This window comes from Ursus arctos, unplaced genomic scaffold, assembly GCF_023065955.2.
Source record: "Ursus arctos isolate Adak ecotype North America unplaced genomic scaffold, UrsArc2.0 scaffold_24, whole genome shotgun sequence".
In the NCBI taxonomy this organism is placed as follows: domain Eukaryota; kingdom Metazoa; phylum Chordata; class Mammalia; order Carnivora; family Ursidae; genus Ursus; species Ursus arctos.
The window spans coordinates 39,847,754-40,132,317 of record NW_026622919.1 but is presented as its reverse complement, the minus strand read 5'-3'; the positions used below and the strand labels follow the sequence as shown (position 1 = coordinate 40,132,317).

Sequence of the window (284,564 nt, the reverse complement as noted above, 5' to 3'; positions counted from 1 at the left end):
TAAGGGTCCGGGTGGTCGGTAGCCAGCCTGGGAAGTTCCTTATGCTCTTGAATCTCCTTTGGGTCCAGGAACCCTTTGAGAATATGTTGAAAGCATATAACCTCTCTCCAGAAAAATGTGTACATGTTTTATCACAGAAAAAAATTCCAATATAGCTGCTTTACTTGAAGAATTGCAACTCACTCTTTAAAAAAGAATGGTATGGAACGCCTGAGTGACTCAGTCGGTTAAGTGTCTGCCTTCGGCTCAGGTCATGATCCCAGGGTCCTGGGATTGAGCCCCGCATTGGCTCCCTCCTCAGTGGGGAGCCTGCTTCTCCCTCTGCCTCTCCCTCTGGCACTCCCCCTGCTTGTGCTCTGTCTTTCTCTGACAAATAAATTTTTAAAAAATCTAAAAAGGAATGGTATCATTTTTCTGTTTGCTCCCAATCCTCTTTTCTGCAGGTTCGCTTCTGTCGACAAGCAACCTGAAGGATGTCTCAATCTGTCCCCATAATATCTGAGTCATTTGTATTTATTGAAATGTCTCATTTTGTACACTTCAAATATGTATGGTTGCATCTGTCAATCACACCTCAGGAAAGCTGGGGGAGAAGCCAGTCTTGTGTAAGTTACTAAATCTTAATATTCACGATGTAAGTTCTGTCCATTTAAAGCCTTCAATCTTGTATTCAGTTCCAAGCTTCCCTCCCCTTCCCAGGCTACCAGGAGGCTCCTTTCCTTCTGAGGGGTGCGTGTCTGCAGCGTGTCTGCAGCGCGTGAGGGATGTCGGCTCTCTCCACCCCTCTGTCCCCCTCGGTTACTCCTTCGCTGGTCTTTGGATTGGTTCAAGTCAGAGGAGGTGCCTGTTAAGGGCTCTGCTTGTAGGGACTCATTGTGCCCCCCAGCATCAATGTCAAGTGGCATACAGGGAGGGCAGGGAGTGTGGTGAGGACACCACAGAGAATTTAAAAGCAATCGTTAGACTGATAAAAGGCAGCTTGCATTTATCATCATTATGCACAGATAACACTAAACAACGTCAGTGATGAAGTGCTTTTTCCTGCCTGAGCAGACCACACGCCCTTGGTGGGCCACGAGGTCAAGGGACTTTGGCAGGCCTTGACAGTCGCTTGAGATCTGGGATCTTCAGGCGGACTTCCGGCCGGAAGCACCCGTTGCTCTAGAGCTGCTTGCCTCCTTGCGCCGCCAGCAGACCTGCAGCCTCCCAACTCATCTTACCTCCGCAGCCCGAGCTCTGCCTGCGGAGAGAAGCGGGAGGGAACCTGGGACTGGAGGGAGTGGTCCTTGCCCTTTCTTGACCATACCACTCCAGGAGCCTCAGGGCTGCCCGGTAGCTCTGCAGACATCCGAATAAACAATGAGGTGTCAGTCTCCCCATCATGCAGATACCCACAGATCTTTATTGACCCTTGTCCCTGTTGAAACTAGTCAAAAGTCCCACTCTTCCCCTCCACCCCCAGGGAGAGGAAGGATGGAATAACTTCTTTTCCCAAATACTCTCCACCCCCAGGAGACATTTCCAGACTCCCACAACCCTCTAGCTTTATACAGACCAGGGTGGTGGGAAGAAGGGGGTGCGGCACTGGTGCTTCCAAGGGTTATCTCTCGGCAGGCCTGGTGGGAAGGTGGCTTCCTTCCAAACTGGTGGCTCATGGCCCTTGCTATGTGGTATCCTAGTCCCCGTGGTTCTCAGTTTTGGGGAAACAGAAACAAACCTTCTTAGCATCTCGGGCCACCATGCAATAGCCATATAAAATTCCAGGTCCACTTAAGCTCAGGCCCAGGCCCCAGGTCAGGAACCTCTGTGACAGTGTCATCATCTATGAGGTTGGCTCTCACAGGGGGACAGTGCTGGCTGGGGTCGGTACAGCCAGTGTCTTAGTCACCAGGGCCCTTTCCTCACCTTCGTTTCACCTGCCAAGCCCGGGTGCAGTCTCCGTGCACCCCAGGGAAGGGGTGATCTCTTCCTGATTGGCACACAGGAGCTCGCTAGGTCAGTCACTGCCTGGGTGACTTTAACAACAACCACCCCCCGCTCCCCAGGTCCTCTCTGGCTCCCAAAGTTTCCCAGGCCCCCTACTTGCTTTGATCTGGACTGTCTTCTTGCCTTGCAGCTTCTGGGCTTCCCTTCCTTCAGCTCTGGCCTCTTTCTGCACTTGGGCCCAATTTTTTTTACTCTGGCTCCTTGGCAGGACCCCTTCCTTTAGCTGCTATCCCTTGTTCCAGTCCAACCCTCCATCTAAAGCGTGGTCAGCTCCCTGCTGAGACTTCCCTAGTCTGCTTTATGATAAGGGAACTTTGAAGGCCATGTGTATCATGAAGGGATCCCAGGCTCCCTGTAAAGTACTGCTCTTGAAGTTACTTAGTCAAGAAAGAACCCCTTAAGAAAAAGACTTTGCTGCCTCAGACCTTGGTAAAACCAGCCAGATAGATGAGCATGCAAATAAAAAGCTTAATTGAGTCCAACTGGCTTTTGGCAAAAGAGCAAAAGCAGTTCCTAGAGGAAAGATAGCCTTTTACCAAATGGTGCTAGAGCAATTAGACATCTTTACGAAAAATAAATAACTAAATAGACCTCCCTCTAAACTTTGCATCTTACACAAAACTTAACTCAGAATGAATCACAGACTTAAATGTAAAATGTAAAACTCTAAACCCTTTAGAAAAAAAAAATGGAGGAGAAAATCTTTGGGCTCTAGCACCAGGCAAAGAACTAGACACCAAGAGCATAATTTCTAAGAGAAAAAATGGAATCTCATCAAATTAAAAACTTGTTCTCTGTGATAGAAACTTTTACAATGATGAAAAGACAAGCTACATACTGGGAGAGAATATTTGCCAATGACGTGTCTGATAAAGGACTATCTAGAATATAGAAAGAACTCTCAAACTCATTTATTAAAAAAAAAAATCCAATTAGAAAATGGACAAAAGACATGAAGGGATGTGTCCCTGAAGGTTTACTGGACGAATGAACAGATGAAAAAGAATGTCCAACATCACTAACCATTCGGAAAATGCAAATGAAAGCCACAGTGCAATATCACTAAACACCTATCAGGATGGCTAGACTCAAAATTGTTTACAATTTCAAATGCTGGAAAGGATGCTGAGAAATTAGATCACCGACACGTTGATGTGGGGGTGTAAATGGGACAGCCATCCTGAAAAATAGTTTCCTAAAAAATGAACGACGCAGCTACCAAACAACCCAGCAATTGAACATTTGTGTATTTGTCCCAGGCAAATGAAGACTCCCATTCACCCATAAACCGATGCATCAATGTTCACGGCAGCTTTATGTGTAATAGCCCAAACTGGAAACAACCCAGGTGTCCTTCAACGAGTGAAGGGCCAAACAAACTGTGGTATATCCACACCGAGGAACTCCACTCAGCAATAAAATGGCATGAACTATGGATACACCCAACAACTGGTATATATCTCCAGAGAATAATTCTGAGTGAAAAAAGCCAATCCAAAAGGGTTAAATACAGTGTGATTCCATTCATACAGTCTCTCGACATGACAAAATTATAGAAATGGAGAATAGATGAATGATTTGCCAGGGGTTAAGGACAGGGGAATGGGGGTGGGAGGGAACATGAACATGGCTGATAAAAGGGTGACAGAGGATCGCCGTGGTGATTTAAATGTTCCATATGATGTTTTCTGTGTCAATGTCACCATCCTGGTTGTGCGATTGTACTAGAATTTTGTAAGATGTTACCATGGGGTGAAACTGGTAGAGGGTACATGGGATCTCTCTGGATTATTTCTTACAACTGCCCGTGAATCTGCAATGATCTCAAAATTAAAAGTTCAATTAAAAATTTAAATGATGTTATATGGTTTCCCGTACCTCCTAATTTTTCCTGCCCAATGAAATTTCCTTAAAAGTAGATATCCTCAAAGCAAAATATTTTATTAAATACAATATTCTTGGGAGCCATAAAGTCCTTTCTTATTTACTTCAGTGGTAATATCATCTATGGAGCAAAATCCATTTTCTTGTTGCTTTAGAAATACACAGATTTATACCATTTTAAAATAATGCTGGGTTTCTACTTCTAGACAAGATGAAGTAGACACAATTCTCCCTATTCCTCCGACTTTAAGTATACCTAAATATCCTGGACATGATGTATAAAACAAGACTCATAGAGGTAGAGAGAGGAAGGCAGACCTGCTAGGGATCTCGGGATTCTAGGATTTTCTTTTTGCCTCCTATATCCCAGACTGTGTCCTGGGTGCAGCAGCCTAGAAATACCATAAAAGCACAATGATAACCCTAAGAAAAGTCTGCTCTCTCCAGCCAAAGTACAAGGAAAGGGACAACCTAGCAAAACAGGAAACTTTCAGAGAATAACTCTCTACTCCAGGCAATACCACAGAAAGAACTGTGGCTCCACATCTACCTCCATCATCAAAGGCTGAATGGGGAGTCTAGAGCCCCACACTTGGTGTCTGTGGTGTGGATCCCTTCCCATTCCCCACTGAGGTAGTGTCAGAGGAAACCTCATGGAGAGTCAAGGCTTTCAGTATCACCCAGTGATAACAACATTTCCCCACCATGATGTCAGTGGAAACCACAGAGTGAGCAGTAAAAGGCACTCTTGTCTCTTCCTCCCAGAGTACCAGCAGAAGCTAAGTGAGAACGCTGGATTTTTACCCTCACCTAGAAGCAATGAGGCAGTATCCTCTTTTCCCTGCTTGATGCTGTCTCAGAGAAGGCCTGCTAAAACAGATTTAAATAAAATTTGGAATTTCATAATATAATATCCAAAATGTCTGGAATTCAACTGTAACTCACTTAGCACACCACGAACCAGGAATATCTCAACTTGAATGAGAAAACATGGTTAACAGAGAGGCACCTGGGTGGCTCAGTTGATTAGGTGTCTGACTCTTGATTTTGGCTCAGGTCATGATCTCAGGGTCATGAGACTGAGCCCCATATTGGGGCACCACACTCAGTGGGGAATCTGCTTGAGATTCTCTTTCTTTCCCTTTCCCTCTGCCCCTCCCCAGCTTGAGAGTGTGTGTGTGTGTGTGTGTGTGTGCCCACGTGCTCTCTCTCTCTCTCTAAAAAAAACAAAAAACAACAGTTAACAGATACCAATACAAGATGACACGGATATTAGAATTATCTGACAAGGACTTTGAGGCAGCCATCATGAAAGTGCTTGAACAAGCAATGACAAACATGCTTGAAACAAATGAAAAAATATAAAATCTCAGCAAAGTAACAGAAGATCAAAGAAGAACCAAACACATTTTAGAACAGAAAAATACAATAACCAAAATTTTATAACTCAGGTGATGGCTTTAACAGAAGAATAGAGGTTATGGAAGAAAGAATCAGTGAACTGGAAGTTGGAATGATAGAAATTCCCAAATCTGAACAACAGAGAGAAATAGAATGAAGGGAAAAAAAAAAACAACAGAGTCATAGGGACCTAGGAAACTATAACAAAAGACATTGGATTCCCAGGAGAGGAGAAAGAGAGTGAAGCTTAAAATGAATTTGAAGAAATGATGGACAAAAATGTCCTAAATGTGGCAAAAGACATAGATTCAAGAAGCTGAAAAAAATATCAAAGAAGATAATCCTAAAGAAATCTATGCCAAGATACATTATACTCAGACTTCTAAGAAGTTAAGCCAGAGGAAAAAATCTTGAAAATAGCAAGGGAGAAATGACACCTTACCTATAGGAAGAAAGCAGTTCGAATGATGGTCTATTTCTCAGCAGAAGCCACAGAGGCCAGAAGAAAATGGCATAAAATTTTTCAGGTGGCGAAGAAAAGAACTGTCAACCCAGATTCTATACCTGTGACGCAGGAAATATCCCTCAGGATTGAACGATAAATCAAGACATTTGCAGAGGAAGGAAAACCAAGAGAATGTGCCTTCAGAATCTGTTTACCCTAAAAACTGGCTAAAGGAAGTTCTAGAAAAAGAAGGGAAATGGTAAAACAAGGAATCTCAGAACATTAGGAAGGAAGAAAGAGCAAAAGAAGGAGTAAACTATGGTTAACTACAATAGTTTCCTTCTCCATGTGGGTTTTCCAAATTATGTTTGATGGTTGAATAAAAAATTACTACACTGTATGATGTGGTTCTCAACGTATGTAGAAGAAATATTTAAGACAATTATAAATGGGAGAGAGTAAGAGACACTGAGAACACAACAGCATGTCTGTGTTATTCTCGCCCAAAATGCATGACTTCAATCTAATCATGAGAAAACATCAGACAGACTAAAATTGAAGAACTGACCAGTACTCTTCCAAAGTATCAAGGTCATAAGAGACAGAAAAACTGTCTCGGATTGGAACAGTCTCAAAGAGATATCACAACCAAACCCACCATGGGATCCTAAATTTCTAAAATTCCTCCTCCTTTTAAAAAAAGCTGTTTAAAAAAAATTGTTAATAGTAGACTGCATAAAGTACACTAATTTTAAGTGTACAGCATGATGATTTTTTTTATATATAGACACAGCTATGTAGCCAACACCCAGATTAAGACAGAATATTTCTGTAAGGAATGACAAGACATATGCATAGATTCCTTTGTGCCCTTTCCCTGTCTGTTCCCTCCTCCAAAGGGAACCACTATTCTAACATCACCAGTGAGTTTTCCCTGTTCTTGAACCTCATATAAATGTAATCATATAGTATGTACTCTCTTGTGTCTGATTGCTTTCATTCAACATATCTGCTAGATTCATTTTTTTAAGATTTTTTTATTTGAGAGAGAGAGAGAACACAGCAGGGGGAGGGGCAGGAAGAGAGAGGGAGAAGCAGGCTCCCCACTGAGCTGGGAGCCCAACGTGGGACTCGATCCCAGGACCCTGGGATCATGACCTGAGCCGAAGGCAGACGCTTAACCAACTGAGCCATCGAGGCGCCCCTGAGAGGTTCATTTATGTTGTTTTGCAAACCTGCAGTTCGTTCTTTTTATGCTGTTTTGTATTTCATTGTACAAATTTATTTATTTATTTTCCTACTGATGGGCATTTGGCTTGTTTCCAGTGTTCGACTTTGAATAAAATCTCCTATAAACATTTTTGTATGTGTATTTTTTTCTCGCACAAACTCATTGCTTTGGGTAAATATATAGGAATTGCTAGGTCATATTTTTAGCCTTAACAATACTGACAGGCAGTTTCCCAAAATTGTACCAATTTATACTCCCACCAGCAACATATGAGAACCTGTTATTCCGTGTCCTTGCTCACACTTGGTATTCCCAGTCCTATTTTGTTTTAAAGGGTGTGACACTCCTTTATTTTCATGCCATTTATTTGTTGAAGAATCTGGGTCAATTCTCCCATAAACCTTCCCACAATCTGAATTTAGCTAATTGTTCTCTGTGGTTGCATTTAATATGTTTCCTTTATCCCCAGGGTTTCCCTTAAACTAATAATTATCTCTAGAGACTAGATTATATTAAAGTTTCAAGAATACTTCATAGGCGGTTCTTCCAATTTTTCTGTTGCACCAAATCAGAAAGAACATAATGTCTATGGCCTCACTTTAATTTTTGTTAAGAGAGATCATTGGATTCAGGTGATATCAGCATGTTTCCTCTGCTATCAAGTTTCTCATCAATCTTCCACTTGATGATTTTAATGGAGATTGACGACCATTGCTTAGATCCATTATTTCATGGGAATTACAAAATGATGATTTTCTAATTATAACATTTCTTTTGCATTTATTAACTCTGATTATCTGTCAGTTATTCGGTTGTCCTGTATACATTTCCTACCAGAAAAGCAAGATAACTGCTTGATAATCTTTATCAATTAGCAGAATAATGAGTTGTTGCTCATTATTGTTGTTGCTTCAACCTCCAACATAATGAATTTTTTTTAAGTATCACTATCCACTTAAGGATTTATTAAAAACATTGAAAGAGTTTCAATTCATTGCAGTAGTTCTTTTTGGTGTGCACATTGTCCCATCTTTGGCCAATGAGAATACCTTCAAGTTAGCTCTAAGTGTATGGACCGTTTTTGAGAGAGAGTGCGTGCGTGTGTGCACGAGCCGGGACAGGGAGAGAAGCAGAGAGAGGGGGAGAGAAGGAATCTCAAGCAGACTTCTTGCTGAGCACAGAGCCTGCTGCAGGGCTCAATCCCACAACCCTGAGATCATGACCTGAGCCGAAATCAACAGTCAGACACTTAACTGACTGAGCCACCCAGGCGCCCAGTGTATGGACATTTTTAAGGCATTTGATACATACTACCAAATTGCTCTCCAGGAAAGTTATATGGTTTTACATACCCACAAGTGGCGCGTGAAAATGTCGCTTTTCTGCTGTCACTTACAATGGGTTCTGTAATATATTTTAAATAAATATCTGCCAATATGATAGATTAAAAATAGTATCACATTAAAAATTTGTATTGTGAGGGGTGCCTGGATGGCTCAGTCAGTTAAGTGTCTGACTCCTGGTTTGGGCTCAGGTCATGGTCTCAGGGTCATGGGATCAAGCCCGGTGTGGGGCTCTGTGCTGGATGCGGAACCTGCTTAAGATTCTCTCTCTCCCTCTCCTTTTGCCCCTCATCCACTCATGCACACTGTCCCTCCTCTGAAAAAATTTTTTAAACTTTTTTTATTTAAATTCAATTTAATGAACATATACTGTATTATTAGTTTCAAAGGTAGAATTTAGTGATTCATCAGTTGCATAAACATTTTTTATTGAGATAAAATATACAGAACATAAAATTTACCATTTTAACCATTTTTAAGTATACAATTGAGTGGCATGAAAACATTTTACTGTTGTGTAACCATCACCACTAACCCTCTCTAGAACTTTTTCATCATCCCAAACTGAAGGTTTGTACCCACTAAATAATAATTCTTCATTCCTCTCTTCTCCTTGCTTTTGGTGGTCACTATTCTACTTTCTGTCTCTATGAATTTTTTAAATTTTTGTTTTTTGAAATTATGATAATATATGCATAACAGATTTTACCATTTTAACCATGACTAGTATACATTTCACTGGCATTAAGTATATACACATTGCTGTGCAATCGTCACCAACATACATCTTCAGAACTTTTCATTTTCCCAAACTGAAACTCTGTGCCCATTAAACAGCGACCCCCATTCCTCCTCCCTCTTGTCCCAGCAACCACTATTCTACTGTCTGTCTCTATGAATTTGACTACTCTACGTACCCCTTATAAGTGAAATCATGCAATATTTGTCCTTTTGCAACTGGCTTATTTCAATTAGTCTGATGTCTTCAAGTTTCATCCATGTTGTAAGCATGAGTCAGAATTTCCTTCCTTTTAAAGATTGGATAATAGTCCAGTATAAGTATATGTCACGTTTTATCTATTCATTTGTCCATATGTACTTGTGAATAAGTTCAACTCTGTTTTCAGTGCTTTTGGGTATGTACCCAGAAATAGAATTGCTGGATCATTTGGCAGGTAATGCTATGTTTAACTTTTGAGACACCGCCACACTCTTTTCCACAGTGGCTGCACTGTTCTACATTCTCACCAGCAATACACAAGGGTTCTCATTTCTCCACATCCTCACCAACACTTACTATTTTCTCTTTGTTTGTTTGTAATACCCATCATCCTAATGGGTGTGTAATGGTACTTCTTTGTGGTTTTGATTTGCGTTTCTAATGATTGGTAATATTAAACATCTTTTCATGTGCTTTTTGGCCACTGTATATCTTCTTGGGAGAAGTGTAAATTCAAGTACTTTGCCCTTTTGAAAAAGTGGGTTGTGTGGGGGAACCTGGGTGGCTCAGTTGGTTGAGCTTCCGACTCTTGGTTTCAGTTCAGGTCATGATCTCAGGGTCATGATCTCAGGGTCATGAGATCGAGCCCCACCTTGGGCCTCGTGTTGGGCTCTGCTCTCAGCGAGGCTGCTTGAGGATTTTCTCCCTCTCCCCCTGCTCTCTCTTTCTCTCTCTTCAAAATAAAATAAATATATAAACTCTTTAAAATTGGGTTGTGTGGGGGTGCCTGGGTGGCTCAGTCGGTTAAACATCTGCCTTCAGTTCAGGTCATGATCTTGGGGTCCTGGGATCGAGCCCCACAGCAAGCTTGCTGCTCAGTGGGGAGCCTGCTTCTCCCTCTCCCTCTGCTCCTCCTCCCACTTGTGCTCACACACCACCTCTCAAATAAACAAATAAAATCTTAAAAAATATAAAATAAAATAAAACAAAATAAAATTGTGGTGTGTGTGTGTTGTTGTTGAGTTATTGGAATGATATATATTCTGAATATTAATCTTTTTAAATTGTCCAGGAAAGATTAGGAGGTGCAGGTGCCTATATTATCTATCATCTATCTATCTATCTATCTATCTATCTATCTATCTATTTCTCTATCTATTCATCTATCTCCATAAAGATCGGATAAAAAATTTGCAAATATTTTCTCCCTTTCCATAGGTTGCCTTTCACTCTGGTTGATAGATTCCTTTGATGCACAAAATTTTTTAATTTCGATGAATTCCAATGTATCTCTTTGTTCTTTTGTTGCTTGTGCTTCTGTTGTCATTTCCAAAAAAATATTGTCAAAGACAATGTCACAGAGCTTTCCCCCTATCTTTTCTTCTAAGAATTTTATTGTTTTAGTTCTTTGGTCCATTTTTAGTCAATTTTTAAATATGGTGTAAAGTAAGAGCCCAACTTCAATTTTTGGCATGGGAATATTCAGCTTCACCAACACCGTGTGTTGAAGAGATTGTCCTTTCCCCATTGAATGGTCTTGGCATTCTCTTAGAAAATCATTTGACTGGGGCGCCTGGGTGGCACAGCGGTTAAGCGTCTGCCTTCGGCTCAGGGCGTGATCCCGGCGTTATGGGTTCGAGCCCCACATCAGGCTCCTCTGCTATGAGCCTGCTTCTTCCTCTCCCACTCCCCCTGCTTGTGTTCCCTCTCTCGCTGGCTGTCTCTATCCTGTCGAATAAATAAATAAAATCTTAAAAAAAAAAAAAAAAAAAAAAAAGAAAATCATTTGACTATTTATGCCTTCGTAGGATGTCTTCAACCTTTATACCTCTGGGTCCCTTTTCTACACAGGAGGCCTTTAAATATTGCACACAGCCATCATGGCCCCCATAAGGATCCTTAGATTCATCAACCATCTTTTGATACAACTCTTCCATTTCACCCACAGTGCCTAGGAGGTTGAACTGATGAACTCATAAATGAATAACTATGCATGGTATAAATCTTCCTCATGACCTTGGTCATTCTTCTTTGGACATGCCCCAGTGTCCCAATGTTCTTAAAAAAGGTGGTTTCCTGACCTGGACACAAGGCTCCATATGAGGATGAGCCATCAGCAGACCAAAAGTTGTCACCTCCTATTTACATGACACTCTGCTCTCTTCACATAGCTGAGAGTTGTGTTAGTTTTTTTGGCAGATGTGTCTGTCTCGCTGTTGACTCATCCTGGGCCTATGAGCAGCAAAAACACCCAAGGATATGTTAAAAGAGTATTTATTGCCATTTCCCCAACTTGATTATAAAAGAGAGCGAGATTTTGGGAAATGTAGAAAAGTAAGAAGAAAACAAATCAAACCATTAACATGTTTAGTGTCCAGTCTACCTTCTTGTCTATTTGTATGTTTTAACTTTTTTTTTTTTAAAGATTTTATTTATTTATTCGACAGGATAGAGACAGCCAGCGAGAGAGGGAACACAAGCAGGGGGAGTGGGAGAGGAAGAAGCAGGCTCATAGTGGAGGAGCCTGATGTGGGGCTCGATCCCATAACGCCGGGATCACGCCCTGAGCCGAAGGCAGACGCTTAACCGCTGTGCCACCCAGGCGCCCCATTGTATGTTTTAACTTTTTTAAAACAAAATTCAGATTGGGGCGCCTGGGTGGTTCAGTTGGTTAAGCAGCTGCCTTCGGCTCAGGTCATGATCCCAGCATCCTGGGATTGAGCTCCCCGTCGGGGAGCCCGCTTCTCCCTCTCCCTCCACTGTTCCCCTGCTTGTGCTCTCTCTCTCTCTGTTAAATAAATAAAGAAAATCTTTCAAAAAAGGAGGGGTGACTGGGTGGCTCAGCTGTTAAGTGTCTGCCTTCGGCTCAGGTCATGATCCCAGGTCCTGGGATCGAGCCCCACATTGGGCTCCCTGCCCCACGGGAAGCCTGCTTCTCCCTCTCCCACACCCCTTGCTTGTGTTCCCTCTCTTGCTGTCTCTCTCTGTCAAATAAATAAAATCTTCAAAAAATAAAAAATAAAAAAACACAAAATTCAGATGTGTGTGTGTGTATTTTTTTTTAAAATAGGCTCCATGCCCAGCATAGAGCCCAATGTGGGACTTAAACTCATGACTCTAAGATCAAGACCTGAGCTGAAATCGAGTCAGACACTAAACCAAGTGAGCCACCGAGGTGCCCCCAGATCATATATTTTATGACATTACATATTCTTCAAAACCTCATTTCATAATAAGACTATATAAGATCATAATGGCTATATAAAATTCCTTCATTTAGAGTGTATTGTACCTTAATATTCTATTTTATAATTTATTGAACCATTTTGCTATTGTTGGACATTTCAGTTGTTTTCACTATCTGTTATAAATAATAGCATTATGGACACTTTGGTATATAACTCTTTTTTAATCTCTCTGAATCAAAGTTGGACTTCACAATTTATCTATCACATTGTACTTTTTCCAACATTCAACTTGTTTTTGGTTGGCTTTACTTATTCTTTCATCCTTATCAAAGTCTCTATGAACTGCAATTTTCTTTCCTAACATATTAGACATTCTTCTCAGGTTTGGGTCAATATAAGCCGGTGTTATGTCTTTACTGGAGTCTTTACTAAAAATGTTGAAGAGGGCAAGGTCATACACAGAGCTGTGTAGTTTCCCATTACAGAGAGCTTTCTCTCTGTTGATGTTAACCACTTAGGGGGAGGAGAGGTTTTATTACTAATATATTCTTGACACTTTAGAAACTGACATAAAGAGAAGTTATATCACACAAACTGAGTCTGACTGGAGCCAAATTCCACTGTAGTCAGATGCCACATTTAGCTTTATAGTTAGTAAGTTTTGATATCTGGTAAAGTCAGTTTCCAACTTTCTTTTCTTCTTTGTCATGATTGTCTTGGCCAGAGGTCAGCAAACTATGAGTCACAGGGCAAATTTGGCACACTGCCTATTTTTGTAAATAAATCTTTATTGGAACATAGCCATACCCATTTGTCTATGTATTGTCTATGGTGGCTTTTGTGTTACAAACAGAAAAATAAGTAGTTGTGATAAAGATTGAATGGTCTATAAGTCTGAAATATTTACTATCTGGCCCTTTACAGAGTTTCCCAACCCCCAGTCTCAGCTATTCTAGGTTCTTTGTATATCTGTATTTTAAAAATCCTTCTGGGATTTTAATTGAGATTGCATTGCATTTTTAGGTCAATGCTATCTTGCAGTATTGAGTTTTCCAATGCATGAATATGGTATCTCTCTCCAGTTACTTATGTTTTCTTTAATTCCTTTCAGCAATGTTTTATGGTGTTAGTGTAGCTCTTGTACATCTTTTAATAGATTTATTCCTAAGTAGATGATGTTTTTTCATACTATTATAAATGCATTTTAAGACTTTTTATTTTAAAATCATTTCAGACCTAAAGAAATTTTGCAAAGTTAGTATAAAGAATTCTATGTACTCTTCTTCCAGATTCCCTAAATGGTAGCATTTTTATTACATTTGCTTTATTATTCCCCCTCCTCTCGCATATACACACACAGACATATGTATAGACACACACACACACACATTGTTGGTAAGTGGTATTTTAAAAATCTTATTTTTCAATGCAGCTAATATATAGAAATAAAATTGATGTTTTATATTGACCTTATAGCTAGCAACTTTGCTAAATTCACTTTTTAATTCCAGTAATAGATTTTTTGGCTTGTCTACATATGTAATCATGCAATCTGCAAAAAAATGACAGCTTTATAGCTTCCTTTCCAATCTTCTTTTGTTTCTTTTTCTTGACTTATTGCATTGGCTAGCACTTCTGGTAAAGTGTTAAATGTAAGTGGTGATAGTGGACATGTTTGTCTTGTTCTCAAAATCAGAAGAAAAGTATTCAATATTTTACCATTAAATTTGATATTAACAATAATGTTTCTTGTTGATATCATAATAAAGAGTGTCAACAAAACCCAAAATTCCACCAAATAAATTCACATAGCAATGAAAAGAATGAATTACTGCTACATTCAACAATACAGTGAATCTCATAGATATAACAATGAACTAAGAAAACCAGAAATAAAAGAATTCATTCATATCATTCCACTTACGTGAAGTTCAAGAACAGGCAAAACTAATCAGAATAGTGGTTTCTGAAGCAGGAGATTGACAAGAAAGGGGCATGAAGAAGCCTTGTGGGGAGCTGGAAGTATTATATCTTGATCTGAGTGATGGGTGCATAGGTTGGTATCAGTGACTCCACTGTCTAACCCTTATGAAATCTATTTATCTAAATTTTGGTGTATCAGTGTTAAATAGGCCAATAATCTCTTCCTGCCTTACAGAGTACTATTAGAATTCAAATAAGATACAAGAGCTATAACAGCTAACATCTGCTAGGTGTTTCTTCTGTACCATGCGTCAGTTAAACACTATATACATCAATTCATTTAATCTCACTATACCCTAGATGGTAGATTCTGTTGCTGTACATGTGAGAAATGATGCTTCGGAGGGTCTCAAAGTCTCTAAGTGGAAAAGCGAGGATTTGATCCCAGATAGCCTGGGCCTATAGCTGTAACCACTGCCCCATCCTGCCTCTGAGCTCTTCCTCTCTGACAGTGACCAGGAGGCCCTTTTTCAGCCCTTAGTGTGTTTGCCGAGCTTCTGCTCCTTCTGCTCTGCAGCTTTCCTGCTTCTGCCTTTGAGTCCTCTGAGCTGCTACACTGCGCTGGAGAAACTGCTGGAAATTCCATGTTGGCACAGCACGGTGTTTCCACACAGGGTGTGGGCACGCCCACAAGCCAACACGTTCTTACCATAGCCTGTGAGGGAAGCAGTGAAGGAGGCAGCCCCAGGGATGGTGAACAGACTTGGCTTGTTGCCTACGGGCATCATGGTGTAACCAACAGGAACCCTCTAGGGCCTTGCTTCCTTCTTGCTCCGGGATAGCTCTGAACTCTGAGCTGGCTTTTTGAGAACCAATGTCTGCCTAGTAAAACTCTGTTCCTTCCTCCATTCCTTCTCTCTGCCTTTCTTCCTTCTTTCCTTTCTTAATTTAAAAATTTTTAATGAATAAAATTTAAGCCAGGTTAAAAAAAAAAATCAAACTGTACCAAAGAGTCTACAATAAAAATGGTCTCCCTCTCAACTTGATTGTCTCCTAGGTGCCCCTCCCACGGGCAACAATTGTGCCAATTTCCTGTAGTTCTTCCTGAGCTATTTCACGCATAAAAGCGTATACAGATGTGTCACTCTCCCTTTGGCTTTTCCCAAGTCATGTGATACTATTACCTCTTGCTTTTTACACTTAAAAATCTACCTCGGAGGTTATTACATGTCAGTATATGAAGACCTGTTTCGTTCTCTGGAACAGCCACAGAGGACTTCCCATCAGTTCATTTCATGTCCTCTATTTAATGCTGACTCTTCTGGCCGTATCGTCTGGTCTTGCCCATGACAGTCAGGGAGGGGTTCACACAGGGGTCTACATACACACCTACGCAGACACCTACCTGAATGTGGGGAGAAGCAGCTTTACTCCTGGAACTTAGGAAGGAAACCAGAGAGTCTAACGGGAATGACTGACCCGAGCGCTGGAAGGAGGGCGATAAACATTTCCCTCCATGGTTATCAAACCTGGATGTGACCGAGTCTCTGGGGACAGCCTCTTTTCTCATCCTGGAAAGCAGGGCTCAACACCAACACACATCACAGCATATTACTAAGAAAGGGGCACTTTACAATACACTGTGGAGAGGAGGGGAAGAAGCTTTCCATTACACACCGCCACAGCCAAAAACACCACCACAGTTTTCACGAAGACCCCCAAGCCCCCCTTCCCATGCTCACCACATCTGCCCCTCCCTCATCCTCATGCAGTGCCTCACTGGCTGCATCCTCCTGTCAGGCTCTCCTTCCCTGTCTCGGCCGGAGCCATGTAGCCACCTTGCCTTCCCCTTCGCGTCCTCTCATCCGTCTCTTAGAGAGTGGTCCCTACCTCTTCTGCGTCAGATTCGCCCGCAGGGCTTGTTGACAATGCCATCCAGGACCCCAAAGAGCTGGAAACTGGGGGAGAAGGGGTCAGAAATCGGCATCACTAGCAAGCTCCTGGGCGATTCTCAGGTGTACTGAAGTTTGAGGTCAGGTGTGGAGTCTGCCTTTGGGACCGTCAGTTGGATCCTGGTATTTGGAGCCAGGTTCACGGGAGCAAGTTGTACTTAGCATGGTGGTCTGTGGGTAAAAATCCCTCTTCTTGGCATGCCCCATTCAGAAAGGGGCCATGGTGTGGTTGCTCCATGGCTAACTCCAATCTCTGGGTGAAGGAAGAAATACCCCCCACTGTGCTTTGCCTGATGCAGATCCTATTTGCAGACTGGTGTCTTTTCCCTTTCAAAAATTGAAGTAGGGGGGCATCTGGGTGGCTCAGTTGGTTGAGCCTCTGACTCTTGATTTTGGCTCAGGTCATGATCCTGGGGTCCCGGAATCGAGCCAGCAGGCAGTCTGCTTCTCTCTCTCCCCCAGCCCCTTCCCACTGCTTGTGCTCTCTCTCTCTCTCTCTCCCAAATAAATGAATAAAATCTTAAAAATTCTATCTCCTGCTCCTTCTACCCCTCCCCTGCCCCTGCTCACACGTCCACGCACTCTCTCTCTTTCTCTCTCTCTCAAAAATAAATAAATAAAAACTGAGGTAGAAGGTATATGCAGTAAAGAGCACAAAGTCTAGCTGAGCAGCTCGATAGGTTTTTGCATAATTACACACCTGCGGAACACCACCCCCATCAAGAGATAGAGCATGGGCTCCCTCGTGCCCCCTTCCTCTTACCTCCCTGCCCAGAAGTAGCCACTATTTTGACCTCCATCACCATAAATTAATTTTGCCTGTTTTTGAACTTGACCTAAAATTGAATCATACAGATGCACTCTGTTTTTGGCTTCTTTTGCTCAGCATTTTGTCTGTGAGATTCAGTCTTTTTCATTGCCGTGTGCAAGGAGTCAGTAAGCTGTTCTATAAAGGGCCAGATAAAGGATTTTCAGCGATGCAGACCATATATTCTCTGCTCTAACTACTCAGCTCTGCCATTGTAGCTCAAATGCAGCCATGGGGCATATACGTGCCCTAAATAGGGGGACCACGTGTGTTGACCCCAGCTGTATAAAACTTCGTTATGTGAATATATCACAATATACTTAGTTATCCATCCTCTTGTTATGGGCACTTGGGTGATCCACTTTTGGATACACTGATTCGTGCTGCCACGTGTTTTGGTGAACACAGGGACTCATTTTGCGGCTTGGAAGGAGTGGAATTGATAGGTCGTAAGATCGGCATACGTGGAGCTTTAGTACATACCGCCAAACAGGATTTCAATGGGCTTGTACCAATTTGCACTCACCAGTGAAGTTTCTTCCATCCTTTGTAACACTTGGTATTGCCAATTTTTTTAGTTACAGCCATTTGCACAGGTGCACTGTGGATTTTAACTTGCATTTCGTTGATGGTTCATAATGTTGAACACCTTCTCAAATGCTTCTTGGCCTCTTTGATATTTTCTTTTGTAAAGTAAAAGTTGTCTATTATTTCTAAAAATTGAATTGTTTGTCTTTTTCTTGTTGGTTTGTGGAAGTTCGTTATATATTTTGAAGACAAATCTTCTATTAAATAGAAGCATGGCAGATATCTTCTTTCAGTTTATGGCTTGCCCTCATACTTTCTTAACAATGTCTTTTGACGAACAGAAGGTTTTAATTTTTTTAGAAGCTTTTAATTTTAATGAGGTCCAATTTATCAACTTTTTCTTTTCTGGTTAGTGCTTTTTGTGTTATGTTTAAGCAATCTCTGCCTGCCCCGAGGTCATGAAGATATTCTCTTAGCTTTTCTTCTAGAAGTTTTGCTGTTTTACCTTTCCCAGCTAGGTCTGTGATCCATTGTGGATTAATTTTTGTATTTGATGTGAGGTAGGGGTCAAAGTTCATAATATTGCATAAGGAAATCCATTTTTTCCAGTACCAGTTACTGAAAAGACCATCCTTTCAATCCATGATAGGAGGCCTGCTTTTAAGGTTGGGCTTTGTCTTTAAAAGGGTTCTGGACACCTGTCATGTGTTCAGAGCTCAGGAGGGTTTCTAGACTATGCCCTGGAGGAAGAGGTGAAAGGGCAGGGGGTTTAGATGTTCTGGGCAACTCTAAGGTGAATAAGACATAAAGGCAAAAGAGGTTGCTTCTCTCCGTCTATGAAATTCCTTGTCTCCGTAGTGCTTAGAAGGATATCACACCAGGCCAAGATTTTCCAGCTGTTGCTGGAAAAATGAGATTTCCAAGAAACTACCCTTGGAAAAAAAGAACCCAGTTTTGCATGTTTAAATGTTTTCACTACTGTTCATATTCCCCAGGCCAAATGATTGCTTCCGGAAGAAAACAGGCTTCAAACTCTGAACGACTAAGTAAGTTAGTACTGGCAGCAACAGTAACCAGGGAAACTCCTGAATATTTTGAGACCCAAAGCTATTTATTTCTGTAAGTGAAACAGAAAGAGTGTCCCAGGCTCAGGTTCTGCAGACTGTGGACTAATATGTTCCAGACAGATGACTACTGTCCAGATCTTTCCTGACCACTCCCCAGGGCCTGCTCTCTGGCTACGTGAACCTGGGCAGCAGCAAGGGACAAGAAAGCCACTTTTATTTATTTATTTAATTTTTTAAAAGATTTTATTTATTTATTTGACAGAGAGAGCAAGAGAGAGCACAAGTCGGGACCGGCAGAGGGAAAGGGAGAAGCAGGCTCTCCACTGAGCAGGGAGCAGAATGCAGGACTCGATCCAGGACCCCCAGATCATGACCTGAGCTGAAGGCAGGCGCTTAACCAACTGAGCCACCCAGGCACCCCCCAAAAGCCACTTTTATATACATTGCTTTTTTGATACGCTGAGGATGGGGCAGAAGGGTGTTTGTATTTCTCACCTTCTCTGGAGTATGTGGGGTTTGGACTTGGCTGGTAGGCACGGCGCTGGAGAGTGGACAGATGCTAGAAGAGTATTTCATTCCCTGACCTATGGTTTATTTCTGAACACCAGGAACCTGCAGGGGCAGCTGTGCCTGGGGATAAAGCACCTTCAGAGCAGTGGGCTCCACTCACCCAGGACCATCCTTGAGGTCCACTCTCCTTGGAAAGTGATGACAATTGCAATTAACAAAGAATTTATTCTCTGCTGTATTAATCCATGCATTCACCCAACAAATTTATTGAGGCAGGCACTATGCTAGGCACTGGGTGTACATCAATGAACAAAACAGACAACAAGTCCTGCTCTCCTGGGGCCTTCTTTTCAGTGGGCAAAAACAATGAACAGACAATAAATAAATTAAGGATGTGAAGTTAAGGTCTAGGGCGGGACAAGGGGGACCAGGAGGATCAGGGAAAGGAAGGGCTGTAATTTTAAGTAAGGGTGATAGGGTTGACCTCAGTGAAGAGGTGACATATGAACAAAGTCTTCAAGGAGGAGAGGAGAGGAGTCATGGGGTTATCTGGAGGAAAAGTTGTCCATGCAAGGCTCTGGCTTGCCCCTAGGTTAGGCAAATTCTAAATCCAAAGCTTCCTCCCTCCCTACCTATTTTCCTCTATTCTTTCCTCCCTTCCTTCCTTCTTCCCTTCCCACCATACACCAGACACTCTCTCACCTCCTATAGTTCTCCTCTCACTGAGAAACAAAGGACAGATGTGTTCAGCTGCTGAGAGTCCTCCAGGCCTCTCAAAATAGGACTCGGACATCTTCAGAAATGCCCCCAACACCACAGGACAGATGGGAATTTAGTGATGGATCGTCTCTCTAATATTAGAACCTCATAGATGCCCCCAGAATGAAATTAAATTTTAATATGTTCACTCCAACTATTTTTATTTCATCCCAATGAATCCCTATCTCCTGAGGCCTTTAATGGGCATTTTAATTAAATCGTGAAGAGCCCTTTGTCTCCCAAGAAGGAAGGTTGAAACCTCCCCGTTCCTCCCTGTCCCTCCCCATCCCTCCATCTCCCTTTAGCTGCCTCCTTCCCTGACTGCTGAGGAACGTGTCCCGTTCCCAGCAGGGTGCTGGCATGGCAGGACCCTCTTCTGGACAAGGTCTCCACCCCAAACCCTGCTCCTAGATTCAGAGGAGTCTTCCCAGAAGAGACAGCAGCAGCCACTCACGGATGGAGCAGTTGCCAGATCCTGGGCCCCTGAGAAACCTTGTTGAAAACCACCTGCCCCCAAATCCTGTGTGTCTCTGGGTCTCTCCGCTCTGGCCTGCTGTAAGCAGCTGTGAACTTTTTCAACCACACACTTCAGCCTTCCGGCTTCCCTGCCATGCCTGGCTGGAGCTGTTTCCTGTGCTGGAAGTGCCCTTGCCTGGGGCTGGTCACACGTGTGTGCATGTTTTCACTCAGCGTGCATCCATTCCTCTCCACTTGCGTGTCCCATAGCCATTTCAACCTTCATGGGCCACCTTGGAGCCTCTGATCTAATCCTACCCCTAAATCAGCTCCTCCTCCTGTCTTCATTGCCTCACTAAGTGGCATCTGTGCCCCTCAGTCACAGCCTCCAGAAACCTAAGAGTCACCCTGCCACCTCCCTCATTCTCCATGCCCATCCATCCCCATGTCCTGTTGGTTCTGTTTCCAAAGGTTTCAGTCCCACCTCTGCCACCCACTCCCTGAGTGACCTTGAGTAAGCTGGTTAACCTCTCTATACCTTTTCCAATAGTAACGTGGAAATAATGCCATCACTATACCTCAGAGGATTGTTTAGAGGGGGTGGGAATTACTACATCTAAAGGACATGTCTAGGGGCGCCTGGGTGACACAGCGGTTGGGCGTCTGCCTTCGGCTCAGGGCATGATCTCGGCGTTATGGGATCGAGCCCCACATCAGGCTCCTCCGCTATGAGCCTGCTTCTTCCTCTCCCACTCCCCCTGCTTGTGTTCCCTCTCTCGCTGGCTGTCTCTATCTCTGTCGAATAAATAAATAAATAAAAATCTTAAAAAAAAAAAATAAAGGACATGTCTGGGGCAGAGTAAAAACAAAATATATGTTAGCCGACAGAAAATGTTGTTGGTTGTGTCCCCGTCCTTCAGCCAGGTGGTAGCTCATGATATTATTATGTTTTTATGTTACATGTTTTAATTTGAATGCATCAAATGTTACATAAAAATATAACAAAGGAAAAAGTTTATGTTTACCAAAAAAAGAATAAATGATATGGGAAAGAATAATGATATGGGAAAGAATAATGAATGATATGCGCAAGGTGTTCACTCACATATATTATTGTGAAGTAAACACAAAAAGCATGTTACAAAACAGTATGTTTGCCGTGATCTCATCTTTGTAAACAAATGATAATATAAATGTAAGCAATGTAATGTAAACAAAAAATACAAATGTAAACAAATGATAATACCAAATATTAATAGCGTAACTACCCTCTAAGCGGTAGGATTACCAAGGATTTTCATTGTCTTTTTGTTGCTCTACATTTTTCTACAGTAAATTCTACATAACTCTTACAGGAAAAGAAAAAGTTAACCAGAATCACAGCGAGCACTGCCATATCATTCGGTCGTGCCCTTACGACTACATGACGAGGGGTCCACACTCCTCAGCAGAGCACCCGAGAGCCTTGGGATCCGGTTCCTTGGAAGGTCCAGTCAGTCCTCCGCCACCCCCTGCGGTAGAGCTCCAGCTCCAGCCGGACTTTTCTGGCCTCTACGGCTTTACACATGTTCTGCCCCTTGCTTTGACCTCCCTTCCTCCCCCGTCGGCTCAGTGCGTATGTTCTTCAAAACCCAATCAATGATCTGTAAAAAACAGAACTGATAAAGCTAATCAAAATTGATTAAATTAAAATCTAACACTAAACAGTGTTAGTTAACACTCACGTTCAAATCTAACACTTTGTTTTGCAAGAAGCACTTTTTTAAAAATAATTTTTATTTTGTTATATTAGTCACCATACAGTACATCCCCAGTTTTTGATGCAATGTTCCATGATTCATTATTTGCATATAACACCCAGGGCACCATGCAATATGTGCCGTCCTTAATACCCATCACCGGCCTATCCCAGTCCCCCACCCCCCTCGCCTCTGAAGCCCTCAGTTTGTTTCCCAGAGTCCATAGTCTCTCGTGGTTCATTCCCCCTTCTGTTTACCCCCCCTTCATTCTTCCCTTCCTCCTCCTACCGATCTTCCTATTGCAAGAAGCATTTTTAAGAGGCTGAAAAGACTGGGAGAACACACTTGCAAATCACCTATCGGACAAAGGATACCCAGGGCGTATAAAGAATTCACAAACGCAACAGTAAGAAAACAAATGGCAAACTGAAAAAATGGGCCAAAGACTTGAACAGATACCTCACCCAAGATGTACAGATGGCAGATCGATGCCTGGAAAGATACTCAGCATCATGAGTCAATAGGGGATACGCAAAACCACGATGAGATTCCACGCAGCTGTTAGAATGGCGAAGCAAACGAAAACCTGACAATACCAAGCGCTGGCCAGTATGCGGAGTAACCACAGCGCTCGCCCTTTGTTGGCGGGAACGCGGTACAGTACACCCGTCCTGGAAAACAGGTTAGAGGATGCGGAGACACTTACCACGTGACCTAGCGATTTTACTCCTGGGCATTCAACCCAGAGAGATGAAACTTACCTTCACCCAAAAACCTGCACACAAATGTTTAAAGCAGCCCTTCTTATAATCGTCAGAAACTGGAACCCACTCAAATGACTTTCGGGGGGTGAACAGACTGTGGTTCATCCGCATGGATTCTTTAGCAACCAAACAGAACAGAGTATCCATACTTAACAACGTGGTGGTTCTCACAGGCATTACGCTGCGTAGAAGGAATCAGTCCCGAAATGTTACACAGGGCACGGTTCCACGTATATGACAGTTTAGAAAAAGCAAAGCTATAGGGACAGAGAACATACCGGGGGTTATGGTGGTGGTGGTGATGGGAACCTACACATGGGGCGCCTGGGGGGCTCAGTCAGTGAATCATGTTCGGCTCTGGTCATGATCTTGGGGTCCTGGGATCGAGCCCCGCATCGATGGCTCCCTGCTCCGGCGGGAAGCCTGCCTCTCCCTCTGCCCCTCCCCAGTCCTCATGCTCTCTCTCCTGCGCACTCTCTCTCTCTCCCGAGTGAATAAAAAAAAAAGGAAAAAAAATTTAAAAATTAAAAAAAAAAAAACCTCATAGACCTGTACCCCCAAAGAAAAGAAGGCAATGCAAATCTTAAAAGTAAAACAAAATCCAACCATTGTGGGGAATTACCTGCCCTGGGAATCCTGTCCCACCCTCCTGACACCTGTACTCATCACTCTGAGGGACCACAAACAGGAAGGGCGTTTTCACACAGCTTACTGTGCAGAAAATGGAACAGAAGCCGAGAAAACTGCTGATGCTTCCAACAGGTCAGGTGGCACATGCCATGTAATTTCTTTCTTTCTTTTTTTTTTTTTAAAGATTTTATTTATTTATGTGACAGAGAGACAGCCAGCGAGAGAGGGAACAGAGCAGGTGAGTGAGAGAGGAAGAAGCAGGCTCCCAGCAGAGGAGCCCGATGTGGGACTCGATCCCGGAACGCCGGGATCACGCCCTGAGCGAAAGGCAGACGCTTTAACGACTGCGCTACCCAGGCGCCCCATGCCATGTAATTTCAAGCACTGTGTGACCGTTCCAACTGTGGGGTGAGAAAGCCCGAGTCTCTGAATTCCCCATGGGACAGATGGGTGCATCAGAAACTGGCCGTTTGCTCCAGTCCCTGCGAGGCTGTGAAAGGTGGATTGCCTTTCCTTTTTTCTTTCTTTCTTTTTTTTAATAAGCAAATGCTCACTTTAATCCTAATTTTAAATTACTTATTTTCACATTAACATGGATATTTCTATAAACCAAGAAAAACTGATGAATATTATACGTTTTATTTATGTATTTATCTTTTCACATTTTTATTTAAATTCTAGGTAGTTAACATACAGTGCAATATTTTAAAAAAGATTTTATTTATTCATTTGAGAGAGAGAGAGAGAGTACGAGTTGGGGGGTGGATGGTGCAGACGGAGAAGAAGCAGACTCCCCGCTGAGCAAGGAGCCCAATGCGGGGCTCAATCCCAGGACCCTGGGATCATGACCTGAGCCAAAGGCAGATGCTTAACCGATGGAGCCACCCAGGCACCCCACACAGAGCAATATTGGTTTCAGGAGTACAGTTCAGTGATTCATCACTTACATACAACACCCAGTGCTCACGGGACAAGTGCCCTCCTCAATCCCCATCCTTCAACGGGAATTTCAGCCAAATTCTGCTCCCTCAGTGCCCGGGAAAATGCAGCATCAGGGTACTTTCCGCTGTGACACCTTATCGTGGTCTAGCTCCCTGACTTCCTCCATCGCAGGTGAAAGGGTTGCTCTCATTTTTACCGTGAACAGGAGACTCCCTCCATAAACAGCAGCAGGATCCTCGTGGAAGAAGGCGAGCGACTCCCACAGGTTCGGGGTATAGCAGTTTATTGTAGAATTCTCTGGGCAATAAGGAAGCTGGGCGGCTGGACCGCAGCCTGGCGTCACGCAGCCTTGGGGGAGTTCCACACCCCAAGCGCCTTCTGCCCTGGGGCCTGGGCTCTCTCTACACTGCCTGGCTGGGGTGATGCGCCCCCCACTGGCCCACCTCCGAGTGCTACTCACTGTGGCTTCGGCCCTTGGCCCCCCTGCCCTCTCCTCTCTCTGAGGGGTCTTCCGGACATCTACCCTGCTATCAACCGCGGCTCCTCGTCTCCAGCTCAAACCCTCTGAGGCAGAGGGCCCAGCAGGCTGCCTCCAGGGCCACTGGCTGCCCCTGGGAGAGCAGCCCACCCACATCCAGTCAACTGGGATGGATCACATGGTACCCAGCAGGGAGACCCAGGCCCAGAAAACCTCTCAGAAGTGGCCGTGCCAGGGCAGATGTCCTGACACTTCTAGAAGGAGTTTCTCCAGCTAGGAGTTAAGTTCTCATGACATAACAGTTAATACTAAATTGTAGACAACACAAGGGCCCGGAACAAAGTTGCAGCCACAAAGTTGCCCGTGTTTCTCCGCATTTTCTCCACCTCTCTCAATCCACCGTACCCTTCGGTTTCCCTTCTGGTAAAACAGAGAGTGTATAATCTCCCTCCAGCCAACACATAGACCTTTCCCTTCATGAGGAGGGGACTTGAGGTCATCTGGCAGCTTACATAGTAACCTCTGCGGGGCCTGCATGATTCTAGAGCTTCCCGGGGGTAGGGGGCAGGCAGAGCCACGGCTGCCACCCCCCAGTTATGTCAGCAATTTATTATATCATCTCTTTCTCTACTGACCTTTTTCTTTTTTTTTTTTTAAGATTTTATTTATTTGTTTGATAGACATAGAGACAGCGAGAGAGGGAGCACAAGCAGGGGGAGCGGGAGAGGGAGAAGCAGGCTCCCCGCTGAGCAGGGAATCCAACCTGGGGACACAGGGTTTAATACCAGGACCCTGGGCTCATGACCTGAGCCAAGGCAGATGCTTAACGACTGAGCCACCCAGGTGCCCCTCTCTCCTGACCTTTTAACTGCCCCAATCAACAAATTCCTTAGGTAATCCACAGAGAGCCGGCCTTACAGTGGCCACAACAGTAGACACAGGTCATTGCTCTCTTAGCGCCCCACTCCTGAGCCTGGGGCAAATGCTGCTACTTTTTCCTACTGAGCCTTAAAACCCTCCACGCTGTAAGGCTCTGAGTAGCGAGCCATTACTTGTCTATTAAGGTTGGGCCTGGAATCTGGAAAACTTCTGTGAGGTTTCTCAGGTGACCCCCCCCATCTCCCCACTCCCTCTGAGGCCCTACACAGGAGGCTCAGGGATCCAGAAAACAGGAGTGCTTGAGGTTACCAGTGGCTGGGAAGAAATCCCCTCCTGAGGCCAATGCTAATCCTCCCAGGAATGTCTGCGACTCCCACCCCCTCAGTGGCCAGCTGGCCCCTGCTGCAGTTTCCGGCCATAGATGAACTTCTCGGCTGGCCTTCTCCCTCCCCCGCTTCCACTGCCCCCTCTTCTCCAGCTCTTTTCCAGTAGTTAATGAATGAGGCAACATCGATGCACGTATTGGACAGACTGAGAAAACAGACTGGAAAAAGGAGACACCCCCACCCCCCTCCCCCGTGCGCTGCGCCCTGTGTGGGCAATGTATGTGCATTCCCACCAGCCGGCTCATTATTTCCAAGAGGAAACTGAGGCCTAGAGGGGTGCCAGAGTTTGGTCCAAGCAGAGCCTCTCCATGGGCCTCGGGGAGCCCAAGCCCCCTGCATGCTTGGAGCCACCAGGGACGGAGGCAGAGGGGGTGTCTGGAACTGCAGTGTAGGGCGGGAGGCAGGTGGCTGTGTCTCTCCACGGTGCAGACCCAGCGACTGGAGAGCAGTCTGTCCTGCCAGAAGCAGAGCTCATGGCTCAGAGACTGGCATTCGCTTCTGCATGTCCGTCCGTCTGTCCATCCATGCATCCATCCAAAGGCCATTGGCCACTGCACACCCACTTGGAAGCTACAGTAAAAAGACAGGCAACAACACACGTTGGTGAGGCTGTGGAGAAATCAGAACCCTCACACGCTGCCGGTGGGAACGTGAAATGGAGCAGCTGCTTTGCAAAACAGTCTGGCAGGTCTTCAAAAAGTTACACACACACACACACACAGCTAACATAAAGTTACGCTATGACCCAGCAATCCCACTCCTAAGTATACGCCCAAGAGGACTGAACATCTGTTGCCACAAAAACCTGTGTGCAAATGCTCGTAGCCGCGTATTCATACTACCCACACGGGGGAAGCAACCCAAGCAGCCATCCACTGATGAACGGAGGAAAGAATTGGCTCTGTCCATACTGTGGAATATACCCCTTCCAAGATGAACAAAGCTTGACAACGGCCTGCTGAGTGGAAGGAGCCGGCCACAGAAGACTGCACATTGCATGGTTCCGTTGAGATACGATGTCCGGAATAAGTGACCCCATCGAGACAAAAGGCAGATTAGAGGTTGTCTAGGGCTGGGGCCCGGGAAAATGGGCAGTGATTGCTAATGGCTTATGGGGTTTCTTTTTGGGGTGATGGGAATGTTCTGGAATGAGAGAGTGGTGGTGGTGGCGCAACCCTGTGAATATACTAAAAACCACTGAATTGTACAATTTTAAAAGGTGACTTTGATGGCATGTGAACTATGTCTTAATAAAAGATCTTACGGAGTACCCACTATATGCCAGGCACAGGGCTACTGCCCCAGAGATTGTGAGACATGGCCTTGGCTTTGGGGAGCTTGTGTCGAGTAAAGGAGACAGATGATTGAGCCACCGTTAAAATAGTGGGATCTGTGTTGGGCTAGATGGGAATCCTAGGGAGCTTGGGGATGGAGGGCCGGGGGAGCCTTCTAGAGATGACAGCACAAAGAAGTAAAACAGATTCTGAAGGGGATTAGAGTTAGCTGGGGGAAAGGAGGGCGGGGGCGGGGGGAGCCGTCTGGAAGGATAGTCCAGGGAGAGAGAACAGCTCATGTGCGGCTTGCTGGGGAGCTCCTGAAGAGGCCGGAAGGGCCCTGAGGTACAGATATCGGAAGAAGGGCCAGTTTCCCTCCCACCGACCGACCGACCGACCGTCAGGCAGGTGTCTCCCATGTAAGCTCAGCAACCAGCCAGGCAGGAGGAAACAAAGCATTCCATCCGGGGGGGTGGGGGGCCGAGGCGTGGGGGGCTATCCATCTCCTCTGACAGCTCTCCTCCAGGTCCCGATGTGTATGCACGGCAAACACGCTGCCCACTCCCCCTGTACCGCTCCCCTGCCCACATGGGAAGTACGGAGAAGAATGAAGAAGAAAATAGCTATTGCTCATATTTCCACCACTGTTAACATTCTAGCATTTTTTCTCACAGTTTTTTCCCTGCTGTCTTTATTTGATGCGGTGGGGATCACTGTGCACCATCACCTGAAGTTTTTCTGTTGATACCATAAGCATTATTCCTCGTCATGAAAAATTCTGCCTATGCTTCATGTCTTTGATGATGTGGTCCACCCTAAAGCTGGACCAGCATGTCTTTCTGCAGCAATACCCATCTTACATGCAGCGATGCTCTGAACATCTTTGTGCGCCAGAGTCCAGAGTGGGAGGTGCTGGTTATTGTCCTGCTTTCTGGTGGGCACTCTGGTCAGGAAGAGAACTCTCCCAAGAGCACCAGAGATAAGACACCCATGAAGTGGAAGAGACTCCGAGAGCCCAGCTGTCAGCTCTGTAAAGGCTCCAGGGAATCACCGTTGACAAAACCGAGGCCCGGAGGGCTCACATGGCCCAACCAAAAATGGACAGCTTTTCAGGGTCAGCATCCGACATCCTCAGCGGCTGAAGCTGGGGAGAAAGTGACCAGCCACTTCTCTTCCTCCTCCATTTGGCCTAGCCCTCCCCCCACCTGCGGGGCTCCACCTATGCTCCCCCCGCACCTCTCTTCCGGTGCACCCTGTGAATTCTCGCTGCCAGCATCTGCATCTCCGGGCCTAAGGGCTTTTCCAGAACCAAGGAAGGCCACTCTGCCCACAGCAGGCCTTGGGGAGTTAAATCCTCCCTGGGAGCAGCCTCAACCAGCGATGCTCTGGAATTGCTGGGCAAACAGCCAGGTGCCTTTCCCCTGGGTGGGACCCTTCTGGGCTGGGCTCTACATTTCATCCTATGTTTCCCTGGGGGGTTAAACTCCAGTTGCCCATTGGGGTAACTGGCTTAGTAGTGCATGCTTGATGGCCGCCTGCCCTTCCCCATTTACCTCTGATGTCCCTTGCTCGTTCCAAATATACTACTTGCAACCAAATCCTTGCCTCTCAAAGTACCATACCTCCGGGGCTGCCTGGATGTTGCTGTATGTATTAATCCTCAACCCAGAAGGAAGCATGGAAGGGCAGAGAAGAAAGAATGTTCTGGGGAGGGTCAGCAAGGAATCTGACCCTTAAAGAAAATTCCTGGCTGGACCGCCCGCGCAAGCTGGTGAGATCCTGACCCACTGTGCCGGCCCGGCCAGCCAGCATGAGTCACATTCCAGGGACTCAGCGAGCGAAGTAGTCCATCGTGTCCGGGCCACCTTAGGTCTGTCCACGCCAGGTGACCACCTGGGCATTTCCAACAAAAATCCCTCCACTTCTGTCATCTCCAAGTCATCCGAGGTGGTACCAGCCACCGAGCCCCTGACAGTGGCTGGAATTTGTGTGACTCACGCCCTCCAGTGGTCAGTTGACAAATGGCGTGGGGCTCGGGGGCGGAGGGCCTGTTTGAGACTTGATGCCTTAGGGTATCAAGGTGAAGGGAGGGAAGTCTTGCTAGGACACGTGACTTGCCACGAGTCGCACACGCATGCACGCACACCACACACACACACACACACACACACACGCACGCACGCACGCACGCACAAGTGCTGAGCAGTCCAACTTGCCTGCCTTCTGGTATATTTTCCTTGTGGTTTTGCTCCACTTTCATCAGTCTTGTCACACCTGCATTCAACCTACACTATTTTTTGCTTAAATATTTTTTGCTTAAAACGACTTCTTTTTTAACTTAAAAAATATATTTCTAAAATAAATTTTTATCATATTGCACAAGTGGAAAACCAGTAAATGGTTGCAGAAAGAAATCACATCAATATTAACTGTTAAAATAAAAAAGCATTATTCCAGGTACCACCCCAGACACCCTGTGGATTGCCTGAGGTGCACCAACTACACTTTGGGAGACCTGTCATTTGACCCTAGTTTACCCAGATGTGGACCTTGCCTTCAGCATCATCAGTAAGGACAGCTACTGAGCACCTACTGTGTACGGAGTGCTGTAAGACTCAAGGGAGCCACGTCACCATCTGACAGGGGGGTGGTACCAGCGACCCTGGGGAGGAGGAGGAGAGGAGGAGATGGGCCCAGAGGAGCACAAGGGAGGTCGGGGGCTTCTGGACTAGAGCCAGGACGAATTGCTGTGAGACTCGGGAATGAGACATTCTTGGCCTCAGCTTCGCCATCTGCTAGGAAGGGAACGGCAAGGGTCTCCTGGGTGCCTGGCACTTTGAAGACAGGATCTCATTTTAGCCTTGGGATAACCGTCCAAGGAAGCTCTCGCTGCAGCCAAAGAACCTGAAGCTGGGGGCTTGGCCAAGTTCACCTGGCTGAGCCGGGAGCAGCACAGAGTCCAGTCTGGCCTCACAGCCACATGTGCACAGCACGGGGACAGGAAGCCCGACTGTCACAGGGCCCTGTGCAGAAATGCTATCACCTGGCCGTCAGCCGCCCGGCCCCACTAAAGCTCGGGGGGCTGCTTCCAAATGGTCCGGGGCACCGGGACAGCAGGTGACACACCTCCCTGAAAGCACTCCGCCTCACCATGACAACCATGTGCTGACACCCTGCTACTTGCTTTATTCCTACTGGCGTCCCGGTGAGCTGGAGCTTCCTGGACAGCGGTGGCAATGCCCTCCGTCCAGAGAGGTACAGCATCTCCACTGGGAGAACCAGCATCATCGCTTTCACCTAGAAGCAGTGGAGCTTGAGGCTTCTCCTCTGGCCTGGGGCACCCTCCTCTGTCCCCTCCCCCCATATCAGTCCTTCTGTCCTTCAAGCGCCCTCCTGCCTGAAGGACGGCAGCCCCACCGAGCCCCCGCTGCCCCTGGAGGCCCTGTTCCCTGAGCCTCTGAGCAGCACAGCCCAAAGCTCTGTACAGTCCTGGGGTCAGCACAGCGCCCCCCAGGGGACGGCTCCCTGGCTTCAGCGCAGGGAGGACGCAGGACTGCATTTCTGGCTGTCCAGTTTGGGGGGGGGGCAATAGAAGAGGGAGAGAGAGAATCTTAAGCAAGATCCACGTCCAGTGTGGAGTCTGGTTACCCAGTTTTGCCCCATGGTCCCTGAGACAGTGGGCCGCCTCTTTGTGCCTCAATGCCCCACCTGTAAAATGGGAACAAGGACACTTTCATTGCCGGGTTGTCACGAGGTTGGGTAAAACACTGTGCACGTAGTACACAAATCCTCCATGCAATCAATGTTGGGCCACCTACTGTATACCACAGAAATTCAGACATAAGCATGGCACAGCCCTCCTGTCCTGTGGGGCTTAGAGCACAGAGAAGGGTGGCCCTCCTTCACTTATTTTATGCATATTCTGGGAGTAAGAAGGACCAGAGCCGTGTCTTTGGGATCACGGCTTTGCCTCCCATCTTGCTGAGTCCTACCTCACAGGCACCCCGTAAGCACACGGCATAGGAGGAACTGCCTTTGGAGTCTGATAATTCCGGGTTCAAATCCCAGCTCTGCCCTGCTCCCTGGGTAACTCGGACAAGTCACTTTCCCTCGTTAAGCTGCAGATTCCTCCTCCGTAAATTAGAGATAACGGTAGCTCCCTCAAAGTTCTGTTGAGAGGATTCCCTGGGGTTTGTGAAACAGGGGCCTGTGGCAGGGACCCCTCTGACCCTTCCTGGGGCCCCTGCACCTGCCTTACATTGCACAGAGCTGGCAGCAGACACTGGAATGCGGGGAGAGCACTCAAGCCCAGGTAATCCTCGGCTCTCACTTTGGCCTCAGTCTCCCACTCCCTTCCTGCTCCTTGCTCGCCTTGCCCCCGGGGGGGCTCACAGGCAGCCACATGGGCAGGTAGAGGGGGGCACCCAAGGTGGAAAGTCATCTGGACTCAGCAAGACCTTGGTCTCAGACCGAGGCCCAGCCTCAGCTCTGCCTTTTAAGAGCTGAGTGACATTGGGCTGGTGGCTCAACCTTTCTGTGCTTCCGTTTCCTTCCTTGTCAAATTGGCGAAGTAATAGTACCTTCTTCGCGGACGGCTGCCGGAGCTGTAGACTGAGAGGATGAGTGGGAAGCTCGGGGCCTGGCTGTAGTTACAGAGTCCGTGGTCGCCGTAATGCTTATCATGGGGAACTCTTATTACAGAGCGGGGGGTGAAGGGAGGAGAGACGCCAAGAAAGGCAGTAGGGTGTGGTGCTGGAGCCTCGCTCCCCTGGAGCTGTGTCTGTCCTGGTTCTGCCCTTTGCAGGGGCTGACAGTTGGAGGAGGTGCAGAGGGGGACCCCGGCCTGCAAGCTGGCACTCCAGGGTTTTAGCCTCACCACTGCCTAACTGTGTGATCACTCAACTTCGCTGGGCCTCAGTTTCCCCATCTCTAAAATGGGACTAGTCATAACAGCCATCTCCCAGGCTGTGTGTGGATTAAATGGTTGATGCATGCAGGTGCCTTGCTTAGGAAGTGTGCTCTCTGCACGTTATTTTTGTAGAAAGCGCTTCAAAGAGGCTGCCTCCCAAGGCCCCGCCGGAGCTGAACCATCTCCACAACCTGGCACGGGACCAGATTGACTTCAGCTGATGGAAGCTCAGTCCCAGGCTGACGAGGCTGAGAACTTCCAGTGCTGGCGGCTGGCTGCCTGGTGCCAAAGACGTGCAGGAAAGGAGGGGGGGCAGGTGTTTCTCCAGAGGCCTCAGTACCTCCACGCCCACCCTCCTCAGCCCCACCCGGCCCTGCCTCCCCTTCTGTGCTCTTTGATTTCTCCTCTGCAGCATTCACCTGCATCATCCATCATCAGAACGGGCCCAGGAATGTGGCCTGTTGGGTGACTGGGGCCAAGGGCAGGCCCAGAAAGCCACCAGATATGCAGAGAGGGAAATCCATGACACCTCCAGGATGGGGCCGGCCCTGGACCCCGCGTGCACACGGGAGCTCTGGGGTGGGCATCAGAGTCCACCGTGTGTTCCAGCTCGGAGGCTCCCCACTGTGTGACCCTGGGGAATCTCTTAACCTCTCTGTGCGTCACCAACCTTACTGCTATTTTGACTCGCTTCCTCGCTGTTTGACTCAGAGAGTACTGGGATAGTGGTGATTGTGAATATACAAAGCATTTTGAATATACTACAAACCACTGACATGTAAGCTTGAAAATAGTGGAAATGGTGACTTTTTTTTTTACCCCAGGGTGAGTTTTATCCCAATTAAAAAAAAAATGAATGCAATGTTGCAGAGAGAGAACGAGAATTGGGAATTTGTATGGGGGTGGGGGCTGACCCCCCGAGGAAGGGCACTCTGGAGGAGGGGTCAGGTCCCCTGCTTGCTCTTTGTCACAAGGCAAATTGTTACTCTCTGATCCACAGATTCTTGCTTGGCTGCCTTTTTGCTCCATAGCTCAGAGCATTTTCTTGGTTCTCATCCCCTCACTTTAATCTTGGCCAATCATGGGTGGCATGAGAAGTCAGGCCTTGGGAGGGAGAGGTGGCTTTTCTGAGGTCACACAGCAGCTCAGTCGTGGGGCTGTCACTAGAACCCAGAACCTGTCAGATCCATCAGAGCCACTTCCTCAAAGCCTGGTGCTTGGGTTGGACAGTGACTGCTGACCCGAGCCCTGCCACGGGCCAAGAACATCGTGGGGTTGGCACCTGCTGGGTGAGGGCAGGCACTGAGGTGACGTGGCTGCCTCAATGCTCAGGCTGGTAACGAGAGCAGAACGCAAAGGAACAGGGGAACAAAGAGCTCCCGCTCTCTGCCTGCACCAGGCCCTCCGGAGGCCCTTTGCTCCGTACCACTCAGTGCTCAGCTAATGCTTCCCAAGGGCCCACTCTACGCCAATCAGTAGGTGTTTGGGATATTGGCTGGTGAGGACGGCCTGGTCCTACCCCCAAGGACTCATAATTTAGTGGGGAGACTGTCAAAGGATCTGGGTTCCATCCTGACTCTGCCACAGATGCCCCTGAGACTCCAGGTGCCTCGGTTTCCCTGCCTGTCCAAAGGGGAGGAATCACAGGCGGCAGGAGACACACAGGCAGCCGCACAGTTCTAAGCACCCCGCACTTCAGGGGGTCACGTAAAGGGGGGTCCTTGCACAGGCCAGCTGACAACAAGATGATGAGGACATGGAGACACTCCCAGGAGCTGCATCTGGGAGGGGTCCTCTTCATCGGGGCTGAGAGCATCTGACATGGAGCTGGGCACCCCACCTCAAGTGAAGGGCAAAGCATGCATGTCCTGGGGCTTCCCAGCCCACGCACGCACAGCCCAGCTGTCACGTGTTGGGCAGAGCACAGAACCGAAGAACTGCACTTCCTGCAGCAAAACCAACCAGCTGCTCTGATGCCAACTCGATGGGATTCTAGAGGATTCTATGAATGGCAAATAATAGTACCCATCTCATGAGATTGCTGAAGGGGTTAAAGGAATTAATACATATATTTGCTGCAAGAATAGCCAGAATAGGGGGGAGCAGTCAGGGGGAATAGGGGTTAGAGTGAGGCAAACTCCTAATCATCCCTGAAAACCCTGTCCTGGTGTCCTTTCCCCTGCGAACCTTCCCTGAACAATGTAGATTTCAGCTACTTCACCCATGCCATCCCTCTATCACTGCAAGCATCACACTGTACCAGAATTATCCATCATTCTTTTCTCCTAGATTTGCACTCTTTGAGCCCAAGGACTCAGGGTCTTCCCTCAGGCAGATTGGTTTCCCAGAACTGAACTGCCTAAAGCCTGAAAGAAGGGTGGCTTTGATATGCTGAAACTCATTGCAGTCTACTCCTATTTTCCATTCATTCATTCATTCATTCATTCGACAAAAATCTTTGAGCTTCTCTTCATGTCTTTTTTTGTGAGTCGGTTTATCTTACACAAACTCAATCCATTATGATGCTGCATTTAATTTGGGGTGGGCAGGAAGGAGATGGGCGGATGGCAACCGTTGGATGGACGGTGATATGTCAGGATGGTGAGATCGTGGTGAACGATTCGTACCATGCAGGAATACTGTATTTGAAGTACTATAATAAATGGACTCATAAAAAACGATAATTTTCCATAGAACAAGTTACAAAAGAATTTCCGTTATAAAGCAGGAATATTTCCTCTGTAGAAAATAATCCTACCTGCCGTCCTACCGTAGCTTACTTAGAGCTGAAGGGTGAGACATCAGCGGCACCAACATCTGGGTGGTCTCCCTGTGCCAGCGGCTCTCCTTCCCCTCCCCAAACCGCAAGCTGAGTATCTCAGTGACCCGTTTGGAACACTGGCATCATCCAGCATCACCGGACTTCTGTAACCTGGGCATTTTCCAGTATGTTCCATGCTGTCAGTACTCGCCAGCTTCCTGGACTCCTGCCACAAACTGGAAAACTAAGAGGCTGGACAGGAATTAACCAGAGAGCTCCCTGCTGAGGGAAAAAAGGACCCAGATGCTGAAAGCCAGGGGAATGTGGCTTAGCTAAATAAAACCCAGCTCCACGATGATTCCTTTATCAGACAGCCCCCCACCCCCACCCCTGGCTGACGAGCTGCCACCATGGACCTGGGACCAGGAAGCAGTGGGTTTGCTGAGGATGCCCCGCACGGAGTGATGTAATAGCAGCGCCAGGTCACCCACAGGCCAGGAGCCCCACTCATAAATTGGCTAACTGTCCACCCAGCCAGGGACACTCCCTTTGGAAACAACAAAAAGAGACCTTTATGCAAAACGGCTCCCTGGATGACCCGGGGTGGGTATAAATACATCTTAGCTGCCAGTGTGCTCATAACTTTGCAGTCAGTTGAGCCCGAAACTCTCTGGCCCCAGAGAACTCAGCGTCGCTGGTCTGCGACCTCTCAGTGAGAGGACCGGGCAGTCAGAGGTGGTTCCGAAGGCGTCCGGGTGCAAGTCCCCCCTGGGTGCTTGTCCGTCTTCCGCAGAGGCAGTGCCGCTGGCTGCGAGGTGAGTTGTCTTCATTTCTGGGGAAGCTACTGTTTCGAGAGGGTTTTGCTTCTTCCTGTTTGGGAAGGCCCTGAAAACTGTGGGAGTTTTCGTCCTACAGAGATAAACTGGCGGAAAGTCTAAGAAATGCCCACAAGAGGTTCAGCCATTTGAAAAGGGCATCTTGCTTAGATGTTTTTCCTGCAAAATTTGCTACATTTCAAGGAAAACCTTTTTGGTAAATTCAGATTAGAGAGCGCAGACGAATTCACTAAGAATCTCTACCCAGATTACCCTCTCCAGTCCTTATAATGGGCACCTCTCCCTTGGCAAACGAATTCTGTTAAGATGAATATTATTACGTCCATTTTACAGATGAAGAATAAATATGTTGATCCAGGTCATGGAACTAGTAGACCCAGGACTTGAACCCATCTGGGGGCCTCTAAGATTCTTCCATGGGCCACATCACACACTGCCTTGCAGGGGAGGGGGCTTTGCCATTGAGAAGGCATGCTGGGGGCAAGCCCAGACCAGACCTGGGCCTCCACTTTGGTGTCCCTTTCCCCCTTTTTTAAAGAATGTGGTCTCGAATGTTGAGGGTTGACTGCATTTTTTCACAAACAATCTCACAAACAAATATCGCTCTCCCCACCCCCGCTCCCCACCCCCATAATAAAGAGGGAGCAAACAGTAGGTTGACAGCAGTTGTAAAATCTTAAAGGAGGACAGCTACAACTTGAGTGTGCTCTCCAATGACAGGTGTAACATGACAGCTGCTAATTAGACTCCTGGGAATGACCTTGCAGGACCAGGCAAAGACATCCACATTTCAACACAAGTGGGATCCTCCCCACCTTGCCCCGGGTTAGGGGGACCCGCAGGTCCCATTAAGGAGGCTCAAAGCGTACGTGATTTGTCCTTGTTGAGCTATGGGGTTCAGTGTCTTTCCTTTAGATTGTTATGTGGCTCTGTAGAATTAAAACCTATGTCCGCGGACCCCCAAACCCAACCTCAAAATAGGAACAGGGGTTGCAAGCAGGGATGAAGCGGGTGTTTAAGACTGTTTATGTCAGCTTTTGTACTGATTCTGTAATAAACTAACCATATCGAGGAGGCTCGCAAACTTTTCCTAACCTTCTGACACCCTCTCCTTCCCCTTCGTCAGCCCCAGAGAGAAGAACCTCTGAGTTTAAATCCAGATAAGTGACCAGCTTTGCAAAGCCATAGCGATGGCCTGTCCCTGGCAACTCCTGTTCAAGGCCAAATCCTACCGGTTCGACTTGACCGAGGAAACAGACATCAACAACAATGTGGGGAAAGCCAGCCAGGCCCCCTCCAGGTAAGCTCTGGCCTGCCGCCACCTGCCGCTTGTCTCCCCTGGGCTCCCATTCCCTGCTCTGTGTCGCCAACTCAGAATTCCTCTCCCTGGCTCTGGCTTCTCACTGGAAATCTGTTCTCGCCGGTGGCTTCTTGGACGTCCCTGTTGGAATTTAGCACAGCCACTGTTTAGTGGACACCTCGTTACGCCTGATACCATGTGAAGAAAGAAGGGACGTGGCGGAGTCCTGCCCCTCCAGGATTCTGGAGTCTCTGGGGGAAGAAGATAGGAAGGGATATGGAATATCTGACTTGAGAATGGGAGGCAATGGACCTCAGTGGTTAGAACCAGGGCGGCCTCCTGGCTGACATTCATTCTGATTCACTGGTGTGTGTGCCTCGGGAATGGTGTGAGATTTTGAACATCAGCCTGGTGCAGAGTACCAGGGTGTTAGGCAAATGGTATCCAAGGCTTGTGCTGGGCTGCACGAGCTGGCCCTGCGATGTCTCTCACCAGCTGCGTGACCTAGGGCAAGTGAACCTCTCTAATGCTCAGACGTGGTATGAGGACACCTGGGGGACCCACCTCATAGCACGTTGAGGAGGAGCTAGAATGTGCATAGCAAGCACTTAGCAGAGTGCCTATACATAGCATAACTCAATTACTCTTAGGGTCTCTTGTCGTTGCCCGGGCGCCCTGAGTTACTGAGTAACTCCGTGCCGAGGTTATACAGGGTACTTCACCTGCATTGCGTCTCACCTGAGCCCCGCAGCGGCTCTGTGAAGTGTGAGTTATTGTCTCATTTTACAGATGAGGAAATAGAAACTCTTAGAGGGCAGTGACTTCCCCAGGTCACATGACTCGTTATTGATTTCCCATCCACGCCCCCACCTCACCCCAGAGAAGCTTTCCGTGGACTCTGGTGGGCAGCACGGCCACCTTGAGCGCACCTGCCGGAGGCCACAGAAAAGCAGCAAGGTTAAGAGCATGGACTTGGAGATAAGCAGGTGGCTTTGCCACTTATTAGCCTTGTGACCTTTGGCAAGTCCCCTAGCCGCTGAACATCGATTTCCTCATTTGCAAGAAGGGGGTAGGAATGGCTATTTCCTGGGGTCATGGTAAGAATTAAATGAGTTTTCACATGTAAACAACTTCGCCCCGTGCCTGGCAGAGAGGAAATGCTCGATAAAGGGCATCGGTGGCAGCTGTCACTGCCCTTGCTGAGGGAAGCTAGCCCAGGGCTGAGCCGTGTTAAACAGGGTCCCCTCTAAGGGCTTCCCAGAAGTCAGGTGGGCTCGGTGGACTTGAAGAGAGGGTAGAGCGTGGGGTGGGGGGGTGAAGACAAGTAGCTGGAACTGAAGGAGGGCGTGTTGGAAACCAGGCAGCCTGAGCTGTGGTGACCAAGAGACTGAGAGGTGAGAGCGCAGGGCTGGAGAACCTCTAGGTGTCCTCCTGGCGCTTCACACTCAAATGCCGCAGCTGACAGCAGCTTCCTCACTCCTCCTAGGATCTCAGGAGGTCACCAAATCATGCGTCCTTTCTGTTCTTCACCTCCCGGCTGCAGCCCCTCTCACTGCCTCTGACCTCTCTTACTCCAACTTGACCTCTGGCAAGCCATGCTCCTACTCTAGAGTCTGCAGTGGCTCCCCATGGCCTGTCACCACACTGAGGCTTGACTGTGGTGTTCTGTATGATTGCCCCTCCCAGACAGGGGTGGGGGCATCCCGCCTGCCCAGTTCCCCAGTGCCCGTACACGGCACATTCCTCCCTCCGCTCACCCAGACCCACTCGACCCACCCCACCCCCCATCTTGAGATCATCCTGAATCCCCCTCCTCTCCTAGCCCCCGCAGTGTGGCCTATAGCTTTGAGGCCTGAATCCCATACTTCTGATAATACTGACAGTTATTCCTGACTTGCGGTTTGGACCATTCAGGAAACCTGAGACTGTGGGTCGACTTGGAGCAAACTAGCCGACTCATCTTCTTAAGCTGGGTGAGCTGGTGGGAGGGCTCTCACAGGTATTAGAGGCGATGGAGAGAAACTATCCCACATTAATTCATTTATCCCTCCTAACAGTTCGTGAGAAAGGAGTTTTTGTCATCCTCTTACCGTAGCCATGAGGACACTGGAGCCTAGAAGATTTAAGTAATTTTTAAGATCTCACAGTTGGCAAATGACAGAGCCAGGAGCCAACCCAACAGTCTGGCTCATAATCACCACACCGAGCTGCCACTTCGTGGTCCTGGGCATGTCCAAGTCCATGAACGATTATTCGCCAAGGGCTACTCACCTGGCACGGGCTGGGGGTTTTGGAGATGGCCGTGAGACCTTTCTGTTTAGCAATTAAACAAACAATAAGTTGAGTCATTTACTAACTGCCTACACAGCAGCTAAAAATACCAAGGCTTATAAAGTTCTTATTATGGTGTCAGTGTTGAGGCAGGAACTGTTATTACCCTTACTTTACAAGGTTGAGTGACTTACTTACTCAAGGTCGGCATCTGGGAAGTGGTAGAGCTGAGGTTTGCACCAAGTCCAAAATCATAACCTCTAGGCTCAGCGGGCTCTCCCTGAGGGCCTACTATGGGCTGAGAAAGGGACCAAGAAAAGAGACAGAGCTCCTGCTGTCAGGGAGGAAGTGGATGGGGGAAACAGTGCCTTCCTCTGCTTCTGGCAGGAGTCTAGGCAGAATGGGATGTTAAAAGAGCTTTCTATATTGACGCAAAGGTGGGGCAGGCAGAGAGACAGACATGAAGTTAGAGGACGGCACGGGTGCACCAGAATCTCTTCTGTAGAGACGGCAGGGGGCCTGGCCCTGGCGGAAGTGTGGGGAGGAGTGGGGTGGGAGAAGGCTTTGGGGAGGAGGAAGGCCCAGCTGGACCGCTATCATACAGGGAGGGGAGGGGTGGGGTGGGGTGGAGAGGATGTTCCTGGAAGAGGAAGTAGCATTACAAAGGGGATTTTATCCTGAAGGCAATGGAGCCAATTAATATATTCTGATTTTAAAAAGGAATTTTAGAATCTGTTCAGATGTAATAAGACTAAGAACCTATTATATGTGACTCATGATTCTCTATTTTATGTAAACAAATGATTAGGAAGTGAGCATGGGCTGTGTGTGTGTGTGTGTGTGTGTGTGTGTGTGTGTTAGAGACAAAGGCAGCTGTAGGAACATCCAGGTGAAGATGTAAGGCGTTCTGAACAAAGTTGAGCTGAGGTTTGCTAGCTGGGCTGCAATTGGCTCAGAATAAACAGATACTCTCTTTCATTCCACTTTACCTTGGGTTTGGGATTAAATAGACTGGAGTACATACAGGAGGCCCCCCGTACTCTGAGGTTGAAGTCACCCGGCTTTCAGTGTTCGGAGCAACTCACAGAAGTAGTAAAGTCAGGAGGCACTGTGCTTTCAGGCAGCAAGGACCAGGACCCAGGAGCACACCATGCCTCCCACTGAAAGTCACCCCCAACCCTGCGCTTCCTTTGGCTTCCTTCCTGGAATCACACAGAATACCAGAAGAGAATTAGTACATCTTGGAGGCAGCCCTGTGAGATAAGAGAGCTTGAGCTGTGGCCTGGGGGGCTGCTCTGTGGTCTCGGGCAAGAGCCTTAACTTCTCTGCCCCCCCCCCCCCCCCCCCCCCGCTGCCTTCTCAATCAAGAGGAAACAATACAGAACTGCCTTCTGGACTGGACTTAGTAAGGGATGGAGGTCATAACAGGAAAGTTTGCTTTCTACACTCAAAGCGCCATATGGTGGGAATCATCATGATAAACTGCTGTTATTTCACGAGGAATAAATAAGGCCGAGGCCGGCCGCGCAGCCCGTGATCTTGGTCCGTAGAGAGTCCAGGGGCGCCCCAAAGGCCGACCTTCCTGCGGACGCCGAGGGGTGTAGAGGGCCTGGGGACACGGCCCGGAAAGCGGAGGGGCGGGGCGACCGTCCGGCCCCGGGCCGGGCGCAGGGTGAAGCCCGGGGTGGCGGCTCCCCGGCTCGCTCCGCCCCGAGGCGGGGGCTGCGGGGTCCCGCGGCGATAAAGGGGCCCGGGCGGCGCGGGCTGGGGCGCCCTGGGAGCTGCGCCCGCGCCGGGGCCATGCGCGAGGGGCTGGGGGCTGCGTGCGAGGCCGCCCGGCCCCGGCTCTGCCGGCTCCTCCGCAGGATCCTGCGGCCGCAGCCCGCGTGCGGCCCCCGCCGAGCCAGGTACTCCCGCCGGGCCGGGTCCGCCCTGGGAGGGAGGCGGGCGGCTCCGCGCCGGCACCGGGCTCGAACCCGGGCGCGCGGCTCTGACCCGCTGCGATCCTCGGTTTTCCGTCAAACTGTGAGGGTTGGAACGTTCTCGCCGTAGGATTCCGATGAGGATTTACTTAAATCAAGTGTTTTCCTCGTTTAGAACGCATCAGAGGTTGCAGTTCGGTAGCCACAGACGACCCACAGAAGCCCCGCGTGCTCCCAGGAGAGGCGTCTAGGCGGGCAGGAGTATGAACTGTGGATGTTTTAGCATTTGGGAACTTTCCGGATGTTTCAGCCCTGGGGCTGCTGCACGCTTAGGACAGACAGAATTAAGAGAGCAAAGAGGTTTTTGTTTTACTAATTAGACCCATTTCCCAGAGCGCCCCCCTCCCCGTGTATGCAGTGGCGGTGGTCAGGAGTGGAAAATGCAAGGGCCGTCAGGACCCCCGTTACCCCAGACAAGCCGCATGCTGCATCTCCGACCTCAGCCGTCCTCAGTCACTCTGAGGCTTGTGGGCAGTTACTGGGTCTAGGCACCGCACTGCAGCACTCTTTCCGATGGCAGGTTCTTAAGGGTCCGCTGCTCCCGTGGAGGACCAAACGGGGCTGAGCAGAGCTGTGGGTTGAGCCAGATGCAGGAGCATCTGGAGAGACCGCGCTGTAACTGGGCGACAAGCATCCGGATCGTTAGTATGCTCACCCGGCTTCCAGCTACCCGGTCTCCCAGCAGCTAGCCCAAAGAAATTAGTCACCTGGGGAGAACCGGGACTGTGCCTAGCTTTGTTTCTTCGTTTTCCAAATTAAAAACAAAACAAAACAAAAAAAACGATTCCTAATGATGAAGGAATGCATAGTCGTAGTAAAAGTTGGAAAATGCAGAAACCTATAAAGGAAAAATCAGATCACCCATGCTGTCATTATTTACTGCTAGTCACTGTTAATATTTACTGGCATCTCCCCCAGGTACACGCGCGCACACACACACACAGCATCAGACCATGTACGCAGTTTGAGGCATTATAATAGTGGAGAAACTGGATAGAACCTAACTGTGCAGCCACAGGCAATGGGATCAGGCGGACTGTGGACCCTCTGTGGAGTGGATTTTCAGGTAGCTTTTTAATATTTGGGAGTAGTAGTTACGTGAAGTGTGCGAAGACAGCATTTCTCCATCTAAACGTTGGTGGACCAGTACGCTTCTCAAATTCTCCAGTCCTGTGGCCACAAGGAAGCAAAAGGAAGCAAGAACAAGAAGGATGGAGGTGGGGGTGGGGGTGATGGCAAAAGATCCAGACGAGCTGTGGGGCATTGCCTCACTGAGGACCCCAGCCTCAAGGCATCTTCCGATTTAAGGAGCCCGGGACGATCGCTCAGCCATGGCTTACCTGTTCTGACTGTACAGACGACCCTATTTGGGCTTTTATCTGGTGGGGCCCCCAGTCTGGACCAGCATGGTGATGGCAGCGGGTCACATGGAAGGCCTTTTACACGGCTTTTGAATCACTCCATTCGGGTAGAAGTTGCTTTCTGATACGTACATTCTCTTAAAGAGACACTATCTCTTTAACGTTATAAATCATATACTGCTACTATCTGATGTATGTAGTTAATTATATAACGTTCATGTAAATATAGTCATTACTTTTTCCAATAACTAAAGTAATACATGCTCATTCTTCACATTCCAACACATTACAAATATGTATAAAGTAGAAAATGAGAGGGCGCCTGGGTGGCTCCGTCGGTTAAGCGTCTGCCTGTGGCTCAGGTCATGATCCCAGGGTCCAGGGATTGAGCCCCACATTGGGCTCCCTGCTCGGCGGGCAGCCTGCTTCTCCCTCTGCCTGCCACTCTCCCTGCTTGTGCTTGCATTCTCTAACAAGAAAAAAAAAAAGTGGAAAATAAGAGACCTTTATACTACTTTCTGACTTCCTTTCCCCTTGGACGTGTGCACACACGCACGCCCACCGCAGAAAATAGCCAGAAGAACACGGAATGCAACAAGATTTGATACTGGCGGGCCCCTGTCGTGTGATTCATGAGGAGGAGGCATGTGTGGGGTGTGACTGTTGGGGGGTGCTCACATGTAAAGGACCTAGAGAGGTCACACGCCTTCTCTTCTCTGTAGCATTTGCCAGGAGAACAAATCTGGATCTCCAAACCAGAGGCAGTGGTTTCTAAGCGATTTCAGACTACTAGGGCTTTTTCGTCTTCCGAGGACAGGCAATTTTTTGTCATTTTAAGGGGTGCCTGAGTGGCGCAGGTGGTTAAACGTCTGCCTTCGGCTCAGGTCATGATCTCAGGGTCCTGGGATCGAGCCCTGCTCCCCCTGCTTGTGCTCGCTCTCTCTCTGTCAAATAAATAAATAAAATCTTTTAAAAATAAAATAAAATAAATAGAAGCAACATATTTTTTAAAAGAGTCCTTGACTTCCAGATATCCTTACTGAGATATATCTGAATGACATGATGTTTCAGATTTGCTTTGAAATGATAGCAAATGTTAAGAGAGTGGAGTTCAAACAAGATTGGCAATTGGGTGGGGTTGAATGGGGGGGGGAAGGGCCCATGGAGATTTATTACAGCATTCTTTCTACTGGTGTATGCTTAACATTTACTGTAAATAATAGCAATTTATTTTTTAAATAATTTAGAATAAATAAATAAACCAAGGTAAATCAGGGGCTTTACATAAAAAAGCCCAAGTCCCTCCAAACAAGTGGGTAGTGGGCACTGCTGCTGGCCTGGGAAGGCGGGGTTGAAGGAGCCATTCTCTGGGCACTCAGTCTCATCCCACATTTGTACTTGGCTTTGGAGGGGGTACCTTCCCAGAGTTTCTGTGGGTCACCATTTGGGCAGTTAGCTTTGGCTTAGCTCCCCGCTTTGTAGGGGGGAAGGCAAGAGAAGGGGAGGAGGAGGGTGATGATGGTGGGGAGATTGGGTCTGCCCGGCTGGCTCCCGCACTACATGCACACATCCTCCTTGACTGGCAGCTGTGAGATTCACTCCCACTCAGTTCCCCCATCCATCAAATGAGGGCTTGTTGGGGGGGTGGGGGGAGAGGGGCTCCAAGATCCCTCTCTGCCCTCAGATATTCTATCTCATGCTGGCTGTTTCCTTTTACAGTCTAGTGACACAGGATGACCCCAAGTGTCACAGCCTCGGCAAGCACCGGAATGAGTCCCCCCAGTCGCTCACAGGGACAGTAAAGGTCAGTGAGTCACTGGTGTGGGAAGCCCCTTCCTCCCTCACCCAGGCAGATGCAGGCTGAGCAGCCTGGTGGAGGCTGGGGTCTGGGCAGTGAGTGGGGACCCCCAGGGGCACACGTAGGGATGAGGAAGGGCCTTGGGAGAGTGGGATGATCCATGGTGAGCAGGAGTAGTGGACCCATGGTGCTATGGCCCCTGGATGGCTTGCCGGTGAGGGCCGACAGGCACAGATGAAAGGCGGCCATTCATGGAACCAAGGGTGGGACACCACAACCTAATCCCAGACTCAGCAGCTGAGCCCCAGTCCCAGCCCCCAGCCTCTAGCCCACCGGTTCCGTCTTTCCTAAGAGCTTTGGACCTCAGCGTTCCAGAGAGGTGGGCAGAGAAATGGGTGGGAGGTGGGAGAGAAGATGGTTTCCATATTCTTAAATAACTCCAGGGAAGGCAGTGGTATAGTCTTCCTTGTCCTCATTTCTGTCTCTGCAGTACTGGCTGTGACAGTAGTCTCCCTTGCATCTAACCTCAGTCCCTCCTGTTGCAATTCCACTGAGGGAGCATTTGGCAGGGTCTTGAGTGAGGAGAGAAGCCTGGCCCGTGGCCCAGGCACCTGGAGCTCTTAGCAGGCACTGGTCCAGGTGGCCAGGCTGCCGGGAAAGGAGGAGGGATACAGACCCACATCCTGACCTGGCTCTCCGCCCATGGCCCCCCACCCCACGCCAAAGTAGGGCCCAGGGGAGACATGTGGAGCTCTAGGTGGAGGCATTCGTAAATCCTTGGTGTTTTCCCCCTCTTAGACGTCTCCAGAATCCCTGATCAAGCTGGATTCACCCCCATCGGCCTGCCCGCGGCATGTGAGGATCAAAAACTGGGGCAGTGGAATGACCTTCCAAGACACACTTCACCATAAGGCCAAAGGGGTGAGAAGTCTGGGCCTCAGGGCGAACCACCTTTGTCCCAAGCTGGAGAAGCCATTCGGGCCTTTAGTACAGCACATGGATATCCCCCGGGCAAAGCAATTATCTGCTGGGCACTGTGTGCTGGGAACAGAGGCCTGTGGTCCACACAAATGACAGAAGGACACAGACGATGCCAAGCCCCCTGGCAGTTCCCTGATGGATGCTGGACGGTCTAGGAGATGGGATAAAGGATTACAGGAAGAAATTCCGTCTCTTTTAGAGAGACAGCATAGTAAGAGGGAGAATTATTTTTTCTTTTTTTTCTTTTTTTTTCTTTAAGATTTTATATATTTATTTGACAGAGAGAGAGAGCACGCGTGAGCGCACAAGCAGGGGGAGCAGCAGAGGGAGAGGGAGAAACAGATGCCCCATTGACACGGAGCCCCACGCAGGGCTCGATCCCAGGACCCTGGGATCATGACCTGAGCTGAAGGCAGATGCTTAACTGACTGAGCCACCCAGGCACCCCCAGAGAGAATTTTCTTTATTTTTTTTTAAAGATTTTATTTATTTATTCGACAGAGATAGAGACAGCCAGCGAGAGAGGGAACACAAGCAGGGGGAGTGGGAGAGGAAGAAGCAGGCTCATAGCGGAAGAGCCTGATGTGGGGCTCGATCCCATAACGCCGGGATCACGCCCTGAGCTGAAGGCAGACGCTCAACCACTGTGCCACCCGGGCGCCCCCAGAGAGAATTTTCTAACAGAACTGCCCAAAGCTGGGCTGAGCTACATCAGGAGATAGTGAGCTCCCTGTCACTAGAAGGATTCAAGTGCTATTTGGTAGGGAGATTAGAGAGGAGCTCAGACAGCCAGTAGGTAGTTGGAGTAAGTGTCCTTCAAGGCTCCTTCTCCTAAGTGTCTTATTCTAACTAGAGAATGCATTCTGATTGTGAAGTAGAAAGGAACTGAAAATTTCAAGACCATGAAAGCAGGATTTCCCATACCTTCCAGAAATTACCACAGTTAACATTTGGGTGTACTTCCTTCCAGCATTTTTTCTGTGCCATTCTCTGACTTTAGGATTTATATTCTCTCCTTTCGGTTCATTTTGGCTGAATACCGAAAGTGTGTTCCCAGGAGCCACATCAGCCTCTTTAAATGAGAAGGTAGTTGAGATATTCCCAGGGATCGAGCTGTTGACTTGGCCCTGGGTCTGAGTTGGTCCAGAGAGTAGAGACCGAGCCCAAGGTTCTGGGAATAACCCCAGCTCACACCCACTTGGGTCAGCCAGTAGAGGAAAGGAGATGTGGGTGGTGAGAAAGCTTGGTGGACCCCAAGGAAGAGGTGCCATAAGGGTGGAGAGGGGCAGCAGGAAGCTGGAGCAGTGGGAGTGGAAGGAGGTGGCCAGGAGAGCTGGCCCGGAAGAAGAACCCCTGTCAACACCTTCCTGAGGGGCCAAGCAGCTCCCTCACTCCCTGCCTCTCTCTTCCCAGGATATCGCTTGCAAGTCCAAGTCTTGTCTGGGAGCCATCATGAACCCCAAAAGTTTGACCAGAGGACCCAGGGACAAGCCTACCCCCCCAGACGAGCTTCTGCCTCAAGCTATTGAATTTGTCAACCAATATTATGGTTCCTTCAAAGAGTAAGTCTCACTTGGGCTGGATCGCTGTGGCCCCCTTTCCCCAAGCTCTCCTGTGTGCCGTCTTTTCCCTCTGACCCCAGGCCCTTTCCCTTCCCAGATTCACAGTGGAGTCAGGGCTCAAGCACAGTTTTCCAAGGGGAAAGACCCCAGAGTAGGTTCTCATAATCGTAAGCAAAAGAGGCATAGTAGTAGTGGTTAGAAGTGTGGGTCAGGAGTGTAGCTGTTGGACTTTGAATCCTGGCGACGCCAGTAACCAGCCCTGTGTCCCTGGGGCATCTGCTCACCCGCTCTGCCGGTCAGCTTCCTCATCTGTAAAAATGGGCTGAGAATAGAACCCAGCTTAGAGCAGGGTCTTGGCACCAAGTAACCTTGACAATGAGCTGATATGCACCCTTTTATTATGACATGATTGAGAGAGAAAGGACTTTCAGGACCACCCGGTCAAACCCTCCTCCACCAGGTGTGAAGAGGGAAGCCCAGTCCCAGCTAGAATCCATGCCGCCTGACTGGGAGGGGGCAGGTCGTGCTCTTTGCACTGAACTCTGTGAGGTCCTGTATTCCTGGGTTTCATAAAATATATGATTATTAATGTAAGCCCATTTATAACTTTAAAATAAAAATACACAAAGGGATTGTAAGACAGAATGGCTGAGGGAATGGATTTGCTGTTTTACGGGCTGGGAGGGGAGTGTGGCCTTTATGGTGTCGGCCATGCAGCTCTTCGCTGCACGAAGTAAATCACAGAAGTGCCCCTGGCACCCCCATGGCGGAAAGAGCGGCTCCTGGTGATAATACGTCCCCTCTACTATGACCCTGTGATGTCCGAGTGGGAAAGGGCTTTGAGTCTATGCAAAGGGCCCTTATCTGCCAGGGCCTCCGATTTCAGCCCTGGCTGTGGGTAGAGTCACCTGGGGACTTTGCAAAATGCTGATGCCGGGGTACCCTGGGCCAAGGACATCAGGATCTCAAGAAGTGTGGAGGGGGCAGAGCTCTGTGGTCTCTAAACGCTCCTCCGGTGACTCTCACATAAAGCTGGGTTGAGTAACCTGTTGGGGGTTGGCTGCCGTGTGTGCCGTGTACCCACGACCCCTGTAGAGTGCTTTGTGGCTAGGAGGTTCAGGGTCCTTGGGCTGTCAGCTCTGCTGATGACTAATGAGCCTTAGGGTCTAGGAATTCTCCTGATGGGCCTCACTGGGCCACTGTATCAACACTACATTCAGTGGGTGCTGAGTGTGTGCTCAGCACAACTCTATGACAGGAGAATCATTACGATCCTCCCCATTTTACAAACTGTAGGAACTTGCCACTTTATAGGAACTGAAGCCCACGGATGAAATAATTTGCTTCAAGTCAGACATTTGGGAGCCCCACAGCTGGGATTTGAACCCAAGCAGTTTGGCACTAGAGCTCCTGCTTTTAACCTGTGTTCTAGCATCCAGCTCTTTGACCTCGAAGGTTCCAAGTTCATGCTGGACCTGGAAGGTCCTGCTGGCGTTTGGAAGGCGTTGGGAGGGTGTTAGCCCCGGGAAGCAACCAGTGGCTGTTCAGACCCACTTGTTTCTCACAGAGGGAAGGTCCTTTCTCGGTCCCAAGTCTATACCTTGAACCCGTCAAGAGGTCCTGGAGGATGTGAGTGACAAACGGCAGTCCATCCCCACGGTCACACTAGCAGCCAGAGCTGCAGACAGCTGGCGGGTTCGGTCTTTAGCGAACGAAGGATTGTACAGTAGGAAACTGTAACTTGCTGAATGTTCTGTTCAGATCCGTTCACCGATGCCAAAAGCTACACTCTCTTTTTCAGCACTGATAGGCATCAAAGCACCTGTAATGCCTTCGAAATGAGACTGTATGAAAACAGTGGTAAAATACAAAACTCTAAAGGAATTGGGGGAAAATGTAAAAAATAATCCTCCCCACATAGTCTCCTATTAACACCAGGGAGTGAGCTCAGGGTATCCGTGTTCTGGTGACTGCTACGGTCTCCGGGCTCAGACGCAGCGCGGGCAGTCCTGCTGGAAGCTCTGTGTGGGGCGGGAGGGCTCCCAGTGTGGCAGTCTCAACCTCACCCAGCAGGTCCGTATGCCCAGGGTGTCCTTGCAGATAGAGCCCCACATGTTTTGTCTCTGAGCTTTTTTCTTTAATCAAGAAAGAGTTGTCAAGACACTCTTCATCCACAGAAAGGCCATTCTGTTCTGAGTTGTCCACTCTCCTTAATCAGGACTTCATTCCTGAAATAGTTTTGTTTGTTGCCATTTCAATTTGTCTTTGGTGTTGATTGGAAATTTCAAGGTTGCTCTATGCGTGTGTGTGTGTGTGTGTGTGTGTGTGTGTGTTTCAAAGCCTTTCTGACTGAACCCCTCCCTGGAGGATATTTTTGCAGCCTGGGAGGGGTGAGGGGGAACAGTTTAGAAATCTCCCCTGAGGGGCGCCTGTGTGGCACAGCGGTTGAGCGTCTGCCTTCGGCTCAGGGCGTGATCCCGGCGTTATGGGATCGAACCCCACATCAGGCTCTTCCACTATGAGCCTGCTTCTTCCTCTCCCACTCCCCCTGCTTGTGTTCCCTCTCTCGCTGGCTGTCTCTATCTCTGTCGAATAAATAAATAAAATCTTAAAAAAAAAAAAAAAAAGAAATCTCCCCTGGGAGTCCTGGCTGAGCAGGGCAGAGGTTGAGAAACAGCACCCTCCAGGGGGCCCTGCGAGGTCAAGTCACCCTGTGGAGGGCTCCTTCCTGAGTAGGCCCTGGGGCCCTGCAGGCTGGGCCCTGAGCACCCATCCCAGCTCAGAGAAGCGTGGGCAGGCCCTCAACATCTCTGCACTTGCCATCCCCCCTAGGGTGGAGGGTGGAAGGTGAAGAGTTGGGGCTTGGCATCAGGCCACCTGAAGCTGAGTCCTGCCTGCTCTTTGTCATACTTACGCTCCTGGGCTGGTACGTACCCTGCCAGAGCCTTCATATCCCAGACTAGAAAACGGACATAAAAAAGCCTCCCTCACAGACTCAGTGAGACCCTGACTGTGAGTGGCTTCGCCCAGTACCTGGCTCAGAAAGAGTACTCAGTACACAGGAGCTGGCATGGGAGGGACTGCTCATTTCAGGACCATGGGATGTTGGCCAGGAGGCAGGACGTGGTTGTGGCTTGACTTGGGGTACGTCTCGGTCTTGCGAGTGTCTGAGGATTGCACTCCGTGCTGATTCTTGCCAAGCTGAGATGAAATGATTGGAGAAAAAGCACCTGGAAACAAGGGTGCCCCCAGGATCAGGACCAGCAACGTCACTGGCAGGAGCTAGCGGAGAGATGAAAATGTGGGCTCCCTGTTCAAACATGCTGAAGAATTTCAAGACAGGAACAGCAGAGCATTAAGCCAAGAAGCCTGGGGCCCTTCTGAGCTCGGGCCAGGGTCCCACACCTGGGAAGCTGGCCCCTCTCTGTGAAGGACATCTTGCCCTCCTGGTAGCCTAGCTCAGTTCCTGCTTCTGTGCATTGAATGAATCCCCATCTAAGGCCATCTCGTTGTTGATCTTCCTGCTGTCTTCCTGTCCCCCAGGGCAAAAATAGAGGAACATCTGGCCAGGGTGGAAGCGGTAACAAAGGAGATAGAAACAACAGGAACCTATCAGCTGACGGGGGATGAGCTCATCTTCGCCACCAAGCAGGCCTGGCGCAACGCTCCCCGCTGCATCGGGAGGATCCAGTGGTCCAACCTGCAGGTGGCCTTCCTCAGTCCCGAGCAGGGGAGGAAATGGGGAGGCGGGAAGGCTCTGAGCAGACGGCTCTGAGCAGCCGGGGCGGGACTCCCCGGTTCTCTCTGCATGTTCGTGAACGTGAGATGGGGGCTCATAGGGCTCTCCCCGGATGTCTAGACTCTGATTTCAGCACAAGATTTCTAGCGGGTCTGTTCTCTCACACTAAACACAGAAATAAAACCGAATGACCAGTTGAGACCCTGGTGCCGCAAGAGAGGACTGTTTGAATTCTTGGCGCCTAGGAGACACTGTCTTTATCCTCGCCTCCTAGGCGGCTTTACCTCGGGGTAAATGCTGTATAATATGGAAATTGCGTGGACAGGGAAATTGATGAGAAATGCCAGTGAAACCAACACAGGCTGAAAGAAAATGTGACGGGAGCCCCGTGTAAAATGTGCTGATGTTGTGGAGGCACCAGGCGAGGGCTCTGCGAGTTCCCATTCACATGCTCGGAGGTCAGGTTTTCTTGGGATTTAGGTTTTCATAAGGTCTTCCGAGAGGGGTTGCCTGGGCTCCCCCAGGAGAGCAGGAGAAAGGCTGGACAGGGCAGCCCTGAGACAGGAGGTGTAGACGCAGAGAAGAGAAGAGAACGCTCTCCTCTGCTTGGTGTTTGGGTGGTGGGGAGCATTTGGGCCACGTCCTCAGTTCCTCATAACTCAGCTTCTGATCAACCCTGGGACCTCTGTCCTCACAGTCTTTGATGGTCTGGGCTGGGTGGGCTGTGTGCAGGTCTTCGACGCCCGGAGCTGTTCCACTGCCAAGGAAATGTTCGAGCACATCTGCAGACACCTGCGGTATGCCACCAACAACGGCAACATCAGGTGAGTGCACCTTTCCCTGGGGCTGCAGCTGGGGCCCACCCTGCCCCCGAGTCTGAGCCAAAGAATGCAGATGGGTTTAGGGGAAGCTTCTCCAGGAGAAGCCGGGGAGAAAGAGAAAGGAGAAAGACACAGGCGTCTTCGGCAAGTCTCCATGAGCTTAGCCCCTCTTCCTAGCCCATGTCTTCGGTTTCCTTCTGACTTGGAACCATTTGGAGGGGATGGGAGATCTTAAAGAAGCAATGTCTTCATTGCTTAAGGTCAGGCTCCCCACCTTTTAGAAGGGAGGAGAGGTTGGTTTTGCAGCTCAAGGCTCCAGTGTGTCATTCTTCTTAGAACCGGGAGAGTCACTGCTCATCACTGCTCACCCGCCCCCACAACCTTACCTTCTCCTACCCACCACCAAAGAGGTCAAGGCTGATAGGACTGAACAGCCCATTCAGTCGTTCATTCATTCTTCTGTTCAGCAAACAGTCAGCGCCCATATAATGGGGACCCAACCCATGACTAGGCATGGCAGTGGGGTGGGGGCAATGCAGAGGTGACTAAGACCTAGGACCCTGCTCCAGCCCACTGTGAACCTATGCCTGGCACTAGACAAGCATCCGCTAACTGGGCTGCACGAGAGAAAGGTGCAGTGAGGGAAAAGGCTGGGAAAGCTAACCCTACCGGAGGGATAGAGACTATCCTGGAGGGGGGTGGCCCCTGAATTTGTCTTGAAGGAAAGGGAGGCACCGGAAGGAGATGAAAGAGAAAGAGGGTATGTCAGGGAGGGGGGCAGGTTACACTGAGGCCAGTGAGAGCCTGGCGTGTTGTGTGGTGTTGCTGTAGGGGTTCGGTTCAGCTAGCTCAGATGCAGAGGGTGAGGGAACGGGAAGACAGGAGGCGGAGGGGGACTGGGGGAGGCTGGCTGGGAGCCCCCACCGAAGCCGAGGAGTACATGGCACTGTCCTTGTCTTGGAGAAGGTCGGCCATCACCGTGTTCCCCCAGCGGAGCGATGGGAAGCATGACTTCCGGGTCTGGAACGCTCAGCTCATTCGGTATGCCGGCTACCAGATGCCTGATGGCACCATCCTGGGGGACCCCGCCAGCGTGGAGTTTACCCAGGTACGGGATCCAGCTGTGCTGGCTGGCAGAGTGGAGCCAGAGGGGTCAGGGGCCTGGGTCCGGAGACTCATTTGGGCCCGTCTTGCCCCCAGCTGTGCATCGACCTGGGCTGGAAGCCCAAGTACAGTCGCTTCGACGTGGTGCCCCTGGTGCTGCAGGCGGATGGCCAAGATCCGGAGTTCTTCGAAATCCCACCTGACCTTGTGCTCGAGGTGCCCATGGAACATCCCAAGTAAGCAGGCGGGGGGTGCGGGGGTGTGTGTTAACATGCACGCTACATCCCCGCCTTGGGGAGAGCTCAGTCCTCAGGCCCCTCTTGCCCCCAAAGCCCAGCCAGCAGCAGGCAGTGTCCAGAAGGGCTGGCTCTCAAGGCTTGCCTTGGTGACGCTTGTGCGGCAACCCCAGACTTGGGTCTCGGGCCTCAGACTTAGGAGGATATGTTGATGATGAGGGGGAAGCAGAGGCTTAGACAGATGGGGCCCTAGGAACTTGGAAAGCAGTGACCTTGGGAGAAAAGCCCTCAAAAGCCTCTAACGTTCTCACACTGAGCAGTCCAGTCCCCTTGTCTTCCTGCCAACTCTCTCAGCAACCCCTCTTCTGACTGTGGTGCAAGTATAGGGCCATAGGGACTTCTGGAGCTCCTCTGGTTCAGCTCCTGCTCTGGGCAGCAATCATCATCACAAAAATATTTCCATATATTGAGACTCACTGAGTAGCAGGCATTGAGCTGGACTCTTCTTTTTATCCCTTGCATACACTGAACTCAATCCTACCTCAGGGCCTTTGCACTTGCTGTTCCTTCTGCCTGACATGCTTTTTCCTCAGAAACTTAAAGGATTCATTTCTTCTTGACAGCAAGGTATTTCCTGAACGTCGTCCCCTTGGAGAAACCTATCCTGAACACTCAATCTAGAGCAGACACTCTCCCTCTGTCTACCACATCATCTTTTTGTTATTTTTCTATTCATCTGTTTACTTGCTTATAGTCTAAAGTCTAGACTCTAGTCAGTAAGCTCCTTGAGAATAGGGATCTTGCCTTTCTTGTTCAGCTATTTACCCCTCACACCTAGAAGGGTACCTGGCACATAGTAGGTGCTCAATTATAAATATTTCTGGAATAAATGAATTTATAAATGAGCAATACCATTATCTTTATAGTAAACCCATGAGTTTGGTACTAGTATCTCTATTTTACTGGTGGGGTTACTGAGGCTCAGAGAGGCTAACTCACATCCCAAGGCCACAGAGCTGGTAAGCGGTAAGGCAGAACTTGAACCTGGGCTTTCTGACACTGAAGTCCTTAACCCCTATGCTATGTTCTCTGCATTTAGCATGGTGCCTGTCACATACGTGTTGCTTACCATACATTTGCATGAACGAGTGGGTAAAGGAATGCATAATTAATGAATGATGCCTACTGTGCCCCATTCACCTCTCCAGCTTGGACAAATTTCGAGAACAGCATTTGGGAAGGAGTTTTCTTGGTTGGCTCTTTTTCTGAAGCCTTTTTTGTCGGGGCTGGGGGGGTGAGGATGGGCAAAAGCACAGGCCCCAGTAACTACTGGCTCTTCCTCCCTGCCAGGTACGAGTGGTTCAGTGAGCTCCAGCTGAAGTGGTATGCCCTGCCTGCAGTGGCCAACATGCTGCTTGAGGTGGGCGGCCTCGAGTTCCCGGGGTGCCCCTTCAACGGCTGGTACATGGGCACGGAGATCGGGGTCCGGGACTTCTGTGACGTTCAGCGTTACAACATTCTGGAGGTAATGGGGCCCGTCTGGCGGGGCTGGCTGCAGAGTGGGTCTGTCATGGGCGGGGTGGGGGGCAGTCCTGAGGACCAACTCACCCCATCACTCTGCCTCTGCAGGAAGTGGGCAGAAGGATGGGCCTGGAAACGCACAAGCTGGCCTCACTCTGGAAGGACCGGGCTGTCGTTGAGATCAATGTCGCTGTGCTCCACAGTTTCCAGGTACGTCGTGTTTTGTGGGTCTGGAGACTTTCTGGTCAGAAGGTTATGTGGTCCAACCATTCATCTCATGCTTGGTTCTCCCCTGACAGTGTTGTCCATTTTTTCATGCATCACACCAGTATTGAGCACCTAGTTTGTACTCAGCGCTGGGGATGTAGACAGATAAGCCCTCCTCCTCACTCTGGGTCTTCTAGTGTAAACTTGAATGCTTCTAGCAACAGGCAACTCCTTACCTTTCAAGACGTGTCCATCCCCGAGCTTGAGCACTGAATCCTATTCCCCCTCCATTTTTCAAAGACTTTACTCCTGAAAATCCCACCCCCCCTTCTTCTGTCTCATCAGTGTCTTCCTCTCTGCTGGGTCATTTTCAGCAGTGACCGATAGGCTGTCATGTTTCCCATCTCCAAAAAAGAAACGGTCAGCTAACCCAGTAAGTCCCCAGCTACTGCCGTGTTTTCCTGCTTCCCTTTGCAGCTAACCCGATGCAAGATCTCCTACATCTCCTAGTCCTCCAGCCACTCCAGTCAGACTTCTGTCCTCTAACACTCTTCCGGTCACTCTGGAATTCTTGCTGTTTTCCAAACTCACCAAGATAGTTGCCACCTCAGGGCCTTTGCACTTGCTTTTCTCCTCTGCCTAGAACACCCTTCCCACAAATCATCCCATGACCCCCTACTTCCCTTCATCCAGGTCTCTGTTGTCTCCTCCTTAGAGTCGCTCTTCCTGACCACACCATGGAAGATGGCACCCTTACCCACCCCCATCCCATCGCTCTCTCTTCTTCAACTCTGTCTTTATTTTTCTTCATTACTCGTGCTGGCTCCTGACATTACGTAGTATATCTACTTCCTGTCTTTCTGTTAGGGCCGGGCCTGTCCCTTTTGTTCACTACTCTGTCTCTAGAGGGTGGAAGAATGGCTATCGGAGGTACTGGAAAAAATATGTACTGAATGAATGAATGAGAGCCCATGTCCACACGAGCAGGGGCTGCTCTCGCTTCCCTCCTCTGGGCGAATGTATCCACCCTGAGGGCCCACACCCGGGTTAGTGCTTGGGTGGGACTGAGCCTTCCGGTCTGTCCACTGCTCTTACTCATATGAATGCTCCCCTTCCTTTTGGGAAGGGGGCAGAGGATGCGTGAAGATAGTACTTTAGAGGCTAAGACTGTCTCCCCAAAGCTAGCAGGTGCCTTGGAAGCCCGACCACTAGGAAGACAGTCCTTTATTCATTCAGCAAAATAGAGTGAACATTTTGCGTGTGCCGGGCACTAGGCTTGGCCAAGGATATGAGTGGTGAACAAAATAGACAAAACCCCTTTCCTCGCGGAGTGGAGCAGGGAGTTGACATTAAACATCCAGTAAATATTTACAATCACACAGTTTCCCAGGGCTGGTCACCCCATAGACAGGTCAAGCTTTGCTTGATGTTCTTGGAGGGTGGGGGGAGGGGGGCACTGAGGGGGTACAGGAAGAGCCCCCAGGGGCTGGCCCAGCTCAGAAGGACCCCGTGCCCGTGGACCACACATCCTGACTCCTAGGGGCTCTGTGCACCAGCCCTGTCACTGCAGGGTGCAGAAATGTCCCGGAAAATCTGCTGGTCTTCGGCTGTGTTCTGATCGTGGCTGACCACACCCCGCGCTGCTAGAGAGTCTCCGGCACTTCCTCATCCCCCTCCTTCACGATAAATGTCCTCATCTGTAAAAACGGGAATAAATAGGAGGACCTCCCTCACTAGGTTATTGTAAGAATTCAGTGAAAATGTATGCAGAACACTTGGCCGTGCTGGCCGACCCCTAGCGAACCTTCAGTGGGCCTTAGTTTTATTGGTCTTATTATTCATTATTACCATCATCAGCCTCTGAGCTTACAGCCGGTGTAGCACGGGGTGGGGGGGGGGGGGCGCTGGTACACGGGTAAGACTTCAGAGACCCGTTGAGCCCTCCATCAGCGGGTTCCTTTCATGCCTCTGGCTGTGACTTGGGCAGCGTCCTCCTCCAGCAATGCCCATGCCCTGCCTAACTCATGCCCATCTCTTAGGACTTGCTTCTGCTTATGGGGTGCCTGGGTAGCTCAATTGGTTAAGTGTCTGCCTTCGGCTCAGGTCATGATTCCAGGGTCCTGGGATTGAGTCCCACATTGGGATCCCTGCTCAGTGGAGAGCCTGCTTCTCCCTCTCCCTCTGCATGCTGCTCTCCCTGCTTGTGCCCTTTCTCTCTCTCTGTCAAATAAATAAATAAAATCTTAACAAAAAAAGACTTGCCTCCACTTAGAAGCAGCTTCTGGAATCCCCTCCTTCTCCTCCAGGCCTGTGTATGAGCTCAGCCCTGTCTGTCCCCCAGTAGCCCCTGCGCTCTCCTCTGTTATATCTCGCAGCAGACCACGTGGATGGCCAGCTTCCTCCGCCTCCCCCCTTAGGATATAATCTAATGCAGAAAAGGGGCCCCATGTTCCCCTCTGTCATGCCCGTGCCTGCTGCGCTGCCTGGCAGGTAGAAGCAAGGATGGCGGCTCACACTTGTTGTGCCCGTTCTTGCTTTACTTACGTTAAGTTACTGCAGCCTTTCAGCAGCCTCATGCTGTAGAAACTCTTCTTACCCCCATCTTCCAGATGAGGATGCCGAGGCTCAGTGAGGCTCAGCAGCTAATAGCTCAAGGTCGCATGGCCAATAAGAGGCCACGGTGTGAATCATGACAGGAAACAAATGTCTCTGGACTGGATGAGTCGCCCCAGGCAGTGAGGGGTGTGGCTGCCTCTGTTGGATCATTCCGGGAAGGCTCAGACCCCTTGGCTTCTAATTTTCGGATGTGCGACATTGTGGTGACTTGTCTTCCGTACGCTACGGTTCCCCCCCAACACTCAGTCCTCTCCAGAGATGTCCGGTTCCTTCTTGGCCAAGAGAGCCACATTCTCGGAGAAGTGACTCCTGGAACTCTCTACTAACAAGTGGCAAGAAGGCTCTGGGGTTGGATTTATCAGCATCCAGAGGGAGCCATTCGTTGGGAGCTGGGGGAGACTTGTAGGTGTGGCCTGGGAAGCTGACACTGCCCCTAGAGGGCCGAGGGGGTCCCGCCAGGTGCCCCGTGGGCTTACCATGGCTATGATGATTTCTGGGGCTCCTTTGGAGGCTCCGAAAGTGCCTTCTACTTGGGTATTTACTTCTAGCAGCAAGGAGGTGGCCAGGGCAATGGCTGTCCCATTTTAGTGATTGCCCGGCCTTTCCGCAGTCCATCTTGGGAGCCCCGCAGCCGACAGACCACACTCCTGACTCCCCCATCCCTCGCCTCAACCCCCCTCTTTGCCTCCTTCTAATTCAGAAGCGGAATGTGAGCATCATGGACCACCACTCAGCTGCAGAGTCGTTCATGAAGTACATGCAGAACGAGTACCGTTCCCGAGGGGGCTGCCCGGCCGACTGGATTTGGCTGGTCCCCCCGATTTCTGGGAGCATCACTCCTGTGTTCCACCAGGAGATGCTAAACTATGTCCTGTCCCCTTTCTACTACTACCAGGTAAGGGAGGGCTTTCCTCTCCTCTCTGTCTTGGGACTCGGGTGGAAAGAGGGTGTGCGTGCTCACTCGTGCGGGACCCACAGGGAGGGTCGGGGACACACAGACCCCTGCTTTTCAGGCTGCGCTCACGGACGCTGAGCAGCGTCTGTCCGTTCCCACAGAGAGTGAGACTTCAGGAAAGACCTTCTATTCTACCATCAGGGGCCCATTGCTCTGCTGGGGCTTCCGCTTCTGAGGCTGACCACCATTTCCCCCACCTGTAAATGGTCAGAGCCCGCGATGGTGAAGAGCTTGGCACCCGGTCAGACACGCCTGCAGGCGCCTCTGCCGCCTCCTAGCTGTGGGATCTTGGGTGGGCCTTTCAACCGCGGGAGCCCCGCTGCCCTCATCTCTAAAGGCGACGGGTATTAGCTCTGCAGTAGGAGGTCGTGTGGATCCCACGCACTGGCGCCCAACCCCGACTCACTCTATCACCGTCACCTGTTGAAACCAGTTCGTTTTGTCTGAAAAAAGACTTTGGTTTGATTTGGGGAAGAGCTTTCTTACTTTCAGATGCTAATAGCAGATCAGGGTGACTGATTGCTGGGGACGTTAGTACCGTTGTGGTCACACCTCCTTTTCCTCTCAAAGGAGGTGCCCAGTTTGGCCTCGGCATCATGTGACCTGCCTAGTGATTAGACGCTAAAGACAAAGTGAAGTGGGGCTCTTCCTTCTGGGGGGACACTAATGGAGAATAAGCCAGTGGACCCTCCCCCGGCGTGTGTAGGCTGTAAGCTGGCCACTGGAGCTGCAGCTCGGAGGGAGACAGAGCCCCAGTCCTCTCCAGTGCGGCATTCGGGGACCCCCGCCTCACAAAGGGCACGAAGGGTCCTCTCTCTCCCTCGCATCCCCACACCGGAGCCGAGCCAGGGCGCACCTGCCCTCACGTGTGCCTTCTTTTCTGAAGGTGGAAGCCTGGAAAACCCACACCTGGCAGGATGAGAAGCGGAGACCCCGGAGAAGAAAGATTCCATTCAAAGTCTTGGTGAAGTAAGTGCGAGCGGCGGGTCCTGAGGCCTGAACTGCAGCCTTTCCTTCCAAGCGGCTGCTCTTCTCGGCCTCGACGGGCAGGGAACAAAGAGACAGGATGATCTCTATGGAGGTTGGCTCGCAGGGGTCTAGACGCCAAGGGGCATACCTGCCACCATTAGCCCAACCTTCTCTGTCCTCCATCTCCCCCCGGGGCTGAGCAGTGGGTTGAGCGGGTGAAGGGAAGAGAAAGGCCATGGGTCAGGGTCAATAGCTGGCAAGAAACGTGTGTTCCTTTCCCTCATGCTGCCACACTTTAAACACCGTCCACCTCCCGTTCTCTCGGGCCCCCGTGTTCCTCTGGAAGGCTGAGTCAGCACAGTATCTGTCTGTCTGTCTGTCCACACAGAGCTGTGCTCTTCTCCGCCATGCTGATGCGCAAGACCATGGCTTCCCGAGTCAGAGCCACAATCCTCTTTGCGACGGAGACAGGAAAGTCAGAAACGCTGGCCCGGGACCTGGGGGCCTTGTTCAGCTGCGCCTTCAACCCCAAGGTAGCCAGCTCAGCTGGACACGGGCCTTTTTCCTCTGCCTGGATACAGACAAGTTGGCGAAAGTTAAAATGATTGCCCTGCTCCTGAATGTCCCAGAGCCTTGGATGTGCTGACTGACTGTAAATCTGTGACAGAAGGACGGATGTGTGTCCAGGGATTCCCAAAGTTACATAGTACCTAAGTTTTCCATGGTGTTCCAGGGAACACAGTTTGAGAAACACTCTACTAAGCCACGTCCCAATATCCATGTGCTCCCATAGGTGAATTTTATTCCCATTTACTCAACACCTTCTGTACCGGGCACAGTGCTAAATGTGAAGGGGGCAAAGGATGAATAGGAAATAAAACAAAACCCCAGAGGGTGACTCATGCCTTCCGTCAGTGCTGGAGTTTATCCTTCGCTGAGACCTCCCTGGAAACGTCACATGGGTGTGGGTCGAACAGGGAGGCGGTGACACATGTCACCTGAGATGAGCTTCAGGCGAAGCGGTTGGGTTCCTGAGGCGTTAAAAGGATCATCATTTTTGTAACCCACTTATCTCATTTTTGTGGAAAATATGTCCACACACTCGGAATTCAAAACAGCGGCGGGGGCATTCCGATTTGGGACCTGCCATGTTTTGGAGGCGAGCCCCCCCCGCCTTGGGCTTGTGGAAGTGTTGGCGATGAGGCTGGCGTGGGGCAGGAGGGTGGGGAGGGAAGTGTTCATGTGGGTTTACTGGACGGGGATCCGTGGGGCACCTGCCTCTGGGCCCCGCCTGTGCTGGGTGTGGGCGGGGCCGGGGGAACCCGGTGATGAGGGGGCTCCTGGCCGGGGTGGGGAAGGGAAGCACAGGGTGTCTGGGGACGGCGTGGGGGGCTGATGTCCACCCTTGGGGCCCTGCAGGTTCTCTGCATGGACGAGTATAGGCTGCGCCATCTGGAGGACGAGCAGCTGCTCCTGGTGGTGACCAGCACGTTTGGGAATGGAGACTCCCCTGGCAACGGAGAGGTGGGTGGCTCGGGTCCCAGTGTTCTTTGGCGGGGAGGGTGCCAGGGCCCGAGGGGGCCAAGGAAAGGATCCGGGCGATCCAGCATGTCCTACGGAGGACATTTGGAAGTGTGCTCAGACCACTCTGGGTGCCCCAGCGCCAGCGTTTGCCTGCCGTCTCTGTAATGATCGCCATGTGTATGTGACCGCCTTCCTATCACAGACTTTATATTTTTAAGTAAATTGACCCACCTTTTTAAACTAAAAAATTCACATGTAAAGGAAATTTTAAATCACTCCCACAAATGGAAAGCCGACAAAAAATAAATCCCATGAAAGCCAAACAAAGTTCTTGACTTTTCGCTAGATACTATTGCCTGACCATGGCTTGCTTTTTTTTTTTTAAATGAGTAACAGGCAAGTATTAGAGGTCTTCAGGCTCCAGTAGTTCCAAGCTGAGACTCTCCCTAGTTTTCGTAAAGACAAGCATAATAATAGAAACAGGAATAACTTTTAAAAAATTACAGAAAAGAGAATACTTTCCTACCATGTGATTTAACACTATTTCTGCGGGGTCACATTCCACCTAAAATTCTCTTGAGTTCCTTGGAAATTAGAGTTACCTTAGAGAGCACGGGGCCAGTCGTCATTGTTACCAGGTTCAAACAGGAAGAGAGGCTCATGCCCCAGTAGATAGAAGACCCTCTGGAGATGCCAGGCCCCCTCTCTACCAGAGCTGGGCTACACCAAGGGTCAGGCCCACATGACTTCCTAAGGCTCAACTTGTCCCTGAGCCCCGGCCAACGGGCCCCACACATAAACCAACTTTCGTTTGTGGACCTTGAGCCTTCTCCTGCCAGATGTGGCCAGTTTTGAAGTGGGCCCACCAGAAAAAAAGTAAAAGCAGTGCTTTTATGAATCTTGTCCTGAGAACTCTGTGGTTCTCTCTCTTTCTAGAAACTGAAAAAATCTCTCTTCTTGCTGAAAGAGCTTACCAACAAGTTCAGGTAAGGCTTTTTCCCACTCCCACTTGTCCGAGCCCTGCCTTATGGACCTACACGTTCTGGGACCCCGGTTCCAGGGAGGGTATTTGTTGTGTATAAGGGGGTCTTTTCCAAGATGTCCAGGCACAGAGAGAGCCTGTCCTCGGAGTGTGTTGAGGGTCAAGCCAGGAAAACCAAGTCCCTCACACAGGTCTGCAGGCCAAGCATGGGATTGGTCCCGGGAGTTGGTGATGAGGCTCGGGAGCTGGAGAGGACCCGAAGATGGCATGTACTGACCGGTCCTGTGTCCAGCAGGAGTGGAAGTGTTGGAGGCTGGCTTTCGGGCCGGTCGTGCTCCATGATGCTTACATGGGTGGGCTCACTCCAGTCTTCGTGTGTGTGTCCTCCTCGGGCAGGTATGCCGTGTTCGGCCTCGGCTCCAGCATGTACCCTCAGTTCTGTGCCTTTGCTCATGACATCGACCAGAAGCTGTCCCATCTGGGGGCCTCTCAGCTTGCCCCAACAGGGGAAGGGGACGAGCTCAGTGGGCAGGAGGAAGCCTTCCGCAGCTGGGCCGTGCAAACCTTTAAGGTCAGTTCTTAGCGGGAGCTGCCTCCACAGCGGGGACAGGGAGGCCACAGCCCATTCCTGCCCAGGACATCTATGCTGGGCATTCTGGGTGGCATGACCCCTGCCTAGTCCTACAGGCTCGGTCCTAGGTGTGGCCTGAAGGCTCAGGTCACTGCTGCACTCCCTCAGCCCCCAGAACTCCACTTGTGTCCCTGGGTGGGGGAAGAGGGCTGAGATACCTCCCATCCTCCGGGAGCTTCGGTTTAAGATCTTCCCCCTCTAACTGTCCAGGTCACCTCTTGATGACTTAGCGTTGTTTCAGTCTTCCAGCCACAGAGAGCCTGGGGACAGGGACTATGCAGTGAAGTCCTTTGGACCTGTGTCGGAATCTCAGCAGAGCTTTGCTGCCTGTGGCCCGATGCCCCTGATTTAAAGAACTCCTCACTGGGGCTCCTGGGTGGCTCAGTCCGTTAAGCGTCGGACTCTTGGTTTCAGCTCAGGTCATAATCTCAAGGTCATGGGATCAAGCCCGGCATTGGGCTCCATTCTCAGCAGGGAGTCTGCTTGGGATTCTCTCTCTCCCTCCCTCTGCCCCTCCCTGCACTCTCTCTCTCTCTCAAATTTAAAAAATCTTAAAGAACAAAAAACCTCCTCAAGTAAGCAGAGCATTTCACGCAGCAGCGGTACTTAGAGCCCCAGCTTGAGTCGGGGCAGACCTGGCTCCCAGGCCCGCACTGCCTCCACGTGACTCCACACCAGGAGCACGGGAGTGATCCAATCTCAGGGGTGGGCGTGCAGGTAAAACGAGATCCTGTCCGTATGAGCATCCGTGCGAATAGCCGTGGCACCTGTGTGCCGAGCCCGGCCTCCTCTCTGAGTCCTCACAGCGGCCCAGTCCGAACATGCTTAGTCATTATAGGAAGCGCTTAACCGATTTGTAAGGACGTACAAAGCGGTGGCCCCGTCGTTGGTGATGATGTTGCTGAGGATGACAGTGACTGTGGTTGACACCGGTCTGCCCCATCTTCTTCCAGGCGGCCTGTGAGACGTTCGAGGTGCGAGGCAAACACCGCATTCAGATCCCCAGGCTCTACACCTGCAACGTGACATGGGACCCACAGCACTACAGGCTCGTGCAGGACTCGCAGCCTCTGGACCTCGAGAGAGGTACCTGCCGCGCCGTGCCGCACGGGGTCCGTGGCCCTTCCTGCCAGGGTGGAGGTCTCTGCGGTTGAGGAGACCACTAGGACCCTCTGAACAGAGGCAGCTGACGGAGGGCTGCCAGGCCTCTCTCTCTCGTTCGATCCGAGAGCCTGCTGGGTGCTAGGCTGGAGAGCGTGCTTCATCTCTGAGGGAGGCTGTCTCAGGAGGAAGCCCTGGGTGGGTGGTAGAGAGAGAGGGGAGCCAGCACAGGGCCTCCTGTGTGCCAGGCACTGTGCTGGGCTCCTCGCCCGCCTGCTCTGAGTGAGCCCAAACACTCACCTTGCAAGAAGGGCACAAGGACCGGGGTGCCTGGCTGGCTCAGTTGATGGGGGCATCCGACTCTTGATCTCTGGGTTCTGAGTTCGAGCCCCATGTTGGGTGCGGAGATTACTTAAAAACAACAAAAAAAAGAAGGGCACAAAGAAACTAAAGTTCAGGGAGGGGAAGCAGGTTGCTGGCATGTGGCCAGGCTGGGATTTGAGTCCCCGCTGTCCGGCTCTGACAGCAGCCAAGTGCTGTAAACATCTCGTGGAGCCGATCCCAGGCTGCCGGACGTGAACTTGTGACGGTGCCTTCTGGATGCTGGGCCTCCATGATTCCTCTCTCCTTGTACCATAAGTACAGTAGTTGTGGAGCTTTCTGCATGTTTAGGACACCCCCAACTTCAACTATGCTCTCCTGCAGATGCCCGGCTCTGGGGATGGCCTAGAAATGCCCCTATGTGGGCTCCTAATGCATCCCCCCCACACCTAGCAGCAGCACAAACACCCCTGCCAGACCAAGTGCCTTTATTTGTGATTCAGAAACATGGCAGGCAAACAGCAAAAGAACCCCCCCCCCGCTGCCATCACGGTGGGACACCCCAGGGGTGGTGTCCAGGCATAACGGACTCAGACTCGGGGAGGCTGCCCCCCACCAATGCTTAAGAGCGTCTCCGCCACTTCATCATCTCTGTCCCCCACAGCCCTCAGCAGTATGCACGCCAAGAAGGTGTTCACCCTGAGGCTGAAATCACAGCGGAATCTACAGAGTCCCCAGTCCAGGTAGGGGAGGCCGCGGGGCTGCATGGGGGATGTCCACAAGTTTAATTTAATGAAGGCCAGACCGGAGCAAGTCAGTCTTTGAAAGGAGAGAAGTATGCACTGGCATTAATCGCAATGCCATCAGTAGGACTGGCTTGGCTGGTGACCCCTGTAACCTTGGTGCCTTTAGCACTGGTCTCTATTAACCACAGGCTGGTTTTCCAGCTTGAGAACTAGGCACCTGCTTTACTACCGGTCCTTTGTCACTAAACCCTTTCACCAAAGGTGGAGGGCAAGAGAAACTCAAACCATTTGGCTCTTAAGAACTTTCAGGAAAATTCTTGGCAGGGAAGGACATTTCCTCTTTGGGAGAAACGAGTGTCATGGATTCCTTGTAGGTTTTGTTCATCTGTGCTGTCCTCCCCCATTCATTAGGAATACTGGGCTTTGTTCTAGTAAGAGCCATATCTGCGCTGGGGATAAGGAAGAGTTTGTCCTAAATGCCAGCAGATATCCCAGGGGGGTGCTTTCTTTAGGTGGAAGGTGTGGTCAAGCCCAGGTGGGCTCGGGAGTGCTGCCCAGGAAGGGGGCTGCCCACCCTCTCCCCACAGAGAAACCCCAGGCCTGGTGGGTCCCAGGCCCTCTTGACCACCCCAGCTCCAGGGGATACCAGCAACCTGATCTGACCCATGCTCCCAGAACTGAGCAGGAAAATGAAAGAGGGCACATTTCCTGGGGAAGCCGGCCCGCCCATCAGGGAGCTCTGGAGGAAATCCTGGTGGCGTCACCAGAGACTTCTTTTTCCCTTCCCCAGCCGCACCACCCTCCTGGTGGAGCTCTCCTGTGAGGACAGCCGCGGGCTGAGCTACTTGCCTGGAGAGCACCTCGGGGTTTGCCCCAGCAACCAGCTGGCCCTGGTGCAAGGCATCTTGGAAAGAGTGGTAGACGGCCCCTCACCCCACCAGCCTGTGCACCTGGAGATCCTCAGTGAGAACGGTGAGACCTCTGCACGGTGGCCCCAGCATCCCACCCCCTCCCCCTGACACCCCCCAACTCCCCAGATGGTCTGGTCCCACGTCTGCACTGTGAGCACCTAACCCCGTCCTTCCTGCTGAGTGGGTAGGCCACCCAAGCCCGTGCTACTGCAGCTTTGGAACAGAAGGGATACTTCTTTGGGGCTCTTGCCCAACCCCAGAGGCTGGGGAGTCTCATTCCCGTCACTCTTTTGCTGACCCAGCCACTTTTTTGTTAATCGATGGATTGATTTATTTTTGCATCAAAAATTTAACTGGTTGATCGCATCTATATACTAGGCAGGCCCTGGGCTACAGAAATGAGTGAGACTCTGTGTCCACACTCAGAAAGCTCACTACCTAGTACAGGAAGCAGATAGGCAGGAATATTCTTCATCACCATCATCATCATCATCATCATCACAGTAGCAGGTGGTATTTGTTGGGTAATTACTAGACGCCAGCATTTTATATGCCTTGTCTCTTCAGGCTTCACAGTAAACGTGTGTGCAGTTTGCCTGACGACATAATGGAGAAATGTGGGAACAGTGTAAAAATGCTGGTCTTTGAAGGTTCGAGTCCCTGAGCCATCACTTACTAGCTGCGTGGTCTTGGGCCTATGAGTCAACGTCTCGAGGCTTTATTTCTTTATCTCTAAAATGGAGATGAGAGAGCCTTTCTCGTGAGGTCGTAGTAAAGACCAAATGAGTAATGCACGTGCAGCCTTCACCACAATTCCTGGCACCAAATAAACACAGTCCATTTCCTACAGGCTCATGAACGTTTGTCCAGAAGTTCAGACAAGGGATTACATATGCCCTGAGAGTCTCCTTGGATCCCAAATTGCAAATCCCTCTTGCAAGTTCACAGCATTCTAATGTCCTACTGTTCACCCACTGAGGGTCTCATTAATCCCAACCTGACTTGGCCCGTAGACAGGGGCAGGCTGTAGGTGACCCAGACAGTGAGACCCCTCCTGGCCGTCCTCACCTGGGAGAAGACGCTGTCCTAGGGAGGGCCTGGAGCACCCCGTCCTGTGTACGGTGAGGCCCAGTCTGTGTGGGGAGCACAGCATGGGGGCGACAGGTACTAGGAGAGAGACGCTAACGAAATCAACAACCACGAGCCTCCCAGCCCATAGGAATAGCTCTCTGGCCTTGGTGATAATCTTGCTTCCAAAGAATGTGTACCCCTAAAGAGAGCGGCTGCAAAAGGAGAGTGGGGATCGGAGAAGAAAAGTGTGGCATGGTCTCCCACTGTCCAGGAGAAATGCGGACACTCCTGAAACCCAGGTGTGAGGAGACAGAGGTGTCCTTATGACTGTAGGAAGACTGATGTGGTTCATCAGGCCTTGGGTCTGGATGAAATAACTTAATACTAATATTTTTACCTAATATTGAGCATGCGCGTACCAGACACTCTACTGTTACATATACGCTATTCCGTTCAATGCTCGTACAAACCCAATGAGACAGATTGTGTTATCACATCCATTTTACAGAAGTAGAACCCAAGGCTCAGAGGCTTCAGTCACCTAGCTAATAAGTGAACAGCCGGAGTTCAAACCCATGTCTACTGGCTCTAGGGTCCACACTGTGACTGCCCTCCATACTGCCTCTTGGGACTCCTTGAGACTTGACACTTTGGGGTGATTTGCTGCTCACCTGATACCTCTTGGTATAGCCCGAGGGGACTGCAGTCATGGGCTTTTCTCTAAATGAGTAACTAGTCCCTGGAGTGTACATCAGTCTTTGGTGAATTTAGTCACTGTGAGTCTATAGTTCACCTATGGGGGTTTTGCTAAAGTTCAGGTCTGAACCAGAGAGGGACTGAACTCTGGTGCATAGTTGATTTTTCAGGATCATGTCAACTTGGGTGCCCTTTGGAGGGCTATTGGTCAGCCTTCCCTGGCAGCCCTACCTCTGGGCACCACTTTCTTGCACGTGCATTGGGCACATGAACACTTTCGCGGTTCCCGGAGCCAGAAATTCAGTGTCTCTCCCCTGCAGCTGTAGGGTGGACGGTGTCTTCCCCAGAGGCCTCATCACCCTTTAGGAAACCTAAATGGGGCTCTTTTACCATTCTGACTCCTTCTTTCCCTGTTCAGGAAGCTACTGGGTCAGAGATAAGCGGCTGCCCCCGTGCTCACTCAGCCAGGCCCTCACCCACTTCCTGGACATCACCACCCCCCCAACCCCGCTGCTGCTCCGAAAGCTGGCACAGCTGGCCACGGAAGAGGCCGAGAGGCAGAGGCTAGAGACCCTGTGCCAGGTGAAGTTTGGGCTGGTGGGTGAGGGAAGGGCAGGGTCCCAGAGTCAGGGGGAACCAGAACCCAGAGCTGGTCTTTAACCTCCAAGGGGGAATCCGACCCAGCTTCCCAAAGTGAGACTTGTCAAAAGCTGGTGTGAAGTCAGTATCCTCCCCCATCCCATCTCTAGGACACAGTTGTGTCGAGTGAACTGAACTTTTCTGAGCATCTGCAGGATGCTATCAAAGTGCACTTTGTTAGAAATTTGCTAGAAAAGGAGAGCCACTGTGTCTTGTCTTTGTATATTCCCCAAACCTGGCATAAGCGTGGACCTTAGGAAGTGTTGGAGGATGGATGGTGAGGATGAATGGAGATGTGGACGTGAGAGGATGCATTACTCACTGGCAACTTTCTAGGCCCATGTCTTTGCAAAAGGCACTGGATGGCATTATTACCATCATCTTTCTCGCTAATTGTCTTGAGTCCAGCCATTATCCTGTGGCTGCAGTTACTAACTCAGCACACATTTTCTCATTTCATTCTCACGACGTTCCCATGAGGGAGATGATGCTATCCTCATGTCACAAAGGTTAAATGATTGGGACAAGACCCCACAGCTAGTAAGGGCACCCAGTCACTGTTCGAACCCAGGTCTGTATGATTCCAAAGCCCTGTCCAAAATTAGATTGTAATAAAGATTTGACTCCTGCCCGCCAGTGGCAGACGGTGAAGTTCTAAGCACATGAATTAGATAAATGCTGCTCACTGGCCTGAGTGCTTCCAGGACAGGCACTATTTTCTCTCCAGCACCCTGGACAGCGCCTGGCACTTGGACGTGTTGGTTGAGGGAACCAAGGAGTGAATGAATAAACGAATGAATGCTGGACTGTGACAGCCTCCTGTCTCCGTGTGGGGCCTGTGCCCTGAGTCACTCACACTGTCCTTGGCTTTCAGCCCTCAGAATACAACAAGTGGAAGTTCACCAACAACCCCACATTCCTGGAGGTGCTGGAGGAGTTCCCGTCCCTGCGGGTGTCTGCTGGCTTCCTGCTCTCCCAGCTCCCTATTCTGAAACCCCGGTACTACTCCATCAGCTCCTCCAGGGATCGCACACCCACGGAGGTGCACCTCACCGTGGCCGTGCTCACGTACCGCACCCGAGGTAAGGCTGGGCAGAGGCTTTGCAGCAGGTCCAGCTCTGCTACTTACCAGGTGGCGGTTCGACATCTCTGAGCTGGGGTCTGCTCATCAGTTAAAACCCGCCACCCAGGGTGTTAATAGCAGTAGCAGGTGTGTGGCGGAGATTACTATGAACCAGGCACTGAGCGAACCCTCTGTGTATGTATTAGCAGTAACCACATGAGATGGGTACTGTTTGCATCTTACAGGTGAGGAAACTGAGACAGAAAGACGTTAAGCCCCAGAGTTGCACTGTGAGCAAGCTGAGAACCGGGATTCAAACCCACGCAGTCTGACTGCTGGGTCCATCCAGCGTCACTCTGTGGTCCTACTACTGCTGGGACAATGTAATGAGATCACATGGAGAAAGCACCCAATACGTAGTGGGAGCCCAGTGATTCTTAGTATTCCTAATAATCTACGCTGGGTACAGGGTGATTATGCTTTGATTGCTCACTCGCTCACTCAGCGATGGTTTATTTCACCTCTCTCTGTGCTTGCCACGATGGTGGGCATGGCGACACAGCACATGGAGCTTCTGCCCTCATAGAGCTTCCCGTCTAGAGGGGCAGTGAAGAGAGACTCATTGAAATAGATAATTGTCATGATGTGGGTGCTATAAAGCATAGGGTGCTCTGAGGGCAGAGGATAGGGGACGGGCTAACATAGACTGGCAGGTACAAAACCTTGTCCACTTGGACTTGGCTCCTGCACCGAATGAACCATGTGCCCTTGCCCTGCCCTCTGTAACTGAGCGTTGCCTGTAACGCGGCAAAGCTGGGTGAAGAGCACAGTCACGCAGTTTCTAAACACTGGGCAGAGACTGCCAGCTCTGCTGGAGAACATCTGCCCAGGTCAAGTCCCGGTGCCCAGACAGGGAGAGGGGAGGGGGTATATCTTGTGAGAGCCAGATCCCATTCAGAGGGAAAACAGGACTTCTTGGGTTGGTTGGGATGGCTTTAAATGCTGGGCCTTTGGGAAGAGGATGTAACCCAGAGAAAGTGGGGGTTTCCACAGGCCCAAGGAGGGGCCGCTAGGGAGGCAGAGGGGTCAGAGCAGACCAGAATGCTCAGGAGGCTGCCCATCACTCAGAGTTCCTCCCAGCAAGGGCTTTACCTCACAAAGACACGGTGGGGCCGCGACTGTGGCCACCCTGCAGGGCCACTTTGGGCTGCTGCCATCAGAGCTATGTGGTGGGCTGGGAAACTCTTGGAAGGAGTATTGGAGTAGGAGTCAGGGAAGCTGAGCTGTGATCTGATTTTACTGCGATCTGAGTGACCTTGTACATGTTCCTTCTCTGAGACTCTTTCTGGAGTGGCAGAAGGAGAGGCTGGCACACTCTTGACCTGCCTTTCAGCTTTCCCCACCTCTGGCTGCATGGAAGGTGGACCGCAGAAGTGGGAGAAGAACTGCCCCCTCCCTAAAGCCCACAGAGTGCCTGAGCGGACACTCCCAGGAGGCTCATTGGTTGAGGGGGATCCTCTGGGACAATTCACCCCCGGGGATGGGGGGTGGGGATCAATGTTGGTCAAGTCTGTGTTGTCCTTACAGATGGCCAAGGTCCCTTGCACCACGGTGTCTGTAGCACGTGGCTCAGTAGCCTGAAGCCCCAAGACCCAGTACCCTGCTTCGTGAGAAGGTAAGCACCCCCTCCACTCTGTGCATTGTGGTACCACTGGCCCCTGGAGCTCTGGTTTGAAAGGGAGGGATCTGAGGGCGCCTGGGTGTTTCAGTCGTTAAGCGTTAAGCGTCTGCCTTCGGCTCAGGGCGTGATCCCAAGGTCCTGGGATCGAGCCCCACATCAGGCTCCCTGCTCTGCTGGGAGCCTGCTTCTTCCTCTCCTTCTCTCCCTGCTTGTGTTCCCTCTCTCGCTGGCTGTCTCTCTGTCAAATAAATAAAATAAAATCTTTAAAAAGGGGGGGATCTGGGCCCTTGAAGAAGGCGTTGGGGGTCACACTGGGCCTCTCCATTCTATCCCCTGGCAATAGAGTATGGCCAGGTCTCCAGTAGGGACAGAGAGGACAGCAGTGGGGTCCCCAGAGTACAATGAGGTTCAGCCTTTTTTCAAAAGGAGCCCAGGATGAGGTGAGGGTGTGCCTGGACAGGGAAAATGAAGCAAACTCCAGGACTTGGGAAATCAAATTTGAGCTTGTTGTCTTCTCCACCCCCACCACACTACTGCCCCCCCGCCCTGCTGCACCCCTAGCTCCCCAGCCCCTGTCCAGCGTGCCTCCATCCCAGAGTGTCTGAGAACCGAGCTTCTCCATCTGTCCCCTTCAGTGCCAGCAACTTCCAGCTCCCTGAGGACCCCTCCCATCCTTGCATCCTCATCGGACCTGGCACAGGCATCGCCCCCTTCCGCGGTTTCTGGCAGCAGCGGCTCCATGACACCAAGTACAAAGGTACAGTTAGGAGGTTCCCGACATGTGGGGAGGGGGCACCAGGTGGCCTGGCATCTCCCTGGGACCTCACTGGGGTTATACCACCGCCCACTCTCCCATTTGCCTCCTATTTGCCTCCCATTTGCCTCCCATTTGCCTGTGTGGACAAGTGATGAATGCCCTGGGCCTCAGGTTCCTCATCTGTAAAGTGGGGCAGGACACTTGTGGGCGTGAAATGAGAATTCAAGTCAGCTGTCGGGCTGGAGAAGCCTTGAGCCATGGCCCGCCCTCTGGTGGCCAGCCTGGTAACTGCAGCCCACGCCGTCTCCCAGGGCTCCAGGCCGGCCGCATGACCCTGGTGTTCGGGTGCCGCCGCCCAGATGAGGACCACCTGTATCGGGAGGAGATGCTGGAGATGGCCCAGAATGGGGTACTGCATGAGGTGCACACAGCCTACTCTCGCCTGCCTTGCCAGCCCAAGGTAAACGCGGCAGCGGCCCATGCGGTGGGCAGAGCATTACAAGCACAGACTGGTGCGGGCTGGCTCCCCAACAAGCCCCTTGCTTTCTGAGCCTTCATCTGCGCTCTGAAACGGAGACAGTTCCACACCCGTCAGAGCAATGCATTCACTGTGCCAGGAGAAGAGACGGGCCCTGAGACATCGAGGACTAAAGAGGGTCACGTGGTGGGTTAGTGCCAGTGCCCCGCTGGCTGAAAGCCCTCCCCTGGGATAAGCACCTGCCCAGGACGATGTGGTCCAGGCTGGCTTTATGCTTAAACACCGTGCCCCGCTGATGGTCCCTGCTGCCCTCGGGGGCGCTTAGCCCCATGAACGTGGGGAGTTGGGACAGACGTTCGCCTCAGCCCTTGTGAGTTTGTTCTGTCTGGGCTCCTCCCAGACCCAGTGTTTTGTGTACAGTGCTGGGGTCGCTGGGCATCTTGTGGGGAACAGGAGCAGAGGCTCCTAGACTTCTGTGTAACTGGGGAACCCAGCGCTCTGTGCTCTGCTCTGAATTATACGGGGAGTTCCACCAATGGTCTGCACGGAGAGGCTCCAGTTCTGGCGTGTACGCAGGTGGGCCTCAGAGCGCTGGGCAGGGGAAGTGGCTTGATTGATGCCTCTTTGAAGCATGGTGAATTGGAAGTGAATGCAGGGGCCTCACTGAATGGTCAGCTTCTTGAGGGCGGGGCAGCGGCCAACATTCGTCTCTCGGGCCCCAGCCCGGGCCCGTGCTGGGCAGGATGCCAGTGCACGTCCTCACCCTGAGCCCGATCCCGGGGCAAGGTTCCGGCTGGGAGGGTCCTCACCCTGCAGCCCATCGTGCCCCTCACTGCCTCCTCCTGGCCAGCAGGCCTGACTGCAGGGTTCCCCCTCGCCCCCCTTTCCTCTCCTCTCCACCACCACCCCCCCCCCCCGCCCCGCCGGCAGCAGGGGCCTGGACCCACGATCTCCTCTGGTTTCAGGTCTATGTTCAAGACATCCTGCGGCAGCGGCTGGCCAGCGAGGTGCTCCGCGTGCTGCACGAGGAGCACGGCCACCTTTATGTCTGTGGGGATGTGCGTATGGCCCGGGATGTGGCCCATACCCTGAAGCTCCTGGTGGCTGCCAAGCTGAGGCTGAGTGAGGAGCAGGTGGAGGACTACTTTTTCCAGCTTAAGGTACGGCAGCTGGTGTGTGGGTTGGGGAGCAGCTCAAGGACACGGGCGGGGGAGCCAGGCCTAGGAGTCAGGCTCAGGGTAGTCCTGAAACTCAAAGGAATCCTAGAGGTGGCTGGAGGTCCGAGCTAGACGGGCGTAGAAGGCCGGCCCGTCCCTCCTGGTCTGTTGGTCAGTGAGACAAGGGCAGCACGTTGGTGATGACAAGACTCCTCAGAGCCTCTAACACGCTACCGTGCATCGTGACTCCTCAAGACTGGGAGAAAGTATGCGGCATTTTCCAGACGTATTTATCTCAGAGCCCCCGTTTCCTGGAGCATCTTGGGGGCCGGGTACGAGGCAGGCTTGGGGAGCTGTCCGGGTGGTTCAGAGCGGCACAGGTGCTGATGGGAGTTAGTCTAGTGGGACTCGAGGATACTCTAAGCGTGACCGTTGTGAAGGTAGATGGCTCATGAGTGTACGTGGGATAAGGAAGCTGGGGGAGCCCCAGGGGCTCGTCCTGGCCTGGACCTGATGAATGAGAGGTGGCTGGACCGGCAAAGTGACACCCTGGTTCTGCTTTCCCTTAAAGAGCCAGAAGCGCTATCATGAAGATATCTTTGGTGCTGTGTTTCCCTACGAGGTGAAAAAAGATGGGGCAGCGAAGCAGCCCAGCGATCCCAAAGTTACAACAGCCTACGGGAGAAGTTAAAGCTGCTGCCTCAGAACTTACTGATGGAGCCAACTCTCGATTATCTGACGTCACAGGGCCTGGGGAGACGGAAGGAAATTATATCCTGGAGCCTCACATCTCCTTCCCCACCGAACCCGATACTTGACCTGCTGTTGAGTAGCAGCCTGGACTGAGTGGAACCTGTTGTCTCCTTTGAACCCACCCTTCCCGGATAATAGAGAGTTGGGCCTTCCCAGGTCCCTTGAAGACTAAAGCGGCAGTGCCAGGCCCAGCTGGTGGGTGAGGATGGAACCTTCTTCTGACTGCACCACTTTGAGTGACCAGAAGGAGGCGCTGTCGTGCTACCCTGTGTTTAGCCGCCTTGTGTACAGTTATTTATAACTTTGTATTTAAAAAAGGAACAAACCCCAGTCTTTTCTCAAGGGCCACTTGGGCCTTCCCCGTATGACTCCTTGATGGAGATATTTATATGAAATGTATTTTATTTTAACCACATTGTATGTGTGTGGGCGTGTTTTGTAGGGAAAGCAACTCGGTTCTGCAGAGTTGGGCACTGGTGGGTGGTGCGACCTGGACCCAAACGCCCCACAGAGGGACACACTAGCTTGGCCACGCCGCTTCTCTGAAATGGTCACCAGGTGTGGGGAGCATTCTGGAGTCTTGTGCACACCTGCAGACCTGTAATGTGGGGTGAGGAAGCCAGACTTGCCTGTGGGGCCTGGGCTGTGCCTCACACGGGGCTTACCTCACAGGGGGTTCACCTCACAGGGGAGCACCTCACAGGGGGCTCACCTCACAGGGGGTTCACCTCACAGGGGGACACCTCACAGGGGGCGCACCTCACACGGGGGTTCACCTCACAGGGGGTTCACCTCACAGGGGGACACCTCACAGGGGGCGCACCTCACATGGGAGCATCTCGCACGGGGCTCACCTCGCACGGGGCTCACCTCGCATAGGGCTCACCTCACAGGGGGCGCACCTCACAGGGGGCACACCTTACAGGGAGCACCTCACACGGGGCTCACCTCACGGGTTCACCTCACAGGGGGGCACCTCACATGGGGCTCACCTCACACGGGGCTCACCTCACAGGGGAGGTCACCTCACATGGGGCTCACCTCACACGGGACTCACCTCACACGGTGCTCACCTCACACGCTCATACTGCCTATGATGCCGGCTCCCCAGGGAAGGCCTTGCCCAACAACCCCCTCGTAGAAAGTCGCCATGTTTGGCTCTGGGGCTGCCTGCTTCATGAGAGTTGGCCCAATAATAATTTGGCACCTGGGTGACAAAGCATGTGAGGTGGGACCGTGTGGCAAAGACTTGGCAATGGGTGAAGGACACATGGCTTCCATGGGGAAGACTTCTTAAGGGGCTGCGCCGTGTTTCCTTCTCTTAGAATAAGGAAGGAGCTCAGCCAGGGGCTAAGTGGGCTCTGGGAAATCAGGCTCCCAGCTTGGGTTTGGCCTCTGTTTCCTTGGCTCCCTGGCCTCCTTCTCCCCTACGCAGATGGGGGAGGGGGGAGAAAGAGGCATGCCGGCCGCCAGCGCCCCCACAATGCATCTGAACAACGTGGTCAAGATCAGGGTCACCTAGACCAGTGCCTCTCCCCTCCGAGATAGACACAAACTGCTGGGATCTTGTTACAAGGCAGACTGATTCCGAGGCCCACAGCAGGGCCCGGGATTCTGCCTTCCTGACGGGCTCCCAGGCGCTGCTGGTCCGAGGACGATGCTTGGAGCCCCAGCCTGCTTCCCGAGGCACTGATCCTTGGTGGAGGCAGCAGGACGGGTTGGCATCACGTGGACACAGAACCGGCCGCCCTGCACTGGCCCAGTGGCTGGTAGAAACCCACATGCTGAGTCACTGTCCCCACCACACCCTAACCCCTAACGCCAGGACCCGCAGTGGAACACACACAGGTGTCAGCTCCTCCCGACACCACACCCGCCACCTCCTCCCATGCGGACACACGGGTCTGATAAGCCAGCCCTGCCATTTGGCCTTCTGGCCTAGCCTTTGGCCCGTCCCAGAAGTGTGAGGCTACTTGCTGGGTTCACCTGTTACCAAGCTTTGTGCATCACAGATGCCTGCCCAGGAGACCCGAGCCCAACCTGCTTTCTCCCACCCATGTGGGGTTGGTGGGGAACCCCAGGGCAGGTGTGGATATCAGGACCCACCCCATCAAAGCAAGCCCATGTTCTCTGCCCCCCTGCCTTCACCCAGAACCTCCCCAATTCCAGAGACTCCAAAATGTTCCAAACACATTCAATAACCACAATGACCCCGTACATATGTGCCAATAAGCATGTGTCTTTCTCTGAAAGACCCTAGGAAAGAGCAGAGCCCCTGTTGAGAAAGGTCCTGTTAGTTGGTACAGACCAGTGGCGTACAAGCTAACTTTCCTGGAGCGGGGCGGGGGGGACCTGGGTGTAAGGAAAGCTTGAAGGGGAAGGGGGAAGGGCCCGGGAGACGGCCTCCCACGTGGAATGAACAGGGGGTGGCTTGGGGCTGGGATGGATTTGACTGGCGGGGTGGGGATGTGGCTAAGAGGCAGACAGGGTGTAGGCCTGGTCTGGGAGCTCGGGAAGGCCCAAGACCCTCCCCTTCTGCCAAGGGGACAGAACATAGGGCTTAGCCTGGCGGGACCACCCCCCTCTCCTCAGATGGTAGGATGTGGGCAGCCGTGGCCCCGGGTGCCGGCCCAGCCAGCAGCAGAGCCAGACAAACACGCCCTCTCTCCAGAAAAGTCCCAGCTCCACGGCAGGCTGGGAAAGCCTGGGGCAGGGACAGGGAGACGGACAGGGAAGAGGGAGGTGAGGAGCGGAGGCAGTCGGCAACACGGCCCGCCCTCACCCCCAGGGCCAGGGAGCCGAGCTATGTCTGCACGTGGCTCAGCTGCACGTCGCCCCCCACTTCCAGGCTGTTGATGGCAGGCAGATTCTTCAGACGGTGGGAGTATTCCAGCAGGTGCTGACCATCCACGGCCACCTTGAGGCCGTAGCCTTCACACGTGATCCACACCTGGACAGAGACCACAGCACTCGCACTCCCCTCCGGAAGTCCCCCAACCTAACTGCGGGCTCATGTCTCCCTCCGCCCGCCTGCCTTCCTCAAACACGATCTAAGCAAGCCTCACGCCAGCCTCTCCCCAGCCAGCAAGCCTCCCCTGCCTTCCCCCCACCCACCTTGAGCCCTCCTCGTCAGGCGCCCCCCACCCGATCCTTACTCTCCCACCGAGCCTGAGCCTCTAGGGGCAGGAACACTGGCCTGGGCCATCCTTGTCCCCAGTGGCCGGCACAGAGCAGCGCTCCGCACCTGCGTTCCTGCCTTGCAGCCTCCTGACTTGTCCTTCCCGCCCCACACGCTCTCCGGGAGGCAGAGGGCCCACGTCCGTCAAAACATCATCACGACACCGGACACTTGGCGGCACGCTTACTGTGCCCCAGGCCCCGTCCTCAGCCTGTCACAGACATTCTTTCATTTCATCCTTACACCTCGATGTGATGGAGATTCTTATTAGCCCCATTTTTTAGATGAGAAAACTGAGGCACAGAGCAGTTAAGTCACTTGCTCAAAGTCACACAGCTCTCTATGAAGTCTATTCCTCCCTGGCTTGAAACACACCAACACACTGCACTGAAACCCAGAATCCTTTCCAAGGCTCTCGAGGCCCTCCATCAGTCATCCTGTCAATGTGGGTGAGGATGTCCAGGCAGGGGTGGGGCCGGGCATCGCTTTTTCTTTCTGAAGTTCCTCAGGTGATTTGCACGTGGAGTCGGGTTGGGAACACCTGCTCTGTGGGATGGGACCTCCAGCCATACCACCCACACTCTGTCCGACTCAGAAGCCGTGGCCTCCCGGTCCCTAGTCGGGCCCTGGGTGTGACTCCCTGCTTTTGCAGTGATAGCTGCCCTCTCCGCTGCCCCCCAGGAATGTCCCCCTGGGGTCTTGGCGAGGCAGGCGGCTTCTGTCCGTGAGGTCTGAGGTGACATTATGGCCACCTCTGAGAGCTGTCCCCATCTAAGGCAGCATGGCCCCTGCCCCAGAGCTCACTCGAGCCCATGATTCTGTTTTGCTTTCTGCACAGACCCGTTGTTATTTCCAGGGATCTGTCCATGATTGTTGAATGAATGCGTGACTGAATAAATGAATGACAGCTCATGCTTGGGGCCCGCCTGGCACTTACGGGCAGTTTGACCTCAGGCCAGGGACCTGCGCTGGTGTTTGTCCCCTCATGTGCGAACAGCAGGTGCCACCACCCACCTTCCGTGGGACAGCATGAGGACAAGAACACAGCAATCTGGGGGCACTTTCTCTTCTGAGACCAGCCCCCACCCCAGAGGCATCAGCTCCTTTATGGTTTGAGGGGCCCCCACCCGCCCCGCTCTCTTTGCCCCTTGAGCCCCTCTGAGGTCCAGGCCGCGGCCCCTTACCGAGAAGCTCCGGCCTCGGGCAAAAGGCATTTTTTGGGGCAGGCTTCGCTCCTCACACCCCCAAGAGCTGTTGATCTGCGTGTTGCGGACAACGACGTTCTCATCGAAACGGGGGTTCAGGTGGAAGGCGATGTCACTCCCGGAGCGCAAGTTGATGTGGAACCTGGGGGGTGGGCAGCTCACGTGAACCTCCTCTGTCCCCTGAGCCCGGAGTCCCAGCCTGCCCAGAGCCAGGAGGACGACCAGAAGGACCTTGGGGTGTCTCTCCTTCTTGAGAGCCGTGGCTTACCTCTGGGCAGTGGGCAGGACAGTGCCTGACACGAAGATGCTCTTGGAGGGGTACAGCCCACCCGGGATGGAGGTGAAGAAAGGCATCGGCTGTCGTGGGGAGAGGGGCAGGTCAGCTGTGGAGGGCAGCTCTGTGCCAATTTCCATGAATTTGGACTATCAACTGGGTTTGACAGCTATGCCTGTGAGTAATATATTTTCAAGAAAAAGGCATATCCGGGTGGCTCAGTGTGTTGAACGTCTGCCTTTGGCTCAGGTCATGATCTCAGGGTCCTGGGATTGAGCCCCATGTCAGGCTCTCCGCTCAGCAGGGAGCCTGCTGCTCCCTCTCCCTCTGCCTGCCGCTCTGCCTGCCTGTGCGCGCTCTCTCTCTCTCTATCAAGTAAATAAATAAAATCTTTAAACAGAAAGAAAAAAGAAAGAAAGAGCTCCATGATATCATTATGTGGCTTAGTAAACTACAAAGGAAGACTTTCCAGCATTCCTCAAAGTAACGGGCTTCCACTGTCGTGAAAAGCACTTGGGCTGCACAAAAAAATACTGGGCTGGGAGGGGAAGGTCCTCTAACAGGCTCATGGTGAAAGGACATTTCAAAGGTGACAGCTCCCTTCAACAGCCTTTTGATTCACTTGGGTATTTCCAGAACTTCAGCTTACTATAGGACTGCCCTGATGTTGTAAGCCACTCACCACCCCCCACTCTGCCCCACACAGACAAGGCCCCCGCCCCTCCCAGAGAAACCACTTACATAGACTGAGGTGGGGTACGCCATAGGTGGGACAATAGGATTCTGTTGAAAGACACCAGGAAGTTCAGTTTGGGAGTGCACACCCACACGAGCCCCTCCGCGTCCTCGAGGGGATACCCCACTGCGAGGCCCTTGGCTTCTCCCCTTCGCCTTCCTTCCCAAGTCAGCCTCGCTCGAACTTCTTGCCATGCTCCCTGACCTCATCATGGGCACCTGCCTGCCCCTCGGCCCTTCCACAGGCAGCCCCACTAACTCCAGACCTCCCGTCTGAGTCACAGGGGAAACGTGCTACCAGCAGTGACATCCCAAGGCTTGTCCTCAGGACCCAGATGCTAGGACCACCGCGCTCCCCTTTCAGTGACAGAAGGACCCGTTTTCTTGCTGGTCCCTAAGGGGACTTGCTTCTTAGGCCGCTGGGTACATCCACACTGATCCAGACTCCCTGTCGGCCCAAGGGGAATTTTACTCACGTCTCTTGAGCAGGGGCCACCCCATACCCCCGTCCTCCTTGCTCCATGGCTTCCTTCCTGCCTCTGGGACTACTGAGTTCAGCACCCGGTGAAAGGGGATGTGGTGGGGCTGCGACCCGACTTACAGGGAACGGCTGTCCAGGGCTGCTCTGCACCGTGTGGATGACAGTTTGAGTCTGGAAGAAAGAAACTCAGATTTGAACTGGCTCCCACCAGCGCACAGACCACCACCTGCCACCAGAGGACACCGCTTACCACACACCCTGTGAGGCAGCCATCTTGAGAGCGTGTACCCAGCCCAACCGTGCCCCACCCCACCAGCGCCCCCAAAACTGGCGGGTAGAGGTGTTTCTTCCCTCAAGGGGATGAGGTAGGGGCAAAGGTTTCTTCTACTTGGAGAAGAAATAGGCTGCCCTAGTGGCCCGTGGCCCATCTTTCTTCTCGGGGACTTGGTCTAGCACAGCTTCACTTCCCAGGAGGAAGGAGTGAGTGTGGGGGGCTCGGGCTCCTGTGGCTGCTCACAGAAGGGCAGGGGGCTTGAGCAGGGAGTGGCAATTCAAGCTGTTTTCCAACCCATGAGGGCTAGCCAACCCCCCCAGCCCCACTTCCTCCCACCACCAGGCAGATGGCCAGGGTTGGCCTCGGCCGTGCCCCGCCACGGGAGAGACTCTGTGCCCAGCCCTGCCTCCTCCTTCTAACCCACAGGAAGAAGCAAAAGGAAGACGATCCCAGGAGAACTCAAGAGACTTACAATGGGAGCCGAGTTGACTGGCCAAATGCCTGCAGACTGAAGGGGATGAGATCAGACAGTAGTTAACATGAGTGTTACGTGCAGGGGAGACACTGGCAGAAACTGTCATAAGAAAGGCCTCCCCAGACTCATGCTCCCCTCCTTCCTGCTCCCAAGCAAGGCTTCCAGAGCCTGTGGTGCCCAGATCCTCGGCCCCACCCCCATCCCAGGTACACCATCCTTGAGGGCAGGGACATCCTCAATGGCTCCTCGGAGGGAAAGGCCATACAGCTTCCCTTAGCTCCCAGAGGCAAAACCATGACTTCCCGTGCCGTATCTCTTTCGTAAGCTGAAGCATTTAGTGAAGGCCTACTGTGTGCCAGGCTCTGGCTTCAGGACATTTATAAGGGATGCATCCTCAGCTCCTGTTTCCCTAGTGAGGCAACGAGGCTCAGAAAGGCTAATCAGCTTGCCCAGGCCCCTCCAGGTAGCAAGGGATAAAATCCAAAAGCTACCCACTTCTGGCTGATTCTATCTACCATACCCTGTATTCCCCAGGCCAGAGCCAAAGTCGGGCTGCAAAGACTCCCCATAGCTTTCCCAGTCCTGAAGTCAGCATGGCGGGAGGCACAGGCCCCGTCGGGACCTCGAGAGGCCACAGAAAGGCTGGGTGGTAAAGAGGCACCCTTTCCTTTAGCCCCCACTGCTCCAGTGGCCAAAGGAAGGGCCAGGCCCTGCTTCCCTTTCTGTCCTAGACCCTGTCCCCATGCAGTGGCTTATTCTTGCCCTCGCCAGTCTCTCATTCTGCTGGCTGTGCAGGCCACACTCCACGTTCCTTGAGTCCCTGCTGCTTGCTCAGCACCATGCAAAGTGCTGGGAATACTCACATGAACAAGCCACAATCCCAGCCCACGAGGGGCTTGTGGGTGTAGGGAAGGAGGGGGGTGGAGTGACAGGGACAGACATGTAAGTACAATTACAACAGGACACAGTGACTGGGATAGCATGGATATGGATGAAGTCCACGGGGACACGGGGGCATCCCATGATGCTCCAAGCAGTGAAGACGGTCCTGAAGAGTGACATTTAAGCAGGGCACCGAGGGGCTGGTAAAGGTTGGCTGCGGGGAGTGTTAGCACCGAGCCTGCAGGTGCAAAAGCATGGCAGCCCGAGAAAGCCTCAAGTGAGCAGTGGAGGCCACCTGAGCGTCCTGGGTGAGGGGGTGTGGCCAGGAGGTGGGCTGGGGCAAGACTGGGCGGGGGGGGGGGCAGTGGAGCGGGGTTCTGCACGTCCTGCTGGGGAATCGGGGCTTTATTTAGAAGGACTTGGAACCTTTGGGATGTTTAAGCAGGTAGAGGACGTGATCAGATTTGGGTAGAGGAGGGTCACGGCCACAGTGGGCAGGGTGAGCAGGGAACTAGACCATGGTCATTGTAGTCAAGGGTGAAATGGCCTGGCCCAAGGAAGACTGTGGCTTCGGGAGGGAGAGGTGTGGGAGCACTGCAGGGAGACTAAGGAGGGGAAAGAAGAAACAAGGCTGACTCCCAGGTCCCCAGCTCGGGCCAGGTGGTGTGGTGGAGACAGGGAAGCTTCGGGTGGGTGTGATGGGGCCTGCCTGCTGGAACCAGCCTCTTGGACCCTCTGTCCTTCCTGCTGAGATGCTCGGCCTCCAAGGCCTCCACATTGAACTCACTTTTGGCTTTCGCCCCCTGGGCTTGGGTGTGAAACAGGGAGTCTGGGAGAACTGCACCGTGGAGAAGGCAGGCTGGGTAAAGTTTACTCGGGTGTTCTGTTAAAACAAAAAGCACCAGGGCATGAAGAGAAGCATTAATGGAGCCAAGGAAGCATGGAAAGGCGGGGGCCTGAGCCAGAGGGAGGAAGCCAGGCAGGGAGGAGAGTGCTGGGTGTTCAGGATCACGTGGGGGGACAGAGGGGGGAACTAGGCTCCAGTGAGGCCGGTGAGCTCTCTCCCCACCCACCCCTCCACTCCCCTCCATCTCTCTCTCTCCTTACCCACCCTCTCTTCCTCCCTGCCAGCTCTGTCCCCCAGGCCTATAGGGGAGAGAGTTGGGTCGGCAGGCAATACGAGAGATTAGGACAAAAAAGAGAGGAGCTTGTAACTGTTGTGGGCCTACTCTATGCTTTTCTGATCTCCGGGAGCACAAAGACTGGAAGTGATAATAGCAGTTCCAACCCAGCTTCCTGCGGCCCTGTGGGAACGTGGGCCCAGCTTACCCCTATCCTCCTAGTTTTCAAAGACTAGAAATCCAGATTTCCATGGGATACTGCCTGGCCTTTTTTTTTTTTAATTGTGGTAAAATACACATAAGATTTATTATCTCAACCAATTTTCAGCGGACGGCTCAGAGGCATGAAGTACATTCACACTTGTGCAGCCAGCACCGCCACCTATCTCCAGAATGCAGAACTTCTTCTCCTGACCTTTTAGATGCCGGCAACACATTCGAAGATGTTAAAACACAGAGGGAGCCTAGTGTGGGCCTGTGCAGTCTGCGTCGTGACCTCTGACACGTATTACCTCCTTGAATTCACACAACAACTCATGGGGCAGCAGTGACGGTGCTCCTTTCACAGATGGGGAAACTGAGGCCGGGGCGGCAAAGTTGCTTGTCTAAGATCCCACAGCTGATGACAATGAGCAGAGCTGAGCTAGATTCAGTCTGATTCCCAAGTTCTTTCTGGAGCCACATGGCCTCCTAAGCATGGCGGAAGTAGACAGTGACAGAGAGGAGGGGCCCGGGAGTCCGGGAGATTGAGGCAAGCGTTCTAGACAAAGACAGGAGCACAGAAGGACAGGACAGGGGAGCTCGAGGGGTGTCCCCAGAGTCACCTGGGTAGGAGATTGGCTGCTACCATCAAGCCCACCCAGCAGGGCCCAGGTGTGGCTAGACAGGGCCCTGCACTCAGTCCCCCAAGACAGGTGCCAGGTGGACAGTCTGACCTGGAAGCCAATGTAGGACAGCTGCACAGCCCCGGTGACAGAGAGGGTGTCCACACGGTGGAAGGGCACGCGGTGTGAGTACTGCACAAAATGGTTCCCGTTCACCGCCACCTGCCAAGACGAGGATACATTCCAGGAGAGGGCTTTTTCCCCAAGAAAAGGTGGGGGACCTGAGCCCCTGCTTCCGGGAATCAAGCCCTGTGTCTAGTTTTCACATCTGGCCCCTGGGGTCAGGGGCACCAGCCTTCAGAGCTGCGCCATGTAAGAGCGTGGCCTATGATCCATAGTGCACCCGAGCCCAGTCTCTGCTTGCTTTTTGGTTCTTGTGGTTGCTTGTTTATTGCAGTCAGTTGATCTTTCTAATCTTAGCTCCTCTGAGGTGTTCTTTAAATATGCATTAACGTGTTCGTGGGGGGCACAGGAGAGGCGACCCTGGGTCGTACATTGAGGGGCTGGCACATCCACGCTGACACCGAGGAGGACAGACACGGGGATACTCACACCCCGTCTCCCAAGCCCAGAGACGCTACTCTGCTTACTAACGCAATTTGCAACACCATGCAAAACTAAGCCATTAGAACCTGAATGGCTACAGCACAGGAATGGAATTAACTAGAACTTTAAAGACCCGCAGGGCCAAAAAGCACCATGGTGATGTATGTAGTTCTTATTTCCCGAGTAGAAGCAGCACCAGGTGTGCCTGGAGATGCAGGGGAAGGTGTGTGAGGAGACTGTAGCCGCCGCAGGGCGCCTACAAGGGAGAGGTCCTGCCGTCTGTCTAATGGCATTGTACACGTGATTATTTAAAGGCTAGTGTGCTTTACAGGGGCCCCTGGGTGGCTCAGTTGGTTGAATGTCTGACTCTTGATTTCAGCTCAGGTCATGGTCTCAGGGTCGAGGGATTGAGCCCTGAGTCAGGCTCCGTGCTCAGCGTGGAGTTGGCTTGGGATTCTCTCTCTCCCCCTCTCCCTCTGCCCCTCCTCCTACTTGCACTCTCTCAACACATACATACATACATACATACATACATACATACCTGCAATCTTTAAAAAAAATACAGGTTCGTATGATTTATAAAGGCTACTCACCACCACACCTGATGGGGCTGGGAGGTCGGCAGCGGGAAGGGGTGTGCGGGGCGCAGCTGCTCACCTTGAAATCCCAGCTGTCCACCAGGAAGCAGAGCTCAAATGGATTTCCCATCTGGAAGGGCATATGCATCTTCCTTTCCTCCGGGCCCCAGGATCCGTTCTGCTTCGTGTTACAGACCACGTAGCCACCCTCCTCAAACCGAGGGTTGAAGTGGAAGGCAATGTCATTGTCACCGTAGCCACTGTGAAAGTTCACAGCAAACCTAGGCGGAGGGAAACCAGATGGCGTTCTGTAGCCTGGTTTACTGCGGGCGGAGGTGAGAGGGAACCTCACACCCTTGACTGGTGTCTGTGAACTTGTGTACGACGTGCACGGCAGGTCTGGGCCATCCTCAGCTTGCGGCTATCCTTTCCGTTCTCCTAATGGGTTCTTCATGTGTTTTTGTGTAGTGATTGCATTCTGCCCTTACAGTGTGGTTTTCTAAAAACATGTAGAAACCAGGTAAAGAAAAACGTTGATGCTAGCAACAGGAAGCATGGGCTTGAAAATGGATTCAAATTTGTATCAGAGAGGGAAGTCCAGCAATGTGCCTGGAAGCAAGAGCCTTTCCTGCTGAGTGGATACTTGGAGGTCAGTCCCCATTGGCTCAATTGGGAAAGAAGAAAATAAATTTAAAGAACATCTGAAATGTTCCTGGGTGGCTCAGTCAGTTAAGCGTCTGCCTTCGGCTCAGGTCATGATGCCTCGGTCCTAGGATCGAGCCCCACATTGGGCTCCTTGCCCAGCGGGGAGCCTGCTTCTCCCTCTCCTTCTGCCCCCCCCCCACTTGTGCTTGTACTCTCTCTCTCTCTGTCAAATAAATAAAATAAAACTTTAAAAAAAAAAAAAGATCTGAAATTGATGGAATATACCTACAGAGCTAGGTACTAACAGAGAAGCATCGAATAAATGGTAGCTCCCAGGGCATGACAGCTTTCAGTATGTACGTCCGTCTCTCCCTGGAGGTTGGCGTGTGTCCCACGTGTGACATGCGGAGTGGTGGCCCTGAAGTCAGCAGGCCTGGACCCGGACCCCAGCTCTACACTGCTTGTCAGGTCCTTCCCTTGGGGATGCTCAGTGAGGGGGTGCTCGGGAAGCCCCCACCCGAGTAAATGTCCATTCCTGTCTCTGTCCTCGGAGGAAGCCTCTCACCATCAAAACCACCTTTGGGCATGGCTATGGCTCTAAGGTGAGGAATTAAAACAAAGAACTTTCCAAAGTGCCTGGCTCACAAAAGGTGCACAATAAATGTCTGTTCTGCCCTTTCCCAGACATAGCTCCTTCAGTCCTAAAGCCAAGTTCCAGTCTGAGGTTCTCCTCCGAGGCACCTCTGTCTACCCCAGCCTTCCCTGAACTCAGCGTGAGCCTGACCGCCTGCTTCTCGGGGTCGCCTGGGTCTCCCCAGGTAATGCACAGCGCTCTCCTGTCATCCACAGCCCCCACAGGGCCAGGCCCTGCACCAAGTCCAAAGGCGCCCCTGAGAGACATTCTGTTCAATTCCTGCACAGGCCGCTCGATTTCTTGCTGGAGGAGCATGAGTTCTGGATGTCGTCCTCAATGCGAGGTGGTTCCGAGAACCCTCAGCCAGCAAGGCCCATAGGGACCTGCCATGGCCCTGAGCCCAGCCAGCCCTCCCTCCGGGAAAGGAGGCTCCCACGGACTCTGGAAACAGCAATTCTAAGTCTATATTCCTCTTAAAATGGAGACTATTTTTCTGAAATGTCTCTGGGTGCATTTTTCACTTTGTGGTCCTCCAGCTTCATTCCTTGAGTCCTTAGAAAATCCTGCCCCGGGGAAGGATGAGCGCAGAAGCTTTGCAGAAAGAGATGGGGACAGGATGGGCGTAGAAAGCCCTCCTGGTGCTGGAGGAGGGGCAGGCAGAGGGAGAGGGAGAAAGGAGGAAAGTTCAGAGGGGAGGTCCCAGAGTCCCCTGCTGGCAGGGTTTAAGGGGATCCCGATGCCTCGTTCCCTCAGAGTCTCCTGGGGGCACTCGGGGTTCTCGGAGAAGTCACGGTCAGCGTGGCCATGTCCACCTGGCAAGGAAAGCCGTGATGGAGAAGCGCCGTGCTGAGGTAGGGCTGGGCCTGGGAGAAGCATGAAGGGATCCAAGAGGTCCCAGGTCCCTGCAAGGTGATGACAGAGAGGACCTCTGCGGGCAAGAGACATCTGGGATTGAGGCAGAAAGGCTTCTGAGAGAGGACCACGTGTCCAGAGGGGCTTTCGTGGGCGCTGTGGACTTCAGCAGGCAGCCCCCATGGACACAGACCCTGTGCAAACTGGGCAAGACCCCCACTGCCCTGGGCCACCTGCCTGCCACAGAGGTCAGCCAGGGCTGCGCGAGCTTCCGAAGGGCCTCCAGCCTCTGGAAGTCCCCCTTGGGAAGGGGTGGGTGGGTAAAGCAGGAAAAGGGTGTTTGTATTTTGAATGGACTTAGCATTTCCCAGAAAATATCTCGAAACTGAAAGAGACCAAAATGCATTTGACAAGTTTAAAATATTTCTAGACCAGCCAAATGAGGGCCCTGGGCAGTTATGAGAAATGAAGAAAGTGATACTTTTGCAGCTCTGGGTTATAGTGTAGAAAGCTCGATCCCAGAACATGATTGTCTGCCTCTGGGCTGGTCCGCTCCCCTCCTTAGCCAGTGAGCTCCTGCTCTCCCTATGTCTGTGGGGAGTCGATGTTCGTGGTCCCCGGACGCTCTGGCAGATGGCAGTGGGGTCATGTAGATCACCTGGGATCCTCTGGGCCGGGTGCAGGTGGCTCGGAGGGTGTTGGGGTTGCTGACGGGTGCCCTGGTTTGCTAAGGGCTGAGTCTAGAGAGAAGAAACCGTTCCAGGTACCTGGTTCCACTGCAGTAAAGAACGGTCCCCTTGATAGTGATTTTCAGTCCATCCTGGAGACCCCCCTGGATTTTCCCGGAGAAGGGGATGCCCTGCGGGGAGAAAATGCTGGTCAGTCAGTGGGCCTGCCTCCTCCTGCCTGTTCCCTCAGCATTTGCCATAGCGGTGGCCTGGGTGTGTGGGCCCTGTGCTAGGGCGTCTCAGCCTCACGGATCTCCCAGGCCTGTGAGGAAGCAGAAGCAGACGTTCTGCCATCGTGCCGGGGAGACCTGGGGGGCTCTGAGAGGATGGGCTGGGGCCCTGGCCACCCTTGAGCGTCTGACAGGAAGGGACAGCTTCTAAGAGGAGGAAGTAGCATGTACACGGCCATTCGGAACCCAAGGAAGCCCACCCTTGCTCAGGGTGGTGATGGGCACCGGGACAGCGCCCATGATGCCGGGACCTCATTCAGACGGACTGCGACAGGGGCTTCTGGGAGAGGGGACGTCTGTTGCTCCTCGGCTCAGGTCTGCGCTCTGTCACTAAATACCTCGGTGACCTTGAGCAAATCACGTCTCTGCCTCTCTGAGTTCATGTTGTCTCGGTCCATCCCAGTGGTTTTGGAGAAGTAGAGTCAGCCTGGCACAGCTTACGGCCCAGCGTGGCATACTTCTCTGAAAACACACTCCCCTCATTTATCTGTTGAGGCCTAAAAGGCTCATAAGAGCCTTTCATCCTGTCACAAGACATATGTTTCGAAGGCGAATACTCTTGGCAAGAACGCCGCCCTCCCGAAGCCTATTCACGCTGAGGTGTAAAGATCTACAATCAGACTGTGGTTACATGGGGTCCTACGTGCCCAGCAGGAAGGCTGGGGTGGTGGCGGAAAGTGTTCGGATCATGGGGATGGGGCAGTACAGGTTAATCTCAAGCACTGATTTCCCCGGAAAGGTTTGGAGATTTCAGTATGTCTTAAATGGTGGGTGTCCCCAAATTCTGAAAAACAAGATTGTTTTAAACTGAATATAATCTGGAGAGCCTGGGTGGCTCGGTCGGTTAAGCATCTGCTTTTGGCTCAGGTCATGATCTCAAGGTCCTGGGATGGAGCCCCGAGCCCCGTGTCATGTTGGGCTCCCCGCTCAGTGGGGAGTCTGCTTCTCCCTCTTCCTCTGCCTCTGCCTTCTGCCCTGCCCATGCTCTCTCTCTCTCTCAAATAAATAAATAAATAAAATCTTTAAAAAAACGATAAATGGAGTATAATCCTACAGACAAGTTTATTCACTGCAACATTGGAATAGCAAAGGATTGGAAAGAGTCTAAAAGTTGACGAAGAGGAAAATGGTGAAATAAATCATGGTATTTCCATACAGTGGATTCCACATAGGCTCCACAAAAAAAAAAGAAGAGGAAGAAGGGGATTCTTTGAGAATGATATGGAAATGACACCATTTGTATAACAAAATGGGTGGGGGAGGCCATACCCACGCATTTACGTATTATGGATGAAGTATATGTGGACGGATTCGAGGACACTGACAACCCCGGTTGGCTCCAAGGAGGTATGATGGGCTGAAGAATTAGCACCCCCTCTCCACCCGCCCCCAGAAGCCCACATTCTGATACCCGGACTTTGTGGCTACTGTATGCCACCTTACAAGGCAAAAGGGACTTTACGGACATGATTAAGTTAAGGATCTTGAGATGGGGAGGTTATCCTGGATCATCTGAGTGGGCCTCGGGGTCTTCAAAGAGGGAGGCAGGAGAGCAGAGTCAGTAGTAGGACTTGGGCCGACAGAGGCAAGAAGCTGCTGGGTTTAAAGATGGAGGACGGGACTTCCGGTCGAGGGAGGCTGGTGGCCTCTGGAAGTGGGAAAAGGCAAGGAAAGAGTCTCCCCTGAAGCCTTATTGACACTTTTAGATTTCTGACCTCTGGAACTGTAAGAAAACAAATTTGTGTGGTTTTAAGCCTGGCGGGCCAAGGCGGCTGTGGAATTTGGACCTGTGTGTGTGTGTGTGTGAGAGAGAGAGAGAGAGAGAGAGAGAGAAAGAGAGAACCTTTGGATTTATGGTCCCACAGACGTGGGTTCACATCCCAGCTCCTTGTGCTAACAGTTCTCCTACTGGGCAAGTCACTTGACCTGTCTGCACCCCAGATCCCTTCTCGGAACACTGGGACAACAGCACCGGCCGGGCGGTGTTCTTGAGAGGGTTCGATGAGATGCCACACAGAAAGCCCTTGGTTTCCAGGTCTTTGACAAGGGCAACTATTAGCGTCAGGAGGAATTCATTCCTCTGCTAGGTCAGAACTTGCTCTCGGCTCCTGCCTGTGCCTGGAGGCTGAGGACGGTTTCCTGCTCTTCCTGTCCGGAAGAGCCGGGCTCCACAGGTGGGAGGGTGGACAGTGTCGCCAGGGGGCCCAGCCGGCAGAGGGCACTCACCAGCAGGAGGCAGCAGGAGACTTTAGCTAAAGGGTGCTGCTGCCCCAGGGGTTCTCAGGCCCTGCTGGTGGCTAACCTGCCCTGTTACCTCATTACCCAGCACTAGCACCACTTCTACAGAGGAAACTGAGGCACACAAAAATCTGGTAGTTTGCCCAAAGCCACTTAGCCGGTCAGCAACAGCGTGGGGTTTGAACCCCAGCGCCCATGCTGTCCACACAGGCTGCTTCTCAGGACACAGCACAGAAGTCCTTGCTCCGGGCTCACCAAGCGCTTCCCCAGACCAAACATCGAGTCTTGTTCTGACTGTGGTTCCAGATTCTGTCCTGGACCTCTGATAACGCTGACCAGCTGAGGCGGGTGCCACGTGGGCAAGGAATGGGGGCCAGACTCCCAAGGAGCCTGGCCGCGTGACCTTCCCACTGTGCTGGATGTCAGTGGGCCGCCTGAGAGAGGGCACCCACGTGGGGGGGCAGGTGTTCTGGTGCTTGGGGAGGCTGCACCCATCCTATCCTCTCTTGTCTGGACTCCAAGTCCCTGTTTTTACTCACTGTTGCCCATAGCAGGATTTCCCTTCTGGGTTGAACATTCTGAATGCAAGGATTGGAAAGTAAAACCTAGTTAGAATAATGAAATGTCGGGGCCTGGAAGGATCTCTGGGATCCCCCATCTGATGAGGAATGAGCCTAAGGTGACACGTTTTGACCCTGACAGCCCCATGGAGGAAAGGCCAACAACAGGGCCTGGTCCAGCTTCCTCCAGTGACAACCCACCCACTCAGCGGGCAGTGGGGAGGAAACAGGCCAAGCCAGGGCCCCTGCTGAGTGCGGAGCTAGCAGCTTCCCTGCCCACCGTATGGCCCCAACCGCCCCACCCCGTCCACTGTCAGCCCTTCGGCCCAGGCCCCTTGGCAAGCTCTTTGCCAAGGCCCAGAGGGGCTCCCACTACAGGGCAGGGCCCAGGACACAAGCCTCCTGGGCCTGGGGCTGCTGCTTGCCTGCCTTCTGTAATCATCGCTCTCTCTGTGGACACCTCCCTCTCCTGGGGGTAAGGCAAGTCACCTCCCTTATCTGCCACTTACCATCTGGGCACATCGGGCAAGTGACCTCAACTTCTCTGAGTCTCAGTTTTCCATGTATGAAGTGGGGATAATAAGGCTTACAGGGTTTAGACGAGGCCATCTGCAGACAGAACTTACACATATGTGGCCAAAGGTACAAAAGGCAGCCCTCTGAGCCCCACGCTGCAGGGACAGCCCACTTCCTTCTCACTCCTGAGACGTGCCAGGCACTGTTCAAACGCTCCAGATACTCTGCCTCCTTACTTAACCCTGGGAGGTAAGCTCAAGGATGATCCCCATTTTCCAGATGTGGAAATTGAGGCCCAGAGAGGTAAAAGTAACTTGCCTGAGGCCACCCAGCGAGTAAATGGCTGGACCCAGGGAGGCCGTCTCCAAAGTAAGTACCCTTAACGGCCATGCTGGGCTGTGCCATGCCAGCGCCCCCAGAAACCCTGTTTACCTCCCCGTTCATACAAACAAGCCAACACTCTTCTAGTTATTACTTATGCCTGCCTCCCCTACCCCCCCGCCACCCTACACCCCCACTTTCCACACCTAGGACAGGCTCCCAGGGGAGCTCAGTGAACAGCAGTCAAAGCCACAAATGCTGGTGATGATCGACCCACCAGCCCTGAGAAGAGTTGTGTCAGGATTCCGCTACTTGGCTTTCTGTCCCTCTTCCTGTGTCTTCTTTGAGACAATTGCCCTCTTCCTCTGCTGCCACCCAATAGTCATCCCCCCAGAGACCCACAGCTGCCTCCTGCGGCAGAGGCCAGCACCACCCCTGCCCGCTGCCCCGGAACTCACTGGACTCAGGTAGGGAGGCTGGGAGCCGCTGAAGGCCATCTCTCCACCGCTTCAGTGACCACCACCGCTCCTCACCACAGCCGGGCAGTCCTCGGTACTGGGAGGAGCTAACCAGGAAATAGAAACCAAAGCAAACTGGCAGTTGCTTGATGGGGATGGGGATGGGGATGGGGAGGAGCCAGAAGCAAGAGGAAGTAGGTCTAGAGAAAGAGAGAAAGAAAGATGTGGAAGGAAGGCTGGGGGTATGACCCCGGGAGAGGGAAGTAGACACTCCCAGCCCAGTGACCTTTTCCCCTCGTCTCTCTTTCTGGGCTCCACCCCTGAGACAGAATCGTGTTTAGTTCATATAGACTCAAAGAGCCTGACCCCACTGACTCAACATCAAGTTTCTAGATGACACCGTCCATAAGTGTGTGGCCGTGTCCCCTGAGTGTGCTTGCTCATGGGGCCCAGAAAGCAGAGGGGCTGTGTCATGGGCATGCTTGCGCACAGGGCGGTGGCAGGAAGGCCTGCTTGTACCCGTTCACAAACAGAGAAACTGAGGCTCAGCGTCTAAAGGACATGTCCAGGGTCACCCCGGTCACCAGTGGCAACCTAAGCTATAGGACACTTAGGTTCTCAAAAAAAGCATTTCTCCCTTTCAAAATTCTATTCCTCATACGCAGACACAATCATGTGGAAAGAAGTGTTTTCCGACTAGAAAATACGGTAATGGGAATTGTTCTCCTAGGGGATAGTGGTGCCCTGGGAGCTTCGGATCCCCTCTCTATGGATGTATCTCTTTCTTCTCTTCTCCCCTCTCCCTTTTCCCGCTGGGCTTTAGAACGAGGAGAGGGCAAGTCCCGGACATGATAGGACATGTCAAGTGACATGAGGTTGGGGGAACATATGAAATAAAGTGCATCTAAGTGGCTTCAGCACCTAGTTAAGGGAAATGACAAGATGGGCTGTGTCAGGGGACAAGTGACAAGCAACTTACCTAAAGCGAAGCGGGTCCCTGCAACGTACTCGGGAGAGAAACTACGGCCAAGATAGAGGAGAAGTGAAGGGTCGTCCAGGCACCGAGTGGGGAGAAGTTGCCCCCGAGCCAGACACGGGGGCTCTGCCCCTGTCTTCCGCCTCGCGCCTTGCCTAGATGCACCAGACATTGCAAAGACTGACGTCTTGGAGAGGCCACCGTAGGCTGAGACCACGTGTCCCCTCTGCCCACCCTCCATCCCCACTATATTCCTAGAGCAATCAGAATTCGACTGGATTTAAGGGGCAGACAGTAGCTGGGGCAGAAAGGAGGGAAAAGAAAGAAAGGGAAGGTGTTTGGAGTCCTCGTGGGGACACCAGGGACACCGGGACACCGGGACAATTTCACTAGGGATTGGATATGGAACAACTGGAACTCTCGTCCACCGCAGATCGGAATATAAAATAAGACAATTTTGGACAACTTCTTTTTTTTTTTTTTTTAAAGATTTTATTTATTTATTTATTTGACAGAGAGAGCGAGCCAGCGAGAGAACACAAGCAGGGGGAGTGGGAGAGGAAGAAGCAGGCCTCCAGCAGAGGAGCCCGATGTGGGGCTCGATCCCAGGACCCCGGGATCACGCCCTGAGCCGAAGGCAGACGCTTAACGACTGAGCCACCCAGGCGCCCCAACTTTGGACAACTTCTTGATGGATGAGCATAAAGTCAGATATCTGCCTCTCCTCTGTCCTGGTTCGTCTACTTCGAGATACTTACCAGAAAGAAGTGAAAACACATGACAGCTTTACTCCTCCCTGCCCCAAACTGGAAACAACACAAATATGCACCAACAGGAGAAAGAAAAAACACATTGTGGACGAGCCCTCGGCAACAAAAGGGCGCCACGGATCCAGGAAAACACCTCAGTGAAGCTCGCGGCCGAGTGGAAGAAACCAGGCTCGCTGGGACCGTTCCATCTGCACCAAGTTCAGTGACAGGTCAGAAAAGCAATGGCCCGGGGACAGCACTGACTGGGAGGGACACGGAGGAGACTTCCGGACGCTGGAAATGTTCTGGAACTTGGTATGGATGGTGGCCACACAACTGTTTACAGACGTAAAAACTCAGCCCCCCAAACTAGGATCTGTGCATTTCACTCCATAGAAAACACTATCTTGATAAAGTCCTGTTAATAAAACCCAAACTCCCCCCGAGCCTGGGGAGACGCAGGGACAGCTAGAGGTCCAGCAGACAAGCACTTTGGTATCAACATGCACCTTGGAGGTGAGTCACAGCTGGGAAACAAAGGTCGTAGGGCCCCCTGCTCCCACACTACTAGGTAGGGGGAGGCAGCGACAATCGAACCCAAAGGCCGATGCATTTTCAGACTAATTAGGACAGAAGGGAGACATTTCAAGACAGCTTGACATCACCTTGCGGTCACCACCATCCATTCCCAGGGCCTGGGTCTGGTCTTAGGGGGACAAGAGACAGCCCTCCAGAAAGTTCCTTCAGCAATTTTTTATTCCAAGTCCCAGACGCTTGTCTGGAGCTCTCTGATCTCTGCAGAGTAGACCAAAGGATCTGTTCACACCCATGAGGATGGCCACCATCGAATAGCAAGAAATGACAAGTGTCGAGGAGGACGAGGAGGAAGGAGCCTGGCACTCTGTGGGCGGGCATGGAAAATGGTGAGGCCTCTAAGGAAACTACCATGTGTGGCGGGGCAGCCAGTTCATAGACCGCCTTCTTGAGTAAATGCATCACCAGCTTCCAGCCCCCAGGTGGCCCCCATCCATGAAGTGCCCCTTTTATTTTATTTTTTAAAGATTTTAAACAATGTATTCATTTGACACACAGAGAGAGAGCACAAGCAGGGGGAACGGCAGAGGGAGAAGCAGACTCCCCACTGAGCAGGGAGCCCGATGCAGGGCTCTGTCCCAGGACCCTGGGATCATGACCTGAGCCGAAGGCAGACGTGTAACTGACTGAGCCACCCAGGCTCCCCTGAAATGCCCCTTTTAGAAAGTCTTGGGGAGCCTGGATAACTGGCCCATGAGGGAGCCTGCTTTTCCCTTCCTGCACCTTAATTCCCTCCTAGCCACCCCCAAGGACCCCCATAAAGGCAGAACTCCAGGTCTGTGTGCGCTCTCTCTCTCTCTCTCTCTCTCCCTACAGCCTCCCTGGGTGGCTCCCATGTGCTGGGCACCCTCCCGGACTTATGAGCAAGAAACCTCGTATTTTCAAACTTCCCCAATGGCTGTTGCTGAGCTGTGTCTCAAAGTCCTAAGAACCACCAGTGCCCCACAAGGGCTGGTGCCGTCGCAGCATTGGCTCCGATGGGGGAAATATCAGAGGCGGGGGGTGGGGCTCATCCCAAGTGGTATGGGGTCAATGAGCGCCCAGGCCTTTCTAGCCCTCAACATCACTTATCGGCTGAGACCAATGCAACACCACAGTTTGGTGGTTCCTTAAAAAACCAAACACAGACCACCCCCCAGGATGCAGCGTTCCCATTTCACGTGTTGCCGTCAAGGATTGAAAGCAGGGACTCGAAGAGATATTTAAACACCCATATTTATAGCAGCACTATATATATATATATATATATATATATATATGGCCAAGCGAAGGGAGCTACCCAAGTGTCCATCGATGGATAATGGGATTAAAAATATGTGTGTATGAGTGTCTATATATACATATTACTGTGACTATTACACCGTCTCAAAAAGGAGGGAAGTGCTGACTTCCGCTACAACACGGACGAAGCTTGAGGACATTATGCTGAACGAGAGAAGCCAGTCACAAAGAGACAAACACTGCGTTTCCACTTGGGGAGGTACCTAGAGCAGTCGAAGGGATGGAAAAAAAAGCAGAATTGTGGTTGCTAGGGGGTGGGGCCGGGGGAATGGGGCTTTGTTTCACGGGTACGGAGTTCCAGGTTGCAGGACGAAGGATGTTCTGCGGGCGGATGGTAGCATGACAACGCGCAGTGCTGAACACCATTGAACTGTACGCTTCGAAATGGCGAAGATAGTTAAGTTCTACGTTGTGTGTATTTTACCATAATGAAGATTTTTTGAGAATGTGGCTCTGATGGTCTCTACTGTCAGGACAAGAATCAGTCACTGCCAGGTCCCTGTTCCATTTGGTGACACAGGGCGGAATCCAAAGCATTTCCTGCCGGGCCCCTAAGGGCAGGCGGGCCTGCTGGGAGTTCCCGGAGAGCCCAGAGGAGTGGACACCGGAAGGATGCGGTAGGGGAGGAGTGAGGAGGGAGAGGGGAGCGGGGCCAGGGCCCAGGGAGCCATGCAGCGCCTGCGGAGAGGTCCCCGGGAACCCAGTCTCCCCACTACTTTAGAAGTTGTTGATTTTTAAATTGAGGTAGAAACTACAAACAGGAAAATGCACAAATCCTTCGTGTACAGGGTGAAACTTGCTGCCGATGTAAACATTTATGTAACCACCACCGACATTAAGAACTAGCACGTCTCCCACCCCCAGAGGCGCGTCAGGACTCGTCGCAGCCAGTACCCCCGAGAGGAAGTATGATTCGGACTTCTCTCACTAGACACTAGTTGGCATATTTTTGAGCTGGCTCTTTTCACTTCCTGGGGTGTGTGTGAGATTTGTCTCTGTGGCCTGCTGTTCCTTTGTAAGGCTCTTCCATCATTTATCCATTTGTTCTGCTGCTGGAGATTTGTGTTGTTTTCAGCTTTCCTGCTACAACTCAAGCCGCTGTGAACTACAGTCGTGGACGCGTCTCTTGGTGCAGACGCAGGGCGTCCGTGGGTCTCCCTGGGACCTGGGGTGTACAGGTTTCGCTTTGACGGCCTAGGAGGCTTTCAGCAGGGAACGAACACAATCAGATGTCTAGTTTTGGAGAATCATACTAACTTCCGTGTGAAGACGAGAGAAGCTTCGGCAACGGTGGGGGTCAGGGACTCACAGTCTTGGGCTAAGGAAAGTGTCTTGCACAAAACAGAAACTTAACAAAACATTAGCCTGCACTCTGCCTCTTCCTCTTTTCTTGTACAATCAGACAAAGTTGGGGTGACCTTGTACTTTATGAAGTAATGATAAGATTGTCTCAAACCACATTCCCCTGGGGGTGCCTGGGTGGATCAGTTGGTTAAGCATCTTCTTTCGCCTCAGGTCATGATCCCAGGGTCCTGGGATCAAGTCCTGCATTAGGCTCCCTGCTCAATGGGGAGTCTGCTTCTCCCTCTCCCTCTGCCTGCTGCTCCCCAGGCTTGTGTTCTCTCTCCCTCTGTCAAATAAGTAAACAAAATCTTTAAAACACATACACACACATTAGAAACCTTGAAAAAGTCCAAGGACCTCTGCCCGATTTTGGTGTGTGATGAAAAGATCAGATTCTCATGGGTGTTGGCTCCCAACTCCGTTTACACACATTTACGTAAATTAAGGGAGTTTCTTCCTCTTACCCTTCCTTCCCCGCCTCCCTGCCTGCCAGAGAATGGGCTCTTAACCACATCATTGTATGCCTCTCTGTTAGGTTGGTGAGAAAAATCCCGTGCCTTGCAATCAGAGGCAGGACTCGCTCCTGAATGTGTTGTAAATTCTACCACCGAAGAAATAAAACAGAGGATAAGCTAAGAAAAGGTAAAATGTCAAAAAGATTATGTGGCATTTAAAGAATGCCATTTAATCCAAAAGGAATCAGAAAAAGAGGGAAAAGCGCAGCCACCGCAAATAGAAAACAAGTAACGTTGTCAGCTTAAACCCAACCGAATCCACCATGCCGTGAAATGGATCAGGCCGAAGCACTCCAAACCCAAGGCAGAGGTTGTAATGCTGGATAAAAGCGCAAGACCTGGAGTGATGTTTTTAAAAATTCCAGTATAATTAACGTACAGTGTTGCATTAGTCGAGGGGTACCATGGAGTGATTCGACAATTCTACACGTGGTTCAGCACCCATCGCGCTAAACTCACTCTCAGTCCCCTTCACGGAGCGGGGTATTTTTATGGGGACCTCTTAGTGAAGCCGGGACTATGTTTCCTGAATTCTCTGTCTCTCTCCCCCTCTCTTTTTTTGCATAATTCTGGATTTGAAGGGGCCACCAAAGGGGTGTTGTAGGCAGTTTGCAAAGAGGAACTGAAGTTGTGTCCATACTCTTCCCGCACGTGGAAGGCTGCCACGCATGCGTAATGTTGCTCTCCTGCTCTCTGTCCTGTTGGTGTGGGGAGGCGGCTGGGCCACTGCATCTCCTTCGGCTGCTCCTAATTCTGTTCCAGGAGCACGTTAAGGTGTGTCACCAAAGGCTCATGCTTCTTTCGCAGGACGTGCTCACCATCAAAGATAGAGGCTTGGAGGCAGAGGGAGAAAATGTGTTCTGTGCTCTCGGTCTCACGGGTTCCAGTTTGTCCTTGCTCCACAACCACCCTTTGCGTCCCTGTCCTCTTCCTGCCCTGCCTGCCCTGCTGCCTTCAGACCGTAACAGCCAGCAGAGAAGACTGCTTGACAAGCTCCTGCAATTACAGATTCCTAGTAACCACGTCCTACTCCGATTCCTGTAAACCCCATTGGAAACTGTTCTGGTCGTTTCTCCCAAGGTTACGCATACCTTCCTTATGACCTAGAAATTCCACTCTGCGGTGTTTACTCAGAGTAAATACAATCGCAGGTCCACACCAAGGCTGTGTAAGACTTTCATAGCAGCTTTTATGTATTATAGACCCAGTAGTCACCAAGAGACAAATAGATGAACACGTCGCAGTAAAGAGACTACAGCAGAATACACTAACAAAATGAAACAAACTACTGATACACACAAGATAGGTCAGTCTCAAAGATACGACACTGAGGAAAAGAAGACAGACACAAAATGCACACAGCGAATGCTTCCCTTTCCGTGAAGTTCTGCAGCAGACATGAGTAACGTCTGACGAAAGAGATCCAACAGTGGTTGCCCCTGGGAACGGGTGGGAGGGATCTTTCTGGGGCGATAGAGATGCTGTCTCAGTAAGATCGTGGGCCATTGGGTGTAGGTACTTGTCAAAGCTCACTGAACCATACACTTACGTTCTGTCCTTTTCACCTGTGTGCAAAGGAAACCTCCGTTTCTAAAACCCAGCTTGAGAGAGGCCCAAGGAACTCAACTCCATGTGTATTTCAAAATTACAAAAAAAATTTTTTTTTAAGCAAAAACAGACCCTGCTCTATGTCAGTAGGAAAGACATCCTATACAGTGTTCCCCACCTTTCTGCCAGGGGATATGTACCTCCCGGGACCCCCAGGGGATGCCTGAAACCTGGATACTGCACCTGCCGTATACATACTACGCTTTTACCTGTACATACGTACGTACGATAAAGCCTCATGTATATAGTAGGCACAGTGGAAGATTACAATAATAAAAAAACAGAACAATTACAATACCGTAATAAAAGTCATGTGACTGGTTTCTCTCTCTCTCGCAAAATACCATACCGCACCCCCCCTTCCTCTTCCTGTGCCGTGAAATGGTAAAATGCTTGCATGCAGGGGTGAAGCGAGGGGAGGGACGCAGCATTAGGCTTCTATGGACCTCCAGACAGTACGTTGGAAGGAGGGTCATCGGCTTCCAGACCAGAATTGTCCCCCAGTAACCGACACTGTGGATAAGGGGGCGCGACTGCATCCCCTGAGAAGAGACCGCGCAGTGTGACGTCCCCGCCAATGATCAGCTGGCCTGGTTGGCACCTCCCGTGGGCCTGGCTGCCTCTCCACCTTCCTGGGCATTTCAAGGGGAAGCATGGACGTGGTGTGTGGAGAACAGCCTCCCTCAGCTGTCTTCCCATGGCTGCAGGGAAGTCCCTCCTCCGGCGGCCCCCACCTTTCCTCTTAGTCTCTTCTCGGTGAAGGCTTGATGGCTCGAATGGGCTCTCCTGTCAGGGTTACACACAGGGCAAATGAACGGCCACCAGACTTCCTTGGAGTGACTCTGGGACACCCAGTCGTGAGCTCCACTGCACCCCAGGTCTGACCTTCCTCCCCAGAGGCTGCTGACTTACTCCTTCTCAGAGCAGGAATCAAAACTGAACAGTGATTTAGAAGGAATGGGGGAGGAGGGGGAAGGCGTATCTTGAAAGGGGAAGAGGACGAGGACCCCTTCATGAGGCAGGGCAGCGACGGTGGCAGGACAGGGTTACAAGCTTCCCCTGGCTTGGCCCCCTTCCCACCTTTACCCCCCGCCCCCACCCCCAGCCCAACGCTTACTGGCAGAGCCCAGGTCTTGACCTGATAAGAAGGAATCGAAACTATTCAGAACTCAGGAAACTCCTGTTGCTGGAATCCACCGCTTTCCAGGAAAAGGAGGCTAGAGGTAGACCACAACAGTAACTCTTCTGGGAGCCCTGAAGCAAATACCCCCAGCACTGGGGGAGGGTGGAAACATTTAGCAGCGCGATACTCCAACTTCGGTGAGCCTGGAATCTCTCCCAGGGCCTGGGATTGGGTAGTTTGGAGATGAGTCTGGATATCTGCCTTTCCAACAGGCACCTCAAGCAGATCCGGGTTTTGTGGGACCCAAATTACAAATCCGGGGGGCATGTTAAAGAAAAAGAATACCTACTTAACTAAAACAGATGACCAAATAAACACAGCGTAGGGCCCCGCCCACAGCCTGCACAAGCAGGCGCCCAGCGGTCGGAGCCTCTTAGGCTGCTGGTGAGTCCGCCTCTGAGCCCAGAGGATTCCGATGTCAGGGGAAGGTGGAACTCCATTGAAGAAGCACAAACTTGCTAGCACTTCCGTTACAAGCATTTACTGAGCACCTGCTGCATGCCCAGCCCTGCGCTTGGCTCTGGGGACCGCAGACCGAAAGGGCATCGTCCTTTCCCTCCGGTGGCTCATCAGTCATTAGGGTTGGTGGGGATGCAAGTTATGAAACGCACTAACGGGCTATAAAGGAAGTGTATTCAGCTTTCAGTGGGGGCCCAGCTGCTGAGTGAGACCGGGCAGGTTTCTTGAACTCTGTAAGCCTCAGTTTCCTCGTCTGTTAGATGGAGTTCATCATGGGTCTTATTTCATTAGGTTGTCGTGAGGGCTAAGGGAGCCAATGCTTGGAAGGCACTGAAGTCAGTGCCTGGCACAGAGCAGGAGTGCCCGAAATTATATCTGTTTGTTTACAATTCTTGCCTGTGGGTGGTGAGGCCACATGGCCCCTCGGCTGAGTCTTGAAGGAGTGGCGATATCCCTTTCACAGAAGGCAGGGATAAGGAGTGGCAGAGCCTGCCGCAACCTTGGAGTCAAGTACGTTCAAGGTCACTCGGTGGGGAACCATGTGAGCAGCCATATAGCACCAGGTGTACAAAAGATTAGTGTCCTGTAACTTAATTAGCCAGACGCACCGCTGTCTCTGCCTTTAGTCCTTGTGTGACTAGCCTGGGACTAGTCTTACTTCCCAATTTCCTTTTAATGAACTTATATGCATTTATTTTAAAAGCAAACTTCAGGGGTGCCTGGGTGGTTCAGTTGGTTAAGTGTCTGCCTTCGGCTTAGGTCATGATCCTGGGGGTCTTGGGATCGAGTCCCGCATCAGGCTCCCTGCTCAGCGGGGAGCCTGCTTCTTCCTCTGCCCCTCGCCGCCCCCCCCCCCATGCTCTCTCTCTCCTAAATAAATAAAACCTTTTAAAAAAATTCATTTAAAAAATAAATAAAAGCAAACTTCATGGTCATTACCATAAATGAAAGCCACCACCACTTACATGAATAAAAACTCCTGGTAGGCAAAATGGGTGAAGGCGATCATGCAAATTTTGGGGTGATACAAACATTCAAACCACTGCAGTTAACAAATGCCCCAAACATGATAAATTCCAGAAAAACATTATTTTGTATTAATTTCCTGGCACTATAATACTTTCCTACTTTTTTGGCTGCACACTCTTTGCTTCTTGTGTGATGATTTGACATATTTTCCATAAAGGAAGTAGAAAGGTCATTCTGTCTTTCCAATGGCCTGCCTCTTGCACTCCACTGAGTGTGCGCTCTGGGGACCAGGCAACGTAGGACATGTTCCCTTGGGATGCACTTCTGGCCCCGCATCTTTGTATCTGGACCCAGGTGAGTTGGCACAATGGGCGGGAGGAGGGTTCTAGAAGCCATTGCTAAACTGGGATGGCTGGGAATAACTGAATTATTCACGGAAGTGGCTACAAACAACATAAATACATCCCACTAAACCTAGAAGAAACGTATGCCCACCTCAACAACTCTTAGCCCGATCCACAAAATGTATATGGCCTCTCCAATACTACCTGACTCAAGAGGCCATATGACAGAGTGGAAGTCAGAGGGGAAGAAGACAGTAGTGTTAATCAGTTCATTCAAGGGGCTCCTGGGTGGCTCAGTTGGTTGGGTGTCTGCCTTCGGCTCAGGTCATGATCTCGGGGATCCTGGGATCAAGCCCCCCATTGGGCTCCCTGCTCAGTGGGGAGCCTGTTTCTCCCTCTGCCCCCCCACTTGCTTGTATTCTCTCTCTCAAATAAATAAATACAATCTTTAAAAAAAAAACCCAGTTCATTCAATACATCTTACCTCTTGCAAATGTTACAAACACCTGTGGCCACGAAAACCCATTGCCTATGCAGTGAAGAGCCCTGAAGTTCAAGCTTCTCAGTGGCCCCACCTCTAGGTTCTGTTGCTAAACGAGCCGGGGAGACAGATGATGGTCGGGCTGGCAGCCCGTGGTGTTTGCCACAGGAAGATGAAACCTGGTTTGGCTATTGCTCCTGGCCCCAGCCCGGGCCCTGCCCCTTCCCGGTTCCCAATGCCTCCTTCCTTCCCTACGCTGCTTTCAGGAGCTAAGTCCCTCTTCATGTACCGGGAACACTCCCCAGGAAAGGAAGCAGTGTTAATGGACACCAGAGTGCTGTCTGCCCGGCAGGGGGCTAAGGATTTGACATCTGTCACCTCTGGTCCCTCTCCTGGCAGGTCTGGCTGTGCTGAATCATTGACGAATCTACAAATCAGAGAAGTGTCCTGTGCCACACATGTAATGAGCAGCCAAACCAGGATAAAAATCAGGTCAGCCCGGCTCATAGGTCCGGGTGCTCCCCCAGCTGCCCCCAACAGCCCCTCCCTCCATTTTGGTGTTGGTGGAAGAGGTGGCCTGAGCAACCAGGCCCCAGCCACTGACCTGCTGAGTCGATGCCCCCAGGGCTGCTTCATCTCGTCTGTGTGCAGTCACGGGGCCACCCTCACCAATCCCCTCCCAGTCTATGCAGCTTTGGGGAGCAACAGAGAGGACCTGGCTTTTCCTTCCCAGAATTAATCCACATAGGAGACCTTGTTCCCTCTGAGAGCTTACATTCTAAGGGCTAGAGCACAAAGGATCTTTAAAGATATACTTCTTCTGATGGCCTGTGACAATAATGGCACCCAAAGAGTTACGCTTCCCTGTCTAGGCTGCTCACAATGGAACTTTGATCTTGCGCAAGAGATGGAGTCAAGGGGTGCCTGGGTGGCTCAGTCGTTAAGTGTCTGCCTTCAGCTCGGGTCATAACCCCAGGGTCCTGGGAGCGAGCCCCGTGCAACAGGCTCCCTGTTCTGCAGGGAGCCTGCCTCTCCCTCTCCCTCTGCCCCTCTCCCTCACTCATGCTCTCTCTCAAAATAAATAAAATCTTAAAAAAAAAAAAAAAGCCATGGCATCTTCTTTCCCAGTCCCAAATTGGGTTTGGCTCATGACTTGCTGTGGCCAACAGAATGCGTAAGTGATATTATGCCATTTCTGGGGTTGGGCCTTAAGGTACCATACAGTTAAATGGTTAATATAATAATTATGTGTATTTTATGACATTTAAGAGGTGGGGGTTGGGGGGAGAAGGCTCTTAGGCTCCAGCGAAAGTTCTGAGTCTACAACGGGCCCAGTTTGTGTTAAAAGGAAGATCGGCGCTGGCAGGAGGTGATGCTACTAGAGACTACTTCTTTTTTTTTTTTTTTGAAGATTTTATTTATTTATTCGACAGAGATAGAGACAGCCAGCGAGAGAGGGGACACAAGCAGGGGGAGTGGGAGAGGAAGAAGCAGGCTCATAGCGGAGGAGCCTGATGTGGGACTCGATCCCAGAACGCCGGGATCACGCCCTGAGCCGAAGGCAGACGCCCAACCGCTGTTCCACCCAGGCGCCCCCACTAGAGACTACTTCTAGATGCTACGAGACTTTCTTCTTGAGGTCCCCACACGGATCGAAAGATAACTTGGAAAGAGAATCACTTTCTCACTGTGACTTTCACAAATGAATCTACATCTTTTGTGTCTCGGTTCTGCCTAAAGACATCTTAAGGACCTACCAGTAAGCAGGGACCTCTCACTGGGCAGCTCCCAGCTGGGAGGACAGTGGCGATGTGTTCTGGGACAGACAGGGGAACAGAGGGTCAGGCCCTCCTAGGGCAGCCCTGCTGAGGCGAGCGGGATCTGCAGGACGGTTGGGGACTGTCCAGTCCCCAAGGTGAAGAAGTGTTAATGCGGGGGTGGGGGGTGGGGGCGGACCCCTGAGCTCTGGTATGTAAGTCGCCCCCACACATCTACCCGACTCGGGCACTGACAGAGGACACCCACTTGCCCCGAAGTCCAATGACATGTCAGGCTCCCACCATCGACCCCGTGCCTTGGGGAGGGGGGCCGTAGTTTATGGTGAGTCAGGGCACGACCCCAGAGCACGCAGTGCGTAGCAGCGGGGAGGAGGGTGAGCACACAGCCTCGCCCCTGGTGCTGGGCATCGGGGTCCGCTGGTCCTCTGCCCAGCTGCCTCCTGCCCGCACCCAGAGCTGGGCCAGAACGTGCGACTACCCATCTGCAGACTGGTTTCGTTGGTCCTACACACAGAATAAAAAAAAATGCAAGCCGACTTTTGGGAATTGGGAGATTTCACATAAAAAGCCAGACTTCCAGCTCCTCTTAAAGACAAACACAGGAGAAGAATGACAAACAAAAAGGAAGGTCTGGCAACACCAGGCTCTCGTTCCCAGGAGGCAACAAGTCAGCAGAGCTGCCGAGCAGCTGTTGCAGAGAGCACGCTCTCCAATTCCCCATAGCCCCCACCGCCCTCCCCGGAACAAACGTTAGGACAAGCGTGAATTCCCTGTCAGCCACATCCTCCGTCAGGCTCAGGCCTGTTGCTCTCACGCCTGCCTCTGAATCGGCTGCCTGCAGCGAGCTCCTTTCTCCTGCAAACCGGCTGGTACTTGGCCCCTAGAGCATGTTTTAGGGGCTTTCATCAACCACTGCTTCCAACTGGCCCCTTGGGCTTCCGGCACAGGAAGGGGCCGTTTCAGGGTCACACACACTTTCTGAGGTTCTCGCTTCTGAAGACACAAAGCTCCTGTGGACAGTTTGAGATATGCACTCCTAAAGACTGGATTTATTTGCATTCTTTTCCGCCTAGCAGTTAAGGGATGAGAGTTCATTCTTCCAATTACAAAGCTCTCCTGCAAGGATACAACTTAAAACTGAATTCCCAAGGACCCAGCGGCATTACCATCTCCCACTATTTTGGCAGCTGGTGGTACCCTGTCTCTCTCCTCCATACACCAGCTCCCAGCGCCTGCCAGCACTGCCCCTAACCCCCACTATACCCCAGGGAAGTCCTCTCTCTCCTGTGCCCAAACCTGGAACCATCTACTCCCGCAGAGGCCTGCTCGAATCCAATAGCATACAAAAATCCAATTTCAGAGTACAGAGGTAATTAGGGAATGTTAAATATTAAACAATGTGCCAAAGAGCCCCTGTGTGCAAATGCTCCCTCCCTCTTTCTGAGCCAACCAGGGATCTTTTTTTTTTTTAATTTTTTTTAAGATTTTATTTACTTATTCGACAGAGATAGAGACAGCCAGCGAGAGAGGGAACACAAGCAGGGGGAGTGGGAGAGGAAGAAGCAGGCTCATAGCGGAGGAGCCTGATGTGGGGCTCGATCCCATAACGCCAGGATCACGCCCTGAGCTGAAGGCAGACGCTTAACCGCTGTGCCACCCAGGCGCCCCCCCAACCAGGGATCTTAAAGGGACCCCCACCAGAGCCTCACTGTCCTGGCTAGACTTTAACCTAACTGCTCTCCGGCCCTCCAGATGTCCATTGCTTTTATTTAGCACCTTCTCGAAAGATAAAAATGGCCTACCAGAAAGAAAAAGAAACCCAGCAGCCAGATGTCTTATCAAAAATCACGAGGGAAAACATGCTGGATATGATAGTGATAAAAAAGCACCCCCCCCCCCCAGTCTCCATAACTGGGGACTCTCAGCTTTACCACTGGGTCCTCAAGAATGAGGCCACATTTTAAATTTTCCTCGTCCCTGCCCTTATTCATTTCTACAGCAAGGCGTGCGGCTGGGCAATGTCCCTCTCCCATGCAGAGCTCACCTGGATGCCCCTGAGCATGACCCTCCCTGCTCCACTCTATCAGTAGCAGGGCAGACATTTGGGGAGTTAACCTGGATACTCACCTCTTCCCCACATCCAGTCAAACTCAGGTCATTATCCTCTTGCCTCTGGTTCAGCCCCACTCCTGTCCCTATGTATCTAAGGCATAAATCTACATATGGCCCTCCCCTGCTCAAGAATCTTCTGTGGCTCCCCAGGGCTGCTGTGTTAAAAGTCTGAACTCCTTGGCTTGGCACCTGCAAGATCCTCTCCGGCCCCAATCTACTCCCCAAGTTCCATTGTACAACAGTTTGAATACTCATGATTTCCTAAGCATACCACGTGTTCCCAGACCTCTGAGCCATTGCATATGCTGTTCCTACAGGGTAGAATGCCCTGCTCTTGTTTATTTGCACCAGGCATATTACACACCGTAAAAGCTGCAAGGCCACTTCCTCCACGAAGCCTGCCAGGCAGACTGAGGGACCCTTTCCTTGGGCCGCTTGGCACTCACAGCTGAGGGCAAGGGCACTACCACCTTTCTATCCGTGTTCTAGCACTTAGCGCCTTCAGAGCACGGGTGCTCAGTGAACGACTGGTCAGTTCCTCGACTTCTGCTGAGTCGAAGTTATGGAGTCAAAGTCGTGGCCACCTTCCAGCTATGTCATCTTGGGTATCTTAACCTCATGCCCCAGTTTCCTTAGCTGAAACATCACAACTCCTGCCTCATGGCGTGGTTGTGAGGATTACATTGAGGTGGGGGGTGATGGATACAAAACACCTCCCTGGCTCAGAGGAGGGCCTTGCAAATGCCGGCTCCCCTTCTCCTCCATCTGTCCTGCCTACTCCAACCTTCAAGGCACCTCTCTACATGACTGGAAAGCAGAGGCCCCTAGAAATAGATTCACATAAATGAGCACTCCACTGCCCACAGCCTCCACGAGGCAGAGAGACACTGGCAGGGTCTGGGTCTGCTCACGAGCTGTTGCTGTTGGAGGCTGGGTGACCGTCCTCTGATGCCGTTCTGTCTCCTCCGTCTGCCTTCCAGGTCCATGGATACCTTCTTTCTTTGGAAGGAGCTCCTAAAGGGGGTCCAGCCCCCCTGTCCCCCCACCCCCATTCCTGTTCCCTCATGCCATCCACCCGAGTGGCTCCTCACACTCATCTGGAACCGACCCAAGTAGACACGAGCCCCAGACACCTTGGTACAATTTTATTCACAAACTCCGGACACCCAGGCTTGGCCTGGCACAAAGGATGTGTTCTTGCCAGTGGCAAAAAACGGATACAGCACATTCATTAATACTAACCATTTTAATTTAAATTAATAGCATTTCTGGAAGACAAATGCAGTTGATAGAAAATATAAAAACTTTTACTGTACAAATTTTACATCACATTCAAAAAAGCAAGTGTGTGCCTGTGGCCACGGAAGACGCTGCTTTACACACACTACTGAAATCCGGGCTGACATTGCAGCATCACACGAGCTCCCCAAATGGCTTCACATTTATGTCTCCACCCGGCCCCCTAATCAGCACAACAACAGCAGTGCAGGCTTACAGGGTACACAGCTGCCTCCTGTGATCACAAGAATGCCACAAGAGGACAGAGGGATTCCAGCACCCTGCACTGATCTGGTGACATGGAGAGGTCAACGTCGTTACACTGCCCATGACCAACAGGGAGCTTGCTAGGATTGAAGACCTCGAGTTGGATGGAGACCCAGGGGCTGCGGCTCTGGGGGTTAAAGGCAGCAGGGACACAGGCCCTAGGGTTTTGGAGGGGCTGCTGGGGGCGTGCCGCGAAGGACCAAAGCTTGGGCTCCACTCTCAGGCCCCAGTGGGGACCTCTGCAGCCTCCAGAGCTCTCACCAAGGAGGCCGTCCCAGCTTCTCCATCCCCTTCACAGTTGGCCGTGAGCCCTGAATTCACAGTATCTGGCCGTCCTTCATGTGTTTCCACGGCAGACGGAGAGAGCACACAGAAGGGCAAGCATGTCTTCCCAACCTCAATTCACAGTCACTTTGAGAAAGAGAAGGGGACCAAGTTTCTCTTAACTGACAGGCAGCGCAGAGGCTAGGCCAAGGGCTGGGCAGCTGTCCAGGGTCCTGAAGATGAAGGGGCTGTCCTCCAAGCTTTCAACTCCCTTTCAGTGTTCCTGGCAGTGTCACTTCCTTAAGGGCAGGGACTGTGACAGCTCCCATCGCGGGGTCCCCTGCACTTGCTCAAGACACTGTCGGTGTTCGATGAAAGCTTCTTGAACTGACCCGTGGGTGTAACACTCATTGGGGAGGCCAAGGGATGAGGGGGTGAAGCAAGCAGTCCCACAGAAGAGGAAAGACCCACCCAGAGCTGAATCCAGCTGGCTTACAGCTCTGGTCTTCCCCACATACCCTGACTGGGAAGGGTTAAGGAGCTCAGGTCTGGGGCGTTAATGTGCAGCGGGAGCCCGGATACCTCGCACTGCTGCACAGCTGTGCTCTCCAAGCGTGGGTTAGCCGAGGGGTGCCCGACCTGGAGTCAGGAAGGCAGCCCTACCACTTCTAGGCAGCGGCCTGCTTCGTATGACATTTTAGCCGGACTCCAGGGAAGGCTCTGAAGATTGGGAGCTTTGCTAGGTGTGTCTAAATGAAAGGGATGGGAGGGCCACATGCCCCCCCCATCTTGGCTCAGAGCATGGACACAGGTTCTTTCTGGGTCTGAATCAAACCACATCTCCACCCTCATCACCCTTGGTCAGTTCTGGTTTGAGGCCTAACATGGCGAACACCCACTGAAGGCTTCTTTGTCATTTGGGCTGTTCTGTTTAGGTGACAGCTTCTAATGAAGATAGTCAGGATGCACTCACGTCACAGACTCTCCCCAGTCAAGCCCCTCCTCCTGGTGCAAAGGTACACACACAGGCGGTCCTGACTCGGTTCATGGGGAGGCTGAGAAGTGGCGGACTGGGTGGGTCTAGATGAACGGTGTGGGAGGCACGGGCCTCCCCTCTAAGAGCTCAGAACAAGGACAGTGGAAGAGTCAGGAGTGGCTATGGGCTTCCAGTAGGACTGGGACTGGGGGAGAAGCAGTGAGAAATTCCAGAACATGGGCATGACTGATGGGGCTTCTGAAGAGCCAGGTCACCCTGTGGCTGGGAGGGTGGGCTTGGGAACCTGCTGCCTGCCACTTCTCCCTTCCCCTACCCTCTTCGTTCTCACCGAGCAAGCTTTCATGGTACAGGCAGCTGCTGGGCTAGGCCTTAGCTCTGGGATCAAATGTCAGCCAGGACTGGGATGTGTCTAAAAAGCTGAAGCCCTTTGCCATCTCCTTGGTGCCTTCCTGGAAGCTGTGTGGAAGAAACCTCTCTACAGGTGCTGGAAACCCTGGCCACCAACCCCTGGATCAATTCAGACATTATTTGGATTTAATCTGTCTCGACTTTTCCAGCAGGTACAGGCTGGATTATTGGGGTCCAAAGGGAACCCAAGCCCTCTGGGAACTCCTGACCCTCATAATCCAGCTTGGTTCCTAGCCAGGGTTTCCTCTGCCAGAGGAAAAAGGGACAGTGTCCCTTTGTTAGGATAGGGGGAGAACCCCACAAAGAGACATTCCCCACGGATAGGGTTTAGGGCCAAAGCAGAGTCCAGGTCAAACCTTGTGGTCCCCATCCTACCCCAAGAACCGCCACAGTCACGATGCTTTTCTTCCTTTTCCTCACCACCGCCAGGGTCCTCCAGAGGGGAAGGCCACTTCTGCCATCCTGGCCAGTGCTGCCAGCCTGGCCTCTGCAGGACACTTTTTATTATTACCTATCGTAAAGCATCGAGTTCACGCCCCAGAAACACACATGTAAACATTCGCTGCCTGTTGGGGCAGGGCTGGTTGTTGGTGGTATCACTTTAAGAAATGGCAGGTGCGGCTCTATCTCCGGCTGGGTGTTTTTGTGGACGAATGGTCTGAGTCGAGGACTGTACTCCTGGTTTGCAGCACTTGGGAGGGTGGACTGATGTTCTGAAGAGTGTTCTCGTGTTTTGTCATGTGGTTGTTTGGATGCTTTAGAAACACATTTAAGAAAAAAGAAATCGGCAGAGAAACTGCACGGCTGGCTACATCTTTGGATTACTTGACTCCAGGACACCCAAGCCAAACCTTTCAAACCGGGGTACAACTTTGCTGCTGTTAATGCTGCAAAGAGGAACAAAAACATGGGTTACAGCCACGCTGGTCTTAATGGGAAGCAGGACAATGTTAGCGAAGGAGGGGCCGGTTTCAGAAGCTCCCCAGAGGACCCGCCCCAGCAAGAAGCAAGAAGGGCTGCAAGCCAACAGCCCTGGCAAAGCTGCTCCTGGTCGGACTTGGCTGGGGTGCTAAGACTGGGCCGCACACCCTCCTGGGGGGCAGGGGCTGGTTAGTCTCAGAGTCCCCGGCACCTGGCATGCCGTCACTGCCGCAGGCTCGACGGAGCTACTTTCTCACTTGCGGCCCAGGAGAGCTCTGCTCCGAGTGCGACTGGGAGAAAAGAGAAACCGGACCCCAAGTACCGAGAGTGGCCTCACACAATCCTTTTGTAAATGGTCGCCAAACATTGCAGGGGGACATCTTGCCTCTGGGGGGCAAGAAGAAATGCAGACTCTCAGAACCTGCCTCCAGAGACTTGGACTCGGTTTGGGGGAACCCCAGGATTCTGCATTTGGGAAGCAGCACAGTGACTGTGTGGGACCGCTCAGCCACACTCTTGATGAACGCTGACTTGGGGGCTGGTACTTTGCGTCTGTAAAGGGAGTAACATTGTGGGGATGGGCAGCAGAAGCTTTGCTCTCATCAGTGACATTGTTCGTTTTAGGACCACTTTTCTGAGGGCGCCGCTGTGGACAAAGCCCTTCCCAGCTAGTGTCTTTCACAGCAATGGGACTTTTGGCATCCAGCACCCCCAGCATCCCCAGAGCGGGCTGGCCTCGGGCAGCTCTGAAATCATCCCACTCCTTGTTGGACAAGACCTTGCAGGTTAACAGCCAAGCAAAAGCCCTCCCCTGCACCGTGGACCCAGCCAGCGGGAGGCCCATGTGCTCGGGGGGGTGTCGGTCTCACGGAGGTGTTAGTGGGGAGACAGGACCGCCCAAACACACCGGCGCCGCCCCGCAGAGGAAGAGTTAGAGAATGAAGTCCCATCAGGGGAGGTGGCTCTCCTGGGTGGGGTGGGGGGTCTGTTAGGGGGTCCTCATAGACAGTCGTTATTCAGGCACACACGGGCCGTGGAGCGGGGAGGGGGCCAGTTTTAAAAAAGCGAAAGAAGTAGTCTCGGGAGAGATGCCTGGAGCAGCAGAGATCGCATCCCCTGGGTTAGTGCCCGCACATCAGTTTGCGTTTGAGCGGAAGTCACGGTGCCGAGTGTCGATTAGGAGGAAGAAAGCCCCCGGTGCATGCAAGGCAGCCAGGCCTACAACCTACGGGGAGAAAGAGAAGAGAGGAGAACAGAGTCAGAACCCGAGCGTGTGGAGGGGCAGGGGGAGCGGCAGAGGCCTGGCCAGGGCAGAAGGTGGGGGGCCCACTTTCCCTGCAGAGAGGGGAAAAAGGTGTCCCCGCTCCATTCCAGGCTTGGCAGCACAGCGAGCTCAGAAGGGACCCGGCACAAAGCACCTGTCCCAAGCTCCCCTGGGACAGTCACAGAACGTTTAGACAGAGGTTGGCCAATGAACCCATGGCCCCTCAGTCCTTGACTATCAAAACAGACTTCCTGAAAGTTCACTCTTTCTGCTTACTGCGTTCCCTTCTTTAAGCTCTGGTCAAAGGGCACCCTGGACTTGGACCAAGGCTCTGAGTTCTCTCCCACCCAGGGACAAGCCATCATCCGCCACAGTGAGTGGACAGAGGTCCTGCCATGCGCTATGGGCCTCCTCTCAGCCCGGCGAGAGACACACAAGCCTGTAGGACCCTTGCTGGTGGCCATTTCGCCTACAAGAGTATCACTTTGGCTTAGGGGAACAAAACATAAAAACGGAGAAGCCGGATGCAGTGCGAGAACAGGAAGCAGGGTGCGAACAGGCAGAGAATGAGGGGAATAACGGAAGACACACTATTCCTCCAGAGCCGGACAGGAGTTCTTAAAGTCCAGGTGACCGTCACGCCCTTTCCCGTAGTAGCGGCTCCGCCAGCGACTGGGGGTGCCCCGCGACCGTTTGGCCGAGGGTGGGAAGAGCGTAGTCCCGCAGGTGATGGAGTCGTGCACCGGAAGCAGACAGGTGGAGAAGGAGCCACGGGGATCAGGATGACAGGGAGTGGGGAGATGACAGCACCGGCCAGCACATCCGCCACCCCCCGAAAATAAAAAAGCAACAAGACAGATGGAAAAGAAAGGAGAAAATGAGAATTAGAGGCAGAATGTGTTGAGGCAGAAATCATGAACAGGAAGGAAGCTCTGTCTGAGAGGCTCGTTCAGGTGGGCTGGCATTTTTCCCCCTCAGCAGCTAACAAAGATGGCTTCGGGCAGGGAACAACACCCATGTGTGGCTCTGTCTCCCACCTGTGAAATGAGAAGGGGGCTCTACAGTCTTTAGGGAATCTGGAATCATTTCCTGAATGCCAGACCCGCCTAGTACAGCCTTCTCTTCTGTGGACAACAAAACCAGGGCCCAGGATTTTAAATAAGTTGCCCCGAGTCCAGGGGAACCCCAGTCTCCTGGTCTCTGCCAGGACAGCCCCTGCCAGAACCCCAGTTCCAACGACCCCTCTTCTGGAGACCCTGTCTCAAGCTCCCTGGGTGGGCAGAGGGGGCCCTGTGCGTGCTCCCACAAAGCTGTTCTTTGTCACGGCACTTCGAGTGCTAGCATCATTCCCTCATCCATTCACCAATTACACCGCAAGCTCCTGGCTGGCCAGGCCTGGCCTTGGCCTTCTGTCTCCCCAGGTGTGCTGCAGGTACTCAGCAGTGGCTGGGGAGAACCCACACCTCCAACGGCAACGTTCTGTTGCACCCTATTTGCACTAGACTCTGACCCATCTTAAGAGGGAAATATGGACACTGAGGTGGCGTTTGAAGAGACAGTATTCCCAACCCCAAACTGTCATTCCTCTAGGCCGTCCCTGCATACGACCTCAATCAGCGGTTTACCACATTTCTTCAATGAGTTCCGCCACCTGCATCCTCTAATCAAGTGACCCGTGCTGGGCCTCCCCTCGCCTGTAGCTTGAAACCCAGTTTGGTTTGTTTTTAAGATGGGCCAGCCAACTACAGATATAGCCAAATCAGGCCACAAAAACACTGATCATTTTAAAGGTTAAAAAGAAAAAAATCAAAAACCAAAAAAACCAAGAACATAGGATAGAGATCATATGACCTACAAGCCTAAAATATTTACCAACTGGCCCTTTCTAGACTAGGACGGATGCTGCTGCCACCACACACCTGGGCAGCAGGTAGGAGATCCAGGTGCAGCTTCTCCAGGGCTCAGTGATGGTCGGCAGGTGTCGCAGGAGCCACCCTGGGGGTGTGGACAGGCTCCTGCCCCGCAACTATGAACAGCAGCTCCACTTTCTCTGGTTTATATATGGGGACTCTCGGGGAGATTGCACTTTTAGAAAGCGCCCGTTGCCTTAAAAAAGTTTAAGACCATTCCTATCATTCAGGGGTCTCTTCACATATGGACTGTCCCATCCACTCCCACACAATCTACAAACTAAGAATGGTTTTTGCCTTTCTAAATGGGTTGGGGGGGGGAGTCAAAAGAAGGTTTCACAATGTGTGAAAGTTGCACGAGAGGTGCCTGGGTCGCTCAGTTGGTTAAGCATCTGTCTTCGGCTCAGATCATGACCTGAGATCGAAGTCCTGGGATCGAGCCCTGCATTGGGCTCCCTGCTCACTGGGGAGCCTGCTTCCTCTCCCACTCCCCCTGCTTGTGCTCTCCCTCTCTCTCTCAAATAAAGAACATAAAAATTAAAAAAAAAAAAAAGTTGCATGGAAGTCCAGCTGGAGCACCCATAAAGAAAGCTTTGTTCAAGCCCAGCCACCCCCCTGGTTTACATGTTGTCCCTCGCTGCTCCTGCATCAAATGGCAGAGCTGAGTCCCTGCAACAGAGACCGTGCCCGGTACTATCACAGCTTCGTGCTGCTGCTGGGCATGCTACGAATCCCAAGGACAGGAGCTGTGACTCCAACCTCCCTCCGCGCCTGCAAAGCCTAATGCGTTCCCCACGCTAGAAGCCCACCCCCTGATCTGGCCCCAACCCCACTTTTTAAAGTTGTGGACACTGAGGCCTAGAACAAAGGACTTCCTCAGATTTCCACGAAAGGTTCGAGGCAGGGCAGAGGTCTGCTTTTGAGTGTTCGGGGAGAGAGAGTCAGAGGGACAAGGCAAAAGGGGAATGAGACAGAACGTATGGGAGGAGTGAAGGCCGCCCAGTACCAAGGGACACAGAGGATCGTGTGAGTCAACAGAAGAGAGATGGACTTCCATCATCAGAGCAGCACAGAACCTCGGGCCACGTGGTCCCCATCCCAGGAGGCTGATTTGGGGACCAGCAAGCCATCTCGAGTCTGCACTTAAGTCATAGCAGCTGTGCTGATGTTGGTATGCTCTAATACCCACACTGCTCTGGCTTCTCACTGGCCCTGTCTGGCCCCTTCCGAGGCAGACTCCTCTCGTCCGGGCCTAGCCCAGGCCCAGCGTCAGCACTGCTCTGATAACAGGGATATGTAGGTTTTCACAGAAGAGTACTGGAGACGCTCGTGTCTCAGAAGGAGTCGCTGAAATAAACAAGAGCCTAGTATCACTTGGGCGAGGGGACGTGTCTAGTCCCCGCCGGCTAACCTGCTCTGTGTACTCCCCAGACGTCTTATGCAGACAGAGCGGATGGGGCCCTTTAAGACACCAGGTGAGGCTGTAAAGGCCCGGCTGGTGAGTTTTGTCCACCGAGGGGTACTTACTCAGCAGACTTCCAGAAGTGGCCAGGGTGGGAGAGCCGCCGGTTCAGCTTGGGCAGTTTCTCCAGCATGTCCATCAGCAGCGTGAAGCTGGGCCTCTCCTGCAGGTCGAAAGCCCAGCAGGCAGACAGGATCTCCTGCAAACAGAGTGGCAGGAGTGGGGGTGAGAGTGGTCTGGGAGGGAGGAGGGCACAGCTCGGGTACTCTGCACAGGGTCCCTTTGATGCTCTCGAGCCCCCCTCCTCCATCTGGTGGTCCCCCAACAGCCTGTCCATATTAAGAAGATAGGTCATGCCTGGAGTAGGGCTAAGAAATAACTGAATCTCAGAAGAGCTCTCATGCTTCCAGTGGAAAACAAAGTGCATGAGCTTGTCTCCCCTCTTTCCTTCGTAGACCGCCCTTCAGTAACAGGAACAAAGCTGAACAAACAGGTAACAGGAAAGAGATCAGAAGTGGGGTTGTAGGGGTGCCCCGGTGGCTGAATCGGTGAAGCTTCTGCCTTCGGCTCAGGTCATGATCTGAGGGTCCTGGGATCGAGCCCCGCCTCGGGCTCCCTGCTCAGTAGGGAGTCTGTTTCTCCCTCTCCCTCTCTCTCAAATAAATAAATAAAATCTTAAAAAAAAATGGGGTTGTAGATTTTTCGAATGGAAAGCAGAAGAAATGCAAGATGCTCAGAATATATGTGGGGTGGGGCTGCAACAGAGCAGGGAGCCTCACTGTTACAAGAATGGAGGCTGGGAGTGACCAGAAGGATGAAAAAGAGAGCAGCACATGAGAGTCAGCAGAACACCTGTCCCGACTGCCCCGATTTACTTAGGAAAAAAAAAAGCTTAAAGCTGCTCTCACTTTGACAGTTTGCTGCCCAGCCTACTCTCTGGACCTGCAAATAAAGTGCTCACCCACTTAGGCTCGGCAACTCAGGTTCTTGTTAAGTACAGCTAGACCTCGTGGGGTTGCCCCCCAGGTCAGGAAAACAAGAGAGACCAAAGATAAACTGACCAGAACACCAACTCTGGAGAAAAGTGTGTGTGTGTGTGTGTGTGTGTGTGTGTGTGTGTGTGTGTGTGTGTAGAAGCTAGTCTATCCATAAAACTAGATCAGGGTGCAATAAAAAACACACCAACAAATAAGGAAGAGCTTAAAATTAATAACTTCTGAAACAAAATATTAGTTAGGAATACTGGCAAATAAAATCCAGGAAATTCCCCAGATTGTGCACTCAATTTTAGGCAGGGAAGAGAAAACATTAAACAAGGTAAAAGACAAAGAAACTCACTAAGGACCAAATTCTGTCCAATGGGAGTTTCCATGAGAGAAAACAAAGGAACTATAGGGCAGGAAATTATATAATAAAGACATAATAAAAGAAAACTTCCCAGAAACTTTTGAGGGAAACTGGAATCTTCATCTGAAAAGGCCCAGTGAAGGGACCTCACTGAAAAAGAACATTAAACCAAGAAAAATAAACTTATTCCAAGGCATATTTTAATGAAATTTCAATGTAACAAGGATAAAGAGAAGATCCTAGATGTCCCCAAAGAGAATAAAACAGGGCATCTACAAAAGATTGAGAATTAAGATTAACATCAGATTTTTCAGCAATGCACCAGACACTTAGTAAACAGCAGAGCAAAAATTTTATGTTCTTGGGGAAGATTATTGTGAACCTCTCGATGTGAAAACAAAATCTGGACTTGTTTAGGCATGTAAAGATTCAAAGATTATCTCCTATGCATCCCCTGGGAGGCAGTTCCTTAAGGGTTCACTCTCATTTTGTTGGAATGCAAATAAAGAAAAGGGAAGACATGAGATACATGACATTCTAGAAATGAACCAGGGATGAATGAAAAGAAATGGAAGGATGACAGCACTACAGCAGGGCTAAAATTCCATTACCTAAATTATAAGAAATCAGTGGGCCCTGATAAGAATGGAACAAATTCCATTCCACAAGCAGTATGTAGGAGCTGCAAGCCCTCAGGAATATGGTAAACGTATTGTGACCATTCTCAGCAAGAAAAAAAGAAAGACAATTAGAAACTACAGGAAAAACCTAAAACTGCACAAGAAAACCATGGTCCATGTGTGAAGCCAACAAAATCGTGGTGAGTTTTGAGTAACCGACAGAATGGAAGAAAAGAGATGGACCCACAAATAAGAAAATGTAGTGAACTACTTAATCAGCAGCTAATGGCAACTGCACTCTATGATAATAGCGTACACGTATTTATTGTCTTTTCACCTTTAGCCTCAATCTATAGACATAGCCTGGATGATTTAATCACGTCAACACAAATCAATCTTAATAAAAGATAAAGGGAAAGCTGATGGAAGTTGAGCAGAGGAGAAGGGGCAGAGGGACAGGGAGTGAAAAGCTGATGGAACAAGAATTTGGTTTTTTGGAGAGTGACCTATGGTAGGGCACTGCTGGTTTTCAGTAAGAAGCGTTCTGGCCTTTTGAGGTCATTCTGTGCATACTTCTTTTTTTTTTTTTTTTTTAAAGATTTTATTTATTTATTTGACAGGATAGAGACAGCCAGCGAGAAAGGGAACACAAGCAGGGGGAGTGGGAGAGGAAGAAGCAGGCTCCCAGCAGAGGAGCCTGATGTGGGGCTCGATCCCACAACGCCGGGATCACGCCCTGAGCTGAAGGCAGGCACCTAACCGCTGTGCCACCCAGGCGCCCCATGTGCATACTTCTGACTGTGGCTGCTGTGGCACAGAAACTTGGTGGTAAACTTACAGCAGTGTGGCTTGAGGGGCAGAGAATGGTGCCCCCTCCCCCCCCGAGAGGGTACTCCCTGCTTTGACTATGATTCAAAGCACTTTTTATTGCCATTGACCCATGCCCCCCTCTACCCTCCAATGGCAATGTGTTAAAAAAAAAAAAAAAAAAAAGACCAGACAGGAAAGTCAACTTTCATGAGTCACGAGCTGATTGCTGGAACCTTTTCTCTGTCTCCACTTCCCTGCTCCCTGGCTCTAATCTATTCTTAAGAGGCTTCAAAGGGCCCATGACCCCACACTGTAAGAAATCCAGAACAGAACATGAAAGATAAAAGAAGTTAATTATGATCTTAGACCCAACCCAGGCCAATTAAATCTTCCTCTCTGGTGGAGGCCCTGGTCCTGGTTTTTTGAAAAGCTCCCAGAAGATTCTGACTTGTAGCCAGCATTGAACTCTGACTCCCTTGCCTCTGATGGGCTCCATACTCTGCTCCAGGCCTTCCCCCTCTTGAAGACTGCACCTACCACTCTGGGTACTAAGACTCTAAGAGTGCACAGATAGAACTGAGACTGCTGCCAGGAAAGCAACTCACTGTTTCTTCCTTTGGATAAAACAAACGTATAGGCACACTCTGGTTTATACAAAGGTGTCCTCCATGACTTTATTGTAACGGGTAAAAATTGGAAATAACCTAAACATCCAACAGAGAAGTAGTTACATTATGGTGTAAGCCGGAGGACACAAGGGCAGACAGGCTTAAAAATAAGGATTTGTCAATGATTTGAGATAATAAGCATAACAAAAGACCATGTGGAGAAAGGTCATGATTAAAAAGAATCCATGTTATGATTCTGATTTTGTTAAAGATATATATTTGAAAAAATTAAGGGGCACCTGGGTGGCTCAGCCAGTTAAGTGTCCGGCTCTTGATTTTGGCTCAGGTCATGATCTTGGGGTCGTGGGATCGAGCCCCACGTCAGGCTCTGCACTGAGCGTGGAGTCTGCTTGGGATTCTCTCCTTCCCTCTGAATCCCCCCCACCCCATGCCTCACTCACACTCTCTCTCTTCTCTCAAATAAATTAGTAAACTTAAAAAAAAAAAAAAAAGAATGGAAGGTAGTAGCTGGTTTAGTTGCTATCTGAACAACTCAATGGCCAGGAGCCCGAACCTCTCTTACCACTAGCTCCCTAAGGGGCCTGGGGCTGTGCCATGGGAAAGATGAAGGCCAAGAGCATCGCGGAGGCACTCATCACCCAATTGCCTTGCTCAACACCCCAGATGAGGTGCTATCAATGGGCCAAATAAGAGCCTGGTGTTGGTGCTGGAGATTAGCATTTTGGTGTCACTCTTGGAGGTGCATACCTGTACAGACAGTCTGCACTGCAACCAGATGGCGGGTCCTACCGAGGAATAAAGCACCCCAGACACAATGTCATAAAGGAGCATTCCAAAGATGCCCTAACCGCTTGCCACCAGTCAAAGGAGGAAAATACGAAGATCTGGTCAGGTCCCAAAGGAAGATCAGCTGCTTTTCTCACGGTGCCTGCCCCCGTTTGCAGACAGTGACTCCACCAGCACCGTCCCTGGCTTCAGCAAGAAGCTCACAGCCCCGTTAGAGCTCAGGGGACCAGCACTCGGTGGTCCCTCCGGGCACTCCCAGTGTTAGGCCACCCAGAAACCTCCTGGAGCTTATTCACATCCGGGCTGGCCCCCATTCGTCCCACCCGTCTGACTCACTAGCATGGGGACGGTTGACTGCACTGAAAACACTGAGCCCTGGCTTCCTTACACCACTGTGCCAGGGCCACGGGACTTAGAAACTGCAACGCAGAGAAACCATTGGCAGTATTCAGAAACAGGAGGTCCGCACCTGTATTACGATCTGGCATTTTGACAAACGTGCTGTGGAAACTCTGATTTGCTCTAGAGCAGTTAAGAACGCTTTGGAGAGAGATTCATTCGACGCTACAATAAAAACAAGGATTCTGTGTGGGAAGGATTTTATCATCTTCTTTCATGTAAGTAACAAACAGGGCTCTACTATCTTTTTCAAGTCATAACTCAATTAAAACCATGACCTTTATTTCTTTCCAGTCTTTTTTTTTTTTTTAAGACAATGGTTTTTCTAAAGAAAAATAGTTGGGTAATAAAGGACACGGGCGTTTTAGCTGGCAACAAAGAGGCCCGCCTGGCATACTTCTGCCTCCAGGCCCCATTTCTCAGGTGAGTGAATGAAGGAGGGCACACCTGTCGTGTGCCCAGCTCCCCGCCCTCTAGCCCTTCTTCCCTCTCTGAGAACAGGTGGCTACTCACAGTGACTTCCTTCCCCAGGCTGACGGAGGCCAGGACACGCTTCATACCCTCTCCGCTTCCAATCTGCCAGATCAAGGCCTCCGCAGCTTGGTTCTTCAAGGGCCAGTCTCTTGCTTGCAGTTCATACCAAACAGTCCTGTGGGGACGGCCCATGCGGCGTGAGCTCCTGAACTGCCTGGCCCACGTCACACACCCAGGGTGCCAAGAACCCAGCCAGAGCATCCAGGATCCTCCTCCAGCTTTCCCCACCCACCAGGCTTCCAGAATTACTGTGACAGCATCCTGGTGGCTCCTCCCAGGTACAAGAGGACCCGTGGCCCAAAGCTCCTGCGGTGGGAAGTCTGAGGCCGCACAGGCTCCGAAAAGAGTTCCCGTCGAACCTCAGTGGGGCTAATGCCTACGTCCAAGGTTGTTTGAGGAGTGACAGATGCCAAGCCCAGTGCCTGGCACACAGCAATGCTTAGGAAGGAATAGTCCCAGGTCAGGAGACGAAGACACTGCCCCCGAGGGAAGGCACCCCATGATTACAGGGTGAGGCCCTCACTCAGCCTCTCCAAGCTCCCTCGCCTTTCTTGACTCATCTTGACCTTCTCCCTAAGCCCCCACCGTCTGGTGCAGGGGCCATGAGCCACGTGGGCTACTGAGCAACGGACATGTGGAGAGCGGGCCTGAGGGGTGCTGGAGGTGTGACAGACTCGCCGGCTGCTGGAAACTTTGTGGAGTAAAATAACTCCAGAATTTTTTATTTTGGTGACATGTTGCAACGATCATGTTCTGTATCTATTGAGTTAGACACATTATTCAAACAGATTTCATCTGTTTTTCTTTTTTTTAGTGTGGCTGGGAACAAACTTTACATTCTGTATCTGGCTCACGTTACATTTCTATTTTTCTTTTGGACAGCTTCGTGGGGCACTAGAGGCGGGCTGGCAGGACCCCCTGGTTTTCCCAGAGGGACAGTGCTGAGCTCTGGTCAGCGTCCTCACGGGGCACTGGGTGAGACCGACACCCAGAAATCACCTTAGTCCTCGTGAAGCAACCTTTTAGGAGGTACCGTACTTTTCTGCTTTCTACAGTGCGGGAAAGGGGTGGTCGAGGATATGGTCCCTTAGCCAACAAGCGGCAGAGCCAGGACTCAGAGCACAACACGCACCCCCCCCCCGCCCCCTCTGCCAGCAATGCCCCTCCTTTTGGCCACACTTGGCCTCCGAGCCCCAGGATGGGGGACGTCAGGGGCCTCCTCACCCAAATGCATAGACATCAGCAGCTTTGGAGAACGGCAGCTGGTCCTCATCCTTCCCGGGGGTCATCTCGCGGACGATCTCCGGGGCCAGGTAGCACAGCCAGTCGTGGGACAGCTTTAGCTGGTTCTCACGCCTGGAGACCAAGAAGCCAGGGCAAGGGCATGGGGCCTTTCAGCTAGCAGCCAGCAGCCAAGGGGCTGCCTAGCACACCTATGCCCCCGGGCCAGCACGCCACCCATGCACGGCCCAGAAAATAGCTCGCTGATCTGCACTTGCAGAGGCACCGGGGAAGAGTGATAACCAGCTTCTTCCAGGAAAGCGGGCCAGTAACTGGTATTAGCAGGGAGTGGATTCTCCACCCCAGGAAATCAGTCTGCCTGTGTATCTTACAGCCCAGCCTGGGGCTCGGTCTCCAGCCGGACTGCCACTCTCCCTCTCGGAGGTCCCCCAGATTCTCCCCACCCCCACCCTTCAAGATTTGGGGAAATAAAACCTGATGCTCTTCTTCCTCATCGCCTCTTCCTTACTGCGGTCGTGAACCCTGGGGACCCAGCCTCTTACGGGGGTCAGCCTGAGAACAAAGTGCTAAATAGGAGGGACCCGAACATCACCCAAACCTGACTCCGGACTGGAACCACAGGAAAGGACCTCAGTGAACCTGGCCTTTCCTGCAGGGAGGGCTGCCCCACAGCAACGGACAACAAGAGCTGTAGCTCGAAGCCCAGCTGCCACTGCCCAGCTCCTTCCTGTTCTGCGCAGACACCCAAAGCCAACTTACCGGCCCTCTCGGACCACGCCTGAGATCCCAAACAGCCCGAAGTCTGTGATGACCACTTTGCCATTGTCATAGAAGACGTTCTTGGATTTGAGATCTTTGTGCACTATGCCCTTGGCATGTAGATAGCCCATGCCCTGGAAAACAGTGAGCCTCATGTCAGCGGGGCGGGAAGATAAGGGATAATCATTCAGCTTCCGCCTGGGCTGGGCCACGAGCTGGACGCCCTATCCAAGTCCCCTCAAGTAATCTTCCAAATCCTACGCAGGATGGTCTCCATTGCACGCATGAGGAAACCGAGCCTCAGAGAGGGGAAGTCACTTGCCCCAGGCCACACAGCAGTTAAGCAGCACTGAGGTTTGGTTCCAGGCTAGTCCATGTCACCATGCTGTCCCACAGGCACCGTATACCTGGCTCAAGTGTGAAGTGTGGAGAGGGTGATGGGTGCAGAGCTGGGGGGGGGGCAGGAAGTGTATAAAGAGCGATGTTAAGTCATACAGAAATCGAGTATCTATAGCGTCTCTATCAGGCTTTGTACAACTGGCCTCTACCCTCAGGCTAGGCAAGGGCTCAGGCTGGGAACAGAGAGGAATTCCCATAGAGAGTCCCTGAATTCAGGTGGTCCCAGTATCTGTGCTGGGGTAGAGGGAGGCCTGGACTACTACTGGTGTCCAGAATCCACGTTCTATCTCGGCTCGGGCTCTAGTTCACCGTGTGGCCTTGGACACTGGACTTCTGAGCCTGTTTCCTCATCTACCAAGGGAAAGGGTGGGGCTGGGGATTTCTAACCACTGCTCGATTTGGAAGTGCACACTGGCCAGGTGTATGGGATACAGGTGACCTGACACAGGCACGATCTCATCCAAGGTCAAGCTGTCTTCTGACATGAAACCCAAGACTCCCATGTTCCCTGATGCCCTTGGGAATGGGGGCGAGAGGCCACGGCTGAAGCGGCCATCCCCACCAGCTCAGAAAGAGGCCCGTGGAAAGCCACCTCCCAGGCTCCCACACTGAGGACACTTCACACACTATGAAGAGTCCTTCGGCGGCTTTCACGCTATCTGGCGGTGAGAAGTAAAATGGTAAACAAGAAACCACGTTCAGAAATAGAAAAGCTCTGAGGCCAGAGCTCGGTCCGAGGGGGTTGGGAGAGCATCGGAGAAGAATGTACACAAGGCAAGAGATGGGGAGGGTATGGGGTCTGCTGTCCCCCTGCCGTGGAAGCAGAGAGCTCAAGGAAAGGGTGACTTGCTCCTTTCCAAAACTCCATCCTGAATGCAAGAAGGTCATTCCTAGAATATCTGCCCATTTCCCAAATCAAACCAAGGCACAAACCTTCCTCAGCGGCCCACCCCCCGTGGGCTGAACGGGGACCAGCTATATGACTGAGGACACGTCCCTGTCCCCCTCTGAGCCTTGTTGATAAGAGACCTGCCTCAAAAAGCCAGCTTCAAGAGACAAGATGTCAAATGCCCAGGTCTGGAGCACAGACTGCCCGCCCTTCCCACAATTTCACAGTGTTTCCAGAGTAGCCCCAAATCACAAACCTAGCCAAAGTTCAGGACCCTGTTATTATATTTCGAACCTCAAAACACCACAGATGAGTACAAAAGGAAGTGGCTTAGAAGGTTCCAGCGGAAGGGGGCAGAAGGTTCCAGCGGGGGAAGGACAGCTATTCGGCAGGAGAAAAAACAAACAAGAGAGCAGAGAGGCAGTTTCCGGCTCTGTAGTTCTAAAATCTCTGCGTAACTTTTCTTGTCTGCCCCTAGAATCTTCCAGATAGCTCGTCCATCCGACCTCAGCCAGTCAGGAACCAGACACAGATTCCCCAGTGTTCTGACCATAAGAAGCGAAAACAGTTTTAGGGGAGGAGGGCAGAGCAGGAGAGATAGAGGGGAGTAGGGTCCAGCGAGTTTTGGGGACACTATGAAGCAGGTGTGACACCCAGCAGCTCTCTCCAATTCCTCTGAAATGAGACTTACCACAGATGAAGGCATACCTGTGCTATTTTATTTTCGAGGCTTTAAAAGTTTAACTCATTAATTCAGCCACATGGTAAGTGTTACGTGGAAATCTTGGTTTGCTCATAAATTCACTGTGATTTTTGTGTTTTCCTTGCTAAAGACACACACACACACACACACACACACACACACACACACTCACACATGATGCGTGGAAGGAGGGAGAGAGAAAAAGGAAAGGTAGAGGTGGAGGCAGGAGAGAAGTCGGGGAACAGGGAGTTGGGGGAGCTGGTCAGAGCAAGCTTTTTAAACAAAAACAAGAAAAGAGGAACCCCTACCCAGCAGCAGTTTGGCTTTTATCCAAGCCTGCTTGGTGCTAAAGAAAGCAACTCATAAAGAAGTTTTCCTTTATTTGTGTTTCCTTACTTAAAAGAAAAAAAAAAAAAAAGATGGAAGAAAGAAAAAAGGCTGCCCGAGGGCCAGTCCTCCTGAAACTCGGATTTGGACACTGGAAGGCAGAAAGCTCGAGGGCTTTCACCCTGCCCTTTAGTCCTAGCAGACTCTCCCTGCGCACCAGGCCCCGGGCCCAACTGGCTCTCAGCGAATTACCCCATTCCACTCTTGTGCCAATCTGATGGGGGAGGCTACGCTGGAATCCCCATCTTATGGGGGAGGAAGCCAAGGCTCAGAGAGACTGAATGACCTGCACAAAGTCACACAGCTGGTGTGATCAGGACTCGAACTCAGGCCACGTGTCTTTAAAGCTTCCTGCGTTCCTCCCCGACCAATTCATCCGTCATCACAGACTGAACGTCTAGCTCCTGGCTCTACGTGGGTGAGACACGGACAGAGGGAAGGCGATGGGGTCCCACCCTTGAGGTGCCTCAGCTCAGAGAAGGGACGGACCAGGGGGATGGCCAGGAACCCTGGAACCAGCTGGATAACCCTTTACCTTGATGATCTCCTGAGCGATCTGTCTGGTTTTGTTGATGTCCAGAGACGTCTTGGGGTCCCTCACGAACGAGTGTAACGTCCGCCCCTTGCAGAAGCTGTCGAGAGTGGTGGGGTCAGACTGAGGGGTGGGGCCGGTACAGCCGAACCCCAGCCCTTGGGAAGCCTGAAAGGAGCCATGGAGAGAGTAGTGCCCCAGGCCTCTGGAGGACTCTCTCTGTCCCCTGGACTGTGGGCGCCAGAATCCTCGTTCCTCACCAGGCCCGACACCCATTCCTTCTTGGGCCTGGCTTGAGTGTGCAAAATCACACACACACACACACACACACACACACACACACACCAGTCTTTGCGGCTCCAGACCTATCCACCCCAGAACAGGAAACCCAGTTCACCAAGGCTCCTGGCCACCCAGAGCAGCCCAGCCTTGGAGGATTCGAGGCAGAAGCATGCCCCTCAAACTCAGGGAAGAATCTGGTCTTTTAGCACTCTAACCAGGCAACATTTGGGGCTCTCCGTAATGATTCTTATGATCATTTTTCTGTCCTCTGATCACAGAAACTTCATTATAGTAACGGCATTGTAGGAGGGGGTGGCATCAGGGTGTCAGTGTGATTACTGGACAACGGGTTCAAGTTTCCTGGGCCCCCCCGGCAAGGACTCCTAAAACCCAGGGTGAGCAAGGAGCCAGAGAGAATGTATGGCTCATCCCCCTATTCCCGGCAGAAGTTCACGAAGGCAGCTCATGAAGGGGCTAGTTTTAGGAAACCTCTCGAAGGAGACGGAATCCTTGAAGCCTCAAAGACTTTGAGAACTGGTTGAGGGGTCTGGGATATTGGCTGACGGTTCCTCATCCTAAAACCCTGGGGCGTGCTGAGCTGGTGTAAGCCAACACATCACGTCGTCGTCGTGCTTTGGGCTACCATTTTGTCCCCTTGGTGTGGTGACCTGGGCGGTAGCACACTGCTCAGGAATTTGGGTGGTTCTGCTTTATTTCTCTGATAAACAGGCAAAAGAGAAATTAATTTTTACTTAGTAAATACAGTTTGCTTGAGGGCAGAAGAAAGGTTCTTGCAAAGCACAGGTCTGGCTATAGGGAATGTCATCAGTATACTAAGGAGGGGGCTCTTGGCGGATAGGATTCAAGTGATTTCTAGTTTCTTCTTGAAACCTCCATGTATATTCCAAAATATCTTCACTAACCTCTTATTACTGTTACTGATTGTAAAAGTAAACACCCAACAACAACTTTTTGAATGCCACGGGCCGAAACGTTTCAGCCTCACACCCCAGTGCTGGGGGATGGACAGTCACACACGGAGGTCGCGGTAGAAACGGACAGTGGACGGCAGAGCGTCACATGCGTATCCTCTCGCCCAGCACGTGCCCTCCCAGAAGGTCACCGATGTGGGGAAACAAACATGCTCATTATGGCAAAGTGCCGAGCTAAACAGGACCGGCTAAATAAACGGGGAGACCAGTGATCAGCCAGAGAGAGAACCCAGAGCCCAGGCCACTTTCAGTGATTCATGCTGGTAGCCTGAAATCAGCTGTGGGGGGCATATCTACACCCAGGAATTGAGAGATACCACAAACTAGGTCTTCCCTCGCCACCCACCACCCAGAACTGGTGGTTCCACATTTACGAGCACACCGCTGGGGTCGACGCTGTGCCAGGAATGCTGGGTGAGCGCTGAAGACTGCGGCTGGCCTCAGACCTGCGCTCACCCTGGGGAAAGCGGGTGCGAACCAGGAGGACCTGTGCTATTCTTACAAAGGAAGAGTTTTAAAAACCTGAGGATACAAACTTCTTTATTTTAACAGAAGGTGTGATAAGGATCTGTTCGCAGTATCCATGTTGGGGGAGAAGCACCCAGGTGGGGTGGGAGGGGACTGGTTTTCACTCTGTACCCTTCTGGAAACTTTGATTCTATCCTTAGGAATCATTTTGTTTATTTGTTCATGCCAATGGAGTTATCTGATGGGGCAGTGATCTGTACCTCTCCACGTCCTCCAGGGCATCCCCACAAACACTGGGGCCCTCGGGGAAAGGTGGGGGCAGGTAGGGGCTCGGTCACCTGGTGATGATGGCGAGGTGGGGCGGGTTCATGCAGGCCCCCATGAAGAGCACCACATTCTCGTGCCGCGTCTGCCGGTAGTTCATCACCTCCTTCTTGAACAGCTTCAGATGGTCCTGGTTGTGGCCGTCCATCTCCAGCAGGCGGATGGCCACCTCGCCGTGCCAGCGGCCACGGTGCACCCGGCCCCAGCGGCCCTGCCCGATGGGCTCGCCCAGCTCCACCTGCTCAAAGGGGATGTCCCACTCCTGCAGGTACACGCTGGTCTGGCTGGCCTTGCGAGAGATGGGGCCCCGCCAGGGCCGGCGGGAGCTGGGCAAGTCGTCCACCTCATCCTCGTCATCCTCTGCCTCTGACTTGCCGGCCTCTGGCTCCTCGGCCTAAAGGAGGGGGAAGGCATGGAGACGGGTGGCGGATCTGGCTCAGCCGACTCGCCCGCCCCAGAGCCCCAAGAGAGAGGCATGGGGTCAGGACACCCGGGTTCTCGTTGTAGCTCTGCACTGGCTTGCTGTGGACAGTGGGTGGGTCACTTAGCACCTCGGGGCCTCAATGTCCTCACCCACGAAATAGGGCTCGTGGCCCAGGTGGGCCCTGATGCCCTTCTTCCCGAGAATGCTCCAAGATCTACTCACTAGGAAGGGGCATTAACCTCCCCTGGCATAGACGAATTTAACCCCATTTATCCTTTCTGGGCATTCCTTTGTTTACCCCGAGTTTCTGATTGTCCTTACGGCAGGAGTCAGTCAGCTAACATTCTAAGCCACACCACATGGCCGGGGAGCCACGCTCCGCTGACACTTAGGTTCAAGGATTAAGACAGTGGTTCTTGGGCCTGGCTACGATCTGAATCACCTGGGGGGCTCTGACATCATACAGATGCCTGGCCCCACCCCAGACGGACAGAACTAGAGTCTCCCACGCTGGGCCCCGGGCTAGGGGTGGGAACCATGAGAGTCGAGAGCTTACTTTAGCTTCAGAGATTAAAAAACAAAAAGAAGCCTGCTTCGTTGTGTTCCTCATCATTCCTCCCCGCTGTGCACCTGCCGCAGTGGGCTCCTGAGATGGGGCCCCCGTGTGTGCTGGGACGAGGAAGAGAGGAGAGAGAAGGCAGGGTCTCCGGGCTGCGTGTCTTCCTCACTCACCTCCACTTCGTGATCCTCCAACACGTCTGCTTTGGGCTGGCTGTCGAGCCTAAGAGTCAAACAGTTTGTCAGGGAGGCCCTGAGGGCGGGCCACAGGCTCTCAGCCAGGCAGGAGACTCCCGTGCCCGAGGTCTGAGACAGGGCTGCGGGGCCCGCATCCTTACTGTGACCCACCTGCCTGTGGGAAATGCCGTCTGGCTGCCGCAGAGACAGACAGGAGGCCGAAGACCAAACCCCATTTCCCTTCTTTGGCCTCGGCCTTCTTCAGACTAAGCTGAGGGTGGTGGGGGTTGAGGGGTGGGCAGGAACCACCAAGACCCTTTCAAATCTGATGCCTGGTGCACGGGGTTCTGAGCACACACACGTGGGACTCGAACTTCTACTTGAGAACCGGCTCTGTCTCCTCCTAGCTGTGTGACTTCATGTAATTTCTTAACCTCTCTGTGGGGCCTTTCTCCTCTGTTAAGTTAAGGATGACACCTACTTCGATACCTACCTCACCAGGCTGAGGACTGTGTGAGGGAACGGGAGTCAAGGGCTCAGCGGAGCCGGACATGGAGCAGGGGCTCCGTAAACGTGAGCTATTTTTTGTAGGTGTCTCTGACTCTGAGTGGCCTTTGCCCACCTCTCCCGGGTCACAAGACTGCCCCCGGTTCACACATATCCCTCCCCATGCAGACCGCACCCACAGGGGGCCAGTAAAACCCTCTGGCTGAGTGCACTGGTCCAGGGAGGACATTAGCCCAAGGAGGATCCCGCCCGGCTGGCCCAGGTACACGGCAGCGTCCAGAGCGGGAGGTCAGAGACTCAAAAGCGGGGTGGGAGGTGCTAAGGGTGGGAGGTGGTCAAGTGGTCTAGCTTTAGTAAGTCCCCATGGAAAAGAAAGAGAACACAGCATAGCGAGGCCTACCGGGTGCTATCCGCAGCGTCAGGGGATGGGACTGCCTGTGGAAATGCTGAAATGTCTGGAAGAAACAAAGAGCAAACACGGAGGCTGAGACCCCCCTTCCCCACCCCCTCCCCCAAAGGATGCAGTGCTTGCGAAGCCAGCTCCCCCAGCGGAGAGGGTCCTCCCCGAGCAGCCAGCCCCCACAAGGCTGTGTCTGTGTTCACCAGGCCACTGCCACTCCTCAAACGGGACATGGATGCAAACTTCACGGCACTTGGCTTTGCCCACACCGCTCGGTGCTGGGAAGGGACTCCAGGTGAGCGAGGACACTGAGATTCTGCAGTGAACCCCATTCCCCTGCGGCCAAACTGTTCCCTAGGAGCAAATGGTAAAAGCAAACTGGGTATGACTGACTGGACGTGGGAGTTCTGCTCAGAGGCCGCAGCTGATTGCAACGGCCCTTGAGAGCAGAGAGCAGTGAGACTCCCGGGCTCAGGCCGGCAGAGGCCCCGGCAGGGCTCGCAGGGGGCTCAGCAGCGACACCTGGTGCCTGGCTCGGCGGCTGGCATTTCTGGTGGGAGGCAGAGGCCCCACCCCCTTGGCTTCTGGCGGAGCAGCCCTCAGGGGAGAGGAAGGAAGGCACAGTCCACACCTCCCCGGGCCGAAGACTGGGCAGGTGGGGCTGACCACGATTGCGGGGCTTTCCCAGTTTGGGCACTGAAAGTCCCACATCCAGGGAACACTGAACAGATGGTCACCCCAGTGTGGAACTAAACCCCTCCACGGCTGCTTCTGCTGCCTGCGTCCTTCTGGTTCCTCTGGTCGCCCTGCGGCTGGCAACCCCAGGCCTGGGTGGGCCCCTCCCTTCCTCCTCTTTAGTCAATACAAGAAGAGAGACCCTAGGTGGCAGAGGCTCAAGCTATCAGCAGCCACCCCTGCCATCTAGGACAAAGACCCACCCAACTCAGCCACCAACACCCCCCTCACCCCTACCCCCCCTCCCCCGGCACCAGCTCTCTCCAAGGCTTTATCCAAGGCTAGCCTGGAAGATCATCTGAGTCTCAACATCTCTGGGACCTCACAAGACTTGGAAAATCTGATAGAGGCCGTGGGCCTTTTTATCTGGGAAATGAACACATGCACCATTCCTGGGGGATCCTGGCCCCCAGAAGCCTCTGCCAAGGCCTCCCCCAGATACCACTGCACTGTGTCCGCAGACTACCAAGGCCATCCTGACCTTTACTACCTATCCAACACAGCTCAACTATTTCCACAGAAGATAAACACGCGCATAGCAGGGGGCAGTGGGAGGAAACAGCACCCCAAGTGGGAGGGAATCATGTCTCTGAGGCCTCGCGTGCTTGTCCTTAAAGATTAAGAGCGTATTTCGCATTCTGTTCCAAAATGTGTCTGTGTTTGTTTTAATAGATCTACATTCCCTCTCCTTCCCCCTGACATATCTTCAGAGCAGGATGGACCCTTCTGGAAGGAGAGCCACGCTTCCCAGTGCTTTTGAGGACTCCCCATATGCTGTCCTAGAGCTGGTAACCAGAGAGGCTCTTGGAGGGGAACCACAACAAAAATGGGTGTGAAACCAGAGGCAGCTCAGAGAGCCTTCTCCAGGCCTGTCCCAGGCCCCTGACCCCTGCCAACCTGCCCACACCTAGCCAAAGCCATACAGAGAGTCCTCTAAGAACTTACAAACGCTCCGAGTTGCTCCCCTAACAGAGCTGGGTTGGGGAAAAGAAAAGCCTGAACTAACCAAAATACCATGACTTCAAGACAAGTCTGTTTAACCCAGGGAAAAACAATTAGCTACAGTCTTTGTCTAAACACACCGAGACTTTGTATGGCTAAATTAAGAATTATGGTTGCCGATTACTTATGCGAATGCCTGTCATCCTCAGCTGGAGAAATAAGCACTAACCACATAACTCCTTGGGGGCAGGAATGTAGCCAACTGCAAAGGTTGTGCACGCAGTGGCTGTGCAAAAACAATTTTTGTGGAAGGGAATCAATGAAAGTTGGTCTCCTTGAAAACTTTCTAAAATAAGGCTGCATTTTATCTTACCGCCAGCAGATGGCGTCAGGCAGCAACGCTCAGGAAGGCGAAGCCCATTAAAGCGAAGCCTGCAGACTTCTCGCAACTGGCTTCCCCTTCTAAGACAGCTTCTGCAAGCAGCTTCCTTGTCATGACGTAGGGGAAGTTATCCTAACAGATGCTCATAAGGCACTGGCAGAAAGGTCTCCCTTCATTCTGCAAACTGGATTTCTGCCACCTCCCGGCTGTGTCACCCTGGATATATTGCCTGTAGTCTCTGCACAAGAGGCTGAACAGGATGGATGCCAAGGTCCCTCCCAGCAGGTCACTGCCCCTGTGAAGGGCCCCCCTTAAGGCAACCCACCCTGCTCCCTTTCCCAGCTGTGATACACAGTCAGCTCTCAATACAGGTGTATGTGAGACTCAGGCCCCTCAGAGGTGCCGTGGGAGAGGGTGCCCAGGGGGGCTGGACAGAGGGCTCACGGGAAGGGGCAGTTAGCGGAACCATGCAGAGAACTCACCTGGAAAGATAAACTGCTGTCTATGATGAATGAAGTAGGCAGCTTTAAACAGAAGAGGAGGTGAGTCACACACACAGAACAGCAAATGCAGGGGCGTGGCGAGGGGGGCTGGTTACAGGGTAGGGCAGAGCAGGGTGATCCATGCAGGAAGGAGAAAGGGAGTTGGAAGGGAGTTGGAAGGGAGCCGGTGCTGGCAGGAGCCCCTGGGAGGGAAGGGGCTGGCCCCGGAGGACTTGTAAGAGGCCTGGCCCGTTCCGTTCACCTCCCAGGCTCGCTTCTCTGTGACGTGTGCATAAGCCCAGAAGGGCGAGACACAAGGGTGAGGAAACAGTGCTTGTGAAAGCCGGCTGGGCCGTGTGCAGAGGAGCGGCTGCCCCCTTCAGCCCCACATTCACCCCCAGAGGTGCTGGGGCCTCAGCAACCCGACCTCACCATCCGAAACAGAACACAAACCCACCTCTCTTAAGGGGGACTGGAGGGGATGCGCTGGGGGTCTGGACTCCAACACAGCTGTCATATGGTAAAACCAGGGGTACAGATAGCCTTTCCCCAGGTTTATTCTTCAAGATAAACGTAACTGCTACCCCACAGTACAGAGTGGGTGCACAGGAGGCATTGTTCCTTCCCCAGGTTAACCATGGGGCCGGGCCCCAGGCACGGCCATGACCAGCGAGATCATAGACCCTGGACAGAAGGAGGGCTCTGTGCACAGGACGAGGGCCCACAGACATCAGGGAAAGCTGAGCGGCTCTGGCTGACATCACAAAATAGACTTTTTCTGTGGCTGTTGTTTTTCAAACAGGGCCTTCCTTTTAGAAAAACCCAAACTAGAAATTTAGCAAAAGACCCAGTTTCAGAGCATAATGACAGAGCAGAATGAGAGGTGGTCACTCCGATGGGCTAGGGCTCCATTGCGGGGAGGGGATGGGTGTGCTCGGGATGGTGCAGGAGGTCTCCAGCCAGGTGCACGTTAAGGCAAAGGGACAGGCAAAAGAGAAAGGATTCCTACAAAATCTCAGTCTCCCAGCACCCCTAAAAGAAATCCCTGGAACCCCAGTAAAATGGGTCCAGAGAGGCTGCCTGGCCTCCTGCTGGCTGCACGTGGCCCCAGCTGAGGGTCCCCTGGCACAGGATAAGCTGTGCCTCTGTCCTCCCAGGCCTGGAGCCCCAAGGGCCAGTGACAGGTGGGGCCTGACCTGACCGGGCCCAGAGCAAACTGGAGTGTCCCAGTGGCTGCTCCTTCGTCCTGGCCACCAACCGAAATACCCAGGGGGCTGAGACCAGCTGCAAGGAGCTTCCAGGGAGGCCACGGCCTGGGCTCATCCTGAAACAGGTGAGTGGGCCTTGCTCTGTACGTTGGAAAGGTGGGACACCCCAGGCCTGGCTGAGAGACGGGGGACCTTGGCCCTACAGAGCAGGTACTCCCCCCGAGACTCAGTGTTCTCATCTGCACAGTGGGAATAACCTAATCCCAACCTCACGGGGTCTCTTGTTTTATGGGAACAAAGAGGGAACAAAAGCTCCCCCCGAAGCAGCTTATTCAGATCACTTGAGCAGGTAAGCAATTGAGCCCCAGGGTCCCTCTCCCAGGCCTTGCCCCAGCTCCCCGTGCTCCTGCCATGCCTTCTGTTTGCTCAGAAGCCCTTAGTGAACGTGCCCATGAGAAGCCACCCCATGCACAGGAGGCGAGTACGGGGACTGTGTCAGGAATCCGGGCTTTATGCCAGACGGACTTGGCTTTGATCCTGGCCCCGTCCCTTACGTGTTATATAGCTGAGGGCAAGACACTTCCTCTGAACCTCAGTGACCCCATCTGTAAAATGGCTGTGATAAAAGCATCTACCCCGGAGCTCTCATCAGGTATAAATACGGTAATGTACTTGAGCTTGGCACAGCGCCTGACTCCCGTCTGACCTTGAGCCTGCTGGGGCGTGCTGAGAAGGGGCATCTGACCCCATCCGGAAGGCACACAAAGCCCCGAGGTGTGGTACCTGGGAAGTTGAACCTGCTGTCCCGCTGGCCAGGAGAGGGGTTGGGGGGCGTGGTGGCACTGGACGGATTGGATGATGTTGGGAAGGGTGCCGGCGAGGAGGGCGTGGAGGACGTGGTGGAGGACGGGTTGCTGCTGGAGTCCAGGTGGTTCATGGCTGGAGGATGCTCCTGTGGGACCAGAGACACCAGAAGTGGGCAGGGACTGTCAGGGTCCTGCCCAGCCGGCCCCTCCCGTATCCCATGCTGAGACCCCACCCCCACCCCCACACCCCGCCGAAAATGACGAGGTCTGCCCGGCACCCTGACATTTCACTGGTCTAATATTCAAGGGCAGGTTGGCACAGAGAGACCCTCACCTCAGCGCCCACCCCCCAAGGGACTGCTGCTCATCTTTCTTCAGCTCACATACTTTCTTCCCAGAAGCCCCTGTGAACAGTGGGGACCACGCTCCTGTTCTCAACCTTCTACAGCTAGCACTTCCCCTCAGGGCACTTGAACTACAGTTTGTCAAGTGCAGCGATCTTGGCCGGTTCCCCAAAGAATGTCCTCCCCCCACCCCCTCCGTGTGTCCTGTGAGGGCAGGGTGGGCGCCCGGTCATCATATACCCAGCGCCTGGCACACAGCAGGGTTTTTAATGAGTTCAGCGTCCGACAAGGGTTTAGTGTGTGGTACACAGTGGTGCCTATAAATGCTCCCTCTGCTCTTTTGCAGACCTACTGGGCTAGGACTGCCTGGGGGGTTGGGCCCTAGAGAGGTCAAAGGGCCAGATGAGAGAGGGCTGCAGGGGGACTCTGTGTTAGGTGGGACTCCGGCCCTGACCAGTTTCCCAGACCCAAACTCCAATCCCTCAGGGGAGAGGGCTGGAATTCCTTGGTCAAGAAAGCTGGGGCCAGGGGCGCCTGGCTGGCTTGGTCGGTAGAGCATGCCACTCCTGATCTCGGGGTTGTGAGTTCAAGCCCCACACTGGGTGTAGGGATTACTTACAAATAAAATCTTTAAACCAAAAAGTTGGGGCCAAATTAGGTGAAACGCTGAGTTCTTCAGGTTTCTCTTCTGCAGGCCCTAAATGCTCTGGGGTGTCCAGGGGACCCCGGAACCCACAAAGCTACACAGTGGGCCTCACCGTCCAGGGACAGCCATCACCACCTGGTACCACAGGCCGGTGGGGGAGGGAGCTGGGTCCCCTGGGCCCTTCCTCTCCCCGCTCACCCCGCAGTGACCCCGCATCCCATCCCTGTTCTTAGGGCCGAGCCAGCCCAGGCAGGGGGAGTAGCTACCGGGCAGGTTGAATCCCGGCCCCTATACTCAGTACCCGTGTGACTTGGTTCAAATCAGCCACCTTTCTGAGCCGCAGTGGTTCTGGACAAAACGGGGGTATGGGCTGCCGCTTCATGGGCTCAGTGTTCCATACCAACACGTCCTCACTGCCTCGTGTGTGCCGGACTCCAATGCGGGCACCAGGGACCAGGCAGGAGCAAGAAGACGAGGCCCCGCCGTCCAGAGCAGCCACGCGCTGGGGAGACAGGCCCTCGGGAGGCAGACAGGGGCCCGCACCATGCAGCCAGGCCATGAAAAGCACCAGGAAGTGCGTGGCGCAGCCAGGGACCCTGGTCTTCAGCCCACATCCCAGCAAGGCCTCCCAGGAGTGAGTGTGTGAACGCTGAGAAGAGTGTCTCAGGCAGAGGGAACAGTGGGCACCAAGGCCCCGAGGTAGGAGTGGGCACAGCTGCTACGAACAAGGGCAGCTGGAGAAGACACTGGAGAGACAGGCTGGCCCCTGGGATGAATGGGCCAAAGGCATGGCCCTCGGCACAGCGCGTGGCGAGAACTCAGTGACCACTACTTGTGTTATGAGAATGACCATAAATCGGGGTGAGGGAAGGACGACAGTTGGTCAGTGCCCTCGGTGAGGTAAGAGAAGGCACCACCCAGAACTATGTTGGGTCAGGGCCGAGCAGGTGTGTGCAGGAGGGCTTCCTGGAGGAGGAGGAGCCCCGAGTGGGTTCAGAAGAACCGACAAGGGCTGGGCGAAGGGGTGTGGGGGGATATGGCGTAAATGGGGGTGCATCCGGTGTTGCCAGACGAGAACAATGCTGGCAGGGTGGGAGTGGCAGATGGGGTGCCTAGTGCCCCCGCCGAGGAAGTGTGTCTGTATCTGTGACAGGCTGAGTAACAGCGCTGCTCCTGACAAGTGAGCTCACGAACGGCCCCTCGTTACCCCTACAACACCTTGTCAACGAAGCATGAGTATCCCCACTTCACGCACCAGGGAGCTGAGGCTCAGAGAGGTAAAGGAACTCACCCAAGGTCACAGGGGCAAGAAAGGGGACTAGTCAGGACTGGAGCTCAGCTGTGGTCCTACAACCCTCTTCTCCACCTGTCTGTCCCTGGTGGGAATGCCACTGTCGGGGGAAATGCAATGACAGGTGGAGGGAGGCTGAGAGAGGACACGGGCGGGCCCATAAGCACCAGCAGCTCTGAGGCACCGGCCTCCCCTGTCGGGCAGTAAGATGTGGAGCCCCCCCCAAGCTACACCTTCTGGGTCCCTGGTGTCCGTGGGCCAGGCCACCTGCTTCTCTTCTCCCTGCCCCAACCTCTACCCAGCCTGGCCCAAGCCAGTGTCCTCATCTAAAAAGGAGATGATAGCAGTATGTGATTTTTAGAACTATTGTGAGGATCAAAAGAAAGATCAATGGAGAAAGTTCCCGACTCATATTAAGGGCTCAGGAAATGTTCGGTTAAACTGGGGAAGGTCATGGGCACATTAACTAGGATTTGGCCATAAACGTGAAGTCTACGAAATGGCTAAAGACAGGATCCCTGAAGGCCACCCTCTGACCTTGGATCATGGATTGTACGCCCCAGTTCCCTGCTGGACCTCCACATTACAGAAGGAGCCCCAGCGCGGGATGGGGCGGGGGGGCTTTTCCCGGGAAAAGCACAGGACCGGCGGGCCACCGCCCGCATACCTTCTTTGTCAGGGCTTTGGGGAGGGTTCCGAAATGGGGCTCAGCTGCTCTGTCCACCGGGTTGTTGATGTCCGAGGGGACAGACTCCGTCCTCCGAAGCCTAGGTTCTGTTTAAGAAGGAAAAGAGGGAACCGTGAGCAGGGAAGCAGATCAAGCTACGGCAAAGTCCACCCCAAGCCCAGAAGGCAGACGAGAGCACTCACGTGGAAGGAAAGATATTCTACACGCAGGGGCTTCCTTTGTACACTTGTTATGACACTTCAATCTGGTAAAGAAGGCGGCAGGGTCAGTGCGCGGAGGGCCACTCGGGGCTCCCAGGGCAACACTCACTCGTGACTGCCTCAATCTCCACGCCATTTCTCAACAAACATTAGCCCAGAAGTCTGGAATATTCCACGCTGATCGTCCTAGCAGTGTCTGTTGAGACGTTCCCAAGGTTGTCTGCCTAACCTCACAGCAAAGCAGTTTTAATTGTCATTTTATCTTTTGTGGGTCACATGTCTTTCTCTTCTCTAAAGAAAAGGACACCCTCCACGCACAGTCAGAAAACTGGAGACAAAAATCTGAACTTATGAGAAAGATGAATCAGAAGGAGAGCGTCTACATGACCATAACATTCCAGGGATGCGAGCGGTGGCCCCTCCCGCTGCATTTCAATATGGGCCACATGGTCTGAGGGTCAGCACGGGCCCAAATGGAAAGACCTGGCCTTCAGTTTGGTCCTGCCTGCTGCACCCTGTCTTGGGGTTCTAGACAATCAAATGGGTTGACATTGGGGCCCTACCAACCTCACACCACGATCATTGGAGAGTGTGGGGCTCAGAGGTCATTCTGTGCTCTCTGTATGAAAGGCATTGCTTGAAAGGGAGCGGGAAGTCCCCAATTTAAAGGCAGGAGCCACAGAAGACCTAGACTGGTGGAAAACTCTGGCGTCTCCTTGGTGGCCAGGGGAGTCACCAGGAAAACACAACTTATCCAACAGACATGCACGAGACCTGTGGCCTCTGGTCTCGCGGGAGCCTAAGCGCCTTTCCTACACAAACTAGCTCAGAATCTGGACACCATCCTGATAGATAAAGGACCTGGAACCATCTGCCCAGTTGTGAAAATGAAGCCCAGAAAGAGCAAGTGTCTTGCCCCAGGTCACAAAGCAATGGAGGGGCAGTGATCTGGGAGCAGTGACTCCAGGTCCGTCCTCTATAAGCAACAGAGGACACTCTACCCCCCCCCCCCCCCGCCCACGCTGTTCCCTTCCTCGTCCTTCTGTCCTACAAGAAAGCACCATGGTAAGAAACAAGAAAGCTGGGTTTGTATAGAAGCAACATTCTCCCTGAACTCTCCTCTTCTGTGAACGCCATGAGCCACTGTTTTCACCTCCACCTGACCCTTCTCCCCATCTTGTGTGCTATCACGTTAAGGTTAAACTTTAGAACTCCGTATAGTTTCCAGAACAGTCCTCCCACTCCTCTCGGACTCTGTACAAGGTTTAAGGCCTGGAATGCTCTTTCTTCCTTGGTCTCCCTGGCAGACTTCTACTCATCCTTCAAAGCCCACCCCCAATTTCCCCTTCTTCTGGGAATGCCTGGCTCGATGCTTCCTTCATCTCCCTAGGGAGGGCTGATCATATCATGGTGTGCTGAATGGGATTATAAATAGCAGGTTTAAGAATTCTCAAAGGGAGGGGCACCTGGGTGGCTCAGTAGGTTAAGCGACTGCCTTCAGCTCAGGTCATGATCCTGGAGTCCCAGGATCGAGTCCCACACTGGGCTCCCTGCTCAGCAGGGAGTCTGCTTCTCCTTCTAACCCTCCCCTCTCTCATGCTCTCTCATTCTCTCTCTTTCCCAAATAAATAAAAAAAAAACTAAAAAGAAAAAAAAAAAAGAACTCTCAAAGGGGCTCCCGTGAACTCTGACTTAACCTAAGGCTGAGCATCAAGTAGTAGGACCCCTACTGAACCCAATGTATGGAGTTCACTCATTTCTCCCACCCCTTCCACCCTCCGCACATCACCTGCAATGTTTGCATTTCACTCCAAACATCATGCTCTTCTGACACACGTGGCAGACCTGGGACAACCAGGACTTGGTGGAGAACCTGCAGCAGGGGGACATAGGAAAATGCTCCCGTGGCTGGGAGACCAGAGCCCGGACAGGGGAGGGCGCCCAGGAAACCAGAAGACGGAGGTCCATCCCGGAGCCACCGGTGCCCTCTCCCACGGCAGGGATGCTCAGGGCCACTGCTTGTTCCCAGGGCATTCAGAGTTCCCAGCCACAATGTCATCCTTGCCAAAATCCCAAAGTCAGCGTGGTCACGGAGGCCAGCTCTCTGGCAGCGGCCATCGAAATTACAAGTGTGCATACCGAGCGATTCCCATTGTAGGAAATGATCCAGGGGACACTCCCGCGGGTGTCAAATGAGGTACAGACAAGGTTATTCCCCGCCACGTGTCTGCAGCAGTAAAAGACTGTGAACAGCCTATGCTGTTGAGGTGTGCAGGCGACTGACTGGAAAGTACAGTCCAACCACACCATCGGACACCGTGAGGCCAGAGAATTAAATAAGAAAACCTTTCTGCGCAAATATGGAACGATCTCCAAGTTACGTTATCAGGGAAAAAGTACATGACTCCACTTATATGATATTCAAATGCAGGAAGAAGTAACCAATGAGGACAGAAGTGAACAGTAACCCCTGGGTGGTAGTGCTATGACCCTGGAGGGGTAGAAGATCAATTTCTGGGGTGCTGGATGCTCTGGAGCTCCACCTGTGGGGTACACATGGGTGTATCCATACATAAAAATGCACTTGTGCTCTCAGTTCTACGTAAATGGTGCCTCCGTCTTTACAAGAAAAGAAGTATAGAACAGCATGTTTAATACACATACGTACTTGCTTGTATAAAAATATCTCAAGAAACTGCCAAGATCTGCCCACAGGGGGACCCAGAGGGCTGGGGGCAGCAGCAGGAGGGGACCGCATAGATACCCTCTCTGTACACCTCTTGAATTTCGAATGTCTTTCAACCCAAACTAAATCAAAATTTTAAAAATTTAAAAACACAAAAGACAGACTGGAAGGAAGGACAAGGGGTTGAGTGGGTGGTACGGCAGAGTCCACAGGGTGGGGAGGCTGAAGGGCAGAAAGAACTCACATTTTTGGAGGAACAGATTTTTGAAAGCAGAGTCCATCACAGTAACAACAGAACAAATAGCAACAGTATTTGGGGAACGGTTTGTAATGTATCCTGAACATGAGCTCACGCGTTGCTTACAACGCCCCGGGGAGTGAGGCAGGTCGGAGATTCTAAGTACACAGACGAGGGAATCAGAGAGGTTAGGTGACTTTCCCAGGGTCACACAGCTGGGATGCTGTGCAATGGGGTCTGCACCCCAGGTGCCTAAACTCAGAGCTGCATGGCTTCTCTGAGAGACAACTAGGGCCAAGCACAGGGCAAGAGCATGGGCTCTGGGGTAAGACTGCACCAGTGTGACTCCTACAGGCTACTGGCTGTGGGATGCCTTGGAGCTCCCTCGCAGGGGCCCGGGGAGATCATATGTGCGAGTGTGTAGTGCACACGAGCGCTACTGTCTCCACCCAGCCAACATGGGTGTTTTCAGGGACCAAGACAAAGGCACCCATGTCCCCAACATGCCTATTAAGGAGCCCTAATCCTGCCTCTCTGGGATCCACATACTCTCTCTGGGCTTTATTCTCCTCTCACGCTAACAGCGGGGATAAGGGGAGCAGCTCAGAGGTGTCTGAGACGACCTCCCCTCTGCAATCTTGAAAATAGGGCAACACGGCAGTCAGGTCTGGGCCTGAGAAAGTCCAAGTGCTAGGAAGGGGTGTGGCGTGGGGGGTAAAAGTTGTCCCAGGCCAGGGAGGGACCATGATTAGACTGAAACACTTCAGACCATCCTGAGAGAGAAAGAGAGGCCTGGAATCTGGGTTTAATATACCAGGCGGGTGTGACAGTGAGCCCAGAACCTGGGTGGGGCAAGGCAGGGTGACCTGGCAACGTCGCACCAAGAGGGGTGCCGCTGCCCTGCATGGGGGGCAGCCTCTGGAACTCACTGCCACAAGGGGAAGGGAGCAGCGGTCTGGGAAGCACCCGGGGCAAGCTGACACAGCCCCACAGCCTCTGTGAAACCAGGGGCGCCCGAGACAAAACAAACAGCAGCCGGCCGATCCCGGTGTCCCTCACATACCAGATCTCGGGCTGGAGTCTGTGCTTACACACCAGGCACACCCCAGGGCCGGACAAGTGAGGCTCAGCTGTGCGGCACCCCCTTTTATCCTCATCACGGGACTGGGGGGAGTCTGGTTCGCAGAGGGGAAAACGGAGGCTCGGAGGGATTCCTGCCCACAGGCGTGCAGCCCACGGAGGAGGAAAGGGTGGGGCTCCCGTCCTGTGCTGAGCAGCCCCCTCACAGCCTAAGAAGACCCCACTGGGTGTGCCACGGACGGAGGAGGGAGGCCCTGTCCCCATCGTGGTGCCGCAGCCTCTCTTCCACGAGACTCCAGTGTACAGGGATCAGCCCTGACAAGGCTCCAGAGGGGCCTGGGCGACGGCCAGAGGACTCAGCCGCTATCTTTCGGGCAGCATGACCTCAGGCAAATTACTCAAGCCCTCAGAGCCACAGCCGGGTCTCCACCTCTGGGCAAGAATTCTGGGCCAGGGGCGCCTGGGTGGCTCAGTCCTTAAGCGTCTGCCTTCGGCTCAGGGCGTGATCCCAGGGTCCTGGGATGGAGACCCACATCGGGCTCCTCCGCTGGGAGCCTGCTTCTTCCTCTCCTTCTCCCCCTGCTCGTGTTCCCTCTCTCACTGGCTGTCTCTCTGTCAAATAAATAAAATCTTTAAAAAAAAAAAAAAAAAAAAAAAAAACGCCGGGCCAGACTCCCAGGCTCACTGCAGCAGCACTCACGCTCCAGGCGGAAACGAAAGGCCGCCCCAAGTTGCAAAGCTCTTGACAAGCGTGCCCTGTGGTGTTCCCCACAGCCTTTGGTGGGGACGGCCAGGGCACAGGCGTGCCAAGGCGCCGCTCTGCGGGGTGTCCAGCGCGACGAGATGCCACGCAGACCTGCTGTCTGTGGCACACACCAGCCTCACGGTACTGAGGCCGAGCCTTCGGGCTGGTCCACGTCACAGGCCCACATCAGCCCATGCCAACATGCACCGGCCACCAGAGTCCCCAGACGTTGTTGGAAATCCAGACTGCCAAGCTGAGAACTTCAGGGATGGGCCAGGGGAGTCTGGGGTTTCAAAGCTTCGTGGGCTCTGATGTGCGGCCACTTGTAGGCCCCCCATGATCTCATGCTGGATCTGCAGGAAGCTCTCAGCTCCTCCTCCCTGAGACTGGGACCGTGTTTCTCCTGAGACCTGTGTTTTCCCTCGGTGCAGGGGTGGGGTCGGGGAGGGTCCAGCCAGCCCATACAGCCACTGGTGATGGGCAGGGGTTCCAGACGGGCACAGGGCTGTGTTCACCGAGGTGATGGACAGACCAGTAGCAAAGAGCCCTGAGAAACAAGGATCAGGACAGACCCCTCCCCACACGATGAAAGCAACCCCTCAGTGGGGGCCCCAGTCCATGCAGGCCCCAGCCCAGCTCTGGGCCCCCTCCCCGTCCCAGCCTGGCTCACCTACCTGTGAGTCACTGACAGCCCGATATCCCTTCGTACCATCTGTGGGGATCCGTGTGGGAGGTCTGCAGGGAGAGAGGCCAGGTTGGGAAGGCTGAGAGGCCCGTGTCCGTGGCCTTCTAGATCAGAGATCACAGGCTGGGTGGGTGAGAGGACTTACTGAACAGTAGATAAAGGTGTCCCTGAACATTCAAAACAGGGACAGGCCACGGAGACCAATGGGCCAGCACAGTTACCCTCATGCCTGGCCCTGCTTCTCCCGGGAACGTGACTGCCTGGTCTCCCCCCATGGTTCGGAAACCATCCCTGTGTGGCTCCCAGCTACAGAAGGAGGCAGCCTTGAGAGGCAGAAGGCAAAGCAACGGTGAGGACAGCTGTCTCCACCGATGTCCACCTCTCGCACTCCCGCACGGATGTATCCATACGTCACCGGCTTGCAAGGGCTTAATGTGGGTCACTCGTTTGGTGGGCAGGAGGTCTCTGGCCCTTGGCGGTGGAGGGTTTGAGGCTGGTTAGCACGTCCTGTACCTTGATAGCTGCAAGCACCTTGAGAATTTTGCTCTGAGAGCCTCCAGTGCCAGATGCTGGCAGGCAGCGCAAGGACAAGGTGAAGCTTTACCACACCCTGACGTGGGCCAGCCCCCGGGGCTTCCTGAGGAGTCTCACTCGGGCCCCGAGTTTTGAGATGAGCATTCCGTCTGCCTTCCTAGAGGGGACCCTAGGCTCTCCCTGCCCTAATCCTGGGTTCCCCGTTAGAATAGCATCCCCAGTGTTCAGGCCTTACAGGTCAGGCAGTGGGGCAGCTGGAGGTGAGCCTTCATCTATGGGCAGCCCACGTGTCCCACTGCCTCCTGCCCCTCCTCTGCCTGGGGACCCCACTCCTCCCCCTCCTCCCCGGCCTGCTTCTGCCCCTACTCAGCACAGCCTACCTCCTCCTGGAGGAGGGGTTCTCACTACGTCCTGATGGGCTTCAGGGGTTCTGGGAATCCTATGAACTGGTAAGCTTTGTGGTCTTTTCTTTGGAAGGAGGGTCTAAACTTTTATCTAGTTATCAAAAGGAACCATAACCCAGGAAAGTCAGGAACGTGGTGCTTGAGGGATCTGCAGCTGTCTCCTGTCCTCAAAGCCAGCAACACCCCCTACCCCCCGCCGCACATGCTGGCCTGGCACACACCTGGTGCTCATTAAGTGCTGGTTCACTTAATGCCAAGTCCCACATACCTGAGCACAGAGAGAAGGGCGAGCTGGGGTGCTGACTCCTCCTCCCGTACCAAGGGGAGTTTGATCAGAACCAGAAGGGCCCTCTGCTGCCCCGTGATGATTCAAAAACCAATCACACTGCCCCAGCTCTCTCTGGCACATCTGCCCTGGGGCTGACTTGTCCCAACTCCCTCCTGGGACCCACGTCACTGTGAGCAGCCAAGGCCAGCAAAGCACATGGGTCTAAAAGGGGTTAGGCTGCCAGCCTAAGAGAAACGGACTATGGAAAATGAGATTTCAACCATATATGCCACCTGTGGTTGACCTGTAACGTCTGCTGCGGGTGTGGGATAGGAGGGAGGGGAGACGGCATGTGGGCCAGGCTGCAAGTGCCCCGATCTAGATGAAACACTTGCCCTGAAGACCTCAGCCTGCCTCCCCGCATGCTAGGCAAGCGGCCTCACTGCTGCGGTCCCTGCGTTACTACAGCAACCGGGAGGCTGACAGGACGGACTGTCCTAGGGCCGGACTGTCCTAGGGCTGCGGGTGCTGCATTCTCCCCCAAGGCTCTGACAACGGCCTGAAGTTTGCACCATGCCCTGGGGAAGGGGCAGTGCAGCCTCCCTCCTTGCTCACCCTATACCTCCCTGGGGGTCTTGCAGCCAGCTTTATTTTGGCAGAACTCCAGCCTATTATCCTGCTCCCCACCCCGCGCTCCCCCCCACACTCCGCCTGGTCACTAAGACCCTAGTGACGGCTTTGTCACTCCTCTTAGCCAGCTCAGGATAGGACAAAAATAAACGGCTATTTCGCTCAGGCCCAAACCAGACGTCTCTGCATTTCCACTGAGACAATTCAAAGCAGACCCAGAGGCATGGTTGTTTCCCTCTGCTCTGACTTAGGAGAGAGAAGCCCTACAGCGCAGCCAAGTGCAAGACCCTGCTTCCAAGCTGGAGGTGGACAGATAGAAAAGGGATCAGGAGCCTCCGGGGCTTCCTCCGCCCCTCCCAAAGGGGCCTTCCCATTCACACCCTCCAATCTCTTGGGGCCTCATGCAGAGTCAAGCCACGTTCCTGCCTCCGGGTTGCCTCTCTCCTGAAAAGAGGGGTCCCAAGACATCAGCTCATATCCACCTACACCAGACCGACGGCACGTGCCTCTGGGTGACCCCAGCAGCCCAGCACGCAAGGCTCCCTGCCAGAGGTCACCTGTGGGGATGGCCAGGGACAGACAGGGCCTGAGTGGGGACTGTCCACGGCCCGTAACGCTCTCCAGGTCTCAGCTTTGCAGAGAGCAGCTCCTGGCCGGGCTGAGGTCACCCGTCCTAGAGCTCTGTCCTGAGGCGGTCCCCAGCACCTCTGCTTCTGTGTGGCGGAAAGGCCGAGCAGGCTGAGGGAGGGTCAAGGAAATCCACCCCTGATGGGGACAGCAACACAAACATGACTCCCGGGGAGCAGAGGGGATGAAAATGAATCATTCTTACCAAACCTGCAGGAGACAAAAAGAGAGAGAAAGTGGGATGATGTCACCATGCTGGCTCAGTGTGTTCTCCAGAACCTTCCCCCCTTGGGAGGGAGAGGGCAACATGCTCAGGTAAGGGCTTTGGGCCCCTGGCGCATGGGGCAGGCTGGCTGCATGACTGTGGGGATGGTTCCTCGATGGAAAGGGCTAGAAGTTACTGCCCGTGGGTACCGGAGCCACCCCTGTGCCGCGTGCTTTCCTACGTTAGCGTGTCTAAGCCTCGCCAGCCATGCAGCCCGCTGGGGTTCACTCCACTTCACAACTGAGCAAACAGCCTCACAGTCTCCCAAGGTCACACACCCACCAGTGGGGACACCCCGCCCAGAGCCCCGCGGGGAGGGATGCTCAGGCTCCGGGCCGGAGAAGGGGAAGTGGCTGGAGCAGAAGGACGAGGAGAACAGCTGTGAGAACAGCCAGGTGGTCCTCAAGGAGGGGCAGACGCGGACGTGCCCTGAGCAAGCCTCCCCAAGGGGTGCCGCTACCCCAGGGACAAAGAGAACTGGGGGAGACCCAAGCCACCTAGTCTGTCCTGTGGGCTGAGAGCAGCAAGGTGACCCGAGTGTCCATGTCACTACTAGTTCTGGTGGCTCTGTGTAGACGCAACTCAGAATCCCAGGGTGAGGCCCAGCTCCCCAGCTGTGGGATCCGAGGAAGTGCTGTCATCTGCCTGAGGCTCTGTTCTCCACCCAGAGCCCAGAATGAGACCAGAGCCCTTCTGACGCTCTTCTCAGGGGAAGATGAGAAACAGACGCACTGGGTTTATGCACTGAGATGGCCTCTAATGACCCACGTCCGTGTGTCCCCATGGTAGTTATACTGAGCTCTCTGGGACAGGAGGATCCCCAAGGGGAAGAAGGCTGCAGTCCCTTCTGGGGGGTAGAGGGGAGGACCAGGTCCCAGCAGGACAGGCTGATGACGAGTGGCAGGGGAGGTCATGGCATGGCTCTCTCTCCTTGGCTGACACACTCAAAACCATCAGAGATGTCCAGGGCCCATCCCATAAGGGACCCAAGACAGCCTGCACTGGGACAGCGGGAGCAAGCCTACCCAAGACTGGAAAAGGAGAGCCCATGTCAGGAGAAAAGCCAAGTTCCCCAACCCTAGGAGGCACCCAAAGAAAACTCGCTCCTTCCCCTCTGCCCTGCCCACAAGAGTACACTGACGAGGGCGATTCTTACAATGGCAGAACTGACAACGACCTAACGGTCTGTCAGGAGGGGAAGAAAGAATTAAACTATACGATGCAATGATCCAAAGAAGTTAAAAAGATGGGTAGTTTGAATAATTATAGGTATATGCAAAACTGATAATCTGGTTGGCTCTGCAAGGGGAATGGGGTGACTGAGGAAAAATGGTGGGGGAACCGCACACCACCGGCCCCTACAAACAACAGGAGCTACGAGGCTTCTGCATCTTGGCCCATGTCACTATTAGTACCTACTTAAGTACGTAGGTTAAGAACATTTTTTACGTAGAAGAGTAAGATATTTTAAGATGTATGGACATGAAGTTCTCAGATATCAAGCTAAGTGGAGAAAAAGAGGTTAGGGGCGTCTGGGTGGCTCAGATGGTTGAGCGTCTGACTCTTGGTTTCAGCTCAGGTCATGATCTCAGGGTCATGAGATCAAGCCCACGTCAGGCTCTGAGCTCAGTGGGAGTCTGCTGGAGATTCTCTCCCTCTCCCTCTGGCCCTCCCCCAGCTCGTGTTTCTGTGTTCTCTCTCTAACAAATGAATAAATCTTCAGAGGAAAAAAAATAGGCTCTAGAACAGAATACATGGTATTTGGTAATCATTAGAGGTTTTAGCCAGGTATGCCAGTTCTCCCCATCTGGGCACATGGGAGAATTACATTTCTTGGCTCCTTTGTTTGGGTGGGGCCATGAATGGTGAGTGGAACTTGCAGGAATTAACTAGTATGTAACTAATTAATGTAATGCAATTAACTAGTGTGTAATATCTAAAATTCTTTTTTCCTCTGCCCTAGTGGAATGTTCCAGACAATGTTCCAGAAAGTGGCTGTTCTATCAGCCTGGGACCTGGAATGAGGCCGACCCACAGTAGACAAGTAGCCAAGGGTAAGAAATAAATCTTTGGTGCTTTAAGACCCAGAAAGCTAAGGGTTATTCGTTACTGCAGCATAACCCAGTCTATCCTGACTAATGCACGGTACCATTCCGCGTGCGCGCGCATGTCCAGAAAGAACCTAGCAGGAAGGATTCAGCCCAAACTGCTAATGAAGCCTGGAAAGTGGACTGAGAGATGGAGGCACTTTTCACTTTGCACCCTTCTAGGTCGATTGATTTTATCTGTACTTATAAAATAAAGCCCGTATTTCCTTTATGATGAGAAAACCGTAGACAGAACTTTCAGGGGATGGCACACTGAGCACCAGCCTGGTGGGAACACTCACCTCATGGGGGAGACCTCGTCAATGCGGTTCCCCAGCTGAGATTCATGGGACTTGCTCCGGGTGAGCGTGGGGAAGCTGGGCAGCAGCTGAAAGACCTTGCGGCTGGGTGGGGGCGGCGTCCGCGGCGGCTTCAGCTTGGTGTGCCTTCGCAGCTGGGGTGTGGTCGGGGGGGTGATGAAGCTGTGCAGGGCCCTGGGGGTCAGCCGGCCGCTCGTGTGCAGGAGGATACAGGTGTCCGAGATGCCCTCGCAGGGGCCGGGGATTGGGGAGTCCGAGGTGGGCAGGGCAGACACGGACACGGAGCGTGGGCCCTGGGTGCTGCCACCCATTCTGCCTAGCGGGGTGCTCCCCGGGGGCCAGGGCAGGCTGGCCGGCGAGAGGTTGTCCGCGGAAGGCCCTGAGCCGCTTTCCCGCCGGGCATCCAATGAACTCCAGCCCGAGTCCTCTTTGTGCTCCCCTCCTGTGGGCCAAGAAGTGGAGTCACAGGTGGTCGGAGCTAGAGGGACTTACAGTTGAGGTGGCCAGGGCCCCGAGACGGTAACACCTTGCCCAGGGCTGCGAGGCAGGCCTCGACTCCCAGCCTTTATAGAGGCCTCTCATGCACACACATCACCACCCGTGTCACCTGTGACTGTGAGGCCACCGGCTCAGATATTACTGTCCCCATTTTCTAGAGGGGAAATGAGGCCCAGAGAGAATGGGCTCGTCCAGAGTTCTTGCTGGCAGGTCTGCAGGGAGCAAGCTGGGAAACCCAACCCCAAAACGGTGACCTCAGAGAGGGAAGTGGTAACTGATCTTTACGCGTCAGGAAGGGGAAGCTGGGGTGCTCGAAGAGGATAAGTCCATGTCAAGAAAATTCAAACACCAGGAAAGGGACGTATCAACCTTCAGTAGTCACCTGCCCTGGGAATTTGCTAGCAAAGAGATACGGTTAGAAGAGGATCAAGAGCCAATTCCTTCTGAGGGGAGCTCGTGACTTTTGGCTGCCCACACAGTGGACCCCCCAGACCTTGAGGCTCTGGGCAGTTCCAACTCAACAGCCCAGTCTGTCCATTCATTCAAGCACATGCTGGATGCCAGGCGTCAGGCCACGACAAAAGACATCCACTGTGCTCGAACAGTCCGAAGAGGGGGACAGCAGGGTGCTGAGACAGAGACGTCTGCCCTAACTAGCCTGGAGGTCGGGGGCTTCCCAGAGGAGGTGGTGCCTGGGCTGAGTGAGCTGGAGAAGAAGGTGAAGCAGGGGCACCAGGCAGAGCGAACAGCACATGCAATGGCAGGGAGTACGTGGCACCTTCTGGTAACCACGAAGAGTTCCTCGTGCCTGGAGAGGTCAGGACGAGCCAGAGAGATACAAGAGGCGAGCTCAGGAGGGGTCTCCGAGGCCTCGCTAAGGACTTTAGGTCAGAGTTTATAAGGGATGGGGAGACACTGCAGGGTGGGGGCAGGGAGAAAGGGGCCCGTCTACAGAGATCCCATTGTGAAGAAGGAAAAGACGCCCCCCTCCACATTTTACCAGTGAGGGGAAAGTACAGGGAGGCAGACGTTGACTTAAGAGAAAACGAACTTCCACACTGGAGTTATTCTACTGTGTGCTTTGTCCCTGTCTCGCTCCGTCTTCCCAGCACAACAGGGAGGATGGGAACGCTGCCGCCAGGCTGCTAAGCAGGAGGTGGGACGGGAGGGGGGCCCTCGGTCCTGACCGCGGCAGTAGGCCTCCTCCCACAGACTCCTACAAATACGGCCCAGCCTGGCGAGCGAAGTGCTCTCTGTCATGAGAGACGCTCCAGCCCAGCCTGGACAGCCACTTATCAGGGATGGTAGAGAGAAAGTGGCCTTCCCAACGCTCAGGGCTCCTCGTGCATGCATGCCCTCCCTCCTCAAGCACCCTTCCCCTACTTCACTGCCTCGGGACTTTCTCTTCAGGAATCAACTCCACGGACTGAGTGACTCAGTCTGTGTGTTCCTAGCGTTTGCTCTTGTAGAAACTGCAGCCACAACTGGAACTTAGAGACTGGCCTCCCGGAGGCTCTGGCCGTCTCTCACTGAGGGGATGGAAGAGCAAGTTCCGTGACCCATGCACAGGTCTGCCACCTGAGGAAACGAGTCCCAAACGCTTCACATGCCCATTGAATCACCGCTGCTTTGAGCCCGCCCAGGGATGGCAGATGGGTCTCGACGCGCACGCCAACCCCAGGTAACCGGCAGTGGCTCTCGAGAATGAGTCTGGAGTTGCTCAGCAGGGAGAGCTGGGGAGTGATGAGAGACGTGTGCTATGGATGAGGGACACGAAGCATCAGCAGAAATGATTTCCCTTGTTCACCGGCCATTGGCACAGTGAACCATCCTTAACTCACTTTTCTTAAGACCAGGGGCCACAAGGCAAATGTGTTCAACATTTTCCACGACCCCACAAGGCTAATACTGAAAGCAGCACTAGTATACACCAGGCTCTGGTCTAAGCACTTGACCGTCATTCATTTCATCCTCACAACAATATGATGAGAGAATACTGTTATGACCTCCACTGTACAGATGAGGAAACTGAGGCACAGTGGGGTTAAGTCACAGACCATGGTCCCGCGGACTCTAAGAGTGCTGGGCCCAGGCAGACGTATTCCATGGTCCCTCTTTACCGCAACTAGACTACTCTTACCAAGCTCTGTTAGTTGCAAAATAGACTCTGACCGCGTGACCTGAGAGGCAGGGCGATCGCGGAACCCACCCGGTCCCCAGCAGGTGCCCCAGAAGTATGGTCATCGCTGGGCAGACCCGTGTGGGCGAGGCGTGGCCAGGACCCTCTTGGGGAGGTTGGGGTCCACAGCTGAGACCAGATGAGAAGGATGTGGAGAAGACCCTCCTCTGGGGCGTGCCAGGTGTGGGACCCCAGACAACTCCCCCAGTGCCTCCGACGCTCTAGCTGTAAGAGGCGCTCCCCACCACCACTTACAAAGGTGCTGCCACACACACGTCAAGTGCCTGGCTTCATAAATTAGCACTTAAGGAGTTGGGGATCTCCCTAGCTCGGCACCCATGATAAGCGGTCACCTACCCAGCACAAATAGGTCACCACCCCTCGACTCCTGGCCCCTCCACAATTCTTTACAATTCAGGCATAAGGAGGGAGGGCCGAGAGTCACCCGCCCCAGTCCCGGCTTGGGTGGCAAGTACTTCTAAATTTCCACAACGTGGAAACAAGCTAGCCGCCCGCAAAGACTGCGGCTGGAATCCCAGCTCTGCCACCCACTGCTGTGTGTCCTCAGCGAAGCCCTGTCTCCTCTCTGGGCTCAGTCTCCTCTGTAACATGTGGGGATGAGAATGCAAACTATGTCTCTCTCATGTTTATTCTTCGGCACCTGCTGGGAGGCCTGGCCTGTCGAAGTCTTCAGAACTGAGTGAAGCTCTCTCCACACCGGGCTCTGTGTTCAGAGGACTTGGGACAAAGGGGTCCAGGAAGAAATCAAGCCCAATCCTCTCCGGGGCGGGGAGGGGAGTGATCAAGGAGAATACAAACCCCAGTAGCTTCCTTAAGCCTCAGGCAGCCAGAAATAAGACAGGTGGCTCAGAGCATTAAAAATGGGACTAACTCCATTCATTAGGCTCACTGTAAAGCCTTCTCAGTGTGGTAGTGGGAACGTTAAATCACGGCATTTAAAGCCATTTCCAAGGCAAGATTTAAAAAGCCTGTCAATAATTCCCGAGGAACTCCTCATAATGCCAGGATGACACACTTTGCCTGGGGCGGCCGCGTACACGCTCACAGCTGAAACACCATACCATTTCTCTCATCATGCTTCTGCCTTCCAAGCACACAGCCCAGCAGCCAATGGAGACAGGAGCAGGTAGGGAGCAGGCTGGGGGTGAGCCGAGGTGGGGAGGGGGCTGGAATGCAGGGAGCCGAGGGAGGGTTCGGAGCCCAATAGGTGTGCTCAAAAGAGGGGAAATCACACAGGGCCCACCCAGTGGACCGGTCTGGGGTCTCTGACGATGGCAAAAGCTTCCCCGGGTTCATCCTAGCCAGAACAGTTGGGGTGCAAACCCTCCATCTTAGGTCAGGCCACTGTCTGGCCTTTCCACGCCACCCCAGAAACTCTGGGCCACATTTGCCCCACCCCTGTCAGTGGCCCCAGAGAACAAGGACAGGCCTGGAGAGGGAAGGCTGGTGTCCCAGCCCAAGTGGAGAGACAGGGAGCCAACGGGGCTGGCCTCAGCACTGGGGAGGCCGGTCCTACCTCCCAGACCTGTCACTTTCCGCAGGCAGGCAAGGGCATACTGCAGGCGGCCACACTCCTCGGCATTAGCCCCATAGCGCCGAAGCGTCTCCTTCACCTTGACCTCGTTCATGTCCAGCAGGGCATCCAGCGTGAGCTCGCTGAGGATCTCCTGAGGAAGAACAGAAGGGACAGGCGGAGAGCCGGTGAGCAATCAGGCCGGCCCTGGCGCCCTCCTCATCCTCTCCATGGCCAGGGCTGGGCTTCCCCGCTGAGTGGCAGGGGCCAGGTGCTGGCAGGCCGGCCTCCGGACCAGAAGCCACCACTTGTCAGAGGACACAGGCAGCCGGCTCTCGCCCCCACCCCCAGCGCTCCCAGAGACAGCAGCTGAGGTTGAGACGCCAAAGCTTCAGGGCTGGGGTGGGGGAAGGACAGAAAAAACAGCAAAGTTACGATGAGGGCACTCTGCCCGCTTGTTTCTTTTTATGCCTCTGCACAGAAAAATGATGAATCATGACAACTTTTCAGAATGACAAGAACTTCAGATAAAGACGGCCCTTTGCAATTTTGCTCTATCTGAATTAGACAAGACAGATTCCAAATAAAACTGGCTTAACAGGAGAAGGATTAAAAAGAATTAACCCTCACCAAGCGCCGTCTAGGCACCTTATTTCTCAGTCAAAACCTTTTAAGGGTTCAAGGTAGCAGAGAGGAAGGGAGAGACTGGGGTGTGACAAGGACTCCATGTGGACTCTGAGGACGGAGGGGCCAGATGAGAAGGGACGCAGGGCACTTCTAGGAGAGAGAGTGCCCCTGGCTGACCAGCAAAGAAAAGGGAGCCTCAGACCAACAGCCAGAAGGAACTGGCTTCTGCCAACAACCCCAAGGCACCTAGACGCGGCTTCTCACCAGAGCCTCCAGGTAAGAGGCCGGCCTTGCTAACACCTTAAGGTCTTAGGCCTGGTGAGATCCTACACGGGGAAGCCAGCTGAGTGGCCTGAGCCCTTCATCCTGCTCTCCTCCTACAGATCCGTGAGCTGAGAAACGGGGGATGTTTTAAGCCGCTATGTTTGTGGTTATTTGTTAAACGGCAACAGAAAACTCATACAGAGGGGCGCCTGGGTGGCGCAGTCGTTAAGCGTCTGTCTTCGGCTCAGGGCGTGATCTCGGTGTTGTGGGATCAAGCCCCACATCAGTCTCCTCCGCTATGAGCCTGCTTCTTCCTCTCCCACTCCCCCTGCTTGTGTTCCCTCTCTCGCTGGCTGTCTCTATCTCTGTCAAATAAATAAATAAAATCTAAAAAAAAAAAAATTGGATTATCTTTCTAAAAAAAAAAAAAGAAAACTCATACAGAGAATGAATATTTGAATCAAGGCCTGACTTCAAAGCTTGTGCTCTTTCTTCTCATCAAGGAGGAAGGAAACCCCTCCGGCTCGGACTGCTCTGAGCCTTATGTGATACCAAGTCTGGAGCAGACCCACAGAAAGATGACACATGTCTCTGGCCTCAAGTGATTTGCAGGTAATTGACATAAAAAAACAAGTCACTGCAAAGTACTATCATATGGCCTAGCACAGAGAAAGCTCCAAGAGCCACCTGATGGGGTCGGGAAGGGAGCGTGGGATTGGGGATCAGGGTTTTTCTTCCTATTCTTCTTTGGCCCCTTTCTATATTTTCCAGATTTTCCATGTCAGGAAAGGCCAGGCATCCCACATCAAACAATTCACATAGAGCTTGCAGTTCTTCAGAATCTAAGCGGATTTTCACTGATGTCAGCAAGCTGTGTAATTTTCTTTTAGAAGAGTTATTGTCAGTTCACGCTGCTGTAAATCGTAGACGCAGGTGTTGACCTGAACCTGATGGAGATACCCGCAGTGAGTGCTAAGAGCAACGGTCTGGGCGTTTTTGCGATGCTGGTGGTGGGGGCCACGGCTGAGGCCTGGGGTCTGGCCATATCCCACCCCCACCCCTGCACCTTTGTGTCCTTGTCCGTATATTCTTCAATCTCCAGGGCTGTGGACAAGAATCGCATAGCTGTTTAGAGTGATTCACACTGAAATTTGGAAAAACAGACGCGAAAGAAGCACCAAGCAGCTCATCATCGGCGGGACAAACCCTTGGTCGTCAGAAATCCTTCCAGATGATAAAACAAGAGCGTCACAGGAAACCGCTGATAACGGCACGGACAGGAGGCTAGTCAGATAAAGGTCCCCAGGCAGCAGCTTTTGTTCAATCCCTGTGTCTTCCTTCACTGGCCTCTGAGACGCTCTTCATCAAAATGCAGTTTTGACATCTGTTCCCCTCCCTCTACTATGAAAACCAATTTGGCAATATTGTCAAGAACGAATGGCAGTGGCGTGGAGCTTTACGCAACGGCACAAGACGACCCACCACCCTTCCCTGGAGTGTCCTCAGAGCTCACCAAGCCTGCGGTTCCCCCAGCCTGTGATGACTCAGCAGTTCTCCAGAACAGAGATGCAGAAACAAGCCTAGTAAACCCAATCCCCAATCTAATTATCATGCAAATAGGGATTTTCTTCCTTTCGGTCTTTCTATTCCTCTCCTCCCCACCCACACCGAGTTTGCGGTTCTCAAACACAGTAAGTACTTTATTATGACGAGCCATCTGCCAGGACAATGCGCCCAGTGCTTTTGTATACGCTCTTGGCTCAGCACCACCCAGCAAGGACACACAGGCAGCGAGGTGCACCTGCCAGAGACCTCAGGCAGGGCAACTTAAGAAACAGCCAGACCCACGTGCGTGGGACCCCAAGCTCCTTCGACTACCCCCCTACCCCCATCATTCCTCAACCTGGCAAAGCCTTGGGGCACAACAGTTACCCCGAGGGGAAATAATTTTTTTCAAAGCAAAGGAATTCATTTCCACCTACTTTTTGGGGAAAAAACTATTACTATGAAATGGAACTTCTTTGTTCTTTATCAAAGTGAAGTAATCCCTTAGGAGAGAGAAAGAATATGTTCAAATCCATTCCTTTAAAAAAAAAAAAAAGGAAGAAAGAAGGTATTCCCTTAAAGTTTCAAATTAGCTGGAAAGTGTCTCCCACTGCCATGAGGCTTCGTGGATCAGCCCACCACACAGGAACGAGGCAACAAAGGCCACCTTCCTCCTCCTCCTCTGCCCTCTCTTTATGCTCCGATTCAAACCAGGGGCCGGCAAGACAAAACTGGGGGGCGGGCGGGGGGACTGGGGCAGAAGAGCCAATCCAGGGGCCCATTTAAAATCGGAGCTGCTCCTGCCTCTCCCAGGATGAGCCTAGCTTCCAGGGGCGTGAACTGTGCGTGTCCACCCGTGACATGAGAATGCTAGCACACGGTCATGGTCATCGTGTCCGAGGGCTCTTCTGTTCCAAACCCCTCCCCCTCCTACAGGGTGAGATCACCGAACTGGGGAGAGGGACCACCCCACTCGACCTAAAAGCTGCAGCCAAGAAAGCTAGCCGCCAGTCAGCAAGTTACCTGGCAGAGTAAGAGTCTCCCATACACAAGCCTCAGGGCCAGGCCGTGGGAAGAAAGGAGACCAGGGGGGATGTGGCCCTCTTGATCCATCTTTTATTCGAGACAGAAGTAGTAAAGACACTTCTTCTCTTCACTGGACAACAAGGAAGCCAACAGCAGCAAGGACAACGCTATAATCAGAAACCCACCCTCTGCCTTTGCTCAGTGTTGGGGTCTGAGGGGAGGCAATGGGAGGGTTGCTAAATCTTACTATAAAGAAATCTGGGGGCGCCTGGGTGGCTCAGTCAATTAGGCCTCTGGCTCTTGATTTCAGCTCAGGTCTTGATCTCAAGGGTTGTGAGATCAAGCCTTGAGTCAGGCTCTGTGCTGGGCTGGGCGTGGAGCCTGCTTAAGAGTCTGTCCCTCCCTTTGCCCCTCCCCCAGTTGTTTCCCCCTCTCTAAATAAGAAAAAAAAAGGGAAAAAAAACTGGATCTTTATTTTAAAATAGCTGATTTGGGGGCACCTGGGTGACTCAGTCAGTTGAGCATCTCACTTTAGCTCAGGTCATGATCTTGGGGTCCTGGGATCGAGCCCCACATCAGGCTCCCTGCTTAGCGGGGAGTCTCCCTCCCCTCTGCCCCTGTTCATGTTCAAACTCCCTCTCAAATAAATAAATTAAGTAGCTGATTTTCAAATGATAATAACTACTGCAAAACTGTGCAGACCAACAACCACATCTGTGAGGTACACGGAGCCCCAGCAAGGAGACCCTATGAAGATGTGACACGCAAGTTCTGTCTGATCAGCAACTTCTAAAGCTTTATCTCCGTGGGCAAGTGGGGAGGGAAGGCAGCCCAGCGACAGATGCCCTAGACAACACAGCACGGGTGGACAGGCCTTCTCAGTGAGGTGTCCACGCTGGCCCTGGGACCCCACCATGAAAACAAAGTGCCCTGGCCTTTCAACCCCTACAAGTGATTTGAGACCTGAAGTTAACTCAGTCAAGGTGGGAAAGTGCATGAGGTGAGCAAGCACGCTGGAACCAGGGGAATCAGTATACAAAGAAAAGGCATGCCCCCAGCTCTCCGCTGGACCTCCAGCTAGACGGTGGTCAGGCTGGGTGAGTGGCCGGGCAGGCCCTGGGAGTGGCCCTGATGTCTCTTCAAGCCGTGGCCCTACACAACTCGGCACCCCCAAACCTCACACGCGGATGTGATCTGCCCACCCACCACGACAGGCACAGCCAAGTCTGAGTTAGGAGTTCTTTTAGACCCCTTGCAACGTCTCTGGATCATCTCTAAATGGAACGCACATTAGGGAATGAGTTTCACCAACAGCTGCAGGTGACCTCACGCACCCACCAACCAGCGGGCAGGCGAGGCTGCTTTGAAGCCCCCTCCAGTCTGAGAGGCCCCATGGTCCCAGGAAGGCCTCCCACCTCCCTGGAGGCACGCGGAAGATGGCAAGTTGTCTCAAAGACAAGGACCTGGACCCTGGGGCTCTCGGAGGGGATGAAGACTGACAGTCCACACCGCTTCGAGGAGGATTCCTGCCCACCCCATCCCAGCTCCTGTCTAAAAAGAAATCATGGGGGCGCCTGGGTGGCTCAGTCGTTAAGCGTCTGCCTTCGGCTCAGGGCGTGATCATGGAGTCCTGGGATCAAGGCCCACATCAGGCTCCTCTGCTGGGAGCCTGCTTCTTCTTCCTCTCCCACTACCCCTGCCTGTGTTCCCTCTCTCACTGGCTCTCTCTCTCTGTCAAATAAATAAATAAAATAAAAATAAAAATAAATCATGAACTAGAAACCAAGAAGGGAAGACAGCGCTGCCTGGGCAGTGCAGGGGACCCCAAGCTCTGGCTCCGGCAAGGCTCCAGTTCACACCTGAGCACAGAAGTGGGGCAGCGAGAACCTGGGACAGAGCAAGAGCTCCGGAGGACACTGGCTCCCGGCCTCGGCCTGTTCCTTCAAGTCCCGGTTTATGTCCTCTGGTAGGTGACGGGGAAGTTATTCTTCCCGATGACCATTAGACAGCAGGGTTGGGGGAGGGCTGAGGTCACTCCCAGTCTACGGTAATTCACCTGCTGGTTCTGTTCTCTAGAGCAGGAGGCGGGGCCGGGCCGGGCCAAACACAGCTATCCCCTCCCCTCAGCAACTGGCAGCAGGTCACGGCAGGGGCCAAGATGAGTATCAGATGGCATGCTGGGACTTACGGGCAGCCATGGGGCTGCCTGGGGTCTATACTTAGAAACCTGTGCCGGCGGACACGGACAGTCATCCGCACTCGCCATGGTCAGTCAGAAGTCTAGAAATGCCAGGGGCTCTAACGCCTGTTTGTGGGCCACGTTCAAGTACCTGGGGCAGCTCCAGGCAGAATTCCGGTGAAGGCCTGGGTTAAAGGAAGGCCAAGAAGCAAACCCACACGTTGTGTTTCTAGTTAGCCTTCTGGTCCGAGAGCGCAGGATGGGTCAGTGCTGCTGGCTCTCTGGGTCCGTTTGCAGAACCCAGATTTCTGGTGTGTGGGTGCAGGGGCACCCCCCGCCCAAGCCCCACCCTGGCTGCGGATTAGCGAAAGGCCCAGGACCCTTCACTACAGAGGCTTCCCTGGGACTGGTCACACCAGAGAGGCCAGAGGTGGAACCCCAGAGCCCTGTGGATGGTGATGCAGACCCCTGCACACCCCTCCGAGGCCAGGGGGGCAGCTGGGGAAAGAGAGGGGGAAGAGCAAGGGAGTTTCTCTGGCAGCCCAGGTGGGGAGCCTACGTGCTTCCAGTTGGCAAGGCAACACTTGCCAGATGTTCCTCTCTGCCCTCTGCCCATGGCTGGGGCTGAGGGAGAGGGACAGCAAGACTTGGGTGACAACAGCTGGAAATTCTGTGAGGCACGGGGCGGGAGGGGGGGGCCAGAGGCAGTGAGGGCCTGGATCGGGCAGCCTTCTGGGGTTTCCGTGGAGATCAACAGACAGCTTTGTCCACAGGGTACTGGCTTGGTCTACAGACCGGTCCTGGGCCCAGTCTCCTCCTACCTCAGCGCCGGGAAATGAGAAATCGCCCCTCTCCCAGGAGAAGCCAGCCACTTTCTGGAAGGCTTCTCTCCACCACCTCCCAGCCAGACAACATAGTGAAGGAAAGGCCAGACCTGCTCGCTGGGACCCCATCACCTTGGGCCAGTCTGATTTCATCATTTGCAAAATGAGTGGGTTTGGCTGAATTAGAGTAGTGGCTCTCAACCCTGGTTGCACCCTGGGATTACCTGGGGGCGGGGTGGGGGGGCTTTTTAAAAAGGGTCCTGACGCTCACATTTCACCTCAAACCAATCAAATCAGAATTTCTCAGGGTGGGGACCATGAGAGAAGACAGGCTGCAGGGCCTTAAGTCGGGCTAAAGAAGCACAGGACAGGGAGTGTCTGAGAATGCCCAGTTCAGAAGGCAGGTCTGGCTGGGGTAGGGCAGGGCTGCGCCCTGGGGTTGACCCCTGCCTGTCTTCTCATAAGGCTCACACTCCTCCAACTCAACCCCAGCCTAGCCCAAGCTCCCAGATGTCCCAGGAGAGGTCTGTGCCTGCCTCCCTCCCTCCCACAAGACAGGTGGGGGCTTACAGAGTGGGGAGCCAGGCTGGAATCTTCAGGGAGTGGCTATCTCTGGCCTATGCATTGGTATGTCTGGGCTTAAAAGCCGCAGAAAGATGGGGCAGTGGTGGGGTAAGGTGTGGAGGTGGACGGATGCAGGTCAAAGGAGAGGAGCTGAGGAGGAGGTCAAGAAAGGCCAAGTGATGAGCCACTTATTATGCCTCTCCTAGGGGCCAGGTGTCTGCTAGATGAACGACAGAGATCAGTGCTTCCGGTCCCCATAACATCCTGAGATGGGTGGTAAGGTTCAGAGAGGGTAGGTAACTTGCCCAAGACCACACAGCCCGACTGGGAAGGCTGAGGCACGGCCACCTCTTCCTATTCCCAGCCAGCTGGCCCAGCCTGCGCTGCTGCCCACTGATATGCTCTATCGAGTGAGCTCCTCAGCCCAGGGTAGAGTTTACTTGGGGCCACATCCGGTTTCCCTGGCTCCACATCCCGCCCCACCCCCGCCTGCCGAGCTAGGTCGAGCTCTGGCTGTGGGGTTAAAAGCTCCCGCAGGTGGCCTCCCAGGGTCTTCTCCCCCACGTTCCTTTTCAAGGCCCTTCGTTCTCCTCGTGCCCTCTGGAGGACACCAGTGCTTCCTAACTCTGCCTGGCACCAGATCTCCAGCTTCTGGTGGCATGTGCTGTCGCCCCAGGCGCTGGACCCCCCCCCCTTCCTGGACAGCCTGTCTTGTGTCTCCTGTGAGCCCCGAGGTACCCAGAACAGGGATTGGCAAGCTGAACAGAGAGGGAATTATCTTCAGCTTTGCAGGCCATATGGTCTCCGTCAGAGACCCTGTCGTTAGAGCGCCAAACAGCCAGGCAGTATGTCAACAAATGGGTGAGGCCGCATTCCAATAAAACTTTAAGTACGGACACTGCAACTTGAATGTCTATCATCTCACATGTCATTCAACAGTCTTCTCTTTTTTTCTTGCAGTTAAAAACGTAAAAACCATTCTTCGTTTACAAAGCTATACAAAAAAACAGTGGTGGGCTGGACTTGGCCCCGGGGCACCGTTTGGCAACCCCTGATCCTGGGGGGTCATCCAGCCCCTCAGCAAACACACAACTCTGTTGGGCTCCATCTCCTTGGGGCCCTGCGCCTCACTGCTCCTTCCTTCCCACCTGCCTCTGTGCTGGCAGGTCTTGTCCCCGCCCGGCCCCTCAGCACAGCACACAACGTGCAGAAGGAGACCCAGAGGAGAGGCTTCCAGGGAGGCCCACACCTGCCATCTGGGCCACCTGCATTTTGTCACCTTCCTCTGTGTCATCGACACACATTCCCAAAATGGCTCCTCCAGGCTGCAGTTTGAAAACAGCCAGACGCGTCCAGCGTTAGACACACACACACCCAGCTTCAGGGCTGCATGCTTACCCCTCGGTACGCGCAACTTCCAAAATGGAGACACGAGACACACAGGCTTCTCCAGGAGCAGTTCTCTACACCCAGGATGCTTGCTGATATGGGGGGAAAAAGCCCTATTGCCCACTAGACTCCAGAGTAAGCCTCAAGTCAGAAATGGAATACTCTAAAACAAACAAACAAAAACGAGAACATTCAAAGATAAGACTGGGGTCAGAGTGGGACAGGGGGAGGGTTTGCCAGCAGCCAGAGAGCGACACGAACCTTGGGTGACGCTTGACTTCTGGGGAACTGGCAAACAGGAAAGTCCCTTCCTGCACAAGTAGGGCGGGGGGGGGGGCACAGCTTCCCCAGAGCAGCAGGCCCTCCCTGGCATCCCTGGTTGACACAGCAGGTGAGAGCAGGACAAGCAGGGGGCAGTGGGGATGCGAGCCAGGCCAGCAGCTGCATGGCGAGAGGCTGCTGAGTGAGGGTGGGTGTCTGAGGGACCCTCCCCACAGGGACACCTCAGAGGGGAGAAGGGGTGCTGTAACTGCCTGGGGACAACAGCCCTAAAACGGGACTGTACCTGGCAAACTGGGATGCCTGCTAATTCCACGCAGAGGGTGCAGGGAGTGGAGTCTGGTTTGAAAGGGATCTCCACATAGGAAACCCCAGCTCTCCTGAGGGCAAAGGCACGGACAGGGGCTCTTGGGTGTGGCCAACTTTACTGCTGGCTGATGCCCCCTTCAGCTCTCCCCATCCAAACACACCATCAAAAAGAGGATTCCCAGGCGGGTCTACCAATCTCCTACTCCCTCCTCCTCCATACCTGCAGGGCAGGAGCTGAGTTCAGCCAGCGAGGCCCACTGCACCAGAGCGCACCCAGACTGGCGAACAGGCCTCAGGCCACGGCAGCTTTGCTTAGGGCCCTGGCACGTGCCTGGTCCCAACTTGGGGCCAAGAGCCAAATCTACCAGAGGGGCACGTGCTAACGCATAGTTATGCAGTCTGTCCTTTGGGGTTGTTTGTCTATCTGTCTGGGTGGGGGATACACTAGGCCACAGAAAGTGAGCCCAGTCCGGAGACCTGAGAACCAGGCCGGAGACCTGAAAACAGGGGCCACATTGTTTCCACGCTACCCCACGGGCATCCAACCAGGAGACCAAGATCTTTCAGGAGATCTCTGTAGTTTTCCAGAAACCCTGTAAACAACTCCTGCCCCACAGCCACAATGGACCTCAAAGTATGGGAACCCAGTGGAGCCCAAGTGGACAGCCAAGACTCAAGTCAAGGAGGCCATCGCTGGTGCCACCAAGGTGTGAGGGCATAAAGGGGGTAATGAAGAGAGGGGAAATCCTTCCTCTGCTAAGGTTAAAGGGCAAAGTTTAAAAGGGACCTTAGAGACAATGTAGTCCAACACTCATTTTATGGAGTACAAAACGGAGGACCACAGAGGGGAGGGGACCTGCCTGGGTCACCCTGAACAACAGCACCAAGACCAGGTCCCAGATTTCCCAACACCCCTGCCAGTGTGGACACTAGCTATCCCGGGCCCCTGCGAGCGCTCAGTGTTGTTCCCTATGGGCATTCCTCACCCAGATGCAAAGGTTTCATTCCTGCCAGATTCTCGGAGCTGCTCTAGGAGGTGAGCCAAAAGGGTAAGGACTACCCTGAGAATCACCACCAAATACGCTAGCCTGAGGGATGCCAGGCCAGGCTGCTTGCCTCACGGGCCCAGAGCCCTACGGAATCCAGAAGCACTGAGCTTCTGGGCTCATGGCCTCACCCAGAGCCTGAAGTCCCTTACGTCTTGGTAAAGATAGCAAGTGGGTAGAAATTCTCAACTCCGTGTTCTTACCCACCTCTACCCATGCCCACTGATGGCAGTGCATGCTTTCCTTCTTCTCGACAAGCAGCAGCAAACCCCACATCACCAGCTAATCCCAAACACCCAGGTCCTGTGACACGGCCTGAGACCTGCCCTGGGCCGAGGCACACGGACTCTTACTCAGCTTCTCTGCGTGCTTCCTCTTTCCACAAACAGTCTCGTCACAAAAATAACCACTACTGGTACTGTCGCTGCTCGTGAAATGGCCTGCGTATAGCTGCTTGGTAGCGAAGGCAAGTGACGCTTAGAGAGACGACTTACTCACTTAAGACACAGCCAGGGAGCGCCGGAGCCCGGACTGGACCCTGGTCCGTGTAACTCCAAAGCTGGCACTCACAGCCTCTACACCCTTTGGCCTTGCTGGCCTGGGCGACCAGAGGCTCTGCCAGGCGGGGCTGGGGCTGCCTGTACAACTTCAGTTGCTTAAGCTCCCTGCAGAAGGAGCAGGCTCAGAACAACTACGTACTCTGTTCAAACCCAAAGCGTGAACAAGCCAAAAGTCATTAATTCACCAGAAGGATGGGGAAGATCTATTTCGGTAAGATCCTGATGGTTCCCCAGCCGCTGTACCGCAAGAGAGTCAGGGAATGAAACAAAGAAATGGAAATCACAATCGAGATCTCCCCAGACATGTTCTACAGACAGTGAGCAACCCAAGAACTCAGAGCCCAGCCAAATGTACCCGTTCTGGGGACTCACAGAAGGGCCACCTGATCCCGGACCCCAGTGCCTACCTTGCAACCCTCCAGCCTGGGCTGGTCCAGGCTTCTTGTTTCTTGCAGGACCACAGGTGGTGGGGTCCCCGTGCCCCTTGCAGCCTTGGCCATCACCCAGCTCCACAGGCAATGCATGGTGAGGGGCCCAGGCCCAGGGTCCCCGGCAGCCGCAGCCCTGGGCGCAGTGTCTCAGAGAAGGACAAGGCAGGGAGAGGAGTTTCTGTTTTCATGACTGTAGTGAACAGTCACTGTAGCCAAAAATAGTTTGTGCCTGGGAGCTGGGGAGTCAGCACATACCTCCCAGAGCAGGTGCTGGTTGTGAGATACTCAGGCTCTGGGGGGCCTCGATACAGGGGCCTGGGGACCTGGGAACCTGGGGACCCATGCACCCAGGATCCCGGGATACCAGGCCCTGGACAGAGAGGTGGTCTCTGCCTCACTGCTCACCTCCAGAAAGTCTGACCTGAGTCACCAAGGAACACGCTCATCTCCCTCCTCCCTGTGAATCATCTGGGGAACCCCCACCCCCACACGAACTCCAACTACCCCAACCTCCTGGAGCTCTCACACATTTGGGGCTGGCTGGTTTGCACCACCACAGGACAGCAGATGCCCTAGATGGCACACAAGAGAACCATTAAAAATGAGGCTCAGCTGTCAAAGCTCTTAGAATGATACACTGGAAACAGCGAACTTTACTCGATCGATGTACATGGGGAAAAAATGTAAAAGAAGTTAAGGGGCTGGCTAATAGTGGCTGGTGGAGTTGTGCGGGATTTTGTTTTCTTTTCTATTTTTTTATTTTCAAATTTTCCTGCAATGTACATTTGTGATTAGATTTAGGAAATGTTGCTTCGAAATAAAATTTTGAAAAAGGAAAAATGTTCAGGCATCACAGAGGGAAGGTACCACATGGTTCTATCTATGATAATTTAAAACGTGTGTGTGTCTGTCTGTCTGTCTGTGTGGATTTTGTCACCCCTGGTGTGGAGCCAGATATCCTGGGTAGGAATCCTGGCTGTACCACGTACCATCTAGGTGACCTCAAGTAAGCGACACCATCAGTTTCTCTGGCTTAGTTGCATATTGGTCATAAAAGCATTGCCTCCTGCTAGAGACAAAATACGCATGCCCCCACCGCAGAACTTAATCCCCAGGGTGATGGTATTAGGGGGTGGAGCCCTCAGGATAGGATTACTGCCCTTATATAAAAGACCCCAGAGAGCCGCCTGGCCCCTCCCACCGCATGAAGACAAAGCAGAGAGACCACGGGCTATGAATCAGGAAGTGGGTTCTCACCAGACACTGAATCTGCTGGCACCTTGATCTTGGACTTCCCAGCCTCCAGAACTATGAGAAATAAATTTCTGGTGCTTATAAGCCCCCAGTCTATGCTTTGTTATAGCAGCCCAGAGGGACTAAGACATCATCTCCTAAGGTTATTGGGATGGCTGAATGAGAGACACTCCGTGTAAAGCTCACAGCTCAGCACCAGGCGCGCTGGGAACACTCACTGAAGAATTAGAGCACAGGGCGCCTGACTGGCTCAGTCAGCGGAGCGTGCGACTCTATGCGTCAGGGTTGTGGGTTCGAGCTCCACGCTGGGTAGCGGGATTACTTAAAAATAAAACAATCTTAAAAAAGAAAAGAATTTATAGCATAAATTCATGAATAAACTTCATTTAAAAAAAAAAAGGAAAAAGAAAAGAAAAGCCAACAATGAAGGTTGACTGGAAGGAAATGCACCAAAATGTTTATAGCATTTCCTCAGAGTAGTAAGATTATGGGGTAAACCAACCATAAATGGTAGAATGACTGTTTTCATTTCTACACTTTTCAGATTTTGAAAGCGAATATCCAGGTATATTACTGGATATTAAGAAAAAAAGAAAGCCAAGAAGCAATGATTAGCTCTGTGCAGGATTACAAGTAACTCATTTCCTTTGCTTCTCTATATTTCCCAATCTAAAATACTTATTACCGTCACAGTGAAGAAAATGAGAAATGTCATTAAAAACAAAAAATGAGGGGACAGGCTCACTGATCCTATTCTAGAAATGTGATCTCTGCTGCCCCCCCCCCCCCCGCCCCACGCCAGGGTCTAGACCTCACATACCATCTCGAGCCTGAGGCCCTTTGTCTCCCACACAGACACAGGAGTCTTGCTCACTGATGGAAATGGGGCACAGCGGTCACCCCGGAGACCCTCAGAAGAAAGCCAGGTGACCATCCCCACGGAGAGCCCCTGGTGAGGGTGGGGACCGCAGCAACTGCAGTATAACCGCTCTTGCTCTCTGGGGTGCGAGCATTTACGCACGTCTCTTCTTGCGTCAGCAGGGCTGTCTTCCCTCCAGGAGCGCAGGTGGTACTGACCCTTCAGGTCCCCACGCACTCTGCCTTGCTGCTCCAGGGCTGAGCCATGACCCAGTGTGGGCTAACTGGAGTTTTTCATCTTCCAAGCCCTGCGCTTGGCTCTGGTCTAACACGTGACCAAAGGCAGGCCATGCAGAGCCTTCCGTGCGATTTTGCAGCTCCAGTCCTAGGGGAAGAAGCTCTCCATGGGCAAGCACCACCACGATGCAGGAAGAAGGTGAGGCTTAGCTGCTGGTGTCCTTGGCGCCTGGGTGGACTGGGCCTGGCTGGGAAGTACACTGTAACAGCATCATCTGAGCCTCTGCATCCAGACCTCGCTGGACTTCTATTACTTAAGCTGACAAGTCTAGTGTAAGCCAGTCGGCATTGGAACTTGCTACGGGAACATTCTAACTAATAGGAGAACATAATAGCTTGTACTTCGTAAGTACTTACTGTGCGCCCTCGTACCATGAATTCCTCCGTCTGTTTATCCCTCCCCTTCATCCATCTCATCGACGGACAGCTACTGAACACCCACTGTGCGCCAGGCACTTTATCCCATGCTAGGGGTACAACAGCACACAAAATACGTAGTCCTTTCTTTAGGGAGCTTACACCCGAACAGGAAACACAGAATACAAAACAAAAAATAACTAAAACTATGTAATTGAAATTTGTGAATAAATGCTAAAAAGGAAGGCACACGCTGAGACATGGGGGGGGGCATCTAATTTTAGACAGGGTGGCCTCTCTGAAGGGCAGACATCTGAAGATCCTAGCCGTCAGAGTACAGAAATTTCCAGGCAGAGGAAACAGAACATACAAAGGCCCTGGGCTATGACAGGAGACCTGACGTGTTCTAACACAAGGCGAAGAGCGAGGAGGGGCAGGAGACGGTGTGGAAGGAGGCAGACGCCAAATACTTCGGGGCCTCACAGGTGATGGTGAAGGGGCTTGGATTTTACGCTGAGGGCAAGACACTAAATGAAGGACTGTACCCAGAAAAGTGAGATGATCAGATGTGGGCTTTAAGAAAAATCACTCCTGGCTTATGAAAGATGAAATGAAGGAGTGGGCAAGAGTAGATACAGAGGGGTGCCTGGGTGGCACAGCGGTTAAGCGTCTGCCTTCGGCTCAGGGCGTGATCCCAGCGTTCTGGGATCGAGCCCCACATCAGGCTCCTCCTCTATGAGCCTGCTTCTTCCTCTCCCACTCCCCCTGCTTGTGTTCCCTCTCTCGCTGGCTGTCTCTATCTCTGTCAAATAAATAAATAAAATCTTAAAAAAAAAAAAAAAGAGTAGATACAGAGAGTGACGCAGGTGCTACTGCACAAGTCCGTGCACTAGCTAGGCCTGCGATGGGGTGAAGGGGGAGGGGAGCAGTAGTAAGAAGAGACACGGGTGGGTTTGGGATGTATATCTGGACATAGAACCAGGAGGCTTTGCTAGCTGATCAAATGTGGAGGTAAGGAAGCAGAAGGAATGAGAAGGGACTCTCAGTTTCTAGCCAGAGAACTGACAGACGAGTCAACAGGCTGAGAGGGAAGGGACTTGTCCCTGAGCAAGTGGCAAAATCAAGTTTCTATCTGCCTCCCAACACCAGGTTCTGGGCTGTCTATTTCCAATCTTTCTACCTGCCCAAAAGTATACAGAGGAGAACCGAGCCACCAAAATGCATATGTTGATTTTCCTTTAAAAGAAGGGCAATAAGAGAAGGGGCTTTTGTTTACAGTAATTAAAACAGGGTGGTGTTGACACAAGAACATCCCAGTGATCGATCTGGCTGGTTAGGCGTGTTCTAGAGCAATCTTGCCTTTGAGGCCAGTCCCGGAGGAGGGGACCCCAAACACAAACTGACAGCCCAGGAGCTGGGTGGTCCCAAAGGCGGCTTAGGGACACCCTAGCCAAAGTCATCCCACAGCAGGGCAAAGGCACATAGCCGTGCCACGTCCGGCCCCTCACCAAAGACAGCAGGGTCTGCTCAGGAACCCTGCCCTCGGCAGCCCCCACAAACCACCCCCCAGCAGCCCCTGCAACTCAACCTTCACGAGCCCAGAGAACGCTCCTGAGACCCCTCAGCCCAAGGGACCAAAACTCTTTGGATGATCTGATCCGAAGTCATTCATTCAACAAGGACATCTTCAATGTGCCAGACAGCAGGGACAGAGCAGTGAACAGAACAGCCAGATTCCTGCCCGCATGGCAGGCCCAGTCTAGTCGGTTTTCACTGGACGTGGCAGCCCAGAAGTCCAGAGGACTGAGGAGGCAGGCTCACCATTCATACCTGCCGACCGGTTCAGGGCGGTCCAGAACAGTCATGCTCTGGTTTTTTCAGATTTCTAGAAACCAGGGGCAACCTCACACTCAACGCTTAAAAGAGGGCACTCTGGCTCAGAATCAGAAAATAAATCACTTCGTCAACTGGAGAGAAGGAATAGATGCAGGTTCAGTAAGGACGGGAACTCAGGCGCAGCACTCGAACAGGGCCTGGCACATGACAGGAGCTAGGTATACACGGAACGAGTGCATGGCTGGGTGGACAGGAGGCAACACAGGAAGGCCCTCAGCTCTGTGTCGGCCCCATCTCAGCCCTTCCTCCCTTGGGGCCCGTCAGCCTGTTTCCATGGTGCTTATTTGTAGATGTGTACATCCCCCCCCCCCCCCGAGGAGCCCCCAGGGAAGCCTATATGTTGTTCAGCAGTTAATCCCCAGCGGTAATTAATCCGGGTAAGTGATCAACGGATGTAGAATGAACGGATAGCAAGGGAAGAGGGGAGGAGGAGAGGAAGGGAGGGAGGAAGCACAGAGGGAGGCAGGAAGGAAGGGGGGAGAGAGAGAAGGAGGGAGGTACAGAGAAAGAGAAAGGATCAAGTCAATCATAAAACTGCCACAGTGACCCTCGGCTGGGCTAATCTAAGAAAGAAGTAGAGTCCAGGAAGAGAGACTGGCTTTGGAACCACAGGGACCTGAGTTTGAATCCTGCCCCAGCTATCAGCTCACTGTGTGACACTGACATGTCACTCAACTTCTCTGAACCTCCATTTGCTCAGCTATAGAATGGGGACCAAGGTGTCCCCCCCCCCCCAAGGTGTAAGGATTGAACAGGATGCTAAACACACAAAACGCCACCTTCCTCCCATGTCCCACCTCCAGCTCTTCTCCTGCCTGGTTGGATGACGTGGGCACGCCAGCCCACCCCCAGGCCTCCATCTCCCCACCCCGCTGGGCTGGTACTGACACCTCCAATCCTCAGCCGCAGGGCAGCCCCGGGCCACCGGGGCCCACAAGCTGACGCAGATCCCTCCACGCAGCCCGGTGAGAGCGTGCGCTGCCCTCAGACGCCGCTCCCAGCTGCCAAGAGCAAGGCCGCTGAACAGTGGGGCCTCTGGCTCCCCGGGGAGAGGGTGGGGATGACAGGAAGATGGACAGGAGCACAGGCTGGGCGGAAGGGCAGTAGGATTCACGCGCATGCAAGCTGAACCCAGGAGCCAAATAGCAGCTCACTTTTCTGGTTCACTCTCCCACGGCCTCTGGCTTCACACGGCCCACCCGCCAGGGCCCACACGGGGCCACGGCCACTCCCAGCCCACGCGGAACCAGGCCGGTGGCAGACCTCGGGTAGCTCTCTTGCCCATCCCAAGAGAAGGCCTGGTTTTAAACACGGGAGTGCGAGGGTAGGAGAGGAAAGGGGAAAGAGAAACCTGCCCCGTCAGGGCCTTAACAAAAACCCCTTACCGGACCCGCCTGCATCTTCAGTTCAGAAAATGCCAGCAGCAAGAGCTCCGTCGGGGGGCCTGAGGCCTGTGGCTCGCGCCCTGGAATCCCGGCCTCTGCAGCGCCCACCTCTTGCGGCTAGGACTGATCCCAGCCAGCGCTCGCCACTTCCTCTAGCAACTTCCAGCGGGGAAATTGCTAAGGAAAACAAAATGGCTCCACGCCAGCAGGCTCTGAAATCACTTCCCCCCAGCTGCGACTTTTAACCTGTGGAAGATCTGGGGGGTGGGGGTGGAAAGAGCCACGGTGTGTGACTCTAGGTGTCTGGGGAGGGCGAAGGCAGCCTCCCTGCCTCCGCATCACTGTCCTGTGCGGTGCCAGGCCCGAGGGCCCCCCTCCACGAGGTGCCCCGCGTTCCCACACCAGCGCGGTCTCACCTTTCACTGTCCTCATGATAAACCCAGGCTCCTCGCCGGCAGGGGTTTTAGCTTCCCGAAAACAATTCTAATGCTCTCTCTCCCCTCTGGTGCACACACAGGCACTGCACTGGTCTCCAGATAAATCCCCCCACATGAAGATGGCCACGAACGGACCGTTTGCTCGCCAGTCCCTTCCCAGGCCAAGCCCTTTGCAAGCACTTCCTGGACGCCCGACCAGCGCTCTCAGCTCTCAGCCCTCAGGGGCTCTGCTGCTACGGTTCCCACCCTCTTGCCCTTCCTGCCAGCCTAGCTCCCAGCTCTGAGGGAAGTCCTCCCTGCTGTTGGTCCTTCTCCGACCTCCCAAGGTGGGCTTTGCCGGCTCGCTCCCCTAGACCCCATGCTGCCTTCTGTCAGGGCGCCTGGTGTCAACTCTCGGCCAGTCTCACTGCAGCCTGGGAGCTCCTGGGGTGGGGGGAGTGTTTCCAGCCTCTTGGCTGTGAGCGCAGGGTCCCGCCAGGGCAGGCTCCAGACGTGCACTGCCCAATACAGCGAGGGCCATATGTCTCTTTACGTGAAAATTCATGACAATAAAACAAAATTTAAATGTTGGCTTTCCCATTGCACTCATATTTCAAGTGCTCTGTTGGGTAGGGCAGTACAGAATGCTGCTATCTACTGGACAGCGTCGCTCTAGATGGAGATCTGATGCTTTGGGGCAAACAGACAAAGGCGTCTCCGGACTGTCTGTCTCCAACGGAGTTAGAAATCAAAGGTCCCGGGGCGCCTGGGTGGCTCAGCCATTAAGCGTCTGCCTTCGCCTCAGGTCATGATCCCAGAGTCCTGGGATCGAGCCCCACATCAGGCTCCTCTGCTATGAGCCTGCTTCTTCCTCTCCCACTCCCCCTGCTTGTGTTCCCTCTCTCGCTGTCTCTCTCTGTCAAAAAAATAAATAAAATCTTGAAAGAAAGAAAGAAAGAAAGAAAGAAAGAAAGAAAGAAAGAAAGGAAGGAAGGAAGGAAGGAAGGAAGGAAGAGAAATCAAAGGTCATGTATATCAGAAGCACCCACCACTGGGGTCTGGAGCTGTAGGGGGCTGAGACCTAACTCAGAAAGGAAAGGAGAACAGAGGCCCTTCATCCACACCAGAAACCAGGAAAGGCCACTACTAGCCTCGGGCCACTTCCACATCCAACCCCTCTCTTGAAGCAGCAGAAATGCACTATTTCCCGGAAGGGTCAAGATAAACAGAGAACGCAGAGGCCAGAAGGGACAGCTCCCACCACCATGGGCTACGCCAGTGCTGGGGCCCTTCAGACGGCTCAGCAAAGAAAACTGCCAGACTTCATGATTCAGATCCCTTCTCCAACAATCCAACCACAGCAAAAAAAAAAAAAAAAAAAAAAAAAAAGGGACACATAGATAGAACCCTGTTTTCAAGTCTCCATCTCCAGCCTCCATCCTGTGATGACTTTCATTCATTCCTCAGTCACTCCCTCACCCAGCAAGTATTTGCCAAGGGCTTCCCATAGGCCAGGCGCCGTGCAGCGGGCACGCCGACTCTTGGGGCACAAGCTGAAGCCTCCACGTGTGCAGATGGGAACCCCTCACACAGTCATTGCTAAGCTGGCTTGAGGAAATCTTCCCTCGTAACTAGTCTACCATGAGAGAGGAATGGGATGGATTTGTATGACTAACACAGAGTTGAGATTAAGACTTAAAAAATACTGTACGAGCCCATTTTAGCAACTATAAAAAACAAAAATAAAAAGGAAACAAATGTGTATGTAAATAAGAACAATGTGCTATCCTGGATTGGCTCCTAGAACCGAAAGAAGCCACTAATGGAAAAACTGGTGAAATCCAAAGAGAGTCTGGAATTCAGTTCCCAGTGGTGTACCAACACTGTGTTCTCCGCTCTGACAGACGTACTACGGTAACGTCTGATGTTAACGATGGGGGGATCTGGGTGAAGGCCGTCTACAGGAACTTTGTACAACCACTGCAGTTTTCCTGTAAAACTAAAACAATTCCAAAATCAAATGTTTATTTAAGAAAATAAGCAACGTTCAGATGACATTCAGAAGCTAAAGGGTTCTATCTCTGAGGTCATGTTTGTTTTGTTTTTCTGTTTTTAAGCAAAGCATGGGTTTTTACGCTGTTTGGAGCTTTGATTTCTGAGCTTTGCACCAATCTCTGACAGGTGGAAGTGTTAGAACCAATTCCAGCTACAAGCAGACAGAAGACCCATCAGGGCCGAGGGTGAGCAGGGTAGGGTGGGCGTCAGAGTCCAAAACTCAGACCCATACCCCCAGGACCCACCCTGAAGCCTGTGCCGGGGAGCGGCTCTAACTCCGGGCCCCCATCGCTGTGCCCCCCACACAGGTACAAGGAGAGACTCCAGGAGCAGAGCCACGTGGAGGCAGCCCCCTCCCGGATCAGCAGCGGCAGGGGTTACTAATGGCAACAGCCCTTCTTTCTAACCTTCAGCATACTCTGGCCCGGGGCTAAGAACCAACCTGAGATTTAAGGGGAAGAAACAATAATCTTGAGAGAAGGGGTCTGGAGAGTCTGGGGAAGACATACGAATACCCAGCCAATGATTCCTTGGGATTCTTAAAACCCATGCAGAAAGCTGCTGGCCCACCCCTGTCCTGCTCCCACCCCCTTGGCCTCAGTTCCTCCAAACTCCTACTGAGCATGCCCATGAGTGAGCTTTGGAACCAGAAAGGGAGTGGGAGGCAGACCCGGGCCCAGCTTCTGTTCTGCTGCCCTTCTTAGGCCTTGAGCCAACTCCCACGGCCTCTTGATTCAGAAAACTGCCTCCACCCCGCTCCTGCTCTCCCAGCCTTCCCTTGACTTCCCCTTCTTTGCACTCCCCAGATGGCTATTTCGAGCCACCTGTGTGCAAACCTCTAGCAGTCTCTGTGAGGCGGGCTCTCACTCAGGAGTAACAGTGGCCGAGGACGAAAGGTGAGGAAATTGCCTGAATTTTCTCTCCTCCACCCCAGGGAGCACTACTGTGCCTCCACTTGACCCTCGCCAAGTGCTTCAGAGCACAAGAGGCGCAGAGGTCATGGCGCAGCCCGGAACAAGACTACAGAGGCCTCACAGCAAAGGGCTAGTCAGGCTCCCCGGAAGCACAGGCCCTTTATGAGTGAGGCATGTTGGTATGGTCAGAAGAGGAGTGCCAAACAGGCCCAAGGACTCCTTGGGGCACTGGCTTGTCCCAGCCTTCCCAAGGGCACCAACTTTCCCAGGGCTCTTCCCAGAGGCCGACTCGTGAGGAGCTGAGCAGAGCTGGGGAGGTGAATGAATCTTTGGGGCTATGATTCTAAAGGGGCTTCTCTTGCAGGGCATGAAAAGCCAGACCTCGAAGTAACCTGTGTCACCACCCACTCAGGACCAAACCCTCGACCCCTGGGACATCCACGACGAAACGATGAGATTCACCCCTCCTCCCTCACGACTGTCACAACAAGCCCAGCACTCAGTGGGTTGTTATGGAGCTATTCCATATGGGAGGTTTCCAGTGGGAGCCAGCAGACAGACCACACACAACAAATAAGTTAGATACACTCCAGGAAGTGGTCGGTGTCATCGAGAAAAATCAGCCAAGATGCACTGGTAGAAAACAAGGGATAGGAGTGATCTTTAGATCAGGTTCTCAGGGAAGACTGCTCAGACGAGGTGACAATGGACCTGGTGCTACAGTGATGTCCGAGGAGAAAGCACTCCAGGGAGAGGAAGAGGGAGTGCGAAGGTCAGACCGGAGCGAGCAAAGAGGAGGGCGAGAGAGATGAGGTCAGAGAGGCCAACAGAGGCCCAAGTGGGTGAGGAATCTGGCATTTATTCGGAAAGAAACAGGAAGCACTGGAAAATGACACGATCCAGTTTATGTTTCTTAGTGGGCACTCTGGCTGCTGTGTGGAAGGGGAATGATACAGTAGGGAGACAGCTAAGGGGCTGCTGCAAGAGTTCAGGCAAGAGAGGTATGCTGGCCTTGACCGTGGTGGTGCTGGCGCTGGGGATGGAGAGCGGGACAGGTCTGCAGATCTGGGGGGGCGGAGCCCACAGGGCTAGCGAAGGGCTTGCACATGTGAGGGAGGGCAAGGGAACACTCAGGGACGGCCTCTTGGGTTGTGGCTTGAGCAACTGGGTGGATGATGCCACCATTCTCTGAGATGGGCAGGGGTGGGAAGAAAATATATCTCTGTGAATGGAAGGGGAAGAACAACAGCTCGGCCTGAAACATGCTCATTTCTGAGCTGCGTCATGATCTCCAGGTCACCGGGGAGGTCCCTGGGCAGCTGGAGACACTCCTACTCTTTCACCCTGAGCCCATCATTCCCACCGAGCTCTCTGCTCTATGTCTACCCCAGTCCCCCAGGCCGGGTAGCAGCCTGGTTCCCAAACCCCGTCTGGCTCTTGGGCCCTCCCACCTGCCTGACCCCTCCCTTACTGCCAGTGCTGACACCTCACTCCCGACCGCATAACTCAAACACCACCTGGCTCAGTAGCTGCTATGCCTCTGGGCCTGGCAGGAAGACCCCTGTCCCAGCTGCCCCCATGGGGCTCTCCAGGGGCCTACACGCCCCTGCAGCCAGCCTCCGTGGTCCCGGCTTCTGCGATGGGCACACCTGGCTCCTCTCTCCCAGACGGACCTGGGTGGAACCAGGTGTCCGGCACACTCGAGATCTCTGCAGATCCAAGGAAAAGCCCTGAGCAGCTAAGCCATCCGCCAGAGGTGGCTCGGGCCCTCGGAAGAAGTTACAACGCACAGTCTGGAGCCCAGCAGGCCCGGGTCTGAACCTCGAGAGCATCCCTGTTACCAGCTCTGGACCGTCACAGAGCCCTTCGGCCGCTCTGAACCCGTGGTCCTCGTCTGTCAAGTTAGGGATGACGCTAGTGGGACGCTGGGCAAGTCACTACCTCTGTGGAGCCCCGGCACCCTCCACTGCAAGCTACAGACGCAGCTGTGAGGAGAGGCTGCTTTCTGTCTCTGAGACTAGGGGAGGGGCGCGGTAAAGGCTGGGTTGGCTGGGGGGCAGGGGTGACCACTCAACTCTCCCTAGCTCCCAAGTCCATGATTTTAAACACGTCACCACAGACAACCATTACATGTTGTTGAGATCTCCTTCCTGGGTGGCAGGAAGCTGTTAGACAGGTGGGTGGGGAGACGTGGCTCCTCGCACACGTGTGCGTGTGTAAGTGTTAATAAAGCCCCAGGAAACTCCATCTCACAGGGTAGGCTCCCTCAACCTTCACAAAGACCAGCTCCTTCCTGCCAGCTTTGCTTTTTTTTTTTTTTTAAGATTTTATTTATTTATTTGACAGAGAGAAGGAGGGAACACAAGCAGGGAGAATGGGAGAGGGAGAAGCAGGCTTCCCACTGAGCAGGGAGCCCAACCCGGGGCTCGATCCTGGGACCCTAGGATCATGACCTGAGCCAAAGGCAGACACTTAACCCCTGAGCCACCCAGGCTCCCCTTCCTGCCAGCTTTGTAACTGCTGGCCTGCACCACAAATATGAGGGCTGCCAGAGCCAGGCCAGGCCAGACACATGTGACGTGTTAACAGCACCCCATGGGTTCCCCCCCATTTACCCCCATGTACTCCCACTCCTCCTCCCCATGACAGGACCTTTAATGATCGCGTCACTTCCTGTCCAGGAAATCTCTCCCAGGGAAAATTCCTAAATATACAAAGAGCTGCATAAATCATATTAACCGCTGTGTTACGTATAATAGGCAAGGACTGGGATGAGCCTCTGGCTGATAAACCACATCCCATAATGCTATCGAACACCAAGCAGCTACTTAAAGGGGGGGGTGGTTATTAAGTGTGCCAGTACGAAGAAAACATGCTGGTTAGCAAGAGCAAATCCAAACTGTTTATTTGGGATGGTTTAAACCAGGGCTGCCCAAGAGAAATTTAATGCAAGCCACATACTTAAAGGTTTGAGTCATCACATTTAAAAAACTGAGTATATATGAAATTATTTTTAACAACATTTTATTTAGCTTAATATACCCAAAATAGGGGCGCCTGGGTGGCGCAGTCGTTAAGCGTCTGCCTTCGGCTCAGGGCGTGATCCCGGCGTTCTGGGATCGAGCCCCACGTCAGGCTCCTCCGCTGGGAGCCTGCTTCTTCCTCTCCCACTCCCCCTGCTTGTGTTCCCTCTCTCGCTGGCTGTCTCTCTCTGTCAAATTAATAAATAAAAAAATCTTAAAAAATATATATATATACCCAAAATAGTGTATACTATTTTATACTTGGATGTGTATACTATAGTGTATACTATAGTAAAATAGTGTATACTATAGTATACTTGGATGTATACTAAACATGAAAAGTTATTAATATGTTACTTTTTTTCTGTATGAAGTCTTCAGAATTCAGCAACTCTCTGGATTTCTATCTTTGAAATCACAGCACATCTCAGTGCGGATCTGCCACATTCCAAGTACATAAAAGCGACGCTGGCTAGTAACTACCTTATGGCACGGGTCTGACCCATTAGAAATTTTAAAAAGACTTACGTGTTAGCGGGGGATGTGGGGGGGAACTAGAAGGAAATAGCAAACTCTTAATGATAGTGGACTTTCACTGAGTAGTGGGAATATACATGCGATTTTTTTTCCTCCTCTGTTTTCTGAAGTGTCTATAAATAATTGTATTGCTTTTAAAACAATAGCAAGAGCAATCTTTTTAATTTTAGAACCAAAGGGATTTAAAAGACCTGACTGAGTGAACTACACCTGCTATGCACTCATTTACTGATGCCTCACGAGAGCTGTCCTGTGCCCCCGACACCTGGCATAGGACACACTCTCCACGCTCACTGGCTGATGAGTTATTTCGTTGGGGGGGCAGGGGTGTAGGCTGGATGGATAGGAAGAGGGAACCGAGGAGGAAAAAGAGTGCATTACAGCAGACACAAGAGAAAACTAAACTCAGACTCTTGTTTCCAAATCCCAAAGTGATCCCTTGCTAGCTGCAGGACTTCAAACAAGTCACGTACCCACTCTGTGCTTTAACCTCCTCGAGTATGAAATAGCAATAGTGACAGTAATTCCTTCGCGGGGTTTTGCGAGAATTAAGTGAGATTATCTAGACAAAGTGTTTAGCACGGTGCCTGTCACACAGCCAATGTTTCCAGAAATGTTGGCGGGCTGTCCTTATGTGGGGAATCAATGAACCATCAGTGTGGTCAGGCTGTCCAGCTCATTAAGCAGTGGCACCAGGACACAGGCTACAGCCACACTTACCCTGGGTCCCTCCCAAGGCCGCTGTCCTCCCGGGTCCCCTCTGTGACAGTAGAGAGCATGGCCTTTCGGTCACAGTCCCAGCAGAGCTAGTTCCTGGCTTTGTGTGTGGTCCCTCTGCTTAACAAGCCCCCACCCAACCATTCCCCCCTCTCCCCGCCCCAGGTCCCACAACCCGCTTACCTGCACCACCTCCGGCCTCACATTGAAGGTACACAGCCAGTCACTGAAGCGAGGGTAGCTGTTGAGCTCCGAGGTCCTCTCACCAGGGGCCACGCTCAGTTTGCACTGCTGCTGCTTGCAAATGTAGCGGACCAGCTTCGCCTGTGGGAGCCCAGGAAAGAAAAGGCCGGTTCATTCGGGCCGCCCCAAGCACTATCCCCAGGAGCCGGCTCGCTTCCCGGGGGCGCCTGGGTGGCTCAGTTGGTTAAGCATCTGCCTTCAGGTCAGGTCATGATCCCAGGGTCCTGGAATCGAGCCCTGCGCCAGGCTCCCTGCTCAGAGGGGAGCCTGCTTCTCCCTCTCCCTGATGCTCTCCCTGCTTGTGCTCTCTCTCTCTCTCTCTCACTATTTCTGTCAAATAAATAAATAAAAATCTCTATTAAAAAAAAGAAGGGCTTCCTGCCTGAGGAGGGGTTGGGCAGGAGTCAGTAGGTGAGCGTATGGAAGACGTGGGGGTTTGGAGAGAATGAGTCTCCCACTTAGGAGACTTCCCACCTAGAATCAGACTGCTTGGGTTGGGATCTGGGGGCTCAGGCACCCCCTAGCCCTGTAACCTTGGACAAGTTACTGAACCCCCATACCCAGAACAGCCTCAGTTGCCTCTTCCAGAAAATGGGATAACAACAGAACCTCCTGGGGCCCCTGGGTGGCTCAGTCGTTAAGCGTCTGCCTTCGGCTCAGGGTGTGATCCCAGGGTCCTGGGATCGAGTCCCGCATCGGGCTCCCTGCTCCGCTGGGAGCCTGCTTCTTCCTCTCCCACTCCCCCTGCTTGTGTTCCCTCTCTTGCTGGCTGTGTCTCTCTCTGCCAAATAAATAAATAAAATCTAACAAACAAATAAACAAACAAACAAACCAGAACCTCCCTCTCAGGGAGGCTGAGAAGAAATGAAGCACTCGGTGTGTGCCTGGCACACACGAGCATGCCAGGTGCCGGCCATGCCTGTTGGGATGTGGCATGACTGGCCAAGGTCCTTGACCTGGGCTCACCAGTAGGCTTTCAAGAAGCACACCCTAAAATGTATGCAAATTTCAGAGTACGAGTCCGTGCATTTTCCAGAGGAACGGTGTCTACAGTTTTCAAAAGCCTCTCAAAAGGCTAAAATCTCAAGGTGAGTTTAAAGGAGGACAGCCTGGCTTAGCTCAGCCTGGTGCTCTCTTTGACAAACCCTGGGCTCCAACCAGGTGCCTGCACAGTACTGAGGAATGCGGGATGTGCAGGGGAGGCCCCCACCCAACCTCGGTCACGGCTCAGGGCTGGTTAGAAGAAGGGTGAGCAGAACCAATGGAAATGAGCTCACAGCCGCGAGAGGAGGACCAGGCAGCTGCCAGGCTCAGCTGACATCCAGGGCCCCAGGGACCCCGTGAGGGCTCCTGTCACGTTGGCGAAACTCTAACGGCCTCCTCTTGGTGACTTTCAAGCTTCCCCAGAAGCATGCACCACCTTCAAAGTCCTGTGCAGGGACCCTGCCGGGCGGAGCCACTTCCCAGTTCCACCTCTCCTCAAGGGTTTTCCTTGTTAATTCCTTCCTTCCTCATCTGCAAATTTCGCAGCGGATTTCTCTAAAGGGTAAGGACTCTCTTTGTTACTCACAATACTAAAAAGTAATAATAATTAATGATATAACATTTCAAATATCTAGAAAGGCTCCCAAATTGGTAATAGGAGTCTTGGCCATTTAGGGACCACAGAACCCTCCAGCAGTCTAGGGAGGTCCCCGGTCCCTTTCTAAGAATAATGCTTCAAATGAAACACTTAGGATTATAAAGAAACCAACTATATTTAAACACGTTTCTCAAAATATTATTTAGAATGGTGATAGAGGGGGCACCTGGGTGGCTCAGTCTGTTGGGCGTCTGCTCCTGGGATCGGGCCCCGTGTGGGGAGCCTGCTTCTCCCTCTCCCTCTGCCTCTCCCCCTGCTTGTGTGCTTTCTCTGCGTCAAATAAATAAAATCTTAAAAAAAAAAAAAAAAGACCTGTGATAGAGTACTAAAATAAAAGGCCGCCTTTCCTTCTTTAAATATTTATTTATTTATTTGAGAGAGAGGTGGGGGAGGGGCGTGAGCAGGGGGAGGGGCAGAGGGAGAGCCCCAAGGGGACTCCCTGCTGAGCACGGAGCCTGACATGGGGCTGGAACCCCATGACCCTGAGATCATGATCTGAGCAGAAATTAAGTCGGATGCCTAACCAGTTGAGCCACCCAGGCGCCCCTAAAAGCCCTTCTTTATTACAGCATGAAACAATAGCTGGCCGCGGGTCTCATAACTAGCATAGCTTTGAAGTTGTGACAAGCATAAACTACTTTTTTAGATATCGCCACGACTGTAACGTAATATGCAAACAGCTGTGCTTTTTGCCAGTGACCGAGTCACACAAATGGGCCTTGTTGCCTACATCCAAACTGAGTAACATATTAAATTCCAGTTAAGGTTAGTGAAACTAAAGGTTCCACTTTTTTCCCCTCCAAACTCATGGACCCCCTGAATTCATCCACAGACCCCAGGTAAAGAATCCTTGTAGGACGCCTGGGTGGCTCTGTCCATTAAGCATCTGCCTTTGGCTCAGGTCATGATCCCAGGGTCCGGGAATCCAGACCTACATGAGGCTCCCTTGTCACCTTGTCTGCTTCTCCCTCTCCCTCTGCCCTACCCTCCCCTACCCCCGCTCATGCTCTTTCTCTTTCTCTCTCAAATAAATAAATAAAATCTTAAAAAAGAAAAAAAGAATCCTTGTGAGGCATGAAACGAGACCCACACGGACAACAAAACCATTGCTTCTCTATCGGCCTTTCTGAAATGTCCCCTAGAAGCCTTGGTCCTGGGCTCGCAAACTGAAGGGCACCGGCCCCCTCATGTGGCCCTGAGCACTGTTAAGTCCTGCCACTCTCAGAGGGCTCAGTGGCAAGTGGGCACAAATGCTAGGGAGGGAACAGCAAGTCAGAACAAAAATTATTCCCAATTCCCAGTTTCGACAGAGACACGGACACGGAGGCAAAGCCCGGCCTTCCTGAAGCACGTGCCGTACGTGTACCCCAAGCTGACGCCGCTAATAAACTCTTCACGCCCCTGCGCACCACTGCTCATGGAGCACTCCTTGCTGAGGCTGGCAAGCCCGCGTCATCCTGCAAGAGGTGCTTTCGCTGTCCCACCGTGGGACTAAGCCCCGGGGAACACCTTCAGCCACGGTGAACACACCAGAAGGTGTGGGTGCCACTTTATCCTATAGAGTTAGGTAAAGGCACTCGTGTCCCTCGTCCAGCTTCCCCCCACAACGATCCATCCCTCCCAGGGTGACCAGAGGCCAGATCCAAAATCAGGGCCCCCAACCTTCCTTCCCAGGCTCATCTCCACTCCACTCCAGCCCCGGTCCACCCTGCCCTGCAGGTGCACACTCATCTAGGAGCTATTTCCCCAAGACCTCCAGTACTGTCCTACCCCTGGGCCTCTGCTCCAACGCCTGCAGTCCCCTCCTCCTCCAGCCAGTGTCTTCAGGCTGGGGAACTGGGTAAGACTTCTCAGGCCTACTCGTAATCCCCGTCTCCCCTTGTGTACACGGGGTCTACACCGCTAAGGCAGCCCTTGTCACGGAGGCCTCATATTCGCACTTCTGACCCGGTCGCCCCCAACAGATGTGAGTTCGCAGGGCGGCAGACACAGCACCAGGCTCCGGAGCTGAACCGCATCGGGGTTCAAATGCAGGTTCTGCCACTTAACAGTTACGTGACGTCGGGGAAGTTGGTTCATTTTTCTGAGTTGTGGTTCTCTCATCTGTACAACAGGCGTGGCGACATCGAGCCCATGGTCTGTTGGGAGGACTGAACGATGGTACAGAAAAGCCCCAAGACTACATAAGTCCCTAAATCAGTACCTATCGGGGCAGGGACTGTGTCCACCTCATGCGGGACTGTCCCCACACGCCTACTACGGTATACAATGTGCTCACCATTGCTTGAGGAAGGAAAGAGGCAAGGACACACACGGGCCTCATCCCCGCGTTGAGGCGCTTCTCACAGACGCTCTTCCCCTCCATCCAAGCTGCTCTCCAACCACAGCTTCAAAGAGCTGACCAAAGACAGGGCCAAGCATCAGATAACTGGACGGACTCAAAACCGTTCTTTTCCGCATGAGACAGGTCGGGCTGCAGGCACTCACAGCAGCAGCAGGGAAGGCCGTCCGCCATGGGCGTGAGAACTGAGGGCCAGGCCCCTGGGAGCCAGTTAAGAACACGTCCACTCTACACACCACTTTGGCCACCACAGGTCAACATGAAGACTGGCCAACCTGGCCTCCACAATGAGCCAGGGTTGAAGCTTTCTCGACTTCAGCCCCCTCCCGCATATCCAGCCCCTTTTGGCCTCAAGGCCCTCTGCCCAGAAGGCTCTTCCCGTGACCCCTGGGCCACAGCTCAGCTTAGAACTCCATCCTTCCAGGGAGCACCACCCACGCCCTTCAGTCCTGCTCCTCAGCCTCCCCCTGCCCGCCTCCCCCACCAGAGCACGCACCCAAGTTCTCATATTGTGCCCGTCTGTCTCCCTCCTTAGACTGTACACTCCACGAGATCAGGTGTGTGTCTGTGCTCTGGGCCCCCACTAGGAACCAGCAGGGCCCCTGGGACACACGGTTTGTCCCTGTGGAACCTTTGCTGGATGAATGGACACATGAACACACGAGACATCTTGCAGGCCTGACAGGTACGCACGTTTACCAGAAGGATCGCAGAAAACAAAGGCCAACTGCACAAGCGGTCACCCGGGGGGCTTGAGAGTCTCAAAAAGCAAGGCAAGTTCCCCAGAAGGGGAACAAGTGGCTTCTTTTCTTAAAGGCTGCTGGAGATCCCCGCTAGACGGCACGGAGCAGTCCCATGGGGAGGACGATGCAGAACTTGAAGGGACTCCTCACTACGCCCAGTTAGCCACCCATACGCCTGGCCGGCTGTGCTGAGACAAGGCCAGGGGGAGACACCCAGTGCGTGGTGACCCACCTGCCAGCAGGTCTGATGTCCCGGCGGCTGCTCTCCCCCGGAGCTTGTAAAGAAAGGACAGCTACAGGTTTGGTTTCTGCTAAAGTCGCCAAGCTATTCTGATTCACAAAGGATGCACGGACCCAGGGTGTACCAGCTTCCAGCTGAGCGAGACAAGTCCACCTCACTTTTTGGAAAGTTGGCCACAGTTGCAGAAGCACCCGGGGGCTACTTTCCCAGACAAACCGCAGTGGGGGGCCTGCCAGCCCAGCTCCAGGGGCCGACAAGGGGACCGTTCAGGGGCAGTGTCATTTTTTCTTAACCACAAAACCACAAGATATAAATTTTCCGGAATAGGAAAGCACCTGGGGTTTCAGCAAAGGGACCAGCAGCAAGAGGGAAAGAGTCATTGGCTCTGGGGCCACCAGGGAGGACCCTGGGCTGGAAGTGAAGTCTCAACCCCCACCCCCAATATTCTTTTGCTTCACTGAATGTGTGTCCCACCCCTGCCCCGACATTCAGCCTGGCTTAACAGCTGGTAGGCAGGACCAGCCACACGGGTACACAGGAGGCCCTCACTAAGTGTCCCCCCAGATCAAGGATCTTGGGGGAAATCCCCCTTAGCTCAGCTTCAATCTCACCACCTATAAAAAGGGTATCATTTTATGCAAGTTGGGGCCAAGTGAGTCACCATATATAAAACTGCTTGGAATAAGGGGGGAAAAAATGACAGGTCCTACTACATTACTGTTGGTTACTCCAACCATATCCAAGAGGCAGCACTCGGGCTCAAGACAGATGGGCCTGGCCTCTCAGCCCCTTGCCACCACACTCCCTCTGCGAGGGGACGCAGATTTAGCCTGTCAACCTTAGTTTTACCGCCTGTAAAATGGGACCGATCAGCCTCAAAAGGCTGTCGTGGGGATTTACGTGAGAAAACAGGGAGGTAAAATGTTCAGCAAAGCGCCTGGAAGAAGGAAATCACGTGCTCGGTGGCGGCGTCCTCACCAAGCCAAGCCTTCGGGTTCTCTTACAGCCTCTCTGGGCAACAGGGCAGATGTGGGTGGGATTGTACCCGTTTCAGAGACCAGGGTTAAAGAAGACCCGGACGGCTGGCATCGGTCCTCAGGACAATGCTGGTGGAACTCACAGATCTGGTACATTTATTTTAAAGGCATGAGGGCCAGGACCTGGCTCACGTGTTGACTCCAGCGAACACGATCCCTCCCTCTGCCACTCACACGTCCACCGTCAGCACCTGAGGGCGTGGCCGGAGCGGGGGGGGGGGGGGGGGGGCATCAACTCCGGAGTGCCCCTGTCTCATCTGGCATCCCGACCAACGCAGATATAATAGACTGTCACCCCTCCGGCTGCTCTAGCATGACTCCAACACGGGCCTCCCCAACCGAGGTTGCCGTAAGCATGGCTTCTGTTGAGGCAGGAGCTGTTAGACATCTCTGGAGAGTAGACACCTGTCAGAGCTCCCAAAGTACATGCCACCAGGAGAGAGAAACTTCCGCAGGAACGGGAAGCTGCTCCCAGAACTCAAGGGGCCCAGGAACCTGAGAGACCTTCCACGTCTGCTCTGCTCAAAGCTCGTCCCAACGTGCCTCTGTGTTAGGCATCCACCGCTCCCAAGTTCACCCTTCAGAGAGCATCCCAGCTGTCCCAGGCAACCCGAGCCCGGCTGACCTGGGACACGCGCTCCTCTGCAGCAAGAGTACCAACGTGCCTTGGAAGCAGCCACAGTGGGTGGGCAGGTAGCTGCCTGCCCCCAAAAGAGAGAGGTCAACGCTGGCTGAAATGGCCGTCCCAGCAGAAACCTCCCGCAGGCTCCCACAGGGCAGTGGGACGGGGGCCAGCCGTTGTGCCTGACCGGCGGGGCGGTGCGCTGGTAATGACCGGGCAAACATCCTACCCGTGGTCACGCAGGCGCCCACGCCTCCCTGTACCCCGGCACCTGTTCCAACTGGTCGGGGGCCACACCTCCCATTGTCCACTGTTCCATCACCCGGAGAGGGAAGCACAGGCGTAGCAGCCAGGCAGACCGAAGTGCCAGCCCTGGTGTTCTCACTTCCCCGCCATGCGGCCGTGCCTAGTTTACTTCATCTTAGCTTCCTCACCCGCAGACTGGAGGAAACCGCGCATGCTCCATAGCACCGCCGAAAACTCGAGGTGGGATTCATGCACGCAAGGTGCTCGGGCCGACAGCCAGCACAGGTGAACTGCTCACTGAACAGGACGCTCCTAGCCTCAGCCCTGCTCAGCCTGCAAGCACAGGAGGACGAGCTTCAAGACTTTCGGCATCTGGATTTACTCTTTATGCAGGCTTTTGCACCCCTGCAGAAAACATGGCTTTGCAGACAACTGGCTTTGCAAAAAAAAAAAAAAAAAAGTCACCTATCCCCTAACTGTGCATGGCCTGGGATGGGGAGGTCCCCATTTGGTTGACCCCAAATCTGTGATCCGGGCTATGGAAGCAGACAGATGTCAAGACATCTGTAACCCTAACTCTGCCTCCGGCATTGGCCACCGAGCAGATGCTTGCCTTCTCAGTGTCACAGGTTTTCAGGGCTCAAGCAGGGCAGGCGGTACAGTCTACAGGGACAAATGTGACAGAGGCTGAAAGATAAATGGACACATGAATCCCAGGCACAGACAGGGATGGACGCCAGATTCCCGGGCACAGCAACGGGCTCTCTCAATTATACCTATCATGCTATCATGTCATTATTCAATTATCAACCCTAGTAGTTAGCACGAGCTCTTCTATTTACATAGTAACTTATCACTTTCTCTCCCTGGATTCTCAATGAAAAGTCCAGGAGGTAGGAATTGCAGACCCCTGAACGCACAGGAGTGCTGTCCCAACCTTCACATAACCCCAAAGCTGGCAAAGTGCCTCAGCATCTATCATTCTCCCCACAAAACACAGTCGAGCGTAAATGAGGACACCACAGACCCTTCTGGACTCTTGGTGGGAAGTACTGTGTACTCAACATCAAGTCGAGAAAATCAGAGCTGTGCCGAGACGTGGATGCTGGGCGGCGGGCCTGGCTCACTCACTGACTAAGGGACGCCCGCCCACCCTGCACACAGCCGTCTGTGATTCTGAGCCCAGCCTCAGCACGCTGGCGAGTATGGCCCATCGCTCAGGGTCACTCGCAAACTGTCAAACCACATATGCTAAACCCATGAGCCTTAGGGGTGTATTTCACTATTTGCATCTCACAAATGAGGAAGCTGGTGCACCAGGAGCTTTGTAACTTTCCTGAAGCCCGTGGTTAGAGAAGGTGTTCAGACCTCAACCCAACGCTGTGCCATACCATCTCCCAGAATAATGACTCCCGCTACCCACCCCCCAGCTCATCGAGCAGTCCTGGCCAGCGTGAGATGCCAGGGGCAGGGCCTACCCCTCTTGTGGTCAGAAGCCCCAAACCCAGCAATGCCCAGCCTGCTACGGGTGGTAAATCCTCTGAATACATGCCACAGACTTCCCCACTCTCCAAATGTGTCCAGTCACTCAAGCGGGCCACCAGCTCTGATCCTAATTTGCAAAACCTATCATCTGGGCTACACCCGATCCCTGGCTCCAAACCAGCTCTGAATTCACTAAAACTAGCCACCACCCTGGGACGCCTGGGTGGCTCAGTCAGTTAAGCGTCTGCCTTCAGCTCAGGTTCCTGGGATCGAGTCCCGCATCGCGTTCCCTGTTCAGCGGTGAGCCCGTTTCTCCCTCTGCCTGCCTCTCCCCCTGCTTGTGCTCTGTCTCTGACAAATAAATAAATAAAAATCTGTAAAAAAAAACAAAAACAAAAAAACAAAACAAAACAAAAAAAACCTGCCAGTACCTAGAGACACCCCTTTCAAGGATATCCCAGATTCTTTGCAGAATGAGGTGAGAGGCACCAGGATGGCCACTTTGGACCAGCCTCCAGCTAGCCGACACCTATGGGACCCTGACTCCCTCCTCCATGGGGGCAACACCGTACTCTTTAAGAAGATGCTGACAGCAGGCTTTGCTAGTGCCAAGCCCCTGTCCACCCCGTCCCAAACTTCAGGGAGTTGCTAAAGCTCTTGAGACTTACTCCCATGTTCCCTAGATGGTTCCTGAAACTGCTGCTCCTTCCCAGGCACCTCTGGCCCTGCCCAGGCCTTGGGGCTGTTCCTCTTATTTTTCCTACCCCCTCCCCAAAGCCAGAGCGCACTTCTGCGGACTTCCTGCCAGCCCAGCCAGCTAAGGCGTCTGCTCCGGCTGCCATGGCCAATGTGTTGCAAAATGATTTCTGAGAATGTAAGGAGGCCTCTGGAGGTTGTGACGCAGCTGACAGCTCCGCACACAGGCACAGGCCGACCACAGCACTCAGCTCCAAGAGCACCAGAGGCAGCCCTGGGTCCCCAGCACTGCTGAGCCTCCCGGAGCCCTCGAGGGGACCCAGTGGGGCTGTTCTTGGCGAGCAAGGGGCAGAGAAAGCAAGAGTGCCAAGCCAGTGGGGCGAGGAGAAGAGAAAGTGACCTCAGTTCCCCAGCCAGCCTCGGCCCGGCTCTGTCCCGCGCCTGCGCTCTCCTGGGGAAGCTGCCAGCCGTGTGCATTTGTGCGGAGACAATCTCCCCGCCAGGCCTCCCACCAGCAACCCTGCCCTGACGTCAAACTCAGAGTCGGGGAACTTCAGATACAAACAAACAAGTCTGCCCCAGACCACAAGTGGAGCTGTTCCCAAGGAGGCCAGAGATGACAGGGCCACAGCTGGGAGCTCAGGGCTCCCTGCCCTTCCTTGACTCCACTGGAGCTACGGAGTCCGAGGCCCGACAAGAGGCTGCGGGTGGGAGCCTCAGGCCCAGGCTGAGACCAAATGCCACCCGTGTCTGGCCTCGCTGATGGATGTGAGTGCCAGCCTGGGACCGGTGAGCCCGTCCAAAGTACAGTGCAGTCAGCACCCCCTTAGATAACATCACCGGCTGTCACTGCCCTGGCACTAAGTACGAGTATGCAGGGAAAGGAGAGACGGATGTGACCAGGAGGTATGCACAAAGCTTCCTGGGAAAGAGAGAGCTGGAGCCGGGCCAGGGTGGACGGCTCCAGACGGGGGTTTTCTAGGCAACACCCCCTCTTCCATCGCAGGCTCCGCTGTGGTCATGAGACTTGACAGGAAAGATTTTCAAGAGGAAGGCAGTTCCCTGACCTAAATATGCTCAGACAGCCTCCACCTGAGAAGCCACGGGTGAGTCAAACACATATGCTCTTCAGAAAGCAACCTCTAGCTTGGAGAGCTAGTGAAGCAATTGTCTTGGGGCTACCTTTCCAGTTTTGCTTCGTGCCCCAGTTCAATCCTCTAAGCCCCCAGGACTCTGTGTGTTTTCGAACCAGCAGTCCCGGGGGGGCTGTGGGACAAAATGAACTAAATCATGAGAAAGCAAGACACCTGCTTCACCCCCCACAGCCCTGGGCCTCAAGTGAAGGCACAAAGGAAGGGAAGGAGAACCTCTTTCTACAATCTTCTATCTAGAATCCTCTATGATATAATATAAAGCTCTATCTATAATCGTGCAACAAGTCGTCAGGAGACTTCTTCCCAATGCCAGGTACCGTGAAACAGTCCTAAGCCACCTAGTGCAGGTGACAGACTTATCCGTGAACAGGCCTCACCAGAGGACTGTGGGAGGCAAAGAAAGGGAGCAGGTGTGTCCACCCCATGAGCATTCCCCACCCCCACCCCCAGTCTCAATGCTCGGTGCTTCTGCAGGGAAACCGAGGGGAGGGCAGGCACAGGTGTTGCCCACAAACCAGATTCCTAAATGACGCAGCCTCTGTCTCCGTTCAAACACTCACTCCATCTGCCTGACTGAAGCTCGCCAGGCCCACAGGGCACGGCTTAGCCCATAACCCCTCAAGTACTAAAGGTTATCCGAGAGAAGTCCTGACACTACATCCCGGAGGGGACACAGGTGTGAATTACTAAACGGGGACCCAGAAAAAAAGGCAGAGGGCACAATCTAATGCAAGGGTGCAGTCCTGCCAATGGGACCACCCCCTTAACAATCCTGAAGACCTCATCTCCTGGAAGCTTCTAGAAGGAAGGGATGGGGGAGGGGAAGCACTTCCAATTCGATCTGGAAGCACCTGCTGTGTGCAGGATACTGTGCCATATGCCAGGGACATAGAAGGTTTTTCTCTCCAGAAGCAAGACAGGACTGTCTGCCTAGCAACCCGGGTCACCACAGAAAAGGATAAAGGGCTATGGAGGGAGTAAGGGTCAAGTGCAGGCGAGTGCCGCGGACAACCAGAGGTCAACTGATGCGATGGCAAACTCCCCCAAGTGATGACAGCCTCTGCCTTAGGCGTTGCTCATGACCTACCTAATGTCCGTTCCTGACTCGCTCCTCACTCACAGACCGATTCTGTTTTGTCACTGTGCCCGGTGATGAACGGGTCTGAGTCAGTGTTTCTCTACGCTGACTTCACATCACACTAACACAAGTCCCAGCCTCGATTCCCATGGGACAGGGTCCCAGCATGGCTGTGGCCACATCCAGCCTGCCCTGTAGCTATGTGTGACAGTTCTGGTCAGAGGGACGCGAGGACCTATCCACTGGACTGCTGGGAAGGGTCTGCTTTCCTCCCAAGTGGGGCAGTCTCTGGGGCTGTCCAGCACCTCCTTCCTGCTTTAAAGATCTGACTGCCAACAGTTGTCCAGAGAACCAGAGACAGCAGCACCGTTCAGTGGCTGTTAATACATAAGCCACTTAACCCCAAACTTCTCACTATAGAAGAAACCGAATGGCCTATTTGTTGAAGTCCCGTTTTCTGCTACTTGCAAAGGAAAGCGGTCCTTTCTGCTAACGCTTATTATGCCCACACTATTTCAAACCTCATTCTAAAGCTTCTAATTTAATGTTTCTAAGCCGAAGGCTTCCTGTTGGCTTCCAGAAAACCTACAAGAGGAAAAAGTATCCCTTCATTCCTCTTGGGACCACATGCTATCCAAAAGCATCCCTCCAAAAGTCCTTCCAAATTTCAAAGAGCAGCTATGTTTTTATGAAGTCCAATTTGCCCATTTTTTTTCTTTTTTGGTTTGTGCTTTTCATTTCCTAAGCAATTTTTGCCAAGCCCACATTCACAAAGATGGGTCTCCCCTATGCTCTGTAAGTTTTATAGTTTAATCTTTGTTTAGGTAGGTCTATGATCTACAAAATTTGAAGTAATGTCTGTATTCCAAGATGGTTTTTACCAAAACCCTGCACTGATCTTGAAATTGGATATTCCTACGTGCCAGGCACTGTGCTCTGCATTTCATGTGTATTGTCTCATTCACGAGTCACATGAGACCTCTGATTGGGACTCCTATAGGGTCTTCTTGGACCCACCGGACCAGGACAGCTGATGTCACATGGAACATACCATCTCTGCCACCATAGAGGTTTACAAACCCAAGGAGACTGGGTCTAATTGAGGGGCGTGGTGCTAAGATCCTGGGAAGGCATCAACAGGTTGGGGTGGGCCATGATATATGGCACACAGACACAGGGTAAGGGACAGAGAAGGCACTTCGGGTGGGGGGCACAGCATGAGCAAAGACCAGAGTAATGACAGAAACTTTGTGGGGGGGGACAGAATCCTAAGCAGGCTCCATGCCCATTGCCAAGCCTGACGCAGCGCTCAATCTCACGACCCTGAGACTATGACCTGAGCCGAAATCAAGAGTGGGATGCTTAATCGACTGAATCACCCATGCACCCGTGACAGAAACATTAAAAAAAAAAAAAAAAGATATAGCCAATAGCCAAGGAGTAGAGAGGATGGGAAAGAGCAGGAGAGCAAAGTCAGCCAGGGGGCAGGGCCCACACATGCAGATCCAGGAAGGTTCTGGAAGGTCCCAGAATGTCACTCAGAAGTATCTACACTCGATCTCACAGGCATGGAGAGGGAAGCAAAGGAAAACACGTGATCAGATTTGCATTTCTGAACGATCATCATTCTGGAAACCATGTGGAGGACAGATTGGAGTGGGTGTGGAGAAACCAGAGTCAGGAAAATCAATTAAAAAGTCACCGCAATTCAGCAAATGATGAGAACAAAAGGTAATGTCATTAGTGGCAACGTGGGTGTAGAGGAAGGAGCAGATTCGAGAGATGTTTTATGAGCATTTTTACTATAAAGACAAGACTTCCCTGATTGCTTGTCCAGGGAATGTCTGGCATACCAACCCCGTGGAATGCAGGAAACTGAAGAGCTGAGTTCCTCCAGCAGAAGGGCCAACAGAGCAGAGAGCCCATCTGTTTGATTCACTGGGCGCTTCAGGGGGGAGAGGGCCTGCTACCTGCTACCTGAAGGTCCAGCTCAGCAAGGCCACGTCAGGCCACAGGCAGCTCCCATCCCAGCTATCTCCCCACTCCTGAGCTCTGGCCCCTCCTCTCCTCCCAGGCAGAGGGGAACCTCCCAGGCTGAGAACTTAAAAGCCCACTCCTCTAACAGTTCGTCTCTAGTTTCCCTGCAGCCCCCAGGGGTGGGTCAGATAGACAGGGGCTAGAGAGGGGCAGCATTCGCCAGAGGGGCCAGACCCAAGAGGAGCCTTCTCCAGCCAGCATAGGGCTGCTGGTTCTGTCTGGCCCTCTCCAACCCGTCTGTCAGGGAACATGCCACCCTCTTAAGGAGAGTGGGCCCAGCCGATCACGGGGATTAGTGTCAGATAGATCCAAGTTCAAGTCTCACCCCCACGCTAAGCTGAGGGACCATGAGCAATTGACACAACGTCTCTGAGCCTTTATTTCCTGTTGTAAATGAGGCAGCCAGGTTGGGGGGGGGGCGGGGGGGAGCCTCAGAACACGGCTGTGAAGACAAAAACTATACAATACCTGTCCCGCAGCTCGACTGCTGGAAGCGACCGGCAAATATTTGTCCCCATCTCCCTTCTCTGCAACCTCAATCATGGGAAAGACGGCTTTGACAGCTGACAGGCAGACCGGGACAGGGCGCTGGGGGAACTCAAAAGGCAAGTGTCCCAATGCAGGTGTCGCTGATTGATCTATTGACACATCTGCCGTCTCCCCATGGAGGAACGAAAACGACCAGCTGTAGAAACAAATAGTTCCGAGCGCGAGGTAGTCTCCTCCGACCCCAACCCCAGGAGGGGACAGTAGATTAAAACTGAGCACTCCTGAAACACTGAGTTTTGCTGGGGTCACTCCTCAGATGCCTCGTGGGGAAAGGAGTCTGGGGGGCAGCTTGACAATGCCACCCACACCTCTTTTCTTAAGGGATCTGTGATGGCCATTCAATTACCCCTTATAAAATCTTCATAGCTCTCATTTTATCTGGGCAGAGGAAGATAGGAAACACACACACACACAGAGTTTGGGATGGAACTGCAGTGGGGCTGAGGTGATGTCAGCTCTGGGAGACAGGAGCAGCAGAAGACCACCCTCTCCAACAAGCAACAGCCAAAGACTACTGGATTTCTCCCGAGCCCTGCACACCTCAGCGGACACAGCGCTAACTGGGCTCACGTCATCCACACATCCCATACGACCACGAGCAGAGAGTGAGAAAGGGCTCGGATAACAGAAAATCACTGTGGAGTCATTCCAGGAATGCCAGCCAAAGGAATGCAAGCCAGTCACGTGCTTGGGCTTGGAGCCTGGCAGACCTGAGTTCAAATCCCACCTCTACCTGCTGTCCGGTTGCCTTAACATGGGCAACTTGAGTTAACCTTTCTACGCCTCGGTTCTCTTACCGTAAAATGGGGGGGGGGGGGCACTACCTTTATGGGAGGAAAATGTAAAAATGGAAAGTGCTTAGCCCTAGGCCTGGTAGACTCTTAACACTCATCTCCCATCATCTTTATCATAAAAATTCCAGTACCTCAGGGCACCTGAGTGGCTCAGTGGGTTAAGCGTCTGCCTTCGGCTCAGGCCATGATCTCAGGGTCCTGGGATCGAGCCCCACATGGGGGGGGGGGGTCCTTGCTCAGCAGGGAGTCTGTTTCTCCCTCTGCCCCTCCCCCCTGCTTGCGCACGCTCTCTCTCTCTCTCAAATAAACTCATAAAAAAAATTCCAGTATCTTACTATCATTGAAGGCAGTTAAATTCTGACATGTTTATTGCTTTAAGATTCTTAAACGTGTTCCTGAATGAGTCCATTTACGTGGCAAACCCCAAGCTACTCCCATGTGTGCCTTGAAAGGGGTAGATGAAAACACGGTCCAGTGAGGCTCGAATACCCTCAGCACAGAGGATGGCCTTCCTGACCCTCACTGGATTTCTAGGAGGTCAGGAGCAGCTCAACACACAAGCCAGACTGTGCCACGTGAACCCCTGCAAGTGGACTGAGCAGAAGAGCCAGGCAAACCGAACGGCTATGAAGAGGCACGTAACCAGGGGAGCCCGGCTGGCTCAGTCAGAGGAACACGCAACTCTTGATCTCGGGGTTGTGAGTTCGAGCCCCATGCTGGGTGTAGAGGTTACTTTAAAAAAAAGTTTTAAATTAAGTCTTAAAAAAAAACAAGCTGAGGAAGCACGCTGAGGAGAGCATGGGGCGGGGGGCAGAGCAGCCATGGGGCCCGGCACACAGGCTGTTAACGGGGGCTGTTCTCTGACACAGCTCAAAGACAAAGACACGCAAGAATGCACGCACACACGCACGCCCGGCACCCTGGACGAGCTCCAGCTGGACAGAGAGAGGACCCATTCCCAAACAGAGCGGGTGTGCTGCCAACCCCCCCAAAATGAACGGACCACAACTTATTGCAGAAATCAGATCATAAGACTGACTAGGTGCTTAACAGGAGTCAGGCACCACTTTAAGTATTTCATCTACATTAAGTCACTTACACCTCATAACAAGCCTGTGAGAGAGGCCCTAGCACTATCCCCATTTCACAGAGGGATAAACTGAGGCCAAGAAGCAGTCCCAAGTCACAAGGCTACTGAGTGGCAGGATGAAAATCTGAAGCCAGGCAGTCTAACTGCTGAGTCCATGCTCGGAGCACAGACTAGATTACCTCCTTGACTGACAGGTGTTTGGGGGCGCTTAGTGTGAGCCAGGGCTAAGCATCCCGGCGTGAGGATCGTCATTTATCAACAAGGATTCAGCGGTTCAGAGAGCCAACTCAAACCGGGAGGACCTAATGCCCCAGCTGCCCCTCCTGACTCAATGCACTGCATTTCATCTTGTTGTAGGCCACCCCACACCAAACCCTACCCACCGTGCTCCCCCAGCAGACACGTCACTTACACGCCGCACAAACCCAGGTGAGGCTCTGCCACCCCGCCGGTAGGAGGCCAGAAAGTTCTAGAAGGCCTGGAGGACCAACAGAGCCTGCAAGAGCACACAGTCCTTCCCTCCTCAGGGGCCTGCAATCCACATCCTACTCCTTCCTACCTGTCGGCAGAAAGAGACAGAAGAGCCTCCTGCTGGTTCCCCGATTGTGAGAGCTCTGCTAAGAGCTCTGCAGACTTTGCCACTCGAGGCAGAGAGATACACACCAGCTCTTGCGTAAGACCCGATTTCGCTCACATGCAGACCTCAGGGCAAGCAGTGAGCTCTGCGGGCAGGGGTGCACTGCAGCCCCACAGAGCAGAGGCACGGGTAGCTCACACGTTGGCCCCACTCCACATGCAGGACCGTACCTACCCTACATCCCCAGGGAGGCCGGTTCTCCTATGACCGGTGACCCAGGACTTGAATTCACCCTCCAGATGGAGGCGAGCTCGCCTATGCAGAGCAAACTCCAGGCAAACCCCAAAGGGTTCTGGATCTCCTCCTGGCCACCAGTCTTTGCAAGTGGGCCAGACTGAGGACGACGCCAACCAGGAGGGGCTATTGGCAGGACTGGCCCCTCCTTGAGCTAATCTGAAATACCTTCCAACCACAAAATCCTAGAGTGTTCTAAAATGAGAAAGGCCTTCAAGGTCATCTCCTATATGTAACGAATAACCAGTGAGGAAACGAAGGCCCAGGACAGGGCAGTGACCTAGCCACAGAGAAAAGTCGAAAGGCCTCCTGGTCTCCTGGCTGCTGTCCAGCGCTCTTCCCTCGCTGCTGGAAGGCAGAAGGCACGGGTTCCACCTGCTGCGAGACCAAGAAGCTTAGCAGGCGTCTGGGGCCCTATTTTTACTTAGCAAATTAGGGACTATTTAAAGAAGTTTATAAACGCTAACTCATGTCATTGGAGGAGGTGTTATTATACCCACGTGAGGAGGAAAGTACACACAGAGATCAAGTACCCGTCGGGTGGGGTGTGAACACAGGCAGTGCTCCTCCGCAGCCCCAGCCCTGGACTTTTGAGCCACATTACCTCTGTAACTGCAGCCCCTCAGTGGGCCACTTGGCGTCAGGAGCTCCACGGCATGCCCTGAGCAGCTCTTCAGAGGAGCGGGGCTGAAGATCATTCCAGAACTGCTCCCATCCCAGCAGCCCCCTAGGACTCACCCAGGACTGATCTGCCACACAGGATCCAAGCCTGGGACCAGCCGGAAAATGGACCTGGGTGTTCACTATAAACTCCTAGGGGGACCTGGGACAGTGACCGGAGTCTACAACCAGGGAGAGCAGCTTTGTCAGGTCTGAGGCCTACGGCCCCTCCAAAAGCTAAACGTTCCCTCCCCGACATCCTCTGCACCCGTGAGCCTCGGCGGGCAGGAGGGGCTGGCTAGGCGACACCACGGCCCCGACACCCGCAGGCCATGATTCTGCACTCCTGTGTGGCCTCCTCGAGGCTCAAGCACTTGAGTTTTCCTCCTGAAAAGGAAGCCATTTCTCAATATGTTGCTTCACACGGATACTGAGAAACACACACCGAGAGGCAAATGGGGCACCAGCCACAAGGGGAGGAGAGAGAGGGGAAGGGCTGGTATGAGTCTGTCCCCCGGGGGTGCAGCTGAAGAAGCGACACGGCAACGCTGTGCACGGCCTGTCCGTCCCATCCAGGAGGGTGACACAGCGGGAACGACCCAAAGACCCGCCCAGAGAAGCAGGGCCCGAGGAGGCGACGGTGAAACCACTTACGACAGTACAAAACCATCGAACAACTTTAAAAAAACACGGGAAGTTTTTTTGTGCGATTCTCCCGCACGATAGACGGTTAAACACGTGTCCCTGGAAGCGGCAGCTCCCAGAAAACACGGCCGAGACGTCAACCACACGCCAGCCGAGTCTGGGTGGGCAGGCCACAGGTAATCACTTTCTTCCTTCTACTTTTCCGTTTTCCAAATATTCTAGAATTACCACGTGCGCATTGTGTAAGATGATTAGGGAGAATATTACGTTTTAAATTGTCAAAAGAGGAAAACGGAAGCTGATGGAGAGAAAAGTCTGGGTGGGCAGCCAACCGTCGGTGTCCTACTCGACGCAGAGCCCTGGCCGGGCCACCATGCCCGGTCTTCCCCCGAAAGCCCCAACAGGTTATCAGACGGAGCAAAACCTCACTGACTCAGAAAAGAAAGAGGAAGAAAGGAAGAAAACAATGTGACAAGATGGCATTAGATTCATTTTGCTGCATTTTTTTAAAGACTTTTTAAAGTAATCTCTACACCCAACATGGGGCTCAAACTCACAACCCCGAGATCAGGAGTCATGTGCTCCACCAGCAGAGCCAGCCCTCCCTTTTTTTTAATTTTTAAGAACTGTGTGTATCCACCATCCATCCATTTAAGAATACCGAGCACCTGCTAGTTACGAGCACTGTGCCAGGCCCTCCGAGTCATACAGAAATGAGTAAGACCCATTTCCCCCCCTTAATCAGGGGCCAAAGGTATCAAGTTATAATGCAAAGGGGTATTTGACAAAGTTGTTTTAAGATACAAGCTGCTCTGAGAATTCAGAGGTGAAAATAAAAATAACTTCCAGGGGCACCTGGGTGGTACAGTCGGTTGAGCGTCTGACTCTTGGTTTCAGCTCAGGTCGTGATCTCAGGGTCGGGAGATGCAGCCCTGGATTCAGGCTCTGTGCTCAGCTTGGGATTCTCTCTCCCTCTGCCTCCGCCCCTCCCACTCATGTGCTCTCTTTCTCTCTCTCAAACAAATAAATAAATCTTTAAAAAAGAAAAATAACTTCCAGCTTCAGAGAAATGACAGGTAGCCGGGAAGGGGTCATGAAAAAGGGGGCTTTGAATTCGGTCTCGAAGAACAAGGAGCACCCCCGGACAGGGTCAGGTCAGTAAAACAGGTTACGGAAACATCCACGCGCATCTCAAAGGAAAGTTACAGACCCGCGCAACTGTAACAAATCCTTCCACCTTAATCATAAGCAAGGAAACACAGGAGGAAAGCAAATGGGGCTGCAGCCACTCCCAACGGTCCCGGGTGTGGGCTGCGGTGGGAGCGCAGAGCAGTACGGCCAGCCTTCCTGGAGGGTCGCCGAGAACCACGCAGCGGCCTTACTCAGGATATATTCTAGGAATATATCCTAAAGAAACAATTAAGCATGCACGTAGGGCTATTCACGGAAGTGCAACTTAAAATAGCAACCGTGGGGAAGCGGGTAACTACATTTCGGTGTGTTTACACAGCAGAAAGCTGCAGCGGCTAAATAAACGAATCCCATTTCCAAAGAACATTTAATGGCGTGGACGATGCCCATGATATTATAGCAAGGTAAAAACTCCAGATCAGAAACTACATCCACAATATAATCTCGATGGATCCTTAAGCAATTTTTAAAGTGTGATTTTTCTTTTTTCAGCTTCACTGAGGTCAAAGTATGGTTTATAGCAAAATAAACATGAAAATGTAAACACTGGAAACACAGAATCTTATTTTGAGGCTTTCTGTATTTTCTCTAAGAACATGTGTTCTCTTTATAAACCCATAACGTGATTCAAAATGAAAGAGTAATAGGATTTCAGTGGGAGAAGGGGGCACTGCAGACAGAAAACAGCAGAAGGCAGAAGTAAAGAAGAAGAGCCGTGTCTGCAGAGGAGAAAGGGCCACATGTTAGGGTCCGACAGAGCTGGGCTCAAATCCTGGACCCATTCTTTTCCAGCTGTGCGACCTTTAACAAATGACTGAACCACTCTGGCTTCAGGTTCCTTCAAAGCCTGTGTTCACTTATACCGAGCACCTACCTGATACACTGGCGGGCGGGGCCCCCATCTGCTCTCTGTTGGAAGTCAACAAAGTCAGATCCCTCTCTACGGACCAAACAAACTTCATTCTGGATGCACCCGGGTGAGGTAGGAATTTATAAAACATTTGTAAAACACACCGCCAATATAACAAGAGAATGTGCGGAAAACAAAAAGTGTCACATTAGACCAGCGTACAATGCATCTGGATTTCAGAAAGATTCTACTCTGAAAGGTATCTGTCCTAAAATGCAGAAAACACAAAAATTTCTTCTAAAGAGGGTGATGACCAGGATCAGGCCATGGGTCATAGCCCAGGACATGCTGCTGTTTCTCATGCATCGTGTGTGGTCTGACTTGCATCCAAAATGAGGCCATGGACCAGAAGTCAGCTCCCAGTTCCAAAGCAGACCTGTATATCGTAGGGGTGAGGCCCCACCCTTCACAGAAATAGTTCTGGATTGGACAGTGCTGCTCTCATTCTCCCTGGAAACTGCCTCTAGCTCTCCAGTCTTACATTTCGGAAGAGAATTCACGAAAAATTCTGAACAGCTAGTTCCGCCAGCCCACCTGGGGTGTGTCCTTGTCCGCAACCACTCCATCACCTTTCAGATGATGAAGGCACCAGCAATGCCAAGGTCAGCTGCCTTAAGAGTAAGCAGATGCACTCTGGGAAAGCTTAAGGTTTGGAAAGAATCCTTGGAGGGAAATGCAAGCTCAGCCAAACTGCAAGCAATCAAGAGCCCCAAACCCATTCCAAATGCCAGGCTTTGACAAACCCAACAAGATAAGCCTTCAGAAAAGGTGACCGAGGAGGCTCAAATCACTCCCCAATTAAATATAATCCCAGCAGCCAATCGTTGAATGGTGCCTAACAAGTGCCAGGCACAGTTCTGGACACTTTACCTGGGGTAACTCATTTATCCTTGCCACAGAAGAAGAAACGTGCATGGAGAGATTAAGACACCCAAGGTCAGGGCCAGAACTAGCCCTTGATCCAAGTCGAAAGAGGGTGTCCCTGCCTGTATGGAGACACAGCACAGTCATGCACAGGGCCACGTGCCTGGCAAACGGAGGCAGTCTGGATTTCAGCACCTCTCAGCCCCTTATGCAGTCCACAACCTGCTTGACGATACGCTGCCCCATCCAAGCGGATGTAACAAGCGGATACAGTTTAATACTAAATAAGCCTACAAATTAATGCAAGCCAAGATTTTTGAAGCGCCGATCTGGGTGACTGAAAGCACTCAATTCTGTGTATCAAGGGTGATCAGATTTTCAGCAATGACTTTTTAGCTTTTTCACCATTTCTAATGAGAATAATTCTAAAACACGTCCCATCCTTCTCTGCCACTTATGAAAGAGCACGAAATACAATTGAACCTTGCCTGAACTCCACCATCACCCCTGCCCAGGACCCCGTAGCCTCCTGCCTTTTCCTGACACCCAGCCTGTGCCTCCTGACCCTGGGGAACAGATCCTTCTCTGCTTCTTTAATTGCTACTGGAGAAAACGAAATACTCAGGTGTGTTGAATCCCCTCATAGTTGTGGGTTTGAAGCTCCTTCCTGTGGCTTAGCAAGTTCTCTCACTTGCTTCTACCTAACTGCTCGTTCTTTCCCGGTTCCTGGGTCTCCCTGCTTCACGCTGGAGGAGCCCCCACGCAGACGGACTGGCCTGGAACTCCCTCGGCGTGCCTCTGCTCACCCCAGAGAACTCATCACCCCCCATGGTCACCTCCTTCCCTCTGAAGGCAGCTGGGGTTAGAGAAACGGGGTCGAGCTGGCCTACAGCCTCTAAACCCTCACTCAAGTCTTTTAGATCTTAAGAAAACACCTTCCCTCCAGCGTCCACCTTCCCTCCTCTTCCTTCAGACCCAGAGGTCTCGGTCTCTCCACTTCACTGGGACTGTTCTTGCAGAAGCCTGCAGACTCAGTCTTCTTATTTCCATGTATATCTGCTTGACTTCACTAGGGCAGCTGGCACAGGGAGCCTCTCCTCCTGCCTGCCCCTGGCTTCCAGCTGTCCTTCCTACTTCTGACGGCACGGGAGATTCCTTCCCAGAACCCCATCACCACCTGTATATTGATGCCCCCTCAACCAGAAACTCTGGGCCCACCCCTCTCTCAAACTCCAGACCCATCTGCGCAAATCCCAAAGGGGCAGCTTGCCTGCAAGCTGTCTGAGGTCTGAGCGAACCTCATTCTCTCTTGCCCTTCATCATCTAGTTGCCTCCCACTTCTCATTCTCTACTCTTCCTAACAGAATGCCGATTTTTAGTTGGCCCATTTCCATCCTCTCTTGTAGCTAGGTGTAGCTGTATGACTAACGTCTGGCCAAGGACACGTAAATCCAAGTGTCATGTGGCCATCTCAAAAAGAATATTTAAAGAACACATTCTTCCCCCAGTCCCTCATCCATCCCACTGCCTGAAATGATGCTGTGATAGCTGGAGCTCTAGCAGCTTATCTTGGCACATGAGAACAAGGCATGGCAGAGGGGATGAGCTGGAAGGAATGTGACTTCCCTGTGTCTTTGCAGATCCACTACACCAACCAAGGGCTACCTACCTCTGGACCTCTTTTAGGTATAAGAAAAATTAACTTGTTTGAATCACTGTTATTTTACTTTGCTGATGTCATCTGCCTCCATATCCACAACCCCCCCCCCCAGCATGCGCACGCCCCTAAATACTCTGAATGAGCTGCAGCAGACACACAGGAATACCTCAGCCTGAGCTCCTCTCCCCAGTAGGCTTCCTGGCTGCTACGTGGGGATGGGCCACCCTGCAAAAGGGAGGCAGGTAGGGGGAGTCCTCTGCATCCACATCCCCTCCCCCAAAACCAACATGAACTCAGAAGAAGACGGGTTGGGGTGTCTGGCCCATCTTGAGCCCTCCCTGTTTTCCCCCAGAGTTCTCCGGCTGCTGGAAAGAAACCTCGCATCTGGGGTGGTGGCTTGTGAGTATCTCCTGATAAAGGAAAGTCCCAAGCAGAGAGAGGGGCCAACTTGTTTATTTCCAAACACAAGCCAGGGATTCCAGCTGCACGCTTACTGGATCTGCCCACTGTGAAAGGACGCTGGGCAGGAGGGCAGAGGGGAGGAGGGCTGGGGAGGAGCAGTGGTTGTTATTTTAGGTAAGCCAGACTTCCCCTGATCAAGTACACAGCCCCTTCCCAGTCTTGTTTTTCCTGACTCGGCCTGACCATGCATTTTTCATCTGGACTCGATTCAGATACAGAAGGGTAGATGCCTTGACCCACTTAACGCAGTGGCTCAGAAGAACGATGGAACACTCCTGGACAGGTATCCACCCTCCCACCCCACCAACACTTCCTGAATGCCTGCTCTATCCCGGCACGGGTTTATAACAACGGCTAGAACCCCGGGAGGCTCACAGCCCCGAAAATAAATAATGGTCATGCTACGTTAAAGGAGGCAATGTCAACAATATGCGAGATAAAGGGAGCACGGAGAAGGACGGGAAGACTAAACACTAGCTGGAAGCCACTGGCAGGCTTTCCCGGACAAGGTGACGCTAAGCCTGGTCTCCCTACCAGCATGGGTGACAAGCGGACAATTTATTATCAACATCACGCCAAACAACCGCCCTCCTTTCCCATAACCAGGAGGTCAGGGCTTGGGGGAAAGCCTGGGTCCCACAACGGAAGCCCTGTTCTGACCCAGTGTGCCCCTATCAGAGTAGCCTTTGCCAACTCATCGTCCTTCTTGTGGGTAAACCCAAGGGAGGGACAAGCGACTGGAACAGTCTTTTCATCCCCAGCATTCTAACGGATGTTCCCACCCCTCGTTGTGTATAGCATCGCCGACAGAGAGCTCAGCGATGGGGTGCCCAGGGCCCACCCCAGAGTATGAAGTCCATCCGGCTGGGGCTGTGTCCCCAACATCATTATGGTGGTTTTTTTTAAGATTTATTTATTTATTTATTTGAGAGAGACAGCCAGCGAGAGAGGGAACACAAGCAGGGGGAGTGGGAGAGGAAGAAGCAGGCTCCTAGTGGAGGAGCCCGATGTGGGGCTCGATCCCGGAACGCCGGGATCACACCCTGAGTGGAAGGCAGAAGCTGAACGACTGCGCCATCCAGGCGCCCCACCAACATCAGTATGTTTTAAAAGCATCCCAGGAGGGACGCCTGGGGGGCTCAGTCAGTTAAGCACCTGACTCTTGATTTTGGCTCAGGTCATGATCTCCGGGTCATGAGATCCAGCCCCCCTGTCGGACTCCACAATTAGCATAGAGTCTGCCTGGGTTTCCCTCTCTCTCTCTGCCCTCCTCCCCACCTAAAATAAATAAATAGAATCTTTTAAAAAATAAAATAAAATAAAATAAAATAAAATAAAATAAAATAAAATAAAATAAATAAAAGCAGCCGAGGTGATATACGGACAGGGTGAAGAACCACAGTGGCAAGCAGCGATCCAGGCGGTGGCAGCCACCGGTGCTTGAAGGCTGGGAATCCCATTCCACAAGACCAACTTGTCCTCGGAACTTCCCAAGTCACAAAGCAGACAGGCCAACAGCACCTCCGTACCAGCTCCCTTCTCACAGGGATGTAATGATCTAAGGCCCAATTCTCCAAGAGCACAGTTAGGAAGACAGGCAAATGGAAAATATCACACCGTCTCCAAAGCTCACCTTCTCTCTACCTGCTCTCAGCCAGCTGGATGTCCCTTCATAGGGGAGGGTTTCACCCTCTCCTCCTGTCTGTTGGGGAAACAGGTAACCACAGGCTGAAGGCGGCGTCCCCTGCTGTCCACGGAACGGAGGGTCACCTCCCTGTCCGGGAAGCCCCGGTGGAAAACAGCAGGAGCTGGAGGTGGCCGGCCGGGGGGCCTGGGAAACTCGGGCAAGCACAGCCTGGCCTCCTGCCTGTGAGTCAGCCACGCAGAGGCCTCTTGCAGACAAAGGGGCCCAAGAACAAAGCTGCATTGTGCACGCTCTGCATGGAGAAGCCAGCCGAGACTGCAGGGCCAACGGGGGCGTGATTAGCATTTTACTTATTTATTTATTTACCTTCACTTTATTTAACAAACACTTGGTGGGCACAGCACTCAGCGTAAGATTAACTCGTTCAGTTTCCCGGCCACAAACTCAGAGGTTTGAGCTTTCCAACGTTCCTGCTCCCGGAGGGAGACACAGAACTCTCGCTCCTGCAGGGGCGCCCGAACCATCACCTAAGGGTGGTATCTACCTCCTGAGTTCTGCTCCTTTGCCCAGCCGGTGGCCAGGTCTAACACCACCTGGATCTCGGAGTGCACCCCAAACAGGATGGGCATTTTGTCATGGCGAGATAGCAAGAATTTGGGAGTCAAGCTCCACTTGCTACGTGAACTTGGGCAAGGTCCGTAACTTCCCAGAACCTTGTCTCCACGTGTGTAGAACGCTCCACGGAGGAGCGTTGGGGGCACATGAAATAATTAGATCCAAGGAGCTCCGCAGAGCGCCGACATCGCCTGTGGGTTCATCCCCTTTCCCATCAGCAAAGCACCATCGGCCGTTCCTGAGACCTCCCTCTGTCCAGCATCTGGAGGCAGCCCCGAGAGATTTCCCCATCTCCAGGGCCCAGGTTCAAAGCCCGTGCCACGGGCCTTCCTGCGGTGCTGGCTCAGGTCCCTTACTTCTGCCACACCCACCAGCCCCCCAACGTCCAGGGTTTACAGGGTCATAAAACTCAGTAGCCCTTCTGCTTGCTCATTTGGCCTAACCATCCCCCAAAGCTCCACACGACAACCTGGCCACTTGAGGCGCTCACACCGCCCAGCCCATGGAGCAGGGCCCTCAGTCCCGGCCTCAGTTGGGTGCCCGAGGGAAGGCTGTACGGTGAGGGGACATCTCACTCCAGGGACAGCTGAGTCCCGTGACTTTCAGCATGGCGCAAACTAGCCATCACTGTCTGGCTCCTCATTCCTGGCATCAAACTCCCCTTGGCCTGGAAGTCAGAGAGAGAGCCGTGCTGACCAAATGCTGGGGGTGAAGCAAGCCTCAGTTTCCTCCACTGTAACATGGGCATGGGGAAGAGTGTTGCTGAACAAACAACCCTGAAGGGACTTCCTGTCCTCCTGCCTCAACAGTGCCTCACGCTTGAGCCCCAGGGCAGGCCGGGACACGCATTTGGAGAGTAGGCAACCAAGGTGCAGAGACAGGCTGAGGCTCCCAGATCTCCCACATCTGAGGGCTGTGGAGTCACTGGGGCTTCTTAAGGGGTGGGGGCCATCCAGGTAATTTACTATTTTGATTAGTCCAAAGCCTCAGTTCCGATCAGCAGGACCGCCCCTCTGCAGGGGAACCACGGCCAGGCTTTCCATCTGCTGACCGCCACAAGCCACTATTTGTGCAGGCCTCTGGTCAGCCGTTATCCCTCCCAGCAGCAGCAGCAGCCTGCAAGGCCCAGAAGGGAGTTCTGCAGCCCAAGGCTTCAGGCTCAAGCCAGCCTGGGGCTAAGGCCAGCCCTGCCAGCTCGGGGCAGCGTGACCTGGATGAATCACCCAACGTCTGAGCCATAATATCTAAGACTCTAAAACACGACGTGGGGTTACGGATACACGTGTCCTACCGCAGCGTCTAGCCAAGACAGGCACCAGCGAATGTCTGCTGCCTTGAAGGCTCTTCCCAGTTTTTTGGCCACTGCAGCCACAACCGAGGGATGTGGAACCTTCCTGGCAGTAGTGTGACCGTGTCCTTTGCCTGGGGGGGCGGGGGTTGATGGTACCCCTTCTCTCCCATCTTAACATCACCATCTTAAGCTCTCCCCACTCCTGCCAACAGATTCCCACTCCCACTTCTGCTTTCCCATAGGACTTGTCAGCACAGAACACCAGTGATTAACGCAGATGTCCGCCTCCCTCGACAGGCCGTGAGGGCCCGGCAAGGGCAGGCCCCGGGACCCCAGCACAGTGCCTCATAGGGGGCGGGCACACGGATGGCAGATGGACAGGCGGGCAGACTGGATTATTAGGATTATTAGAAACTACTTCTATGCTATTCTGAGTAATGTCTACACTTCCCAGAGAAAGTGCTTTCAAAGCAAGTACCTTCAGCCTTTTCTTTTCACTTTAAGAATATTAAAGTCCATGCCAAATTTCACAAGTGCAGCTTCCCCGCCCAGCATGAAACGCTTTAGAAATGAAAAGCTAAGAGCTATGGCCTCACCTTGCTACTAAGCTGAGCCATCCAAGCTGTTCCACACCTCCAGAGCCTTGCTGGGCAGGCCCCCTCCCTGGATGCCCTTCCCCGTGCAAAGCCTTTGATGTCGTGGGACATAGCAGGTCCTCAGTAATGACTGAATGAATAAACAACTTAAATCATCTGACTCCTTTAGTCCACAAGGGTCCCTCTGCCTTAACGACACACCTGCCTGCATCTGAAATCATTCCAGACCCCCCATCTTCTACTCACAATCCCACCTGACAACAGCCACGGTTACAGAACCCGGGGACCCAACCGCAATCCACTTAGTCTCACAGCTGGACAAAGCAGCTTCTACAATATGGAAGGGGGCCGAGGGAATGTTCCCGACGATCACCTAGGAAAGCGAGTCGGTCTGAATCCTCGGGGGTCTCTTCCGACTGGGTAAAAACCCACCTACAGAACGCTGTGCAGCTGTACCGAACATAGCACCATTCACCTGGTTCACTGTGCATGAAAATGGGGGGGGGGCAGAAAGCACAGGTGGCCCCACCTTTTTAAAGTTCTGTCTCGGGCGCCTGGGTGGCTCAGTCTGTTAAGCATCTGCCTTCGGGTCAGGTCATAACCCCAGGGTCCTGGGATCGAACCCCGCATGGGGCTCCCTGCTCAGTACGGAGCCTACTTCTCCCTCTCCCCCTGCTCCCCCTGCTTGTGTTTTCCCTCTCGCTCTCTCTCTCAAATAAATAAATAAAATCTTTTAAAAAATAAAAAGATAGGGGCGCCTGGGTGGCACAGCGGTTAAGCGTCTGCCTTCGGCTCAGGGCGTGATCCCGGAGTCCTGGGATCAAGCCCCACATCAGGCTCCTCCGCTGGGAGCCTGCTTCTTCCTCTCCCACTCCCCCTGCTTGTGTTCCCTCTCTCGCTGGCTGTCTCTATCTCCGTCAACTAAATAAATAAAATCTTTTTAAATAAATAAATAAAAAGATAAAATAAAGTTCTGTCTCTCCACACACACACACACGCACACACACAGGTACATGTGTCGTAAGAGTGATTTTAAAATTCTCTTCTTATGTTTTTACGTTTCTCAAATTCTCCACAATGAACACATACCTAGTTTTCTAATCAGATATAAAATTATTATTGGAAGGAAGGAAGAAAAAGAAACTGCACTCTGCACTGACACGGGAAGGGAGCAAGGGCAAAGACACACTAAGACATCTGTTGTTGGTTCCCTCGTGTTGTCCAAACAATGGGTTTATCTCTGCCATCAGGTAAATATGGCTCAGATTGCGGTCTGCCACATACTTTCCCAGGGGCCTGCTCCCACACTGAACCCGCCCCTTCTGTAATAATGATGACAGTATCAATAGTTCTTATTGTACACTTACTATATGCTAGGCAACGATTCCATGTTTTAACCCGTTCTAATTTACTTCTTTAAATGATGCCAAAGCAATTAATATTTACCCTCCTTTTACAGAGAAGGAAATAGACCCAGAGGGATTGGGTAACTTGTCTGAAGTCACAGCCACATCTCCCGATTTTCTCCTTTGTTTATTGCCTGAATGTGATAGGTCTCTCGGGTTTTACAGATGTTGTGCTTATAAAATGGGGTTCTACATTCCGACACACAGACGAGGCAAGGTGGAAGTTAGCGGAGTGGTGATGGGAAAATCAGCATCAAGTGAGCCACATACAACCGATTCCCTGGTATCACCTTGATGGGAGGCTAGGACCGAAAACCGTCCTTGGTTTGTTTCTGGTTTTGTTTTGAAGTATAATCACTAGTTCTCTTACCTGGTAGGCCAGAAGAAAGCAAAGGCCCCTGAGGGGATAAAACGGACTCCAGAGCCTGTGCGAGAAGGCTCGAACTAACCTGTCCTTCCCCCTGTCCCCAGAGCCGCCGCCTCCATCCACGCGCATTTCTGTCACACTTGATGCCCTGGGGTCTCCTGTCCACAGACTATAGAAAGCAGACAATCTGAAGGTGAGAAGAACCATGGCAGGTAGAGACAAGTGCACAGAGACCACAAGATGTGACAGCAATGACGGAACAGGCGGGAGAAACCACAGCAGCCCCAACATTCAAAAAGCAGACTTGTCTCAGGCCAAGCGGCCCTTCAGACCACACCTCAAGAGAGGCACTGAGGCTCCCCAGCCACGGTGAAAAGTCCGGGGCCGTTAGATCGTTTCAAAAACCGCGTCTGCGCCTTCTGGATCCATGTGGAATGATTAAAACACATTCTGGTGCTCACGGGAGTAAGTGTGTTACCAAGGAAATGGACTTTCCGGCACAAGAACTTGTTCCCAACGCTCCAGCACGTCGGGGCACCTGCTGTTAGCGGCTTTCCCGTATCCATTCTCCCCTCTTCCAGAACGTCAGGGACCCTTGATTTTGTGTAGAGCGTGTATCTCCCAGGCTCCCTAGCAACCGGCGGTTGCCACATGACCCAGTTCTAGCCACTGAAATGTAAAGGGAGGCCTACTGCTCGGTACTTCTGAGAAGTTAGTCTTCCTCATTCAAACGGGTAAGAGTCAGTTGGCAAAAACCAGCTTCCAGCTTCCCTCTCCCCTTCCTCCTGCCTGGAATGCAGCTGCGAAGCCCAGAGCTGCAGCAGCCATCTTGAGCCTGAGGGAAAAGTTTATACGCTAAGGATGATACAGCAAAGAGACACAAGGGGTCAACAGGAAGCCCTAGGACTGCCTGCCTTTGGACTTTTTGTTTCATGAGAAAAATAACCCCCTTATGTGTTTAACCCAGTGTTATCTGGATTTTCTTTTTTTTTTTTTTTTTAAGATTTTATTTATTTATTCGACAGAGAGAGACAGCCAGCGAGAGAGGGAACACAAGCAGGGGGAGTGGGAGAGGAAGAAGCAGGCTCATAGCAGAAGAGCCTGATGTGGGGCTCGATCCCATCACGCCAGGATCACGCCCTGAGCCGAAGGCAGACGCTTAACCGCTGTGCCACCCAGGCGCCCCCATCTGGATTTTCTAGACACGGATCCAAGTTAACTCTGACACTTCAACAGCAGATTATAATTCCAAGATGACCAAAACCACCCTCAGTATCTTACTGTGTTCCTCCAAGGGGTCTGCAAAGTATCCTGGTATCCCTGGGACGCCTCAACAAACCAGCGGCCGGCCCCCCGTGATTCACCAGGAGCTCGCCTCACTGCCACGCGTGGCAAGTGGCCACTCACTGGTATTGTGTCTTTGCTAAGCTGACTTGCTTTTGCAACTTGGAATTTTATTAGGAAACAAAAAGCGCTTTATGGCAAAGGCGTTAGTGCCACAATGGGACCTTTCTGCTTTCATTATGAAAACACATTAAGAGCTTAGCTGCACCGCAAGCAGCGGCCAGGAGACTTGGTTGAGGCCTGGGCCTTCCTGACCATTCTCCACTGGGTATGCTGGAGGGGTGGCAGGGCCACTGAGGGGGAAACACTGTGGGCAGACACCGAAGCTCCGAGGGGCCGGGCGTTCGGGTCCACCTGGAGGACGGTGACGGACAGGCTGCACCCCCGACACTGTCCACCCACCCTCCTGACCGGTCTGTCACATGACACACAGTCCCCCTGCAGGGTTACCCAGACCCAAACACAGGCCTTACGAGCGGGAACTCCCGCAATGCCTGGAAAGGCGATGTGGCCCCACTAGGGGCTCAGAGACAACCCAAGGAGCACGGAGGCAGGAGAGCAGCCAAGATTCCCACTTGCTGAGCTGAGCCAACCCGCCCCAACCTGCTGACAGGGGCCGATGGAAAGAAGGAACAAGGTGACACAGTTACACCACCAGGGACACCCAACAGGAAGCAGGAAGACGTGTGCACGCGCGTGTGTATGCACAGGTGTGTCCAAAAGGTACGTCCAAAGATGATCACAGCAGGATTTTGGGGTAATGTTCCCAAACTAAACAAACCACATGTCCACCAACAGGAGAACAGAAACTGTGCTAACCCCTCGATGGAACAGAGCACTGCAGTGAAAATGAGGGACGGCTGCGTGCGACAAAAACGCCTTCATTTCACAAGTAGAACGTTGAGCAAAAAAAAATCAACTACCAGTACCTACAGCCTGACTCTCCCAAGAGGAGGTCCGGACAGCAGGCCAGACGAAATGACGGTGCTCAGCGATGCCTATCAATATGGTAAAATAAATTGTTTAAAGATTTTATTTATTTATTTGACAGAGAGAGAGAGCCAGTGAGAGAGGGAACACAAGCAGGGGGAGTGGGAGAGGAAGAAGCAGGCTCCCAGCGGAGGAGCCTGATGTGGGGCTCGATCCCACAACGCCGGGATCACGCCCTGAGCCGAAGGCAGACGCTTAACCGCTGTGCCACCCAGGCGCCCCGGTAAAATAATTATTTTAAGAAGCAAGGAAGTGACGACTGTGAAAGTCAGGCCAATGTTACTTTGGGTCGTAAGAGGAAGGGGTTGTGACCAGGGAGACCTTCTGGGGTGCTGGCAAGGTTCCACTTCTTGATCCCAACAGCAGTTATAAGGGTGCTCGCTCTGTGATCATTCACGGTGCTGTCCCGTTATGTTTTGCGTATTTTCTATGTTATATTTTACAATAGAAATAGTTAAAAATTAAAAAAATGAAGAAGAATGACCTGGATAACAAACCCAGCCCACTCTGGGTACTCGATACATCTGAACTGAACCCGAATCTCCTGCTACCTTATTACCACCCCACCCCCACCCCAGCCAGGGTACCCCCCCTTTCTCTTCGGGGGGGGGGGCGGTGCTCACATTTGTGTTCGTCCACAAACTGGCCGAGGCAGCACACCACATTCTCCCTAAGAGGCTTCAAGTATATTTGTCTCTATCTCCCACAACCAGAACTGTAAGCCCCTTGCAGGAAGGAAATAGTGTGGGACTTACACATTTACTCCACAGATTAGTGACGAGGACCTAACACAGGAGAAGCTCAGAAAGCACTAGAAAAGTCAGTACGGCGGAAAGAGGGGGATGCTTTGCTGAGCCATCAGAGCAAAAGCTAAGAGCCCAGTCCATAGCCAGGACCTCCGTGAGGAGACAGCGGGTCTAGGGGCTAGCCCGCCGCCAGCCCTGAGGACGGGCCCAAGCTAACTGAACACACACGAGACAGCTAGCGACGGCACAGAGCCACTCTAGGGTCTGATGCTGACAAACGGCTGTCTCGGGTCGGCTCTCGCACGAAGGCTGTAAATCCACATATGCCCCCTGGAGAGCAGGCTTACACTCAAGCGGATGTTTGCTTGGAGAGCTTGTCCTTACCGAACACCTAGTTTGAAAACTGCCATGTTTGGGGGCACTGAGGAAAACACACACACACACACACACACACACACACACACACCCTGGAAGCTTACAGCTAACCACAGTAATGGAAGGAAGGCACAGAAGGTTCATGGCTTGGGGTGTCCTGTCCCCTAGGAAACCTTGCTTGGGTACTGCCGAGGCTCACTCAGGACCCCTCCCCCGTCCTAAGCTTTCAAGGCTGACCAAACCGCCTTTAAAGCACATATTCTCTCTACAGAGATGCCTCAACAAGCCACGGCCAAGCCCTGCCAGCCTAGCACTCCACCACGGTAGGGTCCTGCAGGAAGAAACCCAACCGTCCACAGGTCCCTCCTGAGTAGAACCTGACAGATGTAAAGGGCAGGCTGTTGTCCTTTCGTTCTGAGTTCTAGTCCCCAAGTGCCCATCGATGCCCCCACCCATTCATGGGTGTTAAAACCTCTTCCCAGCATTGTACAGGCAGCCTGCACACCCCCTCAGCCCAGGCGAGCAAAACCACTCCCGGGTGCTCCCTTTACCAGCTTGGAATCCCCAAAGCACTCAGACCGGGAGGGAACTAAGCAGAGACCCTTCCTGGCTCTAAGTCATCATGATGGGGTCTACACCCAACAGTCAGCTCCCTACAGGTGGCAAGGGATGTAGCAATGGCAAGTCTCCGGCCCACCACTGCCCCCACCACACGCTTTTTGTCCACCTCTTCCCAGGCAACTATTCTGCAAGAGCAAGTGTACTACAAAATCTCTATCCCACCCTCCTAACATTTTTCCTAAGAAAGAAGTGAACAGCAAAGAATCTGATAGCAAGGGTTTCTTTTGGAGTTTCTAGATTGTTCTTCCAAGGACTATGTGCATAGGTATGCTCACCCCACCTTCTGAGAACCCGCCTTCTAAGATGGGACGATGGCCGTCCAGCCCGCTGCCGGGAGAGCTATGAAGATGGGGGACGTGAAGGCGCTCCATGACTTGCTAAGACGCCACATTGTTACTGGAGCAGAGCAGCTGCCAATGCTGAGATAACACGGGCCCAGACGTGTGCCTGGGAGGCTGCAGGATGCTCAAAGGATTAAAACTCCTCGACTGCTGAGAACCGAGCCAGGAAGTGGTATCTGTACACTTTAAAAAGAAGCTAGACAAGCACTCCCCCGACAGCCTTCAGCTCAGCAGACCATAGCCCGGCCCCAGCATTCGGGAGAAAAGAGGCGCCGAAGCATCTGCTCCGGGCAAGCCAGGCACACAGTCTCCGTTAAAGCCTCTTCAGCAACCCCACTTTGCAGATCAGGCCACTGAGGCTCCGGAGGGTACGTTACCTCGATTACCCGAAGCTAAGGCCACTCAGCTATTCGGTATTAGGGCTCAGATTTCTCCAGCTCTGGTGGTCTTTTTTTTTTCTTCTAAGGTTTTATTTATGTATTTGACAGAGAGAGCACGAGCACAAGCAGGGGGAGAGGGAGAGGGAGAAGCAGACTCCCCGCTGAGCAGGGAGCCTGATGTGGGGCTCGATCCCAGGACCCTGGGATCATGACCTGAGCCGAAGGCAGACGCTTAACCGGCTGAGCCACCCAGACGCCCCTCCAGCACTGGTGTTCCTTCCAGTTCCTTCATGTCTGCAAAATGGCCATCGAACGACACAAATGACCACTCATGGTGGTACCACACACTTCACCAAGCCCTCGGACACGTTCTCAACCCTCACCTCTGTTCGGGGTGGGTTTTCTCATGACCAACATTCCCCTCCTACAGATGAGGAAACGGAGGCTCGGGGAGGCAAAGTGACTCGCATGAGGTCACTGAGACCCAGGAGAGCGTGAGGTAGAGGACAACCCCTGCCACCTCCCCAGGCTAGTCAGGAACGGTGGTTCCCGACGCGGCTGCCAAGACTCACAGCCCTCAGGACGCACGAACGGAAGTCCGTGGAGAAAGAGAAAACCAAGAAAACCACCGTGTTAGCTCAGGTCAGGGCGGAGCAAGCAGTGAGGAAGTGGCCCAGGTGGATCTGGGTGGAGATAGGGACCGGCCAATGCCCTGGACACTTGGGGTGAGGGTGGGGAGGTCGGGGGGTGCTGAACCTGGCTCCCAAGCTAGGATTATACAGTAACCCCCCCCACTGCCTGTGAACTAAATCTGCCCCCCACCCTGGCCCCTGGACAAGCGGGTGGAGCCCTAGGCCCCCTCAACACACACCTAGGTACTAGAGGGCTCCAGCCTCTTCAACCAATATTTACCCGATCTTTAAAAGGCACGTGGCCCGGGAAGCAGGGTCGCACCCAAATGCCAGGAACACAGAAACCTGGGCTTTCCCCGGCCCAGCCCTACAGAGGATCTGTTGGGGCATCGGGACTGGCTGGCCAGCCTCTGGGCGCCCGGGTTCTCTGACGGGGCTGTTCACAACTCAGGCCAACACTCAGTTAACCCAGGAAAGAAGAGCCCAATGGAGACAAGTGTTTTCTCTCCAGGTCGGGCACCCTGGTCTGAAGCCTGTGCTCTACCCCCTGCCCTTCCTGCACCTCCTGGGAGCAAGTGTCCAGCCCCTCTGTTTTCAGCAGGACACGGAGAGTCAGAGCGAAAAGAGGGACTGAGCCCAGAGAGGAGCGGAGTGGGGCAAAGGGCCCGAGTCAGACAGGTTTCACCGGAAGTGCCGGCACTGACCAGACGGTCGGACTTTGGGCCAATACACTACCACGCAGGCCCTGTGATTCTCATCTGCAAAATGGGCATCGTGGACCCTCCCAACCAGTGGGAGGGTTCAGAGGGATGAAGCACAGGGCATGGGGTGTCACAGGCACCCCACCAATGGTAGCCATTATTCTAACTGCTAGAGCCAGGACCCCAGCCAGGGCTCATGAAATCAGGTCCGGCAGGACACCCTTGAGCCCGTGTCCACCCCCCACTAAGTCCACCCTAAGCCAGCCACTCTACTCCACGAGAAGTTCCCTCAGTGACCTGACTTCCTGTGCCCAGGACCCCAGAGGTATTACCAGGGTAGCTGCCTCTGTGGATACTCTGCCCCGGGGCACCTGCGGCACAGGGAGGGATTAGGGGGTGCCCAGGTGGGTTTCACTTCTCCCCTCTCCAAGTCAAGTCAGGACAGCGCTGGCAGCCTACGCTCTGGAACAGTGCTGCCCAAAAAAAATATAATGTTAGCTCCTACGGATCTTCGGATTTTCTAGTACCCACGTTAGAAAAAGAAACAGATCCATTGCAATGGTATCTATTTAACCACTCATAGCCCCAAATCACTTCAATGTGTAATAAAAAACACACAAAACATTGAAAAGTAAGGAGATCTTTTACATTCTTTGGTTCACACTGCTTCTAAATCTGCGCGCATTTTTACAGCTAGAGCGCATCCCGGGGTGGACCAGCCCCATTTTTCGGGGCTCAATAGCCACGTGTGTCTAATGGCTGCCGTACAGGAAAGAACAGAATAGTGGAAATTAACCACCATTACATAAAGTTTCATTGGACAGCGCAGCTGTCCCTGTTCATTAAATCCTGGGAGTTTCTGACCCCTGGCGGGTGGGGAGTGGCCTGGGTGGGGCTCCTCTTTCTGAATTACCAAGGGGGCCGATTTCTCTGACAGCTGGGGGCCAACAGGAAATACCTGTTTGTCCGCTGTGAAAAAGTTTTCCCCTCCTTCTTCCTCGGGCTTGGGCAGGGCTGGGGGGTTTCCATGACACCTGCAGAACGCAAAGCACGAAGCACCAAAGCACGGTCCCCCAGGGAGCTGAACCTACACCCAGACCACATTAGAGAAAAATCCAGCCTAGGGGCACCCCCGCCCCCACATCAAGAGATAAAAGCTGACCCTCATTAGGGCTCTGGGCAGCCTCTCAGCTCAGCGAACCCCGAAGAACACCAAGTCACTAACTTCCAAGGGTAAAGTTTGACTCTAGGGGCTCGCAGCTGCCAGCCCCTAAGACTATTGCTTCCAGAAAAATACAATCAAAAGGGAAATAATGTCCAACCCCACACACAGGTTGGAAAAATCTGGCTCTATGCATACAACCAAATATCAGGCAGTCAGTAAAAACTGCATGGTAAACACGCACAGCTTTTCTAATAAAGAGAATGCTTTGGGGGCACCTGAGTGGCTTAGTCGGGTAAGTCAGACTCCTGATCTCAGCTGAGGTCTATGATCTCAGGGTTGCGAGTTCAAGTCCCAGGTTGGGCTCCATGCTAGGCATGAAGCCTACTTTAAAAAAAAAAAAAAGAGTATGCTTTGTTCAACAACCACACTAACTAGGATATTTACCTGTAGTACCACTTTTTATTACTATGAAGTCAGGAGTCAGGATAGTCTTATCCCCATGCTACGTGAGAGAGAGAGCAAGGCTCCACTGAGTCAAACGAACTTGCCCAAGATGGCCCGGCCAGCAAGGGCTAAGGCCACCCTGAGCCAAAGCCCACCAGACCCCCGGCCTCAAATGTACTACTCTTCTACCGCCTTCCAGTGTGTTCTCCTTGGGGCAGTGGGGGAGACAGCGTTGTCCCAACCTGTGTCTGCTCTTTCATGACTAGATGCCTATCTGCCTACAGACAAGGGCAGGCAGGAGGCATGGAGCCATCAACGCTTAAGTTAGGTCAGGGGCAGTGAGCCAATTTTCTTTAACGTCATTACGCTGTTGATGCAACGCATCCTTTTTTAAAGGCAGCTACCTTCCGGGAAGAGAAAAAATGAGAGAAATACCAAGAAAACCAAGTATACACAAAGCTGCCCCCAAGGTCTGGAGTTCCATACCCCCCTCCCCCAGTGTGGGGGGGGTGGGGGATTGGGGAGCTAAGACTTGACCTATGTTTGCTTGGTGCTTCCAGTGAGAGTGAGAACACGATGGTGACATCAAAGAACTGGGGAGAGCATGGCTGACGGCAACCTGCTGGTCATGCCACGACCTGGCACAAAATGAAGGAAAGAGCAATAAAAAATATGAACAGCTGCCATGCGTATGGCGTCCCGGCTCGGCTGTAAGCATTCTGCCCCTACTAAACGTACTAGCTCGTTGGAACCGCACCACAACGCTACGGAGGAGGTCAGATACTGCGGTCACTCCCGTTTTGCTGATTAGGCAACTGAGTCACAGGCAGATCAGTAACTCACTCAGGATCACACAGCTAGGGAACGGCGAGGCTGGGACTCGTACCCAGGCCGTCTGGCTCCAGGGCCGGCCTCTCGGCCTCTATGCCATGTTACCTGTCGTAACAATTCTGAACCTCTGCTGGCCGGATCTGAATGAATCACCCAGCTGAGGTGGACCCTGCTGGCACCTTCTTGGATTAAGGACCAGTCCTACCCGGATGCATGAAGCTAGTGCAGGGGAAAGGAGCGGACTTACAGGAAGCACACCCAGGCACCTGCAGGCTTGCAGGCATTGTGGGAAAGGCGGTCTTGCTGGGCAGGGCGGGTGCACTGTGGAGCCCACACAGTGAGAACCAACCCCTGAGACTAGGAGCACCTGGAATGGGGAGGCCAGGGCTGCCGGGGCCACAACAGATCCCTCCAGCCAGCAACCTGAGGATTTAAACAGTCCCCCTGATGAGTGTTCCTAGCTCAGACCCTGTCCACAGCCAGCAGGTGTCCATTCAGCGGCACTGTCAGAGCCGTCCCAAGGCTCCCATCCTGACCCCTTCGGGAAAGAGTGCCAAGAGACTCAGTATGCCGTTCCTCCCTTTCTGCCTTGTAAGGGCATCTGTCCCTGGCTTTACAGGACCCCTTCGGTGAAAGGCAGCTGGGGCAGGCTCTCCTGATTATGTCCCTTCTGTCTGTCGGTGGGAACACCGAGGCACCTGGGCGCATGAGTCAAGCTGACTGTTGTGCGCGGCTGGGAAGGGCGCTGGCTCCGGGCCAGGAGAAGCCTGCTCCTGGCGCGCCACGATCATTCCCCGAGCCTCTGAGGGAGACGAGCACCGCTGATGAGTTTCTGGAGCAATGCCTGCATGGTGACACCCTCTCCAAAGCCATGCGTGCTGTTCAGGTAGGGCAGTACCGGCTTAGGCACCGCCAGGGAGGCCAGAGGTCCTCTCCAGGGCGAGCTGCGGGAAGACACCCCACCCTGCAGTCTCCCTTTTTCACAGAGACCCCGGGTGCTTCCTGCACTTCTGAAACCCAGAGAAAGTGAGAAACACCCAGGCCACGCCCCACCCCTGAACACCGGCCCTTCGTGCCCTCAGGTCACCTCTTCCCCCAGAACCCTCCAGGCCCTCCAGCTGCACACCATCTGACACTTTCTACCCTGTCCCCCCACCCAATTCACTTGATAAACAATATGGTGTCAGATGCGGCAAGAAGCCCTAGGCAGGTAAAGACGGACTTTGCCCTTGGAGCATTCCCAGGCCAGGAACCGACAACATCCTTCCCTGAGTTGCGGGAGCATCCCAGTCAGGGACTCACAGATGACTGGCTACGCCACTTAACCTCTTTAGACCTCAGGAAGGTCCGGATGGGCCTGACAGTTCTTCTAAACTCCTCCTTCTCCTATGAAGCAATCTGCCAGCACCTCCAAACCTCCCATGGGTTGAGCACATCTTCAGAGTATGCAATCCTCCAATTCTGGGTACTCGAGCCTTTATCCACAGGATCTAGAGAGATCGAAAACACATGCCACCAGCCTAATCCAAATCCTAGCTTTTTCTTGTTCTATTGAGAACACACCAGCCAGCATCGGACAGGCTATGCCAAAACAAACCACCCTGAAATCTCGGTGGTGTAAATAACAACCGGTTAGCTCTCCTGCACCCTGTACGTGCACAGAAGTTGACCAAGACCTCTACCTGGTCCTCCTCACTCCAGGACGCGGGCTGCTGGCGCCTCCACCATCTGGGAGCTCGGATGGTTGCCACAGTTAGGAGGAAGCAATGTGGCGAATTGCACCTGAACTCTTAAAGGTTTCCACTTCGAAATGTCACATTACTTCCTGCTCACATGTTATCGGCCAACACAAGTCACATCCCCACCTCGCTCTATGAAGGGAGCAGGTGCGCCCCTACCTCGTGTTCACTGGGAGGACGAGAAGTAGATGGTGAACTGCACCAGTGACCGCAAGCAGGGTTCAGCAGCAGTTAATGACATCAGGGATGCCTGGGTGGCTCAGACGGTTAAGCGTGTACCTTCAGCTCAGATCATGATCCTAGGATCCTGGGATCGAGCCCCCGCATCGGGCTCTCTGCTCCCCCTGCTCCTGCTCTCTCTCCCTCTCTGACAAATTAATCGATCAATTAATTTTTTTAGGAGGAAGTTAATGATATCAAACTGGGTGAAAGGCTGAACACTGACTGTTTCTAACTCTCTTTAGATATCCGTTTCTCAGCCTCCCACTATTGACATTTGGGTTGGATACTTCTACGGTTAAGGGGCTGTCCTGTGCACGGCAGGGTGTTCACCGGCATCCCAGCTTCTACCCACAAGAGGACAGTAGCAAACCCAAACTGTCTCCTGACATTGCTGAACGTCCCCTGCAAGATAAGATGGCCCCAGTTGAGAACCTCTGCTTTAGACTTAGAAAAAAGCATCATCTCTCCTCAACAAAATAACAGCATCCTCCTCCCTACTCTGAACTACCTTAAAAGACAGTTTTCTCATTTGCAATATAGGAATACTCATTGATACCCACACCTCAAAGGGTCGTTGGGAGAAGTAAACCAGCAAGTGCCCATAAAGCACTCAGCACGGGGCCTTGTACCCGGGAGCGTGAGCCGGCATCACGCCACCTCCAAGTAATACAGGCTCGTTGTTAGTATCCCCACCAGAGCTGCTGCAAGCACTGCAGGCCCAGAGAAGACGTGGGAAGGGCCAGGCCCAGATTTCCCCCTGAGACAGCAGCACAGGCCCTCAATCAGCCCAAGGTCACCTCTGGCCGCCCCACCCCCGCCTCCAAGTTCAAGGCTGGGCGGCTGCTGCAATGCTCTTGCTATTTGCTCTCCAATCCCCAAGGCCTACCGTCAGACATCTCTGTCACGACCACGCCGACTGACTGTCGGGCAGAATGTACTGGCGCTCGAGTGTGGGCAAGCAATGGATGATAAACGAGTATCTGCCCAGAAAAAGGCCCTGACCAGTGACATGGTCACCCCGCCGGCTACCATGACTGTGAGATGGTCCTCCTCCCAAGGCTGGAGGCCAGCCCACCCTTCCCAGCATCCACACCCCAGCCCCCATGAGTCAAACCGCCCTTTCTCCAGGGCCGGAGGGCAGGGGAGGGGAGCAGAGGGTGACTTTGACTTTTTTTTTTTTTAAGATTTTATTTATTTATTTGACAGAGATAGAGACAGCCAGCGAGAGAGGGAACACAAGCAGGGGGAAGTGGGAGAGGGAGAAGCAGGCTCATAGCAGAGGAGCCTGATGTGGGGCTCGATCCCATAACGCTGGGATCACGCCCTGAGCCAAAGGCAGACGTTTAACCGCTGTGCCACCCAGGTGCCCCTGCCTTTGACTTTAAATCAGCAAAAGGAAAAGGGAAGGAACGTGGAAGAGAAATGTCAGATTCTAAGACATTTAAATTTTCAGATGCCTTATTTGGGTCACAGGCTCTCAGAATCGGCAGAGGCGCCCTTCAACGACAGCCACCTTGTCTCCCCGGACCTCTCCCAAGCGCCAACCCTGGGGCAGTCCAGGCCACACTGGAAGGCTCTGATGGGCAACGCTTCTCTCGCCTAGATGCTGTTTAGGAGCGCCAGCTCCAGAATCAACAGCCCAGCCTTGGAATTCCAGCTCTGCCACTTCCTTGCTGTGCGACTTTGACCATCTCCTCACCCTTGCTCATCTTCAGGGCCCTCACCTACTGCCGTGCGGTCTGGGCCCTGCATTACGGCACTGGGCCAGGAGGCAGGATGGCGGCAGGAATCCAGGCCACAACCCTCACCAAACCCAGTGCCCTGGACCAGTCCGACCCCAGGGACACCCTTTAGGAATTTGCATGAAATTTGCATGCATAGTCACATACACCTGTCAGAATGGCTAAAATCAACAACATCAGAAACAACAGGTGTTGGCGAGGATGTGGAGACAAAGGAACCCTCTTGCACCATCGGTGGGAGTGCAAACTGGTGCAGCCGCTGTAGACAACAGTGTGGAGCTTCCTCAAAAAGTTAAAAATAGAGCTACCCTACGATCCAGCCATCACACTACTGGGTATTTACCCAAATAATACAAGAACACTAATTCAACGGATACACGCACCCCTATGTTTATAGCAGCATTATTTACAATAGCCCAGATAGGGAAGCAGCCCAAGCGCCCATCAACTGATGAATGCATAAAGAACATGTGGTATACAGATACCATGGAATATTATTTAGCCATTAAAAAGCATGAAATCTTGCCATTTGCAATGACATGGACAGAGCCAGAGTAAAATAGGTCAAAGACAAATACCACATGGTTTCACTCATTTGTGGAATTTAAGAAACAAATGAGCAAAGGAGGAAAAAGGGGGGGCACAAACCAAGAAACAAACTCTAGAGAACAAACTGATGGTTATCAAGAGGGGAGGTCGGTGGCAGGGGGACTGGGGAAATAGGCGATGGGGATTAAGCAGCGCACCTGTTGTGACGGGCACGGGGTGATGTATAGAAGTGCTGAATCATGACATCGTACACCTGAAACTAATAAACGCCATATGTTAACTAACTGGAATTAAAATAAAAACTTAAAAGACAAGAAGAAATTTGCATGCATAGGCCACAGCGGCCCAGCTGATCTTCAGGTCCTCCACCTCTAAATAAGAAGAATCATCCCCAAATCTCCAAAGGGTTATTATGAGGATTTACGGCAACGCATGCAAAGTATTAGTGGTTGGCATGTAGGAAGTGCTCAGTGATCACTGCGATGATCATTATAATAAATCCCGATGATGATGATAATGATGACTTAATTTATAGCCTTGGTCAAAGTCCTGCCACCAAAGCAACCAGAACAATCCTAAATGCCGCCTCGCGGGGCTGCCACGAGGATTAAATGAAATAACGTACGAGAGAAGCACAGGACAGGAAGGCTCTTTAAGTGCCAGCAATTATTACTACAGACGTGCACAGCCTTTGGTCTAAATTCTGCATCCTGGAGTTTCACCTAAGCATGATTCAAGCATTCAGAGTTAACACTCATGAAGGGGCTGTGCCAGGCCTGGCGGGGTCACAGGGTAGAGATGGCACAGACACCGCACAGGACTCCAGCCCCTCTGGTCTCCCCTCTCCCCTCCCGGGCTCCCCAGGCTGTGTATCTGCCAAACCGTCAGATCCCCTTTGCCCTCATGCCAAGCAGAGAGCTCAGCAGATGCCTTCAACATCACATTTCAGGGGACCCCTCTCTTTGGGGTAGCTGATGAATTTACTCCAAAGCCACACGGCTGTATCCCATCCAGGCCCTATTTCTGAATCTTGGCACAAGGACGTTCATAGATGGATTATCGAGTGCAGGTCGCTCCAGGGAGCCCACGAAGGCGGCATCACGAGGACTTTGCCAAATACTTCGCCGAGAGGCCTGAGGCCCTCCCAGACCTGGCGGCTGGCTACCTACCAGAGTAGGAAAGGGCAGCCTGGTGTGCTTTGCTCTGAGAAAAGAAAGCGGTCATTGCCCTGCCCCAGACTGAGCTCCACAGCGGCTCACGGAACAGCTGCTTAGGAACGCTTTTCTGGAAGTTCCTTGGAAAGGGAGCCCAAGCTCACCAGACTATGGCTTCACTTTTTCCTAACTTCTTAAAAACTGGGACAACTTTTGCAACCCTCCAGTGTCCAGGAGCCTGGCTCTCTCTTCGTAGCGCTATGAACTGACCAGCAACGGTGGACGGGCCAGGTTTCCAAGGGTCCAGAGTCCCCTCCCGAGGGCGAGGTGAGGAAGCCTCGCTGAAAAGCCTCGGTTCTGTCCTCCTAGCTGGCTTACCCTGCTGCCCAGGGGCCTCACAGAAATCAGAGCAGCCCCCCTCCGTGAGCTGTCCCCTCCCTTCTGTCTTCCTGCCGGGAGCCCCCACCGCATTGCCCTGGCTGGGCTGCAGGCCTACTGGGTCCTTAGTCTCCTCGCTCTGAACAAACCTGTAACAGCCCTTCTGATGACCTTAGCATTGCTGGAAGCTCTGAACCCTCCTGACCCCGGTGCCACTCTCCCTCTCACCCTGGGCTGCTTGCCTGTCTCCACTTTCCCACAGAAGTCCTCCAGAAACTAAATGAACTTGGACCAGACATGTCCCTCTGCAGCCACACTAATTTTTTTTTTTAAACGCCTCATGGGTCCTTCTGTTCCATCCTGAGCGCTCCCGGGCGTGAGTAAAGTTTCCCCAGGACCCGAAAGCAGTTTTTAAGTCCCAGCGCCAGGCCCCACCCCAGATTCTGGTTGGGCTTCTCTGGGGTGGGGTTCAGGCCTCAAAATCCTCCACAGCTCTCTCTCCAGGTGATTCTAATGGGCAGCCAGAGCTGGGCTCCGCAACCTAGCCCACGGGCTGCTCACTGGAGTGTATCGGCATCACCCTGGGGCACACAGAGGTCCCCTTGGGCGGGGCAGGGCAGGTCCCAAGCCTTTGTCCCCATGAAGGTCCCCAGGCGATTCTGGGAATGACTCAAGTTTGGGAACCACCAGGCTGTCTGGAAAACAGGACCTCAGACACAGTTTTTAAAATGGGATACGGCAAAGCAGCTTTTTCCTTGGAAATTTCTGGGCTGCTTCCCTGTGGTTAAAATCACCCAAACAGGATTGCCCCAACAAGGCTGGGCGTTAGAGTCGGTCAGGAGGCACCTCGAAGGGCTAAGTACTACTGCTGCTGAGAAAAAACACGCACACGCTTGCACGCACATGTTCATATGACACGTGTGCGCACAACACGTACACACACGTACGCATAACCACACGTACACACACTCCGCATCTTTGCAGCAAAACCTGTTCAAACCTGTCTGCCCATCCCGGGAAGAAACCACCACCCTGCCCGTCTGGTGTGTGCCCTGACGCTCCCACACTTCCCAGAAAGAGGGCTTCCCTCTCGGGCACTTGCCGGGCCCCGAACAAGCCGCTTCACCAGTGGTGGCTGCACACGCTGGCGCACGCCACAAGTGCTAGCGTTGTTGTTTTCTTAAATCTACTCACTTTTTAAAAAATTAACGTAATTGCTACCAAGGGGATGCTTATCTGTGCCAGTCAGAGAAGATTTCCAGAAAAGCAAGGCGAGCGGCAACAAAACAACGAGATTAAATCTAGCGGACCCTCTTCTCTGAGAAGTCTGGCATCCCGGGTCCCATTTCTTCCTAGTCCTATGCTCCTTTGCTTCTTAAAAAGGGAGATGGCCTCGGACCTTCTCCTCAAGGCCACCGAAGGGCTTCTCAGGGGACTTCAGGTAACTAATGCCACATCTGGGTGTCACCTAAAATGGTCCGGGGTGCCCACCCTGCCTTTTGTCCTTAGCCGAGTTTTCTAGAAAGGACACCACTACTGAGAAGTGAAAGATATTGGGATGGCTCGCCCCGCGACAGAAAGAGGACAGATCCCACCCGAGGCCACAGCAGCCCACGGCCCACTCCTGTGCTGGTTACTCCGCTGACCCCAGCTTCAGCGCCTACACAGGGGCTTGCCAGCCCTTCACCTTCCTGCAGACGGTTGGGGGTGGAGCGCGACGATGAAGGCGGCCCAGGATGAGCCCAGATGCATGGCCACTCACTGCCCCGCACGTAAAAATGAAGGTGCAACTGAGAGCAGAAGACCAAACATCAGCCCACCTGCCCGCCTCAGTGAGCAGCTCCACCTCCCCTTCTCCCAGCATCCCTTTCTCCCCCAGGGGAGGGAGGAAGAGACCACTTACTGCTGCCCCCAGAGAAAATACCAGAACAGCGAGGATCTATTGCTTCCTGTTTACATAACAATGAAAACAAATAGGAACTCTCCCAACAGAAGCAGAACTTGAAGGGTTGGTCCCACCCTCACCTCAAGAAGATGATACAGCTGTGGCTTCCAGCACATTCACTCGCCCCCCGCCCCTCCCGCCAAGAGCCACGTTCCCCACCTCCACACTGCTAGCCCCTCCAAGACAGTCTTTCCAACTGAAGATGAAAATAACAGGAGGAAAAGCCCCTGTGTCTGGCTGGGGGTTGGGAATCCTGAGGGCCACTAACCACATCGCGAAAGGCACGAAGGACTTAATCATCAACCTGAGGTCCCCAGGCCTCGCTTGCTGGTTACCATGGCACCCACGAAGTCTCCATCTGCATTCCTGCTTTCAGGCCTGGTCCACCAGAGGCCCGGCTGAACAGACCCTGTGCTGTGCCAGGGGCCCCCACTGGGCCCAGAGGTGTGAGGAAAGGGGACCAGGAAGTCTGGCTGTGACAGATTTCAAAGACTTAGAATCAGCTACAAGGCCAGACAAAACAGAAAAGAGGGCAGCAAATTATTTGGGTTTTTCTATTCAACTCATGGGTTTTAAGGTTTCTAATTTTAAGGGAAGTTGGGGTTTCATTCACTAGAAGTATCTTTTGTGTACACCCCCCCATCTTATTAAACATAATTGGAGACAAACAAAAGATGCGTCATGGCTGTCTCTTTCTGGTCACGTTTGGGTGGCTGGATATAAGATATCCCATCGAGCAAACATTAACCACCACCCATGGGCCTCAATGTCTTACCCAAAATAAGGCCCCAGTTACTGAAGGAGACAGGCCTATCCTGGGAGCTTGGCCAAAGTGGATTCAAAATGCCAAGCCTGACCACTGGCCCATGAGGTCCCAACAAGCCAAAGCCTGGGGGTCCTCATGGGGCAGTGGCAGGGCCTAGAAGGTTCCAGAAACATTTACTATCTGTTCACACAGGACCCAGCCATTAAATTAGGCTTCCAGGCAATAGCATCCCATCCCAAAAAGGATGCATTTTCCAAACAGCTCCCTCTGAGGTCCCAGGGATAACATGGGACAACAAAAGTTTATAACCATAACAGGCAAATATAATCTCACAAAACATAACAATAACAACAACAAAATCCAAAATACAAAAAAACCATGATTTGGGGCTTTGAAGAGAATGTCTGTGCCTGATTAGGGACAGACAGATCCAAGAAGACTGAACCCATTACAGACCCGCCACGAGCTCCGGTTCCAAGGCACCACAGGGTTGACGAAAGCGATGAACCCTCTGTGAGAACTGGCTCTGGTATTCTGAAACTGCAGTGATTAAAATACCCGCTTGGCAGTCATGTGTTACCTGGTAGACACAGTCTTACTGGACACTGTTCAGAGAATTTCAGGGCTGGAGGGGGCATTAGAAATGATCGCCGAGCCTGACTCATTACCCATCTCCACCCCTGTGGCCAGAGGAGGGGGCCAGGTCCCAGGGAGATGCAGGAAATAGTTCTCAGTCACCATCCAGGCAGACGCCAGGACTCAACGTCCTGGAACCCCAGGCCCAGGCTGTCCGCCGCACCTCACCTCCTCTGTGTGGAGGGGGCCTCTGGTCTCCTCTTGAGTTAACACACAGACACAAACACAGGCGCACACAGCCACACAAGGGCAAATGCACAAATAAACAGCTTTTCTGCCAAGACACTGGATCAGGCCAAGGGAGTGAGAGATCAGGAGTAGAGACCTGGGCAGGGGGGAGGGGAAGGAAGGGGAGCGCTCCTGAATATACCCCCACCCCCTCTGCCCCGAAGGCACTCATTCTTCTCCAAAACTTACAAGCGCCTGCCCTGCTTCCAGCAGGCACTGTCTCCAAAACTAGGCTCCACTTTTCCAACTGCTTTCCCCACCCAACAGATACAGGAGACAGCTAGGAAACCACCCCAGCCTCCAGCTCGGAGCGAAACTCACAGCCACTCCGCACACCTGAGGCCTCCACCCAGAGAAAGCCCTCCCTCCCTTCACTCCCGCCACCGCCACCACCACCGCCACCGCCCTTAGTGGCTGCACCCACCTCGGACCTGCGCTGCCCGGGAGCCCCTTCCCTGCGTCTCTCGGGCAGCACAGTAAGAGAGCAGGATCACCTGGGGCACCTGCTCTTGGGCTGGGCCAAGGGACACTGCCAGGGCCGCCTCCCAGCGCGGGGAGCCACCCAGCAGGCCACACTGAGTCAGAGGCCAGGGTCCAAAATTGGCTTCCTGGAGGACTTGGAAGGGACGCCACCCAATGTCACTCTCGGAGAGAGAGCCTGAGACAGGGCTACCAACCGAGATCGATCTTGATGGGGGGGGGGGGGGAGATCAGGGAACCGGCTCCTTCAAGAGCCATTTTACATAGGTGTTTTTTTTTTTAATGCAAATGACAGAAATCTCCTTCCTGCTCTTTATTGCTTTTCGATGTAAATTAAAAGACCTGTTCCTTCACGTCTCTGGAATCCAAAATATCAGTCCTCCACTGGTCTCCAGGGAAACATTAACCCTGTAGAGTCATGGCGGGCTGGAGTGGCGACAAGCCGGGGTCCATGAAGGCACTGACCAGGCCCAGGGCCCCAGGCAGGTGAAATCCAGCCTTTTCACTTGCTTTCACACCTAGGGTAGATGGATTCTCCGTGACCTCACTCAGAGGCGGAGCTTCCAAATTACTGCCACCTGTCGACACCTTCCCGCCTTCCCTTCCTCGCTTCCAACAGGCCCACAGTGCTCACCTGCTTGGCGGGTCAGGCAAAATGCCCCTCCTACATCCCACCCCTGCACGTGCCCACCTCCCCCAGGAATAATCCTATATGCTCCCTGCCCAAAACCCTATGGCAATTTCACTCCCGAATTTCCAGTCTTTGTTTAAAGGGCCTTAAAAAAAAAAATCTCTTACTTGTTCCTGGAAGCTTGTTGTACTTTTTTCCCCTGCTATCCGACAGGGGAAGAGGAAGAGGAGCCCGATTTCCAGTTCACGGGTGACCAGCAAGCATTTCCAGGCTTCTGCTGTTTCTCTCTGGCCAGGCGGAGGAAAAGGCCGTGAGCGCCCAGCCAACCACTCATACCACAGAATGGGAGCCTTGGGTGCCCCAAATTAAAGGCAGTGAACAGCCAAACCTCCCGGCGAAAGCAGGGGCTGTTTTGTTTGTGACTTACCAGCAGCAGGCACAAGCCTTCAACCCTGCCACTGAATATAACCAGCACAACTTAGAATGCTCCGCAGATCGCATTATTCCCCATTCAGCACTCTCCCTCTCGATCCTACCCCATAATTACAGAGAGTTTGGGGTTGGGATTTTTTATGCTTTTTAAGTGGGTGACAACTCAGAAGGACTATTTAAATCTGAGCTAGAGGGGGGAGATCATTATTGTTAAAAGGGCAAAATTAAGAACGCATTTCCCTGGGTCTTAGGTAATTCAAGGTCACTTGCAATAAACAAGACAGAAAACGGAATTGTCTGAATCAAATGTACCCTGGGGCTCCACCACCTTGCAGGGCTGACAAGCCGTAAGCGCGGAATAGAGCTGACTGTTAATGTCTCTTAGAAAATCTACCACATTAAGAAATTCAAGCGCATGATTTCCTGTCTGACTCAGGTGTTTTACCGCTTTTCTTGGTCCCCTAACGCACCCCCCCTTTCTGAAAGCGCACACTGATGGTTACGGGACGAGGGCTCTAAAGAAAGATATGCTCCGGTCCTGCCCTCACCAACCATTTACTGGCTGTGTGATCGTGGGCACATCACTTAACTCCCTAGAGCCTCAATTTCTTACTTTATAAAATGGGGACAATAGTGCCTCTTACTTCATAGGGTTTCCTGAGGAGTGAAGGAGATTAGAGTTGTCACAGGCATCACAGAGTGAACATGAATGCCAACCTTAATCCGAACGATGAAGGAACACACGTCGCTTTGGGAAAGGTCAGTAAGGCCCAGTGCCAATGCTTTCTATGAAGTGGCATCTCTAAAACAAGGTAATCCCCATTTCCCTCCCCACGTGGCACACATTTTCTAGCTAAGACAAAAAGCAGGGCTGGGAATGCCAAGTACTAAGTGTGTAATACCATTTGCTGAGCACCTAGCACGTGCCAGGAATTTAACCGTATATTCACAAATCTTCATCATCCTGCAAGGCAAGTAGTGTGAGTCCCATTTCACAGGTGGCGCTCAGCTCAAAACATGTCCCATCGCCTCCTGGTGCCCGGTGAGTCTCAATGTCGACACGGCAGATCAGGATGGGCGCCCAGGGCTGATGGCAAGCACTAAAGCACCAAGCCTCAACTTCTGGGCCTCCGTCTAGCTCATACCCTCCCCCTGCAACAGCGTGTCGTGTGAGTGTATTATTCACAGAATGTTCTAGAGCTGAGAAACCGTGGGGCTCGCCTCATCCAATCCCTTGATTTAGGAGTGTTAGAAATTCAGCCCAGGGGCGCCTGGGTGGCTCAGTCGTTAAGCGTCTGCCCTCGGCTCAGGGTCTGAGCCATGATCCCGGGGTCTTGGGATGAAACCCCACATCGGGCTCCCTGCTCGGCGGGAAGCCTGCTTCTCCCTCTCCCACTCCCCCTGCTTGTGTTCCCTCTCTAGCTGTCTCTCTCTTTGTCAAATAAATAAATAAAATCTAGAAAGAAAAGAAAAGAAAAGAAAGAAAAGAAAAGAAAAGAAAAGAAAAGAAAAGAAAAGAAAAGAAAAGAAAAAGAAAGATAGTTCAGCCCGAGAGGGGGAAGTGCCCTGTCCAAGGTCACATGATGGCCCAGAGGCAGGGCAGGTATTTAGCCACAGGTCTACAGGCTCTGGAGAAGGGTCTTGCCATTGGATGCCCCAGCAGGTCCCAGAGGAGTGGTCAGCCCTGGGAACAAGCAGGCGTACCTCTGAACAGATTTCAAAGCAACGCAGACGTGACCTAAGCAGACCCTGCCTCCCCAGGCTGCCGGGAAAGCAAACCGGCCCGATGTGTGCTGGGCTGGCTGCCTTGAGCTTGGTTCACCCCTGAACCACAACCTCGAGATTATCAGTGTGTAAAATTACCTTCCTAGATGCTTCGTGCGCTTCTATTTTGAGGCCGCCCGCTCCTAGCTGTGGCGCGCACCCTCCTGGTCCCGCCTCTCCCTGAAACACGCAATCACCTGCTGTCGGTAGCCTCTGTCCCCAGCGAGGGGCTTCCATCAGGTGGCTGACCCCTGTAAATAATTAAAGGGTGATCCCATCACGTCGGGGAGGCCTATTGTGAGGGAAGCACTGCTAACCGCCTCACGACTGCCTCCGCAACAGATGGCGAGCAGAGTGTGCCGGGAACACAGCCCCAGACGCAGCCTGCCCAGGGGCCAAACGAGGCAGGAGCCAGGGGCCTCCGTTCGCAGGCCACCTTCAAGAGCAGCAGAGCCTGCACCCACAGCCCAACTCTTCCCACAGAGACCTGTGCAAATCCACGCTTCCTCCAGGACGGCCTCCCTCTTCTTAATTTGCAAGACAACACCAACTGGAAAGCAAAACCACCCAAAGAACTTGGTTTTTGGGGGGGGCAGGGAAGAACTTCCTTAGAGTAAGAAATGCCGACTTCTCCAGCCCCCAAAAGTCAAGCGCTGGGAGCAGTCTGGGAGGCACTGGTGAGTGATGGAGTGCTCTCTGGGTCTGTGCGCATCTGTCCACAGAGGCACAGACACGTACTGAGAAGCTTTTAAAAAAACAGGAATACACCATGTATCATCATTCTGCCTCTGGTTTTTTTTACACTTAATAGATCATGAAAAGAATTCCAAGACAGTCCATAGATCTCTCTTGTCTGTTTTACAGGCATAGAGTATTTCATAAATGATCCAATCTTTCTCTTCCTGCTGGACCCTTAGGGGTCTCTAACCTTTTGCTTCTACGGACAAAGCTGCAGTGAACATATAGCCGTGTGTAGGCAGGCATGGCTCGTGTCAGATGTCAGATTCCCAGGCGTTGCATAGCTGAATCCTAAGCAATATACATTTTCAGTTTTAATAAGAACTGTCAAGTACCAGGCACAAAGGTGGTGTCAAGGGGCACAACTCAATTACACTTACGAGTTGCAAAGAGCGCTCTGGAGCACTTCCACAAAAGATTTCACTAGCGGGGGGGGAGGGGGGGTTGCTCTGCCTGAAATGTTCGGAAACCACCTAAAAGACAGTACTAACTGCTAACATTCAGACATCATTTACTCCGTGCTTAACACTTTATAAGGATAATCTCATTTCATGCTTTAACAGCCCCATTTCACGGAGGCGGAAACTGAGACGCAATAATTTTTATAAGGTCCCTCCAGGGCACTGGCAAGAGGTGGAGGCTAGAGAGACCCAGGCGACCCGACTCTGGAGCCCACACACTTGCTAAGCGCTTTAGAGCCGTCTGAGCACACAGGTCCACGCAGACTCACAGGTACAAAAATGCTTCCAGACCCAGAACTCTTGGCCTCGCCCCGAACCAACTATGACAAGCTTCTGCCCAGACTGGTGAACCCAAGGAGCACTGTCACTTTGAGAAGGTGCCTGCCACCTCCTCTTCCCCCTGAGAACTCCACCACCTCCCAGCCCCTCACCCTTCCAAATCCGGAGGCCATCCTCTCCATCGTGGCCTGTTTGTGACCTCCTGGCCAGGTCCATCCTCCCCACGTCACAGCCACAGACCCTGAAGGAGGAAGTAAAGAGACCAGCGGCAGGAGATCCGCTCAAAAGAAGAAAGAAGAAGCAAAAGGCCGCCAAGGCCCCGATGCCGATGATTCACTGGCCTCGGACCTCATCGTGCACCACCCCACAATTTCTATGCCAGGGGCTGTTCTCATTCATCTTTTTTTTTTTTTTTTTTAAGAGAAGGAGAGCAGAGAGAGAGAGGTGAGGAGGGGCAGAGAGAGAGGGAGAGAAAATCTTAAGCAGGCTCCACACCCCAGCACAGAGCCTGATGGGGGGGCTCGATCTCATAACCCTGAGATCATGACCAAGAGTTGGACACTCAACCGACTGAGCCACCCAGGCGCCCCAGGACTGTCCACACTCAGAACCGGGAAAGAAAGGAGAGAACAGGCAGGCCAGAATTTTTGCATGCATGGATGCAGGAATCCGCCAGCTTCCCAGGGATTTTAGTTCAAAGGGGTTGGTGTGGGAATGAAGAAAGAGAAAAGGAAGAACAAAAAGAGAAAGAGGACATGAGGAAGAGGCAGATGAAGCAGGAAAGGACATGTGAGGAGGAGCGGTCCAAAAACACACTGGCCTGGCCGGAGCACCCGCTCGAGCCCCCCTGCCTCATTCCCGTCTGCAGAAGGATGAAGAAAAGCAGAAGAGCAGACCCAGGCCCCTCGCTGGAACATTGCATAATCAAAAGAAAAGGAACTTTTCTGCCTGGAGGGAAGCCTGCAGCTGTGTTCCCATCCCTGCGCTTCTCCCCAGCAACCCGGCACACGCCCAACTGGAGATCCCACACCCTCCAAGACCCGGCCCCGAGGGGCGTCCGGGAAAGGGCAGCATCAGATAGGCAGCGCTGGTTCCAGGCGAGTGGCCCAAGACATCCATGCCTGAGGACGGCGGAGCCATGCAGGGCTTCCTGCTAGAGCGTTTCCATGTTGTTCTAGAAATGACTGGCAGGTCAGGGAGGCTGATGCAATAAGACCTCTTACTGCATATTTTAATTAATGGTGGTTCCTGGAAGACAGAAAAATGACTGCAGTATTGTTGGTAACGACAAAAGATTGGAAACACCCTGAATATCCAGCAAGAGGGGATTGGAAAAAAATAATAGTAAGATAATGGCACATCCGTAGGGAGGCAATGTTACGCGACTATCATACGTGGCTATCAAAAAGAACAAGACAGCTCTACCTGTCCTGCTGTGAGCCCGTCTCCCAGGTGGAGCACGTGCAGAGGAAAGGACACCAGAGCTTGGACAGCACGCGCCTGCGAGGGAACGGGGCGAGGACCACGGTGAACGGGATGAGTCCTGCCTAAGGCGCTGGGAATTCTCTTATTTCTCAACCTGAGTGGCACGTACACAGGTGTTCAGTTTATTAAACCGCACATCCATTTTATGCATGCTTTTGAGTATATGATATTTCACAATTAAAAATTTCTAAGGGTGGGGGCGCCTGGGTGGCACAGCGGTTGGGCGTCTGCCTTCGGCTCAGGGCGTGATCCCGGCATTATGGGATCGAGCCCCACATCAGGCTCCTCCGCTATGAGCCTGCTTCTTCCTCTCCCACTCCCCCTGCTTTGTTCCCTCTCTCGCTGGCTGTCTCTATCTCTGTCGAATAAATAAATAAAATCTTTAAAAAAAAATTTCTAAGGGTAGGTGCATATGCATAGAAAATCTCTAAACTTCAAAGTAAATGCCTCTGATAAGGGAAACTGGGGGGGTCGGGGCAGCGGGGTGCAGTGTGAGGCAGGTTTGCTTTGACTGTATATCCTTTTATAACTTTCAATATCTTTTACCACATGCATGAATTGCCGATCTTAAAAAAAAAAAAAAAAAAAAACAGTCCCTGGCAACCCTCCAGGGTGTTTTGGCATCATAGATCGGGAAAGTACCCAGGGGGCCAGTTTCCCCATTTTGCAGCTTAAGAAGCTGCAGCCCAGAGCATCTGAGTGTCCTATCCATGGCCACGTAGCAAGGGAGCGGTAGACCGGAAGAGAGGCCAAGCCTCCAGGTGCAGGCCAGTGTTCTCCACTTTTAACTCTCTCAACCAGTGGTGCCCGGGCTGCTCAAAGCCAAGGACCACCTGCCCGGCCTGGTCAAACCCTCCTGCAGCCCTTCCCCCACCCCAGTCACAGCTGGGGCAGGGAGAATCGGGGCAGGGGGGCGCCCGCAAGTCCCACAGTGGGAGTCGCGGGGCATAGTCAAGGTCGGAGCCCCCACGTCTGGAGTCTCCTGCCCCCATGTCCCCTGGTCTGCCGCCTCCAACCCATGGGCACACAGAAGGACAGACAGACAGGCAGGCGGGCTCCAGGGCTCCCATCCTGACCCTCCAGGCACTGTCAGCCACTCCTGCGTCCTCGTCCTCGGTAGGCATCCGCCTGGCTAACCGCTGCCTGGCAAACCACCGCCCGGCAAACCCACGGGACGAGTTCCACATTCTGGCCACTTTGCAGTCATAACCACATGGGGGGGGGGGGCGGAAAGCACTTACCCTGGTGTTTCCATGCCAGCAACCAGGCACCACACCTACCCACTCGACAGTCTTAGATCCCAGACCCAAGCCAGCAGCCAGGCACCAGAAGCCAAACCAGACTCTGGTTGTAAACCACCGCCCTCGTCCGTGTGTTTACGTTGAAGAAAATCCTCAAGGCTGTGCAGAAGGATCATAAAACCTCAGAGCCAGGGGGAGTTTAAGAAAACTGGACGGTTTTCCCTGCAGTAAAAATCTAGCGCGCCTGTTTCATTTATCGGAGGCCAGAAACAACTCAATCCAAAGTTTAATACTTCCTTATTTAATAAATGCTAACGAATCCAAGTTCATATGTTCTTTTCAGCACACAGCATCCCACTGTGAGCTGGGCACACCGGGAGCACGGAAGGTAAAGACAACAGCTAAGGTTTGGAGAACGTTTACCAGACGGCTGCATTTAATACACGAGGCACCCTGCTGAGCTCTCTGCACGTGGCACTTCGTGGCCTCACAGCAGTCCTATGGGGAGAGTTGGCTGTTACCCCATTTTACAGAAGAGGAAGTCAAGGCTTTGGGGGTAACCCGTCCAAAGTTACAGGGCTAGCAAGTGGCAAACTGAGGTCGGTTGGGCTCCAAAGCCCGTTCCCACCCATTGAGCAAGACACAGCCCTGTCCACAGAACTTCTCCTCTAGCAAGGGTCGGGACTTCCTCTAAATCTACTCGGCCCGCAAGGGGCCAATCCGGCCTGTGACTTCCCACTCCTCCCCACACTCTAAAGGGGGAGCATGTCCCCAGGAGTTGCAAATAAATCAAGAGCCCGGGCTCCATCCTGGATGCTGCCCTCTCTGCTTCGGCTCCAGACCAAGGGCCCTAGTGACCTCCGTGTTGATGCCAAGCCAGGGTGACAGCCTGGGTGAAAAGGCTTTGTGTCACAGGGGACCTGGCACCCTCACCAACCCTCACCCCCCAACAGAGAATCAGCTCCACACTGGTCCAAGGGAACAGCGGACCCTCCCCCCACTTACCTTGCTGTGAAGGCCCAGCCAGCCCCTCCTGCGGGCAGGGTGGTGCCGCAGGGCTGGGGAGGTGGACTGCGCACGGGAGGGGGCTCTAATCTAGGACCGGCCACTAGCCCTCTTTGGGAAGTCTCCTAAACCTCTCTGGGATGTCTCCACATCTATAAGAGTGGGGATAAATCCTTAAATCCCACAGGGAGGGGAGTGTTAGTACAGGGACTCAGTCACACAAACTTCTCCAAAGATCTTGAGAACGAGAGACGTATTTTACAGACGGGAGGTACACTCCTGGCGCCCCACCACAGCCACACACCACACACAGCTCCCACGACAGCCACCCTCTGCCCGGGCCTGGAATATTCCCAGTGCCCTTCTGACTGGGAAGGTTCAATCAGGAATCACCTCCTTGGAGAAGTCACCTTTGACGTCCAACCCCCTCACTCACAGGTACTCCGTGTACCTTCGGCCGCCTCCTCATCATGCCAGACAGGAACTGGGCACCTCCTGGCCAGTTTTTCCCGAGGGCGGGACTCGAGGTGGCGTCTTCCTCTACACCCCCAATTCCTGCGACATCCATCTGGCATACATTCGGTGCTCAGTCAATGTTTGCCAAATAAATGAAAAGTGTTAATAGTGTTATTATCAGCCTCTGGAAGTTGTGAACAGGCTATAACCCTCCTGGGCGGATGGCTCCCCACAGGGACTCCCACACATGAAGACTGACCCAGACCGTCAGAACACCCACACTTCCCTGGGCTGTCTGCTTCTTGGCAAAAGCTTCTCATACCCAAACACGAACATCCCTCCCAGAAGCTACGTCCATCTGATCTGTACCAGGCACTGAGAAGGCAGGGGAGACACGATGCCTGACTCTCCCCCAGCTAGTTCTCAGTTCAGGAATTCTTGTTCAGAGGCCCTTTCCTCCGATAAGGAAAAGAGAACTTTCTTTATCTCATCCTGTCAAAAGCCTGTTTGTAGGGCTGTATTATTATAATACCCATGATACAGTGGGCACAGCAGAATGTGTGTGTAATCTGTAGGTGAAACTACCCATGCCAGGAACACATGATCAAAATGTCTTTCCCGATAGGTATGCAAGAGCAAGTGTGGGGGTCAGAGGACCAGCTAGGAAATGCACCACGCCAACACAGGGAGGAAAGGGCAGGAGAGAAGTTTCCAGCATTCACAGGGCAGGGGGCCACAAAGGAACAAAGACAAGGGAAGTCTCAAAAAAAACCAAGATGCTCAGGGCCCAGGGCCCAGCACATTCCCTGCTGGGGAAAGATAGGCCAGGAAAGAGAAAGGAAACAGATGAGAGAGGCCATCCAGTGAGACAAGGGGGAATTCCAGGCATTCCAGGGAGAGGAAGCTTGAAGGCCTGAAACAGGGCGGCCCAGGGGAGATGGCAGTTCCCTGCGGCTACGCTAAGATTCGAGGGATGGGGCCCAGTAGCCAGAGAAGACGCTGGACTCGAGAGGCAGGCAAGGTGCCACAATGAAGAGGTGCAGCTCTGTCTGTCCTGCAGGCATGAGGAGTGGCCCCCAACCAAATGCTAAGGAGCTACACTGTCCTCCATTTATCATCCACTTATCAACAGAAGGCCCCCCGGTCTGGTACTATTTTGAGTTTGTAACAGAGTCGCAGTAAAATCCGGTGCTTGACAGCAGCAAGCGAAGGGCCGCCGAAGATTCTGGCCGCGGCAGAATGACGGATCTGCCCGCGCACAGGTAAAGACCTTTCAGGTCCAGCCCCACAAACCCTTGGAGGCCACGGCTTGTGGCAGGCAGCCTGTCCCCAGCGGTCAAGGCCAGTCTCTGGGAGCAGCCACAGGAGACACAGCTGGAGAGGCGGGCAGGCCAATGTCTGCGGCCTTCGGGTTTTACCGAGGACCCCAAGAATCAGAGCCACTTAGGTGTACCTGGGTGGCTCAGGCAGTCGGGAATCTGACTCTTGATTTCAGTTCAGGTCACGATCTCAGGGTCCCAGGCTCAGGCCCTGCGTGGGGCTCTGCACTCAGCGTGGAGTCTTCTTGTCCCTCTCCCTCTGCACCTAGCCCTGCTCGTGCTGTCTCTCTGTCTCTGTCTCTCTCTCTGTCTCTCCCTCTCTAAAATAAATAAATAAAATCTAAAAAAAAAAAAAGAATCAAAGCCACTCCTCACGAATGGAGTCAGAGGACAAGCAGACACCAGGCTGCAATTCTGAGAGCCAAGCTCCCTTCATGTCAGCGAGGACTGCCAGAGCTTGGAAGGAGGGTCCCACTTTCTTCTCCACAACCTCCTCACTGGAAAATCAGGGTGTGAGGTAGGGTTTCCCAAGAAACAGACTCTGAAGAGGAGGTCTGCCTAAGGAGCAAACAGTTCACACCCGTGAGGTAAGCAGGCCTGGGCAGACGGGCAGCTGGGCTAGGACATCAGGTGCCAGACCCATGGGAACTCTGAGCCGGGACGGCCCCTCGAGGTGTCCCAAACGAAGGCAAGGGGTCAGCCTTGGGACCCCATCCAAAGAGAGGAAGCTTCCTTTAGCTGAAGGCCAATCCCAGGGAGGGAGTCAGCCATCAGCTGTCAGCAGCCATCACTCCTGGCAGCTGGGGTGGGGGCGTGAACTCCGAAAGGGGTTCGGGCAGCCCAGCACAGCCTTTTCGATGTGCCTCAGGCTTTGCAAATGGTTCCTCAACAAGAGGTTCATCCAGAAGAGAAGCTCAGTCTCATAATCTCAGAGTGAAATGGCACCGAAAGTCACAGAGAAAAAGCACTTGTCTGTTATTTTTATGTCACTCGTAAGGGAGCTGATAGGATCTAACGATCTCTTTCCTGGTCTTAGATAATTTTTAAGAACACATAATTTCACTTCAAAGAACCCGTCAACAGGTTGCTCTGTGAATTTTCCATTTTATCCCTCCTCATTCTCAAGCTCCTAGTTCACAACATTTGGGAAAAAAAAATCTATTTTTTGATCTGTAGACTCGAGCCACATCATGGGAGCAGATATTCGCATTAAGTCGGGGACAAGGTCTGGGTAATCACGTGGTTAAAACATTACGATAGGCCTAAAAACAAAACACGAGAAGTGTTTGTCACATTTTAAAGTACACGAAAATCCAGCCAAAATATTTTTACATTTAGAACACAACTTTTTTCCCTAATTCATGAGAAACACATTATTTACTGAGGAAAAATTGGGAAGGAAAAGCACCAAGAAGAAAATAAGCTAACTATTTTTTTTTAAGATTTTATTTATTTATTTGACAGAGAGAGACAGCCAGCGAGAGAGGGAACACAAGCAGGGGGAGTGGGAGAGGAAGAAGCAGGCTCATAGCGGAGGAGCCTGACGTGGGGCTCGATCCCACGCCCTGAGCTGAAGGCAGACGCTTAACGACTGAGCCACCCAGGCACCCCGAAAATAAGCTATTTTTCCACAATTCAGGGACAAGCCACCCAGCATTAACGAGCGCGTGCATGACCTTCTCTTTCTCCTCCACATATTTCATTTTTAATAATTAATTGGTGTCATGCCGTGTAGTAACCTATTTTTTTTTCTATTAACGGTATATTACAAACACTAATAAATAGTAAAGGTTTTGGCAAGTTTTTGGCATTTTTAAGATCTAAACGCGCTGTGATACACGCTGTGCGTCATCCCAACGTTGTACGTTTAGGATCCTGGATGCTTAGGTTACTTGTCATCTCGGTCAGTATAAATAATGCTGCAATTAACATCCTTGGGGCCAGCTTCTTTTTAGATCCCGTTGGTCCTTAACCCAAATTCCCAGTGCCTCACACACATAACTTTATCGAACTTACATGCCAAGAACATAAATGAGGGGCTCCTCACACCCGTGGCACAGAGCCACCACCTTAGTCTCCAACGCCTGGGGCACACCCAGCATCATCCCGGCAGACACAGAACACACGCACACACGCGCGTCTAGGAGACGGTTCTCACCCAGACCCACTGGAGGCTTGACTGGTGTCATGACTCCAATTTTCCAAAACTGGAAAATTACTCAGTGGCTCCCGCTGGGCTCCAACAGCCAAACCGCCCCTGGGCATTGGCTGTTTTATCACTGCCTTTCTTCCTTCTTCTATTGATTTGAATTTTATGGAAGAGTCCACTCTGTTGAGGTGCTGAGGATCGATGAGTGACTAAAACAGGTAGAAATCCCTCCCGTTCTAGAGCTCTTATTCTAGTGAGGAAAGATGGCACTCGGGAGTAATGCACACGCCGTGTATGGGTCGTACAAGGCGTGGGGGACACGAAGCCCGAGGGGGGGGGACAGCAGAGAGGAGGTGCTTTCATCCAGAGAAGGTCAGAGAAAACCTCGCTCGCTCAAGAGGGGCAGCGGGCCCTGTGGGCACCTGAGGGAAGAACATTCCAAGAGGGACTAAGGCTCCAAGGTGGGATGCCTGGTGTGTTCCAGGAGCAGGAAGGAGGCCAATGGGGCTGGGGCAGAGAATGGAAAGGAGGAGAGAAACCCTTGCCTTAACTTTGGTTTTTACACCAAGGGGACTGGGAGTCACTGAAGGGCTCTGACACGAGCTGACTTACATTTTTATTTTTTTTTTAAGATTTTATTTATTTATTTGACAGAGACAGAGACAGCCAGCGAGAGAGGGAACACAAGCAGGGGGAGTGGGAGAGGAAGAAGCAGGCCCCCAGCGGAGGAGCCTGATGCGGGGCTCCATCCCAGAACGCTGGGATCACGCCCTGAGCCAAAGGCAGACGCTTAACGACTGAGCCACCCAGGCGCCCCTGACTTACATTTTTAAAGGAACGCTTCATCACTGGATCTCTCCCTCAACTTCACGGGGATTCTCTTTACATTCAGACTTACCCACACCAAGGAATTCTCCGGATTCCTCTCCACGATATCCACCACCCCCCGGCCAGCACAGCCAGCTGTCCTGCTGAGAATGGCGCTGGGCCGCGATGCCCCCAGCAGCACAGGTCGCCCCTAATGCCAGCAGTCACCCCAACCATCAGGCCCGCTAGGAGCCGGTGACCTTCACAGCCCAACTGAGTAGGGCTCTCACCCCACCTGTGCCTGCAGAGCCTTGGGGACAACCCTCCTTTCAACAGTCTGGATCCATGGTTGCAACTATGTCCCGCGCGTGCAGCTCACGGCCCTCGGAAGCCCTTTGTCCCTCCGGCCGGAACCCAGCATCCCTCACCCAGGAAACCCGGCAGGAGACACCACCAGCAGAGGCTGGGGGGCCACCTCCGAAGGGAAGCCTGAACCACAATCCAAGTGTCTGCCACTCCCAAGCATTCAAGGGTGCTTGACGGGAAAGGAGGGGCCTGGGGTCTGAGCAGGGAGAGGAGGGTGAGGGCCACGGAGGCTCCCAGTGGCCCATCTGTCACCTGCACTGGGAGGACACCTTCCTCACCCTGCAGCAGCTGCCCCAGAAGGAACAAAAGGAAGAGCAGAGACAAGGCAGGGGGGTGAGGAGGAGAGGTGCGCTCAGCCTCAGTGCTGCACCCACAACCCTCGCTCGCTGGCACAGAGTCTGGGGGACGCACGCCATGGTCTCACTGGTACAGGCTTGGGGGGACTTGGACAGGTTTGAGAGTGGCCCTCGCCCTCCAGGATGAGAGAGGCACATGGGCTGAGTGCCTGCAATGCCATGTCTTACAGCACGGATCCTATTCTCGTCATCCCAGTAATGACCCATGGAGTAGGGACGACTGTCCTCACTTCCCAGGTTAGGAACTGGGTTTCCTGAAGCCGAGGGGGCCCATCCAGGCTCACAAAGTGACACAGCTTGGACTCAGGCCTGGCTCTGCCCCAGCCTTCCCCCCACCCCCACCCCCACCCCGAGGTGTATCCAGTCTTCCTGGGGAAATAAGCTTCACACCCACTCTACCAGCAGAGCCCTAGGACAGGGGCGGAGAACTGGCAGGGAGGTCGGTGGCATTGACCGGGGCTCTGCAGCCAGAGGTGGGGTAAGAATCCACACCTCGGATGTGGGGAGTCTCCCTAGAAGTCCAGCTCTGCTTAACCTTGTGTGTGACAATAACAGGAACGGTAAAGAACAATAATTCGTGTCCATGCAGCGCTCACTGTGGCAAAGATCTGCTCCACACGCTTTACGCATTTACGCATCAATCCTCACAGCAGCCCTAACCGTACTAGGACTGCCCCCATTGTACAGATGGGCAAACTGAGACCCAGAGAAATCACAACTTCACCAAGGTTAGGAGCAGGCAGCGGCACAGACACGATTCAAACCCAGGCTGTCTGGGTCTGATTCCAGAGGCCGTTTTCCCAACTTCTGCACTGGAGGGCCTTCTGCATTGATTCATATCGTTATTATTATTATTATTATTGATGCACATTATTTCTTTAGGATGCGGTGAGATTAATTTAGCACTGATTACAATACATCCTCATTTAATTACTCAGCACTTGCCATGTACCAAGCACTGTACTAGGGCCCTAAAACTTCTGGATGAAGAGGTCACACACAGTCTTTGTCCTTAAAGAGACAGGAAATCCTTTCTCTAATGCAGAAGGGCTCTAATCACACTTCTTAAAGAGGGCTGTCCCGGAAGCATGTGGTGTGCCGAGTGGAGGGGCTGCCAAGGAGACAGACAATGGCATTTTGGGATGGACGGACAGGGAGTGGAAGTGGGAGGCAGAGAGGGGTCCACTGGTGACACTTGTCTCTGTGAAGCCAAAGCGTGCTGTGACACAGAAAATGCAAAGGCATGGGCTCTGCAGTCAGCCAGATCCTGACCGGATCTCCCCTCTGTCCCCATCGGTGTGACGTCAGGAGGCTAACCCAGCTGTCTGGGCCTCTGTTCCCTCCTATGCTACAGTGGTGAGAACTCACCCACCTCCCAGAGCGGCTGGGAAGACTGGTGGGGTGTGGTATTCTGGGTGCCAGCCAAGAGCCCAGAATCGAGAGCATTCCACGTTTGCTTTTGTCATAATGTCCTCCTCATCACCTCCCTCCATCGTCCAAACACCCAGAGCACTTTATTCAGAGTATGGGCAGCAAGCACTGTAAGTGGTTGTCCGACATCTCCACAAGATCTCTCTGAGCCAACCACCAGCTTCCCGGGACCGTGTCACAGGCAAGGTCTAGCTCCTGAGTGTTTGGCACCCAGAGACGGAGCCCACAGCAATGGTTCTCCTTTCTCGGACAGCCCCTCACACAGATGGCCTCACGGTCACAAGCACAGGGGTGCTGACTGGGGGCCCCCAGCATGGCTCAGGCCGGGCACCCAAAACCCGGGAAGTCTTCTCAGTGCCAGGCAGGCTCTGCTCCCACAGGACTGCTTGCTGGGAATAGCGCGCTACCCTCAGGAGGGGTGGCAGCTCTGGAAACTTCTCTGCTTCTCAGCCGAATCCAGGACCAGCTCGACAAAGGCCTGAACACCCTGGAGAAAAGCTGCAGGACCAAGACTCATTTCTATTCCAGCAGGTCTGAGCTCTGCGTCTCACCACGTGGCTAGCCTTCAGTCCCAGGGCACTGAGAAGGCGAGGGGGCTGAGAAAAGTGGGACCTCAGGCCAGGGGGCTCAGGGCAGGTCCGCCACTGTGTCCGAGCCCCAGCTCACACCTCAAGGGTGGCAGGCACTCGAACATTCTTTACCTTAGTAAATGAATGAAGGAAAATAATAATGATAATCAAAGAATTTTTCCAAAACCAGTTCCCCGCACACACGATGCGTTTCTCTCCTAGATTTTTTCCGCGGAGATATAGTTTTGCATATTTATATAACTACAAACGCGGCACACATGCAATTTTGCATTCCGTGTATTTCCACTTAATGTAATATGAATATGGTTGTGTGGCCACTCTGTCTTCCTGAGAACAGCCGCGCACCTAATAAGCCATCGTGTGCTCTCCTAGGGTATGCTTAACTATCCCTTCGCCGCTAGACATCTGTTCTGTTGGGGGTTTTTTGTATTGGAGATAATGCACATAATCTCATAAATGTTGCATTTCTTTCCCGCGGAGTGAATGCCTTAGAATAAGCTCCCTTGCAGGGATGAACCGAGTCAAAGAGTATCTGTTGTCCTGGTGTTAACAGACAAGGAGAGAAATTCCTGCCCGGAGGCTCGCGGGACGAACACAAGCCGCTGCAGCTTGCCCCCCCCTCACAGTCAGAACCAGGACCCGCTTCCCAGTACGCTTCCAGTAAGTCAGCAACAGAGCTTCTGGGAGCAGGCTTAGTGCGTATACGACCCCCAAACTCCATTTCGCAGTAAGAAATGAGGGCCGACTTCCAAAATCCCGAGAGGATTCTAAAGGCTGGACTCGAGGCTGCTGAAGAGCCACCTGTAACCCTGGCACCCCTCATAACCTTCCGTTCTCATCACTCCATCCTCCTCGCTGCCAGGCTCCGGGCTCCCCCGAGCGCGGCACCTGCCTCCGAGTCGCCCAGGGGACCAGCTGGAGGCGCGTCAGGACTTCCAACTCACTCCCTTGGGCCTCTGCCCTGGCTGTGCTCAGCTTCCAAAGCTCTTTCCCTGGTATATCCCCGTGGTGTCCCTCTCTACCTTTCTGAGGTCTTTATTCAAATATCACCCTCTCTGCAAAGCCATCTGACCCGTCACTTAAAATTATACCACCCCTTGGGGCACCTGGGGGGCTCAGTCGGTTAAGCGTCTGACTCTTGGTTTCAGCTCAGGTTATGATCTCAAGGTCGTGGGATCAAGCTCCGCGTCGGGCTCTGCCCTCAGCGCGAAGTTGGCTTGTCCCTCTCCCTCTGCTCCTCCCCTCAGTGCTCGCACGCGCGCGCGCACTCTCTAAGTGGATAAAATCTTAAGAAGAAAAAAAATTATACCACCCCTTGCCCCTGGCATTCTTCCTGGCTCTCACTGTTTCCATAGCACGGTCACAATGTATCAATCTATTTTATTAACTTGCTTACTACCTTACCATCTCCCAACACCAAAACCGAAGTTCTACGAAGCTGGTATTTTTGTCCATTTTGTTAACTGTTATTTCCCCAAGTTTAGAATAGTGCCCAGCCCACAGTGGGGGCCCCACCCACTAATTAAATACTTGTTGAAAAAACAAATATAAAAAGTGCCAGGCATTATAGCTTCCACGGCTCATCCCGCTTACTATCAACCACAATCCTATTATAATCCCCATTTTACAGATGAGGAAACTGTTGCTCAGACAGGTTCTGCAACTTGCCCAAAGATGCACAGCCAGCCAGCAAGGGTGTGGGGCTCGAACCCAGGCTGTCCAGTGCCCAGAATCGGTGCTCCTTCCTACAAGGTGCTGCTTACCCTCCCGGCCTCTTATCCAAATACAGAGCAGCCCTGTATCGGCTAGCAGAGCCTTCCAGAACAAGACCAAGAATCCCCCCCCCCGCCCCGTGGGGGCCTGGCTGGCTCAGTCGGTAGAGCAGGCAAGTCTTGAGCTTGGGGTCATGAGTTCGAGCACCATGTCAGGGGCAGAATTTACTTAAAAAAGAGAGAGAGAAAATCCACCCTGTGATCAAAATGGGGAAGAGGAGGCAGGAGTGGGGAGCCCCAGCAGTGGACCCCAGGAGCCCAGCCCCGCTCCACTTCCTCAGGAGAACAGCAAGTGTGACTTTCGGAACGCAAGCCCAGGCTAGTTTGGCGGCCACAGGGTGACAGAGGCCAGTTAGCTGTGACAAGTGGAATTGGGGCTTTGACAAGCAGGGTGCTAAGAAAACAAATCCTGCCAGACCAGGAAACTGCTTAAACCAAACAAGGCCTGAAAGGAAGTTTAGTTTAAGCTGTGAGATGCCCAAGACAAGGTCTGGTCATCTGAGGCCACCTAAGTCTCTTTCTAAGAATAGTCAGAAGCCCCCTCTGATTTAGGGACCAAAGGTGGGGGAGGGTGCGAACGAACAGGTTTCCACTAGTCCCGTGGCAATCAGAGCCCACGTGGCTGACCGCTCACAGGTATGGGGATGAAACAACATCTTTGGCTTTTGGTTTCTTTTTACTTTTTTTTTTTTTAAACTACTTCCTAAAACTCTCAACATTGTCAAAGATGCAGTTGCAAGACTGGCCCAGGGCTCTGTCTCTACTGCTCACCTCTCCTCATAAACCACCAGACCAACCACACATAAAAAGTTTCCTGTCCCCTGAAGAGACAAGTTTCCATTCGCTGATGGATTCTTCCTCGCTGTTCTGTCCCCTGGGGCCGGGGTGCGTCAGGGCCACCACAGGGAATCTCCCCAGGGACTTACCTTCTTTCTCCTAAAATTCACCACCAACATTCGAGATCCAACTGTGCCCGCACCAGGCCCAAGTGCGACCCACTTCGTTGCCTTTCTAACCAGAGCGCTCTACACCAGAAGTCAAGTTCTTTGAGATGGAGTCAGATAAGAGCCTTGGCTCTGAACGCGCCTCCCCCTCCCCTCCCCCACACAAGGATGCTTCTCTCTCGAGCTTCCTTCCCCACCCGGAGCCATCACCTCCCACTGTGCCTCCTTTCTGCTGCAAAGGGTCACCTGCCAATCGGGATCATCTCCACTTCCTCACAACTTTGAGGTCATCCCGTTCAAACCCAGTGGAAAAGGAGAGACTTTGAAACCTTTTTCCACCTAGCGTTCTTCCAAAACGCTGAGCGTTACCAAAGCCTTTTCTGACCTCTCTGCTCCAGACATGACCCAAGATCAAGCAGATTTCTGAGGAGTGCAGAGAAATGAACACGAATATGAACTAGGACAATTCTAGATTTGAACCCCAGCTCCACCAACTACCATGTGACTTTGGGCCTTATTTCCTCACCCACCAAGTGGGCTAGTAAAGCTATCGTTACTGAGGAGATCATGGAAAGAACATCTGTAAAAAGCTTGATTTGTTAAAGTTGGGCAAGACTGCCTCTGGTTAGCTATAACTGAGGGAGGAGGACATGGGGAGCCCAAGATACCATATTCCTAGGATCTGGCCTTCCCTTCCCATTTGGCAATAAACTCATAGACTAGAAACCCAAGGAGCTGGTCAAAGCTGATCCCCAAGTCAATGCTATCAGAGCACCCTCTAGCTTACGTGTCATCTAGCTTGCTCCAAACAAAATGGCAGCCAACAGCTTCCACAGGCCCAGTTCCTGGAACTGCCACAGGGTCACAGCTCAGTAGGTGAATACATTCTAGGCTGCCCCGAGGTTGAGTCTCTTGGACCATCTGCTCAGACCTCACCCCTCCCCATCTCTTCGCTCTGCTCTAAGGGAAGAAAACCTTGGGGCGCCTGGGTGGCTCAGCCGTTAAACGTCTGCCTTCGGCTCAGGTCCTGATCCCAGGGTCCTGGGATCGAGCCCCGCATCGGGCTCTCTGCTCAGCGGGAAGCCTGCTTCTCCCTCTCACACTCCCCTTGCTTGTGTTCCCTCTCTCGCCATCTCTCTCTATTAAATAAATAAAATCTTAAAAAAAAAAAAAAAAAACAACCTTGAAAAGCACAGTGCCCTCTAGTCTATATTCCCAAAAAGACTCACAAGTCGGAGTCCCTGGTCTGGGAAGGATGGGGCCGGGCAGAGCAGTTCAGCAAGAAGGGGGTTTCCCGAGTCTATTTCTCAGCCTTGTTTCCCATAAGTGGCACCTAGATACTCATACCTGGTATCAGCAGCCCCACTTCTGAGTTGGCGACCTCAGTTCTCAGGGCCCCTTCCCTGCAAGAGGCCCAGGGTCCCCCCCCAACCCCCCAACTTGGCAGGCTGTGGCTGCCAGGCCTTACAGGAGAGAACTGAGTTTCGGTTAGCATGGTGAAGGCTGGTGGCACAGAGCACAGCTTGGTTCAAATCAAGAAACATTTCCCAAGTCCCTGCACACCTCAGGATGCAGAGATGAGTCACTGTGCCGTCCGACGGGCTTTCATTCACACCCTCACCAGCACCTTCTAGTGGTTTACTCATTTACAAACTTGTCTGTGAAGCCGACTTTCTTATTTACTCTGATATCCCAGAACAGTGCCCGGCACGTAACTGGGGGGCAACAATCACCTGCTGAGTAAGTACAGGACTTCTCTACCACGGCCCAACGGCAGGGAAACAGTCCCAAACTCCTGTCTACATCCCTGACCTCACAGCGCATCACTCACGGCCAACCAGGGTCCCACGGGCCACCATGTCCCACTGACCTCTCGGCACACTGGCCTCCTTTCCCGTCTTTGAAAACACCAGGCTCATTTCTGCCTCAGGGCTCTTCCACAAGTTGGTCCCTCCGCCTAGAACACTCTTCTCCCAGGTTTTCATAAGGCTGCTGCTTTCTCATCTGTCCAAGATTCAGCTCAAACATCACCTCCGGGAAGGAGGCCTTTCCTGGCCACCGAAGCTAAAGCAGCAACCTCCTCCCGGCCCCCATCGCTCTCACCCTTTCAGGTTCCTTTCCTTTCTCCCAGGCCCCCTTCCCTGTGTGCTGGCTTGAATCTTTCTCTTTCCGCTAAAGGAACCGCTCCGTCTTCTCAGTGCTTCTTTTTAGGGCCTAAAACAGCGCCTGGCATACGGGAGATACTCAACGGTCACTCGATCAATCGACAGAAGAGAGAAATAAATAGCAAGTTCAGGATGGGGAAAGATTTCCACACTTCAAATATATTACAATCTTCCTTGTCGATTACACCTGTTTGGTTTTTTTGGTTTTTTGTTTTTTTTTAATAGAAGACAGAAAGGTGGGGAATGATTTAACAAGGGCAAAAAATAAACATAAAGAAAAAGTGGGGGAGAAGAACAGAGGCCAAGAAGATTGGGGGGAAAGAAAAAAACCAACCAAGATATTTACCCAGGAGTACGATTTTTTTTAAGATAGCTATCATTTGAAAAGCGTAAAATGGAGAACAGTTTAGCAATTCCCACCACGAAAAAGACCCATGCTCTTTGACCCAATAATTCCATTCCTGGGAATTATCCCAAGGAAATGAATTCAGAATTGGAACAAAAATAAAGAGTCGTCTGTACAAAGACGATTACAGTCACATTGTTTATAATAGCAGAAATCTGGAAACAACCGAAATGTCCAATAATAAGGGAAATGCTTTGGCAAATTACGGCGCGTTCGCTGGATGGAATATCATGCAGCAATTAAAATGACCGAAAGGAAGAGAAGAAAGAACTATGGAAACGTGTTTTAGAACAGTGCTGAGAGGAGGTTACAATGTATTAAATCCAGAGGTGCCTGGGCGGCTCATTCGGTTAAGCGTCTGCCTTCCGCTCAGGTCATGATTGCAGGGTCCTGGGATCAAGCCCCACAGTGGGCTCCCTGCTCAGCAGGAAGCATCCTTCTGCCTCTCCTTCTGCTTGCCACTCCCCCTGCTTGTACTGTCTCTCTCTCTCTGTCAAATAAACTTAAAAAAAAGAAAAAAAGTACTGAGTCCCTTCTAAGTACCAGGCACTGTCCAACACACCTCCCATATCTCAGCAACACTTCACACGAGTCCAAAAGAAACCTACTCCTATTCCTTTTAACTAGCAAGGAAACTGAGGTTCAGAAAGCTAAAGAACCCGCCCAAGGTCATAGAGCTAGCAAGGAGCAGAGTCCCGATGTATACGTGACCTTCTACCCCCAGAGCCCATGCACACCCTGAGGTCCTCACTGTACCCCCCCCCCATGTCCTCCTTAGTGCTCAAGACCGTCCTTTCCCGATCATGACTGTGCTGGGGCGGCCAGTCCTGATCTGAAGCAGCTAGCAAAAAGTGTCAGGGCCCCTGAGAAACACTTGTGAGAATATAGCATGAAGCAAAGAAAACAAAACGACAAAGGATAACACCTTTGTTGGGGGCAAGAAAGCACAGAGAAAAGAAGCCAGAGGGTGGTCAGCAAGACCAGGCGTTGGGAAGGACTGAGCAGAACTGTGAGGCACAAAGCACGAAGGGCAAGCAAGCCAGGAGCTCCTGGAAACTGGGTCTGCCCTTCCTCGCCCACTCTTCTCCCCGGGCCCGCACTCAGCAGGGCTCAATAAATGTTGGCTGAGGGGCGCCTGAGTGGCTCAGTCCGTTAAGCGTCTGCCTTCAGCTCAGGTCATGATCCCAGGGTTCTGGGATCGAGCCCTGCATCAGGCTCTCTGCTCAGCAGGGAGCCTGCTTCTCCCTCTCCCTCTGCCTGTGCTCTGCCTACTCGTGTTCTCTCTCTCTCTGTCAAATGAATAAATAAAATCTTTAAAAAAATAATAATAAATGCTGGCTGAAATACACACATCTCGTGGTATGTAGATAAAGCAAGAGAAAAAACCGAAGGGGAGATATTAGAACCAGGGAGATGAGTGGACTGGAAATCAGGACCGCCAGTGTGACCACGGGCTCTGGTGGCCCACAGCAGGGCAGTGGGACTAAGGAAGGCAATGCACCATTCCTGGACTCCATCGTCTGAGAACAGGTGTCAGGTGCAGGCCGGAGATTTGGCTTAGCTGGTGGCATGGCCTCCCTGCACCTTGTGGCTACCAGAAGCCAGGGCAAGCTTCCAGAGGAAACAGAGACAGTCATTTCATGAGACAAAGTATAGCAATTCCACCTGCTTGCTGGGGTAGGTACAGCTCTGCTTGGAGGCAGAGGGCTGGACCAGAAGGCCTCCCTGAGTCACTCTGCTTCCTTAAGGCCAACCGCCTAGAGCCACCACTCCCAAGCCAGGCTTACTCAGAGGACAAATGCCATAGATGACCCAAGACTGGCTAGAGCTGGTTATTACTGAAAATGGGGGATTGCTGTGTGGGGGATCATCCTACCATTCTCTCTACTTTTGTGCATGTTTGAACATTTCCATAATAGAGTTTTCAAAAACATGTAAACTCAAACCCAGGCATTTCATCTAAAAATCACCAGTGCCTGGTCGAGGCTTTGGGGCTGCCCCTGGATCCTAGACAAAGGCCACCAGAGTCTTAAACAATTATTCTATGCCAACAGGCTTTTCAGGGGGAAGAGAGAGCAGTTCGCAAATGTAAGCCAGGCATCCAAGCAGGTCATTAAGACTGTCCACGTTTAAGTCACAGCTTGGTCTCTCCTTAGCTGTGTGCCTCTGGGCAAGTCACTTAACCTCTCTGTACCTCGGTTTCTTCCTCTGTAAAATGGGGATAACAATAGGACCTTCCTTACAAGGTTGCTGGGGGCAGTAAATGGCACAGAAAACTCCTAACAGGGGGGGCCAGGCATGAAGTAAGCTTGCAGTGAAAGTCAGCTGTTAGGGTACATCCATTTTGCGACAGCAGGGATAGTCATTCAGAAACCATTTATCCATTCGATCAGTAATCCGGAGAAAATGAAAAGGGTGAAACTAACCCTCCACTTCTGAGACCTCAGGCAGTGTGTGAGAGCAGTGTGTCCAGCGGACCTAGAGTAGCCCAGGCAGACCCAGGCCTCCATTGGCCAAAGGGCTAGAGAGAGCTCCTCCTTTCAAAAAGCCAGCACGAGAAACAGGAAGCTGCTTCCTTTCCTTTCCATTCTGAGCCAGCATTTCCTTTTTTGTTTTAAAAAGCATTCCTTGTCTGCAGCCCAGCCCTTCCCCTGCCCTCAGCAGCCCCAGGCTCAAACACACCCACAGCCATCTGCATGGCTCTTGGATTGTTTTCTGCCCACCAGCATGGTCCTGAGGTTCCTGGTAGACCCTGAGAGAGCATGCCCTTGACACCAGGCTAACTGGCATGTGGGGCAGAGCACGAGCAGGGACACCGGGCACCCAGGCCTCTCTGGACCTCCTTTCCTCACCTAGTTGGAAGGATTAGGTGGAATGTGTCTTTAAGTGCTGGTATGGGGCCCACAACAGACTCTGCCTCTCTTTGTAAAGCACCTCCCTTGATAAAAGGCAACCCCACACAGCTTGGTAAGTCTTGGGAGTCACCAACCTCTCCTCAACCCACCTGATTTAAACCGGAATCTCAAATGGGACGCCAGCATCATAAAAACATAAAGATTAGCTGAAACTAAGTCTCCCCTTTCTTGCCTCTTTCCCTGTTCATGGCTTAAGGAAGTACTTTCCCAACTATGTTCAGTGGAATAAAGATCCCTGGATAAATAATAAGTTTGGGAACACTTGCTGCAGGACTTCTCAGAGCCTTTAAAACACTAATCATCTTCAGGAATCTCCAGGAGGGAGGGGGCTGATGTGGTGCATTCTTAACCACCAGAAGGCCTCTTTCACGGGTACAGTATGGGAAAAGCTGCTAAGCCCTTTCAAGGGCCCCAGACTGGGGGAGGAGGCTTCAAGACAGTGCCCAATGACGGAGAACACTCAAGTCACCTTTTTAAATATGCCCGTAACTTTTTTCCCAGCCAACAAAAACTCCGAATGCACCATGAATAAAGCCAGTGCTGCTCATCTTTGCCCAAACCCAACCCAAATTCACTGGCTAACTTGGGACTCAAAAGCTGCGGGTGCCATGCTGAAGAAACCCCACCGCTCAAGAAGCAGTTTATCTCACCACAAAAGCAAAACCCTCATCAATGTTCCAGATTGGAGGCTGTGGTTTATTCTATGCAAAAAGTTATTTTTCCTAACCATAGCTGGTCTTTCCATGGATTGCAGTATGCTTTCTTGCCCCCTCTTTTTTTTTTTTTTTAATTTTAAACACAAGTCTTAATTCATTCTTGCAATTATTCTGTGGGTGGAAAAATGAAAAGGAGAGAAAAATGGCAAGCAAACAGGATACTTCAGCTCCATTATTTTGAAAGGCAATCTGCCCAGTTAAAACACACTGCTGCCCACCAAGGCCAGAATGGCAGAGGAATACAGACGCAGGTAAATATATAGGTTTTCTATGTGGCCGCAGCTCGAACTGAGGCTTTTTCAATGCAGATGAGAGACAGTCATGCCTAGGAACAGATGACAAAGCATTTCTGATTCCAGCATCTGACCCTCCGCGTCTCTACCTGGGGTCTACGACAGGGCAGAAAGCCAAGATGGACACAAAGACACTGGATTATAAGGTGGTATCTTCTGGAAGTGTTAGCAAATAATTTATAATGTTACCTTGACCTTAAAACCAACAACAATGTATTGTGGCAGATAATGCAACATCTGTACGAATTTAAGACAAACAGCAGGCCCTGCAGGAGTAAAAGTTCATGCGCACCCCAGTCCCAGGGGATCTTTCAGTGGAAGGATGAGAAGCCCCTGAAAGTACACAGGTTCAAAGAGTCGGAGAGCCCATTCTGACTGAGCCAACCCATTGGCTAGACTGGTTTTGAAAAAAAGGGCCCACCCACAGGATACCCCAAGCTGCTCCCCCAGAATCTCCCCACTGCCCAGGGCCCCCAAGACACAGAGACTGGGGCTGGGAAGGCAAACCCATCTGCCTGCTCTTACAGGGAATTCCTGGAGGCGAGGACCCCAGCAGCACGGGACAGTGAGAAAGCAGGCAGCGTGAGAAAGCAGGCTGCGGCCATCAGTCTAGACAGCCCCTCTTCAGATCTGAATCCTAGCCCAGGGCTTGGTCCCTCCTCCACCCTTCAACAAGGTTAATTCTCTCATAGGGATTCCTGCCGAGTCACTTCCCCCTCAGGCCTTCAAGTCGCCTGCAGGATGACAAGGCTGGACCAAATGGAAAGCTCAAGATCCTTTGAAACCCTCTTGCCAAGACACCCCAAAGAGCTATCTATCTGATCGGTATTTGTGGTTGGTGAGGAACACGAGGCTCCAGTTCAGTGAGGTGCCTTTCATGAGCTCCTGGGGATAAAGACCTCCCCGCACAGAGGCCCCCAGTCCCTGGACACAGCAAGACCTGACACCCAGCATCCCCTCCGCAGTCTTGCATCAAGGAACGTTCCCTCTTCTAACTGGTCAGCCCAAGCCCCCTCCCAATTTGCTGCAGGCAACCACAGAACTAGAATCCACAGTCCTCAACACATACCCCAGACCCTCAGCCACAGCAGCTGCAAACCTAGAACCCAACACCGCCCACACAGAACCCGGTACCTCCACCTTGGGGACATGTCCTTCCTGTCTCCTGTTCATCGTCCTTGACCTCACCGTGGATGTAGACGCACTGGCAAATGGGGAAATGCATCAAGGGTGCCATTTACAAATCCTGCCATTCGTGCTGGGGAAGGGGCAATATATCACACCCCAAAGATTTTCTTTCTTAGATTTTATTTAATTAAGAGACAGAGCATGAGAGCGCACGTGAGCAGGGGGGAGGGGCAGAGGGAGAAAACAGACTCCCGGCTGAGCGGGGAGCCCCATGCAGGACTCGATCCTATGACCCTGGGATCACGACCTGAGCCACGCTTAACCCACTGAGCCACCCAGGCGCCCCTACGCCCCCAAGATTTTAAAGAATAGGATTAGGACTGCATGTGTCCCTGCACTTGGAGCGAGCAAATTCTACTTCTAGGAGGAGGCTCTCTGCAGCAGGATTTGTAACAGCAAGACTTGAAAACTGCCTGAAAGGCCAACACCAGGAGAGCTGGTTCGAGGAGTCGATGGTATGACCCCACCATGCAGCCACCGACAGTGACGCTGTGTATCTGTGTGTACCGGTAGGGAGAAGATCTCCCACTATAAGGCGCATGGTCAGCTCCACGAATACACCCGCGTGTGTCTGTATGCAAATGCAGACGGCAGAGACGCTGCAAGAATATACAGCAAAATGTTAGCAGAATTAACCAGATCTGAGAGGGGACATCATGGGCGTTTTTTTTCCCTTCTGCTCATCCGTATTTTCTTCTTTACACTGACCACAGACCATTATGTGTATTTCTGAAATATTTTTGTAAAAAGGAGAAAGCTAAACTATTCTGCACACCAGAGGGATTATTCAGGAAGAATAAGGCAGGTATCCATTTAAAAAATTATGAGCAAGCCGATCTCTAGGCAGCTTCTCGTTTCTCAGGGTGACACCAGCACAGACCCGTCTTTGAGGATGTGCCGGGCTGCACTTTAGGGAAGCGGCCCCAAGCCCAGCTCAGAGGCCGCACAGCCTGGGGTGGCCACCAGTAGGCCCAGTCATCGGGACCCAACAAACACCCCTCGCTGCCCTTTTTTTTTTTCCACTGGCCACTTCCCGGGGCTTAGCAGCTCTGATCCCGATCAGAATGGCCAGCCTGTCTGCGAGAGGCCGCTGCAAGGTTCAGAATGTAGGTTCCGAAGACCAGGCAACCCAGGACGGCCACCTGCTCACCCAGCCTCCTGAGGCCTCTGAGCCGCGGAGTCTTCATTTGCAAAATGAGAATAAACCGTCCTAAGGCGACACAAGAGCCCAGCAGAGTGCCCGACCCAGAACAGGTGAACAAGACTGTTTCTGTTCTGTGTCCCCCTCACGGTGCAGGCAGGCCATTCCCTACGTCCCCCCATGACCGCAGACACGGTCACTGAGGACCAGGGCCTTTGCAGTCCCTCTCCAGACCACAGCCAGCAGGCAGGTCCAGAATACTTGTGGTGGGGAATGCAGCTCCCCTGAAGGGTAGGGCCGGCCCAGAGGGGAAGAAGGCCTTCCCATTATTGTCCCCAGGCAGCAAACTAGCCACCTCCTGGCATCGGCATGAACTCGGGGCTGCAGCCACAGTGAGGCCCTCCTCCAGGGCTATCCAGGCCTCCCCAGCCTCGGAAAACTGTAGCACCCTCTCCCGGCCACCGCTGAGGAACGCCGGTGGCAAGTTCCACCAGGGGAAAATTGCCAAGGCAAAAGGAGACGCCAAAGGGGACAGTGCCCCATCTCTGCGTCCCTCCAGCAGGAGGCTGAAAACTCTGGCAATGGAGCAGAAGGAGAGAAATGCCCCCCTCTGGGGCAATGGCGGATGGGAAAAGGGAAACCAGCTTTCGCTCGCAGTTCTGCCGGGGACATAATCTGGGACACCAAGACTCTGGGAACATTTCCCACAACAACAGAAGGCTAGCCTGGCCAACCATTAGGTCATTATTCCTGATCCCTAAACACTCAGCAAGCCAAGTTACTGGATGCACTATAGTTCACCTGCCTGGCTCCCCATTGGACTCAAAGTGTCCCCCAAAGTCCAGGAGAGCATTGCCCTGCCTCAGAATCCTTGCCAGCGTGGCCGCAGCGAGCTCAGCAGACAAACCAGTAATACCTGAAGGTGTGTCCAGTGAGCAGATGTCCATGCAAGGCTCAAGGGCCTGATCTGTGAGGATGAATGGACCCCTCTCCTTTCCAGCAGTTCCGGGGGGAGGGGGCACGGGGAGCGATCAGGTACTCCTCACAGCAGGGTTCTGACCTCTGTCACCCACAATCAAGCTGGATGAAAGGCATGCTCTCTGACCTTCCGAGTAGCAGCAGGGCCTCCCCTAGGGGCCTCCTGGCTCCCAGGCCACTCCTCAGGGAAGGGGCCAAACACAGCCTGTACCTACCACAGCTCCCCAGTGTCGCCTTCCCAGCAAGGCCCATGGGCAAGATCCTTTGGGGACTCCTTTCTCCAAGTCACTTGCATAGGAGGGATTTCTCTCTCTAAGGGCACAAGGTGAGGGGACCTGGCATGCCTTGGCCTCTTCTGGAAAAGTACTAGCAGGTGGGCAGACAAGGGCAAAGTTACCAGGCCACTGAACACGAACCTTCCCGAGGCTCTGTTATCTCCCCAGAGCCCAGCACAGACGTGGCCCACAAAGGCCCACAAAGAACTGGCATGGGGGCTCCAGGCCCACCTGTGAGGACAGCCAGGTGTTCCGATGTGAGCACACCTGGGAACGGGAACATTCTATCCTGCCTGGGGGGGTGGAGTTCTCAGACCTCCTAGGAGGGTCTGATGAAGATAGGGCACCAGCTTCCACCAGGACGAAGTAGCCTCACAACTCCTGTTTGCAAATTCAGACTCTGAGTTCAGATTTTGTCTCCCCCCATCCCCATCTAGAGAGAAAAAACTGTGTGGTGAAGGTTGGTGGATTTCCAGGAAATATTAGGAGACCGAGAAGGGTCCAGCACACCGGCTGCCAGGTAGGAGGCAAACATTAAACCCCGGCTCCTTCCACTCTTTTTTGTTTTGTTTTTGTTTTTGTTTTTTAAGATTTTATTTATTTATTTGACAGAGAGAGACAGCCAGCGAGAGAAGGAACACAAGCAGGGGGAGTGGGAGAGGAAGAAGCAGGCTCCAAGCGCTCCCGGTGGAGCAGGGAGCCTGATACAGGGCTTGATCCCAGGACCCTGGGATCACGCCCTGAGCCGAAGGCAGACGCTTAACAACTGAGCCACCCAGGCCCCCCTCCTTCCACTCTTTTGAATCCAAACTGGACCACTACGCAGAGGAAAGTCCTCACAGGGCAGCTGGACACGCTGATCCCCGCACATCACCACAACCCGCCATCTCGGCCACCGGCAGCTGAGCCCAGGTCAGAGGCTTCCGGGGCAGCCCACGTGCTGTTTCTCCCAGCGAGCGCTTACTGAACGAAGGCCAGAGTGGGCTGGGGTTCCTAACATTCTGGGAGAAGTCGGGCGCAGTTGCGTAAGCCAAGCCCTCTGGTCAGCCCCTTTCTTCAAAAGCCAGGAATCCGATGTTGCAAGCACGGTCCCTGGGGGCCCTGGCCTGGAATATGATGGGAGAGGAGCCCGCAGAGGAGAAAAGAAATCCAGAGCGGACATCGCCGCTGCCCTGTCTACCTCACTCCATGCTGGTGGGACTGTCTCCTGGCCTGGGTCACCTACCTCCAGGAAACAGGAGCCAGCTCTGTAAAAGTACCTTCCCCTGCAGGTGGCATGGGTCATGAATGTCACTGGACCCTCACTAGGGAAAGTTTATAGGCAGAATCTTTTGGTGGTAAGACACAGACTTCCAGACTCGCAACACTGCAGGTTTCTGCAGTCTCATCCCCATTCTACAGATGGGAAAGCTTGAGGTTCAGAAGTCATGGGACTTGCCCAAGATCACACAGACAGACCCCCCCCAAACCTGAACTCAAAGCTGTCCACCACACTGTCCCTATCAGCAGAATTCTTTGATGACTACACTTCCCCCCCATTTTATCAGTTTGGTCAATCTGGGTTTTAGAACTATTTTTAAACAAGGCATGTGTTAACAAACATTTGATTCAACCCAACTGAGGCCCCTTCACTAAACCACCGAATTTCAAGCCACGAGAGCCTGAAGAGATCCACTCCAACCTCCCTGTTCAGGTTAGGAGGCTGAGGCCTCCAGGATGAAGAGATTCATTCAAACTAGCTGGAGACAGCCGTAGGGCACCAGTTCCGAGGATCTAAATCCCCATCCCGAAAAACAAACCAGGTCCTGCCTTTTCAGGGAGTGGGATGGCTCTAAATCGACACCATGGAGAGAACGGGGAGCTGGGTACTCCCCCTTTGGGCCTTTGGATGGGTTTCTGGCTGCCAGAGACCATCCTCCAATAAACCCTTGGGAGGGAGCCCCGAGACCTCAAGAGCTGGATGCTTTGTGGTGTCCTGATGCCATACCTTTGCCAAAATGAAGGACTCTGGAAGTCAGAGGGGCAAGGCACCGTTTCCAGGGAATGAACAGTAAACGGTTCTCCTGTATCCACTCTGAAGCCGGAGCTCTTCGGAGCGACATGGGGACAACCCGAGAGAGGCCCACACAGAGAACTTTCTCTCATCTCAGTAACACAGCAGTCCAACCAGACACATGCTACCCGACGATGATCCCTCCTCCCACAACTAAGCCACACAGGCCCCCTATTGTGTCCGTGTAAAAACTGAACTTTGCTGGGCAAACACATTCGGCTATGTTCAAGAAACCAGTTTCTCTCACCACTTGGAAAACAGCAGCATGCATGCAAGAAGGGACAGCTGGGGGGGGGGGGGGGTGTTGGTTGGTTTGTTTTTTAAGCAAAGCCCTGGTCATCACTGCTATAGCAACTGGAACAAAAAGAATAGCCAGCACTGATTAGATGCTTCCAATGTCCCCGGTTGTGCAGCTCTTAAGAAAACAGAACTGCAGGAGAGAAGTCACCCCCAAGCATTTTGGATCAAACAGGGATTCGGCTTCTGCTGTGCTCAAAATCACTGGCTGGCCCTCTGACAGCTGGCGGAGGCAATCAGCAATAAGGGGTTGGGGGGGGGGGGAGCAGGGAGGTTGAGAAATTAAGGTTCTAATAAAACAAAGCAGTCCCAGATCTGCCCAAGGCCAGATGCGCCGGTGCAAGGTGGAAAGAAGGCGCTTCTTCAAGATCGCGTAAGCAATTAAGTGGTGCCTGGCATTTCGCAGCCTTTTCCAGTCTCCGGACAAAAGCTAGTTGGGAATGCACTAGTTTCCCTCTATTGTGTATGGGGGAGGGTGAGACTCCCCCTTTCTGAAAACCCAACCACCCTTCTGACTGGTTCTTCCAAATCCTTTTAATACTGCACTCTCCGGCCATAATTTGAAGGAGGAGGGCCTGCAGATCTTATTTCTTCTTTAACACTGGAGACCCGCTCTTCCAGAACCCCTTAAATAGTGTCATCTTCCCACCAAAGGCGTCGTGGCCCAGCACAATCCTCCCTAAACCAAAATCCAGTGTGTGCGGAGGAGTGGGGGAGTCGGTGGGTAATTATATTTTGAGCAGTGAAATGCTGTGGCTGTGCGAAAGGAAAGCACCAAATGCCTGAACAGTAAAAATGCAGTTTCAGCAAACACGTTTTGAAAAGCGGCAGACAAAAATCCTGGAGGAGAGGAAAGGAAGGAACAAGCCGGAGTCTGGGGCGTGAGGGGAAGAGAGAGGGAGAGAATGGCGGGCCTGTGGTCACACTTCAGGGGGACCCCCCCACACACCCACACACACCCCGTCACCCCGGCCCACGGCTGCTCGTCACAGTCACACAGGGAAAAGTCCAGCGTGTGACTCAGTGGGAGAATGAGTCCTGCAGCCCCGCAAAATGGAAATGGGGTGGGGGGCAGAGATGGGGAAGCATGGGATGCCTGCTCGCAGCCCACCCCGCCCACGGGCGCCTCCAGCCTCCACCCCAGTTCCCGCTCCGCCCATCCCCCCCAAATCCCGCCCAAGGTGAGGAGCTGGTCCTGGGTCCCCAAGCCGCCGCATCAGCGAGTGGAGGAAGGAGGGGAACCCTCAAAGGGGCGACCCGAGCTCCAGGATGCATCTGGGAAGGAGTGCACCGGGGCAGCGAGGGAGGTGCTGGGGGCCGTTTCCCGGGCGCGCGGCCCCCTTACCTCCAGGGTCCGGATCTCCTGCTGGGTGAGGTCGTTGGACACGGAGCACTTGGTACGCAGCCCGCGCAGGCTGCCGATGGAGATGTCGATGAGCTTCTGGAGCTGCCCGCACTGCTGCAGCGCCCGGCTGGCTGCGGCCCCGGGGCCCCCGTCCGCGGCCGCCGCGTCCCCCCCGCCGCGGCCCTCCTTCTTCTCCCCCATCCCCGCCGCGCGCAGCGCCGCTCTATCCATGCCTCGGCATCGGGGCCGCGGGGTGGCCGAGGCGAGGAGCCCGGGAGGCGCGGGCGCCTAGGGAGGGAATCCGCGAGCGGGGAGGACTAGACGAGGAGCGCCCCTCGGCGCAGCCGGAGCCCGGACGCTAGGACAACCGGCCGCCGAGAACGCCGCTCCCGCCCGCCCAGCCGCGGCGGCAAAGCGAAAGCCGCGGCGACCCGACGGCTGCGGCTCCCGCAGCTTTTAAGTGGCAGCCGGGGCCGGGTCAGGGTAGCTGGGCATGCTGGGACTTGTAGTCCGCGCCGCGCACCTGCCGCCCGGCCCGCGCCCTCGGGGCCCGGATCCGCGCCCGGTGCCCGGAGCCCCGTGCGCCTCGGTCCAGACCTTCCCCCTCCGCGGCGGGCTCGGGCTGTGCGAGACCGCCCCGCCTCTGCGGCCCGGGAGTGGCTGCTGCGCGCCAGCTCCTCCCCCGGGCGCCCAGAGCCAGGGGAGCCTCGTCTCCCCGCCCTATCCCCGCCCCCCACAACGCCACTCCCGCCTCCAGCCTGGGGGCTTCCCACGACCCCCGGATGGGGCGGGGCAGGGGCCGGAGGGTGGGCTTCCTGCAATTCTGCAGCGGCAGCTCAACCCTTGGAAGATGGGGACAGTGGAGGTTCCAGAATTTCTATGTGGGTTTAGGAGCCGCCATCTAGTGGGAAGGGGCCTAAAGTACTTGTCCTCTGGCTGGTTCGCAGAGCATTGGACTCTCGATTGTCTACGCCAAAGGGAATGCTCAGGCCTGGAGAAAGACTTGAGGGCTTTCTTCAGGAACCTATTTACCCACCAAAGTAAGTATCCCGTCCCTCCGCCACCCCAACCCAGCAGGCCAGTCCAGACGCCTGGGGTGGCACATTGATTTGTCATGAGCTTGGAGTGCTCTAGAACAGACAGCCTGGGTTCAAATTCACACTCGACCTAGCTCTGTGACTTGGGCAAAGTGAGCTTACCCCTGAGTGTCTGAGTTTCTGCATCAGTAAAAATGGGGTGATGATAGTACCTAGCTCATAGAGTTCATATGAAGAATGAGTTAATGTATAGACCTAAATTGATTACTGACACATTTGCCACTGGATAAATGCTAGCAATTGCTACAAGCCAACCTCAGATGTCCTAACCATGGCCCCAGAGCCCAGCTGTGGACACGGGCACAGTACCGCCACTCGCCTGTGTGTGCCGGCCTGTCTGTGCGGGCCTGTCTGTGCCTTCTAACTCAGCATTCAAGCTGCAACCCATCCCCCCACTCCCCCCACCCCCTACCTCCTGCCGGGTTCACATGTGCCCTGTTACTTGGCCAAACCGAAAAGCCAAGACTCTAATCGAAAGAGCACAATTCCATACTTCCAACATCTGCTAACCAGAAGGAATAGCTCTGAATTTTCTCTTGTAAGTGCCTTGGCTGCAGAAGAGGCTGGCTGATTTATCTTTGTATCCTCTTCCCAAAGCCCAACACAGCGCATGGCCCACAGCAGGAGCTCCATGAAGTTGTGCAACCCATTTCATGAATTCTTCAGACACATCCTCTGCTGAGTTTCTCCTAGCTTTTAGGCCAGCCCAGGCCTGGGCTCTTTCTCTCTGCGTCTGTCTGTCTGTCTCTCCCATCTTTGTTTGAAGAATGAGGATTGAACAGGAGGTAAGGTCCCAGCATTGTATTCTTGCCTGAACTCTACACATAGTACTGGGTGGCAGTTTATATTAAACCTTCCTTTAATGTCATTTGAAATTTCAAAACTTAAATACAAAACTATGATAACTTTAAAATGTGCTTTTGCAAACTAACCCCTCCTCTGATAATTCTCTGGAACACAAGGGGCTTCCTCCCTAACTCTTGACCCTTCCCACTCCTCACTTTATTTAAAACAGGACTCCCTGTTCTGTATCTATGAAGCCCCCCACCCCTGACCGTAACCGTAGCCCAGCCCACGGCCCTTGCAGGAGAGTAGTAACTTCCCGGAAGAGAACTGTGCACCTGTCGTTCTCCACCTGAGCGTGAATCAGAATCTCCCCGGGGTCTTGGTCATAGGCAGTGATGGAGCCCACCCTTAGGGTTTCTGATCCAGTGGCTTAAGGATGGGGCTGGAGCATTTGCGTTTCTAACAAGTCCTCGGGTGCTGCTGCTGCCGCTGTGACTCTGAGAGCCTGAACTTCGAGAACCGTTGGTGCAGAGGAAGGTCAGTGGGCCCAGAGAACTATGTCCAGGGACCGTCCATAGTGTGTCCCTGCTGGTCGATAATCTGTTCAGCAGCCAGAGCTGCGGGCTTGAGTGACTGACTCACTCTAACTCAACTCACCAGAGGTTTCCTGGGAAGTGCCTATTTATGCATTTCCATGGAGCTGTAATTGTCACTGGGGCCTGGTTGACACATTTTCCCCCCAGGGGAAGCCAGAGCCTGAGGAGAATAACTGCCAGCCTGGCCGTGGTGTTGGGGCTGGACACTGGACAAACCCTGCCTCTCTGGCTGCTGTCCCTCCGGGCTCCGTGTGGCCAGGCCTTCTTCTGTGGACACGGTCTTCCTTCTGATCTGTTGAAAGCAGTCAGTCTGCTTTCCTACCCACTCCATCTCGGAGGCACTGACACCCTCCTGGAGCGGGTTCGGGTATCCCGTCAGCCACACTTTTACACAACTGCCTCTCAGAGATGCAGAAAGCAAGGCTTGAAAAATAATCCCTCCATTCATCCCTTCAACATTCAGTAAGTGCTCCTTAAGTGTTTACTTATGTGGCTGGCCCTATTCTAGGCTCAGGGAAACAGTAGCGAACAAAACAAAAATCCTTGCCCTCCGGGAATTTGTATTCTGGCGAGAGAAGACAGACAAGAAAGAAGAAAGTGGAATGAATGCCCAGTATGGCTGATGGCAACAGGTGCTGGGAGGCAGCAGAAAGCAGGGAGAGGGGCAGGGAGTGTGGCGTTTTCGACCTTCCCCGGAGCTGTCTCAGGGCATGGGGTTCTCAATTCTGGCTCGGAGTGGCTGTCTGACCCCGGGCAAGCCCTCTCTAATCTCGGAGAGTCTTTGTCCTCATTTGCAAGATGGAGGTCACGTGTTGTGGATGAACAGAGAGAATTCTGCAAAGCAGTGGTCACAGAGTAAGGGTTCGACATACTTATTTTTATTTATTAAATGCTTACTATGGGCAGCACTGTTCCAAGCGCCGTCCTTAGTCAACTCACTTAACTAACGTTAGTTACTTTCCTTTCCCACCCTCCCGAGCGAGTCTCTCCTGGTTTGACGGATTCATCCACCATGTGGTGATTCTTAGGTTTAACTTCATCTCCGCGCCCTTGAGACTTTTTCTGAGGCATCCTCAGTACAGAGAGTTCTCGCCCTCCTTTCCCCCTCCCCTCGGCCTCAGGGACCTGCTCCATCGGCACACTAAGTCTTCGAAGTTTGCAAAACCCTGCGTGCGTCTCAACGCCATGGCAGCCGCGTGGCCAAGTTCATGCTTAGACCCAGGAGGCACGAGAAGGGCACCTGCCATGTGCCAGGCTCTGGGATAGGCCAAGCGGAGGAAACCCAAGTCCTTATTCCCGTGCAACAAACCTGAGAGCGGAGACTGGAAGTTAACAAGTCAACAAATATATTCCCAGAATAAATTCGAAGAAGGATAAGTGGTGTGAAGTGGGGGGAAGCTAATAGCTGATAGCGAGTCCCCAGGATCTGTGGTGCTTCATTAGCTGAAGTGGTCGGAGAAGTACTCTCCGACTGCTGTCTAATTAATATCTAAATAACGAGAAGGAGCAAGCCATGTGGAGCTCCAGGAAGGGGGCATTCTAGGCAATGGGAACATCACGTGCAAATGGCCTGCGGCAGGAACAACTTGGCACACTCCAGGAACAGAACGAAGGCCAGTGTGGCTACAGCACCAGCAGAGAAGAACAGGTGTTGGAGAGGACGGGGCGGGGCGGGGGCAGGTGGTAACTGCTGGGAAGGGGCCCAATAAAGTAGGACTTGGGAAGGAAGTTTGGATTCTTCTCTAAGTCTTTGTTACTCCTAATGGGGTCCAGGATTCCTGCATCGCCTGGGAGCTGGTTAGACATGCAAGGTCTCCAGCCCCACCCCAGAGCGGCTGAATCGCAGCCTGGATTTTAGCAAGATCCGCATTTGACTTGAGTACGTGTTAAAGTTTTAGAAGCACAGCTCTCTAAGTACATGGAAAGAAGCCACATTCCTGACAATTGTGTCTTAAAACATCTCTCTGACCACATGAAGCGTGGATGTGAGAGGGGCAGGGGCATGCAGCAGGGGCGCTGGTTTTGAGACTGCTGCAGTGGCCCACGTGAGGTCACAGACGCAGGTTCAAGTGCAGTCCGCGAGGAGGGTACGGAAGAAATAGACAGGATGCCGACAAGCCGAGCGGTTGAACGAGGAAGGAGGAAAGAAATGGTTTGGGCCCTTTTGGCCGCTGCCCATCCTAAGACCCTGCGGGGCGCTGTCGGAGGAACCTTACCCTGCAGTCAGGTGTGGCCGCACCCACTTGCTCCATTCCCACCTCCACGCCCAGCTCAGGACTGACAGGTGGCAGGTTTCTCTTGGAACCTAGGGCAGTACAGAAGAAGCTTTGTTTTCATGGCGTTTACCGTCAGTCGAACTATCCAGGAAATGCATGAGTCACCCTGGAGAGATGGACTCTATTAATCTGTTCCCTGTGCTCATTCATTCATTCTTTCATTCATTCACCAAATATCCACTGAGCCCCCAATACGTGATGTGCTACGCCTTGCGTTAGCCTCTGGGAACAGAGCAGTGATACAGCCCTTTATAGTTTATAAATAGACTTTCCTTTGAAAGGAACGCTCACAGTAACCTATGCTGTGCTTTCTAAGGCTTGTCCCATCTTGCTCTCCTGCTAGAAAACCCCATGGGGTCCCGTTGACCTCAGGCTGAAGTATGAATTCCTGAAACAAGGCCCACAAAGTCCTTCATTCCCAGGCCCCGCTTCCCTGTCCAAGTTCATGGGCCACTCAAGGTTTTTTGGAGTCCATGTCCCAATTTTAAAAATCTGGAAAAAAAAAAAAAAAAAGCCTCTCCAGGAAAGAAAAATATACACACAGTCACAATTGTGAAACAACTTCCTGGGGTTTGTGGGGCCCCCTTAAGGGTATCCATGAACCCCAGGGCTGTAGACAAGCTTAGGAACCCTGCTTAGCGGTTGCTCCCGACTGCCTTTACTCAACAATTGTGGGTCACATCGGGGAGTGTCATGTCACAGTGACCTCGCTCAGCTGTCACTTCTCTCTGCAGTCCTTCCTCTCCACCTCCTCCACATACATTTCCACTCATCCTGGAGATGGAGCTCACATGCTCCCCACCACCCCTCCCACAACAGAATCACTCTAACTTCCAGATGCCCGTAGAACTTTGCACACACCATGTATTTTTGGTTCTTCCCCTGCCCGTTTCCCTGACTGGATAATGAGCCTTCTTGGACTCATACAGATTCCGTATGACCTTGGGAGACCCCTCCCTGAGCCTGTGCTCCTCGTCTATAAAAATGGGTGTACGAATCTCTCCCTCCAGCGCGGGATGTAGTGAGCACTGGATGTTATAGACAACTGATGAATCGCTGACCTCTACCTCTGAAACTAATAATACATTATATGCTAATTAATTGAATTTAAATAAAAAAATAATAATCTCTCCCTCCAGGGTGGCCCAAAGAGATAGAGGAAATAGATAGGCCTGGCACACGACTGCTTAACCTGGGATTGAATAAACAAAGGACGGATTGCATTTTATCTTTTTTAAAGGTTTTACTTATTTATTTGAGAGAGAGAGAAAGTGCGCAAGCAGGGACAGAGGGAGGGAGAGGGAGAAGCAGGCTCCCTATTGAGCAGGGAACCCGAGGTGGGGCTCGATCCCAGGACCCAGAGATCATGACCTGAGCGGAACGCAGACGCTTAACGACTGAGCCACCCAGGCGCCCCTGGATTGCATTTTATAGGCGAAGAAGCCAGGGCCTCTCTCGAGGAAGCCTGTGTGGTCTTAGGTGCTGGCTCTAGCAGAAATCACCACCACCAGTGCCACGTGCTCAGAACGCACTCTGGCTCCGGTCACAAGAAAGAGCCGAGTTGAGAAGGTCCCTTCTCAGCCCTGAGACGGAAGTCACTCCAGTTGCTGTGTGCTTCCTCAGGCAACCTGGTGGAGAGAAACCCATCCAGGGAGGGCAGGAGGTGACATGGGTACCCTCTACTCTCCCAACCCTTTCCCCCACCTCCACTTTCAAATCCTTGTCCTTCTGAGCCACCACGGTGTGCTCGGCATCTCCCACACGCTTCGGCTCTGTCACTGCAGGCTCCGGCTCCCCCGGCCCCAACCCCTGCGCTTCATCAACCCTCCCACCTGTGCCCATTGTCACCTTTACCCACTATCCCCTGCCCTCAGCCTTCCTTCCCTCCTTGCCCCACGCAGAGTCCTCGCTCCATCACGATGGTTGGTCCCTGGCTAGCCCCCTCAGCGAACTTGGCCCTGTCTTCCCGCCGGAGGAACCTGGCTAACGAAGTCCTAGCCTCCGGAAAACCCAGCCCTCCACCTTCGCCAGGCCTGTGCCAGAGCAGCTGAACGATGTCGCAGAAAAACACGGCTCTGCTGACGGGCTGCTCTTTAAATTCATGACCGCAAACCTCAAATTGGCACTTCTCAGGCCTGGCAAGCCTACCAGTCTTTCCTAGAAAGTTCATTTTCCCATTCTCAGAGATGGCTATTTCTTTTTTTTTTTTCCTTAAAGATTTTATTTATTTATTTGTCAGAGAGAGAGCACAAGCAGGGGGGAGGGGCAGAGGGAAAGGGAGAAGCAGACTCCCCAGTGAGTAAGGAGCCTGATGCGGGGCTTGATCCCAGGGCCCTGGGATCCTGACCTGAGCCAAAGGCAGACGCTTAACCGACTGAGCCCCCCGAGGTGTTCCCAGAGATGGCTATTTCATGCTTTCTTCTCTCTCTACAAATTACCTTGCACTTGTCAGCTCATGTTCTGGGCTCATCCTTCAGGGAGAAACTAGAGGCCATCAGACCAAATCTACAGCTCTCCAGCCCTGTGCCTGTGCTCCCTGCCCGTCCTCCTGTGACCGCAGAAGAGGTGACCCACAGGCCCTCCAGCAGGCTTGAGGCCTCCACTCCAGCAACTATCTTGCTTTTTTTCTGCATCATCGTTTTCTCCCTTTCTGCCGTTATTCTCATTTGCACACAGACATGTTCTAGTACCCCCTTCATGGAAGGGAGGGAGGGAGGGAGGGAGGAAGGAAGGAAGGGGAGGGGGAAGGGAAGGGAAGGGAGGAAGGAAGGAAGGAAGGAAGGAAGGAAGGAAGGAAGGAAGGGAGTAAGGGAATGGGAGGAAGGAAGGAAGGAAGGGAGGGAGAGAGGGAGGGAAGGAAGGGAAGGAAGGGGAGGGGGAAGGGAAGGAAGGAAGGAAGGAAGGAAGGAAGGAAGGAAGGAAGGAAGGGAGGGAGGGAGGGAGGGAGAGAGGGAGAGAGGGAATGGGAGGAAGGAAGGGAAGGGGAGGGGGGAAGGGAAGGGAAGGGAAGGGAAGGGAAGGGAAGGGAAGGGGGGAATGAAGGAAGGGAGGAAGGGGAAGGGAAAGCAGACCTCTGTAGTAGTTAGAGTCCTGGCAGGAAGCAAAATTTCACTCAGATTGTTCAACTGACCTGAAAGAACAGGCCACTTACACCGTTAAGGGACCAAACAAGAATGCTGGGGCAGCCAGAGACAAGCAGCGCTGGGTAGGCCTGGCAGCTCCTAGTGCACAAAGGGCAGGGGAAGATATAGTGCTCTCTGTACCATGCAGGAGGGAACAACGAACAGCCAGGAAGGACTTGCAAGCATAAGGGACAGGGCTCCTGCTGGAGACAAGGCCCCCAAGCAGTGAGGGAGAGGGGAGGAACACAATACCTCTCTTCCTTCTTACCTTCAGCTCTCCTGCCTTTGTCTCCCCTTGGCTGAACCCACTTGGGAACATTCTAGCAGGACAGTCTAGGTGATGCAGTACAAAAGGTCCCCCTCCCAGATCCCACAGCGGGACATGAATGGGCAGAGAACAGATCTTGGATGGGAGACCGGACAGCTCCCCTTGCTTTTACCCTAAATACCCTTCCAGCTTCTGCCCTGTTTCTCTGCTAACTTTCATAGCAAAGCTTCTTGGAAGAGTTGTCTATGCTCAATTTCTTTACTTCTCATGCTTTTTCCAACCTATTGGTCTAGTTTGGTCTCCATCATACAGCCTGACAAGCTTTCCACCGAAATTCCTCGTTTCAAGGTCGCCAGTGGTGGCCACGATCCCAAATGAGAGCCAGCCTCTCAAGCAGTGGCCACATCGCCATCTTGAAACAGTTCTCTTGGCTTCCGTGCCCCTCAGACATCTGCTTTTCCTCCTGCCTCTCTGAGTGCTATTGCTCGGTCTTCCTTGCCAGCCCTTCATCCTCTTCATCAAGCTTGCTCCAGGGCTCCACCCCGAACCTATGAGGACTGTCACCTTCACGTCCACTTTCCGGTTGACCAGATGCACGGCGTCTTCTTACTCTTCAGCTCTCAGCTCACGTGCCACCTCCCCACAGAGGCTCCGCCTAGCCACACTCTCCAGAGCGGCCCTCCCGCCTTGGCGCTGGGTCATGCTGCCCCGTTCATTTCCTTCCTCGGATATCGCTATTTGTCAACCTGCTTGGCCAATGGATTTGCTTCCTTCTTTATGCAGGGACTTGGTAGCCAGCAGTGGCGCCCATTCCTACATCCCTAGTACTTCCACAGTGCACGGCACATACCAGGTACTAAGTAAACTGTTGTTGCATGAATGATCAGGAACTTTGCCAATGTCACATAATAAGAGAAAGCCAATAATTCAAGAACACTGTGTTGCTTCTGCAAGACTGAATTTCCTGAGAGGCACTTAAACATTCTATTGGTTCCTTTGAAAGCAACTCCCTTTCCTATTAAATTTATACTCACATCTATTATACGTATATGTGAAAGAACCTGAGCAGAGAATCTGGCAATACAGATTTGGAAGTGGACGGGGCTCCATATTCATGTCACATAGTTCCGTAAAGACTCAGAATGAGATCATCTCTTGGCCCCGTCTGGTTAATGGTCAAGGGTCAGGTCAAGGGCCAGCATGGTGGAATAAGGCCAGAACTGGGTTTAAATTCCAGTTCTAGTGGCGCCTGGGTGGCTCAGGCTCAGCTGCCTTCAGCTCGGGTCATGATCCCAGGATCCTGGGATCAAGATCCGCGTGGGGCTCCCTGCTCAGCGGGAGCCTGCTTCTCCTTCTCCCTCTGCCCCTCCCCAACCCCTGTGTTCTCTCTCTCTCTCTCTCAAATAAATAAATAAAATCTTTTTTAAAAATTCCATTTTAACCCTCATTCATAACATGATCTTAACCAGGTGACTTTATCTCTCTGTGCCTCTAGGTTCTCCTGTATAATTGCCTGGCTAGGGCTGTCATGAGGATTAAGTGAACAGCGCATGAAAAGCCCTCAGCCTCGGAGCCTGGCCCTGCAAGCACACTATATTAGTTCCAATCATTTCCACAGCTCTGATACAATTTTCCAATTTCAGAAGCCTCCCACTGATCACAGCCTGCAAAAGGGAGCAATGAATGTGAATCGGGGAGGTAAAGGCTGGCAGCTGTTTCTGGCAGGCTGTTTGAAAGGGGGCGGGAAATGACTAGAAATTAAAGATAATGTAATATCCCTGCCGGGGTCAAAGCGCTGAAAGGTTATGGTACCCATTCCCACTAATAGGAGCCAAAATAAAAATAAGACCACAAAACACAAAATCTGCATGAATGCTGAAGTGAAAATGGCTTTTTTTCCTCCCTAGATCTTCTAATTGCAAAATTCTAGATAAATTCATTGAAGCCGAGCTCTTCATTTTCCTGTGCCCTTGGTGTGTTGCCTACCTCCGGGTAATCCAGCACGTGTCCGACGCCAGGTTCAAAAATTCCTAGGATTTGGGGCGCCTGGGTGGCACAGTGGTTGGGCGTCTGCCTTCGGCTCAGGGCGTGATCCCGGCGTTCTGGGATCGAGCCCCACATCAGGCTCCTCTGCTGGGAGCCTGCTTCCTCCTCTCCCACTCCCCCTGCTTGTGTTCCCTCTCTCGCTGGCTGTCTCTGTCTCTGTCAAATAAATAAATAAATAAATAAATAAATAAATAAATAAATAAAAATTCCTAGGATCTGACTGCCAAGAGATATTTCTACACCCGTAATATAACTAATGATAATGATAATGTGTTGCCTTTTTTATTGTCCCATTGTTTTGAAATTCATCAGAGTTCTTTCACCTACATTAGTTCGCTTGAACTCTGCATCTTCGGGATGTGGTGGTATTCCTTGGGTTGAAACCCAGAGAAACTGATTGTTGGGGGTCGGCCCCACATTCACAGAATAACCAAAAGGTAGCCTAGGCCCCTGGACCTACCAAATTACAAGCCAAATGACCTTCAAAGTACTCTTCGCCCAGACATCACCCACTCACCTTTTACTCATACAGTCCAACTCGCAACCCAAGACTCAGGACCCAGGTGCTGCCTCTTCCTAGAAGGCCTCCCTGCCCTCCCAGCTGGCCTGGCTCACCTCTTCCAAGCTTCCAAAGTCCTGTGCTGGGTCCCAAGATCACAGGACGCCCTGCATCAAAACACTTTTTTTCCTCTTCTGCCTCCTGCCCTGGGCCCTGAGCAATCCAAGGGAAGGGATCTTTGCCCGTTGCACAGTGCTCCAAAAAGTTTGTGGTTCATCATTGTACCAAATGAACCCATTTAATTAGTATAAAGGTCTTTCTCAAGTTGGATTTCGTATGCTGGGAGGACTTGTTTTACAAGACATCGAGGCGGCACTAACCTAGTCCCAGGCAGAAGACAGACTTGGAAAGGTTCCCTCCTGCCACCTACAGCTCCCCATAAACACAACTGTGTCCCTGAAATACCATCACTGGAGAAGAGTCTGTAGTCTTGGACTGATCTTCTTATTCTCCCGACAGGACTAGAGAGAGCTGGGTGGGTGGATAAATGCCTAGAGGGGAAGGGAGCTGCTGAAAGATACTAGTTCCTACAATTATTTACATACCTGCAAGGGTCATCCCCATTCTATGGAAGCTGAAATGCAGCAGACCTGTGTCTATTCCCTGTGGCCTGGGCATCCGAGGGGACTCTAGGCTCAGGAGCATAAAACGAGGTCACATTTCTGGTTAATATCACACTTACAAGGACTTGAAACACTCACCCTCCTTAATCACAGTCTTCATCCATGCCCTGTCCCTGGGCGTGTCTGGGCCTCCCCTTTGGGAGCTAAGCCTGTCACACAAAGCTCCGGGCTCCGTGATGGGCCTCGACCAGCCCCAGGTGCCAGGCGCAGGGACAACCTGGTCGACACAGGCTCCAACCCTCCCCCTAGATGCTCTCTCCTCACAGCTAAGACCAGTGCGGCCAGGTTGAGCGATTCTTCGCAAGGCTCAGAGACAAGGTGCAGATTTTTAGCTAACATACACTGAGCACTTATTACTTGCGAGGAAGGTCCTGTTCTGACCACTGTTAATGCATAGCTCAGGATCCTGAGGGCCACCTTATCAGGGAAGTACTATAACTACTAATCCCTACTTATGACAGCGAAACTGACGTTTAGGTTAGGAAGATTTGACTGCACTTCACTGCCTACTCCTTCTCAGTCTCCTGGCTGGGTCTCCCTGGTCATCCAGCCTCTAACCACGGAGTGCTGGGGCAGGCAGGCCTCTGTCCTCCCCTCCTCGTGGCCCACCGGCCATCGCACCTATAAGCTGACCTTGTCCGTGGGCTCCAAATTCCACCCGCCTTTCCGCATCTCCGTGTGGATTTCTAGCAGACAACTACCAACTCAGCGTGTCCAAATGGAGTTCCTGATGCCTCCACCCTCAGCCTGCTGCTCGCCCAGTCTCCCCCATCTCAGAAGATGGCAACACCATCCTGCCCCTTGCTCTGCCAAAAGCGTTAGAGTCATTCTTGATTCTTCCCTTTCTTTCCCAACAATCAGTGCATTAGCAAATCCTGTCAGCTAGATTTAAAACACACACGTGCACGTGGGGCGCCTGGGTGGCACAGCGGTTAAAGCGTCTGCCTTTGGCTCAGGGCGTGATCCCGGCGTTATGGGATCGAGCCCCACATCAGGCTCCTCCGCTATGAGCCTGCTTCTTCCTCTGCCACTCCCCCTGCTTGTGTTCCCTCTCTCTCTGGCTGTCTCTGTCTCTGTCGAATAAATAAATAAAATCTTAAAAAAAATAAAATAAAACACACACGTGCACGCGTGCGCACACACACCCACGTACACACCAACATGACATGATAAAAGAAAAAAATGAAAAATTGGGCTTCTTTAAAATTCAAAATTTGGGGGATCCCTGGGTGGCTCATTTGGTTAAGCCTCCGACTCTTGATTTCAGCTCAGGGTGTGATCTCAGGGTCGTGAGACCGAGCCCCTCGTTGGGCTCTACGCTCAGCAGAGAGTCTGCTTGAGATTCTCTCCCTCTCCCTCTGCCCCTCCCCCCCGCTCGTGTGTGCGTGTACGCACACACTCTCTCTCAAATTAATAAATTAATATTTTTAAAAAATAAAAAATAAAATTCTAAATTTTTGTACCTCCAAAGGCACCATTAAAAAATTGTGAAAAGACAAGCCACAGACGGGGAGAAAATATTTGCATTTAATTTTACTTCCTCCCCCAAATCTGCCAGAACTACAGTAAAGGGATGTTTCTTTCCTCTCCAATAGAGGAGACAATAGCTATAAAATCTTGGGAGCTGGAAAGCTGATAGAGCAGTGGTAAGAGATTTAGAGAAGCTGAGAAGCAACCAAACCAAAAAACGAGGCAATGACGAACTCTTGAGATAACAAAATGGTGCAGGGAAGGAAAAGTCATCATAGTCTGCTACCATTCCATTCCGCTGTGATTGGCATGTCCATGGTCGTAACAGTGTAGGTACTGAAGATTAATCTAAGCAAAAGTAGAAAAAGATGGCACTCGGAGGATGGGGAGAGGGGTCTTAGTGGTGGAGGACAAGGAAGAGCTTCAAGGCTAAATCCTCATTTTGCACAGTGTAAAGCCAGTAAATAATCCTAAAACTGAAAAATCATGCAGCAGTCTTATAGGCCTGTTATTTTAAGTTATAGAGGGGAAAAAAATCCAAAAGACCAGTTAAGAAGGTAAAATATTTGCGACAGGGTCCCCTGCCCCTGTAATGGCAATGGTTAGGGAACCTCGGTTTTTCATATTGACTCGTTTATTATTTGACTCTGAGCAAGCACCATTTTAACAATCAAAAATTCTGCAGATTGTTGGGGTACCCGGTGGCTCAGTTGGTGAAGCATCTGACTTTGACTCGGGTCATGACTTGGGGTCCTGGACCAAGCCCCAAGTTGAGCCCTGAATGGAGACCATGGCTCCGAGCTCAGCAGGAAGACTGCTTCTCCCTCTCCCTCTCCCTTTGCCCCTCCCCCTGCTCACACTGACACACGCGTTCTCTCTCTCTCTCTCAAATAAATAAATACAATCATTAAAAATTAAACAATAGGGGCACCTGGGTGGCTCAGCCGTTAAGCGTCTGCCTTCAGCTCAGGGTGTGATCCCGGCGTTAGGGGATCGAGCCCCACATCAGGCTCCTCCGCTATGAGCCTGCTTCTTCCTCTCCCACTCCCCCTGCTTGTGTTCCCTCTCTCGCTGGCTGTCTCTATCTCTGTCAAATAAATAAATAAAATCTTTTAAAAAAATTAAACAATAAAATAAGGGGTGCCTGGGTGGCTCAGTCGGTTAAGCATCTGCCTTTGGCTCAGGTCCTGTTCTCAGGGTCCTGAGATCAAGCCCCACGTTGGGCTCTCTGCTCAGTGGGGAGCCTGCTTCTCCCTCTCTCTCTGCCCCGCTGCCTGCTTGTGCTCGCTCTCTCTCTCTCTCTCCAATAAATGAATAAATAAAATCTTAAAAAAAAATAAAGACAAATCTACTGGAAGGCAGGTTCGTTTAAGATGCTAGATCGGAAATGTCTCTGTTGCAGTTTTTTGAGGCCAAAGTGTATTTGGGGCGTTTGTCTCAGAACGAAAGAATAGCCCCCCCCAAAAGATGGCATTAAGTCCTCTCTTGCAAAATAGAGCCCCCTTCTAGCCCTGCAGTCGACTTCCTCAGCAAGATTTCTCTGTTCTTAGGGGAGATGCGGCCAAAGCACCAGCCTGGTGCTCTGTGCATCCCTGGGAGTAGAGCAAGAGAACACGGACTCCATCTCCAGGGCTGTCGGCCTTTTCTCCATTCATCCATTCAACTCACTCTTCCACTCGGCAGACCTATCTTAAGGATTTAGCAGGTTCCAATCTCAGCACAGGGCTGGGGCCACTGTGTGGAAAGGAACAGATGGGGTCCCTGCCCTCATGGAGATAACGTTCCTGCGGGGAAGACAGACAGTAAAGCGGTCAACGCCAGAGCACCAGGACACACTCGGAGAGCTGGCGAGAAGGGCTTTGGGGAAAAGAATGCCCGGTGATTTGGTAGACTTATGTGGGAGTAAATTCAGACAGCGTGGTCCACCATATGGAGCTTGTCAAGGGGCCACAACGTGGAGATCCGTGGGTGAGTGTGTAGCTCACAAACAGGCCCCACGACAGGAACCAGCCGGGCGCACGGGGACGTCTCCGAGGCCAGAGCTAAGGCGCTGCAGGAGACTGGATTTTCCTCGAGCGCGGGGGGCAATGTAGGAGGAGGACTGCGGGCAGGTGTGAGCAGCTCTCCCACAACTTGGTCCCCACGGAGGCCAGGGTTCTTTAAACAGGGCAAGAATAGGAGGCAGGAGCAATGGGAAAGTTACTGTGAGAAAGGAGATGGTCACTTTGAGAGGCCAGGCCACTGTGAGAACGGAACTCTGCCATCACCCCAAATGGCCAAGACTAGATCAATAATTGCAGCTTGGCTGCCTGGGTGGCTCAGTCGGTTAAGTCTTCAGCTCAGGTCATGATCCCAGGGTCCTGGGATCGAGCCCTGCATTGGGGTCCTTGCTCAGTAGGGAGCCTGCTTCTCCCTCTGCCCCCCTTCTATTAGCCTCGTCTGGCTTCCCCTGCCAGCAGCGTCCAGTCGGGGTGCACCTGAAGCCTCCCCTTTCCCACTCGAAATCATTTCCACCCCTGGCCGCCTTTGAGGCTCTGCCAAACGTGTGGGGTGACTCCCTCCGGAAAGCCCTAAAAACGTCCGCCTGTTCTTCTCTCATTCCGGAACTTTGGACAAGGGGCAGCAGGAGTCATGGAGACAAAGGGACAATCTGAGGTTGGTTTTGGAGATGAAGCAGGCCAGCCCTGCTGAGGGATTGGAAGGGGGCGAGGGCTCCAGGAAAGGAGAGAGGGGAATCAAGGAGACTCACTGGGTGGATGGGGCATCATTTACTGAGCTGAAGGCTGAAGGAGAAGCAGGAGTGTGAGGCTGGCTACGAGTCAGAAGTCGGGTTTTGATGAGTTTGAGCCGCCTGTTAGATGTTGGTGTCCAAGAGGCACTTCTGCATCTGAGCCTGTGGTCAGGAGGGATCGAGCGAGAGAGATGTGGAAGGGGCTCCTGTGAACATGGCTTTCATAGCCAGCAGCGTGGATGAGATCACAGAGGGAGAGGAAGAGACTGGGATGCAGGACTGAGCCCCAGAGACTCCCAGGATCAGTGGGGTGGAGGAGGGAGTCCACGGAGACTGTGAGGACCTCCCGGTGCGTATGCAGAGAACCGGCTGCACCAGAGCGAACCCCACTCTCCTCAGGACGGTGCCGGATCTCTGGGCCACCTGCCTCCGCCTTGCCCTGTGGCCTCATCTCACTCCGCCATCCTCCTTTGGACCAGCCTATGTCCCCAGATGCGTTTCATTGCTTCAGACCTTTGCACGTACTATTTCCTCTCTAAGATTTCAAAAGTGATGCAGACTCGTTATCAAGATCTCAAATACAAGGACAACGTACGACAACGGAAAGTAAAAGCTCCCCGTAATAAATCCCTCATCAGTACACTTTTGGGCTACATCCTTCCAGGTGTGTTTTCTGTGCACGCACTTGTGCCCTCTCTCTCACACACACATACCCTGAAGATCTCCCCCGCCACCCAAAACGGGAAATGCCTGCTTTAAAACTTGCTTTTTCTGGGGCGCCTGGGTGGCGCAGTCGTTAGGCATCTGCCTTCGGCTCAGGGCATCATCCCGGCGTTCCAGGATCGAGTCCCACATCGGGCTGCTATGCTGGGAGCCTGCTTCTTCCTCTCCCACTCCCCTGCTGTGTTCCCTCTCTCGCTGGCTGTCTCTCTGTCACATAAATAAATAAAATATTAAAAAAAAAACTTGCTTTTTCTTCTTCTTCCTCTTCTTTTAAGATTTATTTATTTTAGAGAGAGAGAGAGGGAGAATCGGCAGCAGACTCCCCAGTGAGTAGGAAGCCCAATGCAGGGCTCCATCTCATGACCCTGAGATCATGAGATCATGACCTGTGCCAAAATCAAGAGTCAGACGTCTCACTGACTGAGCCACTCAGGCTTGCTTTTTCTTCTTAATACATCATGGACTCTTCCATGTCAAGTACGTAGATGCTTCATTCTTCAAAACAGATGTTCAGACTTCATCGTATGGATTGATCACAATTTAACCATTCCCCATGAATGGTACCCCCTATCTTTTTTTGCAATTACAATGTGGCATCGCTCTAATTTGTACATTCTGTGCAAACTCATGCCCTTGGACAAATTCCCAGAGGTAGGATTGTGAGGTCAAAAGAGGTGAATGCTGTTAATTTAATAGATATTACCAAACTGCTCTCCAAAGACCTCATGACAATTTTTGCCAATAAACAGGAATGTTAATCCACGTTCTTGCCAAGACTGGATACTGTCGATCATTTTTTTTTAAAGATTTTTTATTTATTTATGTGACAGAGAGACAGCCAGCGAGAGAGGGAACACAAGCAGGGGGAGTGGGAGAGGAAGAAGCAGGCTCCCAGCCGAGGAGCCCAATGTGGGACTCGATGCCGGAACGCCAGGATCACGCCCTGAGCCGAAGGCAGACGCTTAACGACTGCGCTACCCGGGCGCCCCACTGTCGATCATTTTAACTTGTTCAATTCTGATAGAAAGATTACATTGTATTCTTGTGTAATGTGCATTTCTTAGAATATAAATAAGGCTTCTCATAGTTTTTCATATTCTTTGACCATTTTTCTATTTTTTTTTTTCTTTTTGATTTGTAAGCCTTCTTGGTATATTCGAAGAGTCAGCTTCCTGTCATAGGTAGGTGTTACAAATATTCTGCATTGATTTCTTTTTCTTTGTTTATCTTTATTTTTGCTTTATAAAGCTTTAGAATTTTATGTGATGGTGTATAGTAACTTTTTTTTCAAATTTTGCGTGTCATGCTTATGGAGGCCCTCGATGTTCTGAAGTTATTTTCTATAACTTGTCTTTTTTCTAGAACTTCATTGGCTTTATTTTCTTACATGTAAACATCTTTGAACCATCTGGAATTATTTGGGTGTTGAGAGACAGAGACCTAGTTTCTCTTAGTAAATATTTATTGAGTGAACGAATGAATGGGAGAGACATTCTGGAGCCCTAAGTAAAGCTGATGGCCTCCTAAGGGTTTAGATTAGATGCTTAATAAGGTTATTCATTCAACAAATGTTTCTAACCATGCGGCCATGTGGAGCAAGGCGCGTGACTCTCCTGTCAGGGGAGGAAACAGACAGTAGCCTGATAGCACAATGGACATAAAACTTACAAAGGAGACATGCGCTTTGGGAGGGCATGTGATAAAGGGGGCTGCCCGAGCCTGGGAGGTCAAGGAAGGCGTCTCTGGTCAGACAAGCTGCTCGGGCAGGACACTCTCAGGACTAGCGTCCATGGGAGAGTGAAGGCAGCAGGACTGGGCAGAGGGAGAAACCATGTTACAGCCACAGCAAAGGTCTCAGCGGATCCCAGGGAGCTCTGGGGTAGAGACGGCACTTCAGAGGCGCTCTGAATGAAAACAAGGGGCCTGGGTCTTCATTACGCATCCTTCCTCTCCCCCAATGCACTAGGCGGTGGACGAAGGCTGACCCCACACAGCTCATGGAGAGATCCCTCTAAGAATGTCAGCCTCCAGCCCTCCCAGCAGCTGGGAGAATGAGGGCCCCGATCCTGAAGAGGACTTCTGGGTGACACACCACAGCACCCACCCCAGAAGTCCTCCCTAAGTGGGGGTGATCCTTGGGTACTGATGGTTGAGTAGAAGTTCACTAGGCACAGAGAATCGGGGCTTCCTCCAGCACAGTGACACGCCACGGAAGCAGGGAGACTGATTAGGGGGCAGGTGGGTGAATAGGTTCATCTAACATGTTCAAATCTGGACACGCACATACAAAAACTCAGGAAGAGAGGGGCGCCTGTGCGGCTCAGTCGTTAAGCATCTGCCTTCAGCTCAGGTCATGATCCCAGGGTCCTGGGATGGAGTCCTGCATTGGGCTCCCTGCTCAGCAGGAAGCATCCTTCTCCCTCTCCCTCTGCCTGCTGCTCTGCCTGCTTGTTCTCGCTCTTTCTCTGTCAAATAAATAAATAAAATCTTTTAAAAAAAAGAAAAGAAAAGAAAATGGAATTTTAAATAAATAAATAAAAATAAAATCTAGGATTTTACTGTAGATATGATTTGATTTTCTGCTTTTCTTCCTACAAAGTTTTTCCTATGTTTTTACTGTTTCTAATCACAAAACCAGTATCTGCCAATTACACACAACTCAGAAAGCACAGATTTTAAAAAGAAAATTAAGAATATCCACAGTCTCTCCTCCCCATTGTTGCTATCACCCAGATCCTTTGTTATGTGTATCTGTAGCTGGCGTCTTAAGAATGAGTCTCGAAACCAATCGCTCATCCGTCTCCTTTGGGATCCCTGGGCTGGAGTCAGGAGCCCTGGGCTCAGTCCTTGGTCAGACATTAATAGTTATAAGGCCCTCCCCTCCACTCCCTTCTGCTCCCCTCCTCTTTTTCCCCCTCCCCAGGGCTGAATTGTGCCTAAGGGGTAAATCCCTCCAGCCTTGCTTTATCTATAATCAGGAAAGGTGGTGGCCAGCAAGCCGCAGGGCTGAAGGGCAAGCTTGGGGTGGGGTGGGGGAGAAGGACCAGAAAAGAGGCCTGGCACCACGACAGGAAGGTTCTGCTGTCCCTGGCCTCCTAAGCATTCTCTAGCGTGGGAAGGGGCAAGGCCCCAGAGCTGTTTTTGTTACCTAGAGTTTCCCACAGCTCCTTGCAGTTCCCCTAGTGTCCCAGGCGCTCTCTGGCCCTACCCAATGCTCTGCCTGTATCTCTTCCCTTCTCCTGACCCAGCTTGGTCCACTCCTACTGATCCTTCAGAACTCAGCTCCTGGGACACCTCTTCCTGGAAGCCTTTCCTCCTTCCCCAGGAGGAATCAGACTTCTCCTCTGGGCTCTCAGAACCTTACACACATCACAGCACTTATCACACAGGACACTCTGGGCACCTGTCTCGTGGTCTCCCACCTAGGCTTCCTCCTCAACTGTGAGCTCCTTGAGGGCTAGGCTGGAGGCGGGACTGCAGGGACTCCCAAGGCAGAGTCTGGGGGAAATAGCAAAAGCAGAGTGCCTGCTGCGCCCCCGCGCTCCCTGCTCAATGACTGTGAGCAATGGACAACTCTTCACCCAGCTGGAAAACACAAGCAAAGCCTCCAAGTGCCACTTCCTGGAAAGAGCTCCCACCTCCCAGCACAGTGCAGTCCTCGAACCACTGTAGTCCCGCTGTGCTAGAATTAAGACCAAAAGCCTTCGTGTGGCTTTTAGGCCCTGCGTGATCTTGGCCCCTGTCCACTCCCTGGTCTTAAGCTGCTCTGCTGGGTGCCCTGCTCCCTTCAGGCACTCTGGCCCTCCGGCTTATCCTGGAGGGCACGACACCCCTTCCCTTCTGGCCTCTTCATGATACTCTTTCTGCTGCAGGAACTCCCACCTCATTCAACTCCACAACCAGGTCCTTCACTGAAGAACCCCACCTGTTCTGAGGAGCTCAGCTCAAACGGCACCTCTTGCAGGAAGCCCTTTTGAACACGCCAAGCAAGGTCAAAGTCCTTTCTCAGAGCCCTATCTGTTTCTCCTTCCTAGCACCTGCCACAGGTGCTTTTAAATGGCTGTGTCACTTAAGTCCCCTGCTGGACTGTAAGCTCTGTGGAGGTAGGGGGCGTATCTGTCCTGTTAAGCACCAGCCCCCCAGGATCTAGTCCCTAGCCTGGCAGGGAAGGAAGGAAGGAAGGGGGGAAGGAAGGAGGAAAGGAGGGAACGAAGGAAGGAAGTGGGGAGGAAGGATGAAAGAGAAAGAGCAAGAAGGAGGGAGGGAGGGAGGGAAGAAAGGAAGAAGGAAAGTCCCTGAGAAACATAGTATTCTTGCTAATAGAAAGATGATGAAACATGAAACACGATTAGTTAAGTCAGGCACATAAATAGAGGCCCATATGTCAAGGTTCTATTTGTTCTGTGACAGTGTAAATTCTGCACATGTTTCATCAAGATGGAAACAACAGAACGCAAAACCGCATGCACCACCGCCTGGCGAGACCTTCTGCCCCGCCCCCGCCCTCGCCCCACCCCGGAGTCAGCCCCTCTCTGCATTCAGTCTAGGCCGGAGGAGCAGGTGGTGCCCCAACTACAGACCACTGGGTCTGGGTCCAGGAAGTGGAGCCCCAGGAGCCAAGCTGAAGGCCGCAACCAAAGGCAAGCTCAGATGTAGACCGATGATCTCCTTCACGCCACGTACTGGACTTGGGGGTTGACTTGTTTAATCCTCGAAGTCGGTGATAGGAGCTGTCATCCTCATTTTACCGATGAGAACACTGAGCTTCGAGTGGGTTGAGGGCTTTGATTAATATCACACAGTTCTGGGGGCGCTGGCTCCGTCGGTGGAGCGTGCGACTCTCAATCGTGGGGTTGCGAGTTTGAGACCCACGGTGGGCATGGAGCCTACTCAAAAAAATGAATAAATAATGTAAAAAGAAAAAAAAGTCACAGTTCTGTGCCCAGATCCACCTGACCCCAACAACGCTGCTCTTTTCTCCCTGTAGCTTCTCCGACCAGGAGGCAGAAGCACCCGCAGCTGCTAATGGGTTTAGTAGGCTTCCGAGGGCGATACCTGCCGGGTTCGTCTGCCCCTAGACCCCCCCCCTTGAAGCAACACCCCCCATTTCCAGCAGGAAACTCATTCTGCGAGGGGGCGGTGAGCTGGTCGTGCCCTTTCTTCGCCCAGCTCCCAAAGGGAGACAGACCCGATCCCACATTCGGAGCCCCTGGGATGGGCACGTGACCAGGCAGGACCAATCAGAGGTCTTCCCTGGATTTGGGGGCTGGATCTACTGGGAAGGGCCGTCTTTTTTGCGCAGGTGCTAAGTAAACAAGGAAACAGAATTGGGGCTGCCCTGGGACATCTTTCTTGCTACATGAACGTCTGCTGAAGACTCAAACCAACAGAGGGAGGGGAGCAGAAAAGAGACATGAGACAGGGAATGCCCTCAAGACCTCGTTGGAGCTCTGGATCCAGCCGCGCCCGCACCTCCCTCGGACTTGCCACGTACACTCTTTCTGTCCTGAGCAGGTGCAAGCTGGAGCAAAGTAGGCACCCCGGGAGGGAGGAGACAAGAGGGCGGAGCAAGGCCCGGAACTATCCAAGCAGGGCAGAAGAGTCTTCCAACCAGGCTTGGCGCCCTCCTTGTCACCCGCCCACCAGCCTGCCATGTGACTTTGTACCCATGGTGTACTCCTCTGATCTCGGGCCTGCCATCTGCAGAGGGATGTACTAATTGGCAAAACCACACCAGAGACTGCTTGTTCCTGGGAAACTTCAGAGAAATGGGAAATTTTCCAGTGAAATCAATACGAAGAGATCTTTGGAGGTCTGGAGAGGGAGGAGGGAGGGACAATGCCTTTACTGAGTACTCTGTGTGTGTGTGTGTGTGTGTGTGTTGGGCCTCACCTGCTTCAATGTAAGCTACTAAACCCAAGGTAGGGATTCTATGTTTGATACTCAACGCATGCCACTTGCTCAAATAGGAAGTATTTTTTGGAATGAATGAAACATTTATCCCAGTTAATCCTTGCAAGAGTCCAATGAGAAGAAAGTTCGAGACAGGGAAACTGATTCTCAGAGAGGGTCAGCAGCTGCCTCAGAGCCCCGGAGCTGGGAAGTGGCCAGGACAGAATTCAAGGCACATCTTACTTGCATTCTTGCCATTGCCCTAGACTGACAGAAGCCGTCACCTCTGCAGGATGTGACCACTGGGGGGTACAGGAACCCCAGAAAGAAGGTTGCATCATATGACTTTTGCAAATAAGATTGAACAAATTAGATGATGAAGGGTGTGTGATTGCTAACATGCAGGAGAAAGCCAACTGTGGGGAGTTGGGGGTGGGGGAGGGCGAAGGGTGTCATTCCAGAACGAGAAGGAAACCCTCAGGCTTATGCCCTAGGGTTTGTCCCAAGAAGTCTGAGCTTGGGATAACTTCCTACTTGCAAAGATCCCTAGATGGGAAGGAAGGGAAAGGGGCCAGGAAGCCCAGGTACTTTACCCTTGAGCCTCGTCTCAAATTTATCTGAGACTTTTGAAACATTTTCCTATGGGAAAAAAAGAATACTAACTTCAAAGTTCCTTGTCTTCCGTGTTGGGGGAGGAAGAGTTTTAAAATAGCCTTTGGGGCACAGGCCCCTCTTGGTTTGGGAGAAACACTTCCACGGCCCTTGGCTAACCACAGGTTAGACCAAATCTTATTTTGGAATGGACCGGGATGGCCATAAAAGGCTGCCTTGAATGTACACAGATGGGAATTTTGCTCACTGATGTTATCTTTAGGACCAGATCCCCAACCCTGCTTGGTGTATAGACATGGACTGTACTGCTTTGAAAATTGTTTGTGGGGAGAAGAGTGTACAGTGTATATGTGTGTGTGAGGGTCTGAGCATGTGGGTGTGGAGTGCATGTGGTGTGAGCAGCGTGTGTGTGTGTGTGTGTGTGTGTGTGTGTGTCTATGTTTTCTGTCCAGGAGCGTCCCCAGGGGATCAGGTCTATATTTGCAGGCAGAATGCCGAAGCCAATCTTCATTTCCTGTAGGCGACAGAGCCTTCAGGACTGGGTGGGGAGTGCTGAGCACCCCTAGACGATCGTGCCAAGCCCCCTGGTGTCATTCCCGAAGGAGAAGGAAACCCTCAGGCTTTGGTCATGCCTGGTTGCAGACCCCTGGCTTCTCCTAGCTTGTTGTGGGAGGAGTAGAGTTTTGTCTCTTGAAGCAGCCAGGCAGCCCCTCAACCAGTCACCCTGGAAAAGGGTGCAGAGAACGTAGATCCGGAGCAGAGAGGTTCTGCCTCTCTACCTGGGGAGGAGGAAAAGGGCAGATGCCCAGGAGGGAGAAGGAGGCTCTCAGTGGGGCTGGGGCTGGGACCCGGGAGCGGCTTGCCCTAGTGAGGTCATTGTCAGCGTCTGGGTTTCCACTGGTTTCTCCAAACTTTCAGTTGCCTCCTGCTCTCGCCACGCCTCCGGGAACTCTGGGTTGACCACTGCAGCCTAGTCATTGCCTGGGACATGACAGGCAACCAGTGCCCAGGCTTGGCACCGACCCCCAAGGGAGCCGATAGCCTTCCCCACACGGCGCCCTTCTTGAGGCCTGTGGGACAGCACAGTGCCATCTCCCGGGGACACTAGAAGCCAAGTGAGGGAGGTCCGTGTGGAGGAGAAAGTGATGCCATGGAGCGAGGTGGCGGTCTAGTCACAGCCTCAGGCATTGATGGCTGGGGACCAGGCAGAAATAATTCCCCTTTCTCCCTGCAGGGCAGGCAAACAAACCTTGAAAGCCGGAGCCTAGATCCCATCACATAAAGCCACCGATGAGCCACTCATAAGCTACTTAGTATATGAATCAGGATTCCTTCGGTTGCCAGGGACCTGATTCACATCACCCTTAGACAAAAAAGAAACATATTGGCTCATGGAACCAAAAAATTCAAGGGATTTAGGCGTGGCGAGATCTAATGGTGCCATGGGACCCTATGTGTCTCTCCCTCTCACATCCACTTGCCTCTGCTTGACTTCATTCCCCCAACAGGATCTTACTCAGTAGTAAGAAGATGACTCCCAGCGGCTCCAGGCTTATGTGGCCTGAGAAGTTGCAGTTCCAGAGCGGACTGGTTTATAGTCCATGATAAAACTTTCAAAAGGTATAAATTCATGGTGTTTGATAGAGCGAGTGTGTCCCCCAACTACAACGAGCACACCTAGGGCATAGATCTTGGTTTCTAAATGCACTCTGCACAAAATGGAATTAGAACTCCATAGACAAATGGCAGATCCCAAGGCTGAGCCTGGGAAAGTACAAGATGAACCTAAAATATCTTATTAAACCAGAAGGCAAGAAGGCACTTAAGAACGATGGGGACTTGTCAAAAGGCCACAGATGCTGGCTGGAAGGAGCTCTCACAATCCAAATCTGGGGAAAACTTGAGCATCAGAATAAACAATGAGAGGAAGAGATTATAGCCCATTGGATAAAATAAGAAGCAATGAATCCATTTGGATATAAATAAGTAAGTACACCACTTGAGTGCTTAGGGAGAAATGGGATATTTACATTGTTACAAAATGCTTATTAGTTACAAAGAAGGAATGTGTAATTCACAGGGGAGAAGCCTGCCCGACACCACCTTAATCAAGTGACAAAGTGAACATCACCAGTAATGGGACAGATCAAAATCATGCCACCTGGGGCGCCTGGGTGGCACAGCGGTTAAGCGTCTGCCTTCGGCTCAGGGCGTGATCCCGGCGTTATGGGATCGAGTCCCACATCAGGCTCCTCTGCTGGGAGCCTGCCTTCTTCCTCTCCCACTCCCCCTGCTTGTGTTCCCTCTCTCACTGGCTGTCTCTATCTCTGTCGAATAAATAAATAAAATCTTTTAAAAAAAAAATCACGCCACCTGATGGGATGCCACAGGAGGGGAACAGCTGTACTTAAGTAACCTTCCCACGGAACCTTCCCACGGAACCTTCCCACGGAACCTTCCCACGGAAGATGCACCATCTAGTCCAACCATAAAGAAACATCAGGCAAACCCTAATTGAGAAACATTCTACAAAACACTTGGCCAGTAATCTCATAGGGATCAAGGTCATGATAGTCGAGGGAAGACTAAGGAACCGTTCCAGACTGAAGGAGACTAAAGGGTCATGGCAAGGAATTTCCACGTGCGCTTCAGTTAAATGGCCCAACTACGCAGTGGTAGGCAGAGGCGTGCGCATGGGACTAATTTGCTGAGCACGGAGGGATACTAGCCAGGAAGACTCACCCCCCTCTCTTTCACACCCTGGACACTAACGGCAGGATACATATAAATCTCCACTAACTTGGCGGGGGCGGCGGGAGGCACATAGATGATGTCGTGGTGGTGGGGATAAGAGAGGATCACAGGCATTTTTAACACCTGAACACATCGCTTGTGTTTTGTTTTTTTTTAAGATTTTATTTATTTGAGAGAGAGAGCCAGAGAGAAAGTACGAATGGAGGGGAGGGGCAGAGGCAGAAGCAGGAGCAGACTCCCCACTAAACAGGGAGCCCGAACCCAGGGTTCCATCCCAGGACCCTGGGATCATGACCTGAGCCGAAGGCAGACGCTTAAGCAACTGAGCTACCCAGAAGCCCCACCTGTTTTCTTTTGACAGCAGACTTACCTTCCCAATTACATAAGAAATTGCATTCACATGATTTGTCAGGTCAAGGCCATGTACTCCATGTTTGCATGAGGACAGTGGGATTAAGTGACAGAAAGGGGCTTGTTTGATTTAAGGCAACCGACAGAAGGATAAATGGGGGCCATATAGTCTCAAATGCACGTTCTCCAGGATGGAAAATGGCGATCACTGAGTGGGGTGAATGAAGGAGAGTGGACAGACCAACACTGTGTGGCCCTTTAAATGCTAAGACTGGACCCATCTCAGTGTCTGCCTTAGCCGGGGGCACATCCCGGCTGGCCTCTTGTTGCTCCTCTCATCGCCCTCTTAAACCTGAATCACTCACCCCCGACCCATCCGACCTACTCCCCAGCTTCCACTGATGACGTCAGTCCCCTCCAGATGGAAGGGATGATGTCACTGGCCTCCACCAGACCTAGGCTTCTCCTCCCAGCAGTGCTGCTGCGGCCTGTCCCACTTGACTCAGGCTCCAGGGTTCCGCTCCCAGTGCAGATCCCGAGAAGACGTCCAATATCTAATCATGGAAACCCCAAAGCTGGGGAGGGCTTTACGATGCAGGTGCCAGGGGGCCATCTTTTTCTAAATCTGAGATTTGTGATGTTGAGCGGGAGTCTCGAAGCCCTGTGGGAATCTGATAAAAGCTATGGACCCTTTGCCCAGTAAAAGCACATCACATAAGAATACAGGGGGTTCCCTGCATCTCATGAAACCCATCCACAGGAACTAGATTTATATCAGTTTTAAGCAGAAAAGCATCCTGTTTTTCAGAACCTTTGTTATATTCCTTGAAACATTCCAGTGAGCTGATGTTTTTCAACCTTAGCATGATCGGGGGTGTTTTCCCCCTTAATTACAGAGGAGTTTGTGTTTCAAGAAGACAGATCTGGTGGTAAATAAAGCCTAGGACTTGTCTGGGAGAATGAAGATGAAAAGAATAGCTCAAGTCTCGTGTTTTGCCAGAAGGAGAAGGAACACGGCGTCCTCACGCTCAAGGCTTGTTCTAAACTTAGCCGGCTCCCGTGGTTCCAAAGTTGGCAAAATGAGCTCCCACCATCCTAATAAACACGCCGTGGTGCAGTGACTCACGGAGACAGCAGCCGCGTGCGGGATGGGGCTGCTTCTGGTCTGTGACACAAGGGATGGTGGTGGCCTGGGACTCCCGACCCAGCGGGACATCCAATGTAGGGGTGAGGATGGCCTGGGCACCAGCTGCCCCGAAGAGCCCGAGAGGCTTGCCAGTGGCAGGGCCCAGCTTCCCATCATACAGAGGAGAAAATGAAGGCCTGGGGGCTGGGGAGCAAGGGAGGACCTGGTGGGGAAGGGAACCATCGTCTTGGGGACTTCATCTGACGGCGCTTCACACCCAGCAGGGCATGGAACGAGGCAGACAAGGAGGATGGCATTCCTAGATGCTAAGGGATTTCCCTGCGACCTTAGTCATCTGGACAGTAATAGAAGGTGGCTTCCAGCAGGAGAGACAGGCAGTGCTCCTCTGCCCTGCCCGGCCTTACTGCAGTCAAGCAGACCTAGTCGGGCCATTCGGAGGCCAGGGCTCAGCTCAGGGTGCTGCACTCCTGGAGAGGGTGGGCAGTTTGGAGGAGGTAGATGGACTTGGGGTTCACCACTGGATGGGAACGCCGAGACAGATGGGCACAGTCACCATCTCCAAAGACGAGGTGAGCTGTCCAGCGTGTTGGGCTCCCTCTAAGAGAAGCAACAGCCCAGGCTCAGTGCAGTGGGAAGGGCCCTCCTGGGGCCAGGGGGCTGCTGAGGGGTCCGTGCAGAGGTCAGAAGTGGGTTCACCCAAGAAGCAAATAGAAGGTGCATCTGGGAAGGGGAGCGGGGGAAGGGGTCATTTAGCAGCAGGTCTGAGAGGTCATGGGAGGCTGAGAGAGATGGGCCAGGCCAGGGGGCAAGGGACAGGCTGGGGGCTGGGGCTAGAATGGTGCAGGGAGGTGCAAGCTTGATCTGGGTGGGGGGTGGCCTCCTGGCACCTAGGGAGGTCAGAGGACCCAATGAGGTGGGCTCTGCTGGGCATTGTAGCAGGGGCATTAGTCACATTCCGTGATGCCCTTGGGAGAGAACGAAGTCTAGTGGAAGGAGCCGGCAGAAATCAGTCCAATATGAGGAAGGGCTGCTGCCAGCCCCAGCCCCAGCTATTGAGCAGGGAAACGGGAGGCAGTGAGTTCCTTGGCACTGAAAGCCTTCCGGCAGGTCGGCTCGGTGGGAAGAGTAGATAGAGGATTCAAGCATCGACGACCCTTCCAACCTTAACAGTCTTCGGCTTAGATTCCTCCAGAAGGCTTGCTGAGGAAGAAGAGCAGAAACTCGTTTCTTCTTTTCCCAAGTGGGAAAGGGGAAGCCGAGATTGAACACTGCACCCAAGGTCACACAGAGAGGCAGCAGAACTGGGAATGAAACCCTGATCTGCTCCTTCCCAAGCCCCAGACTTTCCCATCTGGTTTCCCAACTGGTGTCCCAGCCTGCACTATTTTGGGCTGGCTCCCCTGCCAGGACAGAGGGCGCCTATGGGACCAGCACAGCACAGACGGCAGCTCCCCAGAGAGCACCCAAGGGCCTGTCCTCTCTGCCCAGGTCAGAATGGGGGATAAAAACGTGTCCCCCATTTACCCAGCCGTGGCTCTGTCTCTGTGCCATCAGGAGGGCGGTAATG

General features: G+C 52.6%; 3 protein-coding genes and 1 long non-coding RNA gene across 5 annotated transcripts; 2 read left to right on the top strand and 2 right to left on the bottom strand.

The window, feature by feature from the left end:
* The first annotated feature begins 41,390 nt into the window (after positions 1-41,390).
* On the top strand, positions 41,391-74,368 carry NOS2 (nitric oxide synthase 2). The gene is made up of 26 exons (XM_026517685.4): positions 41,391-41,497; positions 44,653-44,737; positions 45,530-45,652; positions 47,126-47,274; positions 50,818-50,980; positions 51,746-51,837; positions 52,801-52,942; positions 53,035-53,174; positions 54,525-54,699; positions 54,804-54,905; positions 58,219-58,413; positions 59,360-59,442; positions 59,831-59,975; positions 60,862-60,966; positions 61,903-61,952; positions 62,345-62,519; positions 63,533-63,665; positions 64,666-64,744; positions 65,538-65,719; positions 67,844-68,007; positions 68,939-69,146; positions 70,715-70,802; positions 71,444-71,565; positions 71,877-72,025; positions 73,009-73,203; positions 73,772-74,368. The coding sequence occupies exons 1-26, from the start codon at positions 41,391-41,393 to the stop codon at positions 73,889-73,891; spliced, it is 3,471 nt and encodes a 1,156-aa protein (XP_026373470.3). The 3' UTR covers positions 73,892-74,368.
* A 1,804-nt stretch (positions 74,369-76,172) lies between these two features.
* On the bottom strand, positions 76,173-92,092 carry LGALS9 (galectin 9). Of its 2 annotated transcripts, XM_026517682.4 has the most exons (11): positions 91,769-91,946; positions 87,485-87,576; positions 84,666-84,867; positions 83,514-83,624; positions 82,245-82,340; positions 80,573-80,608; positions 79,947-79,997; positions 79,352-79,393; positions 78,605-78,693; positions 78,316-78,478; positions 76,173-76,903 (listed from the first exon to the last, which is right to left on the bottom strand). In XM_026517682.4, the coding sequence occupies exons 1-11, from the start codon at positions 91,805-91,807 to the stop codon at positions 76,757-76,759; spliced, it is 1,068 nt and encodes a 355-aa protein (XP_026373467.1). In that variant the 5' UTR covers positions 91,808-91,946; the 3' UTR covers positions 76,173-76,756. The 2 variants fall into 2 exon arrangements, with proteins under 2 accessions (XP_026373467.1, XP_026373468.1); XM_026517683.4 differs by lacking the exon at positions 82,245-82,340 and having other exon boundaries at positions 91,769-92,092.
* A 15,199-nt stretch (positions 92,093-107,291) lies between these two features.
* On the bottom strand, positions 107,292-256,589 carry KSR1 (kinase suppressor of ras 1). Its single transcript, XM_044390794.3, has 21 exons — positions 255,945-256,589; positions 176,540-176,680; positions 151,608-151,758; positions 147,376-147,835; positions 144,927-144,931; positions 142,248-142,308; positions 138,614-138,697; positions 136,807-136,868; positions 136,604-136,710; positions 133,633-133,801; positions 131,642-131,683; positions 129,101-129,155; positions 128,191-128,239; positions 127,049-127,428; positions 124,972-125,068; positions 122,059-122,192; positions 121,282-121,413; positions 120,037-120,172; positions 114,998-115,131; positions 112,152-112,232; positions 107,292-110,262 (listed from the first exon to the last, which is right to left on the bottom strand). The coding sequence occupies exons 1-21, from the start codon at positions 256,173-256,175 to the stop codon at positions 110,184-110,186; spliced, it is 2,790 nt and encodes a 929-aa protein (XP_044246729.2). The 5' UTR covers positions 256,176-256,589; the 3' UTR covers positions 107,292-110,183.
* On the top strand, positions 151,622-160,504 carry LOC123002041 (uncharacterized). The gene is made up of 3 exons (XR_006411525.3): positions 151,622-152,507; positions 152,999-153,107; positions 153,267-160,504. It is a non-coding gene; the product is annotated as an uncharacterized LOC123002041 (long non-coding RNA).
* Positions 256,590-284,564: the final 27,975 nt, after the last annotated feature.

Excerpts from the sequence above, each read along its gene's own strand:
- NOS2 (XM_026517685.4), top strand. The coding sequence starts at position 41,391 with ATGCGCGAGGGGCTGGGGGCTGCGTGCGAGGCCGCCCGGCCCCGGCTC. Across the intron at positions 59,976-60,861 it reads GCTGCGCCTTCAACCCCAAG|GTTCTCTGCATGGACGAGTA; the intron begins GTAGCCAGCTCA and ends GGGGCCCTGCAG. Across the intron at positions 69,147-70,714 it reads GCTCACGTACCGCACCCGAG|ATGGCCAAGGTCCCTTGCAC; the intron begins GTAAGGCTGGGC and ends TTGTCCTTACAG.
- LGALS9 (XM_026517682.4), bottom strand. The coding sequence starts at position 91,807 with ATGGCCTTCAGCGGCTCCCAGCCTCCCTACCTGAGTCCA. Across the intron at positions 84,868-87,484 it reads CTTTACTGCAGTGGAACCAG|GTTTGCTGTGAACTTTCACA; the intron begins GTACCTGGAACG and ends CCCTCCGCCTAG. Across the intron at positions 78,479-78,604 it reads GTCCTGCCCACTGCCCAGAG|GTTCCACATCAACTTGCGCT; the intron begins GTAAGCCACGGC and ends CCCACCCCCCAG.
- KSR1 (XM_044390794.3), bottom strand. The coding sequence starts at position 256,175 with ATGGATAGAGCGGCGCTGCGCGCGGCGGGGATGGGGGAGAAGAAGGAG. Across the intron at positions 176,681-255,944 it reads AGGAGATCCGGACCCTGGAG|GCGAAGCTGGTCCGCTACAT; the intron begins GTAAGGGGGCCG and ends GGGCTCCCACAG. Across the intron at positions 151,759-176,539 it reads TGAGGCCGGAGGTGGTGCAG|GAGATCCTCAGCGAGCTCAC; the intron begins GTAAGCGGGTTG and ends GTTCTTCCTCAG.